This window comes from Tamandua tetradactyla, chromosome 21, assembly GCF_023851605.1.
Source record: "Tamandua tetradactyla isolate mTamTet1 chromosome 21, mTamTet1.pri, whole genome shotgun sequence".
In the NCBI taxonomy this organism is placed as follows: Eukaryota; Metazoa; Chordata; class Mammalia; order Pilosa; family Myrmecophagidae; genus Tamandua; species Tamandua tetradactyla.
Window position 1 is genome coordinate 57478720 of NC_135347.1, and position 288358 is coordinate 57767077.

A 288358-nucleotide genomic window follows, 5' to 3' on the forward strand; every position below is an offset into this window, starting at 1 on the left:
TGGTTGGTTTTTCATTTGTCTGTTTTGCTTGTTTGTTTGGGAAGTGTATGGGCTGGGAATCGAACTTGGTCTCCCGCATGGCAGGCGAGAATTGTACCACTGAACTACCCTGGCACCCCCTTAGTGACTATTTTGAATGGAATTTTTTCCCTTAATTGTCTCCATATTTAGGTCATTATTTGTGTACAGAAACATTTCTGATTTTTGTGGAGGGCCAGGAGCAATCAATCAGGCCCAAGCAGGGAAAGTCCCCACACCATTGGGGTGGAATGTCCCCGAGAGTTAAACAATAACCAATGCTAAGAAACTGTGGGAATGGGATAGGTTTTGGCAACGGTTAATGGCATTCTTCTGCTTCTATGACCCGCTTGCTTGCTAGCAACTGCAAAAAAACCACAGCATGATTTTAGCCTTTATAAGCACGCCTTGCAAACCTCTGGGTGCTGCTCTCTGAATCCTCTTTCTTGGAGGTTTCTGAGGCAGTCGCCGGCTGGCTAATAAACACTCCAAATTGACTTGCAGTTTTGAATTATGTGGTCTCTCTTTCGGTGCGCCCCACAACATTTTTGTTCATTAATCTTGTATCCCACCACTATACTAAATTTGTTTATTAAGTCAAGTAGCTTTGTCGTGAATTTCTCAGCATTTTTCAAGTATAGGATCATTTCATCCATGGATAATGAAACTTCAACTTCCTCCTTACTTATTTGGATGTTGTGCTGGTTTGAAAGGATGTATGCCCCCTAGAAAAGCCATGTTTTAATCAAAATCCCATTTCATAAAGGTAGAATAATCCCTATTCAATACTGTAGGTTTGAAACTGTAATCAGATCATCTCCCTGGAGATGTGATTTAGTCAAGAGTGGTTGTTAAACTGGATTAGGTGACGACATGTCTCCACCCCTTTGGGTGGGTCTTGATTGGTTTACTGGAGTCCTATAAAAGAGGAAACATTTTGGAGAATGGGAGATTCAGAGAGAGCAGCACCACAAAGCAGAGAGTTCACAAGCCAGTGACCTTTGGGGATGAAGAAGGAAAATGCTTCCTGGGGAGCTTCCTGAAACCAGAAGCCAGGAGAGAAAGCTAGCAGATGATGCCATGTTCACTATATGCCCTTCCAGCTGAGAGAGAAACTCTGACTGTGTTCGCCATGTGCCCTTCCACTTGAGAAAGAAACCGTGAACTTCATTGGCCTTCTTGAACCAAGGTATCTTTCCCTGGATACCTTTGATTGGACATTTCTATAGACTTGTTTTCACTGGGACATTTTCTCGGCCTTAGAATTGTAAACTAGCAACTCATTAAATTCCCCTTTTTAGAGACCATTCCATTTCTGTTATATTGCATTCTGGCAGCTAGCAAACTAGAACAGATGTGTTTTAATTCTTTCTCCTGCCTAATCACTCCAGCTAGGACTTCTAGGACAATGTCGAATAATAGTGGTAATAATGGGCTTCCTTGTCTCATTCCCAATCTTAAGTGGAATCTTTCAATCTCTCACTGTTGAGAATGATGAGTTCCATTCAAAATAGTCACTAAAAGAATCAAGTATCTAGGAATAAGCTTAACCAGGGAAGTAAAGTAACTGTACACAGAAAACTACAAAATATTGTTAAATTAAAGAAGATCTAAACAGATGGAAAGATATTCCTTGCTCATAGATAGGAAGGTTGAATGTTAAGATGTCAATCCTACCTAAATTGGTCTATAGATTCAATGCAATACCAATCAAAAGTTCAACAACCTATTTTGAAGACTTCGAAATGTTAGTTATCCAATTCATTTTGAAGGGAAAGAAACTTTGAATAGCTAAAGATATTCTAAAAAAGAAGATAGAAGTGGGAGGATTAACACTTCCCAACTTTGTACTGTGACTATAAAGCCACAGGAATCAAAACAGCATGTTATTGGCCAAAGATAGAAGTATTGATCGAATGGAATGTAATTGAGAGAACAGAGATTGATTACCAAATTTACAGTCACTTGATCTTCGAAAAGAAGAACTGGGATGGAATAGTCTTTTCAATAAATAGGATTGGAAAAACTGGTCAAAATAGTCAAAAGAATGAAAGAGGACCCATATCTTGCATCTTATACAACCTTTAGCTCAAAAATGGATCAAAGACCTAAATATAAGAGCCAGTACTATACAGCTCCTAGAAGAAAACAGGGAAACATCTTTAAGACCTATTAATAGGAGGTAGTTTCCTGAACTTTACTCCCAAACACAAGCAATGAAAGAAACAAAAAGATAAATGGGAGCTCCTCAGAATCAAAAGCTTCTGTGCCTCAAAGGATATTGTCAAAAAGGCCAACTCAATGAGCAAAAATATTTGGAAGCCATACATCAGATAAAGGTTTGATATCTTGTGTACATAAAGAAATTATACAACTCAACAAAAACAAACAACCCAATTATCAAATGGGCAAAAGATATGAATCGACATTTTTCTGAAGAGCAAATACAAATGGCTAAAAAAGCACATGAAGAGCTGCTCATCTTCTTTAGCTATAAGGGAAATGCAAATTAAAACTACAAAGAAGTATCATCTCACACCCATAAGAATGGTTTCTATTAAACAGAAAACTGCAAATTTTGGAGAGGATGTAGAGAAATCTGAAAACTTACTCACTGTTGGTCAGCCTGTATCATGGTACAGCCGTTGTGGAGGACAATTTGGTGCTTCCTCAGAAAACTAAATATCACATTGCTGTATGACCCAGCAATAGCACTACTCGGAATATACCCAGAAGAGCTGAAAGCAGTGACACAAACAGACATTTGCACATCGATGTTTATGGCAATATCGTTCACAATAATGATGGAATAAAAGATGGAAACTATCCAAGTGCCCATCAACAAATGAGTGGATAAATAAAATGTGATATGTCCATACAATGGAATATTATGCAGCAAGAAGACGAAATGAGGTCCTAAGGCTACTTGGGTGAGCCTCGAAGACATGGTCCTCAGTGATATAAAACCAGACCCTGAAGGATAGATACTGCAGGATCTCGCTGTTTTGGCTCTGGTAGAGATGACACTGTCAAGCCTCAGGTGAGCTGAATGTACTGCTAGATAATAGCCTGGAGGTGACCAGCCCTGCTGCAGAAAGTCCATGCAGCTTCCTCTGGCACTAGGCTCTAGTGTGACCTGGGGGAAGGTTGGGGGACAGACGGGGACTGCGGTGCTCTCCTGCCCACATGACCCTCCCTCCTCCCGTCCTCTCTCCCTTCCCTTTTCTTCTCTCTTTCTCTCTCTCTTTTTCTTCCCTCCTTAAGAAATAACAAGTAAATAAATAAATAAAAATAAAAAATAAAAACCTCCCATCCAGTAATCCCACTGCCCCACCTTGCTTCTTTCTAATCCATTCTCCACATTTTGGGGTTCACATTTTGGTGTAGATCCTTATGATTCAAATATTCTGTGAATATATATGTATAATTAAGCAAAACTTTTGTAGCAAAAGTGAGCTCATGCTGTATAAACAAATGCCTTTTCTATTTAACATTTTCACCTGCCATTAAATATTCTTCCAAAATGTGATTTTTAAAGACTGTACTATATCCCATTGTCTTGCTGCACCATCGTTCATTTAACAACTATCTTATTGTAGATCTTCTCCTCCCCACCCCTACCATACTTTCCCACTATAAACAGTATCGGAATAGTCTTGTAGGCAAAGCTTTGCACTCATCGTTAGTGCCTTTAGATAAATTTTTAAGGTAGCATTTAATTCTGTTGAAGTCCTGGCTCTACTTCTTCACTTCTATGATATTCCACTCCCCTCTTTCTCTTTGGCCCTGTCTTTGCTTCTCCTGCAGGAGCTTTTCCCGCCCTATTCAAATGCATATGGGCCTCTGCTTTGTTCCCTCCATTCTCTCAGCAAACACTGGTTCCTCACTCAGGGCTTCAACTACCATCTCTCTCCATCTGATGCCCAGATGTATCATCTGAGCTTGGGTCATAAAGATTTCAGTATTGCTACATGTTTCTACTTGGTTGTCTCATAAGCAGAAAAAACTCAACATAGCGAAAATGGAATTTATAATTTTAATCTCCAAACCCTCCTTCTCCAGTGATTTTTGTTTCAATGAACAGAGCCATCATCTACCTGGTGGCTCAACACCTGACAGTCTTGCTTGTCTTCTCTAGTATTTTGCACATTTTGCCAAGTCCTTTTGGTTCTACTTTCTGCTTTCCAGCTCTGAAATCTACTTACTTTTCTCTATTCTCACTGCCGTCTGTAGATCAGACTGTCATCTCTCACCTGAATTACTACATCGTCTCTGTGACTGGCTCCCGCCTCCTGTCATAATCTTTACAGTTCATTTTCCATATGGCAGCCTGAGAATTTTGCTAATATGTGAACTTGATCGAGTCACTTAATATTCTTAAGTGGCTCCCCATTGCCAATGGGATTATAGTCTATTAAAAAAATAGACCAAGTTAAAAAAAAAATTAACTGACTATGCCTATTTATCCAGTCTCATTTCATCGCATGCTTTAAGCCCTAGTTGGTCTTCTCAGTTCTGCATCAGCCGCCATTCTCCAGGCCACATCCATTCATCTTGTCGGCTCTTGCCCATCACATCAGCTCACAGGTTCTAACTAGCATAGTGCCTGGCATGACAGGTATTTCAGAGTGCATGCATTAAAAAACAACACTAAAATAAAAAGGTATGTACTGAATTAATACCTATAAAGTAAGAATGTTTTCTGGATGCATGATGTAACTGGTTGAGAAGCGGCATATTAAGTCTACGTTTTAGTCTTTAAAGCATAGAGTAGTTCAGGACAGAGTTTCAAATTCCTGTACTACCACAGAGAATTAACGTCTGAACCTCTTGGAGCCTAGGTTTCCTGATCAGAAATGAGGTAGATACTACCTACCTCAGATATTGTGAGGAGTAAATGAGTTAATTTAAGCAAATAATTAGTACAATGCCTGGCACAAAAATGCTTAGTAAATGTAATCCAGCAACAGTGTCAACAACGATCATCACACACGGCCTCCAGATAGAGGGCTCCTTCTCCTCCAATGCCAACCAGTCCCCTGCACAGCTCTTCTAATAAACCTTGCCAGTTGCTGGTAGCGACTTAAAAAATACCTCTGAATTCCGACAGTAAGACAGGTGGAAAAGTTTTTCCTTGGCGCGCGGCCGTCTGGAGCCGGCTCCCCACCCCTCGACCCGCACCGCACCCCCATCCCATCCGGGCCCGGAGGACGATGAAGCTCAAGTCCAACCAGACTCGCACCTCTGACGGCGACGGCTGCCAGAGGCATGCCGCGTGCCTGTGTTTCCGCAGCCAGAGCGGGGAGGACGTACTACTCGTGAGCAGTAGTCGCCATCCAGACCGATGGATTGTCCCTGGAGGAGGCATGGAAGCTGAGGAGGAGCCGAGTGTGGCAGCGGTCCGTGAAGTCTGTGAGGTGGAGTGATGCCAATGTTCTAAAAAATGATCATGGTGATGAATACACAACTACTTGTGGTGATATTGTGAGCCATTGATTGTACACCATGTATGGAATATACGTTTGTGAAGATTTCTCAATAAAAATATATTTAAAAAAGAAATAAATGAATTGGAGAACCAAAGGAAAAAAATAAAACAATAGTGTCAATAAAACTAAAAGTTGGTTCTTTGAGAAAATCAATAAAATTGATGGACCCTTCAGTAGGCTGACAAAGAAGAAGAGTGAGGATGCAAATAAATAAAATCAGATATTAGAGGAGGGTCATTACCATGGACCCTGAAAAAATTGAGACAAAATCATAAAAGGATACTATGAACAACTATGTGCCAACAAACTTGACAATCTAATGAAATGGCCAATTTCCTAGAAACACATGGACAACCTACACTGACTCAAGAAGAAATAGAAAATTTCAGAAGGCCAATTACAAGTAAAGAGATTCAGTCATCAAAAATCTTCCTACCAAGAAACGCCCAGGGACAGACGGCATCATGGAAATTTTACCAAACATTCCAAAAAGAACTGACACCATTCCTGCTCAAACTCTTCCAATAAATTGAGGAAAAAGAAACACTACCTAACTCATTTGATGATGCTAATATCACTCTAATACCAAAACCAGATAGAGACACTACAACAAAGGAAAATTACAGGTCAATCTCCCTAATGAATACAGATGCAGAAATTCTTAACAAAATATTTGCAAACCGAATCCAATGGCACATTATAAGAATCATATACTATGACCAAGTTGGGTTTATTCCAGGTATGCAAGGGTGGTTCAACACAAGAAAATCAATCAATGTAATACAACATATTAAGTCAAAAGGGAAAAGAATCACGTAATTACCTTGACTGACACTGAAAAAGCATTCAACAAAATTCAGCATTGTTTTCTGATAAAAATCAATGTGATAAAGGACATTTTGAAAACCTACAGCCAGCATGATAGATTGGAAGATGAGATTTATTCAACATTGTGCTACGAGTTCTAGCAAGAGCGGTCAGTCAAGGAAAAATAAATAAAAGACACCCAAATCAGAAAAGAAATAGTAAGACTTTCATTATTGCAGATGTCATGATCCTATACTTGGAAAATCCTGAGAAATCTACTTGATCTGCAAAGCTACTAGAGCTAATAAATTCAGCAAAGTGGTGGGATACAAGATTAATGCACAAAAATCAGTAATATTTCTATATACAATGAGCTAATTGAGGAGACAATTAAGAAAAAAAGTTCCATTCACAATAGCAACTAAAAGAATCAAGTACTATGAATAAACTTAACCAGGGATATAAAGGACCTATATCCAGAAAAAGACAAAATATTGCTTAAAAAGCAAAGAAGACCTAAATAGGTAGAAAGATATTCATGAATAGAAAGGTTAAATGTTGGTTAAGATGTCAGTTCTACCCACATTGATTTACAGATTCAGTGCAACACTAATCAAGATTCCAGCAACCTACTTTGAAGACTTGTAAATACTTGTCATCAAATTTTTTTGGAAGAGAAAGGGCCCTCAACTAAAACATCCTAAAAAAGAAGAATGTGGGCTGGAGTAAAAGGGACATTAGGAAGAGTAGTTGGAATTTTTGAGAACCAGGAAAGGAAGCACCGAACATATGTGTATGTGCTCATTGTCACAGAAGTGCTGGATGACTGGGAAGACTCAGTTAACATTGGAAGGAAGAGGGAATGGTTTAAAATAGAAGATGCCATAAAAGTGCTGCAATATCAAAAAAAAAAAAAAAAAAAGGTGAAAAAAATTTTTTTTTATTAACAGCAGTATACTTTCTATTAGATAGTCACGCTATTCGTAAAGTTTGGCTTTATTTTAAATGCTCCAGGGACATCTTCATGCATGTAACATTTTTCTTTCTCCTAAAAGTTTCCTTCAGATCAATTTCCAGGAGTGATATTATGGGTAACACATTCACATTTTTTTGTTTGCTTTTGTTTTTTGTTTCCTATTGTGAAACAGCTTTAGGAATAACTACCAAAGTTAAGTGTTGCTAGAGATCTGGGCTGATGAATTCCATATCTGAAAGTGCCTGAGAATCACAGATTCCCGGTCCTCCACCTCCTACTTATGACCCTCCTTGCTAACCCTAACCTCACTGGGATATGAGAGTGTCAAGTTGAAACAGACTCTGAAAAACAAGGTGCAGAATAAGTTTATTGAGCTAAGTGGCACGCAGAGGAGCAGAACTAAAAGTTACTACTCAAAGCAAAGTGGTGGGGAAGCAACTTATATACCTGCTTAGAACAAAGAAAGGGTGTGAGGGTAATGGGGAGAGGGAGATATGCTGGTTTGAAAGTGTTGTGTGCCCCAGAAATGTCATGTCCTTTAATCCTGATTCAATATTGTAGGGTGGAAACCTTTTATTAGATTGTTTACTGGAGATTAACCCATTCAATTATGGATGTGAACTTTTGAGGAGATTACTTCCACGGAGATGTGATGCACCCAATTGTGGGAATGACCTTTTGATTAGATGGAGATGTGAATCTGCCAATTCAAGATAGGACCTGATTAGTTTGCTGGAGTACTTTAAAGGGGAAAACATTTTAGAGGAAGCTCAGATGCTTGGAGAGCAGTTGCTTCAGAGCTAACACAAAGACCTTTAAAAATGCAGAAAGAAAACACCCGTCAGTGAAGCTGTTTGAAACCAGAAATCAAACGACCAGCAGATACCAGCCATGTGCCTTCTCAGACTAACCTTTCTTGAGTCAAGGTATCTTTCTCTGGTTGCCTTAGTTGGACATTTTTATGGCCTTAGAACTGTAAATTTGTAACTTAATAAATTCCCTTTTAAAAAGCCATTTCATTTCTGGTATATCACATTCTGGCAGTTTTAACAAATCAAGACAGATTTTGGTACCAGAGAAGTGGGGTGCTGCTGCAGTTTGCAAATACCAAACATGTTGGAACAATTTTTTAAATGAGTAAGGGGAAGATTCTGGAAGAGTTGTGAGGATCCTCCTCATGCAAAAACATTTTTTAAATCTGTACATTGTACATTTCAAACTACTATTGTACACTCTAAGTATACTAGATGGTATAATCTAGGAATGCCTAGAGTGTACATTCACATTTTTATGGCTCTTGAGATGTATCGCCAGGTTACTTTTTATAAAGTCCACACTACACATTCTAATTTTAGCATATCTCTCGTCATCCTGATTCATCGGTTTTTCTGTGAATTCTTTACATTCTTGGCATGATGATAACTTTGGCTAGAAATTTGTTTGTAGACTGTTACAGCCATTTGTCTTCTTTACTAACAATAATAGTAGAAACTTACTTGAAGTAATGTGAAATGCATAAGATCAAATGCATTAAGTTATTGTTATTTTCATAGTCAGGAATTGCTGTATTTTCTTCACCAAACATTATATAGGTGTGCCAGTTTGAAACTATCACATATCCCAGAATAGCCATATTTCAATCCTGATTCAGTCTTGTGGGGCAACTGTTTCCATTGTTTTTTTTGGAGGTGGGGTGGGGGTGCATGGTCCCGGAATCAAACCCTGCTCTCCCTCGTGAAAGGCGAGCATTCTACCACTGAACCACCCATGCACCCACAACTGTTTCTTTTTTTCTTTTCTTTTCTTTTTTTTTTTTTTTTGCATGGGCAGGCACCAGGAAACAACTGTCTCTTTTAATCCTGATTCAAACAGAGTGGATACTTTTTTTTTTTTAACTTTTTTATTGTACAGTATAACATATATACAAAGCAAAGAAATAAAAAAGCAATAGTTTTCAAAGCACTCTTCAACAAGTGGTTACAGGACAGATCCCAGAGTTTGTCATGGTCTACCATACCATCCTCTCAGATTTTTCCTTCCCACTGCTCCAGAATATAGAAGACTAGAGGGCTTAAATACGTTTTTATCATCACAATAGACTTTCTTTCTTTTTATGTGAATAATAACATATGTACAAAAAAGCTATAAATTTCAAAGCACAGCACCACAATTAGTTGTAGAACATATTTCAGATGTTGACATAGGTTATAATGTCACAATTTTAGGTTTTTACTTCTAGCTGCTCTAAAATACTGGAAATTAAAAGAGATAGCAATTTAATGATTCAACATTCATATTCATTTAAGTCCTATCTTCTATGTATAATTGCACCATCACCTTTGATCTTTCCATATCTCTCTTCAGGGTTGTTTGGGCTATGGAAATTCTAATTTTTTGTTAGTGGAAGGGTATGTCATTAATATGGTGTAGGGAGATAGAATTATCTGATGTTCTGGAGAGGCTGTGCTAGGCTTCAGGACTTATCTGGACAAGGGACCCATCTGGAGGCTGTAGGTTTCTGGAAAGTCACTCTAGTGCATGGAACCCTTGTGGAATCTTATATATTGCCCTAGGTGTTCTTTAGGATTGGCTGGAATGGTCCTGGTTGGGGGTTGGCAGGCTATGACAGGTAGCAAGGTCTTCCTAAAGCTTGTGTAAGAGCAACCTCCAGAGTAGCCTCTCGACTCTATTTGAACTCTCTCTGCCACTGATACTTTATTCATTATACTTCTTTTCCCCCTTTTGGTCAGGATGGAATTGTTGATTCATGGTGCCAGGTCTGGATTCATCCCCAGGAGTCCTCTCCCATGTCACCAGGGAGACTTTCACCCCTGGATGTCATATCCCACATAGAGGGAAGGGCAATGATTTCACTTGCAGAGTTGGGCTTAGAGAGACTGAGGTCACATCTGAGCACAACAGAGGTCCTCCAGAAGTAACCCTTAGGTATGCCTATAGGTAGTCTAAGCTTCTCCGCTACCTACATAAACTTTGCAAGAGTAAGTCTCATGATCAAGGGCATGGACTATTGATTTGGGTGTCCCTAAAGTTTGACATAGTATCAGGGGATTCCCTGATGGTAAGATTTAATAGTTCCATATTCTTTCTCCCCTGCCTCAGGGGACTTTGCCAATTCATTTTTATTATCTGCTTAATGTACTCTAGGATGCTTAATATACTCTAGGCATCAGCCTTTCTTGAGTGAAGGTAACCTCTTGTTGGTGCCTTAGTTTGGACATTTTCTTAACACTAGAACTGCAAATTTGTAGATTATTAAATTCCCCTTTTAAAAGTCATTCCATTTCTGGCATATTGCATTCTGGCAGCTTAACAAAATAATACGGAAGGTGAATCACAGAGAACACTAGTTTCTGCAAAGGGCAGTTACCTAATACAGCAGTAAGACCAAAGAACGGTCTCTTTCTCTGAACACATGTGCACACACACACACACACGCACGCACACACTACAGAAGAATATTTTCTTCTTCCATCTTGCCAAAGAGAAATGCTTAACTTTAAACGTTAATTAGGAATTGCACTTGGCTGCAAATAGCAGGTAAGACTGGGGTTTGGCAGGGTGGAATTGATGCAGGGTCCACGACATTATCATCGGCCCCACGCTCCTGTTTCTCGGCGTCACACAATGCAGAGCCTTCATTCTCGTATTTGGTTTGTGGTTGTGCTACTTCCCTGACTTAAGACCAGGAAGAAGAAAACAGTGCAAATGGCAAAAAGCCATTTGTAAATGTCAGTTGAATCTGTCTTTTTAAAATAAGAAAAAAAAAAACTTTCTTGGAAGCTACATCTAACAAGCTTCTGCTTATATCCCACTGACCAGCATGATCATTTGGTCATTCTAGCCACGTGGGGAATCTGGGGATGCAAACACTTTTAGTTGGGCATGTTCCCACCCTGAAAAAAAAATCAGATTTTCTTGGGAAAAAGGAGAGAATGGATATTGACTAAGCAACTTGCAATATCTGCCATGATGCAAATATGTAATTTTTCATTAGTGATGTAAAAAATACCACGCTTATTTCTCTTAAACCCAAACTAAACTTACTTAATACTGTGTCAAACTTCTACCTCATACTAAACCAAACCAAACCAGAACAAGCAAAAGCGTCTGGGCTTCTCAATTCTGTTATTTCTCTTGTTCTTCTCCTTCTCCCCTTCCGTTCCTTCCTTCCTATAAACAGAGTCACGCGAGAATTTGAAAGCTGTAGATAGTTGTATGGTTTGACCAAGAAAGTCTAACAGAAGCCTGTTTTTTTTTCCTGTGACATGTTTTCCAATATACGGATGGAATAAATACAGTATTCTAGGACACGGATTCCCCTGCTTTTAGTGCCAGTAGGGAAGAGCTCCTTCTCTTGTTCCCAGTGCCGTGGCTGATGGTGTCTAGTGAACTCACTGTTAGTTTAGAGTTAAAGTCTCCAGGCTGCCTCAGTCATTGGAACCTTCTCACTATAATTATATGATTTAAAAACATGCACAATGTCCATATCAGTGACAGCCCCTTCCAACATGAAAAAGTTAGAATGGGCTTACCCCAAATACCCCTAAAGAGTGGGAGAAAGATCAAAGGTGAGGTGGAGTTATACAGAGAAGGTAGGGTTTAACAAAGGAGCACGAGTGCTGAATCATTATACTGATATTCCTTTTAGTCTCCAGTACCTTAGAGCAACTAAAAGTAAAAACCTAAAATTATGGAATTGTAACCCATACCAAACTCTGAAGTCTGTTCTACAACTAATTGTTATAATGTACTTTGAAATCTATTCATTTTTATGTATATGTTATTTAAAAAGAAGGAGGAGTACAACCAAGAAGAGAGGATTTAACAAATGAGTATGACTGCTGAATCATTATATTGATATTTCTGTTGGTCTCCAATATCTTGGAACAGCTAAAAGAAAAAACAAAAAATCATAGAACTGTAGCCAATACCAAACTTTAAAGTCTGTTCTATAACCACTTGGTAAAATGTACTTGGAAATTTACTGCTTTTTTTGTAGAATTGTTATATTTCACAATAAAAAAATAGGGATATTAAAAAAAGAAAAACATGCACAATGGATACCAACCATAGATGTTTTAAGCCTTAAACAAGGGTCAAGGATGGCTATGAACCTTTTCTGAAGAAAAATGTTTCCTCGATTCACTAAATAAATAAAAACGAAACCTGTAATTCTGCCCTGGAAACTGAAAAAAAAAAATTGGAGCCCAATTATCCTTAAAAGATGTGAAAAAAACCATGTGACTTTTCAAAACCATCTTTGGTTGGATGAAATTTTGCTTAATTTATATCAGGGGAAGTCTCACAAGTTTTCTTTCAAACTAAGAGTTTCAATTTCTCTTCATGGCCAGGAAAATGATCCTAGTTCTATGAAACCACTTAAACGTTAAGGTACTGGTTACCAGGTATGTTTTGATGCTTCACAACCGAAGTCCAAGATTTCGTGCATGTGAAAAGTGGTATAGAATACTGGTTAAGGGAGTGTGCTCGAGCCAAAGTACCAAGATTATTAGCTGGTAACCTAATAATCTAATAATAACCTAATAATCTAAGCTGTCAAAGTACTTAGCTTCTTTGTGTGCTTCAACCTCCCCTTAGGTTAACTGGGGATAGCATTAGTATGTACCTGAAAGGATGGTTATAAGGATTCGATGAGTTAATTTTAATTTCCACAAAGAAGTTAGCAGAGTACCTGGCAATTTGTTAGCATTCAAAAATAGCCATTATTTTAGCCATTAAGAATTCCTCTTTCCCACTGCCAAATAAGGGCTCTTTTCTGGGTTATTTCCATCAGCAAGCTCCAAAACCAGTGTAGTATCAAGCTTCTCTTACTTAAGGATGATTGCACTCTGTTCTAGTGTGAAACTTGTGTACCTCAGAAAAGCCTTGTTCTTTAATCCTGTTTCAATATTGCTAGGTGGGATCTTTTTGATTAAGTTGTTTCCATGGAGATGTGATCACCCACAATTGGGTGGGACCTGTTGATCAGGTGGTTTCCATGGAGATGCGTCTCTACCTATTCAAGGTGGGGCTGCTTACTGGAGTCCTTTAAGAGGAAACCATTTTGGAAAAACCTTCAGAGCCACACAGCCAGAGAACTTTGGAGATGAAGAAAGGAAATGCCCTTGGAGAAGCTGTTTGAAATGGGAAGCCAAAGACCTTAGCAGATGCCAGCTATGTGCATTCCCAGCTGACAGAGGTGTTTTAGACCCATCGGAGTTCCTTGAATCAAGGTACCTTTACCTGGATGCCTTAGTTTGTACATTTTTATAGCCTTACAACTGTAAACTTGCAATTAATAAATTCCCCTTTAAAAAGATGTTCCGTTTCTGGTATATTGCATTCTGGCTGCTGTAACAAACCAAATACACTCTTCAAACATATAGTTAAAATGTCATAAGAACTCAACATATTTCCTTTTGTTTACGTCATAATAGAATAATAAAGCAAACATATTCAACAACAAAAAGCAAAAATCCTTTTATTCTCTATAAAATTTTTCAAAGTCCCCCAATTAAAAAATATTTGGTAGTGATTTAAAGCATGTATTTGCCCATTAAGCTCTCACAGAACCTCAAAATGGGTATACCCAGAAGCAAGATTTAATGTAATCTCAGCCAAAGAGGGAAGTAAATGGTGATGGGTGTTTTTGTTTCTTAAAACATTCAGTGGAGGGTCTGGACCATGTTGGAAGCAGAGAAAAGAGGGTTAAGCCAGAGTGTCCTCATGGAAGGTGGGTCCTGCCCTCCTTGTTCACGTAAGACAAAGTAGGACACTTCACCAGCAGCTTTTAGTATAGAAGCCTTGCAACAGAGAGCTGGGCTGAGTTGCCCAGAGGCAGCTATAGGATTCTGTCTTTTGTGGGGCCCCATGAGTATAGTTCTAACTTCTACAAGGGTGGCCAGACTTTTGGGAGCTCAGCTGCACATTCACAAGTGCTCACAGATTTTTAAAATAAAAGCCAACCACACTTATGTATTTCAAATATTATCAACAAGCTTTACGGGCTAGTCTTTCAATTAAGGTCTGTAGGTTTTAACAACTGTAAGGAACAATCTATTAGCCAAAAAAGAACACCTCAAAGTGACAATTGTTTGGGATTACCTAGGGACTCTTGCATTACCGCTTTAAAAATGTAAGTTCAAAAGTTATAACTTCATTCATTCAAAGTTGGCTGTGGATGGAACCCAAATATTCAAAATTCCTGCTCAATTAATTCTAGCTCATTGTTAAGTTCCACTGAAAATCGTCAATATGTGATGTGTAACATTCAAGATTTCTGCTAATTAAATACTATATATTGAAAATTAGAGGTAAGGATGATTCATATGAGCAAATCATATTTGCTTAAAAAATCAGTCAAATAGATGTAGCTATATCAGCAAGTATTTACTATAATCTCCCTATTCATTAATTAATTTACGAAAGGTTAGTATTGTAATCGCTAAATATTTCCCAGGAATGACCGAAACAATTTCAAACTTACCTACATGAGCTGAAAACAAAGCCCAGGCTTTTAGATGATGAGTTTATTTCCCTCAATTTATGTATAAAAGGAGATATTAAAATTATTTGCATACTCTGACTTTTTAAACCACGGAATACATTACTCAAAAAACAACAACAAATAAAACTACCACGGTTTTAAATGCTTGCGAGTTTATCTTTCTATCCCGGAGGGTAATTAGCAAAAGTGTTACACTTTATCTCGAGTAGATCAAAACCTTCGAATGACAAGCTTTGGATAATTCACAATTAATTAAAAAAATGAGAAAGTAAAGTTAACTTCACATTTGCCTTTGTCCTTCAGCAGTGGACAATTAAACGGATAACTGAAATGTGATACAACTGTGCAGCCCTAACGCGGGCGCGGGGGGCGGCGGGGGAGGGGGGAGGAAGGCGAGGCTGGACGCGCGCTCCCGGGCGAGGGCTGGTCCGCGGGCGGCTGGACCCACAGAGGCGCACGCGGGAACGCGGCGGTTCCGTCTCACTAGGGGAGGCGCGCGCTAGGGTCTCCCAGCCCGGGACTGGGGCCTGGCTCGCCTCCCTCGCGTCCTCGCTCGGTGGAGCGCGTCTGGGGAGGCTGGCGTGGCGGAGGCCGCGTCCCGGCCGGGTGCGCGCGGTCACCCCGGTGGGCTCGCGGAGGCCGAGAGAGCGGGGGCGCGACCCACGACGGCGAAGGGCCCCCAGCGCGTCTGCTTTTATAGCGAAGCCCCCGTCGCGCTCTCATCCCGGGGGCGGGGCCCTGGACTGGGCCGGCGCAGCCGTGACGGACGCCCCCGGCCGCACAGGTCGGCACCTGAGCCGGAGGGAGCGGGGCGTGGCCGCGCCGGGGAGGGGCCGCGCGCGCGCCGGCGGGCAGGAGGGGGGGTCCGCGGAGCGCCGCGGCGTTCGTGCGTCACGCCGGCGGAGGGCACGGGGGGCTGCGGCCGCCTGGCGACGGGGAGGCCTGGGCGACAGCGAGGCGCCCGCGCAGCCCGCCGCCGCGCAGCCCGGCACCGCGCACCCGGTACCGGCCTCGGCCCGCCAGCCAGCAGCCGCCGCTCCATTCATTCGCGCGGCTCCGCCTCCTCTCCCGGGCCCGGCGGCTCCGGGGGCGCGTCGAGGTGAGTGCGCAGCGGGGCCGGGGCCGAGCGAGGCCGAGGCCGCCGTCCGAGGCCTGCGCCCCCGGGACGGCGATGCGGGCGGCCGGCGGGTCCGGAGGGGCTCCAGGTGCGGCCTCGGCGCCACCATCTTGTGGGAGGGGATGCCTCCTTCTCCGGCCTCGCCGCGCAGCGCGGTCGGCCCCGGGGCGAGCCGGGCCCCTCCCTCCCTCCCTCCGTCCCGCCGCCCCGGCCGGACGTGTCCGCGGGCTCCGCCGGCGCTGGCGGGCTGAAGAACGACGTGGTGCGGCGCAGAACTTGAGCGCTCGGACTCGGGTCGAACCACGCAGGTGCCGCCTCCCCTTTGCTTTCACCCCGTCTGGAAGGGAACGGTGTAAACTCCCTGTCTTTTGGAATTCGGGTCGTGGCGCTCTCGCCCTCATCCTGGCGGCCCAGTGTGCCATCTTTTGCGCGAGGCCTGTGGCGATGCATGCGCGAAGCCCCGAGTTTGCGTGCTTGTGCCCCACGGCTCCGCGTTTTGCACGCGTGATCGTCCTTGGGGAGAAACGGGAAAGCATCTCCCCGCCTTTCCATCTTGTGGAAGTTGGTGTGGGCAGGTTCCGGATGCGGGAACCACCTGATGCGGGCCCCGCTCCTGAGGGCCTCTCCGAACCTAAAGGAAAAAGCCCACGCGTGAGGGTTTTTGAGGGGGTTGAGGTGGAAGGGACGCGAGCTACACGGTGACCCAAAGGAAAAGTTTTAGTGGTGATTTCCTTTAAACTGTTACACAGTTGGTCAATTTTTTGGTTCCTGAGAATTTGGTCATTTCTTGGTTTAATTTATTGTCTCCTCGAAAATGCAGTTACTTACGGAGTGGATTTGTATTTTATGGCTGCATCACGGACGGGGAATGAAATTTGGAATGGTGGTAGTTGCGTAAGACATTGGCCCCTGGAGGGATCGCACCAAAATGGCTCTGGGTTTGATGGCCATGTTATCGTCTGCTGGCTTTTTTTGGCTTCTCTTTGCATAACCTAAAATTTGCAGGTAATCTTTGCAAACTAGATTCCGTTTTCCTACTGTGAAGTATTTACAGGGGAAAGGATTTTTAGCGACTAATATGGACCAGACTAAGGTTTTGTTTTGTTTTGCTTCATCTTTGGTGGGGGGAGGAGAGGAGGTGGTGAAAGAGAGGCCTGGGATAAGTCCATTGTGCTAAGATTTCTGCCACAAAGAAAGAGAAAATATCGGTCTTTCACTGAAAGCGTGTAGCTGTCATAGTGGATTCCTTTATTTATATTTATGATAAGGATTAGTTTGAAGAACTTAGAAATAGTTTATGTGAGTAGCAGCATTGGCCTTCTGCATGAGTGATTGTAATTTAAGGTGCTTTACCTGTGTATTTTAGATTCTAAACGGTTTCAAATGTGTCTGACTTGAAATAGTATTCCAGTCACTGCAGATGGTATCATTTCTTTAATAAATGTGGACTGTACATCAAAGAAAGTGCTTAACTCTGGTTTGGAGAAAACAAAATATTTTGTAATTAAATGTCTGGGTATAAAATTTCAAAGTCACCATCCTTACTAAATTAATCTAAGCTTTTTTTCTCTTTTGGTTAGTTGAAGACTCTTGTAGTAATTTTCTCTACAAACAAGTGATTTTATATCATAAACCATCCCGACAGAAATGTCATGATTCATATTAATGACATGTTTGTACCATGGGGAGAATTACGGAAGTGAAAGGGGTCTTGGACATTTAGAGATGCGTCTGGGTTTGGGGAACTTAAATGAGCAAACTTTGCCTTGTAGGGATCGTTCATCACCTGGCGGACCCTATCCTAGATCAGGAATGGAAATAGTCCATTACATCAGGGAGTTGGGAGGTTATTGCAGGCCTTAAGAGAAATAGTGTCAGTATAGTTATGAGGGAAGAAGCTGATTTAGGAATTAATAGGAATGGAAAAAAAGACAGTTCTTTTTACTGTGCAATAGAGAAAGCCACTACAGAAACAAGATTGATGAAGTAATAAACTGAACTAATAAGGAATGTTACAGTCAGAAGTAAAGTATTACTTTGAAATGCACCTTAACAAAGTGGCATAGATAGGGAGTGTGGGTAGAGGGGGTGGATAATAAAGGAGGGAAAAGGTAAAGATGGCTGAAGTAAATACTAAAAACTATCCTAATTTTATTCATAATTATACCATTAGTTGTACACTCTAGATACATTTTCACATTTAATTCTTCCAGCAACTTTTGTGAGATAAGCTCCCTTACAACTACTCTTTTACAGCTGAGGAAACTGAGATAGAGAAATTAAGAACTTTAAAAGTCAGGCAGCTAGAAACAGCAAAGTCAAGGTTCAAGTGTAGGTCTGTTTTGGCCTAATTGTGGAACTATACTGACTATGAATAATAGCTACTGTGGATAAGATCATCAGGTGTCATCAGACTGATAGATGTCAGGAGCCTGTTCAGATTTGAAAGAGCTGGTATATGTGTATAAATGGCTTTAAATTGTAGCATTCCTTATTAGTTCAGTTTATTACTTTATCAATTATGTTTTTGTAGGGTCTTTCTTTATCATATAAGTTCATCATCTCCAGAGGGGTTTAACCTGGTGACCAAATTCCAAGGTCAAAGCAAAAAACCAATATAACCCTTGGCTGTGTCTACATATATTACAATTATTATAGAGTATAACAAACATATTTTGTTTTCACCATAGGAGTTAGATTTTTAAAACTTTGCAATATAGTCTCTTCAGATTGTATATGTTTTTCTCTTTTTAGACCTTGGAAACACCAGCTGCAGCTAACAATCCTTGACCAATGGTGGGCTGGTCCCTATTTTCATGCAGTGTAATTAATTTGTGGGCAGAATTTATTGTTGACAAGTCCCAGTTTTTTTGTCCTTCAGAAATACGCAGTTTTCATGCGTATTGACTCTTAACCTCCTGTGCCAGTTTGAAAATATTATGTACCCCAGAAAAACCATGTCTTAATCCTGATTCAGTCTTGTAGTGGCAACTGTTTCTTTGAATCCTAATTTGATATTGTAGGGCAGTAACTTTTGATTAGGTTATCTCTGCAGAGATGTGACATGCCCAGTTGTGGTTGTGACCTTTTGATTACATGATTCCACCTATTCCAGGTGGTTTACTGGAATCTTTTAAAAGGAAGCGTTTGGAGAGAGTCAGAAACGACAGAGCCAACAGAGAGCCAACAGAAACTTCAGAGCAGACAGAGAGAGCAGAGACCAGGATATTTGGAGATGCTTGCAGCCCAGCAGATGTGGCTGTGTATCTTCCTGAGATGTTAAGCAAGCAAGAACCTGGAGATGCCGAGGGAAGCCAAGAGATGAGAGCCAGCCCCGGAGAAGCAAAGTGAGGAGCCCCCACAGGAGCAGAGGCTGAAAGCAACAGAGCCCAGGAGCAAGGGACCAGCAGATGCAGCCACGTGACTACCCAGCTGACAGAGTGTTCCTGACCCATCGGCCTTTCTTGAGTGAAGGTAACCTCTTGGTGCCTTTTTTGGACACTCTCACTTCCTTATAACTGTAAACTTGTAACTTATTAAATTGCCCTTTTGTGAAAGCCGTTCCAGTTCTGGTATATCGGATTCTGGCAGCTTGCAAACTAACACACTTCCCTTCCCCAGCGAGAACTCCCATAGCTAATTTCTCTCTTTCACAGTCAAGTCAATATCAGAATTCTGCAAAAGAGGGTCAGGAGTCCATAGGCTTCAGTTAAATGGTCATTTGTATATGAAATTACAAGAACATGAATCATTTTGTAAAATAAAGTGATGACTTTTTTTTTTATTGCCACTCTTAGAAGGTACTCAAATGCAAAAATTAGTGTTCCCCCAGCTAAATTTACTCAGAATCACTTCAGTTTCTTCTTTCATGGTTTGGAAAATAGTCCATAAATCTCCTCAGCCTTGAAATTGATACCGAGTATGTTCTAGTTTGCTAGCTGCTGGATTTTTTTTTTTTTTTGCAATGGCTTTTCAAAAGGGGAATTTAATAAGTTGCTAGTTTCAGTTTTAAGGCCAAGAAAATGCCCCAATTAAAACAAGTGTATAGAAATGTCCAATTTAAGGCATCCAGGGAAAGATACCTTGATTCAAGAAGGCTAATGAAGCTCAGGGTTTCTCTCAGCTGGAAGGGCACATGGCGAACACGTTGTCATCTGCTAGCTTTCTCTCCAGGCCTCTTGCTTCATGAAGCTCCCTGGGAGGCATTTTCTTTCTTCATCTCCAGAAGTTGCTGGCTGATGGACTCTCTGCTTCCTGGTGCTGCAGCATTCTCTGCTCTCTCCAAAATACTTCTTTTATAGGATTCCAGTAAACAAATTAAGACTCACATAGAATGGGTGGAGACACGTCTCCATCTCATCAAGTTTAATACCCACGATTGATTGGGTCCCATCACTGTGGAGACAACCCAATTAAGTTTCCAGCCTGTAGTACTGAATAGGTATTAGAAGGAACTGTTGCTCCCACAAGATTGATTAGGATTAAAACTTGGCTTTTCTAGGATACATAAATCCTTTCAAGCCAGCGCAGAGTATTTTCAGATATGCATTATATTCAAAAGCCAAATATCAAGATTTTGAGCACTTAGTTGTTTTTGCTAAATTTAGCTGTAGTTTTCACTTGAGTATAAATAACTAATAGTACATAGGACCAGATCTAAAATTATAATATAGTCTTTTTTTGGGGTACATAGTCTGGAGACTCAAGCCTGGGTTTCCTGCATGGAAGATAAGCATTTTACCACTGAACCACCAGTGTACCCTTAGAATATAGATTCTTAATTCAAGGTCCACAAAAGTTATCCGGGTGGGCTAATATGAATTATTTTTAATTTTTCAAAAAGCGTACATTTTCCCTGAACTAATATATAAACTAACAAAAACTTAAAGTATTGTTTATTCTTAACTAACTGGAATTCTGTCAATTCCCCTCATTGTGATTGTACTTTATTTCATGCAGATCAAAACCTTTGAATGACAGGTACTGGATAATTCACAATAAATTTTAAAAATGAGAAAGTAAAGTTAATTTCATATTTGTGTCCTTCAGCAATGTGTAATTAAAATATGATACAGCTGGGTGAATGGTGTAGCAAGCATTTAAAAATTCTGACAAAGTTGGATCACAGTGATTAGAACAGACATGTAAAGTCTATATTGTGTGATTTAAAAAAATCTAACTCCTATGGAGTGACAGTAGAATATGGTCATTATATTCTGTAATAATTGTAATACATGTAGATGAAACCAAGGTCATATTGGGCCTTGGCCTTGGCCTTGGCATCTGGTTAGATCAGGCTAAGCCCCTCTGAAGACAGATTGCTCTGGTTCAGAGCCGGAGTGTGCCACCTGCTAGCTGTGCAATCTTGGGGACTCGCTGACCTCTCCAGACTTGAGTCTCCTCATGCAGAGAATCTGTTTAGAGTGCTTGTCTCAGAGGGTTATTATGAGGAGTAAGTGTGATAACGTAGAATATTTAGCACAATGCTTAATGGCCAGGTAAACAATAAATGGTAGTTCTGTCACTATCATCATCATCAAAATACAATTATAAATGAATTTTTGAGGATACCAACCCTTTGTAAGTTAAGATCATCTGTTTCCTCTTTCTGAGTAGCTGTAATTGCTTTGAAGGAAAGGTTTTTAATTTTTTCCTTTCATTTTAACAACATTTATTACAAATCACGTTTTATAAACACTAGATAAATTACTTTAAAAAACTAGATAAAAATATAGAGAGGGTGCATGGGTGGTTCAGTGGTAGAATGCTGGTCTTCCATGCAGGAGACCTGGGTTCGATTCCTGGACCATGCACCTCCCCCCCAAAAAATATAAATATATATAAAGAAAAACAGTAGGATTGACATTAGATAATTAAGCTAACATTTCAAATGTATACAACTATTTTTCATTGCTAATAAGTTTTCATGAATTCAGAAATGAAATGTATGTACAGATGGCTAGCAGAATTTAGAATTAGAGAAACAGCTACCCTACTGCAACTTATTTTAAAAAAAGTCCTTTCAAACATTCAGAAACCAAATTACTGTCCTTAAAGAGAAACCCAAGTTAAAGCTCTTATGTAATTACAATTTTAGGCTTTGGTTAATAGATACTAAGTTTAATGGAAATTTAAAGTTTAACATTTCCTTTATATGTTATATTCCTGAGTTTTTGCTAAAATACCAAAGATAAAAGAACTTTTTTTTCATTTAAGTGCACGTAAGTGTAGACAAGTGATTGGTTAGAAAGGACGTCAGAAAACATTTGGTTCATCCTCATGTTTTACGTATGTAGAAAAAATGGATTCTTCATTCTAGAATACTGAGCCTAATAGTATAGACAGATGAAGGAAAATGAATCACTTGGTCAAGTGATAGACATCAAAAGAAGTGTGCACACTGTACATACCATAGCAGCCTCTCAGCTTGTCTCCCTTCAGTTCTGCCTGTCAGTCCGTCCTACGCATAGCTGTCTCATAAGTTTTTTAAAAGCATACTTTGAATGTCTCTTCCCTGTTCAGGTTCTTAAAGTGACTTACTACCTGTGTAGCAGATAACGTCTAAACTTTTTAGGCTGCTGTTCTTAGCATTTTGTTTCTGTCCTCAGTTTATTTAGCCAGCTTTCCTACCACCAGTTCGTATATATTTAAACTCTCTCGGTAGATCTAACTACTTACCATTCTCAGTATGCTTTCTGGCTCCAGCTGTTTCTGTAGGGTCTTCCCTCGCCTGTTCACTGACCATATTGCTTTTTCACCTGCTTCACAGAACTTTACCTGTCTTGTCCGTGGCAGCTTTTCCTCCTAACCCAGTGTGTGGTTTATTTATTCACATTATCATCACTTAGTTGTGTATCCATCACCATGATCATTTTTAGAAAATTTTTCTCTCTCCTGAAATAGAAATAAAACGAAAAGAAAAAACTCATACATCCCCCACTTCCCACCCGTCCCCCTCATTGACTGCCAGTATTTCAGTCAGTTCTTTACCCTTTATCCTCCCCTATTATTTACTTATTTTTTTATCCATATTTTTTTACTTTTCTGTCCATACCACCCTGGATAAAAGGAGCATCAGACACAAGGTTTTCAGTCACCCAGTCACATTGTAAAAATTACATCGTTTTACAATCATCTTCAAGAATCAAGGCTACTGGAACACACCTCAGCAGTTTCAGGTACTTCCCTCCAGGCACTCCACTGTACCGTAAACTAAAAAGGGGTATTTATATAATGCATAAGAACAACCTCCAGGGTAACCTCTTGACTCTGTTTGACTGAAACTTTATTTTGTCTCATTTCTCGCTTCCCCCTTTTAGCTAAGAGGGCTTTCTCAGTCCCGTGTTGCTGGGTCCTTGCTCATTCTGGGAGTTATGTCCTGTGTTGCCAGGGAGATTTCCACCCCTGCAAGTCATGTCACATTTAGGGTATTCCTTTAATATTAAAGTATCAGTCTTCTTCACGAGTCTAAATGAAATTAACCTGTGTAGTTTGTATGCTAACAATATGTACAACAATGCATACATTGCTTAGACTCACTCCTCTTTTTAAAAAATTTCTGCAACTTTGAGGTTTACAATGCCCAACTCCTGTTAACTTTACTAAAGCACTATAAAGCCAGAATATTATATGATAAAGAAGCCAAGTGTAAAACAGATAATTTTAGATTAATTGTCTGATGCTGAAAGGAAGGACGGGATTTTACGGTGTGCTCATTTAAGTGTTCTCATTCTGTCTCTCCTGACTGCGTAGACTGCCTCTGTGGGATTGCAGTGTCCAGTAGTCGGGGCCACCAGGTAATGTTGTTGCTGGCAAAGAGGCACATCTATTGTTTTTTCACTGCAGTACAGTGTATTTTAGGGTCAAGTGGATGCTTCAGTTATAAGTACATTTCTATTTGTTTTGCCCTTAAATATCATCTGCTAATTTATTGTTAGGTTTTTGCAAATGCATCTGCTTTTGTAGTATGCGGATAGTAAGAAAAGGCTTTAGTAGCCATTCCTAGATGTCATAATTTAGTGGTTGTATATTGTATTGTGACTGCCTAGCAACTTTAGAACATTTTTAAAATTAATTTATTTATTAATTAAAAAATTTAACAAACGAACTAAAACATTAGCATGTGATTCTGTTCTGCATATATAATCAGTAATTCACAATATCATCACTTAGTTGCATATTCACATATTCATCATTTCTTAGAACATTTGCATCAATTCAGAAAAAGAAATAAAAAGACAACAGAAAAAGAAATAAAAAGACAACAGAAAAAGAAATAAAACGAAAACAGAAAAAAAAAGATTATATATACCTTACCCCTATCCCTTGCTTTCATTGATCACTAGCATTTCAAACTAAATTTATTTTAACATTTGTTCCCCCTATTATTTATTTTTATTCCATATGTTCTACTCGTCTGTTGACAGGGTAGATAAAAGGAGCATCAGACACAGGTTTTCACAATCACACAGTCACATTGGGAAAGCTATATATTATTCAATCATCATCAAGAAACATGGCTACTAGGACACAGCTCTGCATTTTCAGGCAGTTCCCTCCAGCCTCTCCATTACATCTTGAATAATAAGGTGATATCTACTTAATGTGTAAGAATAATCTCCAGGATAACCTCTGGACTCTGTTTGAAATCTCTCAGCCGTTGACGCTTTGTCTCATTTCACTCTTCCCCCTTTTGGTTGAGAAGGTTTTCTCAGTCCCTTGATGCTGAGTCTCAGCTCATTCTAGGGTTTCTGTCCCACGTTGCCATGAAGGTCCACACCCCTCTGAGTCATTTCCCACGTAGACAGGGGAGGGTGGTGAGTTTGCTTATTGTATTGGCTGGAGAGAGGCCATATCTGAGCAACAAAAGAGGTTCTTTGGGGTGACTCTTAGGCCTAATTTTAAGTAGACTTGACCTATCCTTTGTGGGGTTAAGTTTCATATGAACAAACCCCAAGACTGGGGGCTCAGCCTATAGCTTTGGTTGTCCACACTGCTTGTGGGAATATCAAGAATTCAACTTGGGGAAGTTGAATTTCTCCCCGTTCTCACCATTCCTCAAAGGGGACTTTGCAAATACTTTTCCACTCACTTGTCGAATCACCTTGGGATTCATCAGAGCATCACTCTGGACAAACCAACAAAATCTCTTGTTGTACCTGAGATTCCAAGTACTTATGGTGTTCAATCAAGCTATCTACATAAGTTATATTAGGAAATGCACTAGTTAAATATAAATTTTGTACCAAATAACCATTTTTTGCTTTAGTCTCACACATAAGTTGAAATTTTAAAATATTAATTACCGTCTATTTTCGGCACCCTGCAGTAATGACATTCTTTTACTTCCTCATGCGCAAATATTTTTAAAATTTGTATATTTAGTCACTATTATTATGCACTCTAGGCATTCCTAGATTATACCATCACAATCTTTAACATCTATCTTTTTTTCTGATTTCATTTATGCCCCCAGCCCTCCTCCCTCTATCATTCTCACATGCAGCTTCATTCAGTGTTTTAACATAATTATATTACAGTTAGGTAGTATTGTGCTGTCCATTTCTGAGTTCTTGTATTCAGTCCTGTTGCACAATCTGTATCCCTTCAGCTCCAATTATCCAATGTCTCACCCTATTTCTATCTTCTGGTGGCCTCTGTTACCAACGGAATATTCCAAGTTTATTCACTGATGTCAGTTCATATCAGTGACACCATACAGTATTTGTCCTTTTGTTTTTGGCTAATCTCAGCATAATGTCCTCAAGTTCCATCCTTGTTGTTACATACTTCATAACTTTATTCTGTCTTAAAGCTGCATAATATTCCATCGTATGTATAGACCACAGTTTGTTTAGCCACCCGTCTGTTGATGGACATTTTGGCTGTTTGCATCTCTTTGCAATTGTAAATAATGCTGCTATAAACATTGGTGTGCAAATGTCTGTCTTTACCCTTATGTCCTTTGAGTAGATACCTAGCAATGGTATTGCTGGGTCATTTGGCAATTCTAAATTCAGCTTTTTGAGGAACCACCAAACTGCCTTCCACAGTGGTTGCACCATTTGACATTCCCACCGACAGTGAATAAGTGTGCCTCTTTCTCCACATCCTCTCCAGCACTTGGCATTTTCTGTTTTGTTGATAATGGCCATTCTGGTGAGTGAGAGATGATATCTCATTGTAGTTTTGATTTGCATTTCTCTGATGGCCAGGGAAGTTGAGCATCTCTTCATGTGCCTTTTGGCCATTTGTATTTCCTCTTCTGAGAGGTGTCTGTTCAAGTCTTTTCCCCATTTTGTAATTGAATTGGCTGTCTTTTTGTTGCTGAGTTGAACAATCTCTTTATAAATTCTGGATACTAGAACTTTATCTGATATGTCGTTTCCAAATATTGACTTCCATTGTGTAGGCTGTGTTTTTACTTTCTTGATGAAGTTCTTTGATGCACAAAAGTGTTTAATTTTGAGGAGTTCCCATTTATTTCTTTCTTTCTTCAGTGCTCTTGCTTTGGGTGTAAGGTCTATAAAACCACCTCCAAGTATAAGTTTTATAAGATATTTCCCTACATTTTCCTCTAACTGTTTTATGGTTTTAGACCTAATGTTTAGATCTTTGATCCATTTTGAATTATGGATCAAACTTTTGTATAGGGTGTGAGATATGGGTCCTCTTTCATTCTTTTGCATATGGATATCCAGTTCTCTAGGCACCATTTATTGAAGAGACTGTTCTGTCCCAGGTGAGTTGGCTTGACTGCCTTATCAAAGATCAATTGTCCATAGATGAGAGGGTCTATATCTGAGCAGTCTATTTGATTCCGTTGGTCAATATATCTGTCTTTATGCCAGTACCATGCTGTTTTGACCAGTGTAGCTTCATAATATGCCTTAAAGTCAGGCAGTGTGAGATCCTCAACTTCATTTTTTTTCCTCAGGATACTTTTAGCTATTTGGGGCACCCTGCCCTTCCAGATAAATTTGCTTATTGGTTTTTCTATTTCTGAAAGTAAGTTGTTGGGATTTTGATTAGTATTACATTGAATCTGTAAATCAATTTAGGTAGAATTGACATCTTAACTGTATTTAGTCTTCCAATCCATGAACACGGTATGCCCTTCCATCTATTTAGGTCTTCTGTGATTTCTTTTAACAATTTCTTGTAGTTTTCTTTGTATAGGTCTTTTGTCTCTTTAGTTAAACTTATTCCTAAATATTTTATTCTTTTGGTTGCAATTGTAAATGGAATTTGTTTCTTGATTTCCCCCTTAGATTGTTCATTACTAGTGTATAGAAACACTACAGATTTTTGAGTGTTGATCTTGTACCCTGCCACTTTGCTGTGCTCGTTTATGAGCTCTAGTAGTTTTGCTGTGGATTTTTCAGGGTTTTCGACATATGGTATCACATCATCTGCAGACAGTGAGAGTTTTATTTCTTCTTTTCCAATTTTGATGCCTTTTATTTCTTTTTCTTGTCAGTTGCTCTGGTTAGAACTTCCAACACAATGTTGAATAACAGTAATGATAGTGGACATCCTTTTCTTGTTCCTGATCTTAGGAGGTAAGTTTTCAGTTTTTCCCCATTGAGGATGATATTAGCTGTGGGTTTTTCATATATTCCCTTTATCTTTTTAAGAAAGTTCCCTTCTATTCCTATCCTTTGAAGTGTTTTCAGCAGGAAAGAATGTTGAATTTGGTCATATGCCTTTTCTGCATCAGTTGAATGCAGAATGATCATGTGGTTTTTCTGCTTTCATTTGTTGATATGGTGTATTGCATTAATTGATTTTCTTAGGTTTAATCATCCTTGCATACCTGGGATGAATCCTACTTGGTCATGATGTATAATTCTTTTGATGTGTTGCTGGATTCGATTTGCTAGAATTTTGTTGAGAATTTTTTGCGTCTATATTCATTAGAGAGATTGGCCTGTAGATTTCTTTTTTTATAATATCTTTGTCTGGCTTTGGTATAATGGTGATGTTGGCTTCGTAGAATGAATTAGGTAGCTTTCCCTCCTCTTCAGTTTTTTTGAAGAGTTTGAGCAGGATTGGTACTGATTCTTTCTGGAATGTTTGGTAGAATTCACATGTGAAGCCACCTGGTCCTGGACTTTTCTTTTTGGGGAGCTTCTTAATGACTGACTCAGTTTCTTTACTTGTGATTGGTTTGTTGAGGTCGTTAATTTCTTCTCAAGTCAAAGTTGGTTGTTCCTGCCTTTCTAGGAAGTTGTCCATTTCATCTACATTGTTGTATTTATTACCTTGATGTTGTTCGTAGTATCCTGTCATTACTTCCTTTATTTCTTTGGGGTCAGTGGTTATGTCTCCTCTTCCATTTCTAATCTTATTTATTTGCATCCTTTCTCTTCTTCTTTTTGTCAGTCTTGCTAAAGGTCCATCAATCTTATTGATTTTCTCATAGAACCAGCTCCTGGTTTTATTGATTTTCTCAATTGTTTTCATGTTCTCAATTTCATTTATTTCTGCTCTAATCTTTGTTATTTCTTTCCTTTTGTTTGCTTTGGGGTTAGGTTACTGGTCTTCCAAGTGGACAGTTAATTCCTCGATTTTTGCCCTTTCTTCTTTTTTGATAAAGGCATTTAGGGCAATAGATTTCCCTCTTAGCACTGCCTTTGCTCCATCCCATAAGTTTTGATGTATTGTGTTTTCATTTTCATTTGCCTTGAGATATTTACTGATTTCTCGTGTAGTTTCTTCCTTGACCCACTGGTTGTTTAAGAGTGTTATTGAGCCTCCACATATTTGTGAATTTTCTGGCACTCTGCCTATTATTGATTTCCAACTTCATTCCTTTATGATCCGAGAAAGTGTCGTGTATGATTTCAATCTTTTTAAATTTGTTGAGACTTGCTTTGTGACCCAGCATATGGTCTATCTTTGAGAATGATCCATGAGCGCTTGAGAAAAAGATGTATCCTGCAGTTGTGGGGTGTAATGTCCTATAAATGTCTGTTATGTCTAGCTCATTTATTGAATTATTCATATTCTTTGTTTCTTTATTGATTCTCTGTCTAGATGTTCTGTCCACTGGTGAGAGTGGGGGATTGAAGTCTCAAACTATTATGGTAGATGTGTTTATTTCTCTTTTCAGTGTTTTCAGTGTTTGCCACATGTATTTTGGAGCATTTCGGTTCGGTATGTAAATATTTATGATATGTCTTCGTACTGAATTGTTCCTTTTATTAGTACATAGTATCCTTCTTTGTCTCTTTTCACTGCTTTATATTTGAAGTCTAATTTGGTGGATATTAGTTTAGCTACTCCTGCAACTTTTGAACATTTTAATTTGAGTCTCATTCTAGCCTATCGGAGACTTGCTTTACTTCCCCAGAGAGAACTCCTCTACCCCAGACCTTGCCCCATTCACATTCTGTCTCCTTAGGAGCTAAGATGCAGAGATACAACCTAAGATTTGCCAGTCAGTTGAATGCAAGAGAACCTTCATTACAAAGTGAATGACTGAATAGAACCCACCTTATTTGTCTTAATGAACTTATTTTCCTTGATCAGGTTAATTTTACTACCTCAGTTTCCTTATCTGTTAACTGGGGATAATAGTACCTATATAATAGATTAGCATGTGGGCGAAATGATTTATTTATAAAACAATTAGAACAATGCCTGGCACAGACTATTATGCTTCTATAGCTATGTTGTTAATTTTGCATTTTAAAACTAGTAATGTTTATTTTCAGGTACATTTCCTGTTGAAACATTTTGCTGAAATATAAACTCGGATATAATTTTTGTTTATTCCTTTAGGTTTTCTAGATTTATCTAGTTGTCCACTGTATTTCTGTTTCATTGGGTTGTCTACAGCTTGGACCCTAATTTTTTAAAAACTTATATTAAAAAATATACTTGCCACCATGTTATGAAGTCTCAAATCATTGCTCGTTTATGTACATATACAGCAAATATTAAGCCCATTTCGGGAAAAGCCTTTATTTTCAGCACTCTTGGTTCAGGTCACTTCTAGTGTAACTAGTTAAAAGGTGGCTGAAAGGAAGGAATAACTGAGTTCCTTTTCTTTTACTTAGTATGCCAGGGATAGTGAAAAGATAGAGCTTTGTGGAAGTCAGTACTGTTGGAAATTATTGGTAGTTTTTCTTTAAAAAAATGAACTAATTGAGATATAATTTACATGTAATAAGATGCACAGGTCTTAAGGGTTCCTTTGATGTGATTTGACAGATGTCTGTCTTGTTTACCTATTTCCAGCATCTAGAATAGTGTCTGATGCATTGTAATGTCAAATAAATATTTGTTGAAAGAATCGTTGAATTTTTTTTCATGTTCTGTGCATCTTTTGGAACCAGACTAGGTGACTAGGTACGGTGACTGAAGATATAAGGGACTTCTGATGGAAGAACAGGTCTTGGAAGAGGTGCGTGTTCAGCAGATGAGGTTGTTGTCAGGGACCTCTGAGAAACTTGAGTAAGAGGGATATTTCAGGTGGGCACCTTTCCTGTGTGCATGCGTTCACACTCGTAATTTCACACTCTCATAATTTCATGTTCACTTTTCTTGCATCCTTATGACAATGTCCAGTAAACACATTATCTGGACAAAAGAAGTTGTTTGGTAAATGTTTAGTTAATGAATTACTTTTAAGCTATATCAGCAGTGTATATGTATGCTCTTGATTGTAGCTTGACTTTGTGTCCATTTTGTGATCCACCTCTACAGTAAGTGAATACAGAAATGGTACACCTCAAATACAGACTGCTCCTATTCATTTTCTGTTACTTCCGCTGACCTGTTCTTTTGCTGGTGACCCTTGCCCTTTCTCGGCTGCTCTGGACCCCATGGCTTACTCCTGCTATGCCCTCACTAGGCGCCTTTTCTGCTGTACCCGCTTCACCTCAAACCTGGATGAGTTCAGTGAGTTGCTTTCTCTGCCCTTTGCTCTGGGAATTATGTGATTGAAGAGGAAAATAATGTAATTCCGTTGTTGATACGGCTGCACATTTGGGTTTCCGGCTTTCACTGTTGTGTGTCAGTTAAGTGACTTGTCTGTAAGGAACCACCCGTCCCGTAGTCCGTGATGGCTTTTCATTATTTTCGCTATACTTCTTTAAGCCCTGTCCTCCCATCCGCCACTCTAATACACTTTCAGTAATAAAAATAGAGGCCGTCTTGTGAGAATACCTTCAATTTCTTATCCTGTTTTCTAGCTCACTTTATATTGGTGGTCATTCTTTCATCCTGTTAACCCTTTTTTTTTCATTGGATTCTATCCTTTCCTGACCATTCTGGGATTTTACTGTATTTATCCACTTTGTCTCCTGCATTTTCAGTCTGCTTCCTTCTTGTCCTCTCCTTCTGTTGTCATCCTTTCGCCTACAGATCTGATCCAATCTCTGCTAAAATTTAAATTTCTTTCCTTTGTCATATCTGCCCTTCAGAGTACCACCTTTTTTTTTTTAACATCTGCAAAACTTAATTTCTTTATAGTAGCCTTATTGAGATATAATTCACATACCATAAAATTCATCCTCGGCCAGACTTTTTTCATTTTTTATTGATACAGATTATGTTTTCACATACCATGTAATCATCAAAAGTGTACAATCAGTGGTTCACACTATATTGTATAGCTATGCATTTATCATCACAATTGACTTTTTTTTTTTGAAAAATAACATGAACAAAAGAACAAATTTCAAAGCACATCCGCAACAATTAGTTGTAGAGCAGATTTCAGAGTTTGGTATGAGTTACAGTTCCACAATTTTAGGTTTTTATTTCTACCTGCTGTTAAGATACTAGAGACTTAAATAACAATAAAATGATTCAGCAATCATGCTCATTTGTTAAACCCTACCTTATCTGTATAACTCCACCATCACCTTTGATCTTTCTCCCACTTTTTAGGGGTATTAGGGCTATGGCATTCTAACTTTTAATATGAGATAAGAAATGTCAATAATATGAGATAAGGGAATGGAACTATTGGATATCCTGGAGAGGCTGGCCCCTCTGCATTTCTAGACTTACCTGGGTGAGGACCCATCTGGAGGATACAAGTTTCTGGGAAGTTCCCCTAGTGCATGGAACCTTTGTGAAATCTTATATAGCATCCTAGGTGTTCTTTAGGATTATCTGCCAAACTTTTAATAGGAGTTTGCTTTCCGTGTTTTGAATTCTGTTTACTTTTTTTTCTTTCATTGTACTCTTCTCTCTATTCTGTTTACTCTTGAATTTATCACATACCGTCTGGCTTTTACTTCATCCTGTTGAAACCATGTAGATTTCAGGGAACTGATTGTCAGATCTTATGGAAGGAATCAATGGTAGTCTCATGACCATAACAAAACTACCTAAGACTAGAGCAGGATTTCTCAACCTTGGTACCTTGTGGATCTCTTTGGCCAGATGACTCTGTTGTAGGGCTGTCCTTACACTGTAGGCTGTTTACAGTATCCCTGGTACCACCCGCTAGATGCCAATAACACCTCCCCTTTCCCCCCTCACATTGTGACACCCAGAGACCCAGAACTGTTGGATTAGAAGGAAATACACCGTTTTCCCTCCCCTTATCATGCTAGCAGTCATATTATCTGAAAATTTTAGCTGACTTTTTTTTCACATATTGTTATAGCAACACATGTGCTATATCTTCTTTAAAAATGAGAAAAGTCCATTTAATGCCTGATTGAGCTGTCTATATCACAGTTTTATTAACGAATCTCATTTGTTCCTGGAAGTTCCCATTCAACTTCTTCACAGCAGCTGCTCGAATCTTTAATCATTTTAGATCTGCCAGGATGCTGTACTTTCAGACGTATCACTGGGATGAAAAAATTGTCATTGGAGTCAGACTTCCTGGGTTCCTGCAGTAGTTCTACAGATCGTTAGGAGTTACTCAGCTGTTTTCTGTCTTAGTTTACTCATTTGCCCTTGAAGACAATTAAAGTACTTCCCTCATAGGTTTATGATGAGAAATACATGAAGAAATGCATACGAAGTGCTTTGAATAGAACCTGGTATGTAGTCCCCTGTAGCGTTGGCTGTTTTATGTCAAAAGATGATTTTGCTTCCTACTTGAAATAAAAAGAGGCAGCGGGTGTGTACTTGAACTTCGTTTTCCATTACCTATGAGATTATAGGCAGTCCTCAATATGTAATTAAATCTTTTTCCTATCCCAGGGATTAGGAAAGGCTGTTTTGGTAGAAGAGGATTGCTGAGCTCCGTTCAGGCCCACCAGAGAGTTTGATAGTTGTAGGAGTCAATTCCGTCGTTACATTTCTGGCACCTACAACAACCTGTCTCTGACTGGAGAAGGTGAATGCTTGGATTAATCCAGGTTTTCGTCTGTGCTGTTTGAAGCTGTTGTATACCCTGGAAAAGGCCATGTTCTCTTAATCCATTCCTGCGGGGTGGGACCTTTTGATTAGACTATTTCAGCTGAGATGTGACCCCCCAGTTCAAGGTGGCTCTTAATCCTGGGCTGGAGTTCATAGGAGGATGGAGGACACACCGTAAAGAGAAACGCTCAGAGTCGGGGAGAAGCACTGAGGGAGATGCTGCAAGACAAAAAGGACCAGCAGATGCTGGCCCTGTGCCTCCCTAAGTGTCAAAGGAGCCCCGGATACCAGCAGCCTTTCCTCAGAGAAGGCATCTCCCGCTTTATGCCGTAATATGGACATTATCATGGCCTTAGAACTGCACATTTGTTAACTAATAAATCTCCATTGTAAAAGCCAACCCATTTCTCGTATGCTGCGTTCTGTCCACTTTAGCAAGTCAAAACGAGGTCTTATTTAGAAGGGCAGGAAGGACAGAAGATTAAGAGATAAGATAAAGTTAGGGGAGGAAATGATATTGGGGAGAAAAGGAAATTGAGAAGAATTATAACAAGGTTCAGAAACAGGCTTTTTGGGTAAAAGGTTGGGAATATTGCTTCTGTTGCCTGGACACATAACCTTTTCTAGGTGTTGGGAAAACAGCTGTGAAAGGAATTATGATTTGGATTGGTTGAGATCATTATTTTTTCTTAACCCTTCTAGTTCTGAAATTCTCATACTTTTCTTTTGTATCCTCCTCCCCCTACCCTCCCCAAGAAAAAATACCAAAACAAAACAAAACAAAAAACCAAATTTGCAATAATCTTTTAGAATAATGAAATAATTAGGAATAAAATTTGTAAAATATATTCCCCACTTTGTATGTATAACTACATTGAGTAATTAACAGGATAATAACTATAATAGGAATTTGTTTTCTAACTCTTTTTCATATTTTCTTGTTAGGAGCATTCATTCTTTCTAATAGTTAAGTAGTTTTCAGGAAAAGGATGAAATTATTAAAAAATAGATTTGATATAGTTTATGCTAATGGCAGAGCTCTTATGTAAGATGTTGAGTATTATATTTTTATTCACGTTAGCCAGGATTTGTTTGATTTATAAATTAATTTGGACACTTTTTACACTTCACTGTCCATTCTGCATAAATTTTCTGATGAGTTCGCTTAAGGCTACATTAAGCTTTCTCATTCATGTAGAATCTAGTTAGGCCTTTTGGTTTATCTCATGGACAGAGCTTAAAGTACTTGAAAAATGTGATCTGACAGCTTTGCAGTTGTGTAACATGGAACAGAAGCTTTAAAACACCAAGAAGAGGAAGGAGTGATTTATCATAGCAACCTATATTTCTTTTCAAACCTTGCCTCTCTTTTCTTGCTCTCTCTAAATTTTAGCAGAACTAGTGATTTAAGTGGTCTTAAGTTAATCAAGGTTTTTTTTAAAAACAATTGTAAAAATTTAGAGGTGAAAAGGACTTTAGGATTATCTTGTCCAGTTGCATCACATTACCAGTGAGAATACAGAAGGCTTAATGAGGGTAAGTAATTTTCCTAGGGTCACAGACCTAGGTAGTGGCAGAACTGAACAAAGGGCCAGGTCACAGAATTCCAAATTCTTACGCTTTTTATGGTGTAAAAGAAGATTTAATAACAAGGAAATTATTGCAGTATTTTACAGATGGAAATCTCATATAACCATGGCAGATCCTATGATACCTGATTTTGCATATTGAGTAAAAATAATCTTACTGCACGTACATCTGATTGCCGTATTCCTCTAGCACTAGAAGTGGTCGTTAAGTCTAGAAGGGTAGCTGGTCAGCGTGGCAAACCCTTTAAAGCCCTGGTATATGACCACTTCTTGGTAAATTACACCTATTGCTGTTAATGAGTTACGGTGATTTCGGCTCTTTACCGTTGGATTCTAATAGGCATTTGCTTAGTCAGTAGTGTTGGAACCTGAGAGAGACTGGCAATAAGAGTAATGGATTCAAGGGCAGATTTGCAAACACAAAAAATAATTTAAAAGAGGTGTGTGTATGCGGGTCTGTCTAAACCAAGGCCAGGTCTTTGGGATTAAGGAAACATTTTCTAAATTTTTTCATATTAAAAACTTTGAGAGATTTACTTGTTTTTAAAGTATACTCAGAAATTATACCTTCTAAATAAGCAGTTTTTTTCCCCAGTAGTGCTTTTCTGCTTGTGAATTTAAGGGTGTCAGAATTGTCATACTCCAGGGAAACATGATTGTTTCATTTTATATATAAAGCATCATCTTTGACTAATGTAAGTATAAACCCAGAAGCTACTATTTTTTTCTGTTTAAAAGACCTCAGTCTAAGAAGATTTAAATATGAAAGGTGATGAATTTCTCCTTTCATGCTTTTAATTTAGTCATGTTCTACTTGTCTTTGATCTGCAGTGCTGACTTTGTATGGTAAGCAGCACCATAAATACGGTGCAGCATTTTCATACGACTGGTGATTTAGGTGATATTTTTAGGTGGTATTTAGGTAAACATTTAAGTTTTGATATTTAGGAATTTTAATGCTGATTAGAAAAAGTTATAATCTTAATATGTCCGATTTCGTAGGTCTTACAGTTTTAGGATGAATAAAATGTTCTTTAAAAGGTGAGTTGAGAAAAATATTGATTAAATAGACATACTAGAAAAGTGTTGATGGTGGTATGCACATGAGTGAAGTTTGGGCTACACTGGGATAGAGGAATCAGTGGACTAGGGAGAAACGAGCTGTGTGTTCCAGTGTCACCCTGCCGGGAGCTTGTACATGATTTTAGCTGAATCACACTAGATGAGAAACCAAGACCTCTAAGACTGCTTGCTACTCTGTAATTCTCTGATTCTGGGTTATGCCATGGGTTCTTTATTTAGGTCACCTATTTGTTTAATAAAATTTTCTTTTTAATACTAAAACTTAAAAAAAGAAAAGAAATGGGCAGGCCATGGTTGCTCAGCAGGCAGAGTTCTCACCTGCCATGCCAGAGACCCAGGTTCGGTTCCTGGTGCCTGCCCATGGGGGGAAAAAAAAAGGTAAAAAAGGAAAGAATAATGTATATTTAGAATTTTAAACTTGACATTGGCATTTGAAATCTTTAACTATTGTAATTAATTATGCTTTTGTAGACCAATTTTTGGCAACAGGCTTCGAATATTAATGTGTTCCATTGTTTGGATCACAATTACTCTTATTAGATGGAATTTTAAAATATTTTGTTTATACCTTGTTTTAGAATTTGATTTTGAAGAGATTTTGAGTTGGTTTGAGGGGTTTACTGTGATGCTAGCCTTTCTTGAACTTTGTCTAGGCAGTGGTATGTGTTTTAGTTTGCTAAGCTGCTCAAAGCAGATACCATGGAATATGTTGGATTTAACTATGGGGGTTTATTAGCTTACAAGCTTACAGTTTTGAGGCTGTGAAAATGTCCAAATCAAGGCTTCCATGGGGACCGCGCTTTCTTCCTGAAGAGCAACTGCCTGCGGTCCTGGCCTCCCCTGCCACAGGGCAAGACCCAGGTTTTGTGGCTTTCAGCCTCTGCTCTCTTAATAAGTGTGCTAATTTTGCTTACTTAATCCACCACTGACCGTTTGTTTTGTGTTTTTCATTTCATCTAAAATTTTAATCTGCATTATATTTTTATCTGAACATAGATAATCTATTTCCTGTTTGTTTTTATGTATTTAATTTATAATAGCTATAAAAAGGTTTGCCAACTGTAACTCCCTTCCTTCACAATATCATTTTGTGGTCCTTTTCTAACTACAACGTTTTATTTGTGTAAGCTCCTCTTGTCTGCTCTTGAAAATCATAGGATTTTAAAATCTGTTCTTTTTTTAATTTGCCTGGAAATCCTGTAGGAAATTGGTCTCACATACTTTCACAAGTTTTTCTTGCTTTCTCCTTTTATTTAGACCTTAACAGCTGGCCTGAATTTGGGTTTTCTGTTCAATTAAAAAACAATATATATGCATGTGTATAATATTTAAAGATATAAATGTCTATATAAAAGATATAAATATATAGTTCTTAACCTGATATACACCAAGTTTTAAAGTTCTTAGGACCAAGATTTCAAATTTAAAGTCTTGGATTTCAGATTATGGGAAAACAATCGTTCTTCTCTTTGTCATATATTTTCAAAATTGAGAAAAAATATGTTTTATAACTGTTATTATGTCCTGTCTTCTATGTGTTTCTCTCATCTTGTCATTAGATTTTTTAATTCCTTGTCTACTAAAACTTGTATTGTCATAAAATGGATTTGAAAGCCATTTATTTCAAAGAAAGGCAACTTTTAGTTGATCAGTTGATTTTCTTTTGCCTTTCATAAAATGTTTTCCCCAATAAAAATTGAGGTGATTATTGAAAAATGTAGCAGCTGGGTTCTGTACTTTTATATTGGGTAAATTTGAAATAGGAGGCTTTATTTATACCTGATATTGGCATAGATCTTAAATTTATTTATTGATTGATTGATTGTTTGCATGGACAGGCACCAGGAACCAAACCTGGGTCTGGCATGGCAGGCGAGAACTCTGCCTGCTGAGCCACCATGGCCTACCTCTTAAATTTATTTTTTATTTTACTTTTTATCATGGAATTTTCAAGTATGTACAAATCAGAATCATCTGCACAATGCATTTGATTGGTATATCTCTTAGGTTTCTTTTAATTAATATTAGCTTTTACTCTCCTTTTTCCTTTAAACTCCTCGCCATATATTTGTTAAAAAAACTGAGTTTTTCTAAATTTGGCTGACTACATTGCATGCCTAAGGTATCATTTAACGTGTTTTTCTATTGTGTGTGTTTTTTTTTTTTTTTACATGGGCAGGCACCAGGAACCGAACCTGGGTCCTCTGGCATTCCAGGCGAGCATTCTTGCCTGCTGAGCCACCGTGACCCGCCCTTTCTATTCTTTATATTTCCCGTTAACAGCCTGGGAATTAGCTCTAGAAGCTTGATTAGATTTGGGTCAAGTTTTTTTGTTGGATCAAATCGGATGCATATAATTCCTGATTGTCTGACTTTTAGAAGAGTGATGATTAGCTTGGGTATTTAGACCTAACAAAAACGAATGCCTGTGTTTGCCAAAAGACGTGCATTAATGTTCATAGTCACTTTATTCATAGGTATCAAATATTGGAAACAACCCAAATACCCACCAACATAAAATGGGTAAATAAGTTATATTTGCATGTAATGGAATACTATATAGGATTAAAAAGGAACGAATTAACTGGTAGATGCAACATCCGTGTTTTTCACAGAAATAATGCTGAGTGAAAAAAGTTAACACAATAGAGAGCATTCTGTTTGATTTCAGATATAAGATCAAAAATGGATAAAATTAATGTCTCATTTAAACATACTATAAGATTAACGAAACAATACCACCTATTAAATGTATTCCTTTTTCCTACTAATTGAGATTATCTCCTTGTCATATATTTGATTTCTGTAGACATTAGGGCATATTTCTGTACCTTGTTCCATTGGTCCGTCTGCTCACACGCCTGTATCAAATTGTTTTAATTATGGAAATTTTATAAGATGTTTTAATATCAAACAGGGCTAGTACCTTCTCCCAGTCATTGTTCAGCTTTTTTTAGCGTTTTTCTAGGTATTCTTGTTTATTTAATCTTAGCTTGGTAATCAGTTTGTCCTGCTTGAGGGGTAAAAAAAACAACAGCCCTACAGGTATTTTCATATGGATTGCATTAAAATAATGAGAATTGGTACCTTTATAATGCTGAGTTTTCATACCAAAAACTGTTCTTTCTTTTAGGTATGTTTATAGATTTCCTTGTGGGTTTTGTACTTATTTTTATTATTGTTAAATTTAAGCCTATTTAATTTTTTGCTGTTGTAAATGGAGTATTTTTTAATTCTCTATTCTTTCCATTTATTATTTCTTCTCACTTAAGACTTTTGATTTCTGTTATGTTATTTTTATGTCCTGCTGTTTTACTAAGTTTCCTTATTATTTGAAATAGTTTTTCCATTGATTTTTTTGGGTTTTCCAATGTAGTAATTTTCACTTAAGGGATAGTTCTGTTGTCTCCCTATTGTCACTCAGTTGTTATGCCTCTACTTTTTTTTTTTTTTTTTTTTTACTTATTTCCCCTTAAGGTGCCTTTTTTAGTAGCTATATAAATGAGATATAATTTACATGCCATGAAATTCACCCATTTTAACCTTAAAATTCAATGATTTTTATTTTTATTTTATTTATAGAGTTGTACAGTCAACACCACAATCCAATTGTAGAACATTTCTGTTACTCTGAAAAGTTCATTTGTGTTCTTCTAAAGCACAGTTTTAATTTGAGGAGTGTATGAAGGTGTGTTTATGTGTATGTTAGTATGTGTATTTATTAATAGTATTATACTTATCAGAGTATAAATATATTTAATTTATAATTTAAAATAGTATGCATTAATTCCTTTTCTATCACCTATTTTTAATATGCCTGAATAAATTTTAAAAATTTACGTTTTTGAGATTTATGGTTAAATCAGTAGCTTCTCTTGGCATAGTGAAATAGAAAAGTCTCCTTAGAATAAAATACTGCAGTATTTCAGTTAGTAACTTTTTTCCCATTAGTAAAGCAAGATGACATTTCCTATTCTGAAACTTTTTGTTTCATGTTGTTTGTTAAAGAGGATGGCATTCCCTGTGGATATGCTGGATGGTTGCAGTCATGAGGAATTGGAAAATTCTGCTGAAGATTTCATGTCAGATCTGAGGTGTGGGGACCCTGAAAATCCAGAGTGCTTCTCTCTTTTCAATATTACGGTGAGGCATATTCTGCAGTGATTTCTGTCAATGTTTTCATGTGAGTTTATATGTGAAACTATTGTCCTTTTATTTTCCTCACTTTAAAGTGTTAATCACTCATTTTTGAAATCTGTCAGAAGTATATTCAGTAAAATGGATAAATTTTGGTTGTTAGCACAGCAGTATGATTAGTTTTAAATGACAAATTCCGTAGGTTATTGCTTAAAATTATGTATGAGTAGTTGGCCTGATTTGCTAAGACTGGTTCCCATGTTTGACCCAATATACTTTAGATTTGAAATTTGTAAGTTTGGAGATTATTTTCAGTTAAAATAAAGGGCACAAAATGTTAAATTATGCATTTTTGTGTCATTCCTCTTTTCTCCCTAGTTTTAAAATAGTAAGATCAAATTTTTCAAATTTGTGATACATTGTTATAGAAATCAGTAGAGTTCCACTAGTAGGCAAGTCTCATAACCTTTGTAGGCCTGGGGTTTTTCTTCTAGAAAATGATGATCCTTCAAAGGATCCTGTCAAGTCTTCCCTGTACCAATATTGTATAATTCTCTTAATTGTAATATTTTCTATAAATGGGGAATTAGTGTTGGACTAATGAGACAGATATTTTAAATGATTGCATGTTTCTTGTAGGAAAAACTTATTTTGTCTTGTTTTACTAGAAAGTGCAGTTTTTTCTTTCAAATAATCTAAGAAACAAGTAATAAAGTAAGTAAAACTATTTTTGAAAGACTTATAAACCATCTCACAGTTTTTGTTTTTAGATCTGTGGTTAGAATCCATCATATTTATTGAAATAAATTTTATTTTTTTCCCAAAGACAATAAAATCCCTTTAAAAGGGAAGTCTGTCTAAGTGTACTACTGTCTGAGAGACTAGGCGTATTATCTTTGGAATGAAGTTGTATAAACAGAGTTAATGTAGGGAAAGTTTAATAATTTGGTAAAAGTGCCATGTATTTGTTGTGCATTTGCATAATAGACTCTTTGCTAATTTTGAATAAATTGTCATTTCAGATTCCTATTACCCTGTCAAATGTAGGCTTTGTACCACTTTATGGTGGTGACCAGACCCAGAAAATTCTTGCTCTCTTTGCTCCTGAGGACTCGCTCACAGGTCTCTTTTGATTAACTTTGTATTGAAGAATTTTTCTCCAAATTGTTAGAAATTTATTAAGAAATAGGTACTTGGAGAAATTTGTTTTGAAAACTTGTTTTAAACTGTAATTTTAAGAAAACATAATTCTCAGTTGCTCATAATTAAATGTTTTAATGGGTGAAGTAAAGTAAAATAAAATGACATATATGGTACCGCATCGTATTGTAACGAAAGGGTATAGATTTAAGGCTGTCTGCACAAACCTCATCTACCGAATAACAGTATTGCATACATTGAGACGTAAGACTTAAATGGTAACAATGATTTATTCCTTTTCAGCTGTGGCACTTTACCTTGCCGACCAATGGTGGCCTATTGATGATATAGTGAAAACATCTGTCCCTTCTAGAGAGGGGCTTAAGCAGGTAACAAGATTCTGTAATTTTAAAAGTGCTTTTCAAGAGGCCATTTCATATGTTTCTCATAAACAGTGCTGATATTTGAAGCTGTTGGGCTCATTTCCATTTTAATATAACCAGGTTATAAATAAAACAGAGTTTCAATCTTATAATGCAGCTGGCTTTCAAGTTGACTTTCTCAGTTTTATGTGGTTCTAAAAGTATCTTGGAGTTGGGTGAGGAAGGATGAACACCTCTGGGTTAGTTGGGAGTAGGTCCCTACACTCAACATTGGCGCTTTTCTTATTCTGTAAGGACAGCTTATTTCTTTGTGTGGGTGCTTAGCTTCTCTGTGTCTAGGAAACTTGCTGATTAGTAGGGCTTCTTGGGTGGTCTGTACAGTATTGTAGACAGGACTAGGCTCGTGAAAGAGTAAGGTTCTAGCCTCTGGAGGATTATAGTAGAAGGAAAGTTCGTCTTCATGCTAGAGGTGAAAGGATTTAAGAGACATCTTTGCTGCACTGGGTCTTAGAGGATAAATAGCACGGGATGGGAAAACGAAGGTGTGAAATATTCACGAGAGCAGGGCAAAAAAAAAAAGTGTTGAAATCTTTGACTGGAAGAGCATGATTTATAGCTCAGTAGTGGGATAAGAAACTCTGACTTGGTAGAGGCACACTGGGCTTCTCACTAAGGAGAATAAGGACCTTTTTTTTTGAGAAGCACTACTCCATTCTCTGCAGAGTAATATAGAGGGTTCATAGAAATTACCTGCAAGGATCCCTGTTAATTAATCCCAAGAAGAAGAAACTTTTGCTGAGGGGAATGGAATTCACAGCAATTTATGTACCTTGATATTATTTAGAATATTTCTAGGATAGATTGTATTTGTAAAAACTTGTCAGATATGCAAAATACCAGTGACTTCTGTTTATTTTTGTGGTGCGGTTGAAACAATCGAAAAAACAAGGAAAACATGTCTACAGATTATGACATCATGGATAGGAAAGTATTTTCATTTCTTCTCCTTTGAGGTTGGGACTTTGAAAGAGACAGGAAGATATATATGTATAAGAATAATACTGTCAGTGTTGTTACTTATGGATGTTGCCTTAATTCTTTTTTTTTTTTTTAACATGGGCAGGCACCGGGAATCGAACCCGGGTCCTCGGGCATGGCAGGCAAGCACTCTTACCTGCTGAGCCACCGTGGCCTGCCCCTGCCTTAACTCTTTTGGTATGCACCTTGAGATGACAGAATGATGGGCCATTTTACAAAGAGTAGGACGAATCCCTACAGATAGAGATTTGCCAGTCTGATAAATTTGCCTTTGACCAAAAAATGAAAGGAGGAGGAATTAAAAACCTGCCTAAAGCCATAAAATTGGAGGAGTAGATAGCAGTAGAAGAGTGTATCTTGTTTCAGGAATAGCTTGTTAGTGAAAGAAAGTATTTTGTCAAGAAAATAAGCATTCTGAAGTGTTAAAACATGACTGAGGTTTGGCACATTATAGGTGTGAAGGTTAAAGAGGAATATTTTTATGGTAATATATTATGATCTCTCTTAGCCAAGTGAGGAAACCGTGAGAACTCTAGATTGGATTGGAGCAGGAGAAGGAGTCAAAACCAAAAAATAAGACAAACTATTTGCACTCCTACAGTAGGTATCCTTCCACCTTAATTACCTCTGTGACAACATCACCTCTTGAGAAGTAGAGAAATCAGTGACTTGAGACTGCTGTTTAATCAAAACCTGGCTAATGAGAAAGAATTGGTTGATAAAGTTATAGGAGGGAGTAACCATTCTTCTATGAACAATTACATGACTTTGAGGGAATGATTTTATTTCTACAAACCATATTTCCTTCTTCCTCATGTTGTGAACATTGAATAATGTATTAAAGAGCATGACCCTGTGCCTGGCACACGGTGCCCAGTTATATGCAGGGAGGTCCTCAGTTGCATGCTGCAGAACTTTGTCCTTCTTTCTGTCCTGCTCACCATCTTACATCAGTTACTCAAGTGAAGTAGACGGCATGCTTGTCAATTTGTTTGACCCACTGCTGAATGGGGAAACTAAGCTGTTAGACACAGAATTAAGAACAAAGGGAAGGATCTAATGTGATAAAATTAAATAAGGATAAATATAATACAGATAGGATCCAAAGAATTAACTGTACAGTTAGGGCCTAATGGAAGCAGCAGTACATATGAAAAAGATTTGAATTTAGTTAATTAGAAGTAAAATCAAGGTAAGAAAAACAACCTTAAGTTTATACAGAAAAGCCCCATTTCACAGCAATATTTTCAGTGTGTATACCTGCAGCAATTTGTGTGCCAAACATGAAGACAGATACTAGTGATGCCAAGTAATTTCAAGGGAAAGGACTAGACTGTCAAAAGTACTCCAAATCGCATTATATCAGGTTTTTATTTTTTTAATGTTTAGTTTTGATGTTAAATGTAGGAAAGCATCAAGGCTGTCTTCAGATATTTTTGCAGGCTATGTGGCTCCAGAATATAAAACCAGTCTTTGGGTAATGTCAGCTCAGTATGAGGAAGAATTTTATAATGGTTAGAACTGCCCAAGGTTGCTTTGTCAGCTAGCGAACTCCTTGTCATTTCCTGTATGTGTTTGGTCTGGGACATACTCCTACCAGGGATATTTTTGAGTAGTGTATGGGTGGTTAATCATTTCTCCCTCTACTCAACTAATTAGAAGGCAGTCTTTTCATTTAAAGTGACTTTTGGAAAATATACTTTATGGAATAACTTTTGCTTTTAGCAGTGAAAGATGTCTGTGTGTGCTTGGTGGGGAGGCACTAGTATCAGAAAGTTGGGGCAGGAAGGTTTCTACATGATGATGTAACTGCATGTAAGAAGTATGTCTGTTTCCATTCTATGACTGCCCCAAAATATCTTTTTGCAAGATTTCTATGATGCCACTGACATCTTTTATCTGGTCTGGCAGATGAGTATGTGGACATGTGTATGTGGGGTGCAGGGTTATAATTGCTTATAGTTAAGCAGCAAAGATGGGGCTGTCAAATAAGTATTTTTACCTTACCTGGAAAAGCTGAGACAAATTCCTTTCCTAGAGCATAATTTGGCTTCCCTTATCCAATGATGTAATTGTCCTTAAAGTCTTAAGGGGGTAACACTAAGCTTTTTTTTTTTTAATTTAGAGGCTGGAATGGGGTAAAAAAGTTGGAGCAGCATAGGGTGGGCAAACCCTGAGTCTGGGTATCTGGAAGTAGAAAGAAAACATCGAGTACTGAAAGAGGAGGCAGGAAGATTGACACTGGAAACCAGTTTTTGCCTGTCCTAGAATTTTTCTGAGAGGCAGTATTCCATGAATAAAATGTGTCTATAGAAATGAATTATTATTGGTATGAATGATTAGTCTCATCTCAGAGATAATAAACTGTTTTACACATCATTTTGGATGTATCGGGATGTCTTTGAATGCTAGAATGATGTGCTGGAGCAGGAAGCAAGGTAAATCGCATCTCTTGATCGATGCATATTGTAACTGCTATGCCTGGTGTTTGACTCTCTTTGTAGGTGAGCACTCTTGGGGAGAGAGTGGTTCTGTATGTTCTGAATCGAATTATTTATAGAAAACAGGAAATGGAGAGAAATGAGATCCCATTCCTGTGTCATAACAGTACTGATTATGCTAAGATTCTGTGGAAGAAAGGAGAGGCCATTGGGTTTTATTCAGTTAAGCCTACAGGTGAGTGTTTAAAAGTTCTTTAAACCTTATATTATGAAACCCGCCCCCCATTCAGATCCCCAACTGTATAAATATCTCTGTTAATTCAATATTGAATACAATTAGAGATGATCTTACTTAGTATTTCTTGGGAGTATTTTGATTCTACCATCCTATAAAAGTGAGAATTGTTAGAAATGTCTTTTTTAAAAAAAAAAAAAGACAAAATGAAAATTGAACAGGGAGGATTTCTTCATGAATGTGGAGAGTTATATAGTTGACCTTACAATTTGTCTCTCTTCTCTCCACTTCCTTTATTTAAATGTTTTTGTTTACTTTGATTCCTACTGCTGTCACTTTGCTGACTCCTTTTAAAAGGTCCACCTGTGAACCAAACTCACAGCCCTTTTCTACGTACCCCAACTGATTCAGGCTGACATATTAAAGAGAAACTTGATTAATTACCAAGAAAAACAAACTCCTTTAATATATATTGAACATACAGACTATTTTGAAATTGGTTAGCTTCCAGAGGTTGGATTTCTGATCCTCAGATCCAACTGTATGCTACCCCTGACAGATTAGTACAGCTTCACCCTTGCTTTATCTGTTTTCCAGTTCTGTGGCTTTGTAAGAGCTGCTGAGGCCGGGAGAGATTCTGGCTCCTCTCCTATTCTCTCTAACCTGCTTTGTGCATATACAGCCCACACCTTACAATCACCGAATTAAAACGTCTGCCTTGCCTTGTACCTGTGTTCGCAGAGAACACTGACGTTGTCCTCCTTCCGTCTCAAACCTTCCAGACTTAACTCTTCCAGATTCCGTATAAAGGTAGTACCACAGTCACTGCTGGTTTGAAGAGCAGTGTGATTGGTGCCTTAATTCCATAATTAGTACACATTTGTGACAAGAATTAGCACATATAGTCCATAAAAGAAAGGTCCCTTTTTCACAAGAATGAGAAACTGTGATATATAGTTTTAAATGGTTTTGTTGTGTAGTAAATACTTTGGGTCTCCTTTAATTTGCTACTTTATTTTTATATAAATCTGAAACAGAGCTAATAATTTATGTAACTTCAGAAATTATCATGGTTGTACATGGGAAAATCATAATGCTTGTTAAATGGAGACTTACTGCTGCATTGCCTAAAAGGCGACATTCTTTTTAAAATGTTTTACTAAGTTTGGGGCTGGAGTGTAATTTAATTACTTTATGTTTTATTTTATAAAAGGTAATTCCCATGGAAATTGTAGGCATTTTACTTCTCAGATGGACTCCAGGGGAGTTTACTACCTGGAACTCGCTCACAGATATTTGGATCACATAATACTAATTTATAGCTTTTTATTTAGGGCTTGCTTTTGATGAAAAATCCAATAGTTAAAAGGCATAAAATTCCTTTTTGAGTATTTCTGATCAGTATTTGATTCTAGGAGTATATTGCTTTTCATTTTGTGTGCATTCTGTGGCTCCTCCTCTCCTCTTGGACCTGCCTCCGTTTTTGCTTGTTATGATCATTTACTCCATTTTATGCCTTTGAGCTTCCAAGTGCTACTATGTCTACCACTTTTAGCACTTTCCATACTTCTCTAATAGTTTGCTTTACATCCTCACTAATGTCTTCATTCTCCCTTATAAGCTATGGCTCGATAAGGGTGGAAATAGATGTGTTTACACTAGGTTTTCAAGCAGTAACCATTAAATCTGGTCTAGAAGTGTTTTTCTCTACAAAGGAGATAAAACAGTTATAATATTTTGGAAAAAATGTCCCAAACACATACTAAAACACTTGCGATGCAAGTATTCCTGATACACATATTACATGTAAAACTGTGTTAATAGCAAAGAGATAGAATTTTTGTTCAACAAATTTGTAGCTTATTGAAAGACTTGTGAAATTATTCACTATTTATAATTTTTTTATTAAACAGTAAATCAGTATTTGGAAATATTTGTTGGGATATAAAAATAGCCTTGATGTATAAAAGAAGGCTTTATTTACGAAGTCAGATTCTCTTATAGTACAGTGAAATTCAAGAAACTATAAATTCTTATTTGCTAAAAATAAGCCATATCAGGGACTTAAAGTTTTTTTGTTTGTTTCTTTTTGCCTGTTTTTTTGGGGGGGGTTAGATAGAAAAACTTTTTCTACACTTATTTTAATGTCAGGGGCTTGCTAATTTCTTTAGGCCATACTTCATTTTTTTCCTTGCTTTTTCTTTTTTTAACTTTTTTTATTATGTGGTATAACATATATACAAAGCAAAGAAATAAAATAAAAAAACAGTAGTTTTCGAAGCACTCTTCAAAAAGTGGTTACAGGACAGATCCCAGAGTTTGTCATGGGCTACCATATGATCCTCTCATATTTTTCCTTGTAGCTGCTCCAGAATATAGGAGGCTAGAGGGCTTAAATACTTTTTTTTTTTTAATAATAATCGGCTTTTATCCCTTCTTTTTTGGTGAAAAATAGCATGTACAAAAAGCCAGACATTTCAGAGCACAGCACCACAATTAGTTGTAGAACATATTTCAGAATTTGACATGGTTACAATTTCACAATTTTAGGTTTTTACTTCTAGCTGCTCTAAAATACTGGAGACTAAAGGAGATACCAAATGAATGATTCAGCATTCATATTCATTTGTTAAATCCTGTCTTCTTTGTATAACTCTACCATCATCTGTGATCTTTCCATCCCTCTCTGTAGTGGTGTTTGGGCTATGGCAATTCCAAATTTTTTGTATTGGAAGGGTCTGTCACTAATACGGGGGTAGGGAGATGGAACTATGAGATGTTCTGGAGAGGCTGGGCTAGGTTTCAGGACTTATCTGGACCAGTTTCCTTGCTCTTTATTTCATCTTTTATATTTCTCCAAAACTCTCCAAAACCACTAAATGTTTCCGAGTGGTTTTTAAATTAAACTGTTTATTTAGCAGTCAGAGGAGAGCTTCAGGAAAGTTACCGAATTCATCCTAATTTATTGATTTAATTACTGTTTTCACTTCTTTGATCAGGAGTTGCTTACTTAGTGTACTGGATCTTCTATCAAATATTTTTGAAAACATGAAAGTGAGATTGAGGATGTCGTCACTGTTTTTAAGTCATAGATATTCTTGAAAACTCTTGTTCATGTTTTATAACGTTCTTGGTTATGATGGTGGCCCAAATCTGAAGGAAGTGGGGAACAAGGATTCATAACCTAAACTCCAGATCCCAAGTGAAAGGCTTCATAAGAGTCTTGGTTTTTGTAACCTGGGGTTGAAGTTTAGTAATCTCAGTTTGAAAGTTTGTTTTAAACTATTATTAAAATAAGCATATTTTGGATTTATCATATTATAATTTAACTTGTATTTTATAATTCGAAATTCTTAGAAATGATACTCTTCCCAAAACAATGATGTGGTTACATGTTCAGACTGTCTATTTATTAAATAATAAGTTTAACAATAATATTATTTTTGGTTATATCTGTTACCAATATGGTGAATGGTCTAATATTCTGAGATTCTAGATGTTTGACATTATGACATCTTTGTGTTTTTGTTCATAAATTAAGGTATTCTTTCATTGTCTGTTCCTTCAATCTTTTAAGTATAATTCCAAGTCGTATTTGTAAGCATAATAACTTGTAAGTGCAGTTTCAAATCTTTGAAAATCATCTATTTACATTAAAAGTTGTATTTGAAGGACCAGGAATTTAGTATAGAATTATCTAGAACCAATAAGAATTAAAAAGAATAAGAAGAGTTAAATTAGTTTGATAGAGTAGAGGCAGTTTCTTAAGTTAGAAAAATTTACATCCCTGTTTACTCCATTTCCTGTCCTGAGGATTCAGAAGGTAGTGTCTCTCTCTTTCATATGTGAGTGGTAATGTTTACGTGGAAACTTAAGAAAATAGTTAAATACGTAACAATGGAAAAATATACTCAAAGAAAGATAATTGGTCTTAGTGAATTTTTGAATTGTCTTTATTTTACTCTTACAGATTTTTGAATTGTTTGTCTGTATTTAAATATAAATACATTTGGAAATATACAATTTACTTTCTTAATTCCTTCATAGTAAGTATGGTTATTTCAAATTTTAAAAATTGTTATGGTTTGATAGTTAGGCACTTCTTGATATTGTCTTTTTATTACAAAATTACCCAGTCAGTTCTTAAAAAGCTTTCTGTCCTGGGGTGCAAGGGTAGATCAGTGGTAGAATTCTCACCTGCCATGCGGGAGACCTGAGTTTGATTCCCAGCTCACGCACTTCCCCAAAACAAATAAGCAAGCAAAACAAACAAAGGGAAAAACAGACAACAAAAATTCAACAAGTGGTGCTACAGTAATGGGATACTCACATGGAAGAAGAATGAAATGTGACCCTACCATATAGCTTACAAAAAGGAAAAACTTTTAATCCTTAACCTTGCATTATAGAACTATAGCACAATAATATATTAATTTTATTTTCAATGAATTCTGGGTTTCATAAATAGAATTGTATTTCTTTCATTCTTCAAATAAACCACACACAAGCCAGCTGTTCCTTGAGTATGCTTTTACCATGGAAAGAAAATTTCTGACAATACTTTTTTCTTTTTTAGAGATAAATATATTAATGTCTGCCAGTTTTTAGATATTCACATATTAAAATAGAATATCTGCCCCTCCCCTCTCCCAAGGAAAAACATATCTTTACCTTGCCAGGTGAAGAGCACCAATAATTTTATATTGTATAAATTTAAAATCAAGTTCTGTGTGTTAAAAAAAAAAAGACAACATGTAGACTAACAAAAGCTACATAAGTGTTTATGTTAGTTATCTGTAAAATGAAAATTTTTGTAAGGATCCATCTACAATCTTTAGAACCATTCCACTGCAAAATATTAGCAACGTGTATACTTTGAGAAGCTGAACTATATTTACTCATGGGTTCATATCCTTTCCAGGTGCCAGCAAGATTTTATTTATATAGTTCTAAGGGATGGTGATTTTGTTTAGGTCCATTATAAGCTTGTTTTAAGGTCATTTTAGTTCTCTCTTTGCCGAGGAGAAATCTCACTTAACTTTTTTGGATTTATTTTTTATTAAAGAGGTTGTAGGTTTATGGAAAAACCATGCAGAAAATACTAGTTCCCATATATCTTCCCTCACATGCAGAGTTTTCCCTATTGTGAACACTTTGTATTAGTGTAGTGTCTTTGTTACAAATGCACAAAAGTTTTTTATTTTGATGAAGTCCCATTCATCAATTTTTGTTGTTACTGGTTTGGATGTAAAGTCTAAGAAACCGATGTCAAACACAATATCCTGAAGATACTTCCCTATGTTTTCTTCTAAGAGTTTTATAGTTCTGGCTCTTTCATTTAAGTCTTTGATATATTTTGAGTTGATTTTTCTATATGGTTTGAGGTAGGGGTCCACCTTCATTTTTTGCATATTTATATTCCATTATTCCAGTGCCATTTGTTGAAGATACTATTCTTTCCCAATTGAATGGTTTTTGCCACCTTATCAAAAATCAGTTGGCCCTAAATGTGAGGGTTGATTTCTTTTTTAAAAAATGTTAATCATTATAGATGATAAAATTATTAAAATTGTCTTAATTTTAGTAATGATTTTAATAATTAAAATTATTTAAATTATTATAAATAACATGCAGTATATTATTAAATATTTGTTATTTAAATATAATTATTTTAATTAAAATTATTATACTTTTAATTTTATTATTGCAAGCATGGTTTACAGACCAAACATGCATAAAATAAGGGGTGCCGTACACCCCCCTACCCCCAACACCTTGCATTGGTGTGAAACATTTGTTACAAACAGTAGTTACCTTTGTTACAAGTAATGAAAAATTATTGTAGTAGTTCTAAAAGCAGTTGTTCATAGTTGATTCTATTAGATTTGTTTTTTCCATATACCACCATATTATTAGCACCTTGCATTAGTGTCATATTTGTTTTAATTCACGAGAGAGCAGTTTTATGTTTGTACTGTTCACTGTAGTCCGCTATCTGCAGGAGGGTTCACTGTATTGTACAGTCCTATGGTTTATCTTTTAACTTTTATTCTAGTTACATAAATGCCTGAAGTTTTCCTTTTAACCACATTCACCTGCGTAGTTCAGTGCTGCTAAGTATTCACACAGTAATGTGCTGTCACCACCATCCATTTCCAGACCTTTACAGTCAACCTAAATAGAAATTCTGTACAAATTAAGTTTCAGCTCCCCATCTTCTATCCCCAGTCTAACCACTGGTAACCTATTTTCTAGACTCTGACTTTGTGAGTTTGCTTATTATAATTAGTTCACGTCAGTGAAATCATCCCCTATTTTGCCCTTTTGTGTCTGGCTTATTTCACTCAGCAGTGTCCTCAGGTTTTATCCATGTTGTCACATGCATCAGAACTTCATTCTTTATACAGCTGAGTATTGTTCCATTGTGTATGTATATATGTACACACCACACTTCGTTTATTCATTCATCAGTTAATGGACACTTGGGTTGTGTCCATCGTTTAGAAATTGTGAATGATGCTGCTTGAATTTTGGTGTGCACATATCTGTTCCAGTCCTTGCTTTCAAGGATTGGGTGTATACTTCGTGGTGGGGTTGCTAATTCGTATGGTGTTTCCGTACTTAGCTTTCTGAGGAACTGCCAAACAGCGCTCCATAGCAGCTGCGCCATTTTGCTTTTCTACCAGCAGTGAATGAGTATTTCTGTTTCTTCATATCCTTTCTAGCACTTGTAGTTTTGTGTTTTTTTTGTTTGTTTGTTTGTTTCTTTTTGGCATGGGCAGGCCCCAGGAATCAAACCCAGGTCCCTGGTGTGGGAGGTGAGAATTCTGCCCCTGAGCCACCGTTGCACTGCCCTCTGTTTTTTTCTTAATAGTAGCCATTCTAGTGGGTGTGCAATGATACCTCAGTGTGGTTTAGCTTTGTGTTTCCCTAATAACTAGTGATATTGAGGATCTTTTCATTTTTTTTTAGCCATGTGCATATTTTCTTTGGAGAAATACCTATTCAAGTCATTTGCCCATTTTTTTAAATCTTGGCTATTTGTCTTTTTACTGTTGAATTATAGGGTTGGTTTCTGAACTCTCAGTTCAATTCCATTAGCCTATATGTGTTTCCTAGACCATACCATGCTGTTTTGATTACCGTGGCTTTGTAATAAGTTTTAAGATCACGTAGCATGAGTCCTCCAACTTTCTGCTTTTTCAAGATGCCTTTGGGTATTCTTATCTGCCCATCAAATATAAATTTGATGTTTAGCTTTTCCGTTTCTGCGTGGAAGGTTGTTGGAATTTTCACTGGGAATGCATTAAATCTGTAAATCACTTGGGTAGAATTAACATCTTAACAATATTTAATCTTTTAGTTTATGTGTACGGAATGTCCTTCCATTTATTTAGGTGTTTCAGTTCTTTTAGCATAGCTTTGTAGTTTTCTGCGTGCAAGTACTTTACATCCTCTATTAGATTTATTCCTAGATACTTTTTTAGTTGCTTTGTGAATGGTTTTTTTTCTGATTTCTTCTTCCAGTTGTTCCTTACTAGTACATAGAAACACACTTGATGTTAGCATGTTGATCCTGTACCCTGCCACTTAACTTAAATAATTTTTTGCTCTGTAGGAGCTTTGTTGTGGCTTTTCTGTATATAGGAGTATGTCATTTGCAAATAGCAGAATTTTATTGCTTCCTTCCAATTTGAATACCTTTCATTTCTTTTTGTTGCCTACAGCTATGACTAGTACAATGTTGAATAACAGTAGTGACAGCGGGCATCCTTGTCTTGCTCTTCATCTTATAGAGAAAGCTTGCAGTCTTTTACCTTTACTTAATATGGTGTTATCTATGTGTTTTTCATATTATGCCTTTTTTTCCCAGTCTCTGCCTTTAACTGCAGAGTTTGAGCCATTTGTATTTAAAATGGCTAATAAGGGACTTTCTTCTGCCATTTTGCTATTTGGTCTTTCTCGGCCCTTTTCTCTCTTTCTTCTCCTTCTTGGACTCACCTAATACGCATATTAATATGCGTGATGCTATCGTAGGCTCTGCTCGATTTTTAGAATTCTTTTTTCTGCTCCTCAGCGTGAATCGATTTGAATGTCATGTCTTTGAATTCACTGATTCTCTCTTTGGCCATCTCCAGTTTGCTTTTGAAGCCCTATAGGGAACTGATCATTTCAGTTATTGTGGTCTTCAACTCCAGTACTTCTGTTTGGTTCCTTTTTAAAACTTGTTTCTTTATGAGATTCTTATAATGTTCATTCATTGTTTTCCTGATGATAAAGATTATTATTACTGTTATTTATTATTATTTTGGTTCTTTCTCTGTGTTTTCCTTTATCTCCTAGGAGCATATTGAAAATCACTGTTTTAAAGTCTTTGTCCATTGTGTCCAGAGTTTGGTATCTTTGCTGATGGTTTCTAGATTTTTATCTTGTACTTTTTTGGGGTCATCATATTCTCTTTTTTGTTAGTTTTGTAACTTTTCATTGCCCACTCTACATTTTAATATTTTAAAGTGTTAACCCTGGTTTTATTCTCTGAGCTGTCTTGTTGTAAAGTTTGTATTCAGGTAATGCTATGTCAGAGATTTCCTTGAGTGCCAGGAGCTAAACAAAACCAACCAAATGAAGGAAAAAAGCATTTTTAACAGTCTTTTCAAAGTAGTTGTGAGTTTACTGGTCCTTTCCTTCACAGATATGCCGCCTGTCGAGAAGGTCATCCCAAGGCGTACGTGAAGTGTGGGGTCTCCTGTCTTTCCTGAGCCCGTATCTTATCATGGTCCTGGGCTTGTTCCTGGGCTTAGGAACAGGAATTCATTGTCCCTCTTTCTTCTGTCTTGGGGGCTCTGGTGTGTATGCCTTAAAATAGGTAATCCTTTATTCCAGGCCACTTTGATTTCCTTGTTTCTTATACTATCTTAGCTGTCTGTAAGCTTCTGTCTCTGGGGCAGGTTCTGGAAGGTGGAGTCAGTGATGGATTTCCTGGTTCGGTCTTTCAGGCTGTCGCTTGATAGATTTGCAGGGACACACAGGCACTGAGTATGCGCTCGGTGAAACATGCTCCCTCTGGAACATGGGCAGGAACCCACGGTGGGAATGCAGGCACGCTCAATGCCACACCAGCTAGGGGCTGGCTAGGGGAGGAGCAAGGACTCTGCAAGCTTCTCCTATTTTTTTTAAGCTATATTTTCTTGATTTGCCACTTGCCTAGATAATGCAACCCTTCGTTTTTCAGAGTTCTGAGGATCATGGCATTGGTAATTTTTCTTGTTTTTCAAAGATTTTGTGGGAAGCTGGAGCATCTTCCAGTATCATCTTGGTCCTTTGGTCACTTGGTCCTCTTACTTTCCTTTTTCACCTATAGTGTGTAACTAATTTCATAAAATGTGACCATCATAGCAAATAGAGAACAGATCTTTATCTTCGAAAAATTACAAATTAATGCCTGCCTTTGTCCTGCATAATCCCTTGTATTCTAAGAAACCACAGATGCTAAGTCATAAATACCTTTTGTTGTGGTATAGCACTAAAGACTCAAGGGAAAGTTCTGTATGAAAGATAATTACAAAATCTGATGTTATTACAGTGGTCCATCTGTGTGTTCTATATGTAACAAAAAGTTTATTTTGAAAAATAGTTTACAATAGGATGGAAATTGCAGAGAAAAAATTACCCATGACCAACAAGAGAGTGTAAAAGAAATAAAGAATTATTGTACATAAAGAGTTTCATAGTAATTGCTAAACTGGATATTGAAAAATATTTTTAGTTCATTCATGGCAGCATTCAGAATTCATTCACCTTTGGCACAGTACTTTGAATTCAAATTCTCCACCTAAGTTTCATGTATAATTGGAGAGTGTGTCACATACATCCTTTTGAAAAGTTTTGTAGTTAAAGTTTGGGTAGCATACGGAGGAGCTTAAATTAAAAGGGCCTAGAACAGGGTGTGGCTACAGCTCTGATGCCTTGGTGAATGATGTCATTTTCGACACGTGCGGAAGCCTGTCCTTCCACTTGTAGCCCCACCAAAATGACAGTAAAGAAACTTTTAAAAAGCATAATTCCAAAACAACACAGTGAACAGAAGAGGAGACGAGAGAAACAAAATTTTAAAAGCTGGAAAGCAGGACATTTGCTAACTGAATCCTGAGATGCCAAAGGAGAGAAAAGGGCAATAACCAGGAGAACCTTCAGAAGACTCAGTTAATTCTTTTTCCTTACTTTAATTTTTTTAAATATTTTTTTTGGACAAATCTTCACACACATATGTTCCATACATGGTGTACAATCAGTGTCTCACAGTATCATCCCATACTTGTGTATTTGTCACCATGATCATTTTTTAGAACATTTGCATCATTCCAGAAAAAGAAATAAAAAGAAAAAAGATAAAACTCAAACATACCATACCCCTTGCCTCTCCCTTTCATTGACCACTAGTATTTCCATCTACCCAATTTATTTTAACCTTTGTCCCCCCATTACTTATTTATTTTTTATCCCATATTTTTTTACTCATCTGTCCATGCCCTGGATAAAAGGAGCATCAGGCAAAAGTTTTCACAAGGCGCACAGTCACATTGTAAAAGCTGTATCATTATACAGTCGTTTTCAAGAATCAAGGCTACTGGAACACAGCTCAGCAGTTTCATGTACTTCTCTCCAGTCACTCCAATACACCATGAGCTAAAAAGGGATATCTATATAACGCATAAGAATAACTTCCAGGGTAACCTCTCAACTCTGTTTGAAATCGCTAAGCTGCTGAAACTTTATTTTGTGTCATTTCTCTCTTCCTCCTTTTGGTCAAGAAGGCTTTCTCAGTGCCTTAATGCTGGGTCCTGGCTCATCCTGGGATTTCTGTCCCACATTACCAGGGAGATTTACATCCCTGGGAGTCATGTCCCATGTAGAGGGGAGGGCAGTGAGTTCACTTGCCAAGTTGGCGTAGAGAGAGGCCACATCTGACAACAAAAGAGGTTCTCTGGGGAGTGACTCTTAGGCCTAATATTAAGGAGGTTTAGGCTGTTCTCTGCAGGAATAAGTTTCATAGGGGTAAACCCTAAGAATGGGGCTTGACCTATTGATTTTGTTGTTTCCATTGCTTGTGAGAATATCAGGAATTCTCCAAACGGGGAAATCGAATATTTTCTTCTTTCTTCCCAGTGCCCCAAGGGAACCTTTCAAATACTTATTTATTCACTGCCCAAATTACTCTGGGATATATCGGGGCATTGTACTAATCTGAGCAAACTAAAAAAGTCTCATGCCCTGTTCAAGGTAAATTAGGAAATGCACTAGTCAAAATATAAATTTTGCACTAAATAAACATTTCTCGCTGTAGTCTCACACAGAAGTTGAAGTTCTAAAAGATGGATGACCATCTGTTTTCAACACCTGTGGTAAATTAGGAAATGCACTAGTCAAAATATAAATTTTGCACTAAATAAACATTTCTCGCTGTAGTCTTGCACAGAAGATGAAGTTTTAAAAGATGGATGACCATCTGTTTTCAGCACCCTGCAGTACTGACATTCCTTTGTTCTTCTTCATGCAAAAACATTTTTTCGTTTGTACATTTAATCACCATCACTGTATACTTTAGGCATTCCTAAATTATACCATTTCAGTAGTTATCATCTATCTTTTCTTCTGATTTCATCCATGCCCCCAGCCCTTCTCCCTCTGTCATTCTCACATTCAGCTTCTTTCAGTGTACTTACATTGTTGTGCTACAATCAATATTTGTACTATCAATTTCTGAATTTTTACAGTCAGTCCTGTTGCACATTCTGTATTCCTTCACCAATTACCCAATCTCTACCCTGTTTCTATTGCCTGATAACATGTGTTCTTAACTGAAATTCTCTGAGTTCACTCATTAATATTAATTCATATATCAGTGAGACGATACAGTATTTGTCCTTTTGTTTCTGGCAAATCTCACTCAGCATAATGTCTTCAAGATCCATCTGTGTTATTACATGCTTCATGACTTTATTTTGTCTTAAAGCTACATAATATTCCATCATATGTATATGCCACAGCTTGTTTAGCCACTCATCTGTTGATGGACATTTAGGTTGTTTCCATCTCTTGGCAGTCGTAAATAATGCTGTTATAAACATAGGTGTGCAAATGTCCATTTGTGTCTTTGTCCTCATGTTCTCTGAATAGATACCTAGCAATGCGATGGCTGCATCATATAGCAATTTTATACTTAGCTTCCTGAAGAAATTGCCTTCCGTGTTGGTTGTACCATTTTACATTCTCACCAACAATGGTTAAGTGTGCCTCTTTCTCCACATCCTCTCCAGCACTTATCATTTTCTGTTTTTTTATAATGGGTATGAGATGATATATCATTGTGGGTTTGATTTACATTTCCCTAAGAGCCAGTTTTTGCTGGTTTGAAAGGATTTATATACCCTAGAAAAGCCAGGTTTAATCCTAATCAGTCTTATGGGAGCAACTTTTTCTTCTAATCCCTGTTCAGTAGTATAGGTTGGAAACTTGATTAGGTTATCTCCAGGGAGATGTGACTCACCCAATTATGGGTATTAATTTTTGAATAGAGGGAGGTGTGGCTTCACCCGTTCCAGGTGGGTGTGGATTACTTTGCTGGAATTTTAAAAGAGGAAGCATTTGGGAGAAAGCTTGAGAATGAGAAAGAGCATTAGAGACACGAGAACTACAGAGTCTACCAGCCAGCAGCCTTTGGAGAGGAAGAAGCGTTTCCCTGGGTGGGCTTCATGAAGTAAGAGGCCTGGAGAGGAAGCTGGATGGTGTAGCCATGTTTGCCATGTGCCTTTCCAGTTGAAAGAGAAACCCTGAACATCATCAGCCTTTCTTGAATGAAGATGACCCCTTGTTGGTGCCCTAATATGGGCATTTTTATAGATTTGCTCTAATTGGCATATTTCCTTGACCTTAGAACTGTCAAGTTGGAACTTCTGAAATTCCCCTTTTTAGGAGCTGTTCTGTTTCTCGTGGTTGGCATTGTGGCAGCTAGCAAACTAGCATAGCCAGTGAAATGGAGCATCTTTTCATGTGCCTTTTAGCCATTTGTATTTCCTCTTCTGAGAAGTGTCTGTTCATGGCTTCTGCCCATTTTTTAATTGGGTTGTTTGTCTTTTTGTTGTTGAATTGAACAATCTCTTTATATATTCTGGATACTAAACCGTTATCTGATACGTGTTTTCCAAATATTGTTTCCCATTGTGTAAGCTGCCTTTTTACTTTCTGGACAAAGTTCTTTTATGCACGAAAGGGTTTAATTTTGAGGAGTTCCTGTTTATCTGTTTCTTTCTTCAATGCTCGTGCTTTGGGTGTAAGACTTAGAAAACTGCCTCCTATTACAAGTTTTATAAGATATTTCCCTGCATTTTCTTCTACAGGTTTTATGGCCTAAGTGCTAATATTTAGGTATTTGATCCATTTTGAGTTAATTTTTGTATAAGGTGTGAGATATTTATTATTATTTTATTTATTATTCTTTTGCATATGGATATCCAGTTCTCTAGGCACCATTTCTTGAAGAGACTGTTCTGTCCCAGGTGAGTTGGCTTGACTGTCTTATCAAAGATCAATTGTCTATAGATGAGAGGGTCTATATCTGAACACTCTATTCAATTCCATTGGTCAGTATATCTGTCTTTATGCCCATACCATGCTGTTTTGACTACTATAGCTTCGTAATATGCCTTTCTTTCTCAAGATATTTTTAGCAATTCAGGGCACCCTGCCCTTCCAAATAAATTTGGTTATTGGTTTTGTATTTCTGCAAAGTAAGTTATTGGGATTTTAATTGGTATTACATTAAAAGTATAAATCACTTTAGGTAGAATTGACATCTGAACTATATTTAGTCTTCTAGTCCTTGAACACAGTATGTCCTTTCATTTATTTAGGTCTTCTCTGGTTTCTTTTATTAGCAGTTTCTGAATATAGGTCTTTTGTTTTTCTTTTTAAAAACTTCTTACTAGCCTTAGGTATTGACTCAGGCAAGAACTGAGTTAACGTGATTCTGAGAGACAAAGTAACAAGTCAAGTAATGGAGATTCCCTAAAGGGTTTATCTTCCCTAAGAAAAGGGGCTGGGGGTGGGGCCCAGCTCAAGTGACCCTCAATCTGAGGATTCAGGCCTCGGGCTAATCTTAAACTTGTCTCCTACCTCATCCACTGTCTCAACCACACCCCTTACAGCTAAAAATTACAGGGTCTGCTTAGAATTAAAGGTACCACAGTACTGTACGCTATTGGGGAGCTTCACGCTGACAAGAGACACCTGCTGGGAAGGATAGGAAAAGCACAGTCTAGAGTCTTCACAGGAACCTCTAACAACTGCTGGTCTTATCCACAGGGAAACTTGACACTGATGACACCCTTCTCCTGAGAATTGGGCCTGTCTTGTTTGGAGACCATCCTAAAAAAAAAAGGTTCCACTTAGGTGCACAAGAACCAGAAAAACAAGAGCTGCAAAATTCTGAACAGTTAAATGGAAGCTATGCTAGAGGTCTAGGTTAAAAACTGAACATCAAAAAAAAAACAGAGAACAAAGCCAACCAACCAGAAAATCATAAGTAAAAGAGGGGAAATGACCTCCAGAATAACCTAATCAAAGGAATCAGCTGCTAAGACACCAACAAAAATGTATGAATCATACTAGGAAATATGAAGATATGGTCCAGAGGAACAAACTGACATTTTTCAAATGAGATACAGGAGTTGAAACAGAAGTTGAAACAACTAGTTAATATTCCATCAAACATACTAAATCAAGTCAAAAGTCAAATGCATGAGTTGAGGAAAGATATGGCAAAAGAGATCAAGGATAGAAAGAAGCCATTGGGTGACTATAAAGAAGAATTTGAAAGCCTTAAAAAACAAATGGCAGAACTTAAGTGAATGAAAAGCACGATAGAAGACATGAAAGACACAATGAACACTTAAACAGCAGCAGATTTGAAGACTCAGAAAAAAGGGTTAGTGAACTAGAGGACAAGGCATCTGAAATCCTACCTACAAAAGAACAGATAGGGAAAAGAATGAAAAAATATGAACAAGGTCTCAGGGAGTTAAATGACAACATGAAGTGCATAAATATACATGTTATGGGTGTCCCAGAAGAAGAAGAGAAGGAAGAGGGACAGAAAAAGTAATGGAGGAAATAATCACTGGAAATTTGCCATCTCTTATGAAAGACATAAAATTACAGTCCAAGAAGAACAGTATATACCAAAAGACTACTCCAAGATCTTTAATCAGATTGTCAGATGTCAAAGATGAATAGAGAATTCTGAATGCAGGATGAGAGAAGCAATCCATCACATACAGTGGACATTTGATAAGACTCTTTGTGGATTTCTCAACAGAAACCATGGAGGTGAGAAGGCAGTGGGATGATACATTTAAGATTCTGAAGGAGAAAAACTGCCAATCAATTTTTTTTTATAACTGAACATTTATCATCTCATTTGACTTTTTTCTTTTTTGTGAAAAATTCCATATATACAAAACAGTAAATTTCAAAGCACATCGCAACGAATAGTTGTAGAACAGATTTCAGAGTTTGCTATGGGTTACAATTCCACAATTCTGGTTTTTTACTTCTAGCTGCTCTGAGATGCTGGAGACTAAAAGAAATATCGGTATAATGATTCAGCAATCATACTCATTTGTTAAACCCTACCTTCTCTGTATAACTCCACCATCACCTTTGATCTTTCTATCTCACTCTTTCGGGGTATTTGGGCTATGCCCATTCTAACTTTTTCATGTTGAAAGTGTCTGTCGATTATATAAGATAGGAGAATGGGACTAGTTGATGTTCTGAAGAGACTGGCCCCTCTGCATTTCAGGGCTTATCTTGTCTCAGGACCCATCTGGAGATTGTAGGTTTCTGGAAAGTTACCTTAGTTCAGGGAACCTTTGTAGAATCTTATATAATGCTCTTGGTGTTCTTTAAGATTGGCAGGAATGGTTTGGTTGGGCTTTGGCAAACCATGATAGGTAGCCATGTCTAACTGAAGCTTGTGTACAGAGTACCCTCTCAACTCTATTTGAACTCTCTCAGCCACTGATACCTTATTAGTTACACTTCTTTTCCCCGTTTTGGTCAGGATAGTGTTGTTGATCCCATGGTGTCAGGACCAAAGTCATCCCTGGGAGTCATCTCCCCCACTACCAGAGAGACTCTCACTCTTGGATGTCATGTCCCACATATGGGGAGCGCAATGAATTCACTTGCAGAGTTGGACTTAGAGAGGCCACATCTGAGCAAAAAAAAGAGGTCCTCCAGAAGTAACTGTTAGGCATACCTATAGGTAGGCTAAGCTTCTCCGCTGCCTACATAAGCTTCATAAGAGCAAGCCTCAAGATCCAGGGCTTGGCCTATTGATTTAGGTGTCCTTAATGTTTGACACAGTATCAGGAGCCTCCCGTGGAATAAAGTTTAACAATTCCGTACTATTTCTTCTGTCCCTCTAGGGACTTTGCCAGTACTTTTTGATTATCTGCTTAATATACTCTGGGATGTATCTAGGCATTATATTAAGCTATACAGGATTAAAGGCTCTCATTCTTATTCTGGGCTCCCTGTGTATGGATTGTTTAAATGATCTATCCAGATAGGTTGAGTTAGATTATGTGCTACGGAAAATAAAACAGCCTCTCAAAATCCAGAAATAACAATTACTACTCTAGACAAAATGTGACTGCTATAAGACTTTACAATCTAGGTCCCTGCTTTCTTTTAAGTATTTTCTAAATGAGACCATACAATATTTGCTGTTTTGTTTCAGGGTATTTTGCCTCACCAAATGTCCTACAGGTTAATTCACAGTGTTGCGTGCCTCACAGCTTTGTTCCTTTTTGTAGCAGGACAGAATTTGATCATATGTTTACACCATCATTGCCAGTGTACTTATCAGTCAGTGCACCCTTTAACCACTTCCATTAATTGGGCATCATCTATAATGTCCAAAGTCAACAGTCCATAAGCACACTCAATTTTAAATAATTTCCTTGTTCCCAAGAAAAAGTTAACCAATAAACACATGTGACCAAATAGAAAATCTAAATTTCCCCTTGACTCTTTTCGCTCAGGCAGCACACTGTTTAACAACTAGTGGGTCAAGGTAGAAATTAAAAGAGAAATCAGTAAATACCTTTAGTCAAATGAATATGAAATACAACATATTAAAACTTACGGTATGCAGAAACGGTCCTGCTGAGAGGGAACTTTACTGCCCTCAAAGCCTATATTGCAAAAAATGAAAGAGCAAAATTTGAGGAGTTCACCGTTCACCTGGAGGAACTAGAGAAAGAACAGCAAACTAACCCCAAAACAAACAGGAGGAACAATGTGATTAAGATTAGATCATAAATAAATAAAATAGAAAACATGCAAAAAATAGAATCAACAAAAGCAGAAGCTGGTTCTTTGGGAAAATAAAATGGATGGACCCTTAGCTAGGCTGACAGAAAAAAAAAACAGATGATGCAAATAAAATCAGAATTGTAGGAGTGTACATAACTCCTGATCCAGCAGAAATAAAGGAGATAATGACAGGATACTATGAGCAACCAAATGCTGGTAAACAAGACAATGTAGACAAAATGGACAGTTTTGTAGAAAAATATGTAGAACCAACATTGGCTTGAGAAGAAATAGATGACCTCAATAGAGCAATAAAAAAGAAATTGATTCAGTCATGCAGAAGCACCAAAAAGGAAAAGTCCAGGACTAGGTGACTTCACATGTGAATTCTACCAAGCTTCCAAGAGTAGAATTAGTACCAATTCTGTGTCAACTATTTCAAAAAATTGAAGAGGAGGAAAAACTACATAACTCATTCTATGATGCCAATATCACCCTAATACCCAATCTAGACAGACACAAGAAAAGAAAATTACAGACCAATCTCTTGAATTAATATAGATTTTTAAAATCCTCAGCAAAGTATTTGCAAATCAAATCTAGCAGCACATTAAAAGAGTTATACGACATGACCAAGTGGAATTAATTCAAAGTAGGCAAGGTTGGTTCAACACAAAATATCAATTGATGTAATATATCACATCAATAAGTCAAAGCGGAAAAACCACATGATCATATCGATCAATGCAGTAAAGGGATTTGTCAGAATTGAACTTCCTTTCTTGATGAAAATATTTTGAATAATAGGAGGGAACTTGCTCAACATGATAAAGGGAATACATGAAAGATTAACATCATACTCAATGGGGAAAGACTGAAAGCTTTCCCTCTAAGATCAGGAACGAGACAAGGATGCCTGCTGTCACCATTGTTATTCAACATGGTGTTGGAATTTCTAGCCAGAGTAATTAAAGAAGAAAAAGAAAGAAAAGGCATCCCAATTGGAAAGAAGTAATTTCTTTATCATGCAGATGACATAATACTCTGTATCGAACATCCTAAAAAATCTACAGCAAAGTTATTAGAGCTAATCAATTAGTACAGGAAAGTGGCAGAGTACAAGATCAAAACCCCAAATCAGTAGTGTTTCTATACACTAATAATGAGTAATCTGAAGAGAAGAGGAAAAATCTCATTTACAATAATAACCGAAAGAATAAAATGTTTAGGAATAAATTTAATCAAGGTCACGAAAGACCTGTGCACAGAACACTACAAGAAATTTCTAAAAGAAATCAAAGACCTAGGTAAATGAAAGGGCATAACATGTTCATGAGTTGGAAGTTAAGATGTCGCTTTTATCCCAGTTTGCTTATAGATTCAATGTAATACCAATTAAAATTCCAACAACTTACTTTGAGAAATGGAAAAACCAATAATCAAATTTAACTGAAGGGCAGGGTACCGCGAATAGCTAAAAATATCTTGAGAAAGAGGGTGGAAGTGGGAGGTCTGACACTACCTGACTTTAAGGATGTTGCAAAGCTGGAGTCATCAAAACAGTACTTAACGATAGATCTTTAATAAGATGGTGAAGCCAACTCAGCTGGGACAGAGCAGCCTTTTCGACAAATGGTGTTTGGAGAATTGGATATCCATATCAGTAAGAATGAAAGAGGACCTCTATCTCATACCTTATATAAAAATTAACAAAATAGATCAAATACCTAAACATTAGAGCTAAAACCACGAAACTTTTACAAGAAAATGTAGGGAAATATCTTATAGATCTTGTGATAGAAGACGACTTCTTTGACCTTGTATCCAAAGTGTAAGCATTGAATAAAGAAATAGACAAATGGCTTCTCCTCAGAATTAAGCACTTTTGTGCATCAAGAGATTTTGTCAGAAAAGTAAAAATGCAGCCTATACCATGGGAGACAATATTTGAAACCACATGTCAGATAAGGTTTTAATATCTGGAATAAATAAAAAGATTCTATAACTAAACAAAAAGAACCCAATTTAAAAATGGGCCAAAGACACGGACAGTTACTTTTCAGAAGAGAAAATACAAATGGTTAAAAAACATGAAGTTACTCAACTTTACTGGCTATTAGGGAAATGCATATCAAAGCCATAATGAGACAGGTGGTTCAGTGGTAGAATGCTGGCTTTCCATTGTGCTGGAAACCTGAGTCTAATTCCCGGACCATGCACCCACAAAAAGCCCACAATGAGATATCTCACACCTAGTAGAATGGCCATTATCAAAAATACAGGAAAGTACAAGTGCTGGAAAGGAGGTAGAGAAAGAAGCATAATTATCCACTGTTGGTGGGAATCCAGAATGGACCATCCACTGCCAAAGGCAGTTTGTGGTTCCTCAGGAAGCTAAGTATAGACTTGCCATATGATCCAGCAGTCTCATTATTAGGTATATATTCGGAGGAACCAGAGCGAAGAACACAAATGGAATTTGCACATTGATGTCTATAGCAGCATTTTTCACAATGGCCAAGAGATGGAAACAGCACAAATGTCCATCAGCAGACTTGTGGCTAATCAATTTGAGGTATATACATACAATGGGATGTTATGCAGCTGTATGACAGAATAAAATGTTTATGAGTGAACCTTGAAAGTTAAAGTTAAAAATACAGGTTATCAGGAGATAGAAAATTGGTAGAGATTGGGCATTTGATTCTGGAGGAATACGAAATGTTCAACAGGACTGAACTGATGTAAAGATCCAGGAATGGAGAGCACAGTACTATATGATGGTAGCGCAGTGTTGTAAGTACACTGAGTGAGGCTGAGTGTAAGCAGGGTTGAGGGAGGTGGGCTGGGGGCATGTATGGCACCAGAGGGGAAGACAAAGACTGGGATGGTATAACTTACTGATGCCTAGAGTGGACAGTGATGGCGATTAAATGTACAAATAAAAGAATGTTTTCTCATGAGAGAGAACAAATGAGAGTCAGTATTGCAAGGTATTGAAAATAGGATGGTATGTGGGAAAAAAACAATCACAAATTATGTTCTGTAGTTAACAGTACCCTTCCATTGAATATAGCAAAGGCAATATGCCAAGGCTAAACATTGTAAGCTGGGATTCTGGGACTCTGCAGAAGAAGTGGAAATGCCCTCATGTCGATTGTGGTGATGAAGGCATGACTATGTGATTATACCCGTTACCATTGATTTTTTACTTAGGTTGCATTGTATTATGTGTGAATAAAACTGTTTAAAAGTGAAAAAAAAACAAACAAACCAAACAAACCCAAACCATTAGTGTTAAAATTATTAAGGCAAATTAAAAAGCAATGCAGTTTCATTGTAACAGAGGTACTAAAGCAAAACTCAGTGTCAGTGACAGGAATATAGGGTTATGGGATTTTTTTTAAGCGAGAATGTTCCAAATTGAATGTGGTGGTGAATGCATAATTATGTGATTATACTGAAAGCCATTGATTATACACTTAAGCTGGATTATATTGTCTGTGAATAAAACAGTTTTATATGTACTATATAATTATTATATATAATATATTATGTTATATATATTATATAATATTTACTATATATAATATACAGTTTTATATATGTTATATAATTATATATGTAATTTTTTGGAAAATATATAATATGTATTATCTATTATATATAATACATATACTGTTTTATATATTATATAATTATTTATATCAATTATTATGAATATATAAATTTTTTTGAAAAAGCAGTGCTGGAACAGAAAAACAATCCTGGTATACTGTATGACTCACTTGTCAAATTCTTTCCATAGTCATAATGTAAATACTGAAGCTTAGAACTAACCAAAATTACAAATATCTGTTGGGGTTGTGGGAATACAGGGTATTGCATGTTTACTCATATGGTGCAGCTGGACTTGGGGTTCATGTACGGAATATGTAATTTAATACGTAAGAACTAAATTCTCATCTTCCAGACTGATCAGTTAGTTGATCATACTTAAGATGGAGAAATCAAGAAGTAGAAATCCTATGGTCATAAGTTATTTAGAGTTGTGGAAGTAAATACCAAATAAGATCAGTTAAACAATTTCAAAAGTGGTTACTTCTAGAGAGTAGAAAATGTATTTGTGTATGTAGGTCAGGGAGGAGGTTAGGAAGCTGCTGCTGTTGTTTTTTTTCCCAGTAAGTTTTATAGAACTGTTAGACACTCAACAAAGTGGATGAGTAACTGTGATTAAAAACAAAAAGTGGAAATTTAAAAATAACTGGAATAAATAGTCAATATTTATCACAAAACTAGCTGAATTTCATAAATCATTGTGGGACATTATAAGTATTAGGGCTGCCTGTTTAAAGGTCTACAATTAGAAGAAAATTGCTTAAGAAAAAGTCTCATACAGCTTTTGAAAATAAATATAAGACAAAACATAGCTGATGTTTGTGCAAGAGAAGAAGGGTTGAGACTGGGTTGTAGGATTCCAGGCTATGTATGTGTTGACGTTTTCTTAGGGAAATAAGCATGTAAGAGAGTCCCATATTATGCAGAGGCTGTGTGAAAAGTGTCGTTGGAAAACCAGATAGCTACTTTGGTTACTGGACAGAGCCCGAAGTGCTCAAGTAAGCAATTCCTGAGACAATGGGTTTCAAAGAGAGAAAGAGTTTATTAGTAGGCGTGTAGGAGAGCAGATGGCCTGGCAGCCCAGAATCTGTCCCCCCAGCTGCAGTAATTCGGGTAGTTTTGCTAGAGAAAAGGTGTGCAGGGGTTAGAGGAGTGAGCACTGAGGCCCCAGATGGCGTCATTACAGGTGAGCTGATTGCTGAGTATGTGCCGGTTAATGACACGCTCGGTCACAGAACCTATGGAAGAAATGGTGGAACGAGGTCTAGGTGACATGTTGGTTAAAGTCCAAGCACTGCGCATGTCAGGAGGGCTCACCTTGGTCAGATCCAGTCTCGGTCATCAAGATAGCTTTGGACTTGGGGTGAGTTAGTTCTGGGAGGACCCAAGACCCTTGTTAATAAACATTAGGGGCTGCATTTAGTGATCACAAGACTCTGAAGTTGAAAAACTGGGTAGCTAGGTACAGATGAAGATTAGTCATAAGGTTTTTACAATCACGGGGCAGAAGATAAGGGCTATACAACCATTATCAGAGATCAAGGCAGCTGGATTACAATTCAGAGATTTCTGGTCTACTCAGAAGCCAGAAAGCAAAAAGGAGCATATAATGATTCAACAATAAAAATCATCCCTTAAATCCTGATTTCTTGGTTATACTTTGTTCAGATGAAGTTCTAGGTATCCTAAAAAAGCAGACCTTTTTATAGTGGAGATAGGAAGGTGAGTGGTCGTGGGTTCAGTCCTCAAAGCCCCTCAAGTTCCAGGAAATTATAGTCAGTACGAAAAACCCTAGAATGAGCTGAGATTTAGCATCAAGGGATTGAGAAAACCTTGACCACAAGGGGAAAGAGGGAAATGAGACAAAGTGTCAATGGCTGAGAGATTCCGAACAGAGTCAAGAGGTTGTCCTGGAGGTTATTCTTATGCATCAACTAGATATCACCTTGTTATCCAAGATGCAATGGAGAGGCTGGAGGGAACTGCCTGAAAATGTAGAGCTGTGCTCCAGTAGCCATGTTTCTCGAGGATGACTGAATAATGATATAGCTGTCACAATGTGACTGTGTGATTGTGAAAACATTGTCTCTGATGCTCCTTTTATCTACCTTGTCAACAAAGAAGTAGAACATATGGAATAAAAATAAATAATAGGGGGAACAAATGCTAAAATAAATTTAGTTTGAAATGCTAGTGATCAGTGAAAGCGAGGGGTAAGGGGTATGGTAGGTATAATCTTTTTTTTTTTTCTTTCCTATGTTCGTTTTATTTGTTTTTCTATTGTCTTTTTATTTCTTTTTCTGAATTAATGCAAATGTTCTAAGAAATGATGAATATGCAACTAAGTGATGATATTGTGAATTACTGATTATGTATGTTGATGTTTTGTTTATTTTTAATTAATAAATAAATTAAAATATTATAGTCAGTAAACTGCTAATCATAATTCAGGTTGATAAATGATGTATTTAGCTGTCAACAGTGGTGTCACTGAAGACTAAGCAGTTCATTTTGTTTGTGGGAAAGTATCACTGAGAAAGTAGTATTTAAAAGTGGCTTTGAAACATAAATAGGATTTCAGTAGGAAGAAAAAAGGGGGAAGAGAAAGAACATTCTAAGTAGATATATGAAAGAAATAGAAGTACATGAAAGAAGGCCTCAAAATGAAAACTTTTGTTTTCAAAGGACATCATGGAGAAAGTGAGAAAACAACCCACAATTTGGGAGAAAATATTTCTAAATCATATATCTGAAAAGAAACTTGCATCCAGAAAATATAAGGAAAATTTACAGTTCAATATTAAAAAGGCAACCCAGACAGAATGTAGATTAGTAGTTTCCCAGGCATGGGGTGGGGTGTGTTTGGGACTCCATCTAAAAGGCTGGTTGGGAGTAAAGAATAGAGTGTGGAGTGGGGAGAGGTGAAGATTGTGGTTCCATTGTGAAGGGTCTTAAATGCCACACTAAGAAGTTTAAAATTTTATAGGCACGGAAGCAATCAAAGTATTTATATAGGAGTGGCATGATTGAATATGTTAGGGAGATAATTTGAACACTTAGGTGGTGGGTGGGGAAATGACAGACCAAAGTCAGGAAAGTCAGTGAAAGGTGCCAGTTATGTTAGTAGGTGGGTGGAAGAAAGACGAAAGCTAAGGAAGTGGCAGTGGGAGTAGAGAAGGAAGTGGATTTGAGGGAGGCTCAGGGGTGTAGAGAGTGCAGTGACCCAGAGGAAAGGGGAGGGCGTGGTGATAAAGCGTGGGGGTATTAGTGGGAGTGCCTGGGCGAGGGCGGGAGGCCATGCTAGAGGAGTAGGTTTGGTAATGGGTCTGAAGTACCAGGGAGAGGTAGGGTACTTCCGTGGGCCCCAGGAGTCAAGGTAGTTAAAGGAATTTGGATGAGATCAGTCAAAACTAATGTCCAAAATGATTATGTGTGTCTGTAAGTCTTGGTACTAAGATGTCAGTTATTGAAAACAGCCTCAGGTGACCAAACCTAACTTTGGAGGGAAAAGTTACTGTCTCCTGAGGTGTGATCATTGATTACCCCGAAAGTTACAAAGGAAATGTTAATCTACTGGAAGATAAGGGAAAGAAGAAAATCAGCTGGGGCTAACAGTCCACAAAAAATTTGTGCTTTCTTTTCTACTTTGTAGTCATTGACCAGTAGCTGCTTAAAGGGATTTATTTATTTTTCAAACACTTTAACAACTAGGTGAGGCGGGTGACCTTGTATTCTGGTGACTGAGAAGCATTCTCTTATCTGTGCTAAATGCAAAGAACTTGGAGGCTCTTTGAGATGGAGAAGGCACAAGATAGAAAGTGCCTGGGTTTGTCCGTTAGTCTGTGGATGGTCATTGGGTTATTTTCAGCTTTTGGCCGTGAAGAATGCTGCTGTGAACAGATCGTGTGCCGGTAAATTTATTTGAGTCCCTGCTCTAAATTCTTTGGGGTCCATACCTAGGAGTGGAATTGCTGCATCGTATGGTGTTTCTGTGTTTAACCATCAGATTGTTCTCCACAGCTGCTGCACCATTTTACCATTTACCATTACAGAGCGTGAATGTCCCAGTCTCTCCACATCCTTTGCCAACACTCAATTATTTTCTAGTTTCTGGTTATAATCATAGTGGGTGTGAAGTGGTTGCTCATGGTTTTGATGTGCGTTTCCCTGATGGCTAACGTGCATATTGGCTGTTTATACATCTTTGGAGAAATCTATTCAGATCCTTTGTCCACTTTTTAATTGGGTTATTTGTGTTTTTTAAATCTTTTTTCATTTGTTTTGCTATATAACTACATGCAGAAAACTGCGCATAAGGTTAACAACTTTGCACATTTTGACACATGTAAACATCTGTGAAAGCATCACCACAATCAAGAAAATGAACATGTTCCCAAAGTTTCCTTGTGACCCTTTGTCATCCATCCCTCCCTATTTCAGTTTCTATAGGTTAGCTTGCATTTTTAAAAAGAATTTTATATAAATAGAATCATACGGCATGTCCTCTTTCTTGTCTTCTTTCATTCCGCGTAATGATACTGAGATTCACCCACCCTAGTTTCTCAGTAAGATACAGTTCACGTTGTATCGCACTTTTCGAGTGTGTGACTCACTGTTTTTAGTATACTCACTGAGTTGTGCAACCACCACCACCGTAATTCCAGAACATTTGCGTCCCCTCGGAAAGAATTCCTATATCCGTTAGCATTTCCTTCCCCTTTTCTGGAGGTCTCCCACCGCACCTCCTACCCCCCACCGCCCTGGGGCACTACTAACCTGCAGTCTATCTGGGTTGTCTTTTATTATGGAATAGCAAATTTTCTTTATGTTTTCTGGATACCTCTTATCAGATATATAATTTGGAACTATTTTCTCCCAGGTTGTGGGAGGTTGCCTAACCAAAGGTGAAGAAGATTACTCCTGTGGTTTCTTCTAAGAGTTTTATGGTCTTGGTTTTGGTTTATAATCTATTTGGAGTTCCTTTTCGTGTGTGGTATAAGGAGGTGGTTCAGAATCATTCTTTTGCATGTGGATGTCCATTTGGGTCAGCACAGTACATTGAAAACTTTTTTCCCCATTGAAATGGCACCCTTACTGAAAATCATTTCACCATAAATGTGAGGATTTGCTTTAGGATTCTCAATTCTGATTCCCTGATTTACATATTTTTCCTTTATGCCAGCTTAACACTATCTCGATTACTTTAGCTTTGAAATAGATTTTTAAATTATTATTTTTACATATTTTTTATTCAAGAAAACAATATACTTAGAACCACCAACAGTGGGTGTCATAATTAGTTTAACCACAGGTATATTTGAATCAGGTATCATATAATCATTGTAAAGCCTGTGTTTGCACAGTAAGTTTCATAAACCAATTTAAAATTAAGGAAACAAGGAAAAAATCTACATATTTGAATAGCAAAGTTCTTAAATTCTCTTGGTTTTAAAAACGAACTTAGATGCCATTTCATCAGCTGTCACAACTGAATGGTCTCAAAATATCAAGTAGAACATTCTTACAAATATCTGCATTGCTATAGTAATGCCTATGTTACTAAACATTTTCCCTATTTAAGGAAAACATGAAGAAAACCCTAACTACCTAAAATAGGTGTCTTAATTAGTGTATGCATGGGCATATTAAAAAGAATTCTGAGTAATCTTTGCAAAGTCTGTTGTCCAGTATGTTTCATAAACCAATTTAAACCAAGGAGGGAAAAAAATCTATACAGATATCAGAGTTACTTGAATTCTAAATATTAAACAGTATCTTAAGTACCATTTCATTAACAGTCAAAATTGTTTGCATTTTCAAAATATCAAGAAAGTTATTACGTGTATCAGCTTTGCTTTAGTAGTGAGCTGTTACTTAATATTTTCAAATTTTTGATTTCAGAAATTTGTTTTATCTAATATTACTGTAACTGCCCATAGTTTTTTTTTTTTAACCATTTTTTAGTTGTAAAATATAACATATATATATACAAAGAAAAGAAAGAAAGAAAGCAATAATTTTCAAAGGACACTTCAACAAACAGCTACAAATAGTTCTAGAGTTTGTCATGGGCTGCCGGGCCCTCAACTTAGATTTTTCCTTCTAGCTCCTCCAAAACACTGGTGGCTTTATCAGAGTCGCAATAGTAGAATCACAGAGTATCTGTCCTTTCATGTCTGACTTATTTCACTCAGCATTATGTGCTCAAGTTTCATCCATGTTGTCATATGTTTCAGGACATCATTTTGTCTAAATGCTGCATAATGTTCCATTGTGTGTGTGTGTGTGTGTGTGTGTGTGTGTGTGTATACACACACATACACCACATTTTGTTTATCCACTCGTCTGTTGATGGGCGCCTGGATTGTTTCCTTCTGTTTTTCAGTTGTGGATAGTGCTGCTATGAACACTGATGTGTAAATGTCTGTTTCCGTCACTGTCCTCAATTCTTCTGGGTATATACTGAATATTGGTAATGCCAGGTCATAGGGCAACTCAATATTTAGTTTTCTTAAGGATCGTCAAACTGATTTCCACAGTGGCTGAACCATTTTAGATTCCCACCAACAGTGAATAAGTGTTCTAGCTTCTCCACATCCTTTCCAATTTATAGTTTCCTGTTTGTTTAATAGCAGCCATTCTTACAGGTATGAGGTTGATATCTCACTGTCATCTTAATTTGCATTTCTCTTATAGCCAGTGAAGATGAGCAGCTCTTCATGTGCTTTTTTTTTTTTTTTTTCCCATTGGATAATTCAATTGCCCTTTTTTTTTTTTTATTAATTAAAAAAAGAATTAACAAAACAATTAGAAATCATTCCAATCTACATGTACAATCAGTAATTCTTAATAACATCACATAGTTGCATATTCATCATTTCTTAGTACATTTGCATCGATTTAGAAAAAAATAAAAAGACAACAGAATAAGAATTAAAACAATAATAGAAAGAAAAAAAACAAAAAAAACAAAAACAAAAAACCTATACCTCACATGCAGCTTCATTCAGTGTTTTAACATAATTGCATTACAATTGGGTAGTATTGTGCTGTCCATTTCTGAGTTTTTATATCCAGTCCCGTTGTACAGTCTGTATCCCTTCATCTCCAATTATCCCTTTTCTTTTTTTTTTTTTTTTTAATTAACGGAAAAAAAGAAATTAACCCAACATTTAGAGATCATACCATTCTACACATGCAATTTCATGTGCTTTTTAGCCATCTGTATTTGCTCTTCAGAAAAGTGCCTATTCGTTTCCTCTGCCCATTTTATAATTGGGTTGTTTGTTCTTTTGTTGGTGAGCTGTATGATTTCTTTATGTTCACAGGATATCAAGCCTTTCTCTGGTATTTCCACGTATCTTCTCCCATTGAGTTGGCTGTATCTTCATCTTTTTTTTTGCATGGACAGGCACTGGGAATTGAACCCAGGTCTCTGGGATTTCAGGCAAGAATTCTACCACGGAGCCAACATCTCACCGCCCTCTTCACCTTTTTAATAAAGTCCTTTGAGACACAGAAGCTCTTATCTTAAGGAGCTCCCATTTGTCTCTTTTTTCTTTCACATTTTCTGCTTTAGGTGTAAAGTTTAAGAAGTTACCTCCTGTTACTAGATCTTGAAGATGTTTCCCTATGTTTTTTTCCAGAAGTTTTTCGAACATTCTTACTGTGTGATCATTCCGTTCTTGATATATAATCAGTAACTCACAATATCATCACATAGTTGTATATACATCATCATGATCATTTCTTAGAACTTTTGCATCGATTCAGAAAAAGAAATAAAAAGAAAAATGAAAAAATTCATACATACCATACCTTTTACCCCTCCCTTTCATTGTCGATGCCTAACTTTTGAAGTGTTTAGCAGGGAAGGATGCTGGATTTTGTCGAATGCTTTTTCAGCATCAATCGATATGATCATGTGATTTTTCCCTTTCAGTTTGTTAATGTGCTGTATTACATCAGTTCATTTTCTTATGTTGAACCACCCTTGCATTCCTGTTATGAATCCCACTTAATCATGATGTATAATTCCTTTAATATGGTGTTGGGTACTATTTGCTAGTATTTTGTTAAGAATTTTTGCATCTATGTTCATTAGGAGATTGGTCTGTAGTTTTCTTGTATCATCTTTCTCACTCTTACTTTTATGCATTGCATTAGGATATTAAAAAAATGTCATCTAAGCTCCTCCTACAGGTGGGAAATTTACTATTATAATGAGCCAAACTTTCTCTTAGGACAGATTAGTCCTTTCTGTGCTTGGTCCAAGGTCTGGTTTGAACCCGCCTTGCAGCTACAGTTCTTGACCAGGAGACCCTGTCCAGCCCTGCGTGCTGATGGCTGTTTGTGACTTGTTTTTCCATCCTCGTCTTGGTTGGCTGGATAAAGAGAATTCAACATTATTAGTTTGGGTGCAGGAGGGGCCATTGGCCTCATCACGGGATTTGCTGGCCTCAAGACCAGGAAATGGAAGGCTGCTGCCCTGAAGTTAGCATAGCTCATACGACAGCAGTTAAAGTAACTGGAAAAAGAGATCAGGCCTCAATTAGCGTTAAAAACGAAGCCAATCTGGCTGGGTCTAAGATAGACCAGAACACAGGGTAAAAGATGAGAGTATGTACTCTAGACCTTCACCTCCTCTATGAGACCAAAGGCAGACAGGCTTATTGTGTCTAGAACCTAAATTTTCTGCAAATCAGCCTTTCTGGACAGCTCACTTAAACAACCCAAACTCTTGAAGTCCAAAATGGGAATGAGGCCTTGTAATTCCTTACAGCTTAATGTAATAGCGGGACACATCTCAGACCACGGCGGGCTGGGAATTAAAAAGTATTGGTAGAGCCCGCCCAGGGTCTGAAGGAAAAAAAAAAATATATATATATATATATATAGAGAGAGAGAGAACTATTAAACTTTCCCGTCTGAGAAAACTCGGGTACCCTCTCAACCAATGAGGATCCCTAAGAAGATAAGCCAAGCCCTTGATTTTGAAGCTTGTCCTTATGAAACTTGCTTCTGTGGTGGAGAAGTTAAGACTGCCTATAATGAGGCCTAAGAGTCGCTGCCAGGAAAACTCTTGATGCTGAGATGTGGCCTCTCTCCAGGCCTGACCCTGCCTAGAAAACCATTACCCTCCACCCCTCCGTGGAACATGACAGTCAGGGTGAAAATCTTCCCAACAGTGTGGGGTGTGACTCCTGGGGATGGGTCTGGCTCTGATATCAGGGGACTGATAGCACCTTCCAGAACAAAAGGGGGGAAGGATGTGTAATGAAATAAGACATCAGTTGCCAGGAAAAATCGAATAGAGCGAGAGGCTCTCCTGGAGGCCACTCTTGTGCAAGCTTCAGCTAGATATTGCTAATTGCTGTGGTTTGCTGTTAACTTTTTTTTTCTATTCTTTTTTTTATTTTTAAAGTTTTTAAAAAAATATAACGAACTCGAACATTAACATATGATCATTCCGTTCTACCTATATAATCAGTAATTCACAATATCGTCCCGTAGTTGCAATGATATCTTCAACTAACTTTCTCAACACTTTGTTCTTCTCTTCTCTTTGTGGTACATCAGTAATTCTTATATTTTTGTATCTTTTGTTGTCCATCATTTCCCTAAAATCCAGTTGCGTTTTTTTCCATCTTTCTTGCCATTTGTTCTTTTGTGCTCTCTAGTTCTGTTGTTCTATCTTCTAGCTCACTTGTTCTTCCTTCTGCTTCTTTGAATCTGCTGTCATGTCTCCAGTATATTTTTTATTTGATTTTCTTTCTTTCATTTCTGTAAGATCAACCATTTTTCTGTTTAATGTCCCAAATTCTCCTTTATGCTCTACTAGTGTCTACCTGATAACCTTTATTTCTTTATAAATATCCTTGAATACTTGTTCCTTATTCTGTGTCCCCTCTGGAATTTTGATTTGGTTGTTTGGTGGGGCTAATTCTGCTTGGATATTTGTGTGCTTCGTCATTTTCTGTTGTGTTCTGGACATTTGTTTATCTTGATATGGTTATTATAACAAGTTGAATTCCTTCACTCTACTAAAATTTTGTATTCACTTAGTTTTTGCTGAATTTTTCCTTTTACACTTTGTCGATTATACTCTGCGAAATCAAGGTCTGGATCTCATGTAGGGGATACAGTTCAACTTGAGGGTCTCTTATAAGGTACGCCAGGGTGCACGGGTATTCCAGTGGCAGAATGGCTGACTGCCATGCAGGAGATCCAACCTGAACTCCTAGTTTGTGCGCACACACACACACACACGTACAAGGTAGTAATAATAATAAAGTAAAAATATAATAAAGATATGAAACACAAAAACAAGAAATAAACAAAACAAAAACAAAATACACATTGAGTAGTAGGCACCAGAATAATGAGACAGCCCAGGACATAGTTTGAGTGAGGTCAGACTGGTACCAACAGAGGGAGAGAAAATTTAAGACTAAAATAATAATAGTAATAATAAAAATAAATGAAATGGAATACTAAAAACGAATGTGTGAAATAAAAAATAGGAAATAAGTAAAAAATAATATAAAATATCTATGCATATTTTAAATAATGAAAAGGACAATTATATTACTTATAAAAATGTATAGAAAGAATATGTTTTAAAAGGGAGAAAAATATTCAGAAGAAAAAAATGAAATAAAAAAGTTAAAAATAGAAATACAGACCTAGGCGAACGTGGAGTTAGCTTGCCTGCACTTACCCTTCCTGCCCAGCAGGTGGTGAGCATGAGGCGCCTCCTCCCTCAAGCTCTTCCCTCCCTGTCTGGGGCAGCAGACCTGCACTTACCGCTTTTGGCCAGCAGATGGCGGGCTCGAGTCTCCTTCAGCCCTGCCCCTCTTATTAAAATAAATAGAAATGTAATTTCTATTTAAATAATATTTTGTAATTTTCATTGCAGAAACTTTGCATTTCTTTTGTGAAATCTATGTTCTTGTTGAGGCTGTTGTAAATGGAATTTTTTTTTTTTTAGTTTCATTTCAGCTTATTCATTGCTAGTAAATAGAATTGTACAATTGATTGTTGTGTATTGATCTTGTATCCTGCCACTTTGCTGAACGCCTTTATTACTTTTAGTAGTTTTTTTAGTGGCTTCCTTAAAACTTTCTATGTACAAGATCATGCCGTCTTCTGATTTTGACATCTTTTATTTCTTTATTTTGCCTCCTTTTCCTGGCTAGAACCTCCAGTACGTGTTAAGTAGAAGTGACAGCGGACCTCCTTATTGTTTTCCTGACCTTAGGGATAGACAGTCTTTCACCAGGAAGTGTGTTGTTATCTGTGGGTTTTTAATAGATGCCCTTTATCAGATCGAGGAAGTTGACTACTTATCATGAAAGAACCTTGGATTTTGTCAAACGCTTTTTATGTGTTTATGGAGATGATATGTGGTTTTTTGTTTCACTTGTATTTGTCGCCTTTTCCATTCTTGACCTTGGAGTCAGTCTCATGCATTAGCAAAATTAGAGATAGAAATTAGTGGTCATCAGCATTTGGGTAAGTGGTAGAAACCATGGGAGTAGATGAGATTTCTCAGCGAGAAAGTATAGGAAGAGAAGGAGGCCAACGATGGAAGTTGGAGAAATAGAAATATTCAGTCTACCATGCGTAGCTCTTTAATTTAATGAAATCATCTGAAGTAGCAGGTTGTGATTTGTGCCTTACTTGGTAATTGTGCTTCTGCCTGCAGCTGTTGATATTGGTATATCTGAAGAATCTTTGGTAGCATCAAAAGTTTAAACTTCATGAACAGTAGACTAATTCCATAAATTGATCATTGTCACACTATTGGATGTTGGAATTTACCTTTTCTCTATTGGAAGGAATGTTTCTGTAAAAATAGGGAAATAATGCAATTTGGGAAAATCTCCTTCATTTAAGTAGTATTCTTTTAGAAGGAACCTGAAGCACTGACAATGGTAAAGAGTTGTCATTCTCAGACATTGTATTGAGAACGGAACTAGGCAGTGCTTTCTTTGTGCTTCTTTGCTTTGATCTTTGAACTATCTACTACTTGTAAAGTGGTGTTTTTAATTTCACTGCTAGCAGTTACTATGATTACAAATTTTGATTTCAAAGCATAAAAACTGATTAATGGAAATATTAGTTGTTGGTGAGACTCCCTGTTAGAGGCATGCGTGAAATTTAGACCCAGAGGAATAAGTGCATGTCAGCAAGCATTTAGCCTCCATGTAATTAAGATCTAAGTATGTAGCAAAGCCTGTTACCTGTTCTAAATTTAAATTAGTTGATAGTCTTGGGAACTGTTGATAAAAGTTTCTGAAATTTCCCAGTTTAGTCATAAATGACACTAATTTTATGGTCAAACTAAAGTCTTGTTATATAATAATCAACTCATCAGATGATATATGATTGCCAAAAGTCAGTTTGGGAGATATTGTTAGCCGAAGTTTTATTTCCTCTTTGAACATCACTATTAGAATTATTCTGTGAATAATTTGATTGGGAATCATAGAATATTGACTGATAATTATAAATTAATGCTAAAAATTAATAGTGAGAACCTCCATCATGATTTCCTCAACTTGCAAACAATCTTAAGAAATGTTGAAAGAGGTAACATATCTGTTTGGATGGTCAGAACCCAAACATACAGCAGATTTTTTAAAAGATGAATCAGTATAGCTATATTATATATAGAGAGACATATTTAGAAACTGCTTCAAATTTATTTCTTCTGTTTATGCATTCAAGATAGATTCAGAAATACATCCACAGCAAAAAGGTTACTGAATTAGTCATTCTAAAATAGAAATTTCTCCAGTTAATGGTAATCCATGGTCATTAAAAATTTGAAGAGAACTTGTTCTGTTCTTTCCAGTCATTAAATAGATAAAAAATGAGACTGTTCTCACTGGGGAAAATGTAAAGGGAAAAGGTGACAACCTAATCTAATTGCAACAAGGTTGCAATTAGATAATTCATGTGTACTGTCATCAGATACTGTTTGTGAACATTTGATGTAGATGATTTTGAAAGTTAGTACTATATATTTCATAAAACAGTAATCAGCTATTTGTCCTATATTAGATCATACTGTTAGGAAATATAAAATATACAGCTCTTTTCATTATCACACACATGCATTATAACATAAGGAAAATGCTAAACATTTTTTAAAAGACCATTAACTCATGTTTACTTAATGTATACATACGACCTTTTAATGTGAGGAATTGTTGGTTTCTGTTCTTGTAACTGCAGGAAGCCTTTGTGCCTCATTTCTTACCCAAAGCTACCAACTGCCAGTTCTTGATACAATGTTTGTGAGAAAGAAATATCGAGGCAAAGATTTTGGGCTTCATATGCTGGAGGATTTTGTTGATTCTTTTACGGAAGATGCACTTGGCTTACGGTACCCACTGACTTCTGTGATGTACACAGGTAAGTGGGCTCAGTTGAAAAGGTTATGCTCGGTTGGGCCATGGGGGCTCAGTGGCAGAGTTCTCGCCTGCCAAGCTGGAGACCTGGGTTCGATTCCCGGTGCCTGCCCATGCAAAGAAAAAAAATAGTTAAGCTCTTGTCAGTGTGATTGTAAGTATGTATATCTTGATATCAAATGAAGTTGGATCCTTTGGCTTTGTGGGGCTTAACTTCACAAATGTGCCTTTATCGTACGTATATGGATTTGGGGGTGGGGAGTATGGTACATTTTTTAAAAGATATAATTTACATAAAGTTCACCCTCTTAAAGTTTATAATTCAGTGATACTAGTTTATTCGCAGAGTCGTACAACTGCTCCTACCACCTAATTCCAGAACATTTATATCACCCCTTAAACAAACTGTTTACCAGTTAGCAGTTATTCCCAGTTTTCCCCTTTTCCCATCTCCTGGGTACACAAAACTACATTCTGTCTCTCTGGGTTTGCTAATTCTGGACATAATGGACTCATGCAATATGTAGCCTTTTTTTTTTTAATTAGAGAGGTTGTGGGCCTACATAATAATCATGAATAAAATATAGGACTTCCGTATACCACCCCACCACCAGTACCCTGCAGTTGGTGTGGGATATTTGTTATAACTGATGATGGTATATTTTTACAATTGTACTGCTAACTAAAGTCCATGGTTTAACTTATGGCTCAGTGTATGTGTAGTGTAGTTCCATGTTTTTTTAAAAATTTTTTATTTTGTCACCATATATAAATCCTGCATTTCCCCTTTTAATCATATCCAGCTATATATTTCAGTGCAGTTAATTGCATTCACAATATTATGTTACCATTACTGTCACCCATTACCTAAACATTTCCATCATTCCAAATAAGAACCTTTTACATTTTAAGCCTTAACTTCCATGAGTTCGCTTATTCTAATTATTTCTTAACAGTGAGATCATACAATATTTGTCCTTATATGTCTGACTTTTTCACTCAACATGTCTTTAAGGTAAGTCCAGGTTGTCACATGATTCAGAACGTCGTTTATTTTTGGAGCTGAATAATATCCCACTGTATATATACATATATACACCATATTTTGTTTATCCCTTCATCGCTTGATGGACACCTGGTTTGTTTCTATCTTGACAATTCTGAATAATGCCACTATGAATATTGATATGCAGATATCTGTCCTTGCTTTCAGTTCTTTTGGGTACATACCAAGTAGTGAGATTGCCAGGTCATATGGTAATTCTGTATTTAACTTTCTGAGGAACTGCCAAACTGTCTCCCACAGGAGCTGCACCATTGTACGTTGCCACCACCAGTGAATGAATGTTCTTATTTCTCCAACACTTGTAATTCTCTTTTCTTTAATAGAAACTGATCTAATGGGTATGAAATGGTATCTCCTTGTAGTTTTTTTTCCAAGAGCTCCATATATGTTTAACGAATGAATGAGAAAAGAAAAGTAGTAGGTGAGTGGCAGAGGTTACCTGACTGAATGAGAACTAAGTACAAATGAAAATGGCTTATCTAGTGTTGGGTTTAGTTGTGTCCTTGAATCTCCTTGTAGTTTTGATTGCATTTCCCTGATTGCTAATAATGTTGAACATCTTTATGTGCTTTCTGGCCGTTTGTATACCTTCCATGGAAAAGATCATTCAAGTCTTTAGCCCATGTTTAAATTGGGTTGTTTCTCTCTTTGTTGTTAGGTTGAAGGATTTCTTTACATATTCTGAATGTTAAACCTTTATTGGATAGGTGCTTTCTAAACATTTCTACCATTGTGTATGTTGTCATTTTGCTTTCATGATAAAATCCTTTGAGGAGCAAAAGTTTTAAATTTTGACTGTGTGATCGTGAAAACCTTGTGTCTGATGCTCCTTTTATCTACCTTGTCAACAGACAAGTAGAACATATGGAATAAAAATAAATGATGGGGGAACAAATGTTAAACTAGATTTAGTTTGAAATGTTAGTGATCCATGAAAGCGAGGGGTAAGGGGTATGGTATGTATAATCTTGTTTGTTTGTTTTCATTTTATTTCTTTTTCTGTTGTCTTTTTATTTCTTTTTTCTGAAGTGATGCAAATGTTCTAAGAAATGGTGACTATGCAACTAAGTGATGACATTGTGAATTACTGATTATGTATGTAGAATGGAATGATCACATGTTAATGTTTTAGTTCATTTGTTAAATTCTTTTTAATTAATAAATAAATTTTTAAAAAAGTTTTAAATTTTGTTGATATTTCATTCATCTATTTTTCCTTTTGTTACTTGTGCTTAGGTTATAAAGTCTAAGAAACCATTGCCTAATGCAAACTCCTGAAGATGCCTCCCTACTTTTTCTTCTGGGAGTTTGATACTTTTGGCTTTTATGTTTATATCTTGGGTCCATTGTGAGTTGCTTTTTGTATAAGGTGTGAGGTAATGGTTCTCCTTGTTTAAGGCGAATAGAGGTCCAGTTTTCCAGCGCCATTTGTTGAAGAGACTACTCTTACCCAATTGTGTGGTCTTTGCCCCATCAAAAATCAGTTGACCATAAAATGTGAGGTTTGATTTCTGAGCTGTCAGTTCTGTTCCATTAGTCTGTGTCTTGTCTTTGTGCCAGTACCATGCTGTTTTGATTATTGTGGCTTTGTAATAAATTTTGAGATCGAGAAATATGAGTCCTCCAACTTCATTCTTCCTTTTGAAGTTATCTTTGGCTATTCAGAGTCCCTTACCCCTTCCGTATAAAATTCTTTTAGTTTTCTTTCCCAGTTGTAATCTATCATCTTTATGTCCTACTTTATATTTTAAATGCAGTTTTATTGAGATATATTCATATACCATATAATCATCCAGAGTGTACAATCACTGGTTCACAATATTGTGATATACTTGTGCATTCATCATCACAGTTAATTTTTTAACATGTTCATTACTCTGAAAAAAAATAAAAAAGAACACCAAAAACATACCATACTCTTTGTTTCTTGTCTCTTTAGGTTCTTACTCATCTGTCCAAACACTGAATAAAGGGAGTGTCAGTCACAAGATTTTCACAATCACACAGTCACACTATAAAGCTATATAGTTATATAATCATCATCAAAAATTAAGGCTAATGGGGGGTCTTGCCTGCCATGCCAGAGACCCGAGTTCAGTTCCTGGCCCATACACTTACCCCCCAAAAAACAAGCAAACAAATGAAAACAAAAAACCAAGCAAAAAAATTCAGCAAATGCTGTTGCAATAATAGGATACTCACATGGAAAAATAATGAAATGTGGTCCCTGCCATACAGCATACGAAAAAATAAAAATAAAAAATCAAGGCCATTCGTTGGTAGTTTAACAGTTTTAGGTATTTATTTTAGCTTTTCTAATACACAAAAACTAAAAAGAGATATCTATATAATGCATGAGAATAACCTCCAGAATGACCTCTCGACTCTTTGAAATCTCTCAGCCACTAAAACTTCATTTATCTTTTTAATTGTGAAAAATAACATATGTACATAAAAGCAATAGATTTCAAAGCACAGTGCAACGATTAGTTATGGAACAGGTTTCAGAGTTTGGTTTGTGTTATAGTACCACAGCAATATCTAGCCGAAGCTTTTATAAGAGTAGCCTCCAGAGTAGCCTCTTGACTCTAATTGAATTCTTTCAGCCACTAATACCTTATTTGTTGCAATTCTTTCCCCCTTTTTTTGTAAAACTTTATTTTGTGTCATTTCTTTTTCCCCTTTTGGTCAAAAGGCTTTCTTAGTCCTGCAGTGCCAGGTCCATTCTCATCCCTGGGAGTCATGACCCGCATTGCCAGGGAGACTTATGCCCTTGGGAGTCATGTCCACGTTGGGGAGGGCGATGAGTTCACCGTCAGGGTTGGCTTAGAGAGAGGCCACATCTGGGCCACAAAAGAGTCTAGGTAGGTGACCGTTAGGCATAAGTATTAATCAGTGTAGCTTCTCTGTTTGTTTGCCAGATGCCGGAATGCAATATACAAGAACTGGACAGCTTTTAATAAGGGGAATTTAATAAGTTACAAGTTTACAGTTCTAAGGAAGTGAGAGTGTCCAAATTAAAGCACCAACAAGAAGTTACCTTCACTCAAGAAAGGCCGATGGGTCAGGAATACTCTGTCAACTGGGTAGTCACGTGGCTGCATCTGCTGGTCCCTTGCTCCTGGGCTCCATTGTTTTCAGCCTCTGTTCCTGTGGGGGCTCCTCACTTTGCTTCTCCGGGGCTGGCTTTCATCTCTTGGCTTCCCTTGGCGCTTTCCAGGTTCTGGTTGTTTAACATCTCATGGCACGTCTGCTGGGCTCCAAGTGTCTCCAAACATCCATGTCTGTTTTCTATGTGTCTGCATCAGTGTCAGCTCTGAGGCTTCTGTCATTTCTCTTGTTTCTGTTGTTTCTAACTTTCCCCAAAATGTTTGCTCTTTCAAAAGATTCCAATAAACTAATCAAGACCCACCTGGAATGGGTGGGGCCACATCCCCATGGGAATAATCTAATCAAAAGCTTGTGTATGCAGGATTAAAAGAAACGGTTATTCCCACAAGATTGGCTCAGGATTAAAACATGGCTTTTCTAGGGTACATAATACTTTCAAACCAGCACATTCTCTTTTGCACAAATAAGTTTCAGAAGGGCAAGTCCCAAGATTGCGGGCTTAGCCTATTAAATTGGTATTACCCAATGTTTGCAAGACTATCAGGAATTCTCCAGGTGAGAAAGTTTAATGTTTCCACATTTTTCCCCAGTTCCTCAATGGGCCTTTGCAAATACTTTTTTATTTTCTGCCAATATTATTCTGGGATGTATCATGTATCACACTAACATGCACAAACCCACAAGATCTCAATCCCTATTCAAGGTTCCATGTAATTATCGTGTTTGAATGAATTGATTGTACACATCAAATTAGATATTGTGCTGTAGAAAATATAAATTTTGTACCAAATAAACATCTCTTCCTTTTATCTCACATAGAAGTTGAAGTTTTAAAATACGGTCAATATCAACCTTTACCCTTTAGTTTGATTTACTTTAGTTCCAGCTCGATCAGCTTCATTCATATCTCTGATTGAAGTCTGATTTGTGTTTCAGCTTTTTAAACAGTTGCTGTAGGGGGTAATGCTGACTTTTATAGCTGCAGAACCATTGCTCTCGGTGTCAGGTGTTGCACAGATACCCAAAGTTCTAGGGAACGACCAGGTTCTAGTCTTTTCCCTACCTGTTTTTTTGTGTGTTTAGGGTTCCAGATGACCTGTCCTCCAGTTCACTAATCCTTTTTTCTACCTCTTCGACTCTGCAGCTGGACGTCTCCACTGTGTTTTTCATCTTTTCTGTTGTGCCTTTCATTCCCTTAAGTTCTGCCATTCGTTTTTTCAAACTTCAGGTTCTTTATTCACCCAGTGTCTTCATTTTATTCTTTATCTCTCGCCATATCTTCCCTCAACTTGTTGACTTGATTTAGCATGTTTGTTTGGTCATCTTTTAATTAGTTATTTCAACTTCCGTATCCCGTTTGAGGTGTCAGTTTGTTCCTATGACTTATAATTTTTTTGCTCGTGTCTAGGTATCTGATTTCCTTGATTAGTTTATTCTGGAGGTCATTTTCACTTTTATACCTAGGGTTTTTTTTTTGATTGGCTTTGTTCTCTATCTGTTCTTTGGCATTTACTTCGACTTACTCTAGACCTCTAGCATAGCTTCTATTTAACTGTTCAGAACTTTTCAGCTCTTGTTTTTCTGGTTCTTGCCCTGCGTATATGCAGCCTTTTTTTTTTTTTTTGAGGAAGTTCTCCCCAGAAATGATCGGTCCCAATCAGATTTTCCCAGAGAAGGCAGGCCCAGGTCTCAAGAGGAGGGTGTCATCAGTATCAGGTTTTCTTGAGGATGAAACCGAGCAGATTGTCAGACTTTCCTGGGAGGCCCTAAGTTGTGTGCTTTTCCTGTCCTGCCCCATAGGTGGTGCTTGTCAGCCTGGAGCCCCTACAGCGTAAAGTGGTGGGGTGCAGTGCCTTTAATTTAACTCTTAGCCAACCCTGTAGCTGCCAGGGGTGTGGTTGAGACAGGGGCTGAGGTAGAAAGTAGGCTTAAGCTGTTTCTGTTTTCCAGTTCCTGGGCTCTGAGTTCTCTGAATCGTGGCTGCCCATTGAGCTGCCATCTTGCCTCACCTTCCCTCATTGAACATTTTTTTTTAATGTTTTTTATTGTAAAACATAACATATATACAAAGCAAAGAAATGAAAAAGCAATAATTTTCAAAGCATTCTTCAACAGTAGTCACAGAGCAGATCCCAGAGTAATGTTATGGCTACCATTTCACCATTTCAGGTTTTTCCTCCTCTTTCCTAAGCACTGGAGGCTAGAAGGAATATTATATAGGGATTCAGCCGTCATACTCGATTTCCAAATCCTATTCTCTCTGTTATGTCTTCTCCTTCGATCCCTTTCCGAGTCTACAAGGATCTTTGGGCAGTGCCCATTTTCACTCCTTCATGTGTTGACACTAAAAGACAGGGGGATGTAATTATTTGATAAAACTGGAGAGGCTGATTTCAGGATTTCTCTGACCTAGAGACCCTCTGGGAATTACAGTTTCCAGGAAAGCAAACGTAGTACATGAAACCTTTACAGAATCTCAGTTCGAGCCCCAGGCAGTCTCAAGGGTCAACAGGAGTGATGTTTGTTGGGTTTCAGCAAACCGTGGCAATCAGCACCATCCAGTTGAAGCTTGCATAGAGGTAAGCTCCAGATTAACCTCTCAATTCCACTTGATACCTCTTGGCTGCTGATACCGTATTTTATCGCACCTCTTTTCCTCTTCTTGGTCTGGAAGACATTGTCGATCCCATGGCACCAGAACCAGACCCATCCCCAGGAGTCATGCCCTCTTCCTTCAAGGAGGTGTTCGTCACTGAATGTTATATCCCACACAGTGAGGTGGGCAGTGACCCTCTTACAGGGTTGGGCCTAGAGGGACCCCAGGTGTCTGAGCCTTTCAAATGAGCTAATCCAGACAGATTGACTCAGATTGTGTGTTTCAGAAACTCTAGGTTCTAGACATAATAAACCTTTCTGCCTTTGGTCCCATACAGTAGGCATATGCACACTATCATCTTTTACTCTGATTTACCATACACCCCACCAGATTGGCTTCATTTTTAACTCTAATTGAGGCCTGGTCTCTCCTTCGGTTCCTTTAACTGTTATACATAGCTATGCTAACCTTCAGGGCTGCAGAACTCCATCTCTGGGTCCCAAGGAAATACCGGCTGATACACATATAGCTCAGCATCTAGAAATACATTTATAACTTCAGGCTTTAAGTGTAGCAGCTGTAAAGGCTTATGAGCTAAACTCCAGTTTCTTATAAGCATCTTATGGAAGAGATCTTAGCATATTTGTTTTTTTATTTCTGGCTTATTTTGCACAACACAGTTGTTCAGTTCATTGCCTGCCTCAATATTGTTCCTTTTTGTAGCCATGCCATAGACCATCATATAAATATATCACAGTTTGCCATTCTGCTTCTCAGTCATTGTACCCTTCTGCTTCCTCCATCTACGGGGCACTATGGATAATGTCCAAAAGAAAGAAACCATGTCTTAAGTATTCTCTCTTTGTTGTACAATCAGCAGCACTCAAAGTTCTAGGCAGTTTTCACTAGTCTTTATCAGAGACGTTTTTAGCAGAATCATGCAGTATCTATCCTTTTGTATCTGGCTTATTTTACTCCGCATAATGTCTTCAAGGTTCATTCACATTGCCATATGCTTCAGGACCTCATTTTGTCTTACTGTTGCAAATATTTCATCATATGTACATACGCATGTTGTTTATCCACTTGTCTGGTGATGGGTGTTTGGAGTCTTTCAATCTTTTGGCAACTTTGAATAGTGCCACTATGAACATCAGTGTGCAAATGCCTGTTCTTGCCACTACTTTCAGCTCTTCTGGGTATATACTGAGTATTGGTATTGCTGGGTCATAGGGCAACTCAATATTTACTTTTCTGATGAACGTATAATAGTGACTGCACTATTTTACATTCCTACCAGTAGTGAGTAAGTGTTCCAATTTCTCCACGTCCTCTCCAACATTTATAGTTTTCTGTTTGTTTAATAGTAGCCATTCTTATAGGTGTGAGGTGATACCTCTTTTTCATCTTGATTTGCATTTCCCTTATGTTTAGTAAAAATGAGCATCTTTTCATGTGCTTTTTCGCCATCTATATTTACTCTTCAGAAAAATGTCTATTAATAATTTTTTTATAATTGAGTTCCTTGTTCTTTTGGGTTTGAGCTGTATAATTTCTTTATCTACACAGAATATCAAGCCGCTATCAGGTATATATTTTCCAAATACTTTCTATTTTTGAGTTGGCTGCCTCTTCACCTTTTTGACAAAAATCCTTTCAGGCAAGAAATTCTTGGTCTTAGGGAGTTCCCATTTGCCTATTTTTCCTTCCACTGCTTGTGCTTTAGGTATACTACCTCCTTTTACAAGAAACTACCTCCTTTTACAGTATCTTGAAGGTGTTTCCCTGCGTTTTCTTCTAGAAGTTTTATAGTACTGGCTCTTACATTTAGGTCTTTAATCCAATTTTGAATTAATTCTTGTGTAGAGTTTATGATAGTGGTCCTCTTTCATTCTTTTGGCTATTGCTACCCAGTTCTCCCATGCCCATTTATTGTGAAAAGACTGTGCTATCCCAGTTTGGTGGATTTGGAAGCCTTAACAGAGATAATTGCCCATAGATTTGGTGCTCTGTTTTCACAGTCTCGCTTTGATTCCGTTGGTTGATAGTTCTGTGTGCTATGTCATGCTGTTTTGACCTTTAAAGTCTGGAAATGTAAGTCTCCCACTTTGCTCTTCTTTTTAAGGATATCTTTAGTTATTCAGGTTCTCTTTCCCTTCCAAATAAATTTGATAACTAGTTTTTCCAGGCCTTCAAAATAGGATGTTGGGATGTTTTGATTGGTAATTCATTGAATATGTAGATCATTTTGGGCAGAATTGACATCTTGATGACATTCATCCTTCCTATCCATGAGCATTGAATGTCCTTCCATCTATTTAGGTCATTTTTAATATCTTTTAGCAATGGTTTATAATTTTCTGTGTACAAGTCTTTAGGCATCCCTGGTTAAGTTTATTCCTAGATACCTGAGTCTTTTGGTTGGTATTTTGAGTGGAATTTTTTCCTTATTTACCTCCTCAGAAAGGTCATTGTGTATAGAAACATTACTGGTTTTTGTACATTAATCAAGTTTTATTTTTTCGTTTCTTATTTGAATGCCTTTTATTTATTCCTCCTCTCTAATGCTTCCACAGAAACTTCTAGTACACTGTTGAATAATAGTGGTGACAGTGGATATCCTTGTCTTGTTTCCAATCTTAGGGGGAATGCTTTCAGTCTCTCTCCATTGAGTATGATGCTGGCGGTGGGTTTTTCATACATGCCTTTTATGATATTGAAGTTTCCTTTAATCCCTACCTTATGAAGTGTATTTATCAGGAAGGGGTGTTGACTTGTCACGTGGATTTTCAGCATCTGTCAGAATGATTGTGTGATTTTTATCTTTCTATCTGTTAATGTGCTGTGTTGTATTAATTGATTTTCTTTTGTGGAACACCCTTGAATTACTGGTATAACCCCCACTTATATATGGTGGTGATGTATAATTCTTTTAATGTATCGTTGGAGTCAATTGTTAGTATTTTGTTGAGAGTTTTTGCATCTATGTTCATTAGGGAGATTGGTCTGTAATTTTCCTGTCTTATAGCATCTTTATCCAGTTTTGGTATTAGAGTGATGTTAACTTCATAAAATACAATTTGGTAGTGTTATTTATCAAATTATTTAAGTTCTCTTTTGCCTTGTTGATCCTCTGTCTGGTTGTTCTATCTATATTGGAGAGTGGTGTATTGAGGTTTCCTACTATTATTGTTGGAACGTCTATAGCTCTTCAGTTTTGCCAATGTTTGCCTCAAGTACTTTGAAGTTCCTTGGTTAGGAGCATAAACACTTATGATTGTTTTTTTCCTGTTCATGAATTGTCCCGTTTGTTAATATGTAATGTCTTTCTTTGTCTCTTATGACATCTTATCATTTTAAGTCTCTTTTATCTGATATTAGTATAGCTACTCTTGTTTTTTGCGTAGAACATCTTTTTCCATCCTTTCACTTTCAACCTAATTGTGTCCTTGGATCTCAGATGTATCTCTTGTAAACAGCATATAGATGGATTATAGTTTTTGATCCATTCTGCCAATCTGTATCTTTTAATTGGTGAGTTTAGTCTGTTACCAAAGTTATTACTGTAAAAGCAGTTCTTGAATGTACCATCTTGTCCTTTAGATTTTGTCAGATCTATATATTCTTTCTGTCTCTCTCTTTATCCTTTAAATTACCATTACTGGTATTCTTGAGTTCTGTGCTCTCCTCTAGACCGTCCTCTTCTGTCTTTTCTTTCAGCTGACAGGGCTCCCTTTAGTCTCGTTGACTAGTTCTCTTGGTCTTTGTCTTTGAACATTTTGATCTCGTGCTCAGTTTTGAAGGACAGCTTGGCTGGATAAAGAATTCTTGGCTGGAAGCCTTTCTCCTTCAGGATCTTAAACATGTCCTCCCACTGCCTTCTTGCTTCCATGGTGCCCACGAGTGGTCTGAACTCAGTCGCATGTGTTTCCCCTTAGATGTAGTAGGTCGCTTTTCTTAGGCTGCTTTCGGGACTTTCTGTTTCTCTTCAACGTTTGACAGTTTGATTCTTATGTGTATTGAAGTAGGCCTATTTGGATTTTTGGATTTATTCTATTTGGAGTTCGTTAGACCACATTGATTGTATATTTCTATCTTTTATAAGGATGAAGAAGCTTTCCCGATTATATCTTCAACTAACTTTCCAAGTCCTTTTCTCTTCTTGTGGGACACCACTGATTCTTATATTTATTTGACTGTTATTGTCTATCATTTCCCTAAGATCAGTTTCATTTTTCCATTTTTCTTGCCATTTGTTCTTTTGTGCACTGCAGTTCAATTGTTCTATCTGCTAGCTCGAGTTTTCTTCCTTCTCCTTCTTTAAATCTGCTGTCATGTGTTTCTAGTTCAAAGTGGTTGATTATATCTTTCATCTCTGATATCTGCCATTTTTCTATTTACTCTTTTAAATTCTTCTTTATGCTCTTCTGGTGTCTTCTTGCTATCCTTTATTTCTTTATAAATATCCTTGAGTTGTCACTCCACGTTGTGTGTCCTGTTTGGTGTTTTGATTTGGTTGTTCGGCTGGGCTGTTTCTGCGTGGATATTCATGTGTTTGTGATTTTCTGTTGTGTTTGGGGCATTTTATTTTCTTAATAAGGTTATTTGGCAAGTTAGTTTCCTTCACTTGTCTAAAGTTTTGCATTAACTTGGTTTTGCATAGAGGGTTTCCTTTTGCACTTGGTTTGTCAGTAATTCCCAGCCAAACCAAGGACCAGACCTTGTGTAGGGGGTATAATTTTACTTGAGAGTTTATTAAAAGCTAGGCCACTGTGCATGGGCACTTTAGTTGTAAAACATCCGCCTGCCATGCAGGACACCCCAGCTTGATCCCTGGCCTGTGCGGACCCCTCAAAAATAACCAATAATAATAGATAAAAATTTTATAAATTTATTTATATTAATAAAAATGTGACAAAAAGCACTAGTGGAAAAGCACACCTCACCGTTAGTAGGCCCCATAGTCAGAAGACACTCAAGATATAGTCGGGATGAACTCAGACTAATGCCCATAAAAGGAGAGAAAATAAAAATTTAAGAAAAGATAAAATTAATAAAATAGAATAGTAAAACAGTAAGAAATTAAAAATCGATTAACATGTAAATAAATAAATAAAAATAATACTAATAAATAATATGTATATAGTAAAAATAATATTAAGAAAAAAAGATGTGAAAAAAGAAGAGAAAATTAAGGGAGATAGGGATCCTGCCTGAGGCACCCCTTCCCCTCAGGCCTGGCCTCCCAACTACAATGGCTGGCCTGTACTTACTGCTTCTCTCCCTCCAGCGTGTGTTGCTCCCAAGGTGCCTCCTCCTCTAAGGCCGTTACCTGCAGGGACCAGCTGGAGAGATAGCATGCACAGAGGGCTGGGGGAGGGGGGTGCTTCTAACCTGTGGAGGGCATCTGGCTGGTCCCAGAGTGTGGGAAGGAGCACCTATCAGTGCCCAGGGTCAGGGAGCAGGTGACCTGTAGCAGTGCTTCCATTGACCTGCATAGGTGCTCAAATTGACTGCAGGGGTGCTCCCATTGACTGCATAGGTGCTCACATTGACTGCAGGGGTGCTCCCATTGACTGCAGGGATGCTCCCATTGACTGCAGGGGTGCTCCCATTGACTGCAGAGATGCTCCCACTGACCTCCAGAGGTGCTCCCACTGACCTGCAGAGATGCTCACATTGACTGCAGAGATGCTCACATTGACTGCAGAGATGCTCACATTGACTGCAGGGGTGCTCACATTGACTGCAGGAGTGTTCCCATTGACTGCAGAGGTGCTCCCATTGACTGCAGAGGTGCTCACATTGACTGCAGAGATGCTCCCACTGACCTGCATAGGTGCTCCCATTGACTGCAGAGGTGCTCACATTGACCTGCAGAGGTGCTCCCATTGACCTGCAGAGATGCTCCTATTGACCTGCAGAGGTGCTCCCATTGACCTGCAGAGATGCTCACATTGACTGCATAGGTGCTCCCGTTGACTGCAGAGATGCTCACATTGACTGCAGGGTTGCTCCCATTGACTGCAGGGGTGCTCACATTGACTGCAGGGGTGCTCCCATTGACTGCAGAGATGCTCACATTGACCTGCAGAGGTGCTCACATTGACTGCAGGGGTGCTCCTATTGACTTCAGGGGTGCTCACATTGACTGCAGGGGTGCTCCCATTGACTGCAGAGATGCTCACATTGACTGCAGGGGTGCTCCCATTGACTGCAGAGATGCTCACATTGACTGCAGGGGTGCTCCCATTGACTGCAGGGGTGCTCCCATTGACTGCAGAGATGCTCACATTGACTGCAGAGGTGCTCCCATTGACTGCAGAGATGCTCCCATTGACTGCAGGGGTGCTTATTGACTTCAGGGGTGCTCACATTGACTGCAGGGGTACTCCTATTGACTTCAGGGGTGCTCCCATTGACTGCAGGGGTGCTCCCATTGACTGCAGAGATGCTCCCACTGACTTGCATAGGTGCTCCCATTGACTGCAGGGGTGCTCCTATTGACTTCAGGGGTGCTCACATTGACTGCAGGGGTGCTCCTATTGACTGCAGGGGTGCTCCTATTGACTTCAGGGGTGCTCACATTGACTGCAGGGGTACTCCTATTGACTTCAGGGGTGCTCACATTGACTGCAGGGGTGCTCCCATTGACCTGCAGAGGTGCTCACATTGACTGCAGGGGTGCTCCCATCGACTGCAGAGATGCTCACATTGACTGCAGAGGTGCTCACATTGACCTGCAGCAGTGCTCTCATGGGGACCCTGTTGCAACACTTGGCCAGATGACTGCTCCCAGCGCCTGGAGGCCTGTCTCTTCGTGGCAGATGGCTGGGCCTGCTTCCAGGGTCCCTGTGAATGAATACTGCTGGCTCCTTGAACATTTCTAAGGTCGTATTTCAAATGTTGTTGTTTGGAATGCCCACATTGTGATCTTTTTCTGGATTTTTATCCTTTTCCTTTGGATGGGCCATCATTTCCTGTTTCTTTATCTTATATTCTTTTGTTTTACTTTGCACATTTTAATATTAGCAGTGTTAATTCTGGGATTTACATTGAGATGTTTATTGCTTGATTTTGTAAGCAGCTGGTGATATGGCGGATTTTCTTGAGCTTCAGCCCTTCTGTCAGGATGGTCCAGCAGGGCCAGGGCCCTTGTTGTCCTTTCTGCGGCTGAGTCTTTTCCTGGTGTTGTTTGTTGTTTTGAGATTCCCCTGTTGCTGTCCCGTCTGTTCCTCAGGATACAGACCTACCTCTCCTGGGCGTTTGAAGTAGGCAATCCTCTGCCCTAGACATTCCTCCCCCGTAAGTCACTTGTACTCCTTCTGTTGTCTCAAGGCTGCTGTTGCCTGGAGGCCCAGTTCTGGGAGACAGGGCACACCAGAAAGGCGTTTCCCAAGGTAGTTCTCCCCAGCCAAAATGGGGCCAGGGACCCATGGAGCGGGCACAGACGTGCTCCAGCGCCCTGGAATAGGGATCTGGGAGTTGCTAAGGGCTTTTTCCATGGCAGGTTTCTTGACTTATCCAGCAAAAGCAGCCTTTCAACCAACTGTCCCCTGCATCCCTGAGGAAGTATAGCATCTCTTTTGCCACTGCCCTTGTCTAGAGAGGGTTAGAACAATGGCCTCCTTCAGAGCTGGGCCCCGGCAGTCTGAAGTCACTAGTCAAAAGCTGTGATCGGGGCAGGTAATGGCCACGATGGCGACTTAGTGAGGTGTGGGATTTAAATTTAGTTTGTCCTCCAGAGCAGCTAGTAAATAGCCCGGAACAGTACAGACCAACTGTTGGGGTCACATCAGTCACTGGACACACAGCGTATCCCCAGTCTGGACAAGCTGAACCAGCTGCAAGCCTACCCAGAACCCTGAGTCTCCCAGTCCATGGAGGCCGGCGCCCCCCCCCCACGGGCTGGTTCCTAGAGGGAACAGGAAAGAGACTTCACCAACAGCAAGGGGCTGAGCACAACCAAGCTCCAATTGTGGAACTAATTAACAAATTCTGACTACTAAAAATAGAAGCTCATCTCAGCTAAACCTCTAATAATAGTTTTTGCCCAGGTGCAGAGGGGACAGGGCTGGCAGGGGAGGGGGGACAAAAAACAGAGAATTTTTGGATAGGACAGCACAAAATACTTGAAAACGTCTGGACCCTAAAAAAAAAAAAAGGATGGGCACATGAGACCTGGATAAATGTAGAGTAAGATACCAACTTAAGCTCTTGACAAACTGGGGGGACAGGTGTCCTGTTTTGAAAATGATTTTTTTTCTTTGTTTCTCCTGCTTTACTCCTCTTAGGCTCCAACTGCCCCATGCAAGGGTGGAATTAAGCTTGTGTGAGAGACAGAGAGGCTGGTCAGGTGAAAGGAGGTAATTCCCTGGAGGCTGTGCCTTCCCTAGGTGAGGGAGGGGGCTCTAGCTCAAGTGGAATCCCTCCCTCAAGGAATTCAGACCCCAGGGTCTGCAAAACTGAAGCAATTAAACCAGCCTATAGCATCTCCTCTGTCTCCACCACACCCCAGCAGGGAGAGTCTGCTGGAGTTAAAGGTACCATATCACTTTATGCTGGTGGGACCTGCAGGCAGACAAGTGCCACATACCAGACAGAATAGAAAAAATACAGAGTCCAGAGGTTTCATAGGTAAGTCTTTCAACCTGCTGGGTCTCATTCTCAGGGAAAACTGATGCAGGTGATTCTTTCCTCCTGAGAGGAGGCCAGTCTGGTCTGGGAAAATCTGACCGGGGTCTGGAATACCTTAGTATACCCATCCAAAGGAAAAAAAACAGGGGCCATCATATAGGCAGGGCAAGAAAGAAGAAATCAAGAACTGAAAAATTCTGATCCGTTGAACAAAACCTATGCTAGAAGTCTAGAATTAGCTGAATGGTATGTCAAAGAATAGATAGAGAACAAAGCCATCCAGCAAGAAAATCCTAGGTAAAAGAGTGAAAACAATCTCCAAATAAACTAAGAAAATTAAATACCTAGATGCCAGCAAAAAATAATGAATCATACTAGGAAAACTGAACATATGGCCCAGTCAAAGGACAAACCAACAATTCAAATGAGATACAGGAGTTGAAACAGTTATTTCAGGATATTCGAACAGACATGGAAAATCTCATCAAAAATCAAATCAACAAATTGAGGGAGGATATAAAGAAGGCAAGGGATGACAAAAAGAAGAAATCGAAATCTGAAAAAACAAATTGTAGAACTTATGGGAATAAAAGGCACAGTAGAAGAGATAAAAAGCAATGGAAACCTACAAAGGCAGAAGATAGGACTAGTGAACTGGAAGATGGGACATCTGCAATCCGACAACCAAAGGAAAACATAGTGAAAAGAATGGAAAAATATGAGCAGGACTCAGAGAACTGAACAACAACATGAAGCCACGAATACACGTTGTGGGTGTCCGAAAAGAAGAGAAGGGAGAAGAAGGAGAGAAAAGGAAAAGACATAGGAAAAGAGGAGAGAGAGGTGTGGAGAAGAGTGTAGAAATGAAGAATATTAGTAAAGTAAAAAGTGAATATCTACATGCAAAAGAATGAAAGAGGATCCATATCTCACACACTACAAAAATTAACTCAAAATGGATCAAAGACTTAAACATTAGATCTAAGACCATACAACTTTTAGAAGTAAATGTAGGGAAATACCTTACAAAACTTGTGGTAGGAGACAGTTTTCTAGGTCTTAACACCCTAAGCATGAGCATTGAAGAAAGAAATAGATAAATGGGAACTCCTCAAAATAAAGCACTTTTGTGCATCAAAGAACTTTGTCAAGAAAGTTAAAAAGTCAGCCTACACACTGGGATACAATATTTGGAAATGACACATCAGATAAGAATCTAGTATCCAGAATATATAAATAGATTGTTCAATTCAACAACAAAAAGACAACCAATTACAAAATAGGCAAAAGACAAGAATAGACACTACTCAGAAGAGGAAATACAAATGGCTAAAAGGCTCATGAAAAATTGCTCAACTTCCCTGGCTATTAGGGAAATGCAAATCAAAACCACAATAAGATAGCAGCTCACACCCACCAGAATGGCCATTATCAATAAAACAGAAAACAACAAGTGCTGGAGACATGTGGAGAAAGAGGCACACTTATCCACTGTTGGCTGGAATGTAAAATGGTACAACCACTGTGGAAGGCAGTTTGGCAGTTCCTCAGGGAGCTAAGGATAGAATTGCCAAATGACCCAGCAGTACCATTGCTAGGTATCCATTTAGAGGACATGAGGGCAAGGACACAAACGGACATTTGCACACCAGTGTTTATATCAGCATTATTTACAATTGCCAAGAGATGGAAACAGCTGAGAAGTCCATCAACAGGCAAGTGGCTAAACAAGCTGTGGTATATACATATGATGGAATGTTACACAGCTACTCATGAATCATATAACAATGTGGAAGGACCTTGGGGACATTATGCTGAATGAAATTAGCCAGAAACAAAAGGACAAATACTATATGGTCTCACTGATATGAACTAGCATTAAAGGATGAAATTGGAGAATTTCAGTTAAGAACAAAGACCATCAGGAGATAGAAATAGGGTAGATATTGGGTAATTGGTATTACATACCTGAAGGTATACAGGTACAGAGGTATCTGTATACATAGCTGAAGGTATACAGATTGTGCAGCTGGACTTGTAAAAATTCAGAAATGGATAGCACTGTAGTACAGTAATGTTAGTACACTGAAGTGGAATGTGAGAATGATAGAGGGAGGAGGGCAGGGGGCACATATGAAACCAGAAAGAAAGACAGACGATAAAGACCGAGATGGTATAATCTAGGAATACCTGGAGTGTATAATGTTAGTAACTAAATGTACAAATTAGAAATGTTTTTCATGAGGAAGAGCAAAGGAATGTCAGTGCTGCAGGGTGTTGAAAATAGATGGTAATACATATTTTAAGTCTTCACCTTCTGCCTGAGACTAAAGCAAAAAGTGTTTATTTGGTACAAAATTTATATTTTGACTAGTGCATTTCCCAATATAACTTATATGGACAATTTAATTGAACACAAAAATACACGGAACCTTGAATCAGGCATGAGATTTTGTAGGTTTGTCCAGTATGATGCTCCGATAAACCCCAGAGTGATTTGAACAGTGAATAAAGAAGTATTTGCGACGTCTCCTTGGGAGAATGGCGAGAAAGGGGGAAAATTCGACTTCCCCCCTCATGGAGAATTCCTGATATTCTCACAAGAAGTGGGCACAAACAAATCAATAGGCTGAGCCCTCAATCTTGGGGTTTGTTCAACTTATCCCCACAAAGGATAGGCTAAGTCTACTTAAAATTAAGCATAAGAGTCACCACCAGAGACTCTCTTTGTTGTTCAGATGTGGCCTCTCTCAGCCAACATGACAAGCAAACTCACCGCCCTCCCCCTGTCTACCTGAAACATGACTCCTAGGGGTGTGGACCTTCCTGGCAGTGTGGGACAGAAATCCTAGAGTGAGCTGGGACTAAACATCAAGGGATTGAGAAAACCTTCTCGACTAAAAGGGGGAAGAGAGAAATGAGACAAAATAAAATTTCAGGGGCTGAGAGATTCCAAACAGAGTTGAGAGGTTATCCTTGAGGTTATTTTACGCATTATATAATACCTCCTTTTTGGTTCATGGTATATCAGAGAGGCTGGGGGGAACTGACTGAAAATATAGAGCTGTGTTCCAGTAGCCATGTTTCTTAAAGATGATTGTGTAATGATACTGCTTTCGCAGTGTGACTGTGATTTTGAAACCTTGTGTCTGATGCGTGTTTTATCTATAGTATGGACAGATGAGTACAAAATATGGATTAAAAATAAATAAATAATGGGGGAAAATGTTAAACAAGTTGAGTAGATTGACATACTAGTGAAATCAAAGGAATTGGTAAGGGGTATAGAAAAAAAATAGTGGGAACAAAGTTAAAATATATTGAATAGATGGAAACACTAGTGGTCAATGAGAAGGAGGGGTAAGGGGTATGGTATGTTTGAGTTTTTCTTTCTTCTTTGAATCTCTTTTTCTGGAGTGATGCAAATGTTCAAAAAAAAAAAATGACCATGGTCATGAATATACAACTGCGTGATGATATTGTGAGCCATTGATTGAACACCATGTATGAAATGCTTATATGTTAAGAATTTTCGTGTTTGTATGTTGTTTTGGTTGTCAATTAAAAAAAAAAGTTAGCTCTGTACAAAAATGAAGGGAAGTTGCTCTATTTTAAGATAACTGCTATAATAAAATATTTGATTAAAAAAAAGCTGTGATCGGCTATGCCTATCCCTGGTCTTGGGGTACAGGGTTTTTACGTCCTTTTCTGTCCCCAGAGAGCTGGCCAGTGGCTGGATTTCCGGGCGGCCTGCTATCAGGGTGGGTGATAGGAGCCGCGTGGAGAGAGCTGTTTAGTGGTGTTCATCGTCATTTACCGGGCTCATCCTCCTCCTGTTTCCTGGGTGCGTTGCAGTGTTCTGCTGACCTCTGGAGTTTCACAATAGTTGTCTCAAACAGTTCTTGACTGTCTAATAGATGTTCCGGTGGAAGGACTGAATCCTGGGGTGCCCTGCACTGCCGTTTCCCAGTCTCCATGGCTTCGCTTTATTTTTAATTTTAAATCTTTTATCCATTTGAAATTTGTCCTTATATACCATGTAGGGTATAGGTCCAAGTTTTTTCTTTACCTAACAGTTAATCTGGTTGTACTGACATCATTTGTTTATTTATCTCTCGTGCTCATTTGCATATCAGTCTATAAAAAGTGTCAGCAGACTGGTCCCTGTCTGGCCTGTCAGCTCCTTTTGTACATGATGTTTTATGGGGACACTGTTAGCCATGCTGGTTGGTTTGTCCATTGTCCATGGCTGCTTGGCTCCAAAATGTTATGAAAGAGACTGATCAGGTTTGTCATATTTTTCATTATGAATCATGATTTTCTTGGCTTTTATAATAAATTTTTCATTACTCTAATACCCTTGGGATATTCTCTGGATTTTCTTTGAAGCGTTTTTCTTTTCATATTATCTTGTAATCCATGTAATATTTACTTTTATGAATGATGTGAGGTCAAGATGCGGATTTATATATATATATATATATGTTTTTTTTTTTTTAAATGAAGCACAGTATAGCCACAAGGATATTCATAAACACGTATAGATTTCTATTCCAGCACTATTTGTGGAATAGTTTATTTATTCTCTGTTGAAATAAATTCCTCCGCTGTCATTTGCCATGTTTTAGTTCTTTCCTAATCTTTGTTTGTTTGCCTGGTATTTTTATTATGGTGGTTTTTTGGGGCCAAGGGGAGATTCTGTTTACATGTCCTTATGGGTATTCTAGATTGCTTTAATTACTGTGGTATTAAAAATTATTTTAAAATCCCCTCTCATTATTTTTCTTCAGATTTGGCTTGAGTATTCTTTCTTGACCCTTTTGTTCTTTCATTTTGAATTTAGGATCAAGTCTTACTAAGTTCCACTAAAAAATAAACTTTTTTTGGAATTGCATGGAATTTATAGATTATTTTGGTGAAAATTGATGTGTTTATCTTATTGATGGAGTCTGACAGTTCTTTCATTTAGTTTTTCTTTTATGTCCTTCAGTACCATTATTAAGGTTTTTATTGCTTATTCATGTTAATACTTTTATTCATGATTTATTTAGGACTTTTATTCACAAATGAGGTTGAGTTTGCGGCATATTCTTGAGTTTTCTTGGTGGTGTTTTGATAAGATTATGGTCGTCCTATTAAGTGAATTAATTGAGCAACTTACTTTCCATCTTCATTCTTTTCTTCCAAACAGTTGATATCTGGGATTTCTAGAAACTTCTAAATGTGTTTTTCAGCTTGCAAGCAGTACTTTGAAAAATATCCAGGCGATCATGAACTGCTTTGGGAAGTTGAGGGTGTCGGACACTGGTACCAGAGAATTCCCGTCACCAGAGCATTGCAGAGGGAAGCACTGAAAATTATAGGTGAGACTGTTTTGAGTTTAAGCACAGCAAAGTCCAGGTTTATTTTTAATTCCTAATGGTGTCTAGGTTAATAGAATGTGGCATGATCTCTTTAGTAGCAGAACCTCTAGTCTAAAGTTGAAAATTCAGTATATATTGACATTTGGCTTACTGATAGAAGGGAGCCTAGGATAGTCCAGCTCGGTGTGGCAGCCCGTAGGCATTTGATGGGTGAGAAATCGACGTGGGCTCTGAGACGGTATTCAGGGTTCCCGAGCTCATGCATTTCGCTCTGGTGTCACCAGAGGCTGATCGTTTCAAGATTCTTTATGATTCAGCGTCTCGTTATCAGATACTGGTAGCAGAAACACCCTGCACCTAAATGTCCAGTATCCTTCTGTCCAGGCTGCTTCAGGACTTGTAAGAAAATCAGTGCGCAGTGTGACAATTAACACCAAATACTGATTGCATTACCATTTTTAAATCTTTGACATGCAGGAGTTTCTCAAAATGAGGCTAAAAGACCTCTGTCTGGAGAATATGGTGTTCCATCTGTCCCACAGTATGAAGCGGGAGCTGGAGACAGCCAGCCTGGTGAAGTGCAGCTAACTGTAGGTATACGGTTTTGGGTGTGTGTGTTTTAGAAAAGAATTTTTACATGCTTCTTAAATATAGATTCTGCTTATATTTAAGTTCTTAAATGTTATAGTTTACTCAACAAACATTTAACTTCTGTGATAGCTTTCTTTGCATCTTCTGTCAATTTATTACTTTGGGGGAAATTTTAATTCATTCAGGACAATGTTATAATTTCCAGTGATATGCTGAAAAGCACAGAATTACTAAGATTTTACTTTTCTTTGAAAACTAAATTTTAGTGATGGTAACAGTTCTAGAATCTAATTAAGGGTGATTTGTAATACAGAAGAAAATAATCTGTAGTTCCATTACCCAATATAGCCACTGTTGATGTTTTAGAATGTGTACTTAATATTATATAATATCTGCATTTATTTTTTGTTTTTATTATTTTATGCTGCTTCTAATGGTTTTTCTCTACTAATATAATATTGGAAGCATTTTCCATGGCATTACTGTTTTAAAATACGATTGTTAAATAGCACACTGTTCTATTAGGTGTAAATACTTTCATTTACTTCCTTAATATGGAATACTCATGTTTTTTACATTTGCAAGTATGCAGAAGTAAACACATTTATGCATTAGTCTTTGTGCATGTATATAATTATTTGCTTGGTATATAAATTCTTAGAAATGAAATTAGTTAGTAGGAGAAAGGCTATGAAGTTTTTGTGGAATGTTTCAGGCTGTATGCTGGGTCTTTATAGAATGTAATGCATTTTTAAAACATTTAATATCTTGAGTAGGAGAAGGAGTGGTCCCATTATGTTGACTGACCTTCAGAGGACTTACTAGGTCCTTTTTTAGACTTGATATTTTTTGGTACTTGTATATGTACATTAGGATTCTAGAAGTCTATTTTTCTGCCGAGTTTTATTGTGATGGGATCTATTACAAACATTTACTTTGTATGTGGGTATCTGAATATATTTTTAGTGGGTATTGAAAATGTATGTATAAATGTGTATGCATTTTAGAGACCAAGTGCTTTGGGGAATTATTTGTGCTTTTTTATTTATTGTTTCAGCATTCAGGTCAACTAAATTTGAGTGAAAATTTTTTAAATGTTTTAAAGGATTATATAGTAACTGTATGTATTAGATTTTTTAGTATTCTACACTTGGAGCTTCAGACTTCAGGATAAGCCTCTGTTCTGTTATATTACAGTTCTAATTATTCAGATATACTCACATTCCTTTAGGATTCACCGGATATAAAATCAAGGAAGGTATTCTAGGTAGAAAAATCTTTTCTTTCCATTCATGTAATGAGAGCAATGATTTTTTTTTATTACACTAAATGATTTTAAATGTGCTATTTTAGTGAGAATATATTATAATGGAACTATTTCATTAGTTTGGCAGCATAAATTAGATTGTGCTTCATTTTAGAAATTAATTCAATATTTTAATTAATCCAAGGAAATATTTATTTCTCATGTTAAACTGTTTATTCTGTATATGTTTTTAAGTAAAGGGAAGTGGGTTTGCTTTTTTTCAGTAAAAGGAAAGTGGTTTTGCTTGCTTCTTTTTAACTGCTTAGTTTATTCTCTAAGTGATAGTATTTCTGTTTGCTTTTTCCTATTTTTTTAAATTTTTTATTAATTAAAAAAAATTACAAGAAACAAACATTACCAACACATACACTCAGCAATTCACAATATCATCACATAGTTGCATATTCATCATCATGATCATTTCCCAGAACATTAGCATCAAATTCAGAAAAAGAAATAAAAAGACAACAGAAAAATATAACAAACAGAAAAAAAAAATTTTACAGGCCATACCCCTTACTGATCCTTTTCATTGTCACTAGCATTTCAAACTAAATTTATTTTAACATTTGTTCCCCCTATTATTTATTTTTATTCCATATGTTCCTCTCATCTGTTGACAAGGTAGATAAAAGGAGCATCAGACACAAGGTTTTCACAATCACACAGTCACATTGTGAAAGCTATATCATTATACAATCATCATCAAGAAACATGGCTACTGGAACACAAGTCTACATTTTCAGGCAGTTCCCTCCAGCCTCTCCATTACATCTTGGATAACACGGTGATATCTACTTAATGCATAAGAATAACCTCCAGGATAACCTCTCGACTCTGTTTGGAATCTCTCAGCCATTGACACTTTGTCTCATTTCACTCTTCCCCGTTTTGGTCGAGAAGGTTTTCTAGAATGGGTCTCAGCTCATTCTAGAGTTTTTCTCAGTCCGTTGATGCTGAATCTCAGCTCATTCTAGGATTTCTGTCCCACGCTGCCAGGAAGATCCACACCCCTGGTAGTCATGTCCCACTTAGACAGGGGGAGAATGGTGAGTCTGCTTGCTGTGTTGGCTGGAGAGAGAGGCCACATCTGAGCAACAAAAGAGGTTCTCTTGGGGGTGACTCTTAGGCTTAATTTTAAATAGGCTTGACCTATCCCCTGTGGGGTTAAGTTTCATATGAACAAACCCCAAGAATGGGGGCTCAGCCTGTAGCTTTGGTTGTCCACACTGCTTGTGAGAATATCAAGAATTCAACTTGTGGAAGTTGAGTTTTCCCCCGTTCTCACCATTCCCCGAAGGGGACTTTGCAAATACTTTTCCACTCACTGATCAAATCACTCTGGGATTCATCAGGGCATCACCTGGAGAAACCAACAAAATCTCATGTCCTATACAAAGTTCCATGTACTTAAGGTGTTCAATCAACTATCTACATAAGTTATATTAGGAGATGCACGAGTCAAAGTATAGATTTGTACCAAATAAACATTTTTTGCTTTAGTCTCACACATTGGTTGAAATTTTAAAATATTAAGTACCATCTATTTTCAGCACACTGCAGTAATGACATTCTTTTGTTCTTCCTCATGCAAAAACATTTTTTTAATTTGTACATTAGTCACTATCATTATACACTCTAGGCATTCCTAGATTACACCATCTCAATCTTTATCATCTATCTTTCTTTGTGATTTCATTTATGCCCCAGCCCTCCTCCCTCTATCATTCTCATATGCAGCTTCATTCAGTGTTTTAACATAATTGTATTACAGTTAGGTAATATTGTGCTGTCCATTTCTGAGTTTTTATATTCAGTCCTGTTGCACAATCTGTATCCCTTCAGCTCCAATTACCCAGTATCTTATCCTATTTCTATCTCCTGATGGTCTCTGTTACCAAGGAAATATTCCAAGTTTATTCACTAATGTCAGTTCATTTTAGTGAGACCATACAGTATTTCTCCTTTTGTTTCTGGCTAATTGCACTCAGCATAATGTCCTTAAGGTCCATTCATGTTGTTACATACTTCATAACTTTATTCTGTCTTACACCTGCATAATATTCCATCTTATGTAAATGTCACAGTTTGTTTAGCCAACTGTCTGTTGATGGACATTTTGGCTGTTCCCATCTCTTGGTAATTGTTAATAATGCTGCTATAAACATTGGTTTGTAAATGTCCATTTGTGTCCTTGGCCTCGTGTCCTTTGAGTAGAGACAGCATATAGATGGGTCCTGTTTTTTAATCCGTTCTGCCAGACTATGTCTTTTGATTGGAGAGTTTAATCCATTAACATTCAGTGTTACTACTGCATGGGTAGTGCTTTCTTCTGCTATTTTGCCTTCTGGATTTTATATGTCATATGTAATTTTCCTTCTTTTTACCTTTACTCATAGTCTTCCTTTCTACACTCTTCTCCACACCTCTCTCTTCTGTCTTCGTATCTGTCTCTAGTGTTCCCTTTAGTATTTCTTGCAGAGCTGAAATGTGATGGATTGCTTTTCTCTTGCTGTTTTCAAGATCCTCTCTTTCTCTTTGACCTCTGACATTCTGACTAGTAAGTGTCTTGGAGTATGTCTATTTGGATCTATTCTCTTTGGGGTAAGCTGCACTTCTTGGATCTGTAATTTTAAGTCTTTCATTAGAGTTGGGAAATTTTCAGTGATAATTTCCTCCATTAGTTTTTCTCCTCCTTTTCCCTTCTCTTCTCCTTCTGGGACACCCATAACACGTATATTCGTGCGCTTCATATTGTCTTTCAATTCCCTGAGTCCCTGCTCGTATTTTTCCATTTTTTTCCTATTAGTTTCTGTTTCTTGTCAGATTTCAGTTGTTCTGTCCTCCAGTTCAGAAATCCTATGTTCTGTCTCTCGAAATCTACCATTTTAGGTTTCCGTTGTTTTTTTTTTATCTCTTCTACTGTGTCTTTCATTCCCATAAGTTCTGTGATTTGTTTTTTCAGACTTTCAGTTTCTTCTTTTTGTTATTTCCTTGCCTTCTTTATATCCTCCCTCAATTCATTGATTTGGTTTTTAATGAGGTTTTCCATGTCTGTTCGTATATTTTGAATTAATTGTTTCAGCTCATATATGTCATTTGATTTGTTGATTTGTTCCTTTGACTGGGCCATATCTTCAATTTTCCTAGTGTGATTTGTTAGTTTTTGCTGGCATCTAGGCGTTTAATTACCTTAATTAGTTTATTCTGGAGATTGCTTTCACTTCTTTTATCTAGGGTTTTCTTGCTAGATGAATTTGTTGTCTATCTGTTCTTTGACATTCCTTTCAGCTTTATCTGGACCTTTAGCTTAAGTTTTGTTTAACAGAGGAGAATTTTTCAGTTCTTGTTTTCTTGTTTCTTGTCCTGCTTGTGTGGTGCCTTCCCCCCACACACACACTTAGGAGGGTCTACTTAGGTATTATAGACCCCAGCCAGATTTTCCCAAACCAAACTGGCCTCCTATCAGGAGGAAAGAGTCACCTGCATCAGTTTTCCCTGAGGGTGAGACCCAGCAGGTTGAAAGACTTTCCCGTGAAGTCTCTGGACTCTGTTTTTCTTATCCTGCCCTGTGTGTGGCACTTGTCTGGCTGCAGGTCCCACCAGCATAAGATGATGCGGTACCTTTAACTTTGGCAGACTCTCCCTGCTGGGGGTGTGGTGGAGACAGAGGAGAGGTTGTAGGCTGGTTTTAATGGCTTGGAATTACCAAGCCCTGGTGTCTGAATTCCTTGATGGAGGGATTCCACCTGGGTGGGGCTTCACCCCTCTCCTGGGGAAGGCACAAGCTCCAGATAAGCCCCCAAAAGAGCTCACTTCTGCCTATGCCTGGGGCAGTTGCAGCCTGAAAAGTCCTGCCTCTGTTTCCTTCCTTTTTTTCCCCCTTTTTCTGTCAGTCCTGCCCCCTTGGCACCAGGGCAAAAATGAGCAACCTCTGCTTTGATCAGGTTCACCTAAGCTGGGGGCCTATTTTTAGTAGTCAGAATTTGTTAATTAGTTCTACAACTGGCGTTTGATTGTGCCCAGTCCCTGCTGCTGGTAAAATCCTTTCTTTTCCCCTCTGGGAAGCAGTCTGTGGGGGAGGGGTACTGACCGCCGCAGCTTTGGGAACTCACGGTTCTGGGGGGTGCTCGCAGCCGGTCCAGCTGGTCCAGACTGGGGTACGCTGTGTGTCCGGTCACTATCGTGGCTCCAGGAGTTGTTCTGTACTGTTTCTGGTTCTGCCTGGAATGACTCATTGAACAGTTGCCATTTGCCATGATAGGGATTAATATTGGAGGAAGACAGGAGGTAAGTTTGGGATATGTTGGATGTGAAATTGGATGGGACAATCCACTAAGATATTCTATTGGAAATAGAGCTTTGGAAATGAGGAAAGAAGTTGCAAATTTAAGTCATCTGTTTGGATTCAGCAGCAAATAGAAGCTAAAAGTAATAAGATAGTAGAAAAAATTACACAGGGAGAGCATGAGGACTGAGAAGAGAAGGTGGCAGAATGCAGAAAACTCCAGTGAATGCAGTGCTAGTGTGCTAGATGTCTTGATAACTTCCTAAGGTTATAATAAACTGAGGCTGTAATAGAACCTCCTTAATTTTTTTACTTTTAATGCAATTTGATTGAGATATATTCCCACACCGTACAGTTCAAAGTATACAATCAGTAGCTCACAGAACTTTGTTGTTTTTTAAGTAAAGTTTTTTAATAAAAACTGTTGTATTAGTGATATAAAGAATGCTATTTGAACATGTTTTAAGTTTTCCCTTGAACCTCTGAATGAAGTAGATCCATAGAGAGAAAAAATGGTCTAAAACAAAATTTTAATCTCTACCTCTATTTTAGATTGATTCTCTAAAAGATACCTTTGCAAGCACTTCTGAAGGTAAGAAATTCAGCTGATTTCTCAGAATAGGAATGCGTTCATATATGCCCCTTAGAATAAGAGATTTCCAGCAATAAAATTGGGACCTGGTTTCTTAAAATAGCACCTCTGACACTGACTGTGCTTTGTGAATACACTGAGTTACTGTATATCTCTTTTCCTTGTTTATCTCTCAAATCGGGATAATGATATTTACCTTGTTTTTTCCCCAAGATTACTGGGAAAGAAAATAAGTAAAAATGCAGTAATCCTTTTTGAAACTCAGAGTAACATGGAAATGTGAGAAATGAATTTTGATGACGTTTCATACTTTAGAAAAAGACTGCCATTGTTTTCTTATCGTGACTTATGTGAGGGAAGGGCAAGCCTGTATAATAGTAAGAATATATGTAAACTAGCATAACTCTTGTTTTTCTGCTCATTCATTGTATAGGCAATCCTTTGAATACAGAATCAACTAAGTGCAGTTTTGCTATTTTCTTTTCAGGTCATGCTAAAACACCTGTTTCTACTCGTACTCGAAGCAGCCATCTAAAGCGGCCAAAAATTGGAAAGAGGTTTCAGGATTCTGAATTTAGTAGTTCTCAAGGTGAAGATGACAAGACTCCCCAGACTTCACCTACAGGTTCAATAAACAAGTAAAGTATTATTTATTTTACTCTCATTATTTTGTTTAGTTTTATTTCATATTATTATATTTGGTATGTAAGGTAGAGGCTAGTATTTACATTATTGGTATAGTAAATGACCTTGGAGTACGAGTTTGTATTTGAATTGAATTCTTCTATAGAATTATTGTTTATACTTACCACTGGTGTCAATATAACTTGACATTTTTTATTTTGTAGGGAGAAATTATTAGTAAGAGAGTAGAATAAACTCACTGTTTAATTTCTCATCTTAGTGATGTGTGAAAATCCAGTATTGTAGTGATTTATATTATCCCAAATAAGCCATTATTGCCAACTTTGAATTTAATGGTAACTATGGTTTTTAGTAATGTTCAAGTTTAGTGAATTTTTTTAAACCCTCAATTTTACTTTATAACTGATTCATTCTACTTGGCTATTGGCTATAATGTATAAATTAATAATACCATAAATAGTGCAGTCAGTCCAGGAATTTATCTAACCAAATCAATAGAAAGTTTAAGTCAAATCTTTATCTTTTATTTTCGTTTGAATTTCACCCTAATCATCTTAACAACTGTTCATAAGTCAAACATTTAATTAATTCATACTTTGCCATTTTGCCATTAAATTATTTTACTCAGGTGTGAATTCTGTAGTGATATCAATTTTTATTTCATTATGTAAATAAATTTAAATTTGGATAATTGAGTAATTATGTGAATGTTTTATTTTGATGAAAGCTTCTTAACGTTATAGTCAAATATGACTAAATATTTACATCTAATAAGTTGTGAAAAGAATAAGTTCACATAACTGATTTAACCACTGAGCAATAATTTAATGTAATACCCTATTTAGCGAGTAATGTAACAACATTTTAATTGAACATATCAGAATTATTGTGGATTTTTGATGCTCTTCTTAAAGAGAACAGTAAGACAAGTGCTTGAATGTTTACTCAGACACTGTGAAGAACAAATTATCTTTGCTCTTGAAGGATTAACTGCTGAGCAGTAAAGACAGACATGTGCTCAGCCGTGCTGCGTGGTGGCCTGAGGTAGTGCAGCAGCAGAAGTACACAGGGCTGTGGGTGCAGAGGAGAGAGTGATGTATTGTTGCTGGAGGGATGGAGGGAACTGTGGATTGGACCAGAGCTTTAAAGATAAGTAGAAATGTAGTAAGTAGATTAGGATCTGTAAGTTATGGTCTGTGGGCCAAATCAGGCCTGTTGCCTGTTTTTGTAAATAGACTTTTATTAGAGCACATCGTAGTTTATGTATTATTTTTGGTTCCTTTCTCATTACGGCAGTAGTGTTGAGTGGTTGTGCCAGGGACTGCGTGGTCCACAGTACCCACAGGCATCTGGCCCTGTATAGAAAAAGTTTGTGCTAACCTCTGATCTATTCCAGGGCTGTCCATTAAAACTTTCTGTAGTGATGATGGGATTGTTTTATATGGCACTGCCCATTGTGGTAGCCATTAGCCAGCGTGGCTGTTGAGCCCTTGAAATGTGGTTACTGCGACTGAGGAATTGACTTTCTAAATTTATGGAATTTTTATTAATTTAAATGTAAATAGTGACATGTCTTGTAGCTGCTGTATGAACAGTGCTGATCTAGACTGAGGGAACAAAAAGACATGAGCAAAGGAAAGAGCTACAAGAAGTGTTGATCAGGATAATTAATGTAAATGGTAGCATCTGATAGGAGATAAAAACCAAGGGTCTGATCATATAAGACCTTGAATGCCAAGAAGGTAACACTTTAGATAACCATCTGAAGTTTCTGACCTGTGTTGTCACAGGCACAGATTTGTGTAGTAGAAGGATAGCTCTGGATGCCTTGGTAAAGCTGTACTGAGAGTCTGAAGGCGAGGTGAGAAGCAGGTAAAGTGATTAGGAGAATTGGACTTAACTAGGGCCATGACTACAGAACAGCGAGAATATGTTTGAAAAGCATTTCAGAAGCAGAACTAACTGTATGATTTATGGTCCAAACTGACATTTTGATAATGAAAAGGGCATTTCATTTGTTCGTAATTAGGCCAGTACTGGGACAAAAGCTGTAAGTTCAGACTGTCCTAGGTAAACTGGGAAGTATGTCCCTCTGATAGAGAGTAAGATATAAGAAGATATGGATAGGGATAGAGTAAAAGTAGGGCCTAGTTCATGTGATTGGGAAGATTGTAATGTTATTAGACAACAAATTTAAGTTCGTTTAAAGGTTGGCTTGGGCCTTGTAAAATCTGAAGTTGCCGAATAAACCACATTTTTGTTGATTCTCTAAAGTATTACTTTGTTAAGAAAGGATTCCTGATATTTTATATTTCTCCTCAGTAAAACAAGTAAAATTTTTTTTTTTTATTATTAGATTGGAGTCTAGTGCACGCGTCTCAGAGAGCTCGGAAGAATTCCTGGAAGAACCCGAAGAAAGTGTGATTGAATTTGAAGATGAAAGCAGTGATAAAGATACACGGCCAGCACCAGAAACCCAGCCATACCTGGAGAAAGGGGATGGTGAAAAAGTATGAGATCCCTTATTAAATCAAATGAATAATACACATATCTGTGCCTGCAACAGGCCAGCACAGAAGCTTTTCATGGTTCTCTTTGGCTCATTTTAGAAAATAAAGTATACTGCTCTGGGATTCAAGGCCTTATATGGTTGGACTCTGATCTTTTTTAATAAAACAAATATACTTCCTTGGAGAAGCAATTTGGTGAGAAGGTCTGAGATCACTTATTAAATAAAATGAATGAAAAGTAAACTAGGTTTTAACTTTCTTACTCATATATTGTTAGAAAAATATAATGATATATTTTAGAGTCAGTAGAAATTATGTTTAGAGGTGAAAAAATATTTAAGCAAGGGAAGTACTAGGGTTGGGAGAGGATAAAATTACAAGTATAATTTTATATTTTAAACTAAGTGAGTTTATAAAAGTTTGACTAAAAACAAAGATAAACTAGAGGATGTTTAAGTAGTAAGGACCCTCAATGCTTTTAAAATATAAATTAATTTGTGAAATTAAACACACTTAAGAAAAAATACAGACGATATGACTATCACGTCTCTCTCATGGAGCCAATTAGAATGCCGTCAGGTCCATGAGCCCTAGATTGCATCCCTATTTTGGCAGAAGGATAGAAAGTAGTTATCTAGAAAAAATCTACATTATACATGACACTCAAATATTTATACCTATCTTCTTTTTACCCTTTTTATCCCTATCTTCCATTTATATTATGTCATTTGCTTCAATATCTTTACTCTTTTCCTCTCTAAACATTCTTTATTTCTTCTTTTCATTAGTAAAGTTTTTAAAAACATCTTTGACCTATTTTCTAAGTCCAGCCAGCATCTGAATAAATAAACACCATTACTGATTTTATTGTCTTAACCTATTCTAACTTAGCTTCTGCTTCTTCTGTCTTGTGAAACTGTATTTTTAATAAAAAACATGAATTTTAGTTATACTTGAATATTTCCCCCTAATCTTAAAATCTTATTATTGATTTTTTTTAACTTTTCTTTTTATTGTGAAATATAACATATATACAAAAAAGCAATAAATGTCCAAGTACATTTTAATAAGTCGTTGTAGAACAGATTGTAAAGTTTGGTATGGGTTACAGTCCATGATTTTTCATTTTCTTCTAGCTGCTCCAAGACACTGGAGACCAACAGAAATATCAGTATAATGATTCAGCAGTCATACTCATTTGTTAAATCCTATCTTCTCTGTTATATTCCACCTTCTCTTTAAATAACATATGTACATAAACATAATAAATTTCTAAGTACATCGCAACAATTAGTTGTAGAATAGATTTCAGAGTTTGGTATGGGTAACCTAAGTTCCACAATTTTAGATTTTTATTTCTAGCTGCTTGAAGGTACTGAAGGCTAAAAGATCAGTATAATGATTCAGCATTCATATTCATTTGTTAAACCTGGCCTTCTCTCTATAACTCCACCATTACCTTTGATCTTTCTCCCTCTCTTTAGGGTTATTTGGGATATGGCCATTCTAACTTTTTCATGTTGGAAGGGGCTGCTGATAATATGGGGTAGGGGAGTGGAACTAGTTGATGTTCTGGAAGGGCTGACCCCTCTGGGTTTCAGGACTTACCTGGTCCAGGGACAGATCTGGAGGTTGTAGGTTTTGGAAAGTTTCCCTAGTGCATGGAACCTTTGTAGAATCTTATATAATGCCTTAGGTGTTCTTTAGGATTGGCAGGAATGGTTTCTGTTGGAGTTTGCAAGTTATGATAGGTAGAAACTGTATTATTTTTAAATGGCATATTTTTGTAGAAATTTGAGGAAGCAAAAGCACATACAAAAAAATGAAATAGAAATAAAATTTAAGTGTTTATATATATCTAGATGTTTATGGAAATATGTTTGTAGCTTTTCCTGTTTAAAAAAATTGAGATTATACCGTGCATAACTTCATGTAACCTGTTTCATTCATCCAATAATACATCAGGAACATAACTCCTCTAGGGCCCCAGTGACAACTTACATTTTACTTTCAATGGCCTTTGTTTTCTTAGATTGATTACTTTGTCTTCCTCAAAATTCTCTAGTCCCTTGACTTTATAATTTATAACATCACTGTATTTTGGTTTTCCAGCTCCTGAAGTTTGTTTATTTCGGGGTTGCCTTTTGGTTGTTTTGCTCTTCTCCTTCCTGATTTTCCTTTATCGTGGAAGACTCGGTTCTTGACTTTTTGATCTTTGGATCGATAGTTTCAGAAATTGGAGGGTTTTGTGTCAGATAGCATTTCCATTTTAATATAATGTGATGCAGGGAGCAGGAGTGTTAAAAAATTACCAAAGGTTGATTGAACAATGAACCGTAACCATGGGGGCCTCTCTTATCCCAGGAAGAGTTGCTGCACCAAGCCAGCCTGCCATGAAACCGAAGCCTGTTTCCCCTGGCAAGGGAAACTGCAACTGCCACACGTCCCAAAGGCTCCAGGTTCTGGACAGCTGGTGTCCCATAAAGAGCTGGCACTAAATCTGCTTTTTCACTGAAAAATTTCTACCTGTGATTGCCTTTTAAGAAGGAAGAACATGAAGAGGGTAGTGTTTCTCTAGTGAATCTTGGATCCAGTTGTGTCTGTAGGGCACACCTCTCCAGGACAGGAATGAGTGTGGGGGGTACCATGCATACTTTCTTTTGTTGACTATACCTTCTGAGTATCCCCTTTACCCCAGTATGACTGTTCCGTAACCCATGCTCTATGATGTTGTGGGATTTCTCTCTAGTCCCAGTATGTGACAGGTAAGTATTGAGAAGGGACCTATCTTGCATTGTATCTTGCATTACAGATAAGTTGGTTTATAATTGTGTTTTGACTTTTTCCCCTCAATTTCGTAGGAATCTGCATTAGAGCCTATGAACGGTGAGATAATGGATGATACTCTTAAGACCTCACTTATACCTGAAGAGGACTCTACTAATGATGTTTTAGATGAAGAATTAAAATTGCAGTCCTTTAATTCCAGTGAAGACTCTACAAATCTTGTTCCACTGGTACTAGACTCTTCAAAACCCCCTGAGGATGTTGCACACGATAAGGTAAGGGGGAAATAACTAATTTATTATAGTTAAAGTATTCTAATACTGGTGACACTGGGATATGTGTTTTATCCTCCTTTCAGGAAAATTAACTTTTTAAATTGTATGATATAACTTACATACAAAGCAAAGAAAAAAGCATTCATTTTGAGACCACTCTGCAACAAGTAGTTATAGGACAGATCCCAGAGTTTGTCATGGGCTACCATACCATCCTCTCAGATTTTTCCTTCTAATTGCTCCAGAGCATTGGAGGCTAGAGGAATAAATACTTTTTTTTATCATTACAATCGACTTTTTTACCTTTTTTGTGAAAAATAACATACAAAAAAGCAATAAATTCCAAAGCCACAGCACATTTAGCTGTAGAACAGATTTCAGAGTTTGGTATGGTTTACACCTCCACGATTTTAGGTTTTTACTTCTAGCTGCTCTAAGATACTGGAGACTGAAAGAAATGATCAGTTTAATGATTCAGCAGTCATTTGTTTGTTAAACCCTACCTTCTCTTTATAACTCTATCATCACCTTTGATATTTCTAGCCTACTTTTTAGGGGTATTTGGGCTATGGCCATTCTAACTTTATGTTGGAAGGGGCTGTCAATAAGGAAAATTAACATTTACCCTAGATTTCACATTTTAAGAAAGTACAAGCAGTAATATCCCATGAATTCAAATATTTGTAACCTTATTCATTCATGTCTGGCTTAAGGTTAACACAATGCATTTTCCTTTGTAGATTTGGGGAAATTAGAAAAATAGTTAAGGCATTATTTGCCAAATATGTGAGTACTACTATTACTTAAATAAGTTATAGCCATTATAGTAATTTCAGTTTTTTTTAAATTAGGGAGATAAATTAGATTAGCGGAAAAAATGTGAATGGAATATTTCAAAAGAAATTTAATTTTATTTCTTTTTAATATTCCAATTTAAGGCTAAAAAATACTGCATAGTTACATAAATAGATGAATAAAATTTCCATTGCTCTTACCTATCTAGTGAAACTACAGTCAAATTTTAATGAGGTGTTTTAGGGACAAATCCCAAGGAAATCTCGATTCTGGCTCCAGTAACCCTGAAAACCTAAATCTAGAGTGAATTCATGGTTTCAAAGAATCTTGATATAAAGTTTAAAATGTTGTATGTACTATTTGAAATAAAAATAGAAATTTTGCTATATCTTTAAAGCAAGATCTTAGTGTACGAAATTATGAGACAATAATTTGAATCCTGACTGTGTTTACATGCTTAACAAAAGTAGTAAGTACTGAATTCTTTCAATTGTGGATCAGTGCCATTGCATATTAGCGTCTGAGAATAATTTATTTTAGTAATAGATTGTAAAGGTTTATTTGTTGATGAGATTTTTTAATTCCAGACCACACATGCAACCGATCTAGAAGTGTTGAGAGACGAAAGCCCATCTGATGAAAAGACACATGCTGAAGAGAAACTACCGCTAGTTTCAAGAAAGAAAGCACATTTTGGGAGTTCAGACAATGTTGCTACTACCTCAAATGAGGAAAGATCTGACAGTGGTTTTCCAAACTCTTTAGTAACTGAATTTTCTGAAGAATCGATCTCTGAAAATTTATCCCCCAACACTACTTCCTCCTTGGAAGACCAGGGGGAGGAGGGGGCTCCTGAGCCCCAGGAAGCGCCTGCCGCCCTGCCTCAGAGTTCTCTGATAGAGGTTGAACTGGAAGACGTGCCATTTTCCCAGAGTGCAGGACAGAAAAACCAGTCGGAGGAGCAGTCGGAAGCGTCTTCTGAGCAGTTGGATCAGTTTGCACCGTTGGTAGAAAAAGCTGTAGACAGCAGTTCTGAAGAAATCGAAGTGGAAGTGCCTGTTGTAGACAGGCGGAATCTAAGAAGAAAGGCCAAAGGGCATAAAGGACCTGCTAAGAAGAAAGCCAAACTAACCTGAATGAAGAGGATAATCTGGTGATATATCCTCTTCTTTGTAACATAATTATTGTTTTTAAAAAGTGGTAATTAATAAATAGCATGAGGCACAGGACAAAATTTCCAATTTGAAATTGAAATTACTTATGATGCAGTTTTCCCCCCCTCCCTTCTTAGGACTCATCCTTCTTTTTTATTTTTCAGGCTATCTGGCATAAATAGTTTTTATTTTTACTAACCATATTTCAATTTTGGGAAACCAGGTCATACTATATTTTCATCTTTAGCAGGGGAGGATCTGACCATTAGTGTTTAAAAAAAATAAAGAAGTCCTGTCAAAGTAGTAGGCTTTCCATTACTTGTAAGGATCACAGAAATTTTATACTAAGGGTTTTAATAGTAAATATGGTGAGGGTTCTAGAACTTTTATCATAAATAGCAAAGCTGATGACCATTTTTTAAAAATCTAGTCATGCTTAAACAAAAATAAATGTCTGTAAATTAGAATAAATATAACTTCAAGTGAACGAGAGCACAAATATAGAATTTATGGTCAGAGGTTTATGAAGGTGATATTTTGACCTCTAATTCTTCTACCTGTAGATGCAGTTTCTTCCTTCAACCTCAAGGCCTATGGAAGATACACCCAAAGTCTGTTTCCAGCTTACTGTGTCATCCGATATTAATACTGCTGTTAGGGACTTAACTCTGGCGTGTAGGCATCATTAATATTATAAAGTTACTTAAAATTTCATTTGAAGTATTAGTTTGCTATCAACTGATATTTTAAAATTTAGTTTCTGCATATTCACAGATGCTTACAAACACAGAATATATGCTTTTACTTTAATCAGGTAAACTTCCTAACTAATATAGTTTCAGGATATAGTCTGTTATAACCTACACTATCTGGTCCTTATCACAAGGATAGAAAGAGCTGGGGGCTATATTTGTCCACACCCAATTAAAACCTATGCCTCACAAGTATGAGGTCCCTTCCTAAGGCTTCTTTGAGTCCTGCTGCTGCCTGAATTCTAGAGTCACAGCTGCATTCCCCTCAGCTTTTGTCCACTTTCCTAATTCATGTACTGATTGTCCAGTGAAAAGATCTTCCTACATGCCAAGTTATGCTGGTGACATCCACTTCATATAATCTTAAGCCTAGATGGTAGGACTAAAGCTGCCCCAGGAGCTGTAGTTACAAAAGTTTATGGTGGAGGCTATAGTTGGCCTATTTTGGTCCTGCTCATTCATGATTTGTTTTGTGACAATAGGTTGTATGCTACTCTGTATGTATGTATACATTGTGCTGCCACAGCAAAGGTCTTTGTCTAAGAATATATATATATTTTTAAAAAGTCCCACTACTTTCAACTTTTGTATAGTAATTTTTTATTTTAAAATGAGCAGAATGTTTATTCTTAGAATTCAAACTGAATTTCCGAACAATCTTACTCTTTGAAAGTATCAAGTGTATTTGAATCTGCACTTTGGAGAATGCTTTCAGCTTATTTAGGTTTTTAAAAAACAGCTTAGTCCCTATGTGAAAAAATGTTATGATTTTGTTATTATTTGAGGTACTAATGATTAATGTTGAATTTTTATTCAGTCTACAGCCAGGTGATGTCATATTACTTACTTTCATTTTTGGATGTTGATAATTTTAGAGAGATCTATCTAATTAGTTGAGATAAAAACTAAGACAAACCCTCCTGTCTACCTAATATTTTGAACACTTGTACCACCTGTTTTATTTGTTCTTCAAGAGAATTCAGGCAGTGGCAGGATTAAAGAGAAGCCTAAGGAAGGGGCCTCACACTTGTGAAGTACAGAGCCAGATTATTTCACTCCAAATGAAAATTAAAGTGCTTTCAACATTTGTGACTTGAAGTTAAAAATAAGACTAACATAGTGTGTCTAGATGTTCATGCTGTTTTACACATTTCATGAGATATTTTCATTATTTATAATTAGGGAAATAACTCAAGACTCGGCTTATGTTCAATAAATTCCTAACCTTTCCGCTTTTCATTTCTTGAAATACATTTAAAAACTTGTTCTAATATTTAAATATTTGACTTTTTTTACTGGGATTGTTCATTATTCTTAAAAATACTTTCTTTGAAAGGTAGTATTTTTGTTTGTTTTTAAAGTTTGGCTCACTGACTTGATGTGGCATGAATATAGTTGCTGAGTTTATAAAAAAGAAATGTGCAGTTATTTACATATGACCATCGAGGGCTGAAAGTATAACCTTGTTCATGATTTATGCTTAAACAGTACTGAATTTTAAGTTATTTCAAAACTTTTTGTTAAAGACACAAAATATTTGGGGTTTATACATGGTTGAGAAAAATTAGGTCGCATGGAAGTATTTAACTTTTATGTAACTTGAACATGAATACAGAATTTATAACAAAAATTAGGTCACATGGAAGTACTTAATTTTTATGTAACTTAAATGAATATACAATTTATAACAAAAGTTATCCTTAGTAAGGACTCTAAACTTAGTCAGATGCTTGTAGTTTTTGCAAGGCATTAGAAAACTTTCAGAATTAGAGGACTGAAATATGATTTCAACCTGCTAGTTGCTGAGTGTCCAGTCATATTCCACATGGTCCTTTGTGAACTTTTTTTTTTTGTTCAGCAGACTTGTTTGTGGAGAAGGGAGTTCACTTTGGTTTGTGTACATACATATGTATTTCCTTGTATAATATAAACAACAGTTACTAGCAAAATTTAAGTTCTAGTTTCTAGTTTTATTCAAATGATAGACATCACAAAGATTAGTATATTTAAGAATTTATTATAAAGCCCCTCTACAACTTTTAAGTGAGAGGGTCTATATGATTTTTTATAAAATCAAAGAGCATGATTTAGAATGTCAGTCTTCTCCTTAAAATGTGTCTCTATAGTAAACGTATTTCCATTCAATGTAGAGAATTACTATGGTAAAGCAGACTAACCTGAAATGGTTTCAGTGACTTTAGAAAAACAGCTGTGAAGGTTTATGATTGCATTGAATTGAACCATTACCTAATGTCTAAATATTTGCTCTTAACATTCTTTACCTTTGGGATTGCCATTCAAAAGATTAGTCACACCAGCAAAATGAAACAGATCTTGATGTAAATAAAGAATTTATATTAATATTACTCATTTATGTAACTATTTTAGAAATACATTTCTGCCTTGTATGTTCACTAGTAGCAGTATGGTGTTTTTAAGGTGTGATCCAGTCTTTCATGGACACGATTAGTTACAAATGATACAGTTACGTTTGCACACTTAATTTTAAGTGTTGTCCTTTACAAGACAGTAATTTATTTTTGGTTCTAAAAAAATAGTGAAACCTCAGTTCTGTAGTAGCCAGTGCTTACCTGCATTTGATTTTTTTCACCTTTCAAAACTTGTCGTTCACATTCACATATCACCCATTTCTATATAATGACAAAGTCATTTGTTGAAATCTAGTTGTAAGAAAGATTCAGCTTCTGTATCATGCTGACTGACATACTGCATCGTTTCCAAGGAACAAGCCTTTTCTTTTCCTGTGTGTAGGTGTTTTATAAACTTTACTTAGAAATGATGTTTCACTAACTCAGAATAGCAGGTCTTTCTGGAATACTGACTTGTTTGTTTTGATAATTTTTCTTTTTAAGGTTCAAAAGTAGTAATTCTATCTATATTTTGTGATTGTTTCCTGGTCTGTGTTTTGAAATTCTTTCCCTTTTCCTAGTTTGGTTGATGAAAATGTGTTTAGATATTGAATTTGTTTAAATATTGAATGATTTTGTTAAAGGCATAATTCATCACATTGGTTGTACTTTGAAGACAGACTTAAAAAAAATAAACAATTTAAAACAATTATGTGGTGATTACAGATTAATATAATAAATAGACACCCTAAAACTCCTTAATGTGCCATAAGCATATAGGACATATAACAAAAGTGCTTTGACTAAGTTACAACTTTAAAACGACCTTTTTTTTTTTACATTGTCTAAGTAACTGCAGTTAAATTTCTCAGTGCATTCTTTTCCTTTTTAAAGCTATTTAAACTGGAAGTTTAAATTCTGAAAATATAAAAGTATTAACCTAAGTTTGGAAGATCGAAAATGCTAAAAGTACATTTTAGTGTATTTTTCATCAATATGTAATTCCAAGCAAATATTCACTACAAATGATAAATGAGAAGAAAACAAATTCAGTCTCCTAATGTATAAGAAAGTCACTAAGGAATAATCAAGAAAGTGAAAATATTTACCTAAATAAAAGCTGTGAGGGAAGGTCTCAAACATGACAAAAGTTTTCTTACCTTAAGTCCCATATTTAAGTAGGTGTAAACTTTATGTGTGAAAAAATAAAAACATGTTTTAAACAAGCACTGGTGGTTTTCCAGTAATGATGATAGATTTGCATTGCCGATTTCTCAATAATGCAGATGGAGTATATTTAAATTTTTTAGCCATTCAATATTTTGAACATCTCAACCATAAAAAGATCCAAAAATAAAAGACAGTCTATAAAACTGGGCCATTTTAATCTTTTTTTTTTTTTAATAACAGTTTTCTTGACGACTGCAGATATGTGAGACTATTTGGTAGTATTCAGAAACATTATAGTAATGGTGGTTTTCCTGACTGGTATGTAGTCTTCAACAATTTGACAGAGTTACTTGTATAAAACTACTGTTAGACCAGTAAGACTGCATTTATGCATCCATCATTTTCAGGATTGTTGGTAACCTGGGCATATTTCCCTGGAGGGGAGGGAAGGGGGTAGGAAAAGGGATATTAGTTCATAAAAATTAATTTTAAATTTAAAGACTATAACCTCTACCTAAAATATTATAATTATATTATAATTAAATATTATGAACCATAAGTGAGATTTCACAAAATTAAAATGCTTAAGATGAAGAATACAATTCAATACAATTCAGAATACAATTATTATATAAACATTGATTTTATTATATAAACACTGATTTTTACATTGTATTAAGTCTTGGTGGCTTGAGTTGAGCATTATTTTTTCACATGATACTGAAAAATACATTGGAATTTACATGAGTTTTGAAGTAATTTAACAACCTACTTTTTAAGATCAGCCAACATAAAGTGAGCCAATGTTTCAACTAAGAAGTTACATTGAGTATAATCCTCCCTTTCAAAGAATATTAGAAATATCTGGGCACTAAGAGAAAATCGGGCAAATGAGGAAAAATGAAAAATTTTAAATTGCTGTATGATGCATTTCAGTTTTACTTACCACTTAAATAGTGTGCTTACGTTTGTGATGTATGTTTTCCTTGGTTAACTTATATTTTCTTCCAATATTTTTGTTATCATACTTTACATCTACTTCCCTCATAATATATATGCCTTATTAAAAAGCTTCAAAGACAATTTAACAGAATACAGTGACACCTTATGTAAACTGAAACCAACAGACTAAATTTAAAAAGGTGGGTGGTGTGACAGTGGCTCAATCGTAGATTTCTAGCCTGCCATGCCAGAGCCCCAGGTTCAATTCCCGGTGCCCACCCTTGCCAAAAAAAAAGGAATTGCTTTGGTAACTTTTCTAAAAACAGTATTAAATCTGATTTATATCATGTTTTAACTCATTTAGTTTTTCTAATTAAAAAAAATTGTTTTTTTATGTCAACTTGAAAGTATTTCCATTTTAAGGTTGTATACATGGCAGCACCATATTAAAAACATGTACTTACCCCAAATAACCTTGCCTCCTTGTGTCACAAGGCCCAGCTCGCTCACATTCACTTCAATGACAGTACCTTTGGTAATAACACCCAAGGTTGTATACAGTGGGGATGAGGGATTCTTCTTTACACCAAGTATTGGCAGACAAAAGGTGGCCTTAAGTTCAGGATGTGTTACATGTGCCTTCTTGAAACGTAATCCCTGTTAAATCAAATGGAAAAATGTATCCAAAATGTTAACAGTGAAGGGTAGTGGTCTATTTTGCCTATCCTTTCCAACTTGTCAACAAAAAATAGGGATCAGGTAATGGATCAAATGGATCAAATCCTAGGGTACCACAAAAAAGACTTAATTTTACAGACTAAAAAAGTGATAATTACAGGCCAAATGTGGAACAGCTAGCTAGCAACATTGTACTTTGTCTAGTTAACTACACCCACTGAGGATGTACTATAACAACCCTCCCCCCTTTTTTACATGATATTTCTGAAATAAGGATTGGCAGGTTAAATGACTTGCTTCTATGGCAAATGGTATACGGTACCAGGGAAGCAAACCTAAATTCCCCACACTTAAATTTTTAGATATTTCGACTGCCTTGCAGTTTCTTAAATTTGATCTTTACCTACATGGGAAGGGACAGAGGACACTAAATTAGCTTCTCTGTAACTTATTTATAAAGCTTGCAAGAAACAACACCATTCAGAATGCCATATGATTAATTAAGAAATGATAAACATATTTGCCAAGCTACAGTAAACCCATAACAGCTTAACTGGTATATTTTCTCTTTGTAGAACTGATACAGTTACCAAAATGTAATCAGAAGATTATGAGCATGAAATCAAAACAAAGGGAGTTGATGGTATAATCCACAGATGGGCAAATGAAGGGCAGATAGATATTTTTTGGCTTTTAAAGGTCATTTAGTCTCTTAAAACTATTCAACTCTGCCAGAAAGCAGCATAGGCAATATGTAAATGGATAGTCATGGCTGTGTTCCAATAAGCCTTTATTTACAAAAACAGATGGTTTGTGGACATTTTCAGTCCATTAAAGACTGCATGCTGAATATGTTCAAAAGATATTTCCCTTATTAAACCTGAATCGACCTTTGAAGAAAAGTCCTACTTGAGTTTTCCATCTCCTCAAAGACAAGTGTTTGAGGCCTAGCACAGTGTCAGGCATATATATATAATGGATACTCATTTGTTGAATAAGTAAAATATTAATTATAATGCAGAAATGAAGACTCTAATAGGTAATGTCTAAAAGTCAGGATTTATTGACAATGCCTGTTGGGAAAATTCTTTTTCATTTCAATCTCATAAAGCTGAAGACAAGATTCTTGACCTTAGAGGGAAATGAGGTAAGTAATCCTTATCAGTAATGTGAAGTAACAAAAAACAGCATAAAAACACCATGTTTCATCCTGATTTTCACAGTAATTGTAGGAAATTTAGGAAACTGCAATATAGTTTATACAGTTTAACACAGGAACTAATATTTAAGCCACCACCCTCCTGCAAATGACTCACCATTGGTCTAATGAATCTTTCATATTTAGGTGGTTTTCGTGTAAAGCCATCTCCAACAAAGCAGACTTTAGTAACCATCCTCTTCCATGCTTTCTTTTTTCTCTTTCCTGTTCGAATAACTTTTAGTACTTCTGTTTCTCCCTGGGCACGAACTTTGGGCAGAGGGACTTCCCATTTCCCCTAAAAACAAATCACAATTCAAATTTATAGTATTAGTCAAGAACAAAGAAAACAAAAGTCAAATAGTCCTATCTCTTCAACAAGCCCCAAATTAGGCAGAAATAGTTAAGTTTATACATCAAGGGCACATTAAATAAAATGGTTTCCTTAAACTAAAAATACCACTTGTATAAACTAGGTAATGACTTCTAAAAGGGCCATATCTGTTTACTATAAGTAGTTAATGGCATAAACTGGAACACTACTTTAATTTCAAATGGATTCTTAGATTACATTACTGGGAAGACAACATCCCCACTAGATGTCTGTACCTTCCTAGAAGGCAAATTCTATGAAAAAAACTGAAGTAGATTAAGGGATAAGAAAGAATGCTGGACTTCTTACTAAGACAGCATTCTAGGAGGAACTCGACCATTTCACAGATATGTGACCATAAAGAATGATCCACCACCTCTTAGGCTCTAGTCTCTTCATCTGTCAAATGAGGGAGTTAAAATAGATAATCTCTAAAGTTTCTTTCAATGCTAAAGTTCTACCACTCTAACTTTTTTATATTTACACATCAAAAAAACCAGTAAGATTTTTAAATCAAATTTGGAGACTAAGCTCTTTGAATTTAGATAACATATTTTGCTGCTATCTGTATATCTGCCAATCTACCCAAAGGTGTTTAAAAATACCTATATCTTTTTCTCTCTTGTTTTTAACAGTATTTAAATTGAAAACTAGGCACATCCAGAGGTATTTAAAAAAGCAAAACTGACTTTTTATTTAAGTCAAATCACTTAGGGTATTTCTAGTATGCTTTAGCCAGTTTTACACTGCAGGTCAGCAAAAGCACTTAGGATTTGTGAAACACAAAAAGCCATTAAATATTGATTTGTAATTCAATGTTTACAAACTAGCTTTTTGGTTTTAAATATTGTTTTTAAACTGAAGATGTGTGGTGGTCTAAAATTTTTTTAAAAAACCATTAAAAGCTAAAGCTTTCTGGTGAAAGAAAGAAAGGCTTATTATTATTATCTGGGCATTTTATCCAAGTAAAAAGGTACATGACAAAATTTACAAAGACTTCATTTAAATAAGGCGCACATTAGTTGGACTTCATCTTTTAAATTAAACAATAAACAAACTACTAAAATTTAAATTAAGGAATTCTCCTGAAAAACAAAGAACTCAATGTTTATTGCTTACCGCTTTCTCCTTTCGTTTTTGTTTAATCATATTGGAAAGTACTTTAGCTCGGCTCTGTCCCTCTCTGTCCAGCAGATAGGCAGGAACTGCACCCTGTGGAGTCTTCTCATCATTCTTTTGTTTGGTATTTCTCTTTTCATGCATTTTGATACTTTCAGGAAGGAAAAATATGCAGATTATCAGTTTTTAAAAATTTTTATTGTGGTAACTAAATACATTAATATTTCTCATTTTAACCACAATTCAGTGGTATTAATTACTTTCACAACATTGTTCTACCATGACCACTATCCATTACCAAAACTTTTCCATCACCCCCAAAAGGAACTATACCTATTTAGCATTAGTTCCCCCATTTCCCACCCCACAGGACCCTGTAATCTACTTTCTGTCTCCATGAATTTGCATATTCTACTTACTTCATATAAATTTGCTTATTCTAATTATTTCATATTTGTTCTTTTGTATTTCATGGAACATGATGACTTCAAGGTAAGCCGATCGATTTTAATAACTTATTAATAGTAATACAATACATGGGGGCGGGTGGTAGTGTCTCAGTGGCAGAATTCTCCCCTGCCATGCTGGAGAACGGGGTTTGATTCCTGGTGCCTGCCCAGGCCAAAAAAATGATACATGTAATCTTAACTTGTAACAACAAATAAATGGGACCACTTACGTCTTTTTCATTTGTATTTTCTCAGCATGGCGCTGCTTATGGTAGAGCTTAGCCTTCAGACCAATCATCTTTTTTGCCTTCTTTGAACGTTCATGAGCCTCTCGGCTTTCTTTCTTTCTCTTTTTCTCATGATAATCCAAACGATATCCATAGCGCTTACGGTGTAACTCAATATATTCATTTTGTGGCTATAAAGAGATGTTAGCTCCTTTTAAGAAATACTTAAAATTATTGTAAAATACTTTCTTTTACACAGCACATAAAGTATAGAAGACCCTATATGATCCAAATGTTCACTTGCTCAAATAACAAACTATTAAGTTTATTCACAATTAACTTTTTTTATTAATTAAAGAAAAAAAGAAATTAACAACATTTAGAAATCATTCCATTCTACATATGCAATCAGTAATTCTTGACATCATCACATAGATGCATGATCATCATTTCTTAGTACATTTGCATCGATTTAGGAAAAGAAATAGCAAAACAACAGAGAAATATAGAATGCTAATATAGAGAAAATAAAAATAATAATAATAAAAAAAGACAAACAACAACAACAAAAAACTATAGCTCAGATGCAGCTTCATTCAGTGTTTTAACATAATTACATTACAATTAGGTATTATTTTGCTGTCCATTTTTTAGTTTTTGTATCTAGTCCTGTTGCACAAGTCTGTATCCCTTCAGCTCCAATTACCCATTATCTTACCCTGTTTCTAACTCCTGCTGGACTCTGTTACCAATGACATATTCCAAGTTTATTCTCGAATGTCGGTTCACATGAGTGGGACCATACAGTATTTGTCCTTTAGTTTTTGGCTAGACTCACTCAGCATAATGTTCTCTAGGTCCATCCATGTTATTACATGCTTCATAAGTTTATTCTGTCTTAAAGCTGCATAATATTCCATCGTATGTAGATACCAGAGTTTGTTTAGCCACTCGTCTGTTGATGGACATTTTGGCTGTTTCCATCTCTTTGCAATTGTAAATAATGCTGCTATAAACACTGGTGTGCAAATGTCCGTTTGTGTCTTTGCCCTTAAGTCCTTTGAGTAGATACCTAGCAATGGTATTGCTGGGTCGTATGGCAATTCTATATTCAGTTTTTTGAGGAACCGCCAAACTGCCCTCCACAGTGGTTGCACCATTTGACATTCCCACCAACAGTGGATAAGTGTGCCTCTTTCTCCGCATCCTCTCCAGCACTTGTCATTTTCTGTTTTGTTGATAATGGCCATTCTGGTGGGTGTGAGATGATATCTCATTGCGGTTTTGATTTGCATTTCTCTAATGGCTAGGGACATTGAGCATCTCTTCATGTGCCTTTTGGCCATTTGTATTTCCTCTTCTGGTAGGTGTCTGTTCAAGTCTTTTTCCCATTTTGGAATTGGGTTGGCTGTCTTTTTGTTGTTGAGTTGAATAATCTCTTTATAAATTCTGGATACTAGACCTTTATCTGATATGTCATTTCCTAATATTGTCTCCCATTGTGTAGGCTGTCTTTCTACTTTCTTGATGAAGTTCTTTGATGCACAAAAGTGTTTAATTTTGAGGAGCTCCCATTTATTTCTTTCTTTCTTCAGTGCTCTTGCTTTAGGTTTAAGGTCCATAAAACCGCCTCCAATTGTAAGTTTCATAAGATATCTCCCTACATTTTCCTCTAACTGTTTTATGGTCTTAGACCTAATGTTTAGATCTTTGATCCATTTTGAGTTAACTTTTGTATAAGGTGTGAGATACGGGTCCTCTTTCATTCTTTTGCATATGGATATCCAGTTCTCTAGGCACCATTTATTGAAGAGACTGTTCTGTCTCAGGTGAGTTGGCTTGACTGCCTTATCAAAGATAAAATGTCCATAGATGAGAGGGTTTACATCTGAGCACTCTATTCAATTCCATTGGTCGATATATCTATCTTTATGCCAATACCATGCTGTTTTGACCACTGTGGCTTCATAATATGCCTTAAAGTCTGGCAGTGTGAGACCTCCAGCTTCGTTATTTTTCCTCAAGATACTTTTAGGAATTCGGGGCACCCTGCCCTTTCAGATAAATTTGCTTATTGGTTTTTCTAATTCTGAAAAATAAGTTGTTGGGATTTTGATTGGTATTGCATTGAATCTGTAAATCAATTTAGGTAGGATTGACATCTTAACTGTATTTAGTCTTCCAATCCATGAACACGGTATGCCCTTCCATCTATTTAGGTCTTCTGTGATTTCTTTTAACAGTTTTTTGTAGTTTTCTTTGTATAGGTCTCTTGTCTCTTTAGTTAAATTTATTCCTAGGTATCTTATTCTTTTAGTTGCAATTGTAAATGGGATTCGTTTCTTGATTTCCCCCTCAGCTTGTTCATTGCTAGTGTATAGAAATGCTACAGATTTTTGAATGTTGATCTTGTAACCTGCTACTTTGCTGTACTCATTTATTAGCTCTAGTAGTTTTGTTGTGGATTTTTCCGGGTTTTTGACGTACAATATCATATCGTCTGCAAACAGTGATAGTTTTACTTCTTCCTTTCCAATTTTGATGCCTTGTATTTCTTTTTCTTGTCTAATTGCTCTGGCTAGAACCTCCAACACGATGTTGAGTAATAGTGGTGATAATGGACATCCTTGTCTTGTTCCTGATCTTAGGGGGAAAGTTTTCAATTTTTCCCCATTGAGGATGATATTAGCTGTGGGTTTTTCATATATCCCCTCTATTATTTTAAGGAAGTTCTTTTGTATTACTATCCTTTGAAGTGTTTTCAACAGGAAAGGATGTTGAATCTTGTCAAATGCCTTCTTTGCATCGAGATGATCATGTGATTTTTCTGCTTTGATTTGTTGATATGGCGTATTACATTAATTGATTTTCTTATGTTGAACCATCCTTGCATACCTGGGATGAATCCTACTTGGTCATGATGTATAATTCTTTTAATGTGTTGTTGGATACAATTTGCTAGAATTTTATTGAGGATTTTTGCATCTATATTCGTTAGAGAGATTGGTCTGTAGTTTTCGTTCTTTGTAATATCTTTGCCTGGTTTTGGTATGAGGCTGATGTTGGCTTCATAGAATGAATTAGGTAGCTTCCCCTCCCCTTCAATTTTTTTGAAGAGTTTGAGGAGAGTTGGTACTAATTCTTTCTGGAATGTTTGATAGAATTCACATGTGAAGCCGTCTGGTCCTGGACTTTTCTTTTTGGGAAGCTTCTGAATGACTGATTCAATTTCTTTACTTGTGACTGATTTGTTGAGGTCATCTATTTCTTCTTGAGTCAAAGTTGGTTGTTCATGTCTTTCCAGGAATCTGTCCATTTCATCTAAATTGTTGTATTTATTAGTGTAAAGTTGTTCATAGTATCCTGTTATTACCTCCTTTATTTCTGTGAGGTCAGTGGTTATGTCTCCTCTTCCATTTCTGATCTTATTTATTTGCATCCTCTCTCTTCTTCTTTTTGTCAATCTTGCTAAGGGCCTATCAATCTTATTGATTTTCTCATAGAACCAACTTCTGATCTTATTGATTTTCTCTATTGTTTTCAATTTCATTTATTTCTGCTCTAATCTTTGTTATTTCTTTCCTTTTGCTTGCTTTGGGATTAGTTTGCTGTTCTTTCTCCAGTTCTTCCAAGTGGACAGTTAATTCCTGAATTTTTGCCTTTTCTTCTTTTCTGATATAGGCATTTAGGCCAATAAATTTCCCTCTTAGCATTTCCTTTGCTGCGTCCCATAGGTTTTGATATGTTGTGTTTTCGTTTTCATTCGCCTCAAGATATTTACTAATTTCTCCTGCAATTTCTTCCTTGACCCACTCGTTGTTTAAGAGTGTGTTGTTGAGCCTCCACGTATTTGTGAATTTTCTGGCACTCCGCCTATTATTGATTTCCAACTTCATTCCTTTATGATCCAAAAAAGTGTTGTGTATGATTTCAATCTTTTTAAATTTTTAAGACTTGCTTTGTGAACCAGCATATGATCTGTCTTGAGAATGATCTATGAGCACTTGAGAAAAAAGTGTATCCTGCTGTTGTGGGGTGTAATGTCCTATAAATGTCTGTGAAGTCTAGCTCATTTATAGTAATATTCACATTCTCTATTTCTTTATTGATCCTCTGTCTAGATGTTCTGTCCATTGATGAGAGTGGTGAATTGAAGTCTCCAACTATTATGGTATATGTGTCTATTTCCCTTTTCAGTGTTTGCAGTGTATTCCTCACGTATTTTGGGGCATTCTGGTTCGGTGCGTAAATATTTATGATTGTTATGTCTTCTTGTTGAATTGTTCCCTTTATTAGTAGATAGTGTCCTTCTTTGTCTCTTTTAACTGTTTTACATTTGAAGTCTAATGTTGGATATTAGTATAGCTACTCCTGCTCTTTTCTGGTTGTTATTTGCATGAAATATCTTTTCCCAACCTTTCACTTTCAACCTATGTTTATCTTTGGGTCTAAGATGTGTTTCCTGTAGACAGCATATAGAAGGATCCTGTTTTTTAATGCATTCTGCCAGTCTATGCCTTTTGATTGGGGAATTCAGTCCATTAACATTTAGTGTTATTACTGTTTGGATAATATTTTCCTCTAACATTTTGCCTTTTGTATTATATATATCATATCTGATTTTCCTTTTTTCTACACTCTTCTCCATACCTCTCTCTTCTGTCTTTTCGTATCTGACTCTAGTGCTCCCTTTAGTATTTCTTGCAGAGCTGGTCTCTTGGTCAGAAATTCTCTGTGACTTTCTGTCTGAAAATATTTTAATTTCTCCCTCATTTTTGAAGGACAATTTTGCTGGATATAGAAGTCTTGGTTGGCAGTTTTTCTCTTTTAGTAATTTAAATATATCATCCCACTGTCTTCTAGCTTCCATGGTTTCTGCTGAGAAATCTACACACAGTCTTATTGGGTTTCCCTTGTATGTGATGGATTGTTTTTCTCTTGCTGCTTTCAAGATTCTCTCTTTCTCTTTGACCTCTGACATTCTACCTAGTAAGTGTCTTGGAGAACGCCTATTTGGGTCTATTCTCTTTGGGGTGCACTGCACTTTTTGGATCTGTAATTTTAGGTCTTTCATAAGAGTTGGGAAATTTTCAGTGATAATTTCTTCCATTAGTTTTTCTCCTCCTTTTCCCTTCTCTTCTCCTTCTGGGACACCCACAACACATATATTTGCGCGCTTCATATTGTCATTCAGTTCCCTGATCCCCTGTTCAAATTTTTCCATTCTTTTCCCTATAGTTTCTGTTTCTTTTTGGAATTCAGATGTTCCATCCTCCAGTTCACTAATTCTAACCTCTGTCTCTTGAAATCTACCATTGTAGGTATCCATTGTTTTTTCCATCTTTTCTACTTTGTCCTTCACTCCCATAAGTTCTGTGATTTGTTTTTTCAGTTTTTCTATTTCTTCTTTTTGTTGAGCCCATGTCTTCTTCATGTCCTCCCTCAATTTACTGATTTGGTTTTTGAAGAGCTTTTCCATTTCTGTTCGTATATTCAGCATTAGTTGTCTCAGTTCCTGTATCTCATTTGAACTATTGGTTTGTTCCTTTGACAGGGCCATATCTTCAATTTTCCGAGCGTGATCCGTTATCTTCTGCTGGCGTCTGGGCATTTAATCAGATTTCCCTGGGTGTGGGACCCAGCAGGTTGAAAGATTTTTCTGTGAAATCTCTGGGCTCTGTTTTTCTTATCCTGCCCAGTAGGTGGCGCTCGTGGCACTCGTCTGTCTGCGGGTCCCACCAGTAAAAGATGGCTCCTTTAACTTTGGAAGACTCTCGCTGTACGGGAGGTTCGCCAGCCTCCGCCGCTTGGGGGAGCGCCTGTCCAAATTTCTCAGTCGGCCCGGGGCGCCAAGCGTGGCGGGGGGGGGGTGCCGGCCACCGCGGCTTGGGGAAGTGCCTATCCACCGTTCCCAGCCGGACCGGGAAGCCATGTGTTTGGAACGGATCCCGGTCGCCGGTCTCCGTGGCTTGGGGGATCTCCGATCCAATTCTCCCAGCTGGTCCGGGGGGCTGCGCATGGGGGGGGCGCTAGCCGCTGCAGCTTGAGGGGATCACCTGTCCAATTCTCCCAGCCCGCCCGGGAAGGAGGGAGGGAGGGACGCCAGCCGCCCCGGCCCGGGGAAGCTCGCGCCTCTCGGTGATCTCACCGCAGCAGGTTCTCCCAGCTAGTCAGCTGTTCCAGAATGGGGTACGCTGTCTTCTTGGTCTCTGTCGTGGCTCCGGGAGCTGTTCTGTATCGTTTCTACTTCCCTAGTAGCTGTTCTGGAGGAGGAACTAAGACCCGCGCATCTTACTAAGCCGCCATCTTCTCCGGAAGTCCACAATTAACTTTTGATCCTAGATAATATGCGACATCAGGTTTTACATCTGTTATAATCTCAGTGAAAGCTAACAATCACTGAAGATAAGGTACTGGGACAGTTAAAAAAACATTTTTAACATCAAAGGAACTGCCCAAATATACTGGACCAGAGAAGGGATAATTTAGTCACAGGGTTCCTTCTCCCCACTCTCCCTCCAGAACACAAGGGAATCTATTTTTTCGGTAACATCATTTCATACTTTTCATTTTAAAAAGTTTAAGTCACCTTTATCAAAGTCTAATTTGCATTCAATAAAATGTGCCTTTTTAAGATATGCCCTTTTTTAACGTAGATGTACAGAATTTTCACAAATTATAGTTGTGTAACCAACACCATAATCTACAGAATATTTTCACCACCCCAATAAATTCCCTAGTGACCCTTTGAAATTAACCCATTTCCCTAACCCAATCTGATTTCTGCCCCTACAGTTTCACCTTTTCCGGAAAGAAAGTGTCTGGCTTCTTTAACTTAGCATAAGGCTTTGAGATTCACTGATATTTGGTGCATGTATCTGTACTTCATTCCTTTTCATTGCTGAATAGTATTTCATTGTATGGATAGGCCATCATTTGTTCATCCATTCATCAGGAGATACCTGGGTTGTTTCTACTTTTTGGTGATTATTAATAAAGCTGCAATAAATATTTGCATACAGGTCATTGTGTGGATATACGTTTATTGCCAAACTGTTTTTCCAAAAGAATGGATTAGTTTACCTTTCCACCAGCAGTGTGATATATTTTGCATTTTATTTTAAAAACAAGTCGTGAGTCCATTTGTATTTTCTGACTGAAAAAATAAAACGAATGTGGCAAAGCCTACTCCAGCAAGAAGAACGCTGACAACACTTAAAGGGTACTATTTATCAGCTACAGTGCTTCCAACTGCAATCGCAAAAACTTCGCAGCAACCACGAGAGGTATGTGGAATGACATTTTGCAGAGACTAGAAATGTAGTGCAAAGAGAAAGGATCTGGTAGTCAGGTCTGGGTTGTAGGACCGACTTAATTCATTAGCTGTCTGGCCTTCAGTAAGGCACATTTCCCGATTCCTCAGCAGTAAAATGAAGTACTGGGACTGACACCTACGGTGAAGGAGCATCGCAAGACTCAACTGCCAGGCTCTGGCACTGACGACACACAACATGAGAAGCCAGAATTTTACAAGCAAAACCTGTCTCTACCCAAAGCCTGTGCTCTGGCCAATCCCCCATCCTGCCTCTCCCGAGGGAAGGATTTTCACAGTACCGAGCCGCCCCCACGGCCCCTTCTTAGCCCTTCGCTTCCGCCGGCCACCTCCCCCCCTACCCCACGCCGACTCCCACGACCCATGGAGCCCGGACGCCCGACCCACTCCGACGCGTGGGCCCGAGGCCACCGCCTCACCATAGTGAAGGCCGCAGAGTCTCCAAGCGCAGCCGCCGGGCGCGAAGCACCACTCAATTTTCGGGGCTCGGAGACCCAGGAGCCAACCCCACGCAACCCACCACAGGAAAGGGTCACTTTCTAAAACGGCCGAGTCAAGAGCAGCCTGAAAGCATACGTTCCGAGCCGTGTTTTCCTGCTCTCAGCTGGGGGAGCGGAAGTTGCTGGCCGGCGGCATTTGGTGGGTGCACCCCCGGAAGTGGCGCGGCGCGGCGGCCTAGGAGGGGGAAAGGCAAGTTGACGTGCCTGACGGGGTGGTGAGGTCGTGCGCCCGGGGACTGCGGACGAGAGGAGACCGTGGCGGGTTTTGACAGCCCCGCGTCTCTCGCGCCCACCGGCCCGGCCGGGAAAAGCCGTCCTGGGGTACGTGACCTGGGGTACTTCCACCGCGTCCCGCGCTGGGCACCGACACTCCCGGCGGCCCGGCCCCCCGGCCCGCGTGCCCCTGCGCCTGCCCGGGTGATGGGCTTTTCCCGCCGACGTTAGCCAGAGCGAGCCGGTCACCTTCAGTCACTCCGTGTGATGTGCGCACGATCGAAGGGACGCGGGAGCCAAACTGACCGCGTAGGGAAGTAGCACAGCAGGCCTGAAATGCCGGACAAGTTAAAGGTGGCGTGCTGCTGTCCTGGAGGTGCAGGGTGAACCCCAGAAATCCCTGGGCCCTTTGAGGCGCTGGGCAAGTGCTGAGTGGGAGCTGGGTTTGGTGGGCCCCGGCGCCGCGAAGGAAGGAATTCGCTGCAAGAAAGAACTTCTGACTAGGGAAACTCTCCGTTTTCTCTTTTTATTGCGCGGTCACGGAAGTTCCCTTAATACCCCGCAGTTTGGAATGTGGTTCAGTTATGGTGGAGCAAAAATAGTCGTACCAAGAGCCAAATTTTCATCTCCCAAAGCCTTAGCGCTTGAATGTGAGGCACCCTCTTATGTGATCTTACGGCTTTCTTTAAAGCCAGAAATAATGCTAACTAGCAGTTGTGTATTTCTAGGTACACTGACTTAGGTACTGCCACTGCCTGTAGTATACTTCCCTCAGGTGTCCTCTCACCTGCTTTACGTCATTGCTTAAACACGCCAGCTTGTTCGTGAGACCTTCCTTGAGCTCCTCACACAGTTGCAGCTGCCCCAGTCTCCCCTTCCTGCTTAATTTGTCTCGAAAGCACTATTGCCGTAGGAGATACAGTGCCAGCATTTATTTATTTTGTTTATTATATGCATTCCCTGTTCCCTGACTAGGATATAGACAGTGTACGGGCACAGATTTTTGTCTTATGTCCACTGCCTGAACCCCATCATCTAGAAAGCAGTGATGAAAACTCAATTACAGTTCTTGTTGAATGAATGAATAAGTGTATTTAATTCTGTTCTGTGATGTGATAGATGAGAAGACTGATGCTCGGATTTTTAAGTATCATCCAAAATCACAGAAGACTTGGGACTCCACCAAGTCCTTTGACTATAAAGCCTAGTCTGGTCTTTACACGATACCATACACATAAAAATGTGCCTGCCTGACATTTGTGTTGTGATCGGGTTTATGGAGAGTTTTTATAAAACTTTTTATTAAAGTATAATGTATAGGAAGAAACTGTATTACTGTATTTGTATGTTTTATTGGGTTTTCATGTGCTGAACAAACCCATGTAAACAGCAACCAGATCAAGAAATCACAGTAACCTGTATCCCCAAAAGCCCTCCTCAACCTCTTTCCAGCCATCATGACTCCCAAGAATAACCACTATGGAGACTTCTAGCAACATAGTTTTGCCCATTTTTTACTTTACCTAACTGGAACCACAATTTGAAAACTGGTTTGCTTATTGGTTTAGTTAGCTTCATATTTGAGGTTATCTGTATTATTGCTTGTAGTTGTAGGTCTTTCAATTTATGGAAAATTTTGATACAGTAGATTTAATTGTGAACTCATCAGATTTTTCATTTATAATTCTTGAAGCAACTAATGCCCTTTTTAATTCTGAATCAGAATAAAATAGAAATAGAAAAATGAAGTTTTTAAGATTAAGCTATGGTCATATCTTGATTTGTATAAAATGTAGAGCCATTGTGATTGGTTGTCTATGTTTGTCATTTGTTCTTACTTTCAGTTCTGATTTTGGGATAAAAAAATGAACCAAACAGATCACACCAACAAAAAAAAGCTCTCTTTAAAAGAATTACATCTTGTGTACATCTTAGTAGCCCAGTTTGGCTATTATCACTATACTAGGTACCCAGTCTTTCAATTTTGGCAACTGGAAGCATAAAAATGTACCTCTGATCTGTATGAAAGATTAGATTGTATTTATTGCTGCAGATAAGATTAGAAGTGATCAACTAGGAGAATGTGGGAGCTCCTTATAAATTGGTTGTGTATAGTAAGAGAATCAAGCTAATTTTTGTTAAAGAGGAAAAACAGTGCAGTGGTAGTTGCAAAAAATATTCTGAATGAGCTGTTTGTCTTTTGTGATATGCAGGAGATAGTCTACAATTTTTAAAGCCAACATTTTTCTTGTGGTTGGGAACCACGTGTTACTGCTCATTTTTGTATTTCTAATAACCGAGTGCTTGTGTTGCTCCAGTAAATGTTAGAGGAGCAAGGAAATGGGAGGGTGCTTTATCAGTCCAGTTGACCTAGATTTTAGAGTATATTCTTAACTACTGAGCATTTTCATTTTTAGCAAATCAGTGTTAATTTGACAAACTTTTTTCTTGAATGAAGTTAATAGCTAGAACTAAATTTAAAATAGAGATGAAATGTCTTATTTTAGAACTTAAGTCAGAATTAAATTTTATAATGAAAAATTCATCAATTATATCTAATATTTAAATATTAGAAAGTAAAACCGAGTAAATTTTTAAGTATTTATTAATTCATTTGAAAAATAATAAACCCATTAGAAGTTCATATATTTTTATGAAAATTAACTGTATTTTCCAAAATAAAACAATTTAATTTGAAGAGTGACATTGTTTTACAGTTTTGAAAGTCTCTTTAATGTTTAGTTTAATAGAAAACAGCTGCCACCTCTGTGTTCAATCTATTATGCTATTTTGGGGAGGGGCGAATGAAGTATATGAAGAAAATTAAGCCTTACCCAGACATGTAGTTGGAAAAAGAAAGACTATTTTAATATCTTTTCAGAAAATTGTGGATAAACTTCTTAGATACTATACCAAACTTTGACAAGTGTACTTGCTTAAAGGTTAATTACAATATGGGCTCAAATCATATTAGTGAACTTTTTGTACTTTATGTTAAATTCCATTTGTCTACTTCAGAATGGATCTTTTACCCATGCATGAGCACTTGGAAAAGTGTGGTTGACTGAGATATACATCCCTTTTAAACATTGACACATTTCATTGTACAGTATTAAATAATCACATTGACGAATATTACCACCAATCTTTTTAGAAAAGTCTGTAAGTAGTGGTAAATTGAAACTCACAAAGGCAGATCTCAGTTTTTGAAAATCCTAAATTTTTTTTGAAAGCTTGAAATTTATCACTGGCAATAAATGCTGTCAGTTGCACTCTTTGAAGTACAGCCTTAATTGGTTAGTTTTAAAGAAAATGCTATATATAGGAGTCTGAATAACATGGTTTGTTAGTCTGTTGATCTTTCAAATGAAAGTGGTAGTCATGCAAATACCATGAATTCACTTGCAGCACAGTCAAATGACATCTGTGTGTCCTTCCCATTCTCTCACACCATCTCTTTAAAAACATGTGTTCTCAAGGGTTGAGATTTAATAAAATAAATTTTACTGCTTCTTTAAGAACATTCCTAAGTGAAACTATTTTTTTTTACTGCAGGTGCTTGGTGGTGAAGAATATAATGATTGCTAGTACATTTTGGTGCCTCTACCTAGAGTCATGCTACGTTGCTAGCTGTTTGCCCACCACATGTCCATGTAGTGAAAAGGCATTTATGATCTTAGTGTTATTATGAAAATAGTTTTGACCTCTCAGACCCTCTGAAAGGGTTTCAACTTGAGAGTGCTGCAGGTCATACTTTGAAAATCACTTTATGAGGATTGCAGGATTTCTCAGCCTTGGCACTGCCGACATTTTGGACCAGATAATTCTTTGTTGTGGAGGGTTGTCCTGTGCATTGTAGGATGTTTAGCAGCCTTCCTGGTCTCTACCCACTATGTACCCATACAGTTCCCTTCCCCGCCCCCCAGTTGTGACAAACCAAATCGTTGCCAGATGGTTGGCAATCATGGGTTATAGGAACAAGGGGCAAATGTCTATTAACAGAGGTAACTGGAGAGAGATGATGAAGCCCTGAACTTGGGCATTGGGAGTGAAGAAGAGGGAATGGATTCAAGTTATATTTAGGAAATAAAATCTGAAAAATTTTCATGACTTCTTAAGTGGGGATAGTGAATGTTTCTATCTTATCTGTGTTATATAAAAAGGAACAGGTTTTGGAGGGATAGTGAGTTTTACAGGGCCTCTCCCATAACATGGAGTTCAGTGTTTTGACATTACCTGTCATTCCCCAACCAGGCTCAGGTGTTTTGTGTCTTTCCCATAGCTTTTGCATTATATTTGAAACTTAAGTGAATATTTATTAACTGATTTTAAACTATAGATATTTAGTGTCTATAATCAATAGAGATAGAGGACTTGCTTTTGTGTATTTTTTTACATAATTCTATTTTTTAAATGTTTATGGTAGAGAATCAGAATATACAGATAAAATTATACTAGTGAGAAGTTACCATTGTTGACATGTAGCTGCTTACCTTTCTATATTCTATATGCATTTACATAAAAGCGCATTTTTGATGTTGTGATATATTTTTTGTGGTTAAGTCTGTTTCTCCAGCCTCTCCATAATGTTTCTATAGTATCTCCATATCTTTTTTAAGAATTAGTGTGTTGAACACTTTTAAGCTTGAGAATCGTTTCTCATATTTAAGTGGAATCTTCATTTTCTGAATGATTATTGAGTTTTTGATAGCAAATATATTGCTCCTACTTTTTAAAATACATTAGTTTTTACCATATGTGTTACATATGCCTTAGTTACAAATGCCTTACTGACATGTAATACATAAATGCAGTTTTATAATTGTGTATGTTTCTTTTTTCATAGAATAGCAGTTTAGAGGACCAAGATGTTGTCCAACTTGAGGATAATTGCAGTGAAGCATCACAAAATATCCAGATTACACATTACTGTAAGCTTTTCTTGTAAATTAAAGTACTTCAACAACCTCAATTCCAAAAAATCCTCCTGTATTTCATCACCTTTTGATTCCAAACTTAGTTGATAGTCAGGACTAATAAAATCATTCCCCACTTTCCCAAGGCAAGCTAACTTAAAATAAATTGTATTAATTTAATAAGAAATTTAACAAGAAAGTACCTTTAAAAATTATAACATGAAGTGCTGTGTTCATGGAGTACTAAGATGCTGCAGCATCCTTTTGGAAGTGGGGAACTCGATCTCCTAATAATAGCGGCACTTAATGCACATATTTAAACAGCTAACTAAAAATGTGCTTTGTACTCATATGTTATTGGTATTCACAGTTTGAGACTCCTATAAGATAAAGTTCCTTTTCAATTAATGTCAAGCTATAACAGATCATCATGCAGTGGTTGGTATAATAAAACTACTTTTGGTCATCTGGAGACCTGTTGGAAGCTAACTTCTTGGACACTATTTCAGGAGTGTAGTCTAGTCTCTAAGGTGTGGTCTGTTCCTGAAGCCCCTCCAAAACACTGTAAATTGTTTTGTAAATGTCACACCTGCAATATACTTTAGAGATATTAACCTCAAATAAAATTATGCTGTTTATTATTTACAGTTGAGTGAGAAATTAAAGTTTGTCTCGGCCATTTCTCTTTTTCTTCAATGGTTTCTTAACAGCGAGGGAGTATGGGAGAATCTGTAACCAAGAAGAGCATTTCTTGACATTAGTTTATAAACTCATTTTTCCTACTTTAAAATCACCTGTGTAGCATTTTGAAGGATATATCTTTCTGTATTTTATTTTGAAGTCTTAAGTGACTAAAGGAATTGCATAGATTTTCTTCAGTATTTTAATTGCTCATACTTAGATTGTACACTCTGTTGCAGGTAGATACTGGGGTCTTCTGACTCAGTCATTATGCAGTGAAGATTTAAATAACCTTAAGTCTCTTGAAATATTTTCTTAGAATAATAGTGTATCATTGCCAGAAACTTGGTACCTAATGTAGAAATAATATAGACCATACAGGCACGCGTTCTACAAAATAACAAAAGCAGATTGTGGTAGACAAAATCATTATATGCACTAACCAAAACAATTCTTAATATGTTGGTAGTCATTAAATATGTATTTGGGGGGGGGGCCACAGTGGCTCAGCAGGCAGAGCTCTTGCCTGCCATGCTGGAGACCTGGGTTCGATTCCCGGTGCCTGCCCATGCAGAAAAAAAAAAAAAAAGTACATCTAGTGGTAGGATTAAATCGGGCTGGAAAACATTCAGCTTCTAATTTGGAACATTAGGAGATGGTAAGGGAAGCAGCTGGAGTGAAAGGTAGGTTTGGGCTTAAGCAGGCCTGCTCAGAGTCATTGATTCTCATTTGTGAGGCTACATTGAAGATACCTGGGAACTTGTAACAATGCCAGGCCCAGTTTCTCTAATCCTTCTCCGCTCTTCCCACCCATATATGTAAACCTAAAAAGCCTTCCGGGTGATTCTAATATGCAGCTACTGTCATAAGCCTCCAAGCAACTCTAAGTGGTTGTGGAGGAGAACCAAGAAATATCCAGAGTGAGTGGGCCTTACTTAACTATTCTGAATACCTTTCCTGTTATCTAAACCTTAGGGCAAAGGTTCTCAAACTTTAGTCATCAGAATCACTGGGAGGGCTTCTTAAAAATCGGCCGTATCCTCAGAGTTTCTGATTAAGTAGGTCTGGGGCAGGGTCTTAAAATTTTTATTTCAAGCAAGTTCCTTCATAATGCTAATGCTACCAGTCTGGAAGAACCGTTCCTTTAGTATTAGCTCAAAATATTAAATCTGTATTAATTTTATCCTTATTCTTCTCTGTAGTATAACTTTGGGTTGTCAGTTTTTAAGCCATTTATACAATGTTAAAATGAAATTGTCACATTTCTTTCTCTTCACTAGTATATGTGTTGCTGTAACATCAGAGCAAATTTTAAAAGATTAAAGCCGCATATTCTTCTTGGAAGAAATTACAGTTCTCTACCAGGTACAAATGCTAAATTCTTCTCATTTTACTCAAACTTCTTGCTTGCTTGCTTTTCTTTCTCTTTCTCCTTTCTTTTGTTTGCAAACATCTCCCTTGAACTGGAATCTCTAGCCATTTTGTAAAGAGTAGCTCCTTTTTATTTCTTGGCTGTTTTCTGAAGACTACTGTGTGAGTAATCTGCTAGAAGTAAACTGTGGACCAGAGTGCTGTGATGGAAGCCAGGAGGGAAGTATCAGTTTAGTGTGCTCCTCGTCTGTTGTACATGCTAATGAGCAAAGGAAAGGGGTGGTGGCTTTAGTGGCTGGCTCAGAAACTTAGCGAGTCTGTTACCCCACAAGGCAGTGAGTTTTTCTGCCTGATGTGCTCAAATGACCAATTCCTGAGACACTGGGTTTCCTAGAGAAAGAGTTCATTTCTAGGTAGCAAGCAGGAGATTGGATGGCCTATTGGTCCAAAATTCTGTCTCCCTGAACTGCAGTAATTTTGATAGTTTTATAGTATTAAAAGATGGGCAAGTTTTAGGATAATGAGCACACTGACTCCAAATGATGTGATTAGAGGTGATCTGATTATTATACATGGCGCAGATTGATTACATGCTTAGTCACAGAACATAAATAAGAAAATGATGGCCTTAATATGATGTAGGGTGTGATTTTTAATAGTATAATGAGATATAAGTGACTTGTAGCTTATGACAAAATGTCAGCGGGGCCCATTTTGGGTAGATCCAGCTTTGACTGTCAAGATAACTTTGGACTTGGAATAGGTTAGTTCTGGGCTGACCGAAGACCTTTCATTAATAAACATTAGGGACTGTCTTTAGTGATCAGAAGACGCTAAAGTCAGACAACCAGATAAATGGGTATAAATGAAGGTTAGTCACAGGAAACAAAGATAAAGGTTGTACAATCATTATCAGAGATCAGTGCAGCTGGATTATACTTCAAAGATTTCAGTTATTTCCTTCTATCTAATATACCAGAAAGTAAAAAGGAATATCCATATAATGATTCAGTAATCATAATCATCCCTTAAATCCTAACTTCTCAGTTACAAGTCTGTTTGTAAAGTGATCTTGCTGTAAATATTTAGTTTCTGGTCTTTTTCTGGTTTTTATACAGACGTGTTTTCTGCCAGAGATTTACCAGAATAATTTTTGTAAGATTTTAAAAAGTAATTTAGTTAGATATTTATCATGGATATTTTAGGTTAGGTATATGCCTATTAAAAGCTGTTTGGCTGAGCAGCTGACTACTCTAATTCTGAAAATACTTCTTGAATTTGAAGTAAGCAAGCTTAGAGTAGACTCCAACTAGTTTAATTCTGTTCCAATTGCCATCTTTTTCACGTGAGAATAATAAAGTGAGAAATACTGATTGGCTGTTGACTTGCAAGGACAAGTGAACTTAATGTGCATTATTGGTATGTGCTTAGGTTTCTAGTTTCTGCCCATGTGACCTTAATTGTAGCAGTATACTTTAACTGTAACAGTATAGATTATCTTTGAATTCTCAAATAGCTATGAAGTTTATAAAATATAATAAAACTCTTGGGTTATTATAGAAATTTAAGACAACTGATTTACCTCTATACCTATAGGTAGTCTAAGCTTCTCTGCTACCTACATAAGCTTCACAAGAGTAAGCGTCAGGATCGAGAGCATGGCCTTTTGATTTGGGTGTCCCTAAAATTTGACAAAATATCAAGGGATTCCCTGATGGTAAGGTTTAATGGTTCCATATTCTTTCTCCCATCCCTCAGGGGACTTTGCCAATACTTTTTTTTTTTTTTTTTTTTTTTTTTTTTTTTTTAAAGAGAGAGGGAGGAAGGGAAGGAAAGACAGAGAGAAGGAAGGAAGGATGGAAGGAAGAAAGGGAAACATCTTTAAACATTTTCTTGTTTTATTGTATTTTGTTTGTTTGTTTGTTTTTTACATGGGCTGGGGCCGGGAATCGAACCGAGGTCCTCCGGCATGGCAGGCAAGCACTTTGCCCGCTGAGCCACCGCGGCCCGCCCCATTGCCAATACTTTTTGATCATCTGCTTAATATATTCTAGGATGTATCCAGGCATACAATAATCTATACAGGATTAAAGAACCTCTTTCTTGTTCTAGGCTCCCTGTATTTCACTTGTTCAAATGATCTATGCAGATAGATTGAGTTAGATTACATCCATAGCCTTTTATAGATTGTAGGAAAACAGATTTTAAATGAATGAGAGTTTTAATTAGCTTGGTTTTTACTTTATTTGAAATTATAATATTTGCTTAAAAGTTATTAAACTTCTTTACATTAGTCTTAACAGGCAATGATATCAAATCTCTTCATTCTGTCATCAATCCTCCTATGGCTAAGTAAGTACTATCATTGATACAGTCTTTTCTATTGGCTGCTATGAAAAGTTACAAGCTCTCTTTTATGGACTTGATGCAGTGTTATTAAAGAATGCTATAATTTCTGTTACTTTGTGTGTAATTATAAATAGATGTTGGTATGTATCTTAAAACTGTTTTCTTTTTTCAATTCAATCCTAAAAATTTTTAATATAGCAACAGTGCATAGTTCATAGAAATAAATGTAATATATTCTCAAGATTATAGTTACCTCATTTGTTATTTGCTGTTTTGTCAGAGTAATGTGGTAGGGCATACTCTAAATGTGTGTTCCATTTTTCTGATGTTTACACCATTATATAAACTATAGAACTCCTAATCCGCTTTTAAATTTGTACAAAACTGATATTTTGGTTTTAAAATTTTAGTAATGCCCATTTCATAATGCATGTTTTTTTTTGTTTTAAACAGAATCCGTAATATTGGAATTATGGCTCATATTGATGCAGGCAAAACTACTACCACAGAAAGAATATTGTATTATTCTGGATACACAAGATCACTGGGAGGTTAGAATGGATTCCTCCTGTCCCCAACCCTCATTAGCAGACGTAGCTTTGGAAAACATTTCGATTAAGAAATCAGCCTAGAGACCTTGAGTATGCCATGGAGGCATTGGTATCTAAACCACAACATTAAGATAAGGTAGTTGCACACCCATCAAAACATTTTCATAGATTCGCCTAAACGTTCATACTCAGAACACTTTTGGCATTAGTCTAGCCAGAAGGATATAGGATTATTTACTAGCAGACCAGCTTTAAGAATCCTTTAGCAGTCCACATGCCTTTCTGGGAACTGTTTTCTTTTAGCCATGCCCCACCCCACCCCCCCAAAAAAAGAAAGAAAGAAAAAGAAAAAAGATAGCTTAGGAGTTGGATACCAAGATTTACATCTAGGGCTTAGAAGAGTCATGCCCACAGAATATACACCCCATCATAGCCCTGTAGGCAGAACTTCCAGGTGCCTCACTCGGGACATGCCATACTCCATTCAGGGAAGCCCAAAGCTGTGTGTGTTCATTAGGTATTTGTAATTCTATTATAGTTCTTCCCAATTCAGATGAAGTTTAGTGATTGAGTTAATTTTTCCGTAAGATATATTGCTTAGCAACTTATTTCACCTATCTCTGTTAGCACGTTTTAGGAGAAAATAATTGGAAAGTTAACCAGAGGTCAAATTCTCCTGCAGAGGAAGAAAATATTTCATTAATGTTGAACCCACAATACAGTAGTATTTAAGTTTTTAAATTTATTTAATTTTTATTTAAAATGGTAGCTATTTTTATTATTGTATTTGTTTCAGTCTTTTAGTGTGCACATTTATTTATGCTTCTCAAACGATTAACTATGCTATTATTTTAGTAATACAAAAAGCATAAGGGGGCAATGAGCATTCAACCTCGGCTTTTTCTTAGTTACCTTTTTTTAAAAATATTTTTATTGATAAACAATATATAAACACAAACATTAAATTTATTTTTTAATTATAACTTCTCAAAATATGGGATTCTTAACCAGGCATGCACTTTGATTTCCCTATGGTGCTGTGTTTTTGTTTAGTTTTTAGTGTAGTTTTGTTTTGTTTCTAAATAATGATGCTCTTCCCTGCTCTGGAAACTAAGATTCAATAGGTTTTAAATATGACCTTAATGTCTGTATTAAAGCTCCACGGTGATTTTGATATACAACCCAGTTGAGAACCATTGCTCTGGGTGCCTGGAATTCTCTGCGACTTAATATAATATTTATAGAGGAAAAGAACACCAAGGTTTAGAATCTTCATGATGATAAGTTCTTAAATTAATGAACACCTTAATTTCTCATAGATTTATTAGATTAATAGAATCACTGCTACATAAATGGGGATATGACAAGGAAACATGGAGCATTATTAGGCTTCCTTTCTTATGTCACAAATCTGATGAGAATCTTTTCCTCATATCCCCACTTGGTGTCCTGAAGTGAAGATCCACATGGGGCAAGCCTAGGCAACGTTAAAATTATCTTTCAGTCCTCTTCTGGTTTGGCCATAGAGCTGGAACTACCCAAATTGTGGCAGAGCTTGCTGATCCAGGATTATGAGTAAACATAAAGAGATCATAGGAAATAAAGATGTTTATCCTACTGAAGGACCTTGCTATTATCAAATGTGTTTTAAAAACTTACTGCCTCATTTATAACTTTTTGTTAGTTATTTGATATTTGTCTCCTTATTAGTGTTTGCTCTCTTTGGTAATCATGTTGTAACTAACTGGCAACACTAATACAGTTCTTAAAATTTTTTAATTCTTCTGGGTTGCTGACAAATCCTGTTATTTCCCCTCGTTGGTGCTTAAATTGCTGTATGTTTTTTTTTATACAAACACGCACACATCTGATATGGGAAAACTAGCTAGCAGTTTGGGGCCCTAGTGCTAATGTAATGGTAGGCCATGATAACTTTTTTCTTAGATTTTACATGGTAAAGATTGGGTGTTTCAAATTTGTCTATGAATTAGAATAAAATGTATAATTCAAGAATTCAAGAATTTTCCTGCAGAGTAACTTGAGCAAACTTTCTAATAGGATTAAGTTTATTCATAACTTTCTGCTGTAGAAATTCTACCAAGACTTTGCATTTGTATTAAGAAATCCATTTTTGGGGGAAATTTAGTAGTATTGAGAAGGGGTTATAAAGGGTAATTTAAACTTGGAAAGAATTTTTCTCTCTACCTTGTTCCATGTAACTACTTTCTATTTATCATCTAACAGGCTCTGTACAGGCTATTGATTCTCTCATTTTATACTGATAAAAACCCAGCAAGGTTGATTTTATTAGCCTTATTTTGCAAACTAGATTAAGTAATTTGCTCAAGACTGTAGACTAATAAGTGGTAGAGTTTGGGTTTAAATCTAGGTCTAGTTGATCACTAAAAAAATAAATTTCTGCCTCATGTCACGGATTAGGAGTGAGTAATGTCAGATAAAGAAGGGATAATCAAAGTCAAAGTACAAGAAAATTGGAAGAGAAGTATGTGGTTCAGTAAAAATAAAATATTTAAACAGATTTTAATCTTAGTTGTTAAATAAAAATTACTTAGATAGCAGAATTACTAATCTTGCTTGAAAAAAACCTTTTCCTAGAATCAGAATTTATTTAGAGAAAGATTCAAGTCTTTTAAATATTAAACCCACTATTTTATGAAGGTTTCTTTTTAAGTAGATTGCGCCATGTCAGATGAATACCAGTAAAATACATTTGCTATTAAGACTAAATTATGTCATGTCGTCTTTTTCCTGGTTAGATGTTGATGATGGAGACACAGTGACAGATTTCATGGCACAAGAGCGAGAAAGAGGCATTACTATTCAATCAGCTGCTGTCACATTTGATTGGAAGGGGTATAGAGTCAATTTAATTGATACTCCAGGTATGGTGCTGTTCTAAAATGCAAAGATGCTGCATTATTTGGGTTTTTTGTTTTTTTTTTTTTCATAAAACTTTAAGTGTTGATTTCTCACCTTTTTCTTAGGTCATGTGGACTTTACCTTGGAGGTTGAGCGCTGCCTAAGAGTGTTGGATGGTGCAGTGGCTATATTTGATGCATCTGCTGGTGTAGAGGTAAAAATAACATTGCCAAAATAAAGATATAATGGCATGTTTTTTTAAAATGAGATTTAGTTAACTATCAATCTTTACTTGGTGAGTTCAAATAAATTAAATTATGTTAAAGTTGGAATTTAATATTGAGAGGTGATCTATTTCTGATCTCAGTTATCTCATAGTGAAAAGAAAGTAAGATTTGTTTTTCTGCAGGAAATAAATTTAGGGTCAACTGTAAAGGGTCTGAGAAAAAAACATAAGAATCCTAAGTCAGAGACAGAGTACTTTTATTATTTGAAGAATAAGCCATGACCAGATTATCAGCATTTCTTACCCTGTTTCCCAAAGCTCCTTTTTCTGAAGGGTGACATGGAGGGATCCGGGTGATAGCTGCATGTGTGTTACAGGAGCTTACAGAAGGCAAATGTTTTATAATGGGAATAAGCATCTGTATTACCTAGGGTAACAGAACCAGCAGGAGATATCTGTAAATATGAAATTTATAAACTGTCTCACATAACTAGGGATGTAGAGTCCAAGGTCTGTGGGGCAGGCCATGAGGTAGCAGCTCCAATGAAGGTCCTCAGCAGACTCTCAGGAGAGGCTGGCTGGACAACCATGGGGATGTAAGGTCTAAGATCTGTAGGGCAGGCTGCAAACTGGCAGCTCCCAAGAAGTCCTCAGTGAACTCTCAGGAGAGGTTCGCTGGCTGAAGCAGAAAGAGTGACTGTTTCTTTTGAATCCTCCGAGAGCCTTCTGGTGATTAGATTAAGCATCACTCATTGCAGAAGACACTCCTCTTAGCTGATTATGAATGCAGTTAGCTGTGGATGCTGCCAGTGTGGTCATGATTTAAGTCCATAAAATGTCCTCATAGCGACAGACAGGCCAGCACTTGCCCAACCGGACAACTGGGCACCACTACCTGACCAAGTTGACACGTGGGCCTGACCATGACAGCATTCCTGCCCTTTGCTCTGAGGAGACACAGTTTCTCTTTCTACGTTGTTTACTGTATAAATACTCTTTAACGGATAGTCCACAACAATGGCAGTTCGTGACTCTTTTTGCAAAACATGTGAAACTGTAGGGACTTGTCAAGAATTGTCTCCCAATGGTTAATAATGAATAAATGAATTTTGAGAATCAACTATAATCATATTTTGTTACTTATACACTCTTTAGCTAATCCTCTTTGTCCTGTTTTCTCAAGATTAGCTTTATGCATATTATAAAGCCACAGTTGTCAAAACATACTGATCAAAAACGAATTGAGAGTTTGGTTATAGACTCCCAGATCTCTGATCAATTGATTTTTTTTTTTTTTTTTTACCTTTTTATTGACAAATCTTCACATACGTACAGTCCATACATGGTGTACAATCAGTGGCTCACAATATCATCATTTAATTGTGAATTCATCACCATGATCATTTTTAGAACATTTGCATCACTACAAAAGAAGAAACTAAAAGAAAAAAACTCATACATCACATACCCCTTGCCCTTCCCTCTCATTGACCACTAGTGTTCCAAGCTACCCAATTTCTTTTACCCCTTATCCACTCTATTATTTATTTTGTATCTATGTTTTTTTAAGTCATCTGTCCAATTCCCTGGATAAAAGGAGCATCAGACACAAAGTTTTCATATCACACAGTCACATTGTAAAAGCTATATTGTTACACAGTTGTGTTCAGGAATCAAGGCTACTGAAACACCCCTCAACAGTTTCAGGTACTTCCCACCAGCCACTCCAATACAGCATAAACTAAAAGGGATATCTGTTTAATGGGTAAGAATAACCTCCAGGATAACTTGTCTGCTTTGTTTGAAATCTCTCAGCCACCAAGGGTTTATTTTGTCTCATTTCTCTCTTCCATCTTTTGGTCAAGAAGGCTTTCTCAATCCCATGATGCCAGGTCCCGGCAAATCCCAAGAGTTCTGTCCCACGTTGCCAGGAAGATGTATGCCCCTGGGAGTCATGCCCCACACAGGGGGATGGTCAGCTGATTTTTGACGAGGCCACCAAATCCACTGAACTGGGACAGAATAGCTTCTTCAGTACATGGGCTGGGAGAACTGGATATCCATATCCAAAGAAATGTAAGAGAACCCCTAACTCACACTCTATACAAAAACTTCCTTAAAATGGATTAAAGACGTAAGGATAGGAGCCAGTACCATAAATCTCCTAGGAGAAAATATTAGGAAACATCTTCAAGACCTAGTAATAGGAGGTAGCTTCTTAGACCTAACACCAAAAACACAAGCAGTGAAAGAAAAAAATACATGAATGAGAACTCCTTACTGTTGAACACTTCTGTTCTTCAAAGGACTTTGTTAAAAAGGGGAAGAGACAGACAACTCGGTGGAAGAAAATACTTGGAAACCATATATCTGATAAGGGTTTGATATTCAATATATATAAAGAAATCCTACAACTCAACAACAAAAGGCCAAACAATTTTAAAATGGGCAAAAGATATAAATAGGCATTTGAAGATGAGATACAAATGGCTAAAAAAGGCATGAAAAGATGTTCATCTTCATTAGCTATTAGGGAAATGCAAATCAGAACCATAATTAGCTATCATCTCACACCAAAAAGAATGGCGGCTATCAAACAATAGGAAAACCACAAATGTTGGAGAGAATGTGGAGAAAATGGAACAGTTACTCACTGCTTGTGGGAATGTAAAATGGTACAGCTGCTGTGGGAGACAGTTTGGTTATTCCTCAGAAAACTAAATACCAAGTTGTCCTATGATCTGGCAATTCTGTTACTCAGTCTATACCCAGAATATCTGAAAGCAATGACACAAACAGACATTCGCACACCAATGTTCATTATTCACAATTGCCAAAAGATAGAAACAGTCCACGTGTCCATCAACAGATGAGTGGGTAAATAAAATGTATATACATACAATGGAATATTATGCAGCAGTAAGAAGGAATGAGATCCTGAAGCATTCGACATCTTGGAAAAACCTTGAAGACATACTGCTGAGTAAAATAAGCCAGACACAAAAGGATGGATATTTTAGAATTTCACTAATATGAACCACCTAGAAAATATAAACTCAGAGTCTTAGAATGTAGAATATAGGGAAACTAGAGAAGGGGGAGTTGGTACCTAATATGTACAGAGTTGTTAATGAGATTGATCTTAAGTATTTGGGAATGGATAGAGGTGACAATAATCTGTTACTGGAATTTAAGTAGTAGAGCCTATTGAAGACGAACATGATTGAAAAGGGTTGTCTAAAGTCATGTATCTCACTGATTTACACTACAAATATAAATAAGTTCTTGCATGAACTACTTCCAATGTTAGACACTTGTACAAAGAGTTAATAATAGAGTGGAATATGGGAAAAATTACCTTTTGCATGCTGTGGACTATATTTAACAGCAGTACCTTATTAGTATTACACTAATACTAGGGGTAAATAATTGGGGGAGATGAGGGATATGGGATGTTTGGGGTTTTCTTTTATGTGTGCAAGCCTCAGTTAGATAGTGCTAATTGCCATGGTTTGCTAAACCCCAACCAACATCACTCTTGTTGACTCTTAAGAACACCTAAGGCTCGGACTGAGACTCTATAAAGATTTCGTGAACGAAGTTTGCTTTCCTGAAACCTATAATTTCTGGAGAGTTCCTAGATCAGATAACTCCTGAAACCCAGAGGGACCAGCCTCTCCAAGAGTAGTAATTCGATCCTCCTGTCCTTTACTGTCTACACCCCTTCTCAACACGAAAAAGTCAGAACTGGCATTGCCCAAAGATCCTTATAGATTTGTAAAATACTCAAAGGTGAAGGAGGAGATATAACAGAGAAAATAGGATTTAACAAACGTGTATGTGCTGAATAACTTTATTAATATTCCTTCTAGCCTCCAGTGTTTTGGAGCAGCTTGAAGGAAAAATCTGAGATGATGGGATGGTAGCCCATGACAAACTTTGGAGTTTGTTCTGTAACTTCTTGTTGAAGTGTGCTTGGAAAATGATTGCTTTTTTCTTTCTTTGCTTTGTAAATTTATTTTACAATAAAAAAAGTTAAAAAAATTCAAATAAAAAATATATGTATGTTATATAATATGTATAAAAGTGATATTAAAAGAAGTCAAATAGAAGAAAAGCTTAAGAGAATGGAAGCATAAATGCAGATGTTATTTGCTTCCCTCCTCAGAAGTCCTCTTTAGTTTACAGGAACATTCAAACATTCACAATTAAAAAATATGATTTTTATCATAATCACGTTTTCATAGAACACATAGTACCTTGCAACAATTGTCTGAATTAAAGCAAAAGTCTGTATTTCATAAATTAGAAAACTGATGTTAAACAAATTCAGAGATGTGTGACATGAATTCTGAAAGAAAAACTAGATCTTCTAATCTTTGGCTAAGGGTCCTTTCCATACTTCTGAGTACCTCCCAGGTGTCCTTCTCTTTGGTGACAACCTAGTTTACCCAGAGTACTATTCTCAACTACCTGAGGCATGTTCTTTATCACACTTCATCATACTGTCAGCTATGGTAACCTGATAGCAAAAATTTGAACCTAGAAGCATAAGGACAGTGATACTAATTCTGTGCCATAGCATAGGGCCCAATTCCATGTTACAGTAGATTTTTTTATGTATTTATTGCACATCTAATAACATAGTTATATGTTAGTATATATTTTTTCCTTATCTTTGCTTTAGGCACAAACTCTCACAGTATGGAGGCAAGCTGATAAACACAGTATACCTCGAATCTGTTTTTTAAACAAGATGGACAAAACTGGAGCAAGGTATTTAAAAGTGTGTTTCTTTGGTTTATCAAAATGAGAATACAATTTGAGCTTTTAGTGGACAGTAGCATAAATTTAAAAGCAACTGTAGGACATGCAACAGTGGCTCAGTGGCAGAATTCTTGCCTCCCATTCCAGAGACCAGAGTTCGTTTCCCAGCACCTGCCCATGCAAAACAACAACAACAACAAAAAGACAGCTGTACCCTATAAAGTATAAATATTCTATAAAATTCCAATTTTTAAAAAAAATTTCAAAGCAGCTTACTCATAGGTAAAGTAACAATTTTGGATTAATAGCTGAGAGATTGTGCATCATGCTGATTCTGTGTAGAGAAGCTGTATCATGTTTTCTAGGATTCTGAAAAAGTCATGTCTTCCTGATTCCATTGGATCTACATGAAAATTTATAGGCCCTATTTTGCTGAATCCTCTGATGGTCGCCATCATTGTAAAGTTAGTAAAGAGAAAATTGTTTGCAGTTGCCTCAGAGAAAGGCTATACTTCCTTCTCTCTTGATTTTCCTTAACAACTGGATAGCATGTTGTCTATCCATACAGGGGAACTCAGAGGAGAATGTAGATGTTGTAAGATCTACATATAGAGCAAAGGAATTAATGCTGAAATATAGTGATCAAGCTTAGAGACTTATAGAGTGGTAATCCAAAATATAATATATTTTTCACTAGAGAATAATTCAGAGGATCAAGAATATGAAGGAGTTTGGGGAAATGTTTTAGGAAGCTATTCTAATCTATAGTATAAGAGAGGCAAAAGCAAAACAAAAACTGTCCCTCCCCTAAAACCACACAGTAGTATGCTTTGCATTCTGTAACTCTACAGTAATTCTAAGGCTTTTTAAAAAGAGTTTGTGCCTTGATTAGTAATTGTATCATAGCAACCTTAAAATGTGTTGGGTTCAAGTTCTGACCCTTTTTTTGGTTTGAATTTCTTTGAGGTACTTGGAATTACTTCTTATTTACTGACTGACAGAGCCTATGATGATGGGGCGGGAGATGACTGGATAGTAGGTTCATTGTCAAAGACATTGGGACCAGCATGATGTGATGTATGTGGTATTTGTTAAAGCTGCTGGAATGCAATATACTATACCAGAAATGGAATGGCTTTAAAAAGGGAATTTATTAAGTTGTAAGATTATAGTTCTAAGGCTATAAAAATGTCCAAACTAAGGCATCCAGGAAAAGATACCTTGTCTCAAGAAAGGCCAGTGGTCTGGAACACCTCTGTCACCTGGAAAGGCACGTGGCTGCCATCTGCTGGGGTCTTTGGCTTCTCCTTTCAATCATCTTCCCCTGGGATGTTTTCCTTTTGCTTCTCCTAACATCTGGGTCTCATGTTGGTGCTAAAGCTTTTCCAAAATTGTTCTCTCTTCAAGGACTCCAGTAAGCAACTGTACCTTGAATAGGTGGAGACACATCTCCATGGAAACCACCTAATCAAAAGGTTCCTTCCACTATTGGGTGGGTCACAGCTCCATGAAATCAACTTAATCAAAAGATCCCACCCAGCAATATTGAATGAGGATTAAAGAACATAGTTTTTCTGGGATACACAAAAGTTTCAAACCGGCACATATGTGTAATTCAGCCCATGTGCCAATGATAGCACATGTGCCATAGGTAGTGAACTCCAGTGTTAGCACAGAAATGAATAGCTTAACATACAATGTTAAGGATACCTAAGATCAAAGTATAGAAAATTAATCAGTCAAACTGTCTCTTGGAAGAAAGCTGGCCTTGTATGGTAACAAATTTAGTTGTAAAAGAAGGAATCTAAACTCGTAGCCATAAATCTTTCATTTGAATCCTAACTGCAAATTATTACTTAGGTGATCAGTTCATTTATCCTTGACTTATAACTTAGTTTTGTGATGCTCACGATTGTATTATGTCAATATTAGCTGAAATTAACATTAAAAATGTATCCAAGATGTTGCACTATAGAAAATTATTAAATGATAAACATTAGGGGGAATTCAAAGTGTTAAGATTCTAGAAGATAAGAGTCTTAACATCTGTAACTATACTTATTTTCCTTTCTGCAGTTTTAACTATGCAGTAGAGAGCATCAGAGAGAAGTTGAAGGCAAAGCCTTTGCTTTTACAGGTAAATGGGTGAGTTAGTAGGAACAACTCCTCAGTTTCCTCATCAGTTTATTGTGGTATATGATATATCTGAAACTATCTTAAATATAAACTGATATAGCTATAGATAATTGTAAATAGAATAGACATTTTGGGAGAAAGTGGTGAGGTTAGATATGTTTTATCACCAATGCAGCTCTAATTGAGTGATCATTTAATTATGTTAATTTCACTCTGACTTATAGTTACCAGTTGGTGAAGCCAAATCTTTCAAAGGACTGGTGGATGTTGTTACTAAAGAAAAACTTCTTTGGAATCCCAATTCAGATGATGGAAAACTCTTTGACAGAAAACCCCTCTTGGAAATGAGTGATCCTGAGTTGCTGGAAGAGACAACTGAAGCAAGAAATGCCTTAATTGAGCAAGTAAAACAAATGCTTTGACTTTAAAATTGCCTAAGTATTCAGAAGCTTTAAAAAAAACTTTATTTATTGTAAAACTTCATATACAATTATATGTGTGGAATATGTAAAGTATAATGAATTTAAAAAGGAGCACTGTACACCACCCAGCTTATGAAATAGAATATTAGCAGTACCCTCAAATCTCATCGTGCCACTTCCTGGCCATCTCTCTCTTTTTTCTACTAATTATCTGTCCCCCATCATAACTACTATCTTGGTTTTTAGTACACTTTTTCATTTACTTTTCTTTATAGTTTTCCACAAATAATGTATCCCTAAGGAATTTAGTTCTGTGTGGTTTTGAACTTTACATAAAAGAAATGATACTGTTTGTATTTTATTACAATGTTAGACATGTTGGTGATTCATTGATGTAGTCCATTCCATTTTGATCTTGTATATTGTTCCAGTATATGATTATGCCACAATTTATTATCTGCACTCCTGCTGGTGAACTTTGAGGTTCTATCCTATTTTTTGCTGTTAAAAGTAATATTGCAAAAAAGGGGTAATATTGCTGTGAGCATCTTTGTATGTACCTCCCTGTACACATGTGCGAGATTTTCTTTAGGGCTAAAACTGAAAGTAGAATTGCTGGATCAAAGGAAAAGTCTTTGAGATTTTTTGTTTTGTTTTACTGCCAAAGAGCTAGAGGAATAAATTTAACAAGGATCTTACAGTCTAGTTGAGGAGCAAACACACACTTGCAAAAAACTTTTAATTGGTAAACATATGAATGAAAAGGGTTATGATTCTAGAAGACAAGGATCTTAACATTTTAACTATAATTATTTTCCTTTCTGCGTACTCATGTATGAAAGTAGAGATTAGGAACATTAGTGTGAACTAGAATCTTATGTTATAAAGACAAACAGTAATAATAGTAATGAAATATTTGCTGTATATTTGCAATATGTTTTGAAGGCATTATTTGAATTGTTTATTTAATCATCCCACAAACCCATGAGATAGTTACTATTAATATCACCATAAGTAACTAAGGTAGAGAGAGGCTAAGTAACTTGATCAAAGTCTTTGGACAAATAAGTGGTGGAGCCACTTCCAGGCAGTCTGTGTCCAGAAGCTGTGCTCTTAACCATCACATAGACTGCCTGTCAAGGAATGGTCAGGTCCATTTCTGCTATAATTAGCTCTGTTACGTGTGTTCGTCTCACTAAGTTTGAATGTTTTGTTCCCTTGCACAGTTACAGACTTTTGAAAATGACTTTTAACAACTGAATTCTCTTATTTCGTATAGGTAGATTATTACAGAAAGAATATAAACAAGATGAATGTGTTTTTACTATTGAAATGATACCTTTCCTCCCACTTAAATTATTGTTTCAGTGCAGGAGAACAGTAAGATTAGTTTTTAGTTTGACTGTCTTGGGAGATCCAGTGACATTCAGAATATTAAAGAGATATGAAAGGAAACTTTTTTGTGAACTATGACCCCTAAACTTTCCTAAAAACGGCACCCCATTGTATGTGCTATCATTGATATAAATTGTGCATTTTCTTTCATTTCCTTTGAGCACAATGAGTAGATATTATCTTTTTATCTTCTGATTTCTTGAGATGCTTTATCAGGCTCTGGCTGCCCTTGAATTTAGTAAACTCATAATAGCATTATCTTTAGTTTTTAATCTCTTTTTCTTTAAAAGAAAAACCCTTTTCTTCATCTTTTTAGAAGATATGAAGAATTGCTTGGCCCAGATAAGGTAGATCAGTGACTGTCTTCAAATATTTGGAAAATGTGCATTTATGATATTTAGGCTTATAGTTGTGAGAATAATTATTAAGTTATAGAACTGAAACCTTTCTTTATAGGTTGCAGATCTGGATGATGAATTTGCTGACTTTCTTCTAGGAGAATTTAGTGATAATTTTGATTTACTTCCAGCTGAAAAGGTAAATTTTATTATTCAGTTACTTTGACCAAATTTTACTAATTGAATCTAGTTTTGCTGGTTTGATTTCTGTCCTAGGTGTGTTTTTTTTTTTTTAATTTTGCATACCATTAGAAAATTCTGACCTAACAAAAATTATAAGAGCAATAAGCTAAAGTCACTACTAATACATGTACTTAAACAGTAACAGTGATTTACTCTATTCTGATATAGATTCTTTATAAAACTAGAAATTCTCTTTTACTTATATTGAGTCAGGTCAGGTAGTTGATCATTCTCTGTAGCCTTTTCTTTTTATTCTAATCATTTCTCTACAGCTTTTTGGGAAATCACAGAAAACTTTCTGTTTTTTAGGCTACTACAATGATCATTTTTCTCAGAACATTTTTTCTGAATCTGTTTTAATTTCTATTGGAAACTCATTATATATCTTTGTTTCTTGTTTTCTCTTGAAATGTATTAAATCAGAGAATAGGCAAGTAAATACTAATGATAATTCTATTACAACTGATTTCTTCAAGACATCTAACTCTCTGTTTTGGTCTGCCAGGGACCCTTCTTTGGCAAACTTCCTATTTATTTTCCTTGATGAAACATAAGAGTAAAGTGTTTTGAAGTAAAATGTAATGTATGTAATGTATGTAAATGGGGCCAAGATAACCCCAGCAAAGTCATCTACTATTATTCAAGAAAAGAAAGGAAAATATAAGCTATGTAGATTATTTTTTGAGTCATTTGAAGATGGAGGTTGGAAAAAAAGTGAATATTTCAAATGAAATGCCATCATTTTTGTTATTTTTCATTTAGCATTTGAATGCTTAGATGTAATAGGTATTGTGTCCTATAATTACATAACAGGGTATCAGTTTTCAAAGTACTCACAATCTAAAGTTGGACTGACTTACCACTTCTCTTATCAAGAGCTTGCAAGAGCATCTGAGAACTTTTCTTGGTTTTTGAGGTTCTTTAAAAAATTTTCTACTTTGATTTCTTATTCTCCTTTGGATTTTGTTTAGTGTGGATCTCATTCATTCGAAGAAATTGTAACTCAGATTCATCTTTTTATTTTTGACCAGTTTTCTCTATTAGATCATCAGTAGAGATGATTACAGGTATATTCATTCATTCATTCAAGCAATATTTTAGTACCTACATATTCTGAGCACTTTCTGGTTCTGGGGATTTAGCATTATTTTTTATGTGACTTACTGTAGTGTTTAAATTGATATTGCATTTAGTGGATGGAAAAATAGACTAATAAATAAATTTCTAATATGTCAGGTGGTGATTAGAGTTATTAAGAAAAATAAAGAATAAGCAGTGACGAATGATGAAAGTATACTGAAGAGTGCTGTTTCAGATTAGGTGATTAGGGAAGGACTTTAATTCTGAGAGATTTTGGCAAAGACCAGTATTGTACACACAAATGCTTATTTCTCTGCTTTGTAGCTACAGACTGCAATACGCAGAGTAACACTGGCTCGGACAGCAGTACCTGTGCTTTGTGGAAGCGCCCTGAAAAACAAAGGTATACAGCCCTTGTTAGATGCTATTACTATGTATTTGCCTTCACCTGAAGAGTGCAACTATGATTTTCAGTAAGTATACAAGCACCTAGATTAAAATTTTATAAACTTTAAAAAACAAGTAGGCAAATAGGAGATCAAATCACTGTTTTTGAATAATTAAAAATGGTGAAAAATGTCATGGTAAATAGTATAATATAGAGTCATGGCAAGTTTTACCTGAAAGGAACATTTGACACCCGTTGTAATGTGCCATCTTTACAGGTGAAGCCAAGAATGTATGGCTCTTCACTGAGTAAAAAAGTATAAATGTTGACCCTGATGTCTTTGTTTTTAAAAAAGTTAGTATTATACTGGGGTTGCTTGTTAAACATTCTGTTGATATACTTATGTTCATCTAGATTTCAACAGTTTTCATAAGCTCAGAATATTTTGTATCTATAAAGAAAGGTGATTGTTTTATTCTTATTGTCACTAACAGCTTTGCACTTAGTATATAATTCCTCTCAAGTCTGAGTGACTGTTGTGCAAATTCTCAGAGAAAAGTGAACATTGATTCTGTTAACTGGACATTAGTAACTTTCATATCTCTAAATTGGACAGGCAGCATTGTGAGGTGATTGTGATCATGGACTTTATACTATCTGGGTTTAAATTTTAGTTCTTCTGCTTACAAACTGTGTGACTTTGAGCAAGTTGTTTAACTTTTCATCTGTAAAATATAGAGACTGATGGATCTACCTTGTAGGGTTGTTATAAACAGTACGTAAATTAATAATTTATAAAACAGGGGGATTGAGGAAGGGGTATGGATCCTTTGTGGAAAAAAAGGAAATGTCTTCATATAGGGTACGGTGCTGAAGGCATGTCTACACAGTTAGGCTGGACTGTATGATATGAATAAACCTTTAAAAATGAACAGAGAGAAACAAGAGCTAGAGAAAATGCAGAGAAAGCAATGTACCTGTTCACTGTTGGTAGGGAAATAGACGTGTAGCCCCTTGGAGGGCAGTGTGGTGGTTTCACAGAAGACTAGGGGTATGTTCGCCATATGATCCTGAAACCCAGTTGCTCAGTATATATCTGGAGAAATTTAGTGTGGGGATATTTGCACACTGGTGTTTATGGCGGCAGTGTTCCCAATCCACAATGAATGAAGGTGGTCTAAGGGTACAGTGATTGAGGAATGGAAGGAGAACTATGGTCTATACATAAAATGGACTACCGAGAGGCTGTAAGAAGGAATGAAGTTGTGAAGCATGCGACTAGGTGAATGAACCTTAAGAGGCTGTATGATGAATGAAATGTCAGGAACAAAAAGACAAGTATTATCATGTCTCAATCATATGGACTGTATTAGTTAGGGTTCTCTAGAGAAACAGAACCAACAGGGAACACTTGCAAATATAAAATTTATGTAAGTGTCTCACGTGACCGTAGGAACGCAGAGTCCAAAATCCACAGGGCAGGCTGCGAAGCCGATGACTCCAATGGATGGCCTGGACGAACTCCACAGGAGAGGCTCACCAGCCAAAGCAGGAATGCAACCTGTCTCCTCTGAGTCCTCCTTAAAAGGCTTCCCATGATTGGATTTAGCATCACTAATTGCAGAAGGCACTCCCCTTTGGCTGATTACAAATGGAATCAGCTGTGGATGTAGCTGACGTGATCATGACCTAATCCTATGAAATGTCCTCATTGCAACAGACAGGCCAGCGCTTGCCCAATCAGATGAACAGGTACCACAACTTGGCCAAGTTGACACCTGTCCCTAACCATGACATGGACTAACTGTCATATAAAAACTCAGTGAACTGAAGAAGAGAACATGGGTTATCAGGTTGGGGCCTATTGTAAAGAGTCCTAGATTGTAAGCTCTTACAGCAGGAGCTGTAACTATTAATTCTAAATTATGAGATACTGAATTGTTTGTATATAACCATGATCTCTCCCAGAAATTTCAGGTGTATATGTGACACCTGAGACTCAGAGTTAGCGCTCTGAAGCTATACAAGTCAGCAGTACCCCATACAGGAACTGTTTAAAAAGTTGAAAAAGTGATCAGACATTGAGTAGAGACATCAGTGAAGCTGATCTGGATAGGACTAAGGTGTATCAGAAAACTTGGTAAAGGATGATATCATCCACATTTTAAAACCTCAACTTCTGTATGAGACTAAAGGGATAAGTGTTTATTTGGTTCAAAATTTTTATTTTGTGTAGTGCGTTTCCTAATTTAACTTGTATGGTCAGTTTAGTTGAACACCATTAAGTACATGGAGTCTGAAATAGGGTGTGAGATTTTGTTGGTTTGTCCAGGTTAGTTTCGTCCCCGGATAAATCCTAGAGTGATTTGGGCAGTGAATAAAGAAGTATTTGTAAAGTCCCCTTGGGGGAATGGGGAGAAAGGAGGGAATATTCAGCTTCCCTATTTCTCATATTCTCTCAAGCAGTTAGGACAACCAAATCAATAGACTGAGCCCTTGATCTTGGGGTTTGTCCCTATGAAACTTATTCCTGCAGAGCATAGGCTAAGCCTACTTAAAATTAGACCTAAGAGTCACCCCCAAAGAACTTCTTTTGTTGCTCACATGTGGCCTCTCTCTCTAAGCCAACTGACCAGGTGAACTCACTGCTCTGCCTCTGTGTAGGACATGATTCCCAGGGGTGTAACTCTCCCTAGTAGTGTGGGGCAGAAGCCTGGGATAAGCCAGGACCTGGCATCAAGAGATTGAGAAAGACTTCTTGACTAAAAGAGGGAACAGAAATGAGACAAAATAACATTTCAGTGGCTGAGATATTTCAGAGTCAAAGGGTTATCCTGGAGGTTATTCTCATGCATTATTTAGATAGCCCTTTTTAGTTTATGGTATATTGGAGTGGCTGGAGGAAAGTACCTGAAGCAATCAGCTGTGTTCCAGTAAGTAGCCTTGATTCTTGAAGACGATTCTATAAAGATATAATATTTATGCTGTAACTGTGATTGTGAAAACCGTGCGTCTGATGCTCCTTTTATCTAGGGTATGGACAGATGAGTAAAAATAATGGATAATAAATAAATAAATAAATGATGGGGGGAACAAAGGGTAAAATAAATTGGGTAGATGGAAACACTAGTGGTCAATGCGAAGGAGGAGTAAGGTGTATGGTATGTATGAGGTTGTTTTTTTTCCCTTTATTTATTTTTCTGGAGTGCTGCAAATGTTCTAAAAAATGATCATGGTAATGAATACACAACTATTTGATGCTATTGTTAGCCATCGATTGTACACCATATATAGAATTTACATGTGTGGATATTTCTCAGTTAAAAAAGATATTTATAAAGCATATGGAACAGTGCCTGACATACATAGTAAGCTCTCTGTCTAAGTGTTTGTTAAGTAAAGTTAAAGATTGGAAGGAGTAGGAGCAGTATTGGAGAAGTTTTGTAGTAGAGTATAACCTGTTTGGAGTCATGGACTCCTTGGAAATTAATGAAAAAAATGGAGAGCCTTTCCTCAGAAAGATGAACCTATGCACAAAATTTGACTGTTTCCAGAGGATTAAAATATCGTAACTTCTATGAATGAATGTCAGTTTAAGAACATGATTCTATAAGAATGTTAACTATGTGCACAAGTCCAAGTTTATAATGTTGATTTATAGTATGCAACTGGACAGAAAGTGGGAGGAGAGAGTGAATGCATTAGTTGGAAACTATCTAATTATTTGTGCCATGCAGTTTTCTTGAAAAGTGGTGTGATGTTTCAAGTTTATTTTTTGAGGAGGGAGCTCTTGGTAGTGGGATTATTCATAACTAGAGGTTATATTTAGAAGAAACTCTATTATTTCCAGTTTTGAGGAACTAATGGTAAGATCTCTATTAAAGAATTTGATCCAGTGGAGGAGGAGATGTTCATGGAAGTGAAATTATTTCTTGGGACTGGGTAGCTCAAAACTAAAAAATATGAGAGCTCTTTGGAATACACCAAGTTAAGTTTCTGCAGTGATTCTCATCTAATCTGTATGGAAAGTATATTTTAAAGACCTTTCTGGAATGTTTCCTTTATTTTAGGCAGTGGTATAAGGGTGACTTATGTGCACTGGCATTTAAAGTTCTCCATGACAAGCAGCGTGGACCACTGGTTTTTATGCGCATTTACTCTGGCACAATGAAATCCCAGTTAGCCATCCATAATGTTAATGGAAACTGCATGTAAGTAGAACTTTAGATTATTTTGTCAAACTGCACTCATTTCTTAAAAAATACTTTAAATAATATAAATCATGGTTTTATAGGGAGAGAGTAAGTCGTCTGCTTTTGCCATTTGCTGATCAACATGTAGAAATCCCTTCACTGACTGCTGGTAATATTGCTTTGGCTGTTGGACTTAAACACGTAAGTGACCAAATGGTTTTTCTGGGACATAACAGTTTAAGTGTTAAATTAAAAAGTAGGTATTTTGTAATAGCAAGATACCCATAAACAATCCACATGCCCATCAATAGTAGTATAATGAATATTGTGACATATTCATCGTCGTATAGCTTATAAGTATAATGTAAAGAAAGAAGAAAAAGTTATGAAAAAATACAAACAAAATAGATTATATTCATATAAAGTTCAAATCCAAATAGTATAGCAAATATACTGTTTATGGTTACATATATATATTTTAAGTTAATATAAAATATTATGATATTTGCATTTAGGTTTTTCCCCTACCTTGATCATTGCAGACAATTTGTTCTAACCTTATAACTGGTCAGGTAATAGCTGAAGATATTTTGACATTGAAGACTCAGAGAGGACAAGGATTTTTGTGTATTTTGTTCATTGCTCTGTCTTCCATGCCTTGATCTGTGCGTTACATAGTAGGTACTCTGTAAACACTTATTTGTAGAATGAATGGGTAAAAATACTTGATGCTGTACATGTTTTTGGTGAGTTAAAAGTAAATATGTTTCACTTATGTATGAATGAAATCAAATAGTTTTCTCTTTAAACTTTGGTACATTGTTACTTTTAATATTTTTAACTCTTTGTGGTTAATTGCAAGTTTCAAGATCCTTTAGTAGCAAATTTCCCATAGTCTGGATATTGGGCTTCTAGCATTGAAGTGTCTCCTCTGTCCATCCAAAGCAGGAGCTACTTGTACACATTTGAAGGAACTACACAAATACTATTGCTTCAGAAGGACTATTTTTATAGAGGTGGAAATGGTCACAAAGTTCATAATATAAAAGTTTGAGAATGAAATTACAGTTTTAACTCTGGCAGCGTTGGACTTAATTCCCGGGGATGAGCCTGACCTTGGCACCGTTTGATTGATAATGCCTACCTTACCAAAATGGGGAAAAGAAATGTAACAAAATAAGGTATCAGTGGTTGAGAGAGTGTAGGGTTGAAAGGTTATCCTGGAGGCTATCTTTACCTAGATATTGCTGATAACCATGGTTTGTGAAACCCCAACCAAAACCATTCCTGCCAACCCTAAAGAACACCTAGGGCTCTAACTGAAACTCTGTAAAAGTTTCGTGAACTGTGTTTACTTTCCTGAAACCCATTCTCTCCAGAGAGTTCCTGGGCTAGATAAGGCCTGCAACCCGGAGAGGCCAGCCTCTCCAAGAATATCAGCTAATTCCATCCCCACCTGTCCTATATTATCAGCAGTTCTTTTTCATATGAAAAAGTTAGAAAGGGCATAGCCCAAAGATCTTTACAGAGGGGTAGAGGGATCAGAGGAGAAGGAGGAGTTATAACAGAGAAGATAGGATTTAACAAATAAGTATGACTGCTGAGTCACTATGTTGATATTTCTTGTAGTCTCCAGTGTTTGGGAGTAGCTAGATGGAAAGAGCTGAAACTGAAATCTGTTCTCTAACTGTTTGTTGGAGTGTACTTTTAAAATTATTGCTTTTTCTTTCTTTTTTTTTTTTTTGGTATATATGTTACATTCACAAGAAAACCTTAAAAAATACCTGTATCTATAAGCAAGCTTTCAATTCTATGTGGTCAAGGTTATTCTGGTTAATTAAATATTTTAGTTAATAAAGAATTTTCTGTAAAACAGTAATAAGCAAATTCTTACTGGATTTCTACATATACTGTCTTGACATGATGAAAAATTTAGAGAGAAACATTTGTTTGCCAAATGAGTTTTGGTTTTGTATTGTTTGTGTGTGTGTTTAGTATTTTCTCTTTTTACTAGAATTTATCTGAGCAATATTTTGGAGAATTGTTATGCTTTGGAAATTAGATTAGCTTTACTTGTGCGAAATATACAGAACTTTGTAAATTTATCTCTCTTTTATGTTCTAATGAAAAGAACAAGTGTCATGTTAAAATTTTTCTTATTTTGTGGTTCTTGATGGGGGTTGAATGCTTGCTGACAGCTTGTTTTGTTCTAAGCCATTTTGTTTGCCTTGCAGACTGCCACTGGAGACACTATTGTCTCATCCAAGTCCTCTGCATTAGCTGCAGCTCGTCTAGCTGAAAGGGAGGGAGACAAGAAGCACAGGCAAAACAGTGAAGTAGAGAGACTATTATTGGCTGGAGTAGAGATTCCAGAGCCTGTTTTCTTCTGTACTATAGAACCTCCTTCTGTGGCCAAGCAGCCAGGTACAAGTAGTATTGGTGTATCAAGTAATTAGTGCTCTAATAATTTATATTTGAATAATTGTAGCATTCTGAAAATATTTATGTTAATAAGCATTTCTTATGATTTGTCCTGTTTTTCTTTTTTAATGGTATGATTTTTACAGAGTCCTTTCATTTTTGTCTTTTATTACATCTTGACTGCTTTTCTCATATTTCCTCCTTCTGAACACTTTATTTATGGTGCTATTTCAAATAATTTATCTCAGGGCCACTCTTCTAGATATATTTAGATTGGACAATAACCTATTTGGTCCTCACCATCATGTATAAAAATGCTACTTTTTCTCATCTTCTAGCTCACCTATAGAACACAGTGTAGATATTTATATATTGTCTAATGTCAAAATTCTTCAGTGTCTCCTCATTTACATATAGGGCAAAGCTAAACTCCTTAGTGTATGGTATATATAGCCTGTGATTCCAGCTGTATCATATGCAATTAGGTTTCAATACATAATAGAGAAACTGCCCAAATAACAATTGCTTTAGTAAGAAGTTTATTTGTCTTTCAAGAAAACAAAGCTGAGAGAAGGGGCCAAGATGGCGGCTTGGTAAGGTGTGCGCGTTTTAGTTCGTCCTCCAGAGTAACTACTAAATAACCAGAAACAATACCGAGCAGCTCCTGGAGCCATAACAGACCGGACACGCAGCGTGCCCGAGTCTGGACCAGCTGGACCGGCTGCGAGTCTCCGCGGCGGTAAGTTCCCCGAGCCGTGCGCACTTTCCCAAGCCGCGGCGGCCGGCGCCCGGCGCCCCTCCCTCATGGGCAGCTTCCCGGACTGGCTGCAAGGCTCCAGAACAGCGAGTTCCCCAAGCCATGGTGACCGGCGCCCCTCCCCAACAGGCAGCTCCCTGGACCAGCTGCGAGTCTCGGAGCAGCAAGTTCCCCAAGCCATGGCGGCCGGCGCCCCTCCTGGACAGGTGGCTTCCTGGAGGGAAAGGAGGGACTCTCCAGTAGTAGCAGGGACTGAGTCCAACCAAACACCAATAGTGGCATTAATGAACAAATTCTGACTACTGAAAATAGGCCCCCAGCTCAGGCGAAACTGATTGGGGCGGAAGTCGCCTATTGGGCTGGCTGGAAGGGATGAAAGGGGATGAAACAGCCTTCTGCGGCTGTTTATATGGAGGCTTGGTTGCCTATGGACTCAGTGCTGGGATTACACACGCTGCAACTGCCTTAAAAGCAGAAACAGACTGCTTTCAGGGCTCTCTACCACCTAAACCTTCCCCACGGGAGTGGTGAAACGCAACTCAGGTGGAATCCCTCTCTCAAGGAATTCAGATCCCAGGGCTTCGCAATTTGAAGCCATTAAAACCAGCCTACAACCTTTCCTCTGTCTCCACCACGCCCCCAGCAGGGAGAGCCTTCCAAAGTTAAAGGAGCCACAACATATTTTGCTGGTGGGACCCGCAGATAGACAAGCGCCACATACTGGGCAGAATAAGAAAAACAGAGGCCAGAGAATTCACAGGAAAGTCTTTCAACCTGCTGGGTCTCACACTCAGGGAAAACTGACGCAGGTGATCCCTTCCCCTGGAAAGGAGGCCAGTTTAGTCCGGGAAAACCCTGCTGGAGTCTGTAATACCTATGTAGACCCTCCTAAGGGTTGGGAGGGAAAAGGTACCTTACAAGCAGGACAAGAAACAAGAAAATAAGAACTGAAAATTTACCCTCTGTTAAACAAAACTTAAGCTAGAGGCCCAGAAAAAGCTGAATTGAAGGTCAATGAACAGATAGACAACAAACTCATCTAGCAAGAAAACCCTAGGTAAGATAAGTGAAAGCAATCTCCAGAAGAAACTAATTAAGGTAATTAAATGTCCAGACGCCAGCAAAAATTAACAAATCACACCAGGAAAATTGAAGTTATGGCCCAGTCAAAGGAACAAACCAATAGTTCAAATGAGATATAGGAGCTGAGACAACTAATTCTGAATATACGAACAGAAATGGAAAACCTCTTCAAAAACCAAATCAATAAATCGAGGGAGGACATGAAGAAGGCAAGGAATGAACAAAAAGAAGAAATGGAAAGTCTGAAAAAACAAATCACAGAACTTATGGGAATGAAAGATACAGTAGAAGAGATGAAAAAAACAATGGATACCTACAATGGTAGATTTCAAGAGACAGAGGTTAGAATTAGTGAACTGGAGGATGGAACATCTGAAATCCAAAAAGAAACAGAAACTATAGGGAAAAGAATGGAAAAATTTGAGCAGGGACTCAGGGAATTGAATGATAATATGAAGTGTGCAAATATACTTATTGTGGGTGTCCCAAAAGGAGAAGAGAAGGGAAAAGGAGGAGAAAAACTAATGGAAGGAATTATCACTGAAAATTTCCCAGCTCTTATGAAAGACCTAAAATTATAGATCCAAGAAGTGCAGCGCACCCCAAAGAGAATAGATCCAAATAGACATTTTCCAAGACATTTACTAGTCAGAATGTCAGAGGTCAAAGAGAAACAGAGGATCTTGAAAGCAGCAAGAGAAAAACAATCCATCACATACAAGGGAAACCCAATAAGACTATGTGTAGATTTCTCAACAGAAACCATGGAAGCTAGAAGACAGTGGGATGATATATTTAAATTACTAAAAGAGAAAAACTGCCAACCAAGACTTCTATATCCAGCAAAATTATCCTTCAAAAATGAGGGAGAAATTAAAACATTTTCAGACAAAAAGTCACTGAGAGAATTTGTGACCAAGAGACCAGCTCTGCAAGAAATACTAAAGGGAGCACTAGAGACAGATACGAAAAGACAGAAGAGAGAGGCGTGGAGAAGAGTGTAGAAAGAAGGAAAATTAGATATGATATATAAAATACAAAAGGTAAAATGGTAGAGGAAAGTACTACCCAAACAGTAATAACACTAAATGTTAATGGACTGAACTCCCCAATCAAAAGACATAGACTGGCAGAATGGATTAAAAAACAGGATCCTTCTGTGTGCTGTCTACAGGATACACATCTTAGACCCAAAGATAAGCATAGGTTGAAAGTGAAAGGTTGGGAAAAGATATTTCATGCAAATAACAACCAGAAAAGAGCAGGAGTAGCTATACTAATATCCAACAAATTAGACTTCAAATGTAAAACAGTTAAAAGAGACAAAAAAGGAGACTATCTACTAATAAAAGGAACAATTCAACAAGAAGACGTAACAATCATAAATATTTATGCACCGAACCAGAATGCCCCAAAATACGTGAGCAATACACTGCAAATACTGAAAAGGGAAAGAGACACATCTACTGTAATAGTTGGAGACTTCAGTTCCCGACTCTCATCAATGGACAGAACATCTAGACAGAGGATCAATAAAGAAACAGAAAATTTGAATATTATAATAAATGAGCTAGACTTAACAGACATTTATAGGACATTACACCCCACAACAGCAGGATACACCTTTTTCTCAAGCGCTCATGGATCATTCTCAAAGATAGACCATATGCTGGGTCACAAAGCAAGTCTCAACAAATTTAAAAAGATTGAAATCATACACAACACTTTCTCAGATCATAAAGGAATGAAGTTGGAAATCAATAATAGGCAGAGTGCCAGAAAATTCACAAATACGTGGAGGCTCAGCAACACACTCTTAAACAACCAGTGGGTCAAGGAAGAAATTACAAGGGAAATTAGTAAATATCTCAGGGCGAATGAAAATGAAAACCTAAAATATCAAAATCTATGGGACACAGCAAAGGCATGCTAAGAGGGAAATTTATTGCCCTAAATGCCTATATCAAAAAAGAAGAAAGGGCAAAAATTCGGGAATTAACTGTCCACTTGGAAGAACTGGAAAAAGAACAGCAAAATAGCCCCAAAGCAAGCAAAAGGAAAGAAATAACAAAGTTTAGAGCAGAAATAAATGAAATTGAGAACATGAAAACAAGAGAGAAAATCAATAAGACCATAAGTTGGTTCTATGAGAAAATCAACAAGATTTATGGGCCCTTAGCAAGATTGACAAAAAGAAGAAGAGAGAGGACGCAAATAAATAAAATCAGAAATGGAAGAGGAGACATAACCTCTGACCTCACAGAAATAAAGGAGGTAATAACAGGATACTATGAACAACTTTATGCTAATAAATACAACAATGTAGATGAAATGGACAAATTCCTAGAAAGGCATGAACAACCAACTTTGACTCAAGAAGAAATAGATGACCTCAACAAACCTATCACAAGTAAAGAAATTGAATCAGTCATTCAAAAGCTTCCCAAAAAGAAAAGTCCAGGACCAGACGGCTTCACATGTGAATTCTACCAAACATTCCAGAAAGAATTAGTACCAACCCTGCTCAAACTCTTCAAAAAAATTGAAGTGGAGGGAAAGCCAACATCACCCTCATACCAAAACCAGGCAAAGATATTACAAAAAAAAAAACTACACACCAATCTCTCTAATGAATATAGATGCAAAATTCCTCAACAAAATTCTAGCAAATCGAATCGAACAACACATTAAAAGGATTATACATCATGACCAAGTAGGATTCATCCCAGGTATGCAAGGATGGTTCAACATAAGAAAATCAATTAATGTAATACACCATATCAACAAATCAAAGCAGAAAAATCACATGATCATCTCAATTGATGCAGAGAAGGCATTTGACAAGATTCAACATCCTTTCCTGTTGAAAACACTTCAAAGGATATGAATACAAGGGAACTTCCTTAAAATGATAAAGGGAATATATGAAAAACCCACAGCTAATATCATCCTCAATGGGGAAAAATTGAAAACTTTCCCCCTAAGATCAGGAACAAGACAAGGATGTTCACTATCACCACTATTATTCAACATCGTGTTGGAAGTTCTAGCCAGAGCAATTAGACAAGAAAAAGAAATACAAGGCATCAAAATTGGAAAGGAAGAAGTAAAACTATCACTGTTTGCAGACGATATGATACTATATGTCGAAAACCTGGAAAAATCCACAACAAAACTACTAGAGCTAATAAATGAGTACAGCAAAGTAGCAGGTTACAAGATCAACATTCAAAAATCTGTAGCATTTCTATACACTAGCAATGAACAAGCTGAGGGGGAAATCAAGAGAAGAATTCCATTTACAATTGCAACTAAAAGAATAAAATACTTAGGAATAAATTTAACTAAAGAGACAAAAGACCTATACAAAGAAAACTACAAAAAACTGTTAAAAGAAATCACAGAAGACCTAAATAGATGGAATGGCATATCGTGTTCATGGATTGGAAGACTCAATACAGTAAAGATGTCAATTCTACCTAAATTGATTTACAGATTCAACGCAATACCAATCAAAATCCCAACAACTTATTTTTCAGAAATAGAAAAACCAATAAGCAAATTTATCTGGAAGGGCAGGGTGCCCTGAATCGCTAAAAGTATCTTGAGGAAAAACAACGAAGCTGGAGGTCTCACGCTGCCGGACTTTAAGGCATATTATGAAGCCACAGTGATCAAAACAGCATGGTACTGGCATAAAGATAGATATATCGACCAATGGAATCGAATAGAGTGCTCAGGTATAGACCCTCTCATCTATGGACATTTGATCTTTGATAAGGCAGTCAAGCCAACTCACCTGGGACAGAACAGTCTCTTCAATAAATGGTGCCTAGAGAACTGGATATCCATATGCAAAAGAATGAAAGAGGACCCATATCTCACACCCTATACAAAAGTTAATTCAAAATGGATCAAAGATCTAAACATTAGGTCTAAGACCATAAAACAGTTAGAGGAAAATGTAGGGAGATATCTTATTAAACTTACAATTGGAGGCGGTTTTATGGACCTTAAACCTAAAGCAAGAGCACTGAAGAAAGAAATAAATAAATGGGAGCTCCTCAAAATTAAACACTTTTGTGCATCAAAGAACTTCATCAAGAAAGTAGAAAGACAGCCTACACAATGGGAGACAGTATTTGGAAACGACATATCAGGTAAAGGTCTAGTATCCAGAATTTATAAAGAGATTATTCAACTCAACAACAAAAAGACAGCCAACCCAATTCCAAAATGGGAAAAAGACTTGAACAGACAACTCTCAGAAGAGGAAATACAAATGGCCAAAAGGCACATGAAGAGATGCTCAATGTCCCTGGCCATTAGAGAAATGCAAATCAAAACCACAATGAGATATCATCTCACACCCACCAGAATGGCCATTATCAACAAAACAGAAAATGACAAGTGCTGGAGAGGATGTGAAGAAATCCTCTTATCCACTGTTGGTGGGAATGTCAAATGGTGCAACCACTGTGGAAGGCAGTTTGGCGGTTCCTCAAAAAGCTGCATATAGAATTGCCATATGACCCAACAATACCATTGCTAGGTATCTACTCAGAGGACTTAAGGGCAAAGACACAAATGGACATTTGCACACCAGTGTTTATAGCAGCATTATTTACAATTGCAAAGAGGTGGAAACAGCCAAAATGTCCATCAACAGACAAGTGGCTAAACAAACTGTGGTATATACATACGATGGAATATTATGCAGCTTTAAGACAGAATAAACTTATGAAGTACCTTGAGAACATTATGCTAAGTGAGACTAGCCAAAAACTAAAGGACAAATACTATATGGTCTCACTGATATGAACTGACATTAGTGAGTAAACTTGGAATATGTCATTGGTAACAGAGACCATCAGGAGATAGAAATAGGGTAAGATAGTGGGTAACTGGAGCTGAAGGGATACAGACTATGCAACAGGACTGGATACAAAAAGTCAGAAATGAACAGCACAATACTACCTAATTGTAATGTAATTATGTTAAACATTGAATGAAGCTGCATGTGAGGTATAGTTTTTTTTTCTCTTTATTTTCTATTATCGTTTTATTTTTTTTTCTGTTGTCTTTTTATTTCTTTTTCTAAATCGATGCAAATGTACTAAGAAATGATGAATATGCAACTATGTGATGATATTAAGAATTACTGATTGTATATGTAGAATGGAATGATTTCTAAATGTTTTGTTAGTTAATTTTTTTTAATTAATAAAAAGAAAAAAAGAAAACAGAGCCTTGCGTTTGTAGCTGAGGGCTGAGAAGATGACTCCATAATGTCATCAGGCACTCGGGCGCCTGCCTTTCTGCTTGGCTCTTCTCAATGCTCAACTCCTGTCTTCAGTCACCTCATGATGGCCGCTGGAGCCTTGGGCACTCTTGCTGGGTTTGTTACAGCGGAAAGGGGTAAAGACGTGGGGTCGGGTGGCCAGAGAAGATGTGCCCCTACCCTTTTAGGAGGCTTCCTATGTTAACCTACCCATCGTTGTTCAAGACATAGACCTATAGCCACCAAGATTCAAGGGAGTTTGGGAAATGCAGTCTTTCAGATAGGTAGCTGCAGAAGAGATTTATAGGCTATTAGCAGTCTTTTTCATACCAGCCATCTTGCCTAGCCTCACTTCTTGAAAGTTCTTCCTCCTTTTTGCTAAATGCTCTTCTTTTATCCAGATAATATTAAAAGCAGGTTAATTATCCATGTTTTACATTCCCTTAATAAAGTAGTTTTGATTTCCTGAAATGCTGTGTTCTTTCTGCGTTGCCATTTCTTTTCACCTGTTCTGTCTGCATTATAATGGTATCCCCTAAACCTGTCTGTTTGTCCTTCCTTTGGGTCTCAGCTCAAACATGACCTCTTTATTAGGCCTTTACCACATTCCTACATTTAGACTGTTTATGTTCATACCTTCTAGTTCTAGAGGTGGCATTAGAAGCCATTTTATCTCTGTAAAACAAGTGGTACTCACAGAGTATAGATAAAACAGATAAAATCTTTTTTTCCTCTACATGGCTTCTTGAGGGCCCACTGGAAAAGAAAAAGGAAAATTCCTAACCTACTAAGAGCTGCAGTTCCTTACCTTTCCAGATTGGGTTCACTGAATGCCAGCAGAAAAGAAATCTGAGTACAGATGTAAAACAGCACTCAGTACTAAAGAAAATAGGATCTTTTATTTTCTAGTTGGTGAAAGAAAAGTATTTTGTTAAAATGGGTGTAGCAGCTTTCTTTTGCATTAGGATGCCCTGAATCCCGCTAGGTACAGTGTTGACTGATGGAGAAAGATCAGATGATATGAATCTGGCTGCCCAATTACATCAAAGCTAGTTAAATCAAGAGTGGCCGGACACTTAAGGTCAGGGGCTGCCCAAACAAAGTAACCTATGAATTTCCTTAAATATATTTGAAAATCAGTTTATATTTCCAACATAATATGGGCACTTAATTCAGGTTGCAGAATTGCAATTAAGTTGCACCAGCCCAGTTTTAGATTCAAATCCTCAAGCCTATAATTTAAGAGAAGTTTGGTGACCAAGGAAAGTCTTATTAATGAACATTAGCTTGGAGGGTCTAGGCCCCAGAAAGGAAGGGACTTCCCAGAAATCTCTTAGCCTTTCAAACATTTTCATATTCTTTTTTAGGTGCTTGATTGTACTTGTCCCATTCTTCTATTATAGGACTTGATAACCTGTGCTACAATGCTATAAATGTTTTTACAGAAATAAACTCCCTAAAGAATATTCTTTATAAATATTTTTAACAAATATGCTTAATTTACAATAAAATTTAATACTATTTTTTTTATTCCAAAAGCCATATGGTACCACAATCATTGTTGCTCTCTGATTATCTGTAAGTGCTTAAATATATTATCTAAAACGTTGTGAATACACATCTCTTGGAGAGCTTGTTAAAGTGCAGACTCTGGTTGAGTGCATCTGGGTCTTAAGATGCTACCTTTTACCAGGTTCCAGATGATGCCTATGCTCCTGGTCCTTAGACATGCCTCTGTGTATCAGGAGCCTAGAACGGCACCATCCAACAGAAATACAATGTGAGCCACATATGTAATTTTAAATTTTCTTGTACTTCTTACTTTTTATAAAATAAGAAGAAAAGGTGAGATTAATTTTGATAATTTATTTTATTTTATCCAGTATATCAAAATACTATCAGTATTGAGATATTTTGCATTCTTAGTTTTCATATTAAGTCACTGAAACCTTGTGTGTATTTTACACTTATGGCATATTTCACTTTAGACTAGTAATAGGTACAGATGACTAGTGGCTATACTGGAAAGCACTGGTCTAAAAGGTCTAGTTTATATACCTAAGAACACTTGAATATGTGACTGATAATGTTAGCTTATTAATCCATTGCTCAGCTCTTCATGACATTTTGTGCCTGTGAAACTTCTAACATCTTTTTTTCTATTTAAAGAGAGAAAGTAGACTTATCACTTGATTGTATTAAAATATCACTTTACTTTTAATGGCATATTTGATGCAAATGATGTATCCTCATTTCCTCTATGACTATGATTATTTCATAGTCATAAGATGCACCATAGCATCTTTCGGTAGGAACTTCTTTATTCAGCATGTACTTTTAGCTGCCTTTTGCCAGTTTCTAATGTTTCTAAAGGGGTTTTTGCTTTAGAAACACAGGCAATGTTAGTAAGCTCTTGGAGTGATGATCTTTATAAATCATCATCAGATCATGTTACTGTCCTGCTTAAAACCCTCCAGTGTCTTCCCAGTATGAATCCAAACTCCTCCCCAAGGCCTTCGAGATCGTTCATACATCTCCCTCTTTAACTCATTCTTCCCTTCCCCTTGCCCACCAATTTCCTGCCACACTGGCTTTCTTGCTCTTTTTCCAAGATCGAACTGTTTTTTGCTCAGCTTTTCTTTCTGCCTGGAATGCCATTTCTGCAGGATTTTGTTTATAGGTTCTTTCTTTATTGTTTGTGACTTAAAATCATCTTTGATAAGCCTTCCCAGGTCGCCCAATCTCAAGTAGGCTCCTATCACTATCACAGCTCCTTGTTTTATTCTTTACAAAATATTTATAACTGTCTGAAGTTTTCTCTTTTGCTTGTTCATCTGTTTTTAGCAATAGAATGAAGGCCTCTAAGAGCAGGAAATTTGTCGGTGTTATTAGCTGCAGTCACAGCGCTTAGAAAGGGCTGGAATACAGAGCGCACTCAGATACTTTGTTGAATGAGTGAATGATTTCATAAATTATCTAAAAAATGAAATGTGAAGCTAACAGTTGTCTGTACCATAGATTTGGATCATGCATTGAAGTGCCTTCAGCGTGAAGATCCCAGTTTGAAAGTGAGGCTAGATCCTGACTCTGGACAAGTAAGCTTATTATTTCTTAACCCCAGAAACCTTTCATAATAGCAGTTTTTGTGTATGTGTCAGTGCATAGATCTAAAACATTGATTGCACTGTCCAATTGAAAGAAAAAAGTTCTTTTTTGTTTTTCTCATTTCTGATTATTTATATTGACTGTCAAGTTAGACAAACATATTCTCCTAATTCCTTAATATAATTGCACTTTACTTACATAAACAACTCCCTAACATGTTCAGCCCTCCAGAAGACAGCTTTCTCTGAAAATTTGAGATAAGTTTCAACCCCAAGACAAACCATTAAGCCTTTCATACAAAGGCCATAGAAGCATTCTAGCAGGATGATGGGTGGGTACTTTTAGTGGCAGACATACACTCATAAATGCGTGAGAAGTGATAAATTGCAGCCTAACAATATGGGAGGAGATAGAGTTTCAGAGTAGGTACAGAACTGTTCTGTAAACACCTAGGAGAATGGTTGGTCTTGCTTCATCAAGAAAAGGTTGTCATTTTGCATCCTCTTTTTAGGAAGACAAGGTAGAGTTTATATAGCATTTTTTCTCTTGATTTTTTTATTTTGTTTTTCTTATTTTTTGTTTGTTTCCTTTTTACTTTATTTTATTTTTAATTTAATTTAATATATTTTTGTATGCTATATGGTGGGGGCCACATTTCAGTCTTTTTCCATGTGACTCTCCCATTATTGCAGCCCATTTGTTGAATTTGAGGATGGGGGAGGCAAGTACATAGACCGAGAATCAAACCCGGGTTTCCCACATAACAGATGAGAATTCTACCACTGAACTACCCTTGACCCCCCTATATAATGTTTTTGAAAGGATCTCTTTAAAAATTAAAATTTTATCTTTAAAAGAGATAATATAATATAGCTAATCTGGAAAATATAGGATACTTTATTTTCCTAACACACCAAACATATGAAGCAGTGATTTAGTTTACTTGAAACTGAAGGCTACAGTAACAGTAATTTAAAAATTTTTTATTTTAGAATCCTTTATTTTTTTATTTGTAAAATTCTACAACTTTGTTACCCCAATAACTTACTCTTGAAACTTTTTATTGAAGTATAGCAGTCATACAAGTAGTTCATTTCTAACTGATTTATTATTCCAATCAGAAAAGCCAAAAATAGTATTTATAGCACAGGAGCAAAAAACAAAACCAAGGGGAAAAGAAATTTGGTTTGTAATTTATGAAAAATACCTTAAATGTGTACTGTTATCATATCTTTGATAGTATTTTGTGATAAATGTTTTTCCTAATCTTTGTTTTACTTTCTTCCTCTTTTAACCAGACTATCCTATGTGGAATGGGAGAGTTACATATTGAGATTATTCACGATCGAATCAAAAGGGAATATGGACTAGAGACCTATCTAGGACCGCTCCAGGTGGCATACAGAGAGACCATCCTAAACTCAGTTTGTGCCACAGGTAAAAGTTAAACATTTAGTACTTGCTGTATTTGTTTACCCTTTTTCTTTTCTCTCTCTCTCCAGGACATGTTTTCTGGATCTGTTAGCTTGCTTAAAGCAGGGTTCATAGTTTCTAGTGTCTTCCATCAGAGGAAACAGTTTTTTGGTTTGGCTTTTGTTTTTTCTTGTTTGTTTTTTGCATGGCACACACCGAGAATCGAACCCATGGTCTGCCCTGTCTTTTATTTTTTAGGATGCTTTTGTTTAAAACACAGAAAGCTCTATTCCATTACCACCCATAGCATCTACTGGATGAATTACTCATCAAGGAAATGTACTTTTCAGTGGTCATGGCATAGAACAAGCCACTGAAGTAGATGGCTCATCCCAGTCCTTACTATCAGAATGTATAAGCATTTGAATCAATTTGTTGTTTTTACTGTATAAAGTGTGTGGCAGATTGGTTCCTCTATTTAATAAATACAGTAATCCTGTGCTGATGGTATTCTTGAGAAAGGATAGCTTTTGTATTTGTATTCCAGAATACAAGAATTGATGATATTTCTATGTATGATAGTTTCAATTTAGCTCTCTTAAGTGAGAGAACAAAACAACAGTTATTGCTGCTCACCCCCAAGGGTGCGAAAAATGTACATGAAAAAACATTAGAGGAGAGATGTTTAGGATACTAGGTGCTTTTAAACATACCAGGATTTGTGAAAAATCTGAGCTGGTTGGAACATAATGGAAATTCCCAGAAGAAATGGGAATTCCCAGAAGAAATTCCCAGAAGAAATATAGGGCACACTATATTAGATTTCATAGTCTGAGAGTCATTTATCTTCTTGGGCTTTAGAAAGCAGTAGTCTCACCCTTTTCAAGGCCTACACAGCCCACCTCTCTCTGAATGTAACCCTGGGGAATACTGGGGAGATCATCTTTTTCTCACCCCACCCTCTCCAAGCATCAGGGCTGTACCCAGGCTCTCTGCGATCTCCAGGACACATGCTCAACCCTTCCAGAGAAATGCAGGGGCAGCCAGGCTTTCAACCAAGAAGTGTGCTCCACCCTATCCACGGCCTTAGAAGGCACAACTTGCGCACTGCATAAAGGTGGAAGGCCCACCACACTCTGCCTTTGGGACAGACTCACCCATTCCAAGTACTTGGTTTGGTTGGGTCTGCTCTCCTGGTCCCAAGTTTCTTGACTTCAGACCTTAGCCTCCATGGTTCTGCCTCTGAAGACATTTTGCCTTCACTTTTTCCCTATTCAGAGTCTTTTAGTCCAGATTGGCAGCAGTTCCATTTCTACAGATCCGACAACACTCTTGTTGGCTTTCTGTGTAGTAGGCAAGGATCATACCCATCAGACAAAAGGAATTTCCACAAATCTTTTCTGGATAGCTCCGTCTCCAGTCTTGGCTTTTTCTGAAGTGTCTGACTGGTTCCACATTTGGTTAAATCATCTTGTGGGGCACTATTCTCTGGGGTCTCTCTTTCTGGAAGCTCAGAATTTTCCAGAATATCAATTTCTGGTTTCTTTATACCCAAGAGTTCAATTCTCAGTTTATCTCTTTTTTATTGCATATCATATAAGCTACAAGGAGAAAATAGGCTTCACTTTCTATATTTAATTTGGAAATGTCTTCTGCAAAATATCCAAGTTCATGGCTTTTAAAATCTGCCTTCCGTCTAAAATCAGTGGTCAATTTGATAAATTCTCTGCAACTTTAAAACAAGGGTTGTCTTCCTTCCAGTTTGCAATAGCATATGCTTCATTTCTGTCTAAGGCCTTTTCAGAGGTATTTTTGGAGTCCACTTTTCTACCAAAAGTCTCTTCAGAGCATTCTAGGTCTTCTCCATCAAGCTCCTCACAACTCTTGCAAAATCTTCCCCTTATCCATTTAAAAAGCTGTTCCAACATGTTTGATGTTGGCAAACCACAGCAGCACCTTTCTCTTGGTACCAAAATCTGATCTGCTTCACAAGCTGTCGGAATGTGATTGTGTTAGTTAGATTCAGTTGTCAATTTGGCCAGGTGAGCATACCTAGTTTTGTTGCTGCGTACACAAGCCAATGGACCGTGAACCTCATCTGTTGCTAATTACATCTGCAGTCAGCTAGGAGGCGTGTCTGCTGCAATGAGTGACGTTTGACTTAATTGGCTGGTGCTTAAATGAGAGAACACTATGTAGCACAGCCTAAGCAGCTCAGCATTCCTCATCTCAGCACTTGCAGCTCAGCCCAGGCCTTTGGAGATGCAGAGAGAAGTCACCCCGTGGAAAGTTGTTGGAATCCAGGGGCCTGGAGAGAAGACCAGCAGAGACCATCCTGTGCCTTCCACATAAGAAAGAACCTCAGTGGAAAGTTAGCTGCCTTTCCTCTGAAGAACTAACAAAATAAATCCCCTTTTATTAAAAGCCAATCCGTCTCTGGTGTGTCGCATTCTGGCAGCTAGCAAACCAGAACAATGATATACCAGAAACAATGATTTTCACAAAGGGGAATTTATTAAGTTACAAGTTTACAACTCTAAGGCCGTGAAAATGTCCAATTTAAAGCAAGACTATAAAAATGGCCAATCCGAGGCATTCAGGAAAAGGTACTTTGGTTCAAGAGGGCCATTGCTTTTCAGCTGGGAAGGCACATAGTGAGATATGCTAGCTTTCTCTTCAGCAGCTTCTCTGGAGCTCTGTCCATTCTGTTTGCTCTGTCAGTTCTGTTAGCTCTGGTTGCTTTTTCCAAAATGGTTCCCTCTTAAAGGGTTCCACTGAGTAACCTCACCTTGAATGGATAGAGATACATCTCTATGAAAACCGTCTAATCAGAAGTTACCACCCACAACTGGGTGGATTAAGACATGGCTTTTATGGGGCATACAACAGATTCAAACCAGCACAGTCCACCTCCATCCATTATGGATTGCTGTCACTGCCGCCATAGATACCAGTGTGCAAATGTCCATTCGTCAACAACACACTCTTAATCAGTGTGTCAAAGAAGAAACTGCAAAACAAATTAGTAAACATCTCAAGACAAATGAAAGAGAGAACAGAACAAATTAATACTTACGGGATACAACAAAGGGAGTACTGACAGGGAAATATATAGCCCTAAATAGCTACATTAAAAAGAAAGAAGGAACTAAAATCAAAACTAGCTATACACCTGGAGAGACTAGAAAAACACCAGCAAATTATTCCCAAAGCAAGGAGAAGGAAAGATTAGAACAGAAATAAATGAAAAAAAGGAAGAAAACAGTAGAAGGGATCAATGAAACCAAAAGTTGGTTCTTCAAGAGAATCAATACAATTGACAGACGCTTAACTGGAGTGACAAAGTAAAAAGAAAATACAAATAAATAAAATCAGGAATGAGAGGGTGGACATTACTACTGACTCCATGAAATATAAAAAAGATAAGAGTGTAATATGAATGACTGTATGCCAACAAATGACATTAGATGAAATGTACAAGTTGCTAGAAACATGTGAAAAAACCTACACTGTCTGTAGAGCAAATAGAAGACCTCCTACCAGCCAATCACAAGGAAAGAGATTGTTTTAGTTATAAGAAACCTCCCAATAAAGAAAAGCCCAGGACCAGGTGGTTTCCCAGGTAAATTCTCCCTATCACTCCAGGAAAAATTACTATCACTTTTGCTCAAACTCTTCACAAAAGTTGAAGAGGAGGGAATACTATCTGTGTTGGTTTGAGACTGTTACGTATCCCAGAAAAGCCATTCTGTTTTAATCCTATCTTGTGTGTGCAAAGTCATTGTGGATGGCATCTTTTGATTAGGTTATTTCCATGGAGATGCGACCCACTAAACTGGGTAGGACCTTTGATTAGATTTTTCCATGGAGGTGTGACTGCACGCATTCAAGGTAGGTCTTAATTGTCTTTAAAAGAGCTCATGGAGAGAGAGAGAGCATGCTTGGAACCAACATGGAGAGCAGAGAAATGAAACTAACACATAGATGCTTGAAGATGCTGAGAGAGCCGACAAAGAGAACAGACACCCTTTTGGAGATGCTTGGAGACAGACGGAAGCTCAGTGAGGAGGCCACTAGAGCCAGGTGCCTTCCCATCTGACAGAAGTATCCTGGATGCCAGCTACCTTTCCTCCGAGAAGGTATTCTCATGTTGATGCCTCAGTTTGGACATATTTGTAGCCTCGGAAACTGTAAACTTGCAACTTAATAAATCCCCTTTATAAAAGCCAATCCATTACTGGTATATTGCATTCCAGCAGAGTTAGCGAACTGAACACAACCTAACTCATTCTATGAAGCTAACATCACCCTAATAACAAAACTAGATAAAGATGCTACAAGAGAAGAAAATTACAGATCAGTCTCTCTAATAAGCATAGATGCAAAATCCTCAAGATATGCTTGCAAATTAAATCCATCAGTGCATTGAAAGAATCATACCCCATAATCAAGTGGGTTTTATTCCCAGTATGGAAGTGTATGTCACCACAAGAAAATCAAGCACTATAATACACCACATTCACAAATTGAAAGGGGAAAACCAGAGCATATCAATTGACTCAGGAAAAGTATCTGGAACCATCCAGCATCTTTTCTTAATAAAAATACTTTGAAAGATAGAAATAGAAGGAAACTTCCTCAAAATGATAAAGGACGTTATGTGAAAAACCTAAGCTAACGTCATACTCAGTAGTGAAAGACTGAAAGCTTTTTCTTAAAGATTATGAACAAGACAAGGATGCCTACTATTACTACTCTTATTCAATGTTTGTGCTGGAAGTTCTGGCTGGAGCAGTTAGGCAAGAAAAAGACAAAAGGTATCCACAGAGAAGAAGAAATAAAACTTTCACTATTTGCAAGTGACATTCTATATTTAGAACATCCTGAAAAATGTATGACAAAATTGGAAGAGCTAATAAATGAGTTCAGCAGAGTGGTGGGGTACAAGATCAATGTGTGAAAATCTGTAGTGTTTGTATACACTAGTACTGAGCACTGTTAGGAGAAAATCAAGAAAAATTTCCATTTGCAGTAGCAACTGGAAGAATCAAATATCTAGGAATAAATTTAAACAAAAAAGTAAAGGAACTGTATTCAGAAAACTATAAAACATTGCTAAAATAAATCCACAAAGACCTGAATAAATGGAAGGACAGCCTTTGTTCATGGATTGGAAGATTAAATGTAGTTAGAATGGCAGTTCTACCCAAATTGATGTAAAGATTCAGTGCAATCCTGCTAAAATTCCAATAGCCAGCTTTACAGAAATGAAAAGCCAATTATAAAATTTATTCAGAAAGACAAATCATTCTTAATAGCCAAAAATGTCTTGAAAAGAAGAACAAAGTTGAAGAAGTCACATTGCCTGATTTTTAAAGCATATTGCAAAGCTACAGTCGTCAAAACAGCATGGAACTGGCCTAAAGACATACATATTGATCAACAGAGCCTAATTGAGACTTCAGAAATAGAACCACATATATATGTTCCACTGATTTTCAACAAGGAAGCCAAGTCCACTCAACTGAGACAGAATAGTCTCTTCAACAAATGATGCTGGCAGAACTGGATATCCATATCCAAAAGAGTGGAGTTATACAGAGAAGGTAGGGTTTAACAATCAAGTTTGATTGTTGAATCATATCATATTGATATTTCTTTTAGTTTCCAGTATCTTAGAGCAGCTAGAAGTAAAAACCTAAAATTGTGGACTTGTAATCCATACCAAACTCTGAAATCTGTTCTACAACTAATTTTTGCGATGTACTTTGCAATTTATTGCTTTTTTGTATATACGTTATTTTTTTTCACACTTAAAAAAAAGTCAATTATGATGATAAAATATTTATTCCTTCTAGCCTCCAGTATTCTGGAGCAGCTAGAAGGAAAAATCTGAGAGGATGGAATGGTAGCCCATGACAAACTCTGGGATCTGTCCTGTAACTACTTGTTGAAGAGTGCTTTGAAAACTACTGCTTTTTTCTTTCTTTGCTTTGCATATATGTTATGTTATACAATTAAAAAAAAAAGTTAAAAAAAAAAAGCTAGCTATATAAAGATAGGAAGAATGGAACAAATATGGCATTCCTTGGTTGGTGTACATAATCTGAACTCTTTGGAATTACACTTTAAGCAGGGAGAAGTTTGAGAAGGTGCTATGGTTCTGTAAGAAACTGAGAACTATTTTTGCTTTGTTTTAATTTGAGTTCTGCAATGCAATAAAAATACTGCATTAGGAAAGAAAGTTAGCTAAGCAATTATGAAGAATTGTAGACTATAATCTTTAGTTTTGAATTTAGGGCATGAGTCACTGCTTTATATGATCACTCATGTAAATACTGCATAGTTTTAATTTTTGTAAAATATTAGTAGTTGGTAACAGCTCTTGATTATTAGCAAATGAGGGATACTCATTCTTAAAAACATTTCATAGTATTTTGAGAAAAAATATAAACGTTAAGTCATAATATAGTACTGGAAGGATATACAGAACAATAGATTGTGGTTTGGCAGGGAAGAAGCCTTTTAATTTTCATTAGATGTCCTTTTATACTCTTTAAATGTTTTACCATTTAATGTATTCTTTAAAGTTTTGTAATTAAAAAATTTTGAGTTGAGGTTTTTCAAGAAGTTTAAAAGTATAATCTGCATATCATAAAACTAGTATGATTGTCTTGCCTCAACACATTAACACTATAGCAATGTTAACAGGTGATTCAGAGCAGGCTGTGAACAATGATAAACATGGAAACAGACAGTTTCTTGGTAGAACTTCTATTTACTCTGATTTCTTATACTTGCGCCATTGTTAATATATTCCCCTGTTGAAATGTCTGAGATCTTGAACTGGTTGATTATAATTTCGCCAATTTAGTACATTGTCACTTTTCTAAAACAATATCTTTGAGGTCCTTTACTCAATTTCTTTGATTATAGATACCCTAGATAGAACTTTAGGAGACAAACGACATTTTGTGACTGTAGAACTGGAAGCAAGGCCACTTGAAATATCTTCTATTATGCCAGTTATTAAGTATGATGAAAATGTTAGTGAAGACCTTTTGAAGGCGTCCCAAGAGGCTCTTGAAAGTGGAATTCACAGTGCATGCCTCCAAGGTAAGGTATTAAAAAATAATAATAAGTATTAGTATCATTCTTAACTATTTAACCACTCCTCATATTATGGATTATTTCTGCTTTAGTCTCACTTCAGTGTTAGTGTTTTCTCCTATTTCTTTATTGTCATTTCTCCATTACCCCTCACTGCATGTTGAAGTCCTATTGCCATGCAATTTTTTTTCCCTTGCCTAGGACCATTGCTTGGATTCCCAATTCAAGATGTAGCGATTACTTTACATTCACTGATAGTTCATCCTGGTACCTCCACAACTATGATCTCTGCCTGTGTCTCAAGATGCGTAAAAAAGGTATCAAACTATCCTAACTCTTTTTGCTTTTAAGTGATTCTATTGAGATATATTGCCACTGATCTCACAGACATCTGTGAGAATTCAGCAGGAATTCTTACCATGGAGAATTTTTTCTCAGCGACCAAAGTTTTATTCAAAAGAGGATCTTAGGAATTATGGCACAGCAAATTGCTATTGAAACATCCTCTATTTTTGACAGAAACATTTCCTTAAGTAGCATCTCTGCTTTCTCCATCCCCACATGTTTTAGTTTGTTAATGCTGCTGGAAGTGCAGTGCACCAGAAATGGGTTGGCTTTTATAAACGAAATGTGTTAAGTTACAGGTTTATTGTTCTAAGACAATAAAAATGTCCAAACTAAGGCATCCAGAGTAATATATCTTGACTCACGATAGGCCAATCTGGGAAGGCACGTGGCTGGCATCTGCTGGTCCTTTGCCTTTAGTTTCAAATAGTTATCCAGGGGTAATTTCTTTATGCATCTCCAGATGTCTGTCTGTGTTAGCTCTGAGCTTTTTCCAAAATGATTCCCTCTTAAAGGGCTCCAGTAAACAGATTAAGACTCACTTTAAATGGACGGAGATACATTTCCATGGAAACTACCTAATCTAAAGGTCCCGCCCACAAATGGGTGGTCACATCTACCTGGAAATATCCTAATTGAAAGGTCCCACCCTAAACAATAGGTCTGCCTCCACAGGATTGGATTAGGAGAAAGAACATGGCTTTTCTGGGATACGTAACAGTTTCAAACTAGCATGGCACATAAACATCAGCAGTGAGCTTGACATGTTCAAGGAGAGGACTGATCTGAGCTTAGCTTGAACCTAGTTGGACTGTAATCCAAAGAACTTTAAAGAGCCAATATTCATTCCAGCTTTGGAGCTCCTATTTATTGTAAAAAGATTGATAAAGGGTCACAGAAACCAGATTAGTCCCACCTGTTGAATAACAGATTCCAGGTAAGCATTTTTCCATCTAAAAGCATCAAGCATTAAGGTCTTTTGGCAGTGGACCTGGGGGGCTGTCTCTAAGTGGCATGAACCCTCTGCTTCCTGCCCTAGTAACATACTAGTGCTGGACTAACTGCTAGGGCATGGTGTGTTGCATGCTAATTCTGTACATTCTTTTTTGTTAGAGAAGTTGTGAATTTACAGAAAAATCATGCAAAAAAGTTCTGAGTTCCCGTATACCACCCTATTATTAACTCCTTGCATTGTGTGGTACATTTGTCACAACTGATGAAAGCACTTTTATAAATGAACTGTTAATTGTACTCCCTGGTTTTCTTTAGGGTTCACTGTGCTGTTTTAACTTTTTTATTTTAATATATAAAATATAAAATTTCTTTTTTATCCACATTCATATATTTAATCCAGTGCTGTTACTTATGGTCACTATGTTGTGCTACCATGACCACCAGCCATTACTAAAAGTTTTTCATCATCCCAAATAAAAATTCTGTACCTTTAAACATTAACTCCCAATTCCATATCATCATCCCATCCCTAGTACCTATACTTATAGATTCTGACTCTTTTAGTTTGCTTAGTCTAATTATTTCATACCAGTGAGATCATACAATATTTTTCCTTTTGTTTATGGCTTATTTCACTCAACATGATGTCTTCAAGTTCATCCATATTGTCACATATATCAAAGCTTCATTCCTGTTTATGACTGAATAATATTCCATGTGTGTATATACATTTTATCTATTCATCAATTGATGGACACTTGAGTTGCTTCCATCTTTTGGCAATTATCAACAATGTTGCAATGGACATTGGTGTACAAGTATCTGTTCAAGTCCCTGCTTTTCAAGTCTTTTGGGTATATACCTAGAAATATTGCCAGGTCATATGGTAACTCTGTGTTTAATTTTCTGACTACCTACCAAACTGTCTTTCACAGAGGCACACAATTTTACAATTCCACAACAATGAGTGTTCCTATTTCTCCACATTTGCTCCAACACTTTAATTTTCTGTTTTTTTTTTTAAATAGCCATGCTAGTGGATATGAAATGGTATCGCATTATGGTTTTTCATTTCTCTAATAACCAGTGGTGTTGAACATCTCTTTCATGTGCTTTTTGAACATAGTCAAAAGTATATCTTCTTGGGAGAAATGTCTATTCAAGTTTCTTTGCCCATTATTAAATTGGGTAATTTGTCTTTTTGTTGTTGATATTAAACCCTCATCAGATATGTGGTTTCTGAATATTTTCTTGTATTGTGTAGATTGTCATTTTGCTTTCATGATAAAATCTGTTCGTGTAGGGCAGACCACGGTGGCTCAGCAGGAAGAGCTATTGCCTGTAATGCCAGAGACCTGGGTTTGATTCCCAGTGCTTGCCAATGTGAAAAAAAAAAAAAACCCTTTGGTGTACAATGTTTTTCATTTTGATGAAGTCCCATTTATCTATTTTCTTTCATTGCATGTCCTTTGGGTATAAAGTCTAACAAACCATTGCCTAACACAAGGTCCAGAAAATGCTTCCCTATATTTTCTTCTAAGAGTTTTTATACCTGGTTTTTACATTTAGGCCATTGATCCATTTGGAGTTGATTTTTGAATATAGTGTTAGGTAGGGATCCACCTTCATTCTTTTGCAAATGGAGATCCAGTTTTCCCAGTGCTATTTGTGAAAGAAACTACTCTTTTCCTATTGAGTTGTCTTTGCCTCCTTGTCAAAAATCAGTTGGCCAGAAGCACTGACTTATATATGTGAATGTGGTTAAAAGGGGAAATTTTAGAACTTTATTGTAAGTGATGTACTGTAGTTAATAACAATCATAAAAATAAAATAAAAAATCTGAATTCCTTTATCTAAATTAACATTGCACTTTTAGGCTGCATTATCTAAAGTTTGACATTTATTCATTTCTTCTTTCCTGATCTGTCCACCTTGCTCTTTATTTTTCTTACAGCATCTTTCACAGAGCTAGGAAAAGCAAGAATGTTTGAAATTTTCAGCTATAACGTCATCTAATTAAATTTATAAAAGTGGCTTTTATAAATGATCCACTGTAGCTTTGCAATAAAATGTCAGGATTATTATTTTTTACAGTAGCTCTCATAACCTAAAAGAGCATTGAATCTATTAGCTTTTGTCCATCATGACCAGACTGATCGTCATTACTAAAGTCAGTCAGCCTGCATAGTTGTATCTCAGTATTGAGAACTGTGGAGAGCCATTAAGTGTCAAATAGCTTAGAATTATAAGCAAACTCACAGAGTCAGATCTAGAGTATAGGTTACCAGAGGATGGGATGGGGGTAGAGAATACGAAGTGAAAAACAAAAAATACAAAGTTTAGAGCAGCATTATCAAATGTTTTGGAAGCTCTTCATTTGGTTTTGTTGGAAGGTATTTTATCCATCTGTCACATATTAGAATTGTCTAGAATCCATTAACATCAACCAAGAGGACTTCAGAAGGTCCCAGGTCAAAATAGTAATTATGAATCTTTGCTCTACTACTAACTAGTTGTGTAACTTTGGAGAAGCTTAACTTTCCTGTGACTTAGGTTCCTCATGTTCCCCATAAAAGTAATACTATTACCTGTCACACATACAACTGATATTTATCAATTGGCCGTAAATGTGAAGGTTGATTTTTGAAGTCTCAGTTCGATTCCATTGGTTATGTGTCTGTCCTTGTACCAGTACCATACTGTTTTGATTACTGTATGGCTTTGTAATAAGTTTTAGGAGCGGGAATTGTTAGTCCTCCAACTTCATTCCTCTCTTTCAAGATGACTTTGGCTGTTAGGGGCCTCTTACCCTAAATTTGATGATTGGCTTTGCCTTTTCTGCAAAGAAAATTGTTGGAGTTTTGATTAGAATTGTGTTAAATCTGTAAATCACTTTTAGTAGAATTGACCTCTGAACAATATTTAGTCTTACAATCTATGAACATGGAATGTCCTTCATTTATTTAGGTCTTCTTTAATTTCTTTAGCCAATGTTTTGTAGTATTCTGCATAGAAGTCCTTTATATCCTTGTAGTTCTATCTAGATATTTGATTCTTTTGGTTGCTATTGTAAATTGTTTTATTTTTCCAGTCGTTCATTACTAGTGTAGAGAAACTACTGATTTTGGGGGAGTGGTCTTGTACTCTACCACTTTGCTGAATGCATTTATTAGCTGTAGAAGCTTTGTTATGGATTTTTTTTTTTTTTTTTTTTTGATTTTCTGTAGATAGGATCGTGTCTTCTGCAATTAGGGAAAGTTCTACTTCTTCCTTTTCCAGTTTCAATGCTTTTTATTTCTTTTACTTGCCTAATTGCTGTAACTAGAATTTCCGGTGCAATGTTGAATAACAGTGGTGACAGTGTGCATCCTTGTCTTGTTCCTGACCTTAGATGGAAAGTTTTCAGTCTTTCACCATTGAGTATGACATAAGCTGTAGGTTTTTCATATAAGTCCTTAATCTTGTTGAAACCCTTTCCTTCTATTCCTAGTGTGATGGTTAACTTTATGTGCCAGTTGAGCCAGGTTATGGTGTCCAGTTCTTTGGTCAAATCGCCACTGGCTTGATATGCATTATATACATATCCCTTTTTGGTTTATGGTGTATTGGAGTGGTTAGAGGGAAGTACCTGAAACTGTTGAGCTTTGTTCCCAGTAGCCTAGATTCTTGAAGACAACTGTATGAAGATATCACATTTACAGTATGACTGTGATTGTGAAAAACTTGTGTCTGATGCTCCTTATATCCAGGGTGTGGATAGATGAGTAAAAAAATATGGATAAAAATAAATAAATAAGTAGGGAGGACAAAGGATAAAATTAATTGGGTAGATGGAAAAACTAGTGGTCAATGCGATAAGGTATATGTATGAGTTTTTTCTTTCTTTTTATTTCTTTTTCTGGAGTGATACAGATGTTCTAAAAAATGATCATGGTGATGAATATACAACTTTGTGAGCTATGTGATGATATTGTGAGCCATTGATTGTACACCATGTATAGAATGTATGTGTGTGAAGATTTCTCAATTAAAAAAAAAACTTGCGTAATATTTAACTCTTGTCAGTTGTTTCCCCAGAGAGCCCTGACTAATCCAGATTTTGGTACCGAAAATAGTTCTTGAAAAACAGAATCTTAGGGATGAGCTTTCTGAGTTGGTTCTTTGGTTTTGTGAATTGGTTTTCTAGCCTGATTAGATTCAAGGGCACTAATGACTCTGTTTCCAAGAGTTAGGATTGCACTTATAGTCCATGGTGTGAGCTGCCAATAGAGATATGCAAAATATACCACTGGATATGACTACTCAAATGCTTATAAAAGGCAAGGCTCTGGGTAATAGGATTTTTAACACCTTAACGGAATTTTGTGGAGTTAAAAAGTATAATGATATTGGCTGATTGTTCCTAAATACAGTGGATACAGTTGTAAAAGAAAGGGATGAGCTCAAGACTTCTAAATGCTGCTTGAAGAACCTGAAAGTTTCTGTGTGTGCCTTGAAAGAAAATCTTATTTTGTGTAACCACAGACTTGAGTTTTCTGAAAACCAGACCCAGAGTCTTCATTGTACAAGAGACTAAATTACATTGTAAACTAAATTCCCAACCTTGCAGGGTGTATTTTGTTAACAGTAAGGGCATTGATTGGAAAGGATTGGGATCCTAATAGTTGGAATGAGGACATATGGGTTGATACTAATAACCCTGGGGACATTGAAACCTTACATTTTGCTGAGTCTTTGCCAGATAAACTTGTAATGGTCTGCCCTAAGGAATTAGCCACCCAGTCTCCACTTGAAGAGATAAGCCCTGCTGTGCCTCATTAACCTATGACCACCTCCCCTGAGGAAACAGCCTTCACACCTCTGTCTGAAGAGACTGATCCTGTTTTGCCACATGAAACTGCGGTGGAATGCCCTGAGGTAGTTGGTTTGCCAGACACTTCTAATTCTTGACCCACCCCCACCACTCTTTTTTTTGTAGACCTATGATAAGACTGAAGTCCCAATAAGCCCCCAAAGGTGAGATACAAAATGTAACCCGTGAGGAGGTCCACTACACTCCAAAAGAACTGCATGATTTTTCCACTTTATATAGACGAATATCAAGGAGATATGTGTGGGAATGTTTATTAAGGGTATGGGACAGTGGTGGAAGAAACATCAAGTTGGATCAGGCTTGGCCTTCCAAGCAGAGATTCTGCATTCATTGTTGAAGCTCAAGGAGTTAGAAAGGGCTCTAACAGTTTGAGTGATTGTCTGAAGCACAGACCAGAGGTGGTCTACACTGCCTGAAGTCAAAATGCCAGAACTACCCTGGTATACTGTAGATGTAGATCCAAAGGCTTAGAGTTATACCCACCCCAGGAATGTCCAGGGAATACACCTTTCACCAGTACTAAATTTATGAGACCAACTCCATCATCCCTGAAAAGCTCTGTGGTTGCTGTTCTCTGTATATCAGAAAATTCTGTGGGAACTGCTATCAATGAGCTTGGTTGTTTAAACACAGTGGGGGGATGATTGGATCCTGAGTTAGCAGAAGCCAAGTGGCAGCACTTAGTTACCAAAGACAAGGTGGGCTTGGCTACCATAATGGATAGCAGACTCCAAGTGGTAATACAGATAGTCTGACTCACACAGACCTATAGGGTTGGCTAGATGATCATAGAATACCTAGAAGTAAAATAGACAGGAAAGTCTACTAAATTCTTATTTGATCTGTATAAGCAAAAGAGTTCTACATAAGTGAACACAACTTTAACTTGAATTACAAAAATAGAGTCACAGCCCTTAATCAGTTCCTAGACTTACGATGGTTTATAGTCCCAGAGCCCCTTGAATGAAGGGAAGGCTGGATGCGCTTGAGGAAAGACCCTGTTATACTGCCAAAAGCTTATACTGTTAATCTTCATCTTAGCCTCTCAGTGTAACTGTGCATAGGGGAAAAGGAAATGATCAAACATTTCAGGGATTATTAGATGCTAGCTTGGATGTGATGTTAATTTCCAAGGGAATTTCCAAGGCAAGTGATGTTAATTTCCAAGAGATCCAAAATGTCACTGTGGTTCACCAGTGAAATTAGGGAATTATGGAGATCAGATGATAGATAAGTGGAATTTTAGCTCAGGTCCATCTCACAGTGGGTCCCCAGACCCATGCTGTGGTTATTTCTGTAGTTCCAGAATGCATCATTGGAACAGACATATTCAGCAACTGGCAGAATTCCCACATTTGTCCTTGAATTGTGGAGTGTGGTTAGCTAAGCCCCTAAAACTTTTCTAAGTTTTTTCTTTTTTTTTTTTTCCATCAACAGGGAGTGTTGGATTATTTCAAATACCTTTTCTTCATCAATTGTGATGATCCCATGGGTTCTTCTATTCTGGTAGTATAGTGTGTTACATTAATTGATTATCTTACAATGAACCACCCTTGCATACTGTGGTTACATCCCACTTAATCATGGTATATAATTCTTTTATGTTCTGTTGGTTTTGGTTTGCTAGTATTTTCTTGAGGATTTTTGCCATTTTTATTCGTAAGAGAAATATCTGTAATGTTCTTTTCTCTCAGTATCCATGGCTTTAGTGTGAGCGTGATATTGGCCTCATGGGATGAATTAGGGAGGGTTCCTTCTCCAGTATACAGTTGGTCATAATGTCTTATAGTCCTTTTTATTTCAATGGAGTCAGTAGTAGTGTACCCCTTTTCATTTCTGATTTAATTACTTTTATCCCCTCTCTAAAAAGACTAGCCTAAGGTTTATGTCAATTTTATTGATTTTTTTTTATGTATCAACTTTTGGTTTGTTGATTCTCTATTGCTTTTTTTTTCTCTATTTCATTCATCACCACTGTAATCTTTATTTCCTTCCTTCTGCTTGCTTTGCATTTAGTTTGCTCTTTTTTTCTAGGTCTTTCTGTTTGTTTATTTGTTTTGGAGTGCATAGGTCAGGAATCAGACCTAGGTCTCCCACTTGGTGGAGAGAATTCTACCACTGAACTACCCTTGCACCCCTGGTCCTTCAGTTTTAAAGTTTGGTCTCTGATTGATTTGAGATCTTTCTCCTCCCCCCCACCTTTTTATTTTTCTATGAATTTCACCTGTGGTGAACTAGGACAGGCTATATATGGAAGGGGATCCATTAGTTAGTTCAGTGACTCTGGTATTTGAGAGATGTGGAGCAAATAATAAACGTAATACTGTGGAAGTGGGAGGCTACTGCTAAGTATCATTGATTCATTGAAGAAAGAAAATACAAGGCTCCTGTTAATCACAATTTAAAGCAAATGTGAGAGCCAGAGAGTCTCCTTGATAAGCACCTAGAGACACTGATCCAGACAGACCTGCATCCAGACAACTGACAGCACTGAAGAGCAAGCACAGAACCTAATTGTAAAGATAGCAGAATTTCAGAGCAGGATGAAATCCCAGGCTCAGCAAATCTGTGCCAGAGGAGGACACTGATGAGAGAGAAGCCCGAAATTTGGAATACAGATATCTGGTATGTGTGCTTGAGAACATTGAACACCCCTTGTTGGAAGAAAGATCTCCCTCCCCTTTCTTGAAGATAATCCAGAGGCCTCAAATGAGGTAGGTGTTTTATAAGATAATGCTTGCCCTTAGGATGTGTCACCACCTTCCCGCTTGACCAGTAATTGGGGTTAGATCTCAACCTTCTCGTGGAGAAGGCTAAGGGAGAAGACAGAATATATGCCAAAGGAGGTACAGGGCCTGGGCAATATATACCAGCAGAACAGGTGAGTATGCCTTGGAGTAGATCATGAGGATGCTAGATCAAAGTGGAAGATAAGAGAATTTGCTAATACAGGATTAAGGAGATCTATCTTACATACTGCTGGTATAATTCTTAGTAGCTTAGAAAAAGTAATAGGTCACATTAAGTGAAATAGAGATTCCATTCTGCCTGATCAAAAGGTGGAGAAACGGATTAAAAGCCTCAGATAAATGAGCAGCATGCTAGAATGGTACAACTATACAGAACTGGAAAACCACTACCTATGTCCCTCAGGATGTACCAGAGAATACTCCATTTAACAAGGTGAATAAGAATGTATTGGTAGAGGTTTGGGGCAGGCACTGGAACCACCGCTAACAAGAGAGGATGTTTTTGATACTGGGACTGACAATACAAGATCCTGTTTAGAACTGGGCTCCCTAGTATCAGTGGAGATAATAGGATCCCAGAATAGCAGAGGTCAGGTGGTACCCAGCACTATCAGAGGGAGAGTGTTTGTAATTACTTTAATGTGCAGCAATGTTGGAACGGCACTCAGGGAGTCCTGACTTGCAGGTCTGTCTGTGAACATGATCAATAGGTCATGCTATCTTGTCCTAGACGCAAGATAGGTTGTAGCCAATGAGAATATTGCTTAATACATGAAATTTAAAAAAAAATCAAGATGGATGAGCAGAAGACTGAGGTTAGCCATCCAATAGAAAATCAGAATTTTTTGCTGATTTTGAGACCTGAATCATTTCTCAGATCCAGAGCCCATTGACTGAAAAGGGCTTGGCTCCCCATGAAGGAAGAAACTACAGTTCCATACTCTGGTGATTCACCTAGTCCTTCTCAGAAGGGATTATTTACTCAGGTAGCCATATATTGGGGTATGGGGAAATCCAGATGTTTCAAGAGCTGTTGGGTACAAAGTCAGAGGTAACTCTAACACGTGATGATCCCCTATTAAGAGTTGGGTTAAATGTGAATCCTAACCCATTTCTTTTTTTAATGTAAGTGTTTAGAACTAAATATTTCCCTCTCAGCACTGCCTTTGCTGCATCTGATAAGTTTGGGTCTGTTGTCTTTTAATTTTCATTTGCCTCAAGATATTTCCTAATTCTCCTTGTGGTTTCCTTTTGAATTCAGTGTTTGTTTAAGAGTACATTGCTTAGTTTTCACATATTTTTCAAGTTTCCATTTCTCTCTCTGTTATTGATTGGTAGCTTCATTTCATTGTGATAGAATATACATTGGATGATTTCAATATTTTTTAATTTTTTGGGACCTGTTTTGTAACCTAAGATGCTTTATCCTGGAGAATGGTACATGTGCACTAGAGAAGAATGTATATTCTGTTGCTGTTGGGTGAAGTATTCTGTATGTATCTGTTAGGTCTTAGTTGGTTTAGAGCATCGTCCAAGTGTTCATATTTCCTTATTGATCCTCTTGTCTATATATCCATTAGTAAAAGTAGTGTAAAAGTCTCCTATATCTATTTCTCCCTTCAAATCTGTCAATGTTTGCTTCATATGTTTTGGGCCTCTGCTGTTAGATGCATATATATTCATAATTATTAGGTCATCTTGGTAAATTGACCCCTATCAGTATATAATGTCTGTCTCTGTCCCTCTTAATAATTTTTGACTTAAGTCTATTTTTTTATATTAGTACAGCTACCCCAGCTCTCTTTTGGTTGCTATATTTTCCATCCTTTCACCTACATCCAACTTATGTCTTTGAATTTCAGGTGAATCGCTAACAGCATATAGTTGGGCCAGGCTTTTTTATCCTTTCAACCAATCTCTGCCTTTTGACTAGAGAGTTAAACCATTTACATTCAAAATAACTACTAATGGGCAGGACTTTCTTCCTTTTCCCTCAGTCTTCCTTTAGGGCCTACTTTCTTATTTGATTTTTAAAATATTGTACCATATTGAGTCCCTTCTCATTTCTTTCTAGATATATTTTTCATATATTTTCTTTGTAGTTACCATGGTTTAAAATCTAATATCCTAAATATGTAACAATCATATTTAATTTGAGGAATATGTAATGAATTTGCATGTCATCCTTGAGCTGGTACTGTGCTAATCTTCTCTGTAACATGCCAATTTTAGTATATGTGCTGCTGAAGCAAGCACAGTTCTTATATTCTTTTATTATTATTACTACTTTTATTATTATTATTAATATTATTATCATTTCCAGTTTCTTTTTCTTCCCTTATTGCTCTGGCTAGAACTTCCAATACAATGTTGAATAACAGTGGTGAGAATACACATACTTGTCTTGTTCCAGATCTTAGAGAGAAAGCTTTCAAGTCTTTTACCATTGAATATGATGTTACCTGTGGGTTCTTCATATATGCCCTTTATCATGCTTAGGAATTTCCTTCTAACCTATTTTCCTAAGTGCTTTTATCAAGAAAAGATGCTACATTTTGTCAAAACCCTTCTCTCCATCAGTTGAAATGATCATGTGGTATGTGATGTTTATTACATTAATTGATTTTCTTATGTTGAACCACCCTTGCATACCTGGGATAACACCCACTTGTGTATGATTCTTTTGATATACTTTTGGATTTGATTTATAAGTTTGTAGATTTTTGCTTTTTTTTTTTTAGGAAATTGGTCTCTAAGTTTCTTTGCTTGTAGTATTTTTATCTGGCTTTAGTATTAGGGTGATGTCGGCCTTATAGACTGAGTTAGGTAATATTCACTCTTTAATATTTTGGAAGAATTTGAGTTAAATAATTCTGCTTAGAATGGTTGATAGAATTCACCTGGGAAGCCATATAGTCCTGGGCTTTCTTTGTTGGGAGGTTTTTTGATGACTCATTCAATCTCTTTACTTTTAATTGGTCTGTTAAGGTCTTTTGTTTCTTCTTGAGTTGGTGGAAGTTGTTCATTTGTCTCTAAGATCTCGTCCATTTCATCTAGGTTGTCTCATTTGTTGGTATATGGTTGTTTATAGTATCCTGTTATGATCCTTTTTAATTCTGTGGGGTCAGTAGTAATGTCCCCCCTCTCATTTCTGATTTTGTGTCTTTTTTTTTCCTTGTCAGTCTAGGTTAAGGTTTGTCAATTTTATTGATCTTCTGAAGGAACCAACTTTTGGTTGTGTTAATTATATATTTTTTAATTCTTAATTTCATTTATTTCTGCTCTAATCTTTATTTCCATCTACTAGCTTTGGGGTTAGTTTTCTATTCTTTATCTAGCTTCTCCAGATGTCCAGTTGGGTCTTTGATTTTAAATCTTTTTTACTGCATTTCAAGCTATAAATTTCCCTCATAGCACTGCCTTGCCTGCACCCTGTAAGTTTTGATATGCTGTGTTCTTGTTTTCGTTCATTTCAAGATACTTACTTATTTCCCTTTCAATTTCTTCTTTGACTCATGGTTGTTTAGAGAGTGTTATTTAACTTCCATATATTTTTGGATTTTCCAGTTCTTCAGCTTATTACTGATTCCAGCTTCATTAGGCTTTGTGTGGTTTTAGTCTTTCTAAAGTTATTGAGACTCGTTTTGTGACCCAACATGTTGCCTATCCTTTAGAATTATCCATGTGTCTTTGAGAAGAATAGCCTGCTATTTTGAGGTACAGCATTTTATACATGTCTTTTAAGTTTAGTTCATTTATCCTGTTATTCAAGTTATCTGTTTCCTTATTGATCTTCCATCTAGATACCCTACCTACTGAAAAGAGTGGTGTATTGAAGTCTGTAAATATTATTTTAGAGGTATCTATTTCTCTCTTCAGTTTTGCCAGTGCTTGCCTCATCTATCTTGGGTACCATGGATAGGTGCATAAATATTTATGATTGTATTTTTATTAATATAGTGTACTTCTTTCTCTCTGTATCAGCTTTTGACTTCATTTTGTCTGATATCAGTATAGCTATATCAGCTCTTTTTTTGGTACTATTTACATGGAATATCTTTCCCCATCCTTTCACTTTCAACCTATTTGTGACTTTGAATCTAAGATGAGTCTCTTTTAAACAACATATAGTTGGCTTATGTTTTGTTTTGTTTTTTTGTACATCGTGCTAACTCATGTTGTTTGATTGGGGAGTTTAATCCATTAACATTCAGTGTTATTACTGTAAAGGCAGTCCTTTCTTCGGCCATTTTGTTCTTTTATGTGATACTTTTCTTTTTTTTTTGGTCTCTCTTTTCCTTTATTGCAACCTCCTTTTCTGTGTAATTGATCTTTTGTGATGTATCTGACTGATCCTTTTCTTATTTCTGTTTCTGTATGTTTTTAAAATATTTTCTTTTTGGTTACCCTAGGGTTTACTTTATACAACCTACATCTATAACCTACTAATAATACTAATACCTAGTAATATACCAACTTAGCTTTAATAGCATACACATTCTCTGCTCCCATATACCTCTCATTTCCCTGTATTTTTCTTTGATTCCATTTACCACTTTATATTTTGCACATCCACTATCAGAAAACATGTCTTTTTCTTCAGTTGTACTGTGATTCTTATAGGAATTAAAGACTAGAGTTGTGTATTGAGAATATAATACTATTGGGTCTTGCATTTACTTTTAGTTACGCTCTCTGATGATCTTCATTTCTTCATACTACTCCAAGCCTGTGTCTTCCTTTCAACCTGCAGAATTCCCTTTAGTAATTCTTTAAGGGCAGATCTCTTGTGGACAGACTCTCCGTTTCTGTTTATCTGTGAATATTTTAAAACTCACTTTTTTTTTTTTTTGCAAATTAACTTTTTTATTGTATAACATATATACAAAAGAAAGAAAGATAAAATCAATAATTTTCAAAGCATTCTTCAACAAGTTACCAGGATAGATCCCAGAGTTTGTCATGGGCTATGATTCTATAGTCAGATTTTTCCTTCTAGCTGCTCCAGAACATTGGAAGCTAGAATGAATATATACTTTTTATCGTCACAATCAACTTGTGTGTGTGTGTGTGTGTGTGTGTGTGTATGTATGTGAAATAACATATATACAAAAAGCATTACATTTCAAAGCAGAGCACAATTAGTTGTAAACAGATTTCAGATTTTGGTATGGGTTTCAATTCCACAATTTTAGGTTTTTACCTTTAGCTTCTCTCAGATCTGGAGACTGAAAGAAATACCAATATAATGACTCGGCAATCATACTTATTTGTTAAACCCTTCTTCTGTGTATAACTCCGCCATCACCTTTGATTTTTCTCCCAGTCTTTAGGGTATTTGGGCTATGCCATTCTAACTTTTTCATGTTGGAAGGGACTGTCAATACTGTGGGGTAAGGAGATGGAATTAGCTTATGTTCTCAAGAGGCTTGCCCCTCTAGGTTCCCCCTTATTTATTTATTTTGCATGGGCAGGCATTGGGAATCGAACCCGGATCTCTGGCATAGTAGGCAAGAATCCTGCCTGCTGAGCCACTGTGGCCTGCCCAAAAGGGCAGTTCTGCCAGATAAAAAGGTTTGTGCTGGCAATTTTTGGCTTTCGGTACCTTAAATATGTCATACCACTTCCTTCTCAACTCTGGTTTCTGATGAGAAATCGGGACTTAGTCTTATTGAGGATCCCTTTATGTAATGAAACACTTATCTCTTGTTGCTTTCAAATTCTGTATCTTATCTTCAAATAGGTCTATTAGAATTTATTCTGTTTGTAGTCCATTGAGCTTCTTGGACATGTATATTTATGTCTTTCATAAGAGTTGGGAAATTTGGGGCATTATTTCCATACTTTCTGCCCTTTTTCTTCTCTTCTCCTGGGACACCCATGATGTGTAATCCTTGAGACAGTGCTCAGTTTTTTCTATTATTTCTCTGTCTGTTCTTCTGACTGTAAGTTTTCAGTTGCCCTGTGTTTTAGTTTGTTAGCTTCCGGAATGCAACACACTAGAGACGGTTGGCTTTTAATAAAAGGGGATTTATTTTGTTAGTTCTTCAGAGGAAAGGCAGCTTTCAACTGAGATTCCTTCTTACTTGGGAAGGCGCAGGGTGATCTCTGCTGGCCTTCTCTCCAGGCCTCTGGGTTCCAACAACTTTCCCCGGGGTGATTTCTTTCTGCATCTCCAAAGGCCTGGACTGAGCTGCGAGTGCCCTGGGATGAGGTATGCTTAGCTGCTTGGGCTGTGCTATGTTGGGCTCTCTCATTTAAGCACCAGCCAATTAAATCAAACATCATTCATTGCAGCAGGCATGCCTCCTAGCCAGCTGCAGATGTAATGAGCAACAGATGAGGTTCACATACCATTGGCTCATGTCCACAGCAACAAAACTAGGCACCTTCGCCTGGCCAAGTTGACACCTGAACCTAACAAACACACCCTGTCTTCCAGTTTGCTGAGTTTTTCTTCTGCCTGTTCAAATCTGTGGTTGTATGACTAGTGTATTTTTTAATCTCTACTTTTGTGCTTTTCATCCCCATCACTTCTGTTATTTTGCTTTTTATACTTTCAAATTCTTCATGTTTACATATTGTCTTAATACCCTTTAGCTTTTTATGCAGTTCCCTTCATCTCCTAGAATTGATTTAGGAGATTTGTTTCAGTACTTTTGAATCTCCTTTGCAGTTTTAGGTTGTTCCCCTTGGCTGAACTGTATCTTCCCCTTTCTTAGTATGGCCTGTAGTTTTTTTGCTGATATCTAGGCATCTGATTATCTTCATGATGTCTAAAGTTTCATTTCTCCCTTTTGTCTAAGGTTTTATTTATCATTGGCTTTGTGTTAAAGCCTTTAACACTTGGTCCAACTTGTTGTATACCTTTAGAATAGGCCAAGTTTAACTGTTCAGATTTTCTCAGCTCTTACTGAGGTTCAGTTTAACCCCCTTTTTATTTTTATGTTTTCTGTGAGGCTTTTCTCCTCTCTTAGGGTATTTCACCCCACCCTGGGAGCCATATGGGGCCCATCCAGAAAGGTGGGTCACTGTTTGGAAAACTCCATTTTGCCTGTAGGTTTGCAGCCAACGGAAACGGACTTGAGGAGAGCACAGCAGTTCTCGTGAGGCTTTATTGTGGCTTTTGTGTACAGCACTCTGCAGGGGCCTGTGCTCCGCCCTGGGTCATGGAGGACTCAGTTCCCTGTGCCTGGACATGGGCGAGTTCTAACGGCTATGAATCTACTTTCTCAGTCTGTGATAAGAAGGAATTGGGCCGCACTGCTTTTCTGTAACTCCAAACCTGGAGGTCTGAGTGAGAGGAGGGGAATGGGTACTGACCAGCATCTAGGATAGAATTCTTCTGAAAATTTTCTTTTCCTTTGATTTAGCATTTATGGAATCCTTCTCCAGTCTCTACCATCTTCCAGAGTTCTAAGTAAAGTTAGTCTAGAATATGGTTTTGAAGCTTTGCATTTAGAATATATTGCTAAGGAAATGACTGAAGAGAAAAAAAGAGGACAAACCCCAATCTGATCCATGAGCACAGTGTGTCCTATTTTAGAAAAGAATTCAGTCCTTTCTTCATTTGTAGCATTTTTCCTCTTATTTTTACTTTTCCCACATTATTTTTTTCTAAATGACACTGTATGAGTTGGCACAAAGCTTTTGGTCAAGATCACAAAAATGCAGAGAATATAAAGTTAATTGGTTTGCTGTTGATTGTCATAACTTTTGAGTAATTCAGTATTTTCATCAAAGGACTATTAAATAAATTTTCTACGTTCAGCAAATATTTTATAGTTGAGTCATTTCAGATGAGTTGATTTTAAAGACTTAATCACTGAGTACTTCACAGCTGATTTTGTTTTACTATGTTTTTAGAAACTGTCTGTGATAAAGAAAATTCACTCTTGGTTTTAATAATCTGAGCACTGATAGGAGGAGGTGGGGTGGAGGCAGAGGCATCAGGGCAGAAGGGTTAGAGGCCTACAGCCATTCCTGTACTAATAGGAAATATAGTGCCTCCATCTAAGGCCATAGAAATAATTAGATGAATAAAAGACATATCTGGTTTCTGATATTAAATTCTAAGTTTACTATACATCCCACCTGACTGACTTCCAAACTGTGGCTTAGAACTTATAGGACAATGTTTTATTACTTTTGAACTCTGGAAGGTTAGAGAAGTAAGATAGTTTTTTAGACCAAACCTACCAGTATTTTATGATTCTTGAAAACTCCATCTGAAACCCATTTACTAACTTATCTGATGTAATGATACTATTAAGAAGAATGTCTGACCTAGACCCCAATAAAAAATGTCTTTATGTTGCTATTTCTCTACCTTTCTCCATCTTCCTACTTTCCCTATGCCAGTTTAGCTCCTTTTTCTAATTTCCATTTTTTCTTTATATACATATTCTTCTTGATCTTTGAAGGCTAAAACCGTATATTGGTTGTTAGGCAGAAAGGCTTTATTTTACACAGAGAATGTGTTTTCACTTCTTTATATTGTTAAATTTTTCTTTTTCTTTTTGTTTGTTTTTTAGCTTTTTCCTTTACTTCCCTCTCTGACATGTTGCATGGACTATAACTGTAAGCACCAGCAAGAGAAAAAATGAGGTTTAAATATGAAAAAATGAATCTTCAAATCTTCAATTAAAAGGGAAAGACAATTTTCCCTTTCAGTTTCTGTTCACAGAAAGGCACTATGTATAAGATTTATTAAGTACCCTCTTGCAATCTTAGACATACTGTATCACACATGTACAATGAAATATTGAAGTTCTTTACTTCTTATAAAATGTTATCTTATTAGAGAGTCAAAGCAAGCTCAGACTTAAGAGTGGTGGCAGTTTTTGTATGGTGGTGTTTTTGTTTTTTTTACAAAAATCTAATTTCCAATTCAGTGGGAAAAGATGAACAGTGAACTTTATTTAATTTCTTTAGGCTCTGAAGAAAGCTGATAAGCAAGTGTTAGAGCCCCTGATGAATCTCGAGGTTACAGTAACTACAGACTATCTCAGCCTTGTCCTAGCAGATCTAGCACAAAGAAGAGGGACCATTCAGGAAATTCAGACTCGCCAGGACAACAAAGTCATTATTGGATTTGTTCCCTTAGCAGAAATTATGGTAAGTGTTTTGTGACTTAAAAGTATATATTCTTTTAATACCAGGGAGAGATCTATATATATGCTTTTCAAAAACAGGCAATCAACACCTGAAAGAAGCATCAGGGCTTTGATTTAATCAATGCATATTAAGTGTCAACGCTTGGGAACCATTGTGACTTTGGATTTAAATTGTTGGGGAAAATCTGATGGGTTGTAGCACCTCAGGGTTATTTTGCAGTCTGAACCAGAATGCTGCACCAGCGTTCTCCCCTTCCAAGCATGTATTCTACTTTTATCAGTGTCACTTTTAAGGCATGTGTCATTTTTCTCCCCATCTGCCTGTTCTACAACAAACATTTTATCAAATGCAAGGACCAGGGAATACATCTAAAGCCTATCTATACTACTGTTTTCTGTCCTCCACAATATTTTTATATCCAGTTTTCACTGAAAAAATAAAGGTTAAATGTGTTTGAAGGAAGTGATATGGCTAAGTCACTTGAGTAACACTTTGATAAATTGTCAAAAGATTAGCAGCTGGAAAACTTGGGGGTTGGAAGAAAAACTTGGGGCTTAAATTTGATGAAATAAGTGACTTTTCAATATTTTGATTAGGGTTATTCAACTGTGCTTCGAACGCTAACATCAGGCTCAGCTACTTTTGCCTTAGAACTCTCTAGTTATCAAGCCATGAATCCTCAGGACCAGAGTACTCTGCTCAATCGGAGAAATGGCCTGACCTAAGTATTTTAGATCCCTGGAGATCCAGAGAAGTTCAGGAGTACTCACCTACTTCCTTTTCAGTAAGAACAGTTTTTGTTGCTTTATTTATTGGACAAATACATTACTGTTTCAGCACGTACAGAGAACTAGATAAAAGACATCACCTGAAAATTGACAGCAGCCCTGGAGCTGCCCATTCTAGTTCATGTAATGAGAAATGCACATTTGTTGTCTGAAGTAGATGTTCCTGAACTATGCTGTTTATCTATGAAGTTACTCCCATTGCTAATGAAGACTAAGCCCTTTGAAATATATGGAACAGTATCACAAGGTTTTTGGTTTGTTTGTTTTTTTACGCTTCTCGCAAGAAAGATGCCATTCTTCTATCCTCATGTTCGTTCAGTAGAAAGATATGTTTTATTCCAAAAACAGGCTAACAAATCTTAATTTGCATGATTTCAAAACCATGATTGTAGTGCAGATGACTGTGGTCTTTTCCTGCCTCCCATTTTTCTTCTTTAAGACTCACTGTTGCATTTTGTTGTCATGCTCACAGTATCCAGTAAAAAGAGGTTCTGCAGCTATTCCACGTCTGTAGAACAGATAAAGTATGAGTAAAAGATAATTTAGGTTACTATAATTCATCTGCCATCCTGAAGAACTTGGTAGACTATCTCAGAATCACTAAACCACAGCATTACAAAAAAAAAAAAGGAAAAATTACTCAAGGTTGATACATTAAAGTTATTACAGATGGAGTTTAAGTTACACCACAATTTACTATATCATTTACTATATCAGTGAAACAGTCTAAGTCCAAATATATCATGTTATAATCTCTCACCTACAAAAAAATTGTATGACTACTTCTTAAGTGACATACATTTCTATTCATAGCAGGAAAAAAAAAACAAGAAGTCAGCTAACACTGAAAAAGAAGGTTAAAAATCCTTAATAGTATCCTAGCTTGAAAAAGAAATATTCGTCTTTTACCTGACCATTCTGCAGCGGTGCCTTCTTAGTCTGTCATAGGCATCGTATATATCTTTGACATCTCTGTGACTCCAGAGTCTTTCACCAACAGCACTTGCCCGAGGCCTAAAATTTAATGCACATGTCCCCAAAGCAGTTTAAATGCATGTTTTCTTTAAGCAAGTACCTAAATCATATGCTTGGGGAAATTCCTAATGCTTTCTAATTTGAATGGAAAGATGGAAAAGGAAAGCTAAGGTGCTTAAATTCTTTACACAATATTATTGCTTAAATTCCATACCATAATCTTGGAGTGAGGTTAGTTGCATCCACATATTCTCCCCAAAGACAAGCTTCTCCACCAATAATGAGTTTTTTCTGTTCATCAGTACCTATATTAAAATCATTGAATTGATATGTTAAGCAGTGGCATTTCAAGGTATATATGCTGATTTGCTTTCTCTTTCTGTCTTTATTCTAAGGCAACATTTCTTTCCTGTAGTCAGCAGGACCTTGGGATACGTTCATCACACAAACACACACACACACACACACACACACACACACACACACACACACACATTCACACACACACACACACACAAAGGCAACCCTGGTCCATTATGATTCACAGTGCTAATTTATTTGAGTATGTGAACAAAGGTGGTGGACCAGTATTAACTTTTTATTCCCCCAAAAAAGTTTTACACTGAAGTCCAAAGTGCAAAACTGGTCAAAGTAGAATTACTTTTCATGAAGGGAGGTCTGTAAGCTCCACCATTCTGACAACCCCCTGCCGCAGGATACCTACTCCTCAGAGTCCTAAGACACCTTTCTTAAGTGTCTCTTTGGAGGGGCGATTCAGAAGGATGAGATACAGGGCTAATATAGTCAAATATCTTCAAACGTGAGCAGTGAGTGATAAGACATATCAATGAAAATGGAGCTAAAACCTAAGAGAATTTACTCTTTTGAAGCCCATTTATTTGGGCAAGTATATGGTTTCTTTCACAAAATTAAAAATAATTCCATGCCTTTTTTTTTTTTAAACACACACACATACCCAAAGCATCTCAAAATCAAGGATCAAACATAAAAGTGGCTATTATCTAGGTAAGGATTTCCTGGGTTAGGAGGGTAGGGAAGAAAACTACAAGCCAAATTAAAGGTAACTGCTTTCACTTACCAGGAAAATCAAGAGGTTCCACTTGATAATATTTTCTCCAATCTTGTCCATAACTAATCCAATCTAAGTACCAAGGAGCCGCAAGGATTACAGGAAAGCCAGCTTGGGTGGCATGCTGTAGTTCCTCAGGATAATTCTCGTTTTTCCATACTTCAATTACTGTGCCTGGCTGAAGCTATTAAAGTTGTAAATTGCAATATATATTATTAAACAGTAGATGAAATGAAAAGCCCATGGCATTACAGCTAGAAACATAAATTTCTAAGAGCCTTGAAAAAGCATACATACAATTTCTTCCTTCCTCTTTTCCCTCAGACTTAAGGTCAAATACTATTCATTGTAGGGACTTAAAATGAGAAATTTTAAGGTCAGATATTCAACTTTTCCATCTATATGATACCATAAAGGTACAGTGAACTGAGGCTAAGCTCTATATGTCAGTCCCATTTCTACCACACCACTGCCACCTTACTTTGGAACTATGAGGGTGTTACCAGTCCCTCTGGAAAGATAATACTAGTAGTTGGACTTGTAAATTTCTAGTAGCTCCAAAAAAAATGTAAAGAATTCTGATTATGTCGGGAAGACAATACCATTTTTTTTAAAGTTTATGTTGACAATTTTACTTTACCACAAATCCACCTTAATACCAATAAGGAAGTGCTTATCTATTCTGTTTGTTCTGTGCTTCTGAAAAGGCCTTGATCCATGTATTTCAGTTTGTGTTTAATGAGAGGTGGTAGGGGTGGGTAGAGGAGAGAGATGAGGAAGAGGAGAAGTAAATGGAAGAAAATAAACAAATGTCTATCACTGGTCTTAGTCTATAGTTACCTCCTAACAAAAGTTTAAACAGAAGAATAAATTAATTGACTTAATGTTAGGGACAGCCTCCTTAGTGTTCCTTCCTTTAAGACACCTGTATTATCAGGATCAGACAGAATCTTCACACTTCTTACCTTCCCACCATTATCAAAAACCTCTTGCCAGACTACAGAGCTCTTGTTTGTAGTTGAAATAATTTCTAAAAGCCTAATATTGAAAAAAAAATTAGTTATTTCAGAAAAAAAAACTAACAATATATTTAAAGCATGCTCATTTTCTACCAAGGATTACTTGCAACATGAAGATGCAATGTTGAGAGTGCTTTTCAGTGTAACTCAGCTTTATAGCAGAGCCAACTAAAGTCAAGTGCCCCAAGTAGTTCCTTCTTTTTAGCACAAGGCTCAGAACTTAACACAGTACAGGGGCTTAATAGTCATTTGCTGAGTGACTGAACTAAGCAGGGCCCCAAGATAAGAAGAAATGGCCTTAAACTAAGTTGGTAGTAACTCATAGGAAAGTGTACAAATAGCAATTTCTGGTAATACCATAGTAACTTAGAATGAAGGAAACTATATTCTAGCCTATAATATCAGGTAACTAATATTCAACAGTTGCTGAGAATCAATCCACAAAAATGTTTAGATATTTATACATGCCAGGATACCAAAAAAAATTAGGATGCACCGCACAAAGCTTAAACAGGAAAAGATTAGAATCTGGATTTGCCAGACATAGCCTGTGGCCTGTTTTTGTCTGACCCATGATCTAAGAATGGCTTTCGTAGCCCTGTCCAACAGAACTTTTTGCAGTGATGGAAACATTCTTTATCTGTACTATGCAATATGGTAGCTACTAGCCACATGTGACTAGTGTGACTGAGGAATGGATTTTTAATTTTAATTAATTTAAATGTAATTAACCACATGTGTCTGTGGCTACTTTATGGGTAGAACAAATAGACAGTAATGGAAATGTTCCTGGAGTTGACAAAAGAGAATAAATACTACTTGGTAGGTGGTGGTGGAAACTTCAGGGTTGCCAGGACTTTGACCTGAGCTCTTAGAACAACGATTAGGTTCCTATATTTCAACAGTTATAAAAGACTTATACCATATTATTAATTTTAAAGAAACAATGGATATCACTTCCCTCTTTGGTGATTTTCACAACATTTACACTTTGGCAAGGGATGAAGAGAAAATGAAAAGATAAAATACAGTACTAAATAGTAGCTAAAACTTTACAAAAAGCATTGGTGAAACAAAAATAGAATAACAGGCTTTTGAGTAACTTACTTCTGAACATAGAAGGACTGTAGTTTTTTAAAATCTGTGCCAAAGCCTTTTTGCATCATGAAATTTCGGATTTCTGGATTTGATGCCCTTAAACAAAAACAGTGATTAAAATTTCATTAAAAATGTGATATGCCCAAGCTATTATTTAAAGCTGCACATATCCCTAACATCAGTTGTGCAGATTTAAAATGATTAAAATATGTTGGGAGTAAAAAATAAAAAGCCTATTTTCCATTGCCAATTTTTTTCTACAAAGTGATTTCCCATAAACATGGTTTTCCCTTCTCCCTTCCTCTCTTTTTTATATAAGACTATCTACAAGGAGAATTTTTATTGGAAAACTCTAACCCACTTAATCATTGCCCTTTTTCACTAAAATTATTCTTTTACTATAGGTTTTTTTTTTCTTTTGTATGCCATATGGTGGGGGTCACATTTCATTCTTTTTCCATGTGACTACCCCATTATTGCAGCACCATTTATTGAATTTGGCAGTGGGGGGGGGGGCAGAGTGCATGGGGCAGGAATCGAACACAGGACTCCCACATAGCAGGCAAAAATTCTACCACTGAACTACCCTTGTACCCCTTACTATAGTTTTGTTTGTTTGTTTTGCATGGGTAGGAATTGAACCCAGGTCTCCAGCATGGCTGGCAAGAACTCTGCCTGCTGAGTCATCATGGCCTGCCCACTATAGTTTTTTAATCTCCATTTTCTTCTGGATCTTGATTCTCCTTCCTAAGCTTATAAAAATTAGTCACAATACCCAAATGTATATTCTGCAAAAAGTCCACCACCCTCAGGAGTTGTGTTGCCAAGTTTAAACTTTTACAAGCAGAGATATTATTCCTAAATCCTCTGTTTTCATGTTGAGACCTCCACAGCTATTTCAAATGCAACAGTCAAAGAAGGGATTTTAAGAATTGTCATACCAACATTCAAATTCCACTTCATCGCCTCCCAAATGAATGAACTGATCTGGAAACACTTTACTAATTTCTCCGAAAAATTTAGACAGAAAGTCATAAGTTGTATCTGGAACAGGGTTTATAGGTCCAAAAGTCCCTAACAGTTTTTTTTGCCCATTATAACATGGAGTAAGGAGATCTTTCTGACCTGGAAAAAAACATGAAAGAAGCTTTTTAAATCCAAAAGACATGACTTTGCACTTGATTATACTCCCTTATTTTGCTGAAACTATTAAGATTTTATAATAGGAAAAAATACACGTTTACTAAGGGTTACTATAATTCCTTTTAAATAAGGTACCTTGAGAATTGTTTCCTGAATTTTATTCCTATACCTCTTTGTTTTCCTTTCCATCCAGACTGAGAAACCACATTTCATCCCCTAACCTTCTCTAACTTCTCCTGATTTTTCAAAATCTGTTCAGGTTACTGCCAACCTCCTACTCAAGTAATTCTTCCTTCACCCCCATTCACCAATCTGGTGTGAAAACCTATGGATTTTATTTCCAAACTGTCTCTCGGTCCTGTCTTTGAGTATCCATTCCTGTTATCCCCATCTGCTTGTACGACTTCAGTCTTTTTTCCTCCCAATCTGTCACTTTCACAAAGGTTTTTCCCAAAGTGTGGCTCCCGTCATGTCACTCCTCTGCTCAGAAACTTTGTCTGGTGTCCAGTGTATCGTAATGAAGTACATATGCCTCGCCCAAGGCTCTCTACAATCTACTTTTCCAGACTCACTTCCCGTGATAAGTCTAATAATAGAGTACTTAATACATGATAAGTACTGTGCTACATGCTTTACATACAATATTTAATTCTTTAAATAAGTGCATAACTACTGTTAATATCCCCATTTTAAGAGATGGAGAAACCGAGGCTGAGATGTTCTATAACTTGTCCAAGGAAACCCAATTTATATGTTGCAGAAGAAGGATTCAAACCCAGGCAGCCTAGCTCCAAAGTTCTTTACTGCCCGACAGTGCCTCCTACTACTCTTGGCTACAGTATATTCTAATCAGATACTTGTCAACATATATTTTTTGCATGCCTTTCCTATTTTATTCCCTCTAACAGAAACATGAATATAGTCTTTGATCACTCGAAAGCACGTTAAAGTGTTACATCATCTGTGAAGTCTGCATCTTTCTTATGTTGTTGTTCTGGAACCCTTTTTTTTTCATTAATTTTTTTAAATACAAAAAAAACACCAAATAAATGCACACATTCCTATTTTGATCATTGCATTCTACATATATAATCAGTAATTCACAATATCACAGTTACATATTCATCATCATGATCATTTCTTATAACATTTTGAAGCCCATATCTTGAACTCGCGTTCAACTTGTAATTATTACTTTTTTTCTTTTATCCCTGTTTTTATACTTCAGGCAGTGCCTAAGCACAGTCACTGGTTCACAGAAGACACCTATTAAATAATTATTGAATTATATCTGTCAATAGTGTTACCTTTGTGCAAATCACAATTAAGAACAAACTGAGCAGACACCAAGTCATAAAATAAGGGATGCAGAACCTCAGATTTTCACTTTTTGTGACATGTAAAACATAGACTTCTTACCTTTTCCCCAAGATTGCGTATGTCCAGGGGTATCAAACTCTGGTATGACTCGAATCCCTCGTAATCGAGCATATTGAGTTACCATGTGGATGTCATGTTGTGTATAAACATGAGAAACCAGATAGCTTCCCTGTAAAATCCACATTTATTAAAATTAAAATGTGCAACATGAATTTTGTCCTGGAAATTGCCAACAATTCTGACTGTACTTCATCAGATAGGTGGTTTTTCCATTTTTACACCATGTTAAATGGTCCAATGTGATGGTAGGTGACTTATTTTTAAATTATACAATACACACAGTTTCAGAAACAGAAAATAGAAAGTGAATTTATACTAAATCACACACACCCAAAGATGAAATAATCATTTTGGGGGCCTTTGTGAAAGTATTTGTTTACCATATATTTTCAATAAGAGCTCACAGCTAACTTTGATTAATCCCAGGTGTATTAATAGGACTATCTCCACCACTGCTTCCTGTTTAAAAATGTCTATCTACCATGATGCAGTTTCACCCTCATGTAACCATATAACAACAAAATAAAATGTTAGACTCCAAAGTGAAACCTATAAAAACTAAATAATATGTCCTTGCATTATTTCAAAGCATACTTGTTGTCTTCAGCTTAAAAAACTCCCCCATAAATTCTATGATGTGACCTGATTTTCTTCAGTCTCTTTTACAGGTCATTTGAAAAATTAGAACTTAATAATGGTTTACTTAAAAATAAGGGTCCATCAAAGGTGTTACTATAGAACATTTCTCAAGGTAAGGGTTGCAAATGCTTACCTTCTGAAAAATAGTCTTGTTTCCCTTCCCACACATTCCCCAAAATTAAGTTTGTATCTAATCAAGATTAGATCTAACTACCGATTTATAGGAAGTACAGGAGACAGAAGAACATGTTAGTGACACCACAGGATGCCATCAACAAAACCCACAACACAAATTACTTAGTTTTTTCAACAACTAAAAAACTACAAGGGAAGATGGAGGGGTGTCCAACTGATCTAAAGAGAATTAATCGATGTATTAGCTGATCATAATGTATGGGCCTTATTTGCATCCTCAGTCAGATGAATAAGATGTTTAAAAAAGGGTGGGGTGGAATGTGAATACAACTGAGTGGTTGATGATTATTAAGGAGTTACTAACTTTTTAGGTATGATGGTATTATGGCTATTTTTTAAAAACTTTTTATAACTGAAATGATATCTGGGATCTGTTCCAAAATAATGGGTGGGGGTGGGGTGGGGATTGGTAGTAGTATATAGGTGATATAAGATAGGCCATGTGTTGACAAGTATTGAAGGTGAGTGATGAATACAGGGGAATTCATTAAATTATTCTACCTTGGTATATGTTTGAAATTTTCCATAATAAAAAGTAAACAAAAACCCAAGTGCTGCGAGCACTGGAAGAAGATTTGGAATTGGCTATGGGGCAAAATTATAGTCTTGACTTCGCCTTTCTAACTACACTGGACAAGGCATATCTGTCTTTGGACATCAGGGGGATTAAGTCAGGTGATATCGAGGATTCCTTACAGCTGTACTGGTCTGTAATATAGTCCATTTAAACACTTTCAATCAGTGCCACCATTACTTTCCAAGAAAGAGTTCTCATCTCTGAAATTCCCCACATCATGTAGTTTTTTATAAAAGAAAAGAAAGCTAAGTCATTTACAGAATTCAAAACAAATCTGTTTAAAACATACATAGCTGGACCACTCAGTAAGTATACATCCTTAACCTTATGTTATCTATGAATGCTTCAAGTCGCCTACATTCATTAAATTTTTAACATGTCATTTGTACTGCCCCTAGTAATTATTTACAATAACATTTATAGAAGCATTACAACAAAAATTATAACAGTTTTGTGGATCTAAACTGCTAGGCCACAGTCTAATTGAAAAAGTTTTTAACAACAAACACCTAACCTTCATGCTTTAATTCAACACATAAGAAACATTTAAGCTGCAAACTTCTATAGACAGAAACTACATACAATAATACAAATTACTTACTTTATTGCTTAACTCAGGAAAAGTGACACTCTGAAAAGGGAAAGACTGATCATCAACTATGTGCCAGTGGAGAACATTAAGCTTATTAAAAGCCATGGCATCCTACAAGAAAACATGTTTAAAAAAAAATTATACACTGTAGTTATAACACACTGTATCCTATGTCTACATGCAGGATTGCTTCCAATGCCTCTGCTTCCTTTCAGCAAAGAATGAGGAAGAAGTATAAGTTCTTCATCTCACATAAGGCATGTCACTATTCAAAAAGCCTATATAGAACTCACATTTAGTCTAGATACCAAGCTATAACTTTGTTCTTTGGAAGGAGAACAAGCTTATTAAGTCCCAGTAAGTATTTAAGGATTTCCCAAGAATAGGAAACAGCTTTTCTTGTCTGCTGCTGCTACTGTCATGCTTGGAATGGAGCAAAGGCAAAATTAGGCATGCATAAGGACCAGAGTTTATATTTCCCACAATTCTGAAATTCAGTGGCCAACCCTTATCAATGAAAGAAATTTGGTACAAACTTAATATAATGCCAATCATAATTCCCAGATAAGTTTTTGGGAAACTTTGACATATTGATTTTATGTGTAATCTGGAAGAATAAACAGAATATTTACATGAAATATAAACAATATTAAAAAATAATAAGTCAGGAGAGTTGCCCTGCCAGATTTCAAAGCCTAATGCCACACTTCCCCTTTATCAGGGCTGAAGGATTTGAAATATAGGTGACATGTAAGGGAATTGTGCAAATAAGTAATTACATTAAGGAAATGGGAGGTTTCTCACTGTCAGAGATGGGAGTTAAAATATGGAAAATTGGGAAGTCTAGAATAAACTGTGGTACTGGATTGGAATCAAAGGTATGAGTGTGAACTCATGGTTTTTAGTAAAGACCAGCGGTTGGCCTTTTATATATAAACACTCTTTATATGAAAGACCAAATAGTAAATATTTTGTCTTTGTAAGCATACAGTTTCTGTCCAACTATTCCATTCTGTAGGTGTAAAAAAAAAAAGACAAGATGTAAACAAATGGGTGTGGCTTTATTACACTAAAACTTTATTAAAAAACAACAACAACACAGAATTGGACTTGGCTTTGGGCTCTAATATGCCAACCACTGATATAGATAAATATAGAAATATAGATAATATGTACATGTTCATATATACAAATACACGTTTTCTTGCTCTGTCTGCTGAGAGGACCTACAAGCACCCCAGTGGCAATAAGCACACCTGGAGCTCAGATTTAGCTTCAGAATATCATTCACCACAGGGTTCTTTGGAGAAATATTTGATTGTGGAGCTGGGGTAGGAAAATATGAAACTGGAACATAATGTGCTTAAAGAGAAAGAGCTCAAAGATTAAAGGAGATATGTGAAAAGGGTATCAGAGCCAGCTTGAAGGACTCTATTAGCCAAAGCTGGGACAATTTGAGTATTAAACAAGGATAGTAACATATAACCCACTGAATAATAACCCATCAGTCCAAACCGACATAAATAAATGAATATGTAAATCAAAGTGAACAGAAAGCTCTACCTTACAGTAAAATCCAACTAAAAAAATGTAGAAGGAATGGTGGAGTTGGAAAAATCAACATTTGTTAGCCATCCTAGTAATAAGTGATTTAGGCAAGAATCGCCTATGGATGCTAAAAACCAGTAGGTAAGGATTTGATGAGTGTGACGGTTTGGAGCTATGAACCCCAAGAAGACATGTTCTCAAACATTCCTATGGATGTAAACCCATTGTAAGTAGGACCTTCTGATGCAGTTACTTCAGTTAAAGTGTGGCCCAACAAAACAAAAAATAGGCCTAAATCCTATTGCTGGAGTCCTTTATTAAACAAAACAAAATTCAGACAGAGAAAGCCACAGAGGGAGCAGCCGGAAGCTGAACCTCATTGGAACCCAGACAAGAAAGGCCGGGAGAGGCCGCCACCTGCATTGACATGTGACAAAGCCCAGGACCAAGGATCACCAGTAGCCAGCCCCAGGATGCCAGCCTGTGGAAGAAAGCATAGCCTTGATGATGCCTTGATCTGGATTTCTAGCCTCAAAAACATAGGCTAGACAAGCCACAGTGGCTCAGCAGGCAGAGTTCTCGCCTGCCATGCCGGCAACCTGGCTTCGATTCTCGGTGCCTACCCATGCAAAAAAAAACATGGGCTAATAAATTCCTATCGTATAAGCCAACCCATTGCATGGTGTTTGCTTGAGCACCCAAGGAAACTAATAAAGAATGGGACTTTTACACAGTCTCCAAGTATCTCCCAACAAGAGAGATTTTTATTATTAATAAGAACAAAGGAGTTTTTAATTAACTGTCCAACAAGAGAGATTTTTATTATTAATAAGAACAAAGGAGTTTTTAATTAACTGTACAGTGGAGAAAGCTGGCAGTTAACATCTTAGCTAAGTGATAAATGTTAATATCACCAGTAAAGGAATAAATGTACATCAAGCTACCTGAGATGTGCACGAGAAGAATAAAGCATCACGTCACCCTGGCTGCCAAAAGTGCATGGCCTGAATCTAATCAAGTGGGAACAGACAAACCCAAATTGAGCTATATTCTGCAAAGTGGCCTGTATTCTTAAAAAATGTCCACAGGAGAAAATAGTAATCGTCAACCTCCTCCCCAACCCTCACCACCTCAAAGTTCCATATTCCTTTGAGACGTTTTCTCTAGGTATAAGGCAGCCCACACATCCCTTTCTAGCCACTTTAAAAAATATAAATGGAGGTCACAAAATTAAAGGACAGTAACTAGAGGTACAGTGGTCATACATTCCCAACCCAAAGTATGGGTTTGACAGGTGGAAGTATACACAGAGGGCCAATGGTCAGTACTACGTAAAACTGTATCTTTCTCTTAACTATCTTGGCTGAATATATGTTGTGACCATCCTCCTTCTCCCCCCATGAAGCACTACATGATTCCTCAAGAGGAGGGAAGAAAGCACAGTGCCTACACTTAGTACATGGAACATCAATACCCTGTTCCAAGCTACACAACAGCATACATACGCAACCTAGAGTAACAGACAAAAGATTAGAATAAAATAAGTACCTACCAGAGTTTTAAGAATAGTCTTAACTGGCAGATAGTGTCTGGCTGTATCAATTAAAATTCCTCTATGAGGAAATCTTGGAGAATCAATAATGTTGGATTCATTGATGGTAAACTATAAAACAAAATTGAATTTGATTTCAGAATTTTCTCTTGAACTCAAAGAGGACTGCATCTGTCTAAGAAGGTATTGGATAAAAGTTTAATTTAGAACAAAAAATGCATGAAATTTAAATTTTTCAGCTAAGATAATATTGGGGGAGGAAAAAAACCTTCAGAAAGCTATGGCTAAACAGCTTATATCCTACTACTAGCTGACAATTTTTGGTAACATAATAATCATACTCACAGTCCCATATGAATCTTGATAAATTAACTGGCTAAAAGTCTCCAAACCTGGGGAAAGTGAAATGTATTGTGTTAATTTGTAAAATTTGTAAATTGTAAAATGAAAGACAATAAAAGTTTTGTTACCCAAACACAGACTCATGACCATATAAGGCAAACAGAATTAAATATAGTGCTATACTACACCCTCTAATCTATTTTCTGAAATCCAAGCTCAATTAAGAAAAAAAAGTTCATGTTGTACTTTCTATTCATCTAAGAAAAATACTTCATTTGTAGCCATACCCTCTGTTTGGTTTAAAGGATAAACCAAAAAGAAAACAAAATACCAGTCCCTTAATAAATTATTAGCATTATGAGAAAGAAATTATATATCACATATAATAGTATTTTAGAAGGTACCTAAGCCTAATGGAGGAGGAGAAAGGCCTATAAACCATCATGAAACTATAAATGAAGTTCCAATTTACAACTAATAGTATTTTACTTATAGCTGCAAAGACTGTATCATGAACATTTTTTACTCAAATGGATTGTTCCCTTAACACCTTTCTATCTTTCACTACCCTTAACTTTAATCAATCTAGCTGGCAACTATATCCAGAGAAATTTTTGCCTTAAGAATAGTTCATAGTTATTTTTGCTACATTTCTTCCCCCCCCACACACACACACAAGTAATAGACTCATACTGGGAAGAATCATTTGGAATTTTCTGCTATTCCAGAAATGGCAGAATACTCAATTACCAGTTTGGAACAATTTACTTTGAAAGCCCGGGGGTGAACAGAGTCTAGTCCCTGCAAACTTTCTACAGTTCTTTCTTTATCTGGATAGTACTCGGGACAAACATCAGTATCTCATCTCCCTAACAGACCCCAGATGAAACAGGCAGGTCAAACTAAGGAATGCTTAATAACGCATACATAGCACATAAATGATCCAAATTATAAAGGTTGCAGTTATAGTTGTAGTAAATATCTATATATGCTTTCATGTTCTATTTTGAAATAAGATAATCATACTATTATTACATAGCTTAACAATGATTATTTTATTTTAGATAATGCTCAACCTGAGTCAAATGTAAAGCGATTTTTAACTACTATACTTTTGGTTGGTTAGCTCACATTAAATTTTTTTTCCTTTTTAAAAGCACTGATACTTAGAAATCAGTATGAGTATGTTATCTACCTAGAATAAGAAGTGAAGGAAGCTCATGAACAGTAATGCCCAAATTTTGAAATTCAGACCCTAAAATTCACAGGAAAAGCTTTCAGTTTCTTCTCTTCCATTGCCTCCATCCACAGCGATCCTATAAACTTGATTATCTATTTCTAAATCCACAAGAGTTTAAACTGGGGTGTGTGTGGGGGGAGATGTTGCTCTATAAACATTACAATCTCAAGGATATCACCGAATTATAGCACAGCAGGAATATAATAACCCTCAACCAATTTTTAAAAAGGTCAATGTTTTTCTCATGCATTAAGTGGTGCATGTTTAATGGAAATCATTTTGAGACTACTCAACAAAACATTCTGTAACGAGTCTAAGGAAGCAAAGTTTTACTGTGCTTGATTTCACAAAGCACCAACTGAAAAAAATATTCCTTTACTAGAAAATAACAATGGACCTGCATAGAACTTACCTCGTAATGCACCCCAAACTCTATTGGCCTTGAGCACAGCCACTGATCCATTCACAACTAAATAATCTGTATTGGGGAACAAAAAAAAAATATATATATATATATATATATTTTATTATATATATGTAATTAATCCTTCAATGACACAATAAATTTTCTAGGCAGGTAATTGGTCTTGACCTCCAGACCTACTTCTCCAGCTGCCTCTTACGAATACCCACTTAGATACATGCCCTGTAGATTCCTTAAACTTCCCACCCAACACTGAACTCTTTCCTCCTTTCTGCTCCACACATGTCCAGCCTGCCCTTTCCCTGGGTTCCTCATTTCAGCGTCGCAGCACTACTACTGTCCACTAGCTGAGCTGCTCGCCAGGCTCCTGGGGGTCATCTCCAGGATTCCTAATTTTCTTTTCCAGTGTATGTATTCTCTCCTACAGCTCCTCAATAGAGGAATGTCCTAGTTAAGCCAAGATTTTAGGACAAAAATGCAAATACTCCTCAGGCACCCAAAATCCCATGGGAAGCCTCCCGGATTACTTGCTTCTTCTACACCCTTTAAGTAAGAGATTTGTCTCCACTCTTTTCCCTTCTTCTGGGCTCCTCTTCCTGCCCTGGACCCTCCTCCCACCACCCCCCATATCATCCGAAACCTATGTTAAAACCCTCTCCCTGGACTTCCTCAGCTTAATGTAACAATTTTTTCAGTGTTTTTGCCCCATTCAATAGAAAGCTCCTGGGCTCGGAGGGGCTAATATTACAATCTTTGGAATTTTACTCAAAGGGTCGGCCCAATAGTCCTTGTCTTTTAGAGAAACGTGGGGCACAGCCAACCACCAGAATAGTGCTGGTACAGACAGGCTGACGGCCAAAGGTGTGGCGTTTAAGGAAAGGACTTTGCCACAGTAAAGATGCTTGAGGGCTGGAAATTAATGATTTAAATACTGCATCCTCTGGGCTCAGTAATCATCCTGTGCTTCCACCACCCAGACTGTCACAGGGTAGCTGACTGCAGGTGGGGGGAGAGCGTTATCAACAGACAGCCAGTCACTGTGCTGACCATCGCAGGTGACAGTCTTCTGACCAGGTGAGCCTTTTCCATCAGAAGACGCAGTCCTGAGTTAGCTAAATGCCAGGCTAAGAACTGCAATGCTATTAGGACTACAATCTAACCATATTTCCTTTTTCTTTCATATGCTTTTTTTATTAGAGAAGTTGTAGGTGAAAAATCACACGTAAAATACACAGTTCCCTGTAATACTCTATTAACAGCACCTTGTATTAGTACTTGGTACATTTGTCACAGTACATGAAAGAACATTTTTATAGTTGCACTATTAACTATAGTCCATTGCTGTTTACAAGAGGGTTCACTGTGTTGTACCATCCTATGTTTGTTGTTTTTTTTTTTTGTAACCTGTTTTCCTCTTGGTATAAAACTCTTACTCAGCTACCTGGAAAGCTCACCATTCTGTGGGGCACTATTGAAAAAACATTTTTTTGCCATCTTTTGCAATCTCAGAAATAGTAAGCACAAAGACTCATCTAAAAATGTTAACATGTTACTTGATGCTTATTTTTATGTAATATGTGAGGACTGGCTGATATTAAAAGGATTCTGATTCAATTCAATGCAGCAAATGCAAATACATAACAATTAGAAGATTTGGTTTTCTAAATATGTAGACATGTAAATTAAAGAATTTTAATTTCAAAACCTAATATATTAATGTTAACAATGATTGCCCTTACGTAGAACAGGGAGGTAATCATTTTAGCTTTGCGCTTGTTTTGGATGGTATATATACAAATGCCAATATATTCTACTTTAAAAATAATAAAAATATACACATAAGGCTAAAATCCCTTTTGAGATGCCCTTCCAACTACCTTCATCAAAGGAAACACATATCAAACCTTTTCCTAGGCATTTACCTACACATGTATAACAAAATACAGTATTATTCTTAACTGTCGTATAGTTTTGTTTACTGTTTTTAGATTTGTTTATATATTTAGTTCAGTTTACAATTATTACTTTATAATCACTACTACACAAATGCTACCTAGAGGAAGCATTTAACATCCTTGATATATGTTACTATTTCTCTAGGTAAAAACTAGTCCACTTCTGGTTCTGAGGGTATGCATATTATTTTAAACTATACACATATTGTTTTAACACATTTTGGGGGTAGGGGGTGCATGGTCCAGGAATCACACCCGGGTCTCCCGCATGGAAGGCCAGCATTCTACCACTGAACCACTGTTTTAATACTTTTTACTTTCTCCAAAATTTCCTGACACTCTGGACAACATTTGATATCTTGTTATTTCCATTTGTGTCACTTTTATACTCATCATAAAGTAGTTTAAAAACTTAGAACTAGTTATCCTTTTGGGATAAGGAAGGTTCGCAGAGCTGGCTTGAAAATAAGATTCTCTAATGTCAATACGTTCCATTTTTTGGAACTTACAATCTGTAGTCCTGAAGTTAACAGAGAGCAAAAGTTGTTTGGCAGTTCACTGATGCTATCTCTATTTAGACTGCAAAAATAATTCAAAGTGTACAAGTGCTGAGTATCAACTGAAATCACACAGCTGATATTGGGAAATATTTCCATTTATCTTCTAAAAACAGCTATGAAATTAAAGAGAAAATTATTTTAGAAGGATATATTATTATGAAATCTCATCCATATGAACAGGATGAAGAAATGTACTTATCTATAACAGATTCTGAGGACAAATGAACTACTCCTTTCTCTGAGATACGCATCTTTAAACCCAGTGCGCCAGTCTTTTCTCTTGCACTGATCTTATATTTTCCATGTCCTCGTATTGCCCCGTTCCTCTTTGCTCCCTTGGTGCAATTCCACCTCATTTCCAGCCATACCCTAGAGCAAATGCCTGTTCAATTGCTTATTCCTTCTAAAACAACTTGGAAAAAGCCTTAGAGAAAAATGTTTTAAACCACAAAGAAATCAGATAGCTAAATGAATGTTATATTAGCTATCAAACGAAATAGTTCCATGCCCCTGACCCCAAATTCTGCATTTTCTATGTCAAATTGGATTACAACTATAGATCCTAGATATAAGCACAGATATGTTTCCAAAGATAAAGGTATTAAGAAATCACATAGATATCCAAATACAAGGTATTAGCCAAGTAAGTTTTAACAGATCATACAATGGTAAATCATTCCTCAGCTGTTAAAGATGATGGGATAGAGGGTGGGCCTCAGTGGCTCAGTGGCAAGAGTTCTCGCCTGCCATACCGAGGCCTGGGCTTGGCTCCGGGAGCCTGCCCATAAAAAAAAAAAAAATATTTACATTCATAATATATATTGCTATGTGAAAAAAAAAGCAAAATACAAAAACAAGATGTACAGAATTAGCCCATTTTTTATATCAATATTTATCATGTATTTATATTTCTATCTATTTAAAGCACATAGACTTTATACTCTGCAAAAAAATGCACACCTGAAATAGCAGTGGTTAACAGTGAATACTGGGATTACGGCTGTATTATTTCCCCCTCTTCTGCACTTATTGTACTTCCAAATTTCCTATTATGGCTGAGTATTACAATTACACTTTGAAAACAGGAATTATAAATGTACCGGCCAGGAACTCTCAATTGCTCATGGCATGGGGCCTGTCTGTGGCACTTGAGTGTGTAATGAGCAGCACTACTCAGGGTTACACTCACGGTTAGGAGGTACTCACAGGACTCATCTGAAGAGATACTGGGGAAAACGTGACACTCCGAATCAAGGACAACTGTCACAAGAAGTTGCTTTAACTCTGTTCCAGTACGAATGTCAGCAAGGCCATGATGCCATTTGTAGAAACCAAAAATAAACTCATAATATCTGTGTGAGAAATAAATTTAAACAAATTTTTTAAAGCAAAGTAGATAAAATTTAAACATATATGTCTTAGGGAGCTTTGTAGTTGATTCCCATAATCAACTTATGATTCCCATAAGACCAACTGGAGACTCGACCTGTTCCGTACATTAGAATCACTGAGAGGCTTTCTGAAAATACTCATGTCCAAACCTTAGAATCAGAATCTGAGCACGGGACCCAGGCTGGGGAAGTTAGTAAGCTCCCACACTTCCCCGTGACTGCTGAGACTGACTCAGAACCAGCAGCCAGACCAATCACGGTGATCTCATGGCGGACAGATTCTGCCCAGAGAGGAGGGAAGGGGGAAGGAGAGGGGTCTGGGAAGTTTCCTCTCCAAGAGAGCCACAGAAACGGTTCTTCTTTCTTTGGATGTGAGCCCGGGACCAGCTGTAGCCACACCGAGGACAGCAAAGCAGAGGCACAAAAAATCATGGATCCAGATGACAATGATGAGTCACTTAATCAACTGGCCCTAAAATATTTCCTACCTTTGGGCTTCCAAAAGCATCCTAGCTGATGAAAAAAGATCACCAACCCACAGGGTCCTCACAGGACCTTTAAAATTCACCTTCTGTTCATACACAAATATCAGGGAAAGAAGACATTAAATAAAAATGTAAAGGTGCTGAAGGATAAAAAGATCAAGGAGGTTTCAAGGCAATTGTTTAAGTTTATATATTCTGATAAGCCAGAAGGTTGTACATGTTACCCATGTGTAAGAGGGTCCTGTGATTTTCCAAGAGAAGGTAGGAGAGGGAGGAAAGGTCCAATGAGACTGGCAGTGTGTTGCCCTTAGTGAGAGAGGGGAACGGATGCAAGTGCTGAGGCCCCTTCTCATAGGAAAACCTTAACAGATGAAGAAGGAAATTAAGGCCATTAAAGCAGCTATGAGACCTGTTCCCTTCCCGGAACTGAGGAAGTGTGGCTATTCATTTTTTAAAAATGACTGACAGCACGTGCCAAGCTCTGTTCTAGAAACTGAGGAAGTAGCTGTGCACTTGCCTGTAACCAAAAGTGTACTGTTTCAAAGCCAGGTTTGTGATGGAAAATGGGCTGTAAAGAGAAAACAGGCCCAAGACTGAACAGTCTGGAGCCCACCCTGTGGGTCCCCACTGGCGAGAGCTTTCCGAACACCCCCATGTTCCTAAATCCTCCCCAGCCCACCACGCTTTAACTCTGAGATTGACAGAGTGTGGGCCCTATAGGACACACCTGAATGCTTTCAAGTCTTAACCATGAGGGCTACTATTTTCATAATCAATTTCATAACAATGCAGGCACGATCAGTAGCATCCTACACACAGGCAATGAATTACACAGTCAGGTGTAGTGAGGCAAACTCCAGGTAATTACCTGCATAGGCACTGGCGTGCCAGTGGTTTTAACATCACCTCCCAGCTGATTCAACTCCCTGGTTATCTAACCATTGTTTAATTTATGTCACTGTGCTTTCTTGCCATACTCCACAATTTCAACATATTACCAAGTATTTGTTTTTCCGGCAGTATAGCACAGAACGAAAATCCAATGTAAAAAGCTGAGCCCCAAAGCAAACAGAGTAAATATGTTTGTTTGTAAAAAGAGTTCCAAGCCTAGCCAAGATCTTCCTTTAGAGGGCCTTCAAGTACTTTTCCATAACATCCTTCTCAATATCCCAAGGCCACCAACCATTCTGGTTTTACTTTATCTCCCCAACTCTAGGCATCTTAACCTGTTAGGAGATTCAACATCAAGACCTCACTGGAGTCTTGCATTTGGGGACAACAACAGCCATTCCAGTTGTAGAAAACAAGAGAGGACAATGTGCCCTCCACACCTCGGGGCTCTTCAGGCTAAGCCCGCCCGGTACACGCCCAGGGACTAGAAAATATTATTACACTAGCCTTGCATTTTCCACCCACTGTGAACACAGGCAGATGCGCGGGCAGGAGGAGGCAGAACAGCGAGCACCAAAGCACACCTCCAGGGTTCCTTCAGGTCATTCCCGCCTGCCTGGGCTCCACTGGGAGACGGCACTGCGTGCTGAAATCTCTCTCCCGAGGCAACCCGCCTCGCACACTGGGCCTGGCCAGGTTACAGCCGGAGCGGTTTCCCAGCAGACGACCAGTTCTGTCTGCAGCCAAAGAGGTGAGAGAGCGAGGTGGCCCTGTAAACGTGACGTGCTCAGGAACTAAAGGTTTCCTCCCGGGTCTTGAAAACAGGAGGCGGCAGGAGGGGCGGACACACGGAAGCCGAGCCCCAGTCCTAGAAGGGACTGGACCCAAACGGCCGACGCTGCGTCTGCCGGGGCACCCTGGAAGGGGTGTTCCCGCGCACAGGGCTGTTGGGAGAGCTTCTGGGGTTCAGCAGTTCAGCTTTAATAAAACCTTCCCATCAAAGGTTTATAACACCTAAGGCAGAGTTTTGAATAGGTGAGAAGTTAAAAATCATGCAGAAGAAACCCCGAAAGAGAATATTTTGGCAGAGATGGGGAGAGGACGGCTTAAAACTTCAAAAAGACACCAAGGACCCTCTGGGGAGGGGGCAGGGGCGGGAGATGGGTGTCTACATGCCCGCTCGCCGACGCTGGGGGTGGCTTCTTCAAGGAGGAGCGCGTGTACAGCTTCGGAGGCATTTGTCTTTCTTCAAGGGAGCTGCGGCCACTGCGCTCCTCCCTTCCTCCAGCACTTGGGGGGCTCCTCTCTCCTTCTCATCCGTGCCCCCAAGCAGGGAGACAACGATGCTGCGCACCCCGCTCCCTCTGCACTGCTCCCTACCCGGGCCAGGGTCCGCGCGCGCCCCGGGCGTCCCCAGCGCGCCCCGGGCAGGGCCAGCCTTGGCCGGAAGCAGTTCCGCGGTTTTCTTGCCCGGAGACCGGCCAGGGCTGAGGCGCTGCGGCCGCTTCCCGGGTGGGGACGGGGATCGGACACCCACCCGGCGGCCCGCGCGCTCCCCGCCCAGCCCCGGGGTGGCCACGTCTCCCCCCGGCGCGCCCCAGCGCCCCTGGGCTCACCGACGAAACGCTTCCTCCAGGATGGAGCAGGCGGGGCCGGCCGTGGACCCGGGGCCGTGGCTGATGAGGAAGCGCTCGGGGGCGAGGTGCAGAGCGCTCGGGGACAGCTTCACCGACAGCGGCTGCGGCCACAGCGCCGGCCCCGAGGCGCGCAGGGCGGGCGCCAGCAGCAGGGCCAGCAGGGCGGGCAGGGCCAGCCGGGGCGGCAGGGACGGCAGGGGCGCGGGCGCGCGGCGCGGGGCTCGCTGCTCCATGGCCTCCGCGCTCTCCGCGGGCCGCCCAGCTGTCGCCGCTGGACCTTTGTCCGTCCCGGCCCGGGAGGAGGCGGCGCCGACGCGCGTGAGACGCCGAGTCAGGTGACCGCGCCCGGCCCGCTCCCCCCAGCCCCTGGTCCGCCCCCGCCCCGCTCAGCTCCGCCCCCCAGCCCCGGGTCCGCCCCCGCCCCGCTCAGCTCCGCCCCCCAGCCCCGGGTCCGCCCCCGCCCCGCCCCCGCTCCCCCCACCAGCCCCGGGTCCGCACCCGCAGGCCCAAGCCCGCGGGTGGCCTGTAGAGCCTCCCCCGCCTGAAGCGGAAACCGACGCCCGGCATTTAAGGGAGGAGCCCGGCGGGCAGAGCGTGGGACGCCAGCCCACGGTGACCCGGGACACCCAACTGCCCGCAGAGCCCTGGGGCAGCGAACCCGCAGGAGCCAGGCCTTTGGGGCCCTCTGTTCCATCCCAGTCTCCACAAATACCAGATAACTGACGTGGTGACTTAAGTTACTTAATCCTACATCTAGCCTTTTCTGTAACAGCATTTCAGCTTTAATATAACCTTCCCATCAAAGGTTTATAATGCCCAAAGCGGAGTTTTGAATAGGTGAGAAGGTAAAAATCATGCAGAAGAAACCCCGGAAGAGAATATTTTGGCAGAGATGGGGAGAGGACGGCTTAAAACTTCAAAAAGACACCAAGGACCAAGTTAATAGGCAGATGATGCCAAGAAGAAATACATTTGTGACAAGGGTTAATATTGTCAAAGTATAATTTTCAAAGAAGGTTTAAAACGTGATGCAGATCACAAAACAAGTCTCAGTAAACTGAGATATTGATTATGCGATATATCTTCTCTGACCACAAAGGAATGAAGCTAGAAATCGTTTACAAGGGAGAACAGGAAAACTCACAAATATGTAGAAATTAAACAATTCACTCAGACAACCAGTGGGTCAAAGAAGCACTCACAAGAAAATGGGTAACCCTGAGATGAATGAGAATGAAAGCACAGCCTACCATCTTATGGGATACAGCAAAGGTAGTACTTAGAGAAATCTGTAGTTGTAAATGCTTACATTAAAAAACAAGAACAAGTCAGTACCTTAACCTCACACCTGGAGGAATTAGAGAGAGAAGAGCGAACTAAATCCAAGATGAGCAGAAGGAAGGAAACAGTAAAGATTAGTGCACTGATAAATGAAATAAAGAGGTGAAAACAGAGAGAAATGACAAAAGTTTAAATTAGTTCTTCCAAGTGATCAATAAAATTGAAAAATCTTAAGCTGACAAAGAAAAAGAAGAGGATGCTGGTGACTGAAATCAGAAATGAAGGGGAGAACATTACTGCTGAGCTCACTGAAATATAAACACCTATAAGAGGATACTTTGAACTACTGTATGTCAACAAATTAGAGAACCTAGATGAAATGGAAAAATTCCTAGGAACATGCAAACTACCTACACTGACTGAAGAAGAAATAGAAGATCTCAACAAACCAATAACCAGTAAAGACATTGAATCAGTAATCAAAACCTCCCAACAAAGAAAAGTCCAGAACCAGATGGCTTCATTGGTGAGCTTTTATTTATTTATTTATTTTTGCATGGACAGGCACCCGGAATCGACCCTGGGTCTCTGGCATGGCAGGCGAGAACTCTGCCTGCTGAGCCACCATGGCCCACCCTTCACTGGTGGATTTTAGCAACCATTCCAGGAAGAATTAATACCAATCCTGCTAAATATTTTCCAGAAAATTGAAGAAGAGGGAGCACTTCCTAATTCATTCTTTGAGGCCAGCATCACCCTAAAACCAAAGCCAGATAAAGATACCACATGAAAAGAAAACTATGGACAATATCCCTTATGACAATAGATGCAAAAATCCTCCACAAAATCCTAAAGGACACTTATAATCTGATTCTATTACGAAATAGAATGAAACTGTGTCTAGGTTTTTACTCAACTCATTAATTAATGAATTAGTATGATATTTTCAAAATCATTAGAGCTATGGTTTTGGTTTGTCCAACATCCTTTCTCTTTCTTCTGGTGACAGAAACCCTCTTCTCCCTTTGGGAATGTTGGCGTCTCCATTCCATGCTGGTCATGTGACTTCACCAGCTTTGCCATAGGGGTGATTGAGACCAAGCCTTGATTGTTTTGGGATCCTTGATCAGGACTGGTATGGGTGGCTGAGGGACATGTGCTTTCTTTAAAGGGGTCCCTGCTACCCAGGCTGCCACTGACCATCATTATCGTAAGGAGGAGGATAAGGTCAATGCTGAGAAAAACTGAGTGGAAAGATAGAGATACATGAGGAGAGAAGAAAGTCTAATTGATGACATTTGAATCCATGGATTCAGCCACATTGTTTCTGATTGCTCTAGATCTGCTATTTTCTCTCTAAATAGTATATAGAGAGGCCTGTCACAAATGAATATTTAAGCTGGGAATTCATTATAAGCAGAGTTTTGTTTTGTTTTTTTGCTTGTTTTCTTGTGTTGTTGTTTCTTGGGTAGGGTCGAGTTCCTATAGGACACTAACCAATTTTTGACTCATTTAGTCATTTTATTCTAACATTGCTTCATTAAATAGTCTTTGAATCAGATTTATCATTGTCCGTAATTAAAAATGCCTAATCCTCACCATGGCCCACAGGGCGTGGCGGAATCTGACCTCTGCTCCTGTCACTGACCTCAGCGCTCTACCCTTGATCACCCTGCCTCAGGTGCATGACCTTTCAGTTCCTTGAATTCACGCAGCTTTCTTCACCTGCCAGGGTGCCAGAAGACACCAGCGAGATGGGGATGAGAAAGAGAACAGCAGGTCCTGTTGTTCCCTGGGCCGAGCACTTTTACATGTACCAACGTAGTTCAACAGCGGTGGTCGACCAGTTAGCCGCAGGGAGTAAGGACGGCAGGAGGGACTTAAGGGGAGTGATCAGATTTTAGGCGCAGACTGTGGGTCAGTAGCTTCTCAGTCATTCAAGATTTAGGTGCAGAGAATAAAATCCACTCTGGTTCCTCAGACAGGAATTGACTACAGACTAGCTAGTGACTCATAGAATCCTTGTGAGACCTAAGAACTCAACTCTTGGCTGAAACTGCAGGAACTACTGCTTCTGTCATGATCAGGAAGCTGCATGCTGTTGGAAAATCCTCTGCTATGGGTTCTAGTTCTAGAGTCACACCATTTCACAGCCTGTGCCAACAAAGCGGACCCCTCCTGCCCTGTCTCTCTCTCCAGCGAACTCACTTCTGTCTTCAAGTCTCACATAATTACATGTAACTGGCAGAAACTTAACATCCAACCACAGCAGCGAGGTGGTCTGGGGAATGTCGGTTCCAACGTCTCCAGGGTAGGAAACTTACTCGGAGGAGGTTGGAACTGACACCGCCTGAGCCACTGCAGCCTCAGACCTGCACAAGCATGTGGGCAAAGCACCTCGCTCCTGAGGGGTCCTGGACAGCCCGGGGAGCGAGGTGAGCCCCTGACACTGGACGTGCATCTTTCCTCTGGCTCCATTTTCCTGATCTCATGGGGTATCGATAAGCAATCCTGAAGCATTTGTGCATTGCCACTGCAATCATGAACACTGGGATTGCGCTTCATTTGGCATGGGGTGCTAAGGTGGACTCTTCCACGAGGGAAAGAAGGTTTGTGGTGAAACTTGGTCTGGCAAGCATTTTTCCCTGCTTTACTAAGATTAGCCCTAGAAGCCACTTTCTCATTTTGTTATCTGGTAAACTGCAGCACCTGGTGGGAATTTGAGCTGTCTTGCTCTCCAGCATTTTGCTTCCGCCTTCCTCTGTTGATGAATAGAATTTATACAATTTTGGAAAAAAAGAATTTATATCATTTTGGTATTCATTTGACTTGTTGGGGCAGGCTAAGTACCAAAGGCTAACAAAAAAGTGTCATCCACCCCGGGGCATTTTAGTAATCAGGAGCTACTGTGATGCCACAAAATGAAAAGATACAGTAATACACTAAATTACTAGGTGACTTTTAAAAAATATATTTTATCGAAAAAATCTTCATACACAGACAATCCATACATGGTATACAATCAGTGGCTCACAATATCATCATTTAGTTGTGTGTTCATCACCATGATCATTTTTAGAACATTTGCATCACTTCAGGAAAAGAAATAAAAAAATAAAAAGAAAAAACTTACAGATCCATCCCCCTTACCCCTCCTTCTCGTTGACTACCAGTATTTCAATCGACCCAATTTTTTTATCCTTTACCCCCCCATTATTTATTTATTTACTCATTATTTACTTTTCATCTTTTTTTTTTACTCATCTGTCTACACTCTGGATAAAAAGAGCATCAGACACAGGGTCTTCACAATCACACAGTCACATTGTGAGAGCTATATCATTATACAATCATCTTCAAGAATCAAGGCTACTGGAACACAGCTCTACAGTTTCAGGTACTTCCTTTAGCCACTCTTGATACACCATAAACTAAAAACGGAGATCTATTTAAGGCTTAAGAGTTACCTCCAGAATAACTTCTTGACCCCATTTGAAATCTGTCAGCCACTGGAACTATATTTTGTCTCACTTCTCTCTCTTCCCCCTTTTGGTCAAGAAGACTCTCTCAATCCCATTATGCTGGGTCCCAGATCATCTCGGGAGTTCTTTTTCCCACGTTGCCAGGGAGATTTACACCTCTGGGAGTCATGTTCCACATGGGGGGAGGGCACTGAGTTCACCTGCTGAGTTGGCTGAGAGAGAGAGGCCACATCTGAGCAACAAAAGAGGTTCTCTGGGGGGGTGGGAGTGACTCTTAGGCAGAATTATAAGTAGGCTTAGCATATCCTTTGCAGGAATAAGTTTCAGAGAAGGGTTGGCCTATTGATTTGGTTGTCCCCACTGCTTGTGAGAATATCAGATATTCTCCAAATGGGAAGTTGAATATTTACTCCTTTCTCTTCAGTTCTCCAAGGGGACTTTTGCAACTGCTTTTTTATTCTTTGCCCAAATTACACTGGGATGTATCGGGGCATCACACTAACCTGGACAAACCAACAAATCTCACGCCCTGTTCAAGATTCCATGTACTTATGGTGTTCAACTAAACTGACCATACAAGTTAAATTAGGTAATGCACTACCCAAAATATAAATTTCGCAGCAAATAAACATCTCTCCCTTTGGTCTCACACAGAAGCTGAAGTTTTAAACTATGGACCACATCATCCTTCACCTTGCATTCTGATTTTAGGTAAGCCTTCTAATACTGTAATCTGTGGCCTGGGGGCAAAGATCATGTTGGCAACTGCATGTCTCCTAGCCCTCCTACAATTGTCCCTTCTTTCCCCGCCTCCCACCCTCCAGTTTGTCCTGGAGTGTGCTATGATGATATTGGAATCTGAACTGAGAAATGCTACAATGGAAAAGGGACTTTATTTGATGTATATAACTGAGCAATGGAATTAATTATGAGAGGACGTCTCTCAGGTGAGAAGAGAGGGCACTAACTGCACTGGAGCAGTGTTGATTCGGAGGGATTCCTGCCTACCCTGCCTTCCCCCCTTAAGAAGTCTTGAGAGTGGGGGAGGACAGACCGGGGAGTTGTGTCTCCTTGGGGAGAGGTAAGTTCTTAGAGGTTAAGGGCAGGCTTTGGATTCCCTTCCCCAACTGCGGGCTCTCTGTCTGACCTGTGAGCTCAGGGATCACCCCAAGACATGAGGGTGACTCTGGGGCACGGAAGGTTTCTCTGCTCACCTGGATGTGCAGGCAGCAAGCTCGGACTTTGTGGTTTGGGCGGTGTTGGCACAAAGGGCTGTGCGGCGTGGTGTGTGCAGGACGGGAAAGCACGGCGGGAGCCTCGAGGAGGCGGCTTGGTGGTGTGGCCGCCTCTCTGTACAGACTGTGCTGGTGGGTGGGGGGAGCGGTGGGAAGAGCTGCCCCCTGAGCAAACCCACCCTAAAGGCCTCGCAGCAGGTCCATCTCGCAGGGAGAGGGCGGCACGCGTGGTGACTTCCTCTGACAGTTCACCATGCTGTGGGGACAGAGTCAGGGTGCACTGGGGGGAAAAGGGGAAGGTGCCTGAGAACAAGCATCCCCTATTTCGGGAGCGCTGGCGGGGCAGAAGCCTGGTCCGACGGCAACCCTGGAAGCAACAGGCCCCGCAGACCTGATCAAACCCACATCACAGCGTGAGGCAGAGAAGCAGGAGCAGCCAACCGCTGGGGACCCGCCACGTCCTCTTCTCACGGAGCTGCTGGCTTCCAGGGAAGCGGGAGCACACTTTCCATGCATCTGCCAAGGAATCGTCCAATACAAAGAAACAGGAAATTTGAGAACCAGGAAGCATTTCAGATATCAGTGGCCCCTGGGATTTCAGTGCTGTGCTCCAGGCTCACCGCAGGAATCTGGGAGAAAGCAAAGAAACATAAGAAAAAATTTTAAAAATTAAAAACTGCAAGGAAAGACATGGGTGCTTTATTTTAGAGCTTTATTCAGATGTAACCGACACACGGTAAATGGCATATAATCACAGTGCACAGTTTAGTAAGGTTTAAACCATGTACTACATCAGTGGAGCCATCACCACAGTGGAGAGATGGACACATCGGTCATCCCAGAGCTTCCTCAGGCCCCTGGGCAGCCCCCGAGGTCCGCCCTGCCCCCAGCCCGTCCCCCCACCTCCCGTCCCCAGGACAGCTGAGGGGCTGTCACCACTGACCAGTCTGCATTTTCTAGAATCGTGTATAAACGCCGCAATACAGCATCTTCTCTATTTTGTCCGGCTTCTTTTCCTCAGCGTAGTTATTCTGAGACTCATCCGCATTGCCGTGTGCAGTCCATTCCTTGTTCTTTTTCGGCAAAGTAGTATCGTGCGGGGTGGATACACCACACCGTGCCTCTCCATTTGTGAACTGATGGGTGTTGGGGCTGCTCCCTGCACTGTGGGGTGGTGGGGCTGGAATCGGCGGCGGCGAGGGCCCTCGGGGTGGGAGGAACCAGCAGGGAGCTCTCGCTTGTGCGGCCCAGGCGCTCTGTCGGCGGCTCCCTGGTGGCGCTGCCCTCTGGTTTTGCAGCTGTGGTTTCGCCCTCACCCCCGGCAGCTTCTGGGCACTGCCTCGCCCCTGGGGTTTGCAGACCTCTGCACGCTGCAGCCCCATCGCTGCCTCCTCACTCTCATGCCCCCAGTGTCCCGCCAAACAAAGACGCCTCTGCCTTCCATCCTCTCAGGAGGCCTGGAGCTCCCCTCTTTGCCCTGGAAGGCGTCTCTTTCTTTCCTGCCCACGTCCTGGGCACCCGCCACCCGCCAACCCTGCTGTCGCCACCCCCGGCCACCAGGCGCTGGTGGAGGAAGAGGCAGACAGACCCACGGCTGCACTGAAAGCCCCGGTACAGATCCTGGGCGCTGGAAGAACGCCATGTCTGCCGAACGAGACACCGCAGATCAGGGAGGGAAAGAAAGATAATCCATAAATGGCCCAGGGACAGTTGATGGGCCCCTTGGGAAAAAAGTCAACTTAGGTTATTCTCACCCAGACCTCTCCAAATTAATTCCAGATTTATTGAGGAGGTAAGTTGTCTAAATATTCCATGAAGAACCTAAAAGAATTTGAAAGTGAATATCTACTAAATCTTTGGGAGAGGGAGGACTCTGTCCCTCTTCTTGGGTGGTACTTTTGAAAAATCAATAGTTTTTAAAGCCTGTTAAACTTTTGTATGTCAAAAAAGTAGCCCTGGGTGGGGCGGGCCACGGCGGCTCAGCAGGTAGAGTTCGTGCCTGCCATGCTGGAGACCCGGGTCCAATTCCTCATGCCTGCCCATGCAAAAAAACCAAAAACAACAACAAGAAGTAGCCCAGGGTGAAAATCTCCCTGACTACGTGGGGCGTGACTCCCAGGGATGAGTCTGGCACTGGTACCATGGGATCGACTAAGCCTTCCAGACCAAAAGGGGGAAAGAAGTGCAATAAGATAAGGCATCAGTGGCCAAAGGGAGATCAAATGGAGTCAAGAGGCTGCTCTGGAAGCTGCTCTTAGGCAGCTTCAGTTAGATGGTGCTGACGGCCTTGGTTTGCTAAAACCCTCCAGAGTCCTGTGAATTCTTAAGAACACCTAAGGCTCCAGTTGTGACTCTATAAAGATATGCTCCAGGTTTGCTTTCCTGGAACCTAGAATTCCCCGAGTGTTCCTAAGTCAAATAAATCCTAAAACTCAGAGGGACCAGCCACTTAGAGATTATCAATTAATTACATCCCCCATCCTTTAGTGTGGACACCCCTTCTCAGCATGAAAAAGTCAGAACGGACATTGCCTAAAGATCCCTATGGATTGGGAGAAGGATTAAAGAAGGAGAAGGTATAACAGAGCAAATGGGGTTTAACAAACAAGTATGACTGCTGAGTCACTATATTACTATTCCTTCTAGCCTCCAGTGTTTTGGAGCGGCTAGAAAGAAAAATCTGAGGTGGCGGAAGGGTAGCCCATGACAGACTCTGGGATCTGCTCTGTAACTAGTTGCTGAACCAGCTTTGAAAATTATTGCTTTTTTCTTTTTTTGCTTTGTATATATGTTATATTTCACCATTAAAAATGTTAAAAAAAAAAAGTATCCCAAATTGAAATGTAGTCTTTGAATTTTGAAAAATATTTGTAGTAAATGTAGTCAGTAACAGCATAATATATTTACTATATAAAGTGTTCTCATGGACGGATAAGCACACTGGCAGGGCACAGGTATCAAAAGGAAATGCAGAAAAAAAAAAAAGGAAATGCAATCGGTTAATGAACATAGAGACAAATGTTCAGCCTTACTTGCTACACTCGATATATGTATCATTTAGAAGAGAGTTTTGTAGGTTAAATTACTCAAGCCTGAAGCTTGAGTAATTAGAATATATATTCAGTTATATTCTAGTTACCTACCCTTGATCATGACTTGTGTGCATTTGGATTGCTTGCCCTGTTCACAGCAGGGGCTCCTGAGGTTAATAAAAGCTGTCATTTTAAAAGCCCTGCTACTTGCTGATACTTCACACACAGTATCGAAAACCCTACCCAACCCTGCAAGACTGTAGCATCGGCACCATTTTACAGGCAGGACACTGAGGCTGGCAGAGGCAGTGCTCCGAAGTTTAGAGAGTGAGAACCTGAACTCTGCCTGGCCCAGCTACAGGTCCTGTTCTCTTCCCTCCAGGTCTCCCCGAAACCCTCTTAAGGGCAGAGGAGCTAGCCTCCCGGGTGAGGCCTGGGCCTGGCGGGTTCGCCTCCATCCTCCAATCCTGAAAAAAGATGAAACAAAAAAGTTATAAGAAAACAGAAAGATGAAAAACAGAATTTGAAATCAAAGGCTAAAGAGAGGTATGGAAAAAACTAGCTGCTGGGAGAGGTGGGCTGCAGCTCCTTTGAAGCCCCTCCCTGCCAGGTGAAAGTTCCCTGTAGCTACTCCTGCCTGGCAGGGTGCACCCCCACCCACTCTGGGCCGGGCCCACCCCCACCCCACCCCCACCCCCACCCGCTCTGGGCCGGGCCCACCCCCACGTGCTCTGGGCCGGGCGCACCTCCATGCTCACGATCAAAGCACTTTATGGCTCCATTACTGAAGAGCAGCAGGACAGGTTGACTCTACCTGAGAACCTTTTGTCCCTTCCAAATCTCATCCCTCATAGATAGTGGATGTTTTATAACCCGTAGGATAATTTAATTTATTATTATCCAGTAACGACATGGGATGGGAAGGTGGTAGTTGGCATCTGAGGACACCTATTCAGGAATCCACACTTGAGGAATGATTAATTAACCTCTGAAGTATGCTAATAAAGAAGATGCACTCCAGAAATACGTATTTGAATGTTGTTTTTCAACTCTAACAACAGAAGATTTGTTGACTAGCCTAAGAAATGATTGAAATGACCTTCCATGGGTGGAATGCAGAGTTTAAATCCGCGGCTGCCTCTCTAAGCCAACTCGGCAGATGAACTCACTGCCCTCCCCGCTACGTGGGACAGGACTCCCAGGGCTGAGCCTGGCCCTGGCAAAGTGGGGTTGAAAAACACTTCTTGACCAAAAGGGGGAAGAGAAATGAACAAAATAATACTTCAATGGCTGAGAGATTTCAAACAGACTCCAGAGGTCACTCGAGAGGTTATTCTTATGCAGTATATAGCTATCCCTTTTCAGTTTTTGGTGTACTGGAGTAGCTAGAGGGAAATACCTGAAACTGTTGAACTGTCATCCAATAGCCTTGATGGTGGTAGATGATTGAATAACTATAAAGCTTTCAAGGTGTGGCTGCGCGATCGTGAAAACCTTGTGACTGACACTCCCTTTGTCCAGTGGATGGCCAGATGAGTAAGAAAAAATAAATAAAAATAAATAAGTAATAGGGTGTGCATGGGATGTTTAGAGCATTCTTTTTTACTTTTAGTTTCACATTTATTCTTATTTTTTAACTTTTTTTGAAGTAATGAAAATGTTCAGAAATCAATAGTGATGATGAATGCAAAGCTGTATGATGATATAGTAAACCACTGATTGTATAATTGAGATGGTTATATGCAATGTGAATGTATAATATACCTCAATAATATGGCATTTAAAAATGGATTGTGGTGATGAATGCACAACTGTGATGATACTGTAAGCTATCAATTGCACACTTTGGATGGATTGCATGGTGAGTGAATATATCTCATTAAAATTGCATTAAAAAGAAAATGCATTAAAAAAAGAGAAATAAAATAAATCTGCAGCTCACTAGAAAGATTTTATAAACTCTATTGACCCCACACAAAAAGTATGGGAATTGGCAAGCTTAGCCCAAAGCCTTTGGAGTAGCACTTGAGGTCTGCAAGTTTGCTCAACCCTGGGTTTTCCCCACTTTCCGTGGCCTGAGTCCTGGCCCACGCAGACAGCTGGCTAGCCCTACCATTAGAACATTGTTCCTCCTTGGACTGGACTTCTCAGGCAAGCAGCTATTTGGAATGCTTGAAGAGAAATAATGGGTCTTTCCCAAACTTATAAGAATAGGCCCTACGATCATTTTAATACCTGCTGGTCAGTAAATATCGACATGTTTGGCAGAATGTGGTCTGAGACTTACATTTGTTGTCAGAGCTCACCTGGTAACAAGGTATTTGGGCAGGGGGTGCACACACCCCACCGTCTCAAATGCCAGAGGCTGCCAGGATGTGCAATCATAACAAAAACAATAAATAAAATACCCAGCAACTGCTGGTGGACAAATTGGCTTTAGGGCAGCTTACACTGTGGGCCTTTTGGCCTAGGAGCACATCTCTGTGATGTCACGAGAGCCTTTCTCTATATGTGTGTGATGCCAAGGCAGAGATGCTGAAAGGTTTGAAGCCAAAAGAGATCCCGTATCGCCTTTCGATCCCTGTTACGGCTCGGCGCAGGTTGGCTACTCCTATTTAGTCTATTGCCAGCGAGGTGCCATCTGATTAGCAGCAGGGCCAGCTCTGTTACTGCCCCAAGGCTGTGCTAGCAGGTAGGGCCCAGCAGGGGTCTGAAAGGGGGCTGGGGGTGGGCTGGAGGCCTTGTTGGGGAAGCCGTGTGGGAAGCTGGTCCTGCTGTCTTTGTGTGGACAGCTGATCCAAGTGAACATGTTGCCAGCTTCAGACAATGAGAACCAACCCTCCAATCACAGTAAGGACAAGAGCCAACCTGGGCCCTTTTCAGTGTCACCTCCAACTTCATCTGCCATTAGGAAAATTGCTCCAATTACATGCATACCCATTTGCAAGTGAAATGACAACTAAGTGCTAGTTTAAGAGGCAATTTTTGCAAATGAGGCCGGGCATCACTTAGCCTGGGTGCTTGTCCTTTGTGGGGATACAGCCCTCCTCAAGCATTGCCCTGTCTCCTGTCATAAATTACGTGTCCCTCAAATGCTTCCTGTGGCTTGCAGAGGGGCCTCTTGAAGCAAATGGGCTTCAATCACCGTTTTCAATAATTCTCCTGTCTCCAAGTAATAAAACATCTGGGGAATTGAGCTAAATGGATAAAACAGTTCTCTGGAATAAAATATCTGGCATTCACACAACTCTGTATAAATGCCTTTTTTTGCTTTTTATGACCAGATGTGGTACTTCTGTGTTACGAAGAACAGAGGCGTGTTTAGTTATGCTTTTTACTGCGTCTAAAATGTAAGGTATATTTTCACAGCTCTCTGGGGGAAATGCTATCCCATTGATTGGGAATTGCTAATGCGTTAGTTTACATACCTGAGAAGTAAGCTAACCTCTCAGAAAATTGCAGATATAATTTAAACACTCGTTAAACTGGACATGTACAGGGAACTGGCTTAAGAAAGACAATTCAGCCTCTACATCTTCCTTCTCTCTGAGTAAATTGGTTCCATAAAACCTTTGATCTTGCAGACATTTACAGTCTTATCTACTGTAGTTTTTATGTTTATGAAAAAATGATTTCATCAAACTTGCTATTCACTTCTTTCCAATTTCTCATTAAGAAAGCTTAGCTGGTAACCCACCTGGGTAGTCTGCATTTTTATAGTTCCGTGGGGCCCCAGGAAGGTGGATTCAGCAGTGTGAGTGGGGGGAGGGGAGCGGGAGACACGGGGACACAGCCCTCTGAGCTTCCTTGCAAATTTCGTCCCCCACTCCAGGACACACACCAAATACATGTTTTTAAAGAAAGTCTGGAAAAAAGAAAAGTGCAAAGAAGAAGGAAAGCATCTGCAATTCCACCATCCAGTTATTACCACTGTTTACATCAGTACTTCTCCTTTTATAAAATTACGCTCGTGCCCCAGCCATTGCTTCGTCACGTGCTTTCATCCCCTCAGACATGATCAATATTTTTTTCCTCTTATGATAAATTCCTTTAAAATACGAATCTTGATGGTATACCTTTTTTTTTTGTTGAACCAGTTTCCTATTGTAGAACATTGAAAAATTTCAAAATGTTTCACTGCTATAGTTTACGATAAACCTTTTTACATAAAAATCTTTTTACAGATCTCTGATTCTTTCCTAGAAATAGGCTTGGTGGATCAAAGGGCATGAGCTTTTATTTTTAAGACTTTATTTTAATACACAGTGTCCCAACTCTTCCTCGGAGGGGTGTGCTGGCGTGCGTGGGACACGCTGACTGGGAGAGCGCTGGCGTCACGTCCCTTTGCAGGCTGCGTGTTCTCATTAGTAACAGTTCCACAAGAAAGATTAATCCTGTGCAGCCACAGAAGTTACCGTTGTTTCCCTAGTGTGTTATTTGCCTTTTAACTTGGATGATGAGCTGGAAATTTTTATTTGTTTTGCCAAATTTTCTCCCTCCCTCCCTATTGAGAAATTTTAAACTTTTTCTGGCTGTCTTTTCCTTTATCATGTCTTCTTTTGCTTTTAAGCTTCCCCAGTATGAAAACAGAGTCCCTATTTAGGCTTTTCTTGCACTGGTTATTTTTTCAGTTCTTTATCAGTTTCATTTTTTATATATTTAACACTAATCTGTCCAAGAACTGATTTTGGCATATTGCATAAGTAGGGAATCTAATTTATACTTTTTTTTGGTCATCTTTTGTCCAAATGTATTTAGTGGGAACAGAAGCGAAACTGTGGTGATATACTAGATGTGTAACATCACTGCCTAATGACTGGGAGGTCTGAAAAGTTTTTGTGACACTAAACGCACAGGTGCCCGTGAGAGGCACTTCTGATGAGCGGAAGCAGAGCCCGCACCTGACAGGCCCACTGTCCTGGGCAGGCCGAGCGGGCTGCTGCTGTGAGGAATCATGCAGGCAGAAATTACGTCTTTCAAACCGTGACAGCTGCAACCTTCAACAGCAAACTCAGAAACATCATTCCAAATAATGGATTACAATTTTTAGTCTTAATTTATGGCATTACATAGGGGACCAGTGGTAGTTCAGACAATCTCAGGTAAACATTCAGTTAAGATTTTGGGTCATTTGTCTGGTTGTACTTTACAAAAAGCACATTTTGCTGCTATGCAAGCTATACCAATCCAAAACGAAACTTTTTGGGGGGCATACACTGCTACTATAAACCTGTACTACTATCTTTTTTTATTGAAAAAAAAAATCCCATATACAGAAAAGCAATAAATCTCAAAGCACACCACAATGACCAGTTGTTGTAGAACAGATTTCAGAGTTTGGTATGGGTTATGGTTCTACATCCTAATTTCTTCTTTCTCAAGTAGTTAAGAGATTGTCCCAGCACCATTTATTCAATAATCCATCTTCTAAATGTTAAAAGAGGTTGTGTTATTTGTCCATCTAGATTTTTCTTAAATGTGTTTACTCTCACAGAGAATTCATAGATACTTAAATTTTTCCTTGGTCAACCCCTTTTCCCTGAGAGTAGGGGTCAGTGACTTTGCTCTTTAGTGTCGCCACTGAAGCTGGGCTTCTGGCTTGCTGATTATATTTCAGTACAATATATATCTCTGTGGCATAAGCATCTAAATTCCTAAGCCTAAAAATGTCAGGCAGCACACCAGGCACAGGTTCTCCCTCTGGCTGGACCACTGACTGTAGGTCTGAGCAAATGCCACGCGGTCGCTGGGCCTGAGTTCACTCACTTGTAAATTGGCAAAGAAGATGTGTGCTTAGAAGACTGTGCTTCAGTTTCTCGGGGCGGGGGGGGGGGGAGGGGGGGGAGACTTTTTAGTCGTGGTGGCGGTTAAATATTGCAAGTAAGGTTGAGGAGTTAAAACAGCAGCAATGGTGCAGAAGGAAATCACGTAACTGGGAATAAAAAAATTCATCACTGCTATTTTTATAATTGTGTGGGCTTGGGAAATAGTTTAATTTCTGTGAGCTTTTGTTTTCTCAGCAGTAAAGTGGGGTTGAAAAGATCTGTTCTATGAACAGACCCTTCACAAAAGATGAAGTGCAGTGATGGTTCATACATTTTTCTGGAAAGATGCTCAATCTTGGTGGGCATCAAAGATACACAAAACTAACACAAATCTGAGCTCTGCTTTATTCATTTATTTATTCATCTATTTTAAAAAATAAGCAAATGCTTTTTAAAAAGCACCCCTCACTGCTGATGAAGATGTGGTCAAATGGTCATTTGGGGAGTACAGATTGGTGCAGCCATTTGGGGGGGGGGGGCATTTTGTAATCAAGAGCCTTAAAACACTCATTCCTTTTAGGCCAGTAGTTCCGTGTCTAGGAATTTATACTAAAAAAAAATCACCACAGCCACAGAAAAAGATTTATGCACAAAGACACTCATCAGAGAGTGGCCGGTGAGGGGAACCTCCAATAGGACGATTGGCTGCAAAGATCTTATAAGGGCACAACGCACGCGGCTTTTTGCCTAAATGACACTGACAGGGTAATTCAAAACAAAACAGGCAAAGAAGTGCTTTAATTAGCAGAAATAATCAAGCAAATTATAGTGTGTGATCATAAAAAAATGACACCTAGTAGTAATTTAATATCCTGAGAAAATGCAATGCTGGGTGAAGTAAAAGTAGAGAGTAAAACTGTCTAATCAGTCTCCTTGTGCCTAGAGGAAAATAACATGCACAGAACAGACTAAATGAAAAGATCAAAAGTATGGTGGGTTTTTGGGGTAGGGAGATTTCTTTCCCTCTTTCTACTTTTCTATATTTTCTGCAACAAACCTAACTTGATGCTCAGCTAAAAGTAAACCTACTTTTAGAATACTGGTTCTTTTAACAAAAGCATATGATTTTGGAAAGGAATACCTGCTCCTCTCATAATCACAGTGTTGCCATAAGGACAAACATGTTTCATGAATTATGGAGTGTTTTACACGTGTAAGGTATTATTATGATTGCAAAATGAACACACTACTGAAGAATTCTGCATAACGCAAATCTTGGAGTAAACGTACGAGGAAAGCTCGTAATATGAAGAAAACCTGCAGTCTGTAAAAATGACCTATTTCCATTCATCACGTGAATTATCATTCTTTCTATTTGTTTCTTAAGTTTGGATTTTTTTGGTATTGAATTTTCTTCATCTCAGTTTCAAAACTGTGTCATGCGGTTATTAAAATAGAGGAAGACATGAGTCCTGAGCTAGTTTGTCTGCTGCCTGCTCCTTTTCCTACTTAAATAAATTTGGAGATTGCTTTTCTTTTCTGCCCTTTGGTCTCTGCTGATTCCCCCCATTCTCGTTATCACCTGGAGAAGAACTCTTGGTGCTGAGAACTGTGGATTGCAGTATACATTTCACTTCTGGGTGCTCTGAGAATCCAATGACCATTTGCTACAAACGCAACAGATTCCAAAGCCCTGGGCTTGTCATACGGGGAGGCAGAGAGGGGCTGCTCACCCCCACAATCAGCCCCAGCAGGGGGGCTTCTGGGGGTGCAGTGAGCTGTGCTGGTCTGAAGGATAAAGACTTTTTGCTGCCGTTTCCCCCCAGACATGGGCATGCCCAGCTGCCTTCTCATTTCCCAGGTTCTTACTTTATTTTTTAGCTTATCCTTTTCTTCCAGTCCATGTCATGTCTTTACTGTCCCGGCCATTCATTGCTTCTATGGCTTAGTTCTGCTCTTCTCTGGCCTCCAAGGGTCAGAGGCCTCTTTGACGGCCCAGGAAAAATGTTTGTGGATTTCCTCTGGTGATAACCTACAATATCACAGTAGCAATTATGGGGCAAAGGCCTTTTGTTGGCAATTATTAAAAGACATGTTCTTGGGATCAGCCTTTTGTATAGAGATTGCATTCAGCTGCTAGGAAGAACAAACACAACCCAAGGTAGCTGAAGCAAACAAGTTCAGATTTTTCTCCCCCAACCAGGGGCCTGGGGGTGGGCTCTGGTGGTGCTGTTGGGTGGCTGAGGGATGCCCCGTGGCCCCCCTCACTCTGGTCCCACAGCTACAGTTTGGCGGCTGTGGCATCAGGCATCGTGGAACAAGAGAGGTGGCACGAGCCTTTTCATAGAAGAGTCAAATAGAAGTTCCAGGAACTTCCTAACAGGCTTCCTCTTACATTCCCTTGGTACCAACTGAGCCCCACAGCCGGCCCTGGCTGAGAGGGAGCTGGGGAGTCAACCACCTGGCAAAAGGGAGCAGGGTGGCTAGGAGAGGCGTCGGCCCTTCCCCTTCAGGGCTTCTGGCTGGACACATTGCTTGGAGTAAAATCCGGTTGTGGTTCTCAAGGAGGGTTGGCTGCTGGGGACATGGAGGGGCCAAGTGGGCGAGGGCCTCTGTCCACACAGCGTCCCCTCCGCTCGGCCCCTTTACCAAATGTCCCTCTGTTTTCTCTTACAGTGGCCCCCCTCTCCCTCCCGTAATGTGTGCACCCCCGGTCCCATCTGTTACACTGCCCTCCCCTCTGCACCCTCAGAGTGGAAAAGGGTGCTTTAGCTTCAGAGGCCTGAGCTACGTTCCAGATTTATCAAACTTTGGCGGTTGAAGTTTCGTTATTCGCATTCAATTTCCTGGATCGAGGAAGAGCTTTCTCACCCATGACCGAAAAGCTACAGGAGAAGGAACCTAGCAAAATCTTTGGTTTTCCCCAGAGCAGGAAGTGGTTGAGTTTGGCACCAGCCCCTGTGCTCCAACCTCTCCTGCAGGAAGCTCCCACCCGCCACCCGCGTTCTCCTAGCCGGGACGTTCCTGCCCTTTCGCCGCCCTTCCCATTTCCTCCCGTCCTCATTTCTGTGCTGCCCCCAGCCCCGAGGCAGACGGTCCCTTCGTCCCCGCGAGCCGGTCCCCGGGGCCGCCCAGAACCCGGGCGGGCGGCGCGCGTCCCGCTCTCAGCTTTGCGCGGGGCGTGGCGCGGGCTCGGGCAGGCGGCGTCGCTGCGCTGCAAAAGGAACCCTGCCCCGGAAATCATCCCGAGTTTCAGTATCCTTAAAGCTCCCGGGGATTTACTGATTGAAATACTATATAAACATCCCAAAAGACAAGTGCTCTTCTTATCTTAAAAGTTCCTTTTGTTCACAAAAGCTCTTAAACATGCTGTTAAGAAATTATTTTTTTAGTTAAGGTTAAACGAAAGGAGGCGCTGCACGCTGTCCCGCACCGGGCACCTTGGCGCAGCAGCCCCGGCCCCGCGGTCCTTCAGTCGCAGGGACATCCGTGGTGCGTCTGGGGAGCGCCCGGGGGGAGGCTGCCCGGGAAGTCCTGCGGACAGCGGCTGGGGGCCAGCACCCAGCTGTCTCGCTTCTGAGGCCGCTCCCCCTACCCAGGAGAAATGCCCTCGCAGCGCTGGGGGCTCGGGTGGGCAAGGCCCCCGCAGGGCGGCAGGGCGCGCAGCCCGGGAGGGGAGAGGCGCGAGAGGCCACCGCTCCCGAAATGCACAGGCATTCCAGAGCCGGGCAGGTCACGGGCAGGCGGGCCTGTCTAGAAGCTGCTGACCTGCCTTCAGCCAGGTCAGAGTCTAAACAGCTGAGCTGGAGATTTCTGGAGAGCAGAGGTCTTAGGGGATGCAAGGAGACTACGGAGCTTGATCTGGGACTGGACTGAGAACCTGGGTTTTCCAGGACAAACCAGATGCACGGGCTGGGCGGCGCGGGTGGACCGTGACTGGGGAACTCGTGAGGCAGCGTCCAAAACAGGGACATTTATTAGAAAACATGTGACTACACAGATCATTAGTGTCATATAAAAAGGAAAATAGCCTTTAAATTAAAGATTTATTGGCCTTCTAATAAGAGGCTGATGACTAATTACTATCCATCCATTTGTTAAACAAACCTGTCATGCAAAGTTCTAAGGGTCAAGGATTCAGCAGGAGCAAGAGATGGAAGTCCCTCCCTTTGCAGAGCATAACAGGAAATGTGAATAATAAATACACAGTGGGAACGCGGCCTCAGTCTCTCTAAGCCCAACTCTGCAAGCGAAATCATTGCCCCCCCCCCATATGGAACATGACACCCTGGGGTGAAAGTCTCCCTGGCGACGTGGGAGAGGATTCCCAGGGATGAATCCAGACCTGGCACCGTGGGATCAACAATTCCATCCTGACCAAAAGGAGGAAAAGAAGTGTAGTTAATAAAGTATCAGTGGCAGAGTTCAGATAGAGTCGAGAGGCTACTCGGGAGGTTGCTGTTACACAAACTTCAGTTAGACCTTGCTACCTATCATAACCTGCCAACTGCCAACCAGGGCCATTCCAGCCAATCCCAAAGAACCCCTAGGACAATATATAAGATTCCACAAAGGTTCCATGCACTACAGTAACTTTCCAGAAGCCTATAACCTCCAAATGGGTCCCTGATCCAGATAAGTCCTGAAACCTAGCCCAGCCTCTCCAGAACATCAGATAGTTCCATCTCCCTACCCTATATTAGTGATAGACCCTTCCAATATGAAAAATTTAGAATTGCCATAGCCCAAACACGACTACAGAGAGGTATGGAAAGATCAAAGATGATGGTGGAATTATACAGAGAAGATAGGACTTAGCAAATGGATATGAATGCTGAATCATTAAATTGATATCTCTTTTAGTCTCCAGTATTAGAGCAGCTAAAAGTGAAAACCTAAAATTGGGAAATTGTAACTCATAACTCATGTCAAAGTCTGAAATCTGTTCTACAACGAATTGTGGTACCGTGCTTTGAAATGTTTGGCTTTTTTTTTTTTTTTCACATGGGCAGGCACTGAGATTTGAAGCCGGGTCCTCTGGCATGGCAGGCTAGCATTCTTGCCTGCTGAGCCACCGTGGCCCACCCTGTTTGGCTTTTTGTACATGTTATTTTTCACAAAAAAAGAAGGGGAAAGAGTCAATTATGATGATAAAAAGTAATTAAGCCCTCTAGCCTCCTCTATTCTGGAGCAGCTAGAAGGAAAAATCTGAGAGGATCACATGGTAGTCCATGACAAACTCTGGGATCTGTCCTGTAACTGCTTGTGAAGAGTGCTCTGAAAACTTATGCTTTGTTCTTTCTTTGCTTTGCATATATCTTACACTATGCAATTTAAAAAGTTAAAAAAAATAAATACATATATATACAGTGGGAGGTGGTGTTAAGCAGTCAGAAGAAGAGTGAAGCGGAGGAAGGGCAGGGATGGAGAATGAGAGATTGTTACCTTAGACCCGGAACTCAGGGGCAGCCATGACCCATCAGGGGACATCTGAGGTCTGAATAAAAAGGGCGCTCATCACCTAGGTGCCTGAGGAGAGCGCTCTAGGCAAAGGATAGGAAGTTGGAAAGTCCCGGGCTGCAGAGAGCTGGTGATTGGGGGGAAGCAGGGCAGCCAACTAAGACATGCCAGGTGGTCATGGAGAGGACCGGGAAGCTGCTGGACGAGGGTCCCAAATTAACGCAACGGGGACAATGAAAGTTCCTGCACGCACGCATGCACACATGCACGCAGGCACGCGCATGCACGTACACACACGGACGCGGCCACACACGTGCACAGGCACGCACACATACACAGGCAAACACACATGCACACACACGCACCCACACATGTTCACACACACGTGCACACACAGATTCACACGCATCCGCGCGTACACCGTCCCCGTTGCGCGCTGGGAGGCTGGGGGTTTGCCCACTGCCTCTGGGTCTGGCCGCCCTGCTCGCTGCACAGCTCCGTGGAGCGCCTGGAGGGGCGCCGGGCTAGGGCGGTGCTCGTGGGGAGGACGGGCGTGACAGTGGGGAGGTGTGGGGCCCGAAGGCGCCAGGGCTGCGTGGGAAGGCTGTAGGGAGCGGTTTCAGCAGCAGTGGCGATGTGACGGGGACAGGGAAGCAGGACTTGAGGCTGTCCCCTGTGTGGAACGGCCCGCGGTGGCTCTACGCTTTGGGGGTGGTTTGCATTGGTTTTGCAGGAAACACTTTTGCAGGCCAGTCCCCAAGTGGCCTGGCTTCACTCAGGCCATTTTTTCCTGGTGTCCACGGAGAAGCTGAGCTAGCTTCTTTAATAGGCTTTTCTAGTTAAATCCATAAATATTCCCCTTTTCCTTGAAGAGGAATAATTTTTTAAAAAATCTGCTTCACTTTAGAACACTTAAGCAGTTGGCACCCTGCACCAGGGATTCTCAGTTTCAGCCTCAAACTTACTACAGACAACCATGTTAGCTCAGGCTGTCGGGTTGACTTTTTTTTTTTTTTAACTTTTTTTTATTAATTAAAAATAAAACAAAACATTAAGATATCATTCCATTCTACACATACAATCAGTAATTCTTAATATCATCACATAGTTGCATATTCATCATTTCTTAGAACATTTGCATCGATTTAGAAAAAGAAATAAAAAGACAATAGAAAAAGAAATAAAACGATAATAGAGAAAAAAAAGATTATACATACCATGCCCCTTACCCCTCGCTTTCATTTACCACTAGCATTTCAAACTAAATTTAACATTTGTTCCCCCTATTATTTATTTTTATTCCATATGTTCTACTCTTCTGTTGATATAGTAGCTAAAAGGAGCATCAGACACAAGGTTTTCACATTCACAGAGTCTCATTGTGAAAGCTATATCATTGTTCAATCATCATCAAGAAACATGGCTACTGGAACACAGCTCTACATTTTCAGGCAGTTCCCTCCAGCCTCTCCACTACATCTTGAACAACAAGGTGATATCTACTTAATGCGTAAGAATAACCTCCAGGATAACCTATCGACTCTGTTTGGAATCTCTCAGCCATTGACACTTAGTCTCATTTCACTCTTCCCCCTTTGGTCGAGAAGGTTCTCTCAATCCCTTGATGTTAATTCTCAGCTCATTCTAGGATTTTTCTCAGTCCCTTGATGCTGAGTCTCAGCTCATTCCAGGATCTCTGTCCCACGTTGCCAGGAAGTTCCACACCCCTGGGAGTCATGTCCCACGCAGAGAGGGGGAGGGTGGTGAGACTGCTCGTCGTGTTGGCTGGAGGGAGAGGCCACATCTGAGCAACAAAAGAGGCTCTCTTGGGGGTGACTCTTAGGCCTAAATTTTAAGTAGGCTTGACCTATCCTTTGTGGGGTTAAGTTTCATATGAACAAACCCCAAGACTGGGGGCTCAGCCTATAGCTTTGGTTGTCTCGGGTTGACTTTTCTAAGCTCATTTTATCTGTAAAATGGAGATTCTTTCAAAAGAGATTTTTTAAAAAAATTTCTCCACAGAACGTTTGAGAATTTAATGATACCATGTTATTTGGAAAACAATGCAAATTAATTGATCAATTTTTTTTTTAATGATCAATTTAGGCAATTACAAGTGCTTACTGAATATATGTGGAATAAATGTAAGAAATAACTAAAATGAATGATTCTGTACAATGTTAACTGAGCATAAATGTCACTAGAAAACACATTTGATCAGAACAGAGAAAATGGAATCAGTGTGAAGTAAACTTTATCAAATTATAGAATCTCTTTCTTATCCTACATGAGTAAGGAAAGATAGAAAACATTATTTCTTGTTCATATTTCACAGTGTGCAGTGCTGAGATTGTATTTTCCTTACCAATAATCAAGATACATTATTCTGAACTATAACATATATCCCATGTTATATAATGACTATTAAAATTATAATTAAAAAATAAACACAAGAAAGATATGTGTACCCACTAAAAATACAAACAAACACCTGCTCTATACAAGTTAAAACATCAAGAATAATCACTGGCACAAAACTGATTTCCTGTGCAAAGGGGGTTTGGCACCCTTAAAAATAATAACTGCTGATTTTTTTCATCACTTAAAGTCATTTGCATTTAATAATAGTGCAGTCTCTAATTGTGCAAATCAGCATAAAGGCCCAACACAAATGACTGATTGCTGACTAGTTTCATACATGCTGAGAGGCCAGTATCAATGGTCAAAAACTATACACAAAGTTGAAAAATAAGACAAAAAAGATCTTGTTAAAAGCTCAGCCTTCTCGCAGCCCTCGTGACTGCCTGGCAGAAACCATCGGCCAGCTGATGTCCTCCTAACAGGGGGGGGGCCCTGGCCGACAGGAGGGCCCTGGTGTGGCCCCCACGCCCCCCGGCTTAGGGGTCTGGGACATCTGCACAACTGGCCACATGCCAGGGCCGGGTGGGCGCCTCGCACTCAGGTCTGGCCCCAGGTGTGAGCTGCTCAGCCCTGGGCCCACAGGGATGGCCTGGGAGGGGCCAAGGGGCACGGGCAGCTTATACAGATCCGGGGAGACCCCCCCGTCTCCGCCTGCAGCGCCCCCGGCTGGCGTGCGGGTGATTTGCAACTTCTGTGTCTTGTTTCCTGGGGGTTGAGAGGCTGGCGCAGGTGGCCTTGTCACTGATTCGGAGCCCCTAGACTCCCATACCCTGTGGCCCCTGCAGTGCAGCCCCCAGCTTGGTGACCAGACGCGGCGGGTGCTCAGCACGAGTTGACTGCTGGGTGTCGGAGTAAGTGCTGCCGGCCCCACCTTCTCTCGCTTTCCGGGTCAGCAGAGGGCATAAAGCAGAGGGCGTCATCCTACTGCCTTTAAAGGAAGATGTTCAGTCCTGATAGATTTACATATCCGGAACATCATCGGGCCTTTAAAGTGATCACTTTTAGCCAAAATGGCTAAAACAACAGCAAGGGCAACGTAACTAAACCTCACTTGGCGCGTACCTAGGAAGCTATAAATATGCATCTGCATGCTCAAGCAGAGAGTGGGGACACAGTTAATGTCTGAAGACTGCGGTCCTGCAGGGACGGATGTGTGGAAGCCCCGAAGCCCGGGCCTGCCAGGCGGCTGGTGCCCCAAAGAGCACCGCCTCAGTTGGCTAAAGCTGCCGAAATGCAGTATACCGGAAGCGGGCTGGCTTGACCATGGGGATTATTAATTTACAAGTTTACAACTCTGAGGCCATGGAAATGTCCACCACACGGCCTCAACAGGGGACACCGGGACTGTGACGCCCACCTACCAGCGAGCTTGGGCTCCTCTGTCAGGTCTCCAGGCACGGTGACATCTGCTGGTACTCCTCTTCCGGGGCTCGCTGCGTCCAGCCTCTGGCTTCCAGGGCATCCTCTCTGAGCTTCAGGTGTTTCTCTCTTTAGCTTCTGTCTCTCCTTCTACAGGACTTTTTTGTCTTTCATCCTCTTATAAAGGACTCCAGAAAGAAGATTAAGGCCCACCCTGAATGAGGTGGGCCACACGTCTGTTGAAACAACCTAACCAAAAGGTTCCCCTAAAATAGGTCTACGCCCCTGGGTTTGAAGGAACATGGTCTTTTCGGGAGTACACACAGCTTCTAGCCAGCACAGCGGGCATACCTGAAGAGCGGGCTTCCATGCGCCGTTCTCATGGTGACTATTCCAGAATAGGCTGGGCTTCTGGGGATGAGGCCACCAGCCAATGATCCCGAGAGCCGAGCGGGACCAGGGGGTCATAATGTGGGTTTCTTGAAACCCTGAAGGGTCCTGACCCTGAGCGGGGCAGCATCCACTGCTGCAGGGGAACTCCGGGAGGCGTGATGGCCAGAAAGCTCACCTTTCCCCTGAACAGCTGTGCACAGACTGGAGGACACGTCCCCTGGCTGCTGCACCAAAGCCCTACAGATTAGCTGCTTAAGGCAACAGGGGCGTGCTCTCTCACAGGGGCGTGCTCACAGGGGGGTGCTCGCTCACAGGGGGGTGCTCACAGGGTGCACTCGCTCACAGGTGTGCTCGCTCACAGGGGTGTGCTCACAGGTGTGCTTGCTCACAGGGGTGCTCGCTCACAGGGGTGCTCGCTCACAGGGGTGCTCGTTCACAGGGGTGTGCTCACAGGGGTGTGCTCGCTCACAGGGGTGTGCTCACAGGGGTGTGCTCACAGGGGGGTGCTAGCTCACAGGGGTGTGCTCACAGAGGTGTGCTCGCTCACAGGGGTGTGCTCACAGGGGTGTGCTCACAGGGGGGTGCTAGCTCACAGGGGTGTGCTCACAGGGCTGTGCTCGCTCACAGGGGGTGCTCGCTCACAGGGGGGTGCTCACAGGGGTGTGCTCGCTCACGGGCGCACTCGCTCACAGGGTGCGCTCGCTCACAGGTGTGCTCGCTCACAGGGGTGTGCTCACAGGTGCGCTCGCTCACAGGGGCGTGCTCGCAGGTGTGCTCGTTCACAGGGGTGTGCTCACAGGTGTGCTCGCTCACAGGGGTGTTCGCTTGCAGCTATGGAAGCGTGGGGTCGAAAGCGAGGTGTGGGCAGAGCCTCGCTGCAGCCTGTGAAGGCGGGTCCGTCCTTGCCTCTCATGGTCTGCTTGGGAGCCCCGGCGTGCAGCCACTTCACTCCAGTCTCGCCTCCATTGTCCACGGCCTCCTCGCCCTTGTGTCCTCGCCCTCTCATGAGGACACCAGGCACATAGGATTAAGGACCCCCTACCCTTAACTTGGACGCATCTGCAAAGACCCTATTTCCAAACAGGGCCGCATTCACAGTCACCAGGAGTCAGGACTTCAACATTTCTTTTTTTTTCTGCAGGGGGGGTGGGAGGGGGATACATAATTCAACCCATAACAGGTGGTAACAGGGAAAAAAGATTTGTTAATAAGAAGGCAGATCCAGAAGTACATTGGATGTGCGACTTTCAAACCTTTGTAGCACTAGATCATGACAGAATGCCCTCACCTTTGACCCACCCCTTCGACTGCTCCTCTTTCTTCCGACTGAAAGGCATTTTCTTCTCCCTTCACCAGGAATCTTCTGGCCACCTTTGGCCAGGACCGTGATATGGAGCAGTGGCTCCGAACCTGTCCACGTGGTGCTGGACAATATATTTGCAGTCTTAACTGATGCCTTCCCCCGAAGCATTCGCTCTGATTTCCTGTAGCAGAGTACAGAGAACAGAGGGAGAGCCTCCCGGGCTCAGGGTCAAGGGCATGAGAAGAGTTGGAGAGAATACTTGACAGGTAAGTGAAGTTTCTGGGTAAGTGAAGTTTCTGGCCGTCACTCTTCCTAGATCAGATAAAGACTCCCCAGAGAGAGCGACGTGGAAGGAGAGTGAAGAGTGGACACCGTGGTTCTCCAAGAGGCAGGCTCTAGGGACGCTCTGGAATCAAGGGTGCTTTTGATTGTCCCAGAGATTACAATTGTCTGAGTGGCCTCTAGTGGAAGAGGGCTCAGGCATGCTAAATGTCCTGCAGTGTGGATTGTGATAATCCCAGGAAATAAAGTGTCCCCCCAAATAGTGTTCCCTAGGGCTTTTTACATGCATGTGCATAAAAAATTGTTCTAGTTGACTGAAACGAAAACCTATCTCCGCTCTACTTGGAGTTATAATAACTATTTTGACAGCCTGTCTATTAATTCTACATCTGTCTCATTTATGGGTCAGTTCTGATGCGTTGATTGATTTTCCTCCTCATTATGGATCATATTCTCCTGCTTCTTTGCATGTCATGAAGACATCATGAGTGTGATAAACCAGGCACAAAAGGACACATATTGGATGGTCTCAGTGACCTGAAAGAATCAGAATAAGCAAACTCATGGAATCAGAATGAAGAATAGAGGTTACCAGGGAACGGGGCTGGGATAGGGAATAGGGAGTGAAGGCTAACATGTACAGAGTTTCCATTTGGGATGATGGAAAAGATCTGGTAACGGAAGGTGATGATGGTGGCACCACATCATCAACATAAGCGACGGTGCTGCGTTAGATATTTAATGTTGGATAAAATCGCACAAATGCACAATACAAATAGTGGACCCTAACTTAAACCACGGACTATAGTTACTAGTACAATTGTAAAAATGTTCTTTCATCAACTGTAACAAATGTAGCACACCAATGCAAGGTGTTAATCACAGGGCGGTATATGGGAACCCCGCACTTCATGCCTGATTTTCTGTAACCCACAATTTCTCTAACAAAAAAAGAAAACAAACAAAACAACGGATTAGAGAACAGTCTTCCAAGAAAAATAAATAAATGAACTGATTAATTAATTGAATGTTGTTTTTAAAAAGGCAGGGTAACTGAGACAGGCAAGAGCCCTGGGATGGCCGAGTATCCCCTGATGAAATTCGGAAGGGATGGTGGTGGTGCTGTAGGCAGACAGCCAGGGGGGCCATAGGCACCCCCCACCCCTAGACGTCTTGCTTCCTGCAAAGTGCTTTGGAACTTGGACACAATACCAGCGAAAAGTGGGAGGCAACAGAGGAAATCCAAAATGTGGCTCAAATTAAGTGTGCGCCAAACCAGGAGCTTTCAGTAGAAATTAAGTTCTGTTACAGGAAAATAAAGTCATATTTCTTGTACTTCTAAATGTTGCCCTATGCGAGTATAAGGACCCCTTTCAGTGTAAAAGATTTTGCACAACCTTCCCTGAGATGGGTGCTGCAATTTTCACGTCCATTGACTGGAACGAGGAGATACAGGAAAGCCCAAACTACTCTGTGTTCGGAGCCGCCTGCTCGCTGACAGGTGATTGGCTGGTCCGGGCCCAAGGCCCAGAGGCAGCAGTGCGATTGGAAGGACAGAGGCCCTGGGTAAGAGGCCTGGCTCCTGGAACTGTGGGCTCTCGGCAAGTTTAAATGCCTCACAAGTTGTTGAGAGGATTCAACACATTCCGTGAATCTTGGTGTAACCACAAATGGACATTAATTATTATTTATGGAGGATGCATGTACCTGTATTGCCTATGAACATAAAACAGGGCGTCAGTGTAATTTCTGGGTCGACTCCTTACGTGAGAGTTGAGTATTAGACTAAGCAAAAGAATTCAGGGTTGGACTTTTCAGGAAATTCCTAGTTTGCCTTAGCCTAGGGTGGCTTTGCAAAGAGATGGTAAATGGCTTACCTACATGAGCGCAGGCCAGCAGGAAATTCGCTGGCATGTTAGAATTGCTACTCTCTTCTTCCTGGGAAGCTTTCCCTCCTGGGAGGTGTGCTTTGGTATCCATTGCACAAGTCTTATATTTAGCTTGGTCTCCTTCAAGCACCAAGGAATACAGACCAATAATCACCAAGAAGCAGAAATAAATGACCTCACCTCTGGCTGACTCACTCTTTGGGTGATTTAACACTTCCTATCTTCAGAGGAAAAGCCCAGGGATGCTGGCTCATTCACACTTGGAATGGTCCCTGTGTCAAGGGAGTCCTGGGTTGTTTGCAAGTGTTCCTCACTGTGGGCTGCTTGCGACTCTTTGTTGGAGGATTGTGTGTGTGTGTGTGTGTGTGTGTGTGTGTGTGTGTGGTTTCCTTACAGAGGCCTTTGCACGTGGTCCTCTTACTTGAGGCATCCAATGAATCTCCGACTAAGCAAAATATTCTGGTAATGGGGTTTTCCAGATACTGTCAGCCAAATCATGAGGGTCTACCCAAGTTGGAAGTCTATTTTACATGCACTGTTAGATGTTCTGGCCTTAGCAAGTATAGAGCAATGGACATGCTTGGGGTACTTTTTTGTGACGTAGTCTGAAGAGCCTTTCATTTGTGAAATCATTCATTTATTCATTCCACAAGTATTTATTGCGTTACTACTGTGTGCTGGGCTCAGGGCTGGACACACAGTGGTGAAAAGACTGAGGTGAGGAGACTGAAGTTGTCTAACAGAGGCCCAGAGAACCTGGGTTCATGCTGCAATGCCACCTAATATGTGATCCTGGCAAGGGTCTCAGACTCTGTTTCTCATCAGTAAAATAGGGCCCAATAATGAAAACATCTAGCTTTTCAGGGATATTTGAGGGTTACAAAGTATGAAAGCCTCCTAAGAACTGAAGTTCTCAATGAAGGGTCATGCTATTTGATGCTGAGAAACTTGCATTGTTTCAGGAAGATCACGCCACAGGATCCAACATTGGATTATTTTATGAGATGAAGCCATTGCAACAATGACTCTGTGTTAAAAATAACATTATTTTTGTTTTTGTAGTTGAATTTTTAAAATTCTTAACATCAATCAAAGTAATAAATGCACATGGATGAATGAATAGTACCGAAGGACGAGAAGGTAGAGTTCTGTTGCCCCTTCCCTGTCTGTCTCCAGCCCCATTCTACAAAAATAGCTGTGTATGTGGTTTCTGTTTTCGGTTCTTCAGCTTTACCCCACATCTGTCCACACTGTCCTTTGTTTTGATTTGTTAATGTTGCTGGAAATGCAATATACCAGAAATGGGTTGGCTTCTATAAAGGGAATTTATTAAGTTACAAGTTTACAGTTCTAAGGCTGTAAAATGTCCAAACTAAGGCATCAAGAGAAAGATACCTTATCTCAAGAAAGGCTAATGGCATCTGGAACACCTCTGTCAGCTGGGAGGGCACGTGGCTGACATCTGCTGGTCCTTTGGCTTCTAGTTTCAAACAGCTTCCCCAGAGGCGTTTTCTTTCTGCTTTCTGCCAAATGGCTCTCTGTGTAGCTATAAAGTTTTCTCCAAAATAGTTCCCTCTTAAAGGACTCTAGTAAGTGACCCACCTTGAATGGGGAGAGACATAACTCCATGGAACCCACCTAATCACCAGGTCCCACCCACAATTAGGTGGGTCACATCTCCATGGAAACAACTTAATCAAAAAGATCCCACTCAGCAATACTGAATCAGGATTAGAGAACATGGCTTTTCTGGGGTACACAACTGTTGCAAACTGCACACCCTTATGCTGTTAATTCTTATTTATCAATTTGAGGCATTACTTATTGATTTGGTGCTTAGAAGGTGTTCTAGTCTTCTAAAGCTGGCAGAAGGCAACACACCAGAGATGGATTGGCTTTTAATAAAAGGGGATTTATTTAGTTAAAAAATGTATAGTTCTTCATAGGAAAGGCAGCTAACTTTCATTTGAGGTTCTCTCTTACACAGGAAGGCACAGGGCGATCTCTACTGGCCTTCTCTCCAGGCCTCTGGTTTCCAACAACTTTCCCCAGGGTGATTCCTTTCTATATCACCTGCAAGTGCTGAGATGAGGTGTGCTGAGCTGCCTGGGCTGTGCTGCATTGAGCTCTCTCTTTTAAGCTTCCCATGAATTAAATTAAACATCATTCACTGTGGAAGGTACTCCCCTAGCCAGCTGCAGATGTCATCAGCCATAGATGAGTTTCACAAGCTAATGATTCAACTCCACCACAACAGAACCAGGCACCTGCCCCCAGCCGAGCTGACAGCTGAACCTAACGACCAGAGGAGGGTAACATTTCCCTTAAAAAGAAAACTCTACCAGAGGTATATTTTCTTGTGTTGAGCTTCTTTTAAGTTCAGTGCAGGAACAATGTTTTATTAATCGTTTGTAGTGAGTTGGCATCTAAACAATTAAGGTTTTACCGTGTTTGGATTCTGCAGGGAGTGAAAAGCAGCATAACATGCTGGGGAGTTCCAGTGTCTGCTCACCGATGAAACCTCCCCATCTGTAAGCCATTGTCCAATATGGAGATTTCAGACTCTAGCATAAGCTGGGTTTCTCGGATTTTTTCAAAATAATGTCATAATTGCTGGATATAGCTGAGAAGTTAAATGTTTCCTTTATTTTCCAGTGCATTTTTCTTTCCAGATTCTTCCAGGAGGACACACAGACACCTGGACTGCAGATATTCAAGTGGGTAGGAGACATGACCTCAGCATTAGGGGGTTAGTCATTTCAGAGGAGATGGTGCTTCGTTCCATAGTTAAGAAACTATGTCTGAACTTAAAAAGCGCAGTTTGATGAGGATATTATTTTGCTTGTAAATGGATGCACCAATCTCTGATAGGTGCAGTGTTCTAGGATGAAAGAATGATCTGGCTAGACATATATACAGTCACCTCTGGTTAAAAAGGTAAAAGCGGATTAAAGAAAAATGAAACTCTCACAATTAGTCAATTGAGTCCAGCTTCTCATTTGCCACACTCTTATCAGACCTGTCAACATGAAACAAAGTAAGCCAAGCAATTCATTTCTTCAACTTCTCTTGCAAATTTACTGTGTACGTGTCAGATTCCTAAAGCTGGCATCCCAGGGGACAGAAAAGCAGGGCCGTGGCTGGACAGGAAAGTCGAGAAGACAGTATAGTTCAGCGGTGAAGAACTCCTCGCCAGTGAGATAAACACCAGGTAAGACCTTAGACTTAACGCACAGGTTTGCTGTGGGGGTAAAATGAGATGGGCACGCAGAGTGCTTAGCACGTGCTCATGCTAGCATGTGCTGCAGGTTCTAGCGAGGAGGCGTGGTAACTGCTGAGACCAGCTGAGCCTTTAGCGGACCCAGCTGTGCCCTCTGCTTCCCCGTGGCAGCAGGAGCAGAAAGGATGCAGCGCGGCTGAGTGCAGAGCTCAGACCACACTTGGCATGACTCATTTGGACGCAGAAACCTCTACAGCTACCAAGGTAAGAGCAGCAGCTCAAAAGAATCCACGGCGGTTTACACACCATGTTCATTTGTGCGTGTGTTGTTGTTTCGCATTTTGTTGTGTTTGAATTGCCAGAATCTCCGTAGTCATTGATGCTCCATGGCAGCCAGCAGAGGGCACTATTGCTCTACCCAAATCCTGCGCCGTGGTTCTGGTGCCCGCGTTGGCGTCTCCCGGCTTCGTGTGGGGTGACAGGTTCATGTCTTCACTGATGAGCAGGGGAAAAAAACAACAACAAAATCTTTGTTCTGTAACAGGCCAGGCTCAGAAAATATTGGGACCTGGCAAATTTTTAATATATTAAGCCATGGAAAATTTGGAGTTTAAGAAATAGAGAAGTGAGACTGACAATATATTCTGATGAAACTGATCAAGACTCTGCCTGGAAACCACTGTCTGAAAAATCAGAATGTCACTCGGTGTCCCCTCTCATTTTCAGCATCACAAGTGTCCCAGAAAATGTGAAGCTGATGCAGTTTTCAGGCTCCTCTGGATGTTTTCTTCTATTTTAGCAAGACTTAGAATCCCTAGAAAACAGGTTTCTGATACGACCTAAGACTCGCCCCTCCTACTTCTGCTGTTGAGACCTGCTTTTCTTTTCTTGGTCAGTGACATTATAAACCGTTTTACCATTTCAAAATCCTGATTTTTTTTCATAAGACAACCACAGTTTTCTTTGAAATCTTTGGGTGAAAAACGGCAATTGAAGGAAGCCCATTTAAAATCCCAATAGGTATGCGCTCTCGTGGTTCTCTTCTAGACTAGTCTAAAAAGGGTGACAGAAACTGAGCTGCTCCTCTGCTGTGTTTATGTTGTGTCGTTCTCCCCCATTCCTTTTGAGGTTTCCCTATATATTCTTTCCCTGGTTTCAGAGTTGGAAGGAGACACGTTCAAAATGCAAACGCAGGTATGCTGACAGCGAGCCAAGCCTCTACCCTATAAAAACATAGCAGAAGGCTGAAAAAGCCTAGTGGAAATGAGGAGTGTCCCTGGAACTAAGAATTAATATAATTATTATAAATAAATATTTGATGGATGAGTGACTGATTGAATGACTAAATGAGTGAAGCCACAACTTCTCAGATAATTATGAGTATGAAACAGACATAACTATTTGAATATACAGGAATTTTAAAATGATACTATTTCCTCCTGATATTTTTATATTGCTAAATGTCCTCAGATAAAGAGATAGAAAGTCATCCAACTTTGTTTGGATTTTATCATGAACGTTTTCTAAAATTACTCATGAGGCTCAGGAAAAAAATTTTTTTTTCAGGTAATTTTTATATATGTCAGCATATCCTTGCTTATGCTGTATATTCAAAATCACAAGGAAAAACAGTTTGGGGAAGTTTTCTTTCAAACAGTCCAGGCGTCAGCATCTCTCTTCCTATTTTTCATTCTGGTAATGTTGATTTCAGCTACCTGATTTCAGTCTCCAGTCTGAGTGAGTCGAGCCTGTGTGCTCAGAGTGTATAAAACCCTGTAGTGTTCATCCAGAGGTACACGCTCTGGGGCCACAAAGGTTCGTTCTTCTGGTCGCTTCTTCATGCCCAGACACGCTCGGAGACCTGGCCCCATGCCCTGGAAGCCAAGTCCACAGGCTAAACAGAACCTGTGCTCACACTGCTTCCAACAGCAGTCAGTTCTTTAATGGGATCACCTAGGACAAATTCAGAGTCTGAAGCCGGGAGCCTCGGAGTACTCAAAAGATGATGGAAAATCGGGAAAATATGGTTCCAGATTCTCTTGGGCTGTGAAAGGCCATGTCCCATGGGGGCCTGGTGCGATTCAGACAGGTGTGAGTAAGCTTTCACCAACACAGCCCACAAGGTCTTCAGGGCAGGAAACACGAAGGGAACCTGCATTCCACGCCTGCTCTGTCTTGGCTCGGCTGCTTCTCCCAAATGCAGCTGGCTGCTAATTTTTTAAATGTGTGATTTCTTGAACACGTTTTTCCCTTTATGACAGCTTAGTTTTTTTGTTGTTTGTTTGTTTTAAGGTGACAGAGGGTGAAGAATTGTTTCCCCATCATTGACTTTAAGACCAATGGTCCTGACCCAAAACACGATGGCAGCACCAGTTAGGGACTGATACCACGCAAAGGCACACGCCATACATTTGAGCTTTTATTGCACAAGCTATAAGCTTCCTGGGTGTGTAAGAAGAGCACAGAGCCTCCAATAATCACTCCAAGACAATATGGGGATTCATTTAACCAAGCAAATATTCCTTAAACTAGTGTTATTGAACATAGGTGGAAATGGAGCTCTACAAGGATTCAAGTCCATTTCACGTAGGAGAGTTCCCTTTAGTTCTCTGTGTGGTTGCAGGACACCATTCTCCTCAAACAGCTGATTATGAAAGCGAACACTATGCAGTACTTGCCACAACGAGGCACTGTTCCATGTGCTTCACATATATGAGCTTATTTAGTCTGCAGAAGGACCCTTTGAGACAAGTGCTGGTATTATTCTATATTTCAGATGAGGAAATGAAGGCACCAAGCTACCTAAGCTAGTAAACGCGGAAGCAGGAATTCAAGCTTGGTTCTCAAGTCTTGACCCTTAATCACTGACTAGCTAAAAAATAAAATACCGTACGGCCCTAGAGAGAGTGGAACGTAAATGCTGAGTGTCGTTGTTTCCCAGTGGTGGATTTACAGCTGGTTTTGTTCTTTTTCTTTTCTGAACTTTCCAAATCTCTATAATGCACTGCTTCTGTAATCAGACAGACCATGATAAATGCTGCTTAAAAATCCTGCCCCTGAGAATCTACAGCCTGTGGAGATCACGGTGTGGAGGGGCCCTAGAGAAGAAATAACAAAAGCAGCCTAAACTGCTTGATTTACTAATGACCAAACTTTTTATGGAGTTACATCAGGGAAAATGGCTCAGATGTCCCTCTCCAGTCCCACAAGCAGGCATGTATCCACCCCTTGAAGTGATACCTGAGGCCCCACCAGGTGATGGGGTCTCAAAGGAAGAATGAATTTCCCAGCCAGAACAGCTCGTAATACTCAGTACTAACAGTGGAAATATTGATGGTGGAACTTAGCACTTTTAAAGACAAAGATAACATTTGCACATGAAACTTTCCATTAAAAATCATAATACAAAAGTCAGTTGTCTTCAGTACATATCGGCAATGAACAAGTGGAATTTGAAATTTTAAGAAAATCATACGATACTCCAATTTAATTCTGAAAATGCACATAAGGTGGTAACAGGTATCTTAGTTTCCAGGGTTCTATGACAGAGTCACCGCACAGTGGGTTGGCTTAGCCACAGGAGCTGACCGGCTCTCAGAGGCTATAAGGCCTGTGTGCCCGCTGCGTGGGGCGCGTGCCCGCAGCCTGGGAAGCGTGCCCGCTGCGTGGGGAGCGTGCCCGCTGGGTGGGGCGTGTGCCCGCTGGGTGGGGCGCGTGCCCGCTGCGTGGGGAGCATGCCCGCTGCGTGGGGAGCGTGCCCGCTGGCCCTGTGGTGTCCTTGGACTCACGCGGCCGTGTCTTCTCTCTGTTCTGGACTCTGTTGACTTCAGGCTTCCAGCTACCCCTGTGGCTCTGTCCCTGGACCACTCTCTGTGGCCTCTGACAAGCCGATTAAGAACCATCCTGACTCATGGGCCAAACCTTAACCCAAAATAACGTCTTCAAAAGGCTGCTTAGGATGGGTTCACACCCACAGACTCGGATTAGGAGCATGTCTTTCTGGAGGACGTGATTCAACCCCCAAACAGCATGCGTCATGCACGTAGGCAGAGAATGCAATTGTAAAGAATGACCAAACAGTTTGGATAAAAGCTTAAGAATACTTTCAAAGTCTGTTATGAAAGATATTTAACACGAGACACAGCAATTTTTAAAAGTCTAAATGCAGAAGACTACAAACCAAAATTTAGAAAGCTGGACTTCAATTTCTGACCCCTTGTTCTTTCTCAGAGAGAACAATTGACTTGTAAAATACGGATAGCTTCTTCTATCACTTACCTTTCTTTTTCTTTACCCGTTTTTCTTTAATAGACAAATTTCTTTCTTTTTTTTTTTAATTTCTCTTTTTGGAAATAAGAGGCTAGCTGGTCGGAGCCCCTTCCTCGGTGTGTATGCCTGTGATAGGGGAGGAGTGGAAGTGGGCCCTGGCCTGCGCCTCTCGGGCCCTCCCTTGGAGTGAGGGACTCAGCCCTGCTGCTGGGGTGCTGCTGGGAGCTGTGGGGTGCTGCTGGGAGAAGCACTCAGCCCTCCGTCCTCTTCAGAATGGCCTCGGCTGAGAGGCTCCTCCTTCAGGGGGCAGCTAGCAATTAGGGACAGGCGGATGCAGCCCTGTAAAGGCCTGGCTTTCTCAGCCCAAACAGAGGACACTGCAGGGCCCACCGGGCAGCGGAGCTGATGGAGTTTGGTGGCGGCCTTAGCCGAGATGGCATCTGTTTCAGGTCTCCCAAGCTGCTCACATGCAGATACCATAAAATGGGGTGGCTGCGACAATGGGGATTTGTCAGTTTACACGCTTACAGTTCTGAGGCCATGAAAATGTCCAAATCCAGGAATCCTCCAGAGAATGCCTTCTTCCTGCTCAGGCTGTTGGCCGTCCTGGACTTCTCTGGCACATGGCAGGGGATACTGCGGTGCCTTTGCCAGGTGTCCTCGCTTTCAGCTTCTGGATGCTCCATCTGTAGCCTTCTCTCGCAGCTTCTATGTCCTTTTCTCCATCTTCTGTCTTTCTCTGAATTTCATTCTCTTATACAGGACTCCTTATGGTTAAGAGGAGTAGAACCCCCTCTGGGGCAGGCTTCCACTGAAATGACCCAACCAGAACCACCCACAATAGGTCTACACCCGCAGGAATGGGTCAGCTTTGAGAACATGATCTTCTGGGGCCCATAATGTCTCTAAACCAACAAAGCACCCCAGCTCAGCTTCTCCCTCTGCCTCTCCTGCCTCCTCCCCTACCTTCCCCAGGTGTAAGGAGGGCTGGGAGGTGCAGTTCCCGACCCAACACGACATCCCACATCCCAACACTAGCGTGAAACTGCAGAAGGAGCACAAGTCCTGGGTGGATGGCTGGTCCCCGCTGCCACACTGACTACAGGGCACAGGCTTGAAGCCCATCTCACAAACAGCACAAGTCCTGGGCGGACGGCTGGTCCCTGCTGCCACACTGACTACAGGGCACAGGCTTGAAGCCCATCTCACAAACAGCACAAGTCCTGGGCGGACGGCTGGTCCCTGCTGCCACACTGACTACAGGGCACAGGCTTGAAGCCCATCTCACAAACAGCACAAGTCCTGGGCGGACGGCTGGTCCCTGCTGCCACACTGACTACAGGGCACAGGCTTGAAGCCCATTTCACAAACAGCACAAGTCCTGGGCGGACGGCTGGTCCCTGCTGCCACACTGACTACAGGGCACAGGCTTGAAGCCCATCTCACAAACAGCACAAGAAAGGGAAGCTGTGCCTTTGTCCTCACCCACACTTGAGAAGGGAATCAAAAGACAAAGAGGGTGCTTTGGGAACCCTGGCGGGGACATGTCTGAGATTTGGGTGGGGCTCCGGTGGGTCACAGAAGGCAGGATGGCAGCTGCTTAGCCCCTGCCCCACTGCTCGGTCTCTCCCTGGAGCTGTCCTATCCCTGGTCCCATGATTGTACGAGGTTAATTAAATCATTCTCATTAATTCAGCCCAAGTGTAAATTAGGAAGAAATGAAGATAAATTAGGTTTGAAGGTAGCTAATACGCTTAACCCCATGCTGCTTATTTTGCAGCCTAACAAAATAAGGTTGTTAAGGGAGATAACAAGGCCAAAGCCTTGGGCACAGCTTACTAGCATTAAAAATGAGACCTCAGTGTAGTGTCAAAAGGGAGAGCTGAAGACCAGCTCCCAGAGTCCGCTGGCACTGGCCTAACATCTTGAGTGAGGTGGTGGCCACTGTAGAAAGTAGACACCTAAGACATTTCCTGAGTTGTTTCATACTCAGCCCATCCATTACTCCCTCTATCGTCTGGCTTGTTCCGAGGTCTGCTGGAGGTATCTTCCTGGAGAGACACAGGTCTGGCTCACTTTTCTTCCCAGGAGTGGCATGGTCAGGGGTACCTTTAGGATTGGCTGGGAGATGTTGCAGGAATTAAGCACTTTGACGTGCTAGGATGTTAAATATGCTAACTTACAAATCACTTGCAGTTGGAGGATAAACATTAGAAACTGCCCGCAGGCCCCAAAACTTTTGATACATTTGTTCAAGCAAACACGTGTACACTTGGTAGGAGGTCACTGGCGGCACACACTTTGCAAAAACACAAGTTTAGTTCCTGTGTCTTTCAGCAGGAAAAGGTTTTCCAGTTTTTATAATCTATATAATTTCTCTGCCTCACGTTTCTTATCTCCTTGAGGCAGATGAAGTAATGTGTATGGTCTCGAAATACATTTCGAGATTTTCTGGGCTAACACTATTTTTTTCCTTGAGGTACAGAAAAGTGGCGCTGTCAGGTAGACGAGACACTGGAAAATGCTGTCAGCGGATGCTGGCACATGGCTAAGGAATTTCACCCCTTTCTTAGCCTGCCTGCTTAGCAAAGCTCTTTGCAAAAGCAAGTAAACCTGCTGCCCCTTAGTTTAGGACATTCTGCAATTTCCAGGTGGTAAAAATGCAAGAGAAACCTATGCCCTGTTCCTAGCTCTATGGCTTCGTGAAGCAAAACCAGCCGACCTATTTACGTATTTCGTTCCCAGGCAAGGTCCTCTGGGTAGAGTTCTAGGTAGATTTGGTAAGAGACTGAAGTAAAAGGAAGGACTTTTCTTTAATGAGAAAAAGTGTTACTCTCTTAGCCTAAACAGAAAATGTCCCCAAATGGAAGACATTAACACTTTGTCTTCAAAATCACCTTTGCTTGCTTTTAACCCACACCCCAAACAGAGTGCTCTAGGAGGCTGTGACCAGTGTCCCCCGCACCTTGCCGCAGGCTACAGACAGACATGCCATAGATGCACATTTCCACCTTCTATCTTTTCGGCATCTATTGCTGAGGTATACAGTGTTTCTGTACGTTTGTTCTTCGTAGAATCTTCTCCAGAAACAGAGTTCTGCTCCCAGAGCTATTCTCTCCGCCCAGGGCCCCCCAGGATTGCCCGTGGGGCCACAGTGACTGGATGGGGCCCGTCTCTGCCTGTGGGAAGGAGTCTGGAGCCGAGGCTCTGCAGAAAAAATCCAAACACGAAACGGATTTTTTAAGACTCGTGTGGCTGATGAGTAAATGCTAGCAAAGGACTTCAGAGGGCACTGTTTTCCTTTGTTTGCAGGGAGTGGGGTTCCCCGAATGCCAGGAGGGAATGCGGGTAGAGGAACCCGGGATTAGAATAAAGAGCTGAGTCTCGGTTCCAGCCGTTTGTGGGCCCCGGGGGCGCAGCTGGAGCCGGGGGGCCCCCACTCCTGCGCCCAGCATTTTAAAGAAAGCTGAGGCGGGCGAAGGAGGCCGGCACAACCCACAGGCCGAGGCCTCGCGAGCGGCGCGGCTGCGCCACTTGTTAAGCGCCCTGGGGCCGGCCAACTCCCGTCTTCTGTGTGAGACGTTTGCCCCCAAAAGCCGCCTGCAGCCCCACAGGGGTTTTAGCTCTTGGCGGACAGAAGAGCCTTTGTGCAGAGACAAGAAAGGGGGTTCCTAAGCGGTCTGGGGCGTGCGGCGTTACTTCCCGGGTGGCCTGCCTTCCTCCCGGCCCGCAGAGGCGCTTTGCAGGCGTGTGTACCGGACTCAGCACCGAGCCCACGGTGCGACGGATGTGGGAAAAGCCGGATCTCAGGGCTCGGCCCAGGCTGGCTGCACCGCCCGGAGCGGGGCCGGGGCGCTGGGAGGGGAGGGGCGCAGAGCCGGCCTGCGCGGGGACCCGGGCCGCGGGGGCCCGCGCCCAGGACACGTGGGAGACGCCCACAGCTTGCAGGAAACCCTCAGCCCGCGACCTGCAGTGTCCCCGGAGTGTCCAGCCATGTGCCCCTTCCCTCGTCGCTGCCCCCCATCCGGAGTCCTAAGCAGGACGTGGGTCGCGGGCGCCCAAGGCGGCCTGCGCCCCGTTCCCGAGCATCTCGGCGGACTGTGACGGCGCGGGGCCGGGATCACCGGCACGGCTCCCTCAGCTGCGGGACTGGCCATCGGTGAGCCACTCGGGCCGGCTTCGTCTCGGTCCCCAAGGCTCGGCAGCTGCGGGCGGCAGAGACCCAGCGGCCGCCTCGTCCCTCCCCGCGCGGCCGGCCCGCCCCCCGCTTCCTGTGCCCGGCAACTCCCCCGCCGCCCCTCGGCCGGCGCCGCGCGCCCTCCCCTCCCCCCCGACCGCTTCCTCGGCCCGCGCGCCCCTCCGCCTCCTCCCCCTCCCCCCGCCTCCTCCCCCACCCCGCCCTCCCCCTCCCCCTCCCCCCTCCCCGCTTAAAGCCGGCGCTCCGCCGCCCGGCGCAGTCCGCTCCGGCAGCCGAGGAGGAGGCGCACGGCGGCAGCGGCGCTCCCGAGCCCAGACGCGGGCGTGCGCGGCGCCGTCCTGCTCCCTCCCCCGGCGCTCCGCCCGCTCGGCTGCCCCGGAGACGCACTCCGCGGCGTGGGGACCGCGGACCCGGACGAGCCGCCGGCGGTGGCCGTCCCCGCGCGCTCCTCCCCTCGGCCGGCGCTGCTGCGCCCCGGGCCTTGCCGCCCACCTCGCCCCCCGCGCGCGCGCCGAAACCCAGGCCGGAACGAGCCGGCCGTGCGCGGAGGCCGCCGCCGCCGTAAGTTCCCTCCGCCGCCGACCTGTTGCGGGCCCCGGCGGGCGGTTGGCCGGGGCTGCTTGGCCGCGGGGCGGGTTCCTGGAGGGGGGTTTGGTGCGCGCCCCAGGGCCGCGAGCTCCGAGCCGGGCCAGCTGTGCCCGTGCAGGGACCGCGCGTGCCTCTGCCCGCCCGCGGGAAGCAGGAGCCGGGCGCCGCGGTGGGGAGAGTGGCGGGGACAGAACCACGCAGGCTCACGCCCCCCACGCCGCCGCGCGTGTTCCTGTGACCTGCAAACCTCGGGACCGAGTGCGCCGGGAGAGTGGGGGCCACGCGTGCACACGTCCCGAGTGGACACACCGGCCAGGCAGAACGGAGTGTCCCGGGAGCGGCTGAGACTGGTTGCTGAACAACCGGTGCTCGGTCTTTAGGGGAACGTTACTCATTTCCGAGCCTAGGGCTTGGCGGGCGGGTGGCGACGAGACGCGAAGTTTGTTGGCCACGCAGTGTCGTGTCGCCCTCGCCGGCCCCGGCCGCGAGCCGCCAGCGTTTAGAGGACTGGAGGGCAAAGCGCTTTTCTTGCTCAGATCTTTAAGGTGGCGTTCCAGGAACGTCAGTACCCGAGGAAAGCTGCCCGGTTTCTCCTTTGAGCTGAGATCAAGTTCAAAACCTGGTGAGATGGGACGGGACGGGACGTGAAGGGCCAGGGCAGAGAGACCGACCAGGAGCCCGTTTGACGCCCACCCAGCAGCAGCCCTCTCCCGGGTATTCTTTGTAGACACAGGTTAGGGACTATGTGTGCATTTTCTCGGTCACTCGGCACGCACATATTTCTCTGGTGGCTTCAAACAATGCCGAAAGGAGGAGTCATTTCATACTGAAGGTGTGTTTACTGAGTGTGTGAATGGTTTCTGCAGATATTTTGATGTCTGCATAATTTTGAATCCAGAAAGCAAGTCATTCCCTTCGGCCTTTAAGTTTACTTTTTATTTTAATCAAGCACCACTGCGAGAGGGTTATTATTTGTCCGTGGCATGTTTTTCCATCTGGATGGCGTCCAAGATGATGGGCCAGGTTCTTCCTTTTCTGGCTTGATGTGCCAAACTTGCAGGAGCACAAACACAGGTTTGCAAAGAGGCGGGTAACTCCTATATCCTAGATCGCGTTATTTAAGTGTAAGTCTGGTCGTGGGTGCTGTTTTACATTGCCCAGGATCCAATGTTCTGGGGCCCAGCGTGATTCTAGCTCAGCCTCAGGCACTTGGGTGCCTGTGTGCCTGGCAGCAGCAGAGCCTCATTCCTCAGCGAGAGCTGCTTTGGCTCTGAGCCTTCCAGGAAGCAGCTTTTGAGGTTAGTTGTGATGCATTAGCTTTTCTTAAAAAGCATAGCTACTCGTTTCCCATTTTTGTAAGTTTCTGTATCAGGCATAAGAGAATTTATCCACACTTTTGAGGGTTAGGCTTAAAATCTTCCACAGAGTACTTTAAGTGGAATGTATTGCTTAAAGTGACGATGAGAGTGTAGCGCCTGGAGGGTACTAAGACATGCTTTGACACTTTGAAAGCCTGGCGCGTTCACGCAGATTTGCATTGCTCGTCTTCTAGAGTGTAGGCACGGATTTAAACAGACCGGACAGTAGAGGCTTAGATCGAAGGGGGGGTGATGTTTGGCTTCTCATCATTTTTCATATCCCACGTCACGGTGAAGACCTCACTGTAGGCTGAAAAGCTTCTTAGTGCCAGAGCCTTAGGGCTCTTTCCTGTACTTTCTTCCACTAAACCCTGTTTACTCATAACAAGAAGTCACATTCCAAAATAAAGGGAAACAAGTTGCATCATCTAATGGTATGTGGCCTGGTGTCCAGGGCACATATGGCACCTACATGTGCTGTTTGCTGTGCCCACTGCTCACCATAGGAAGTGCAGTTTAGTAGTGCAGCCCGTGAATATGGGGTAAAGCATGCATTTGCATTTATTCATATGTCCGATTTGCAAAGCAAAGAAAATACGTATCTGAGTATTGGAGAAAACACTGAGGGTTTCAGTTGTGCGGAGAGCATTGGCTGTTCTGGGGTTGGAACAGATACTGTAGCCACACAGTTTACCTACTTGGAATAAACATCTTCTGTAGGAACTCTGACAGGCAGGCTTCTGAAGGTTTTGTTCTTTTGAAATTGCAGAAAGGTATGTGTCAGAAAGGATGCGTGAGTCAATTCCTGCAGACAGATGGTAAGGAAAGATAAGGGTGCCATGTCCAGTATCTTTAGCCTACAGTGTTTTTACTGAAGAAAGTCAAAAGATAACATTAGGTGTGCTGTAATTTCATTTTTGACACCGAGGGAAGCAGAGTAACCAGCACATACATTCCAGGATGGCCTTAATTTAACTGTGGCTGGCAAAATACCATATACGTTTAGCTGTGTGTTTTTACATGTGTGTATTTATTTAAGCAGTTATATTCACATACCCTGCAATTCATCCAGCATATATAATCTGTGGCTCTCGGCATGATCACAGCGTTGTGCTTTCATCACCACAATCAAACTTTGAACCTTTTCATTGCTCCAAAAAGAAGAAAAAAAACACACCCCTTATAACCCCGTAATATTGACACTTAATGCTGGTGTGGTACCTTTGTTACAGTTGATGGAAGAGTATTGTAATATTGCTGTTACCCATAAACTCTAGTTTGCATTAGGTCTGTTTTCTCCCCATACCACCCTAATATTAATGCATAATAGTTACGTGCATCAGTGCTAGTTCATGAAAGAAATTCTTATATTTGTACTATTAACTACCTTCATTGTTCACAGCAGAGTTCACTGTGTTATACAGTCCCATGTTTCACCCTCTAGCTTTCCTTCTAGTGACATCCACAATCCTAAACTCCCTGCCTTTCACCCACAGTCGCACACCTTGTGTGTGTCATTTTAACTTTAAATAAAGCAGCTTTAGACTTTTGAACTCCCTACAGGCAGGTGCCGGCATTTGCAGGGACACAAGAACTGTCCTGGTGATGTGCCATTTAGGCAAAAAAGAGAGGGGTAGGCAGTCCCTATATCCTTGCAAGTGGTTTTCCAGGAATTGGCATAAAGCAGGAAGAGCAGAAAAATGCTGCTCAAAAAGAGCATCTGGATGTTATGTGTCCAGATGCTCTTTTTGGGAGGTGTCCGGAGTAAGAAAGGTCGGTGGTGACCGTGTCCTACATCTACTCTGTGTTATTCACTGAGCCTTCTGGCCACTGTGTGCTGATTTATACTGGGGTGCTTTTAGGTTCCTGAGGTGCGGTAGAGCTGGTCACCAGAGAAGTGACCTAAGTTTGTGATTTTAATCTTACTTTTCCTATTTACTGTAAATGCAGGGAGCCTGGGTCTTACCAAAGGAATTCTCAGGGGAATTAATTAGTAGGTGTCGTTTTACAGAATAGCTTTATGCTGCACAGGGCATTAAAGCCGATGCCCATCCTGGCGTTACGAGAGCAGGAGGCCTGGCATTTTCCAGTGATCTGCAGTGAATCAGCTGGGCCGGGACAGGGAGGTGTGAGAAGGAGACCTGGTTCTCCTCACCTTCTGCTGACTTAGGTTCTCAGGGACTTCGGGATGCTGAAAGCTGGCGATCAGGTTTTCCAAGATGAACCTGCTTCTGAGCAGAGATTTTTTTTTTTTTAACAGTGTACAGTTCAAATAGCTCAACAGTATGAAAGTTGAAAGCCTTTCCTGACAGATAATTAACTGCCTTTATCTTTGTGCTGGCATTGCTGTACCCTGTGGGGCTCACAGCAGAACGTTCTGCTTTCTTTGTCTGAAAAAAAGATAGTTGCTTTTATCCTGCTGCCCTAACATCAGCAGCATCGCATTCAGTGGCTTGGTTTTGTTTGTCTGTTTTCAGGAGCGGAAACAAAATGTCAGTCAGCGTGCACGAGAACCGCAAGTCCAGAGCCAGCACCGGCTCCATCAACATCTACCTTTTCCACAAGTCCTCCTACGCGGACAGCGTGCTCACCCACTTGAACCTGCTACGCCAGCAGCGCCTCTTCACTGACGTCCTTCTCCATGCCGGGAATAGGACCTTCCCCTGCCACCGGGCCGTGCTGGCTGCTTGCAGCCGCTACTTCGAAGCCATGTTCAGTGGGGGCCTGAAGGAGAGCCAGGACAGCGAGGTCAACTTTGACAGCTCCATCCACCCCGAAGTCCTGGAGCTGCTCCTCGACTATGCGTATTCCTCCCGGGTCATCATCAATGAGGAAAACGCAGAGTCGCTCCTGGAAGCTGGTGATATGCTGGAGTTTCAGGACATCCGGGATGCATGCGCAGAGTTCCTGGAGAAAAACCTGCACCCCACCAACTGCCTGGGCATGCTGCTGCTGTCCGATGCGCACCAGTGCACCAAGCTGTACGAGCTCTCCTGGAGGATGTGTCTCAGCAACTTCCAAACCATCAGGAAGAACGAAGATTTCCTCCAACTGCCCCAGGACATGGTGGTGCAGCTCTTGTCCAGTGAAGAGCTGGAGACGGAAGATGAAAGGCTCGTGTATGAGTCTGCAATTAACTGGGTCAGCTACGACCTAAAGAAGCGCCACTGTTACCTCCCAGAGCTGTTGCAGACAGTGAGGCTCGCTCTCCTGCCAGCCATCTATCTCATGGAGAACGTGGCTATGGAGGAACTCGTCACCAAGCAGAGAAAGAGCAAGGAGATCGTGGAAGAGGCCATCAGGTGTAAGTTGAAAATCCTGCAGAACGACGGCGTGGTGACCAGCCTGTGCGCCCGGCCTCGGAAAACCGGCCATGCCCTCTTCCTCCTGGGAGGACAGACTTTCATGTGTGACAAGCTGTATCTGGTAGACCAGAAGGCCAAAGAAATCATTCCCAAGGCCGACATCCCCAGCCCGAGAAAAGAGTTCAGTGCGTGTGCGATTGGCTGCAAAGTGTACATTACTGGAGGGCGGGGGTCCGAAAATGGAGTCTCAAAAGATGTCTGGGTTTATGATACCCTGCATGAGGAGTGGTCCAAAGCCGCCCCCATGCTGGTCGCCAGATTTGGCCACGGCTCTGCTGAACTGAAACACTGCCTGTATGTGGTCGGGGGCCACACGGCCGCAACTGGCTGCCTTCCGGCCTCGCCCTCCGTCTCTCTGAAGCAAGTGGAACAGTACGACCCCACAACCAACAAATGGACCATGGTGGCTCCGCTCCGAGAAGGCGTCAGCAACGCCGCCGTCGTGAGTGCCAAACTCAAGCTGTTTGCTTTCGGAGGTACCAGCGTCAGCCATGACAAGCTCCCTAAGGTTCAGTGTTACGATCAGTGTGAAAACAGGTGGACCGTCCCAGCCACCTGTCCCCAGCCCTGGCGTTACACAGCAGCGGCTGTGCTGGGTAACCAGATCTTTATTATGGGGGGAGATACAGAGTTCTCAGCCTGCTCTGCTTATAAGTTCAACAGCGAGACCTACCAGTGGACCAAGGTGGGAGATGTGACGGCAAAGCGCATGAGCTGCCACGCTGTGGCCTCCGGAAACAAACTCTACGTGGTTGGAGGATACTTTGGCATCCAGCGATGTAAAACCCTGGACTGCTACGATCCAACTCTGGATGTGTGGAGCAGCATAACGACGGTCCCGTATTCGCTGATCCCTACTGCGTTTGTCAGTACCTGGAAACACCTGCCTTCTTAGATGCAGTACATCCTGAAGAGAGTGAGCTAGAGGTAAGAAGTCAGGTTGGCTGTGGGTATAAGGACACGTATAACGAATCTCATTGCATGGAGCTCAGTATGTGCAGTGAGATCTTTTCCATGTGGCCCGTTCTGCAGAAGTGCTACAAAAGCTGTAGAAATGAAAGACCTTGCATCCTCCAAACTTCAGCGCTGTATTAGCTACAGCTGTCGTCCCCCTTAGTGTGACCTAGTGGTTCTCCGTTCCCACTGAGTCTCAGACTCTCCCAAAGAGCTTTTCAAAAACTGCCCATCCCAGAGATTTGGTTTCATATGATCAGGGGCGGGGCCTCGGCATCAGTATTTTTAGAAGGTTTTCTGGGTGATTCTAACCCTTCACCCATGTTTATAATACCAGGTAATGCTTATCGAGCCTTACCGCCTGCCTGAAGCTGTTTTATGTAGATCACCTCATTGGCTCCTCACAACAACCCGTGAGATATTACTTAATAGCCCCATTTAAGGATGAAAAACCTGGTACTCCTAGAGGTTAAGTTGCCCAAGATCAAAGAGCTTCGTAAGTGACGGGGTTGGTGGAGATGCGTGCACAGGCAGCCTGGCTCCCACACTGAACTGCCGTGTGGAGCAGTTTGGGTTTATGTTGGTGTCACCCCATGAGGTGCTCCCCTCACGTTCAAGCCGAGCCCCCTTGGTCTGTTTTTGAGAATGAAGCCAGGTTTCAAATATTAGATGCTTAAATTCATTTCTAATTTGTTCTCTCCAAAATCATTTTTACCTTGTTTTTTAAAAAAAAGTCCCCCCCCACAAAAAATTAGCCCTTTTAGAGGGTGCTCTAGTTCTGCCTTGTGAAAGGTTGCACGTGCATTGTGTCAGCTTGTCTGATGCACACACACACCGAGCCACCTACACAGCCTAACTGCAGGGCCTCTCAGAGCTGACCGGGACAGTCTTCTAAGCAAGGCTGTGTTTCTGTGTCGTTTTTCTGAGCACACGATGGCCGTGCTGTATACTTAAGAGTAGATAATACCCTTGATCCAAATAATTAATAGGTCCACAGAGTTCAGGGCTCTCAGCCAAGCAGCTGCTGAAGGGCAGTTCTGCTGCTCAAGCATTCTTCACCTTTGCCCAGGAATCACTTACCCCTGTGTGGTGCAGCAGACACCCAAAACATGTTGGTTTGTTTTGGGGATTCATGGTCTTATTACTAACAGTAACAAAAGAGAAAAAAACCAACTTTTGCTTTGGAGGAACCACAATGAACACTAACTTGGTGTTTTGAAAATTTTGGCCCAGTTTTCCCCAGTATATATCATACCTTTGAAGGGGACTTCAGAGGGAAAGAACCGAAATGTTCAGGAGTGATTGCAGGCTCGGCAGAGAGGGCCTTTGTCCTATATGTCCTTTCTTCTCTGTCTTTTATGGCTCATTTAAAAACAGCAAAATTGGTCTTGCTTTCAAATTTAATATGCCTCCATCAGTTCTCTCCTCCAGCTTCTTAGCAGAGTTCCTTGGTGCTGTGTGTTTTCTCTGAATACACCCCTTTAAAGGAGCAGCAACAGTCAGAAACCTCCTGGGGGGCAGCTGGGCCAGCAGCGTCACACACCAAACTGGTTTTCACAGCCTTGCTGGTATCCCGGTAATCCTGAAGAAGCAAATGCACTGAAAGTGGCAATTTTATTTGCGATATGAATGTGTGATTCCGCTCCAGAGTAGGTTTAAAGAACCTTCTAAGCAAAGGCCTCAATTAATAGCATGCAAAGTTGGATATTAGTATAAAAAATCGCCCATAGTAGTGGCAGAAACATTAAAATGGCAACTGGTAGGTAGGCTGGCTGGTCTCCTGGGAGCATGTAAGGAAATGGAGGCGGAAAGAGGCGAGGTACATATGTGCTCTGGTGCCGGTTCTTAGCTGTGCACCCAGGTCCTTTCTGAACTTCAGGTAGCTCTTTTGTCAGGGAAGTGCTTTGAACAGCTTTTCCCCTAAGATCAGTCCCAGTTTGGATCTGGGTGGAATTGGTAAATGAGGACAGGAAAAAAAAAAAGAAGTTAAGACTCCTAGCCAAGTGCCTGGCATATGTTTTGTTTTCTTTTCTCCTTACGGTTGAGACCTTAGCTTGCTCTGGGATGTAGCAATGAATTACCTTTATGTATAGCAGGGCAACAAGGTTTCTTCGACAAGTATATGTGTGTATATATGTATATTATACAGCCATCTCTATACCTCCCTTTTCAGCCCAGAGTGAGTATATTAGCAAATACTTGAGTTAACTCTAACTGGGCATTTGACCCTAGCACACACATCCTGTTCCTGGGAAACAGAGCAAGTCAAGTAATAGGTTATATGGGAAACAACATCCTCTCCACCTGCCAGTGAGACTCAAGCACATAAAAGCCGAATTTCACAGGGCCAGCCAGGTTCACTGCCACAGAAGCGCCTGATCAAAGCCATTCTTCTCGATTCCGCCAGGGAGAATGCTGGCAGAATTTCTGAAGTTTGATTACACGTAAGGTAGTGTTAAAGCATTTACATGGATGGAATGGCTTAAAAGAGGTGCAGTGGCAGTGTCTGGCCTGCCGGCAGAAGCCGTCCAGAGGCGGTTCCCTGTGCTCTCCACGTGTGGATGCTAACGGAATTAATTCAGGGCTAACAGACGGTTTCTCTGGGTCTAACAGCTCACCCACCAAGGAGGTTTTAAGTGTCTCCTGCTGCTCCGTCAGCAGGGGGGGGCACAGAAGGGAAGTGACTTCTGATTAGCCTCCTTTCCTGGGACCATGGGCCCCAACTGGCGGGGCTTGGGTTTTGATTTGTTTTGTTTCTGCCCTTTTAGATTTTTTCCCTCCTGTTTGAGTATGCAACGTCTTGAAATTTCATCTTATTACAAGATCATTCCTCTGGCCTAATATTGATATATACATTACAAGGAGGTGGGGAGATGACACTTTAGTCTGAGCGATGTCTTGAAGGCGTCCATCACTATTATGAAACAGCCAAAAGAAACAGCTAATGAAATGAATCAGACTTCTGTCCACACAAAAGCAAGAAGAATTCAGTGCAACTAATGAGTGGTCCCTCCTGAATTCCCTTTGTACTTAAGGTATTAGCAACAGGGAGACAGATTCCTAAACTTGGGCCGAAAATGTGATCCACAAACAGATAGTTGGAGTGTTTTCAAAGGCGAAAGCCCTCTGCAAAATTTCACCAGAAGTGAACACACAGGAAGGGAGGGTAGCGTGAGGAAACATTGTGACATGTGCATGCTTCGTGGTTATGGAACCCATGAGCTGATATCCACGCTTGATGCTGGGAAACTGCAGATAACACACAGCTCTAGCAGGCCTTAGCGCTCGTGTGGCCCAGCCGAGGGAGGAGAAACGTCATCCTGGGGCTTGAGGCCTGGTGTGTTGTCATGTGAAAGGAAGCGAGACTGCTTTGTGACATAATGAATAGCAGAGATGCATTTAAATAAGAGGATTAATATGTCTCCCTTCAATATGGTGAATACATTTAATTTGGAGGCCTTTATGGTAAATGGGCCAACGAGGGTTTGCATGGGCTCTCCCTCCTTTGACCCCTTCGTGCCCACTTCACAGCAGGGCTGTTGGATCAGGGAGAGGAGTTCGTCCTCCTGGCTGCTGGAAGCCCCTCGGTGTATGGGGAGATCTGAATTTGAACACGTGTATGTTTAGGAAAGAAGTGAATGAAAGCTGTTCTTCAGACATCGGTGTTCTCGGCAGGCCAGCACACCATGTGCGTTTAAGGCGAGCACGTTCAATATTCTTGCACATTCCCACTCAGTGTATAATTAAGATGTTTAGAAGCAATATCGCCGCGCTCTGTCCTGTGTTTAATTTTTTTTTATTTCAAGGCTGCTAACAGAAATCTTAAAACTATGGCATCGCACAAACCCTTCATGCTTGTTTTGTTTTCTTGTCTTTTCCTCCTGTTTTAGCTCACTCCACCACTTGGCGAGGAAGTATGAGATACCTGCTTTGGAAAAGCCAAATTTAATGAAGAGAAGGAAAAGCAAAAAGGAGACATTGCTGCAAGTCTTGACTTAAAATCCGCTGCACCTTGTAACTGCTGTAACGACATGAAGGAAGAGGGGCGGGGGTGGGCAGCGGGGTTTTCAGTGTGAACGGCGCATGGTTTAAATATGAATGACTGAGCCTGTGGCCCAGGCCTTGTCTTGTAATTGTGAATCAATGTCAGCGTTAATCAGCCCCTTATAGGGAGAGAAAAGCTGGACCTTTTCCCTAGCTGTCCCATATTCAACATGTGATTTCCATGGGCTCCACCATTTCTGTTGTCACCTCTCCCCGCGGAGCTGCTGTGGGAGGTGGGTGGGGTTCAGGGCCAGTGGGGAAGCTGGCCCAGCTGGCGGGAGAAGGGCAGCGCTTGGGACTCGCCCTCCTTGGTAAGGGTGGTGCTGCCCCGGGAGGGCTCTGAACAAAGGATAACTTGGGGTGGATGTTTGATAGGTGTTTCTTTCTATTTATAAGTGACTTTAAACTTTCCCTTGGCTGTCGAATTCTTCGTAGGTTTAGCTATTTATTGTTCGATGCCTGCATGCTGAAACAGCACCCACAGTGGTCTTCACGTGTATGGACGTGAATGAATGGTTGTATGTTTTGCACATTTTGTGGCTGTTAAAGGTGTGCTTTGCTGCACAAAAATGAAAACTTTTGCATTACAGCTTGGAGTATTAACTGGAGGATGGGTTGGGAAGGGGAGCAATTTTTATTTTTTAGATGTTACGACAGGGAAGGATTACAAGATGGAAACTTCAGTTGCATTCTAAAGGTAGAGAAACCATGGCAGTCACTTTTCTTAGACTCACCATCTTTTAATGGGGTTTCCCGGGGTGGGGGTTGTATTGGTGGCTGATGGGGTGAGGGAAGATTTCTTTCCACCCTTCTCCTCCCGTGTAATTCACCTGGTTCAGTCTCAGCTGCTGGAATTTGGAAAGGACCAATCCGCTTTACAGTTGTAGTTTTTTCTTTGTGTATTATCCTGAAATCCTGGAAAACCCTATGGAATAGTTCTGTGTGTATATATATATATATACAGGGCACAGGTAAAGACATTGTCCAAAGTTTTATTTATTTATTTATTACCTTATGAGAATGCTTTGCCACAACTATAGTTCATGGGAAATACTGAAATATCGCAGATGTAAATTAATCCCCTGACTGATTTGTTTGACCTGCACTCACTGTTTTTTATTTTGGCTGTACTATTTACTATCCAGGACAATATTCACATTTGCTACAGTGTATATTTTAGTGCTCATCCGTAGGTAAGTGTCTAAAAGAACTCTTTGGTGCACAGAAACGACACATTTGGCCACAAAACACCAAAGAGTTGTAAGCAGTGGCCCCCACTGAGGCTTTCCGTTCTCCTTGGGAGGCCCTTGTGAATACATTCTTTGCTTGTTTGAGTGCTTGTTTACTGAACATGTACTGTGATAGATATTAGCACTAGACTTAAATAGGTGCTTCCTCCAGACACATCTGGGGAAGCCCAAAGTTTGTAACTCGCACTGCTTTTGTCAAAGCTTCTCACATTTTCTGTATTTTAGAAAATAGGTTTCAAGACTGATAAGCTTCTGCATCGTGAGCGTATTTGCCTTGTCTAATGACAGATGAATCCTTCACATTTCTTCCTACCTGGATCCTTTAGACTCATTGTGCGCGAATAGCACTGTCCGTCCGTGCCATGGATAAGTGGGTTATGGCCACTTGGACCAAAATCAGTGAGCCGTTGGAATTAAAGTATCACAGTGCTTTCCAGCAGTCAGTCCCTGGGTCCTAGATGTGTTCTAAGCAGTGCAAGTGTCCAGTTGTACTAGCGGTGTCGTCTGTGTCTTTATATCGTAGCAGTTCCAGCTCTGTAGTTTATGATGCTAATCGGGCTGAGATGTGTGTGTCACTGCATGGCTTCTGAAAGCAGGATGAATTTTTTGCAGCTGTATCGAACTTGTGGTCTGTCCTTGAATCCTCTGTTAATTACGGTGTGTGAGCCAGACGAAGCCACGGGAAGGGGAGGGGGTGCCCAGCCTGCGGGGAACTTTCTGGACTCCTGCTCTTTGAATTGATGTGGGCATTTGGGCTTGCTACTTGACCATTCTCACCCTGTGAAACGTCCCACACTTTGAAGCAAACACAATTCACAGCACAGTGCACACAAAAACCTTGGCATAAGACAGAGAAGGTTCTTATTTTGTGGACTGGTTGCTGTAGAAACAGATAACAAAGGGCAGCCTTCCACTTCTGGTATAATTGTGTAGCCCCTTTTCTCTAGGCTTGACACCTGTCTGAATAAGAGTGATTAGAGGCGAATAATATCCCTCCCTGGCTATTGAATATGTGGTTCACGTACAAAACTCTTAAGTTGAAGAAGTAAAATGTCCATGCTCGTGTGTGCTTGTTTGCTACTGCTATGTTTTTGAGGTTTTGTAAAACATTTTTTTTCACAATGTGAAACTGAAGGTCAATAAATTATTAGGTATTTTCTCCTCACTGTGTGTGCATCTTGCCTTTGTTTGAGTACACCCTAATTTTAGGCTCCAAAAACTTGTGTCCTTTCTAGTTCAGTCAAAAGGATCATTTCAAGTGTTTTCTAATGTCCTTTGTTTCACCACTTAGTCACCTACATTCATTAAAGTTATTTTACAATATATTAAATAATTGAAAATTTTGGAATATTTCTTTAAGCAAAGCAAAATACCTCATTTATGGCTTATTCATAGCTCAGAGTTTCATGGAAGCTCTAGCTTCTTAATATTTCTCACAAATATCTTCCAACAGAAACCTTAGAAACTATAAAAGTCATGTACTGTGCAATAATCAGACAACATACTTTATGCTGGAGAGAAGGAACTTGGTTCTTATTTTCCACATGGGGGTTATATTTTGCTAGGAAGCTACTAGAAAAAGGGCTGGAGTTCAGTCTCCTTTTCATCTGTTGACTTCTGCCTTAAAAATCATTTAAGGGGGAGATACATGCATATTATTTCCCACGCATGTTACTTCCCTGTAAGGCCACCGGAAACCACAAGTTTCAGCCCTCAGGGACACTTTGCTCCCTCCACTTGGAAGCTGTCACACCGGGCTCAACCTAAGCCAGATGCAGGCTCTGGCGGACCCGCCTTGTGACGGCTTTAATGTCTCTGATATCTCCTTTATCACTTGAGAAGGACCCCTCCTTGTTTTACATGCACTGCAGTGTTGAGGATAATCTTGTCTTGGATAGGAAGCAGATAGCACCTGATTGGAACTCTAGGAGGGCTCGCAGGTAGGCTAAGTGCAATTACTTATGGCCTTTGGACCTTCACCGAGATGCCTAGCAGAGGCCTCAGTTTTCACAGAAGGATCATTCATTTCTGCGCCAGCTGAGGCTGGGCTAGAGCCAAGCCTTGGGGATCAGTGTCTGAGGTCTCAGATTCCAGGTGCACAGTGCTGTTGACCCAGGAAGCCAGAGGACGCCACCATCCGCATGGCAGGGTAGGAGGGTAAGTTAGCAGTTAGGAGTCAGCATGTGGGGCTTGGAACCAGGAAAAGTCCTGATGTCACTCCTCAGAAGGGTTGACAGTAATGTATATAGAGATGGTTGTCAACAGGCCATCCCTGGAGTTCTTTATCATCTAGGTTGGAACACGTAGACTAGAGTAAGAAAGATGCTTTAAATTCTTAACGTTCAGACAGTAGCATGGACTTTCCAACATGGTAGCTGTTAGTTCAAATTGCCTTTGGGGCATGTAGTAGAGATCTGGCTTAGACGTGTGGAAACACCTCGAGACCTGCAGCCCAGGGCTGGCACAGCACCCACACAAGGCCATCAGGGATTTGGTGCTTTTCTTTTTCTTTCTGCTTTCCCATCCTGGGCATGGGCTTTTAGTCCTCATGCTTGCAAGATGGCAGCTGTACCTCTAGCATCACATCAGCCTTCCAGGTGGCCAGGCTGGGGACAGGCCAAGGGAAAGAGGAGTATGCTAGATGAAGCTGTATCTTATTGGAACAGTAATAGTTTTCCCAAAAGTCCCACTTGGGAGCATCCATCTCTCATTGATCAGAACTATTCCCAAGCAATAGGGAGACTGGGCAGAAAGAGGAGTGATTGTAACTGGACTCATTGCCACCCCGAACAGCGTGATTTCATTAGTAAAAAAAAAAGAAAGGACGGATGTTGGATAGGCAACCACACAGTGGCTGCTCCAGTGGGTAACCATGGAGTTGCTTTAAATAATACCCATTAATTGAGTGACTATTATGGGCTGGAGAGTGTTAAGATGCTTTGCAATCATTTCAGATAATCAACACATGTAGGTAAGTACAGAAAGGTTTCTTAACATCACTGAGGCTTGGCTCCTTCATCTATGAAAGGATGATTACTATTCTCTAATAGAAGACAATATTAAAAACTTAAGGGAAAGCACAAAACTTGGTGGCTGGCACTTAGTAGGTTCTCAATTTCCACCCATCATTTTTTTTTCCAGTCATCATTTAAAATGACATTGGGGAAATCAATGAATACCTATAAATCTGAATGCTTACCATGTGCTGGGGATGGTGTTAAGGGTTCGTGTGGCCCTCGCCTCATGTCATCCTCATTTCACCCCTGTGTGAGGGAGCCTTGTCCCTGTGCCAGTGTATGGATGGAGACACGGATGACATATTCTGCCGAAGGCAATGGTAGAGCTTGAATTTCAAGGCAGCTTCCAGAGCTGCGCCTGTGGGTCCGGGAATGGGGAGGATTCATGGGGTTAAGCCTGGTTGTGGGGAGCCATTACCGTGCCCTTGGCTTCACGAGATGGTCTGCGAAGGGCTGCAGGGATGAGCCCGGCTCCGGGGATGAGGAGGCCAGTGGAGGGGGCGCACGCTGAGAGTCAGAATGCATCGCAGTGAGGAATTTCCCAAGATCAGCTTATGGAGAACTTGAAAATAAATGAGGGTTCGGGGGGTGGTTACTGTCCTGGTTTGCCTGTGCCGCTGTTGACAAGTCCCGCACACTGCGTGGCTTAAACCACAGGAGCTACTGTCACATTCCAGCCGGAGGCTGGAGGCTCAGTGTCAGGGCCTTGGTAGGCATGCTGTACCCCTGGTCTCAGCCTCTGTGTGTCACATGGCGGCCTCTCCTTCCCACTCTGGCTTCTGCTAAGTGTGTCTGGACCCCCTCTGCTCACAAGCACTTCAGCCTTCCTAGAGCAACGCCTGCCCTTGCTGAATTTGGCCTCATCCAAATGGGCTCTTCAAAGGTCCTTTTTACAAACGAGTTCACACCCACAGGACCGGGTGTGACTGTGGCTCAGTCTCCACAGTTACGCTTGACGTTAACACGCTGAGTGGTACACTTACGCTTTGTGTATTTTCTGTCTGCACAATGCTTATTGGCAAATGTTTGCTTAATGCGATAATTAAATATTTCAGTACAAAGGCTCATGAAAATAAAGTGGGGACAAAAATTGCGGGTTCCAGGCCAGCTGGACTTTCAAAAGGACGCTGTTTTCATCCCAAATGTCTGGGCAGAATGAAATGTACACAATATAGAAAAAAAGTGGAGTTTGGGTTAATGGAGTTGCGATTAGGGCATCTGGTTTGCAGAAAGGAAAGCAGTTGCTTTGTCTGGGAATATTCTGAATACAGTAAGAACACTTAAATAAGTTTTACAGTCATATTTGTTGTACACATACATGTATGAATAAATGCAAAACTTAGCAGTTAATTCCTGGTCTTGCCTGTCACTAATCTTAAGTGTTTCGCCTGTCTGACACATGCTCAGACGAGCCATCTGTCCTGCATTTGAGTTTAATCATAGACAACGAATTTTAAAGCTCTGTTATTTGCCAGACATTGGACAATTGGGTGCAAGGCCCAACTTTTAGAGGGGGAAAAAATGCACATGAGGCATGACTGTGAATTAAAAGCAATTTGACTAGGTAAATTGTAAATCTACCATCATCTTGCCAGGCTCTCCTTACAACCCAGCTTGTTTTGTGAGTCCTGAGGAAACCAGATGAGACAAAGTTTCTCTTTTTTGCTCTTTGGTCCTGTTTCCTTGGCAACCATAGTCTTTATCTCTGCAAAGATGCAAGACCACAGAGGAGGGAAAGCGGTTGGAATTTCAGCACAGTGTCTCACTAATCCTTTCCTCATGTTATCAGATGATTTGTTTTGTTAACGAAAAGTTATTTTACACCCATTTTTTAAATGATGCTGGGAGTGCTTATTGGATATCTCAGAAAGGCTGGGAGGGTTTTTATCCCCCAGGAGATATGCTAATATTTAACCGCAAAGAAAACCAAGTCAGTCTCACGGTGGACAGGGTTCCTGCCAAGCGAGGAAGTGCCTCTCTCTCTCAGACCCCAACTGATGTATAAGAAAGCTCTGAGCTGCAAACATCTCTGCCCCACTCAGCCACCCACGTCCGTTCAGGCCGAGGCTTTGCTGCCAGGAGAACCATTTTGAGAGAACGAATCTTGGAATATTGAAAGCATTTGTATGCTCTGAGGGAAGGAAGAACATTGAGATCAGACCCTTGGGGAGGTGTGTCTGGAGGGTGGGGGTCCTTCTCCACCTCTGTGGCACTCCCTGAAAGTCCAGCTATAAGAGATTGAGGAGGGTCAACATCTGCTCCCCCTTTAGAAACATTAGAATGACAATATATATTAATATAAAGTTTCCCGTTTTAACCACTTTCAGGGTTTCCCGGTCTGTGCCCCCACCACCCTCATTCAGACCCGAACTTCCAGAGCCCTCCTTATAAACGGAAGTGCCTGAGCCGCCCTGGATGGGTCCCTCACCCAGGAGCCCGGGCAGAGGGAAGGGGCTGGGCGACGGGGACTCCAGCAGGCTGTGTCTGCAAACCCCGGGGGCGCTGGCCCGCGTGGGGCTCCGGTGGTTGGTCACGGGTGGGGAACACGACGAGTTTGGCGGCGGGGGGGGCAGGTGAGAGACGGATGGAAAAGGCAAAGCCTGACCTCAGAGTGTTACCACGGCGAGTCCACGGGTGAGAAAGAGCAGACTCCGCCGCATCCCTGTCCCAGGGCGCAGGGTCAGGCTGGGGAGGGGCCGCGCGGGCTCGTGGGCGCCTACCCACCCCTCACGAGTCGGGCCCACGGGGCAGCAACCAGCCATCAGAGCCCGCTTGCAGACGGACAGACGCCAGCCCGCGCGTGTCTGTCCTCACACTGGGCACGCTGATTCGGAATACATCCTCCTGCACACATTCCCCTCCACAGTTATTGTGTGTTTGGGATTCATCTCCTCCAACATGTTGTTTTCCTTTTCAAGTATTTCCCTGGGGTGGAAAGCTCATTTATTAATGGCAGTTTGGGTGCTCAGATGTCCATAGGAGACTAGAAATTCATTTCTCCCTGTGCTGGGGAAGAAAAGAAACAATCAGGGAATAGATAGTAATTGTGGATGGAAATGTAGAAAGGGCTCTAGAAAAGCCCTGCTCGAGCCGGTGAAAGAGCTGAGGGAGGCCGAGCAGGTGGAAGGGCCGGGCAGACTGGGACGCGGCAGAGGTGCAGTGACCGGGAGATGCAGCTGGGCGCCCTCGGCTGGGCGCCCTCCTCTGGGTACCCTCGGCTGGTGCCCTCGGCTGGGTGCCTTCGGCTGGGCGCCCTCCTCTGGGTACCCTCGGCTGGGTGTCCTCGGCTGGGGGCCCTCGGCTGGGGGCCCTTGGCTGGGCACCAGTGCAGGGTGGGCACAGGGCTGTGACAGGGGAGACGCGGCTGGGCGCCCTCGGCTGGTGCCCTCGGCTGAGTGCCCTCCTCTGTGTGCCCTCGGCTGGACACCAGTGCAGGGTGGGCACAGGGCTGTGACAGGGGAGACGCGGCTGGGCGCCCTCGGCTGGGCGCCCTCGGCTGGGCGCCCTCGGCTGGGCGCCCTCGGCTGGGCGCTGGCACAGGGGGACGCAGGGCTGTGACTGCCGGGACCCTGAGGACTGCACGTGCAGCTGCTCCTGTGAGCCCACCCACCGGCAGAGAACCCCGAGGCCTCTTGGGTGGGCCCCGCATCTGCTGTGACGTGGGACAGTTGGGAGGTGGCCGGGGTGCGTGGTCAGCCATCTTCATGTCACACAGCTCTGAGAGTGGGTGGTGGGCGCCACCCTTCCCTTCTCATCCTTGGATGCCCAGAGACAACCAGACAGGGAAGGAGCCGCCTTGGCGCTAAGAGGGGGCTGCTGTGAAGGCACCTGGCAAGCAGGGGCCGAGCACTGGGCCTCGCTGGGGCACAGAGGTGGGCGGCACAGACACAGGAAAAGACCTGCCCCCTCGCCTCTCTCTGGGGTTAGCCCCACGGATCCCCCGCTCACAGCTGGGCCTGGAAAGGCTTTGGGGAGTCTGACGTGGGTGTAGTCCTGCGCCTCTAACCTGTGACGCTGGATAGAAGCCGTGGGAAATGAAAGGTCAGAGGGTGAGGCGGGCAGAGCAGCTCACGCCCAGTGCAGAAGACCCACGACCAAATGGGCAGCGGTAGGGTTTAGAGAAGGTGCCGTCTCCTTGGCCTTCTCCTTCCCAGCACCCGGGCCAGCACCGTGGCCCCACAGCTCTCCTGCCTCTGGGACCCTCTCCCCTTGTTCCTCGCAGGCATTTCTCCCTATAAAGCTCTCGAGGGTGCAAGTGAGGTGGGAGGGTTACAGCTGCAGATGAAGGTTTAGCCATCGCACCCCATCTGTCCCCTCACCCTCACGCCTGTGCTCCCACGTGGGAAGGCACGTGCAGGTGCAGATGAGGGCAGGTGCTCAGGCGGGCTGAGGTTACCCGGGGGCCAGCTGTTAGCACCCCACTTCCAGAGGGGTTTCCTCATTTTTTTTATTGTGTAATATATATACAAAGCAAAGAAATAAAAAAGCAGTAGTTTTCAAAGCACTCTTCAACAAGTAGTTACAGGACAGATCCCAGAGTTTGTCATGGACTACCATTCCATCCTCTCACATTTTTCCTTCTAGCTGCTCCAGAATATAGGAGGCTAGAAGGAATATATAGATATTTTTATCATCACTTTTTTTCTTCATTTTCTTTTGATATTTGGGGAAATGACTAAATGTTTTTCAAAATTTCTTAGCATTTGTACAAGTTGCCTGAGCATTGTAATATGACTGTGCCATGCACAACAAACCCACATTTTAGGCAGAATTTTTCAAGCATCTCAGCCTCTGACAACTCATGAAATGTTGGCAGTAATTTCAAGCAACATAACATCAGCTAATTTCATTTTGTTACAAGTCACCTGGGCAAAAGCTCTTCCTGACTCTGGCCCATAAATGAGCTAATATTCAGTTAGAGCCCTCTGGGTAAGAGCAGCAGCTACCACCCTGCGATGGTTTATTTAAAAAGCCTTAAAGGTAACGGCACGTTTCTTAACAAATAAAACCATTATTTTTCTTTGTAGCTCAGATGGGCTATTTGCTAGTGTCTTACCAGTTTTAACAGCGTATCCTCTTAGGAGGAAGTCATCTTGGTTTTTTGAGAATAAAGTGCTGCTTTTGTCTGAGGTTTTAAATAAAAGGATTTGGGAACCATTTAATGTGCACTTTAACATCACGTGGGTCTGTTACAGCATCATGGCCCAGTGCTTTCTGACCATTTTCAAAGCGTGACTATTACATCTATTCAAAGTTTTCCAGGGGACACCTTTGAGCATGGTTATAAAATGGATACCAGGCACACCGAGTTTCACAGTTATTTCTCCTCCAATCTTTTTTTTTTTCCAAACAGCTATTTTGTTACCCAGGGAAAAAGAACCAGTTGATTGAATGCATCTGCAAGCACCTTCCTGCTACGAAACAGCAGGAATCCTGCAACAGTTACCTTCAGCTTATTATATGCACCCGATACTCTAGCGAATGTCTTTCTTCAAGGTCAAGTTTTCGGATTCTTGTGTGTTGTTTGGAAGCTGACTCAAGGCCAATACCTCGGAAAAGACTGCACACTGAGGCCAGCAGCTAGGCCTGAGAAGAGTTTGAGCTGGGGGAGCTTTGCAGGCTGCAGTATCTGCCCAGCCTCAGGGTCCCCAGGCCGAACTGGAAAAGGGTGGGAAATGACCCAAAATAGTCTCTGAACTGGGGCTGAACTGGCCAGAGACATGACCCCATCTCTGGCAATGCTTCCTCCAGGTCAGTACACTACACAGGTTTTGCCGGGACGGTTCTCTCGGGCCCCTCTCTCTACCAGACAGCACTGTCCTGAGTTCACGGGATGGGAACTGATTCTAGTCTAGGAATTATGGTTGGCCTGGAATCCTGACTCTCTGTCCCTGCTTAATTCTCTGCAGTGACAATTAAAGCTCATTAATAAGCTGGCACTTTGTTTTCAGCCCTGGGCTCGTCTCTGTGATTCATTTAAATGCCTTAAGGAAAAGAAGATGCCATATTAGTAATGGGCAATAAATAAATAAATAAATAAAAAGTTTGAGGCCTCTCTTTTTATATGATAAAGTTATTTGTAATTTGAGCGTTAGCAAATGATTTTACTGAGAACCCTTTCTGTTGAAGTGTTAGAAGAAAAAGATGAAGTTAAACCTAATCAGTTTGTTGTCCTTCATTCAGGTGAAATGTTATTGAAGTGCTAAAAGAAAATTGCTGACAGCCACATGTCTTGTGGCAAATTCATCCTTGGAATATAGCTGAAGGGGAAAGAACAGCTGATGAAGAATGAGGGATTTTTGTTTCTTAAACTTCAGAAAAAGTTGCCTGGAGAATTTTTATGTTTTAGCTTGATAAAAATAATTTCAAACTTCTTTTTACCAAGATTAAAATAAATAGCTAAGAAACTCGGGCTATTTACCCCATAGTGCAGTGCATAAAACTATACATATTTTAAATATTAGTAAATATTCAACTTGCTAGTTACCTTGCTAGGCACAGTTCTAGATATTTCCAGGGGATTTGGAGAAATCTTTTTGGGTGTGACGTGTCAGACTTTCTGTGGTGCCCATGATGGGATCCCCACAAAACTGACCCAAAGGTCTAGGTGAAAAGGGATGAGGACAGGTTAGCTTGCTGCTGGGGGGTGAGTCTTTGAGCCACCCAGCTTCTGAGACAGAAGAAGATTCAAGATCAACCCCGAGCCAAGCCATTTATATAAATACACACACACATATGGAGTCTGAAAGCTTACACGCAGTTGGAGAAGCACCAGTCTTCTCCAACTCATTGGAAGCGGTCATGTCGCTGCTGTGGGCAGCTCGCTGCTCCGTCCCATGCCCATGAAGCTTGCGGGCCAGCACAGCACACTGTGGCACTGGACCACGTGGATCTGTCTAGGCCAGCGGCTCTCAAGACCTGAAGCTTCTCCACTTCCAGTGTCTATTAGGACCACCTAAAGAACTTCAAAAACTATCGCTGCCTGGTCCTCTCCCACTCCCCCACCCCAGGTCTGGGCTTAGCTGGTCTGGGGTCAGGTGCGTCTGGAAGTTCTTGAGCAGCCTTAGGTGAATGAATCTAAGTGCTTTTACCCCCAACAATCCAAACAAGTGTTGCCAGGATCTCAAAGAGGATGAGGAGAGGGAATTTTATCACCTTTTTGCAATCAAGTACTTGTGCCCTGGGCTTATGGGTGCACAGTTCAAGTATGTGTGCCCATGAGTGTGTGAGTAGGAAGGGATGGATGGTGGTAAAAGGTGCATGTTATTTAAAAATTAGTGTCTTCTTTTTGATAGTTACCTTTGGGGGTGGGGGTTCTTTTTCTATCTCTTTCTTTACTGCAGCACTCAGAGACTGGCTCTTTGGGAACATTTCAGAGACTGAGTTTTCCATAGTTCAATTTGAGTGAGTTTGTTAGGAACAGCTTAGGAGAGCACTTCAGAAATACTGTCCCATCCCCCAGTCTTCCCTACTTTGGGTCAAGACAGAACTGAAACTAGGTTCTTTAGTTTTAGGCTAGTTTTTTTATTTTTAAGAAGTTTTGTTGAGATATGTTCACACACCACACAACCCATCCAAAGCATACAATCAGTGCGTGCACAATGTTATCACACAGTTGTGCATTCATCACCGCAATCAATTTTAGGACATTTTCGTCACTCTAAAAAAAGATCCTTCAAATATTCCATACCCCTTATCCCCTACTTAACTAGATTTTTTTGAAGCTTTTTAAAAAATACTTTAGGGAAAGAAAATGTATTCTTCATTACTAGTAAATAACATCACCCAGCATGGGACTGGGTCTGTAAGAGGGGCATGTGCTTAGCGGACTTAGGAATGTACTTTTACAATTAGAGTCAGTTTTCCGCTTTAGGAATGGCTTATGTTTAAAAGCTGGTAGGAATAATTGTTTGAAATTTAGGACACATCTCCCCTCAAATCAGGTGTTATCTTTGATGGGTAAATCCCCATGATGGCCCCCAAAGTTTTGTGGGCCAGATGTTGCTGACCCATAATACCACACTTGCTCGGGTTCTGAGCGTGGGTGAATTCAGTGGCAGGACACAGCAAGGGGGATCAATCATACTGTATTTACTAATCTGCGATTCACCTTTCTCTCTTAATAGGTCATTGAGTTCTTTCCTGTGAAAATTTTGTTAATCTTGTTTTCTTTTCCTCATGTGTTCTAGTTTCCTAGCTGCCAGAATGAAATATACCAGAAACAGAATGACTTTTAAAAAGGGAAATTTAATAAGTTGCTAGTTTACAGTTCTAAGGCCGAGAAAATGTCCCAATTAAAACAAGTCTATAGAAATGTCCAATCAAACGCATTCAGGGAAAGATACCTTGGTTCAAGAAGGCTGATGAAGTTCAGGGTCTCCCTCTCATCTGGAAGGGCACATACGAACACGGCGTCATCTGCTAGCTTGGTCTCCTGGCTTCCTGTTTCATGAAGCTCCCCGGGAGACATTTTCCTTCTTCATCTCCAAAGGTCACTGGCTGGTGGACTCTGCTTCTCGTGGCTATGTCGTTCTGCTCTGCTCTCTCTCTGAATCTGTTCTAGTCTCCAAAATGTTTCCTCTTTTTTAGGACTCCAGTAAACTAATCAAGACCCACCCAAATGGGTGGAGACATGTCGTCACCTAATCCAGCTTAACAACCACTCTTGATTAAATCACATCTCCAGGGAGATGATCTGATTACAGATTCAAACATACAGTGTTGAATAGGGATTATTCTGCCTTACGAAATGGGATTTAGATTAAAACATAGCTTTTCTAGGGGGTGTACATCCTTTCAAACCAGCACATCATGAAAGGTGGTTCTATGTCTGAATTTTAGGGCGTCCTGGCCAAGCTTACATTTCACTTGATTACCAGCATATCTATCCTGAAACAGCCCTTGTTCTTTCTCCTGTTTTGCATGCCATTGTCCTGTTCAATACGAGCTGCCTAATAAACACTTGTACTTTACTTCTAAATGCCTTCTTTGGTTCCTTTGCCAGTCTGGGCCAGAGAATCCAAACATGTTTGAATGGAGGGACTCAGAAGTGCATTGTCAATTGACTTGGCTATAGCTAGAACTTCTCTGCATGAACTCCCATAAGCATTATGTACAGAAGTAGGGTCTGTTGGCATAGAGCTCAGGCCTCTGAACCACTTCTCTTAACGTCTTGGCAATGCATTTGATACCACCGTTGTGTTTTGTAGCCCTGTCCCTGCTGAACCCTTCACACTGACGTGCCAGGCAATCCAACACTGTCTTGGGATGTAAGATGTTCAGTTAAAAGCTGATGCACTGGGGCAGTGGAGCAGGTGTGTAATCGGATAGCATGCCAATTATATATGGAAAACAAAGGGACCTATTTATCTCCGTAGGAAAATGAAAATGCAAAGCATTTACCCAATTTAACTGGTGCACCTTGCATAGCCTGCCTGCCTTTTAAACAACATTAACACTTGTGGAAAAGCTCTCTGTGAAGTACAATGACATGATGAACAAATAGATGTTTGTTCTAATAAATAGATGTGCCATTTATTATTAACTTTATTAGAAACACCTTGAACTGAGTGACTATGGAACAGAGCACTGATGAAATGCACACTCTCCACTGATGAAATCAGTCAACAGTTTGTTTTCTGATGAAATGAAAGTTGAGGGAATGAAAACATTTCTTTCCCAATCTGGTGTTTTCTTTCTTGGGACTCGGGCTTCTCTTATATTGGGGCAGGCCTTAGGTCATGAGAGTATGGGTTAGGGTGTGTGGCTGTAGTAAGGACACCTGTCTGGCTCAATCTTATTTTCCTAACTTGCAATTACATAAACCTGTGTCACTGGAAGCATAGTGTGTTCAATTATGTAGTCTTTAATCTGGAATGTCTCTGTACATGAAAACATTATTGCTTTAATCATCACCACACCCCTAGGTGGAACTGTAGGTGGGAACTCTGACCAGCATCCCAATATTACAGGTGAAGGAGTTGAAAAGAGATACTAAGTGGCTAGACTGCCTTTGTGACACCCAAACAGCCCGGAGGCAACATGTCAGAGCTGAGGAGTTTGTTGCAAACTTTCAAATGCTGATCTGTGTTGACTGTTCAAGAGCAAAGAGAGCTGGTGACCCTGTGGCACACTGCAGCATTGCATCGATTCATTTAAATGGATGGCATGACCAAGCAAATGATCTTCCTTCCAGCTTTATTGGGTGTAAGCAAATACTTTTCTGGCATGGAGGAAATTAGGCTCCTTCAAAGAGTTTTGAACCAGGTTTGTGGCAGCCTGATCCGAGAGTCAGACCAAGGAACAGAATTTTGTGTCTTGTGGCCAAGCGCATTGGTCTCCCTCTGTCATCCCCTGGACCAGCAAGTTGTCTCTCATCACAGACAAGAAGAACACACTCACATGCATACACACATGCACGCGCACACACACACACTCGCACACACATCACTGCAGCTCCACCCTGGCTTTTGAGAATCTTTTCAAACTGACAGTTAAAGGAGATTTGCAATACTATGATATCAAGAACCAAGTTAAAACTGTGTGATCTAAAAACTCTCGGAGAGCAAAGCACCTCATGCTTTATTGGACCAGAGTGTGATCTTATTAGCCACACCCAGCGTCTCTCAGAAAGAGCTGAAAGATACACAGGGGTATTTTGCTGTGGGACCCAAGCATGCAGTCAGCTTCTGAGAGGCGGCAGCTCTGCTGGGTTTTGCTGGCTGCATCTGTATTGCAATGACTTACCAGGTATGCACTGGGTGGGGGCTGGGGCACGGGTGAGCTGGTGGGAGGAGCTGCCCTGCAGCGATGCCGTAGAGGCCTTCTGGCTTCCCTCCCACACTGTGGGATGGTCCCGTGAAGTGTCATTTTGTGTCTTGGTGGCAGGCAGCCCAGCCTTGAGTAAGCAGTGGTCCTGCCCCAAAGGAGAGGACCAGAAGGCAGAGGGGCCTGAGGACACCACCTGGCCAGCGGTTCTCCAGCCCCCCTGGCCAGCGGTTCTCCAGACTCCAGGCCTCTTTTTTTCTTAATCACAAATGCTTTGTTAGTTTCCTCCTTTAATTCTTAAATTGAAAGTGCTAGGTAAGGGTGGGCCATGGTGGCTCAGCAGGCAAGAATGCTTGCCTGCCATGCCAGAGGACCCAGGTTCAATTCCTGGTGCCTGCCCATGTTAAAAAAAAAAAAGGGTGCTAGATAAGAAGGAAGTACCTGAAACTGTGAGCTGTGTAGCATTGATTACTGTGTAACAGCTCTTATACAATGTGACCATGTGATTGAAAAAACCCTGTGTCTGACTCTCCTTTTATTCAGGGTATGGGCAAATGAGTAAAACATATGGATAAAAAAATACACAAATAATAGGGGGAGATGAAGGGTAAAAACTGAGTAGACTGAAATACTGTAGGTTAATGAGAGGGAGGGGTAAGGGGTATGGGATGTATGAGCTTTTGGTTTTTTCTTTTTATTTCTTTTCCTGGAGCAACGCAAATGTTCTAAAAATGATCACGGTGAAGAATACACAACTATGTGATGATATGATGAGCCACTGATTTTATAATATGGTTGGACATATGTGTGTGGATATTTCTCATTAAAAATATATATTTTTAAGTTGCTAGATAATTTAACACCCAATGTCCAGAAATCATTTTGGTGCTCTGAGTGTCACAGGTCAGGTTTCCCAGTAAGCAGAAACCGAGGTGGCTTTAGCAGGCAGGAAGCTTCTCCGAGCGCATAAAGGCTTAGCACTGGCCAGAGGGCAAAGGGGGCAGGTCTGGGCCCAGGGAGAAGTTGGTGTGTGCTGCAGTGTAGTCCCCCAAAGGCCTCAGCAGGTCCTATGGGGAGCTCCAGAGATGGGGTGACCCGAAGAAGGGCCCTTCTTCACAGCCTTGCTCCCACCCTATCTCCCAGTGACCAGTCGGTGGCTGCGGGCCCGGAGGGAGGGTCCTGGGGGGACTTGGAGGAGGTGGCTTCGTCAGCCAGGAGCGACTGCTGGGGACGGGTAGCACCTCAGCAGGGCGGGAATGAGTGCTTCAGTCCTGAAGCTCTTATGTTACAGGGCTCAGCACTAACTGTAATATAAAGGAAAAACGGAAGGAAAGCAATTTATAACAACAGCTCGTGTGTTTGAGGCATGACTGAACTAAAAGATATTATGTGATCTAGTTTGCTAGCTGCTGGAATGCAATATACCAGAAACGGAATGGCTTTTTAAAAGGGAGAATTTAATGAGTTGCTAGTTTACAGTTCTAAGGCCAAGAAAATGTCCCAATTAAAACAAGTCTATAGAAATGTCCAATCAAAGGCATCCAGGGAAAAGATACCTTGGTTCAAGAAGGCCGATGAACTTCAGGGTTTCTCTCTCAAATGAGAAGGCACATGGTGAACACAGTCAGGGCTTCTCTCTCGGCTGGAAGGGCACATGGCGAATACGGTGTCATCTGCTATCTTTGTCTCCTGGCTTCCTGTTTCATGAAGCTCCCTGGGATGCGTTTTCCTTCTTCATCTCCAAAGGTCTCTGGCTGGTGGACTCTCTGCTTCGTGGTGCTGCAGCATTCTCTGCTCTCTCTGAGTCTCTCTCTCCAAAATGTTTCCTCTTTTATAGGACTTCAGAAACTAATCAAGACCCACTCAAATGGGTGGAGACATGTCATCCCCTAATCCAGTTTAACAACCATTCTTAACTAAATCACATCAAC

The 288358-nt window shown here is 39.6% G+C and overlaps 5 protein-coding genes and 1 non-coding gene across 16 annotated transcripts; 3 read left to right on the top strand and 3 right to left on the bottom strand.

Annotated features, from left to right (window-relative positions):
- Positions 1 to 15482: 15482 nt before the first annotated feature.
- On the top strand, positions 15483 to 119355 carry FAM169A (family with sequence similarity 169 member A). 7 transcript variants are annotated; one of them, XM_077139462.1, is made up of 14 exons: positions 15888 to 15917; positions 38121 to 38157; positions 39950 to 40084; positions 41101 to 41200; positions 41522 to 41607; positions 45144 to 45315; positions 79555 to 79734; positions 100375 to 100503; positions 100981 to 101093; positions 107241 to 107280; positions 107768 to 107918; positions 110282 to 110435; positions 113297 to 113497; positions 114880 to 119290. In XM_077139462.1, exons 3-14 carry the CDS (start codon positions 39953 to 39955, stop codon positions 115426 to 115428), a joined length of 2007 nt encoding a protein of 668 aa, XP_076995577.1. In that variant the 5' UTR covers positions 15888 to 15917; positions 38121 to 38157; positions 39950 to 39952; the 3' UTR covers positions 115429 to 119290. The 7 variants fall into 7 exon arrangements, with proteins under 7 accessions (XP_076995579.1, XP_076995576.1, XP_076995577.1 ...); XM_077139459.1 differs by lacking the exons at positions 15888 to 15917; positions 38121 to 38157 and adding an exon at positions 39525 to 39629 and having other exon boundaries at positions 114880 to 115445; positions 116010 to 119272; XM_077139464.1 differs by lacking the exons at positions 15888 to 15917; positions 38121 to 38157 and adding an exon at positions 15483 to 15602.
- Positions 119356 to 119930: 575 nt separating this feature from the next.
- Positions 119931 to 132633, bottom strand: NSA2 (NSA2 ribosome biogenesis factor). Its single transcript, XM_077139467.1, has 6 exons — positions 132476 to 132633; positions 124727 to 124914; positions 124048 to 124198; positions 122674 to 122853; positions 121144 to 121336; positions 119931 to 120171 (listed from the first exon to the last, which is right to left on the bottom strand). The coding sequence occupies exons 1-6, from the start codon at positions 132476 to 132478 to the stop codon at positions 120104 to 120106; spliced, it is 783 nt and encodes a 260-aa protein (XP_076995582.1). The 5' UTR covers positions 132479 to 132633; the 3' UTR covers positions 119931 to 120103.
- Positions 132634 to 132712: 79 nt separating this feature from the next.
- Positions 132713 to 203078, top strand: GFM2 (GTP dependent ribosome recycling factor mitochondrial 2). 5 transcript variants are annotated; one of them, XM_077139456.1, is made up of 21 exons: positions 132713 to 132877; positions 137621 to 137700; positions 139647 to 139731; positions 142032 to 142089; positions 142540 to 142637; positions 145415 to 145540; positions 145643 to 145731; positions 150431 to 150519; positions 152587 to 152647; positions 152871 to 153050; positions 154920 to 155000; positions 156449 to 156597; positions 160583 to 160723; positions 160807 to 160906; positions 162940 to 163129; positions 173266 to 173342; positions 174651 to 174789; positions 181702 to 181881; positions 182077 to 182192; positions 199732 to 199914; positions 200511 to 203077. In XM_077139456.1, exons 2-21 carry the CDS (start codon positions 137638 to 137640, stop codon positions 200637 to 200639), a joined length of 2334 nt encoding a protein of 777 aa, XP_076995571.1. In that variant the 5' UTR covers positions 132713 to 132877; positions 137621 to 137637; the 3' UTR covers positions 200640 to 203077. The 5 variants fall into 5 exon arrangements, with proteins under 5 accessions (XP_076995571.1, XP_076995568.1, XP_076995569.1 ...); XM_077139453.1 differs by having other exon boundaries at positions 137616 to 137700; positions 200511 to 203076; XM_077139454.1 differs by lacking the exon at positions 132713 to 132877 and adding an exon at positions 132953 to 133145 and having other exon boundaries at positions 137616 to 137700.
- Positions 192947 to 193053, bottom strand: LOC143665824 (U6 spliceosomal RNA). The gene has a single exon (XR_013167226.1). It is a non-coding gene; the product is annotated as a U6 spliceosomal RNA (small nuclear RNA).
- HEXB (hexosaminidase subunit beta) lies at positions 201013 to 221825 on the bottom strand. Its single transcript, XM_077139466.1, has 14 exons — positions 221475 to 221825; positions 218298 to 218443; positions 214565 to 214630; positions 212916 to 212962; positions 212571 to 212681; positions 209480 to 209581; positions 207447 to 207576; positions 205826 to 206009; positions 204894 to 204980; positions 203733 to 203805; positions 202777 to 202951; positions 201892 to 201982; positions 201612 to 201716; positions 201013 to 201210 (listed from the first exon to the last, which is right to left on the bottom strand). Exons 1-14 carry the CDS (start codon positions 221726 to 221728, stop codon positions 201144 to 201146), a joined length of 1638 nt encoding a protein of 545 aa, XP_076995581.1. The 5' UTR covers positions 221729 to 221825; the 3' UTR covers positions 201013 to 201143.
- Positions 221826 to 261590: 39765 nt separating this feature from the next.
- ENC1 (ectodermal-neural cortex 1) lies at positions 261591 to 277078 on the top strand. Its single transcript, XM_077139468.1, has 3 exons — positions 261591 to 261645; positions 265508 to 267322; positions 271240 to 277078. The coding sequence occupies exon 2, from the start codon at positions 265521 to 265523 to the stop codon at positions 267288 to 267290; it is 1770 nt and encodes a 589-aa protein (XP_076995583.1). The 5' UTR covers positions 261591 to 261645; positions 265508 to 265520; the 3' UTR covers positions 267291 to 267322; positions 271240 to 277078.
- Positions 277079 to 288358: the final 11280 nt, after the last annotated feature.

What these genes read in the sequence shown, in the direction of transcription:
- FAM169A (XM_077139458.1), top strand. An exon ending in CTTTGCAAGCACTTCTGAAG is followed by an intron (nt 107,281 to 107,767) that starts GTAAGAAATTCA and finishes TTTTCTTTTCAG; the next exon opens with GTCATGCTAAAACACCTGTT. An exon ending in AGGATGTTGCACACGATAAG is followed by an intron (nt 113,498 to 114,879) that starts GTAAGGGGGAAA and finishes TTTTAATTCCAG; the next exon opens with ACCACACATGCAACCGATCT.
- NSA2 (XM_077139467.1), bottom strand. An exon ending in AAAGATTCATTAGACCAATG is followed by an intron (nt 121,337 to 122,673) that starts GTGAGTCATTTG and finishes TTGATTTAACAG; the next exon opens with GGATTACGTTTCAAGAAGGC. An exon ending in AGGAGGCAAGGTTATTTGGG is followed by an intron (nt 120,172 to 121,143) that starts GTAAGTACATGT and finishes CCTCCCCTCCAG; the next exon opens with GGAAATATGCCCAGGTTACC.
- GFM2 (XM_077139456.1), top strand. Translation starts at nt 137,638, where the DNA reads ATGTTGTCCAACTTGAGGATAATTGCAGTGAAGCATCACAAAATATCC. An exon ending in TGGCTGTTGGACTTAAACAC is followed by an intron (nt 160,907 to 162,939) that starts GTAAGTGACCAA and finishes TTTGCCTTGCAG; the next exon opens with ACTGCCACTGGAGACACTAT. An exon ending in TTCTGTGGCCAAGCAGCCAG is followed by an intron (nt 163,130 to 173,265) that starts GTACAAGTAGTA and finishes TCTGTACCATAG; the next exon opens with ATTTGGATCATGCATTGAAG.
- HEXB (XM_077139466.1), bottom strand. Translation starts at nt 221,728, where the DNA reads ATGGAGCAGCGAGCCCCGCGCCGCGCGCCCGCGCCCCTGCCGTCCCTG. An exon ending in TTCCTGAGTTAAGCAATAAA is followed by an intron (nt 207,577 to 209,479) that starts GTAAGTAATTTG and finishes TGGATTTTACAG; the next exon opens with GGAAGCTATCTGGTTTCTCA. An exon ending in TTTTTGATAATGGTGGGAAG is followed by an intron (nt 202,952 to 203,732) that starts GTAAGAAGTGTG and finishes CAACTTTAATAG; the next exon opens with CTTCAGCCAGGCACAGTAAT.
- ENC1 (XM_077139468.1), top strand. Translation starts at nt 265,521, where the DNA reads ATGTCAGTCAGCGTGCACGAGAACCGCAAGTCCAGAGCCAGCACCGGC.